This window comes from Rhinopithecus roxellana, chromosome 17 (genome assembly GCF_007565055.1).
Source record: "Rhinopithecus roxellana isolate Shanxi Qingling chromosome 17, ASM756505v1, whole genome shotgun sequence".
NCBI lineage: Eukaryota > Metazoa > Chordata > Mammalia > Primates > Cercopithecidae > Rhinopithecus > Rhinopithecus roxellana.
Window position 1 is genome coordinate 23206644 of NC_044565.1, and position 272405 is coordinate 23479048.

General features: G+C 45.7%; 3 protein-coding genes, 4 long non-coding RNA genes, 2 other non-coding genes and 1 pseudogene across 22 annotated transcripts; 4 read left to right on the top strand and 6 right to left on the bottom strand.

Annotated features, from left to right (window-relative positions):
• The first annotated feature begins 1659 nt into the window (after positions 1-1659).
• LOC115894467 lies at positions 1660-1764 on the top strand. The gene has a single exon (XR_004054584.1). It is a non-coding gene; the product is annotated as a small nucleolar RNA U13 (small nucleolar RNA).
• A 2248-nt stretch (positions 1765-4012) lies between these two features.
• On the top strand, positions 4013-32243 carry MXD1 (MAX dimerization protein 1). 3 transcript variants are annotated; one of them, XR_748448.2, is made up of 7 exons: positions 4013-4352; positions 5061-5160; positions 10682-10711; positions 24711-24825; positions 26541-26700; positions 27404-27646; positions 29415-32243. XR_748448.2 is itself a non-coding variant. In XM_010367615.2 (6 exons), exons 1-6 carry the CDS (start codon positions 4280-4282, stop codon positions 27589-27591), a joined length of 666 nt encoding a protein of 221 aa, XP_010365917.1. In that variant the 5' UTR covers positions 4013-4279; the 3' UTR covers positions 27592-32243. The 3 variants fall into 3 exon arrangements, 1 of the variants encoding a protein (XP_010365917.1); XR_004054461.1 differs by having other exon boundaries at positions 29543-29677; XM_010367615.2 differs by having other exon boundaries at positions 27404-32243.
• Positions 32244-44859: 12616 nt separating this feature from the next.
• LOC115894463 lies at positions 44860-44960 on the top strand. Its single transcript, XR_004054581.1, has one exon. It is a non-coding gene; the product is annotated as a small nucleolar RNA U13 (small nucleolar RNA).
• An 11092-nt stretch (positions 44961-56052) lies between these two features.
• ASPRV1 (aspartic peptidase retroviral like 1) lies at positions 56053-58213 on the bottom strand. Its single transcript, XM_010361889.2, has one exon. The coding sequence runs from the start codon at positions 57404-57406 to the stop codon at positions 56627-56629; it is 780 nt and encodes a 259-aa protein (XP_010360191.1). The 5' UTR covers positions 57407-58213; the 3' UTR covers positions 56053-56626.
• A 4095-nt stretch (positions 58214-62308) lies between these two features.
• Positions 62309-93757, bottom strand: LOC115894356. 3 transcript variants are annotated; one of them, XR_004054469.1, is made up of 3 exons: positions 93713-93757; positions 73728-73878; positions 62309-62942 (listed from the first exon to the last, which is right to left on the bottom strand). It is a non-coding gene; the product is annotated as an uncharacterized LOC115894356 (long non-coding RNA). The 3 variants fall into 3 exon arrangements; XR_004054468.1 differs by lacking the exon at positions 93713-93757 and adding an exon at positions 82480-84622; XR_004054470.1 differs by lacking the exon at positions 93713-93757 and adding an exon at positions 74248-74412.
• A 22-nt stretch (positions 93758-93779) lies between these two features.
• On the bottom strand, positions 93780-161986 carry LOC115894357. 3 transcript variants are annotated; one of them, XR_004054471.1, is made up of 3 exons: positions 161882-161986; positions 94130-94323; positions 93780-93829 (listed from the first exon to the last, which is right to left on the bottom strand). It is a non-coding gene; the product is annotated as an uncharacterized LOC115894357 (long non-coding RNA). The 3 variants fall into 3 exon arrangements; XR_004054472.1 differs by lacking the exon at positions 161882-161986 and adding an exon at positions 95355-95544; XR_004054473.1 differs by lacking the exon at positions 161882-161986 and adding an exon at positions 94821-94866.
• Positions 161987-165874: 3888 nt separating this feature from the next.
• On the bottom strand, positions 165875-204612 carry LOC115894359. Of its 8 annotated transcripts, none has more exons than XR_004054477.1 (5): positions 203712-204612; positions 203211-203292; positions 201195-201375; positions 166918-167020; positions 165875-165933 (listed from the first exon to the last, which is right to left on the bottom strand). It is a non-coding gene; the product is annotated as an uncharacterized LOC115894359 (long non-coding RNA). The 8 variants fall into 8 exon arrangements; XR_004054476.1 differs by having other exon boundaries at positions 203476-204612; XR_004054479.1 differs by adding an exon at positions 176225-176301 and having other exon boundaries at positions 201226-201375; positions 203211-204612.
• A 504-nt stretch (positions 204613-205116) lies between these two features.
• Positions 205117-206860, top strand: PCBP1 (poly(rC) binding protein 1). Its single transcript, XM_030921774.1, has one exon. The coding sequence runs from the start codon at positions 205403-205405 to the stop codon at positions 206471-206473; it is 1071 nt and encodes a 356-aa protein (XP_030777634.1). The 5' UTR covers positions 205117-205402; the 3' UTR covers positions 206474-206860.
• A 39590-nt stretch (positions 206861-246450) lies between these two features.
• LOC104661314 lies at positions 246451-247638 on the bottom strand. Its single transcript, XR_747833.2, has 2 exons — positions 247185-247638; positions 246451-246841 (listed from the first exon to the last, which is right to left on the bottom strand). It is a non-coding gene; the product is annotated as an uncharacterized LOC104661314 (long non-coding RNA).
• Positions 247639-259527: 11889 nt separating this feature from the next.
• Positions 259528-260740, bottom strand: LOC104661370 (annotated as a pseudogene).
• Positions 260741-272405: the final 11665 nt, after the last annotated feature.

Below are 272405 nucleotides of genomic sequence, written 5' to 3' on the forward strand. Positions count from 1 at the left end.
CAAACAGTCCTCCTGCCTCAGCCTCCCAAGTAGCTGGGACTACAGGCTGCACCACCACACCCAGCTAATTTATTTTCTGAGTAGAGATGAGGTCTCACTATGTTGTCCAGTCTGGTCTCAAACTCCTGAGCTCAAGTGATCCTCCCATTTCAGCCTCCCAAAGTGCTGGGATTACAGACATGAGTCACGGTCCCTGGCCATTGCCTCATTTTCTAAATCACAGATTTGTACAGTGACTAATTTTTGCAAAGCAGCGTTTTTAAAATTTAATATTATGATGTTAGGTATCATATTAGTGTGTGCAAAGTAGCCACAAAGAAAGAGATGATACTATTGAAGCAGAAACTTGAAATCCTGATTTACACTTCAAGGGACAAAATCAATTCCTCAAAACCTTATGAGGCAAAATTTATTTTAATGTCATAGTAGTTAGGTATCAAACTCAGTTATAAATAAGGGGCTTTAATTCTCATAGTGATAGAACTTTTTAGGCACTTCAGGATTATAATACAGTAACAGTTGTCTTCCCTGCCACTCTGGGGTGCTCTCTGAAGCGGCATCTCCGGCAAAGAACTCCATAGTGTGTGATGAGCCTGCTGCTTGTTCAGTATTGGCATTTACCTCTTAATATACTGTCCTGTGCCCATCTGGAGTATAAGCCCCCCAGAGGAGACTGGGCAGAGATTTACTTGGCAGTAAAGATTATCTGACAAGTCTAATATTTTAGGTCTTTGTAATTCCCCATTTTCAAGGTATATCTCAATTAGTTTATCTTGATATATGCTCAGAGATATAAACTATTGTCATCCCATGTTTATGCTATTACACATAGCTTTTTATTTAAAGTTCTGGTCATAATACTCAGGTTCAAATATCCTAGAATTCACAACTTCTATGTGTGGAGTTGTGACTCTCAGTCAGTCAATGCTTGTATCATGCCTTTGAGGCACTAGGTATTGAAAGTCATCACTTCTTCATTATCTTAGGATTCTCAGTTCTTTCTTCAAGACTTACACTTTCAGGTTTTCTTAATTAACTGGTCATCCCAAACATTTGTGTAAAATAATTTCTAGGAAACTCCGAATCTCAAAACCTTTGCTTTATACTTACTACTTCATTTCCAGTAGATGGCACCAAATACCCTTTCAAGGTCTTCGTTATACAGATTCCTAGTTGGTGTTGCTGGCTAATTGATAATTGCGTCCACCACCAAGGAACGAACATGGTCTATTCTTTAGTCTGATTCTCTAATTTTTATATAATGTAGTATTTTTGTTTGGAGTCTAAGCTAGACTTGTTGGCATTTAAATTATTTGCTGTTTCTGGGTCAGATTTCAACCTTTTTCCCCCCTTTTTAAGACAAAAATAAGTGTGACTTTCCAGTCAGGGTGATTGTAGAGGAAGGGTCATGATATTGAAATAGGACTTGGTTAAAATAAAGAGTTGAGAGTAAAAGAATAAAGACATATGCCAAATGTTTGTAATAAAATCAAAGAGAAAATATAAATATACACAAAATCCAAAATGTTAGGATAAAGAAATCAAAGCATTTTTAGTATTATTGCTTTGGGTACTTTAGTAGAATTGCATTCGTTTATGATTTTCAAGTTTGTTTTACAAATAACATGCAATTTAAAAATACTCTTTAAAAACTGTTAGATCCTTTTGTAGTTCATAAATACAGTAATTAGGTGTTCCCATTCATGTGTGAGACGTGCCCCCCCAAAGAGCTTGTTACAGCGTTGGCACATTACCTGTCTGATGGGGAGAGAAAAAAAGTTATATTTCTACCTTCATTTCCAACTTTGTATTGTGCTTTGAAAACCTTTACCTACGGTATGTGTATTTCATTAGTATTTTCCTAAAGAATCAGTTTTTAGATCCAGTTAACCACTGAAACCAGAATATGCCTATATGTCAGGCATGATTTACTACATGTTTATTCTATTTATTGAGTTGATTTAATTTTAGTGGGTTTGTGGACCATTAAAAAATACATGTTTAATATTTCCTACCATAATTACATTTACACCTTTGTCTTTCTTTTCTTCAGTACTTGAGTTGTCAGTGTTTTGTGACTCAGTCTGGAAATCTGTTTAAACCACCTTGTCTTTATACAACTACCAACAGGAGGATTAGTAATTTGGGCTCTGGGTGAGATAGACCTAGATTCAGTTTCCATGTCTGCAGCTGAATGCATGACAAGGAAAATCATTTAGCTTCCCTGGGCCTCAGTTTCTTCACTTGCAAAATGTAATTAACACAACCTACCTCATGGGGCTATGTTGAAGATTAGAGATAATGTAGGTATGATGCCTACACATAGTAAGCTATTATATATTGGCAACAATAATAAACTTAAAAAAAAAAGAAATATGTTCATGCTTTACTCATTTGTATTTTGGGGACTCAACCTACCAAGAACTTTATTTCTACTTTTAAAATTGGAGATGTCTGTCAGTACATTGGCAGTGTAGCTTGGTTTGCCATATAGCTTTCATCTCAAAAATTTTGATAGGTTTAGGGAACGATCTTTAACTTTTTAGTTTTCTATACATAACATTCTATTAAGCATTTATATTGGTACCACCCCATGCGGAAACACACCATTTGCAGACATCTTAAAGAGTATTCTTGGCCAGGCGCGGTGGCTCAGGCCTGAAATCCCAGCACTTTGGGAGGCCGAGGCTGGTGGGTCACCTGAGGTCAGGAGTTCGAGACCAGCCTGGGCAACATAGTGAAACCCCCGTCTCTACTAAAAATACAAAAATAAGCTGGGCGTGGTGGTGGGCACCTGTAATCCCAGCTACTCAGGAGATTGAGGCAGGAGAATCGCTTGAACCGGGAGAAGCAGGTTGCCGTGAGCCGAGATTGCGCCATTGCACTCCAGCCTGGGCGACAAGAGCAAAACTCCCTTTCAAAACAAAAAACAAACAAAAAAACCCCAATAATCTTGTGAGTGTCTTCATCTAGAATTAAAGGGAGGGGAAAACCCTAAAAGAGATTTAAGTCAAAGAATCTTAGCGTTTAATGCCATCCTGTAGGTTCAGGAAGTCTCTGAGCTTTAAAAACCCACTCGCGTGAAAGTAATTAATTATTCCATCACTTCCCGGGGGTGGAGAGGGGTGCGGAAAAGGCGCATGAGCTCAATGCTGTATACTGGAGCCCGATTCCAGCTCTTTCTTGAGGGCAGAAAAAACGCCAGGCGGCAAGCATTTAACAACGGCCAGGCTTTTCTTCTCAAGCCCCGCAGCAGCCACGTGGCGCCTGCCCGAGCTCCCGGCTCACCGGCCACTATCCTGCACCGCTCTACGGGATGATTCGCGGCTGGGCCCTCGCCAGCCGGAGTTCCGCGAAGCCCGGAACCTCCAGGGCCGCGACCACCAGACCCAGGGCTCCGGCCCCGAACCCAAGCGGGGCAGAGCGCCCAGGCGACGCGAGGTGCCAGCCTTCCATTCGAGAGACGCCTGGCAGGTCCCCGGAAGTTTTCCCCGGGGACAGGTCTTGGCAACAGGTCCGAGGCGAGGCCGGGTGGAGCCGAGCTCCGCGGCTGCCGGTGAATCAGCGCCGCCCAGCGCCGGACGGCCCTCCCAGCCAATGCCACACCTGGTGAGGAGCAGGCAAGCCGCTGACCATCAGCCACTTAGGGCTCGCCTGGACTGAAGAAAGGTGACATCATCGTAGCTGGGAGGTTTCCGAAGGCTTCACCAATGGGAGACCGGCGAGGTTCTTGCCTGCTACAGCTCTTGGCCAATACTAACAAAGCAAAAGGGGGCCCGGGTTGTTGGTATAGAACCAATGGGAAACAAGGAAGGAGCACGAGGCGGAGTTGCGAATCCTGTCACCAATTGGGAAGAGGGGGTGGAGCCCGGGCCTTGTCAAGCGTGACCAACCAGCGAGAGGAGCGGACTTTGAGGGATGGAGCCGTGAAGCCCTCTCCCAATCGCACAAGTTTGGGGGCGGGGCATTCTTTGGGGGGCCCAATGAGGAACGCGGCCGAAGCTGGCCTGTCAAGAGAAGGGGCTGGGGGCGGGGAGATGGTGAGTCGGGGATAAACACTCCGCGGCGGTGGCGGCTGCTTCTCTGCTCCGGGTTCTGTCACGGTGTCGGCGGTGCCCAGCTCACTGGCCCCCCTCCCTCTCTTGTCGAGCGTGGTTGACAGAGAGGCTCCCTCAGCCCTGCTTCGCGGTGTCCACAGCGGGCTCCATAGCGGTCCGGCGGCGGCAGCGAGCCCGTGGGCAGTGGGGGTTGGTCCCGTGGCTCCGGCCCCCGGTGCAGAATGGCGGCGGCGGTTCGGATGAACATCCAGATGCTGCTGGAGGCGGCCGACTATCTGGAGCGGCGGGAGAGAGGTGCACGGGGACGGGAAGGGGTCCACTCGAACCGAGGCCGGGGGTCCTGTGGGGCCAGCCTCAGGTCCGGCCGCCCAGCCGCTCCGGGGGTGGTTGGAGGCAGGGAGACCGCGAGCGCTCCCAACCCCTCCGGCTCTCCCCACGCGCGGTCCGAAGGGAGGCCGCCGCTGCCCCCAGAGCAATGAATGGGATGGAGAAGGGGCTATCGCCCGCCAGAGTCCCGAACGCCGCCCCTTCCCCAGTCCCTCCCGAGTGGGCGGCCGGGGCCCCCTCCGATAGCCTCCCTGGTTTACCTCACCCGGGCTGGTCCCGGCCGGCCCCCAGGTGGGTCCAGCGCCCCAGTCTCCTGGGCAGAGGAGCAGCGCCTCACGGTGCTTGCCCCGCACCATCGCCTGAGGCTGGTTCCACTTAACCCGCACCAACCTGCTGGACGTTGCCAGTGGGAAACCCAGGCTGCGTGAGCTTAGCCACTACTGTGTCGTTCTCAACAATGAGCAGCTGGAATCCTCTTTACACCTGCTCCGAACTGAGGGTATTCACACTATTTTTTTTTTTTTTATCATTGTTCTCAGAATTCCACCTTACTCCATTTAATTATTTCCACAATATTCTTTTAAAGATAAATAAAGGAAAAAGGAAATACTGTAGAGAGGAGAGAGTATTGAATATTCTGGGCCCATTCATTAACTGGATCCTCCTGTTTTCTAGAAGCTGAACATGGTTATGCCTCCATGTTACCATACAATAACAAGGACAGAGATGCCTTAAAACGGAGGAACAAATCCAAAAAGAATAACAGCAGTAGCAGGTAATTTGGTAAATACTTCTTTCTGTCTTTTAGATTATATTGTAGGTGACACAAACTGCTGAATGTAAGTTGCCTGTTGTGATTATAACCCTATAAAATTACATTGTGGCCGTCATGATTCAGTAATGTACACATGGACTTAAGACATTGTAGGAAGCTGTTTCTGTTTGGGTTGAGGGAACTGAAAAGAAAAATAGAAATGTTTTACATTTTTTATGAACTTTATTCAAAATTTAATTTCGCTTTTCTTCCCTTTTGGAACAAAAAAAATCTGTGAAAGCTTCAAGTGAGATTAGCAATGGTGACAATATTTTCCCTTAAGAAGTTGCAGATCAGGGCAAGTTTTCTATAAGTCAAAATGCTGGACATTATCCATTTCTTTTACTTTTCGTTGTAATGATTTTATAAACACATTAAAGTACCTGATTCGGCATAAGTGTTAGGAGCTCATACTTGAATTGACATGTAAATTAAATACAGTGGTTTGTTTGATACTCTAATTTGTCACCTCTACTTGTAATGGCAAAGAGGAATGATTGAGGTTGAAATGTACCTCTTTAGTGATAGAGGAATATATAATACTGAAATATTAATATGCTACAACCTTTCCATGTTAGTCTTGTAAATTGTCTCATACCATAATTCTTAAAAGCTGTGAATCTCACTGGAGATTTGGTTAATGGTCAGTTAAATCACATATTAAAGTACTGTGCATAGTTTCTGGTACATATAAATAGTCCATCAATGTTACTGCCCTTTTTCTCCCTTCTTTGCCCTTAAAATGTAGTTGGCTAGGATATTCGTTTTATTAGATCCCTTCAACTATACCTTTCCTGCCAGTAAATTAAAAGCATTGAATTTTTCGTCACTGGTTTAGAATCCTCAACCCTCCCTCACCCTCATGAATAACTCCTTGCAAGTGTCTGTTTGATATCCTCTGTGGCTTAATACAGACCAGGAATTTCCCACTTAAACCTAAAAACCACTTGTTCACTTGTTCTTGCTGCGTCTTCTGTATTTGGTTCACCTCATTAGTATCGGTGGTGGAACCACAGGATGTGAGCAGCATTACTTGTGCCATGCCCTTGAATAAAAATGGCACATGAAGAATCAACCTGATAATTACTTGGTGGGTTTTGCTTGTCCTCTAATCTTAGCATTACCTGAAGGTGGTAGCCTGTAGTTTTGTGCATGGATATGAAGGCACTTTAAGAAGGATGTTAATACTGACTTGTAATATGCAATGGTATAAAAACAATTAAGCAGTGTTGCATTTTATTACAGTAATTTTTTTAAATTTGTTTAGAAGAATTTTGAGGCCTTTCAGTTAATTTTTCTGGAAAAGCATAGTCCATTTTGGCTTTTATTATTGTCCACTAATGATTTGAGAGGAATTGTCCGTGTTACTTACTGAGGCTTAATACCTTAACACTTTATTTTTTTCCTTAGTTTCACAGGAAGGTTGTAGGGGATGTTCACTAGTGGGGATAAAAAAAATGAGATGTTGAAGTGGTTTGATCCCAAAAGGTGATTAGGAAAGAAAAATAATAGTAGTTAAGAATCTTAAGCCAAGAAATGGATTCTTTCTAGTATCTTCTCTTTAATAATCAGTACTATGCCAAAAAAAAAAAAAAAAAAAAGGCTACAAATTCTTCTGTTAATGGGTTGGTTTGCTTTCCATGGTTAGACACAGGGGATTATCACAGTTGTCCATATACTTGACTGATAGTGAGTTAGTGTAATATATTCAGTGGTGTAAGGATTTCTGAGAGACCATGATTAAACCTAGAGGTAGCACTAGGCAAACGTGTGAGGCAGGAGCAGGTAGTTTTTTTTCAGTGTGATCATTTCCTTCATGAACCATTTGGAATAGCTCCTTTTTTGAGGAACAAGCAATCATAACGGAGAAAGCAGCTTGACCCCATGGTTTGAATCGGCTTTATATCCTCAGCCATGTATGGTCAGAATTTTGAACTGAGGTAAAGGATAGGGAGAGATTACTGCTGGTTTACATAACCCTTGGATAACAGTTTACTCTTGTTCATACAGGTTGAAATGCTGTGCTTTTTGCTTGTAGAGTCTGGGGAGGTACTTTTCCTTGGACAATAAAAGATAAGATTTAGCCACATAGGAAACTTCTTGGGAACTGAAAATGCAGATCTTATTCACGTTTCTCTGGTTGCTTATTAAAACAACAAAAACGAAAATGAAATTGTGAATATCAGTTGTTTTTGAAACTATCCGTAGGAAGATGGAAGTTTCTTTCCTACTGATTTTTGAAGTCAATTACTAATTATTTAGAATTGAAATCTAGAACTTTTTTAAAGTGTGTTTTGTTCAATGAGTAAAGCAAGCTTTGGCACTCATATGAAAGAGGAAGTTCAGGACTTGCCACCCAGTTGTTTTATAAGATAGTGGCTAGAGTGACCTGACATGAGGAGTCTTTTTGAACCCAAGGATTTTTCCTGGTTATCTCAGATACGCCATAATTTGACTTAGTTATTTTTTTATTAGAGTGTATTTTTAAATGGTGAAATTTGACCTTTATCAGTGATTCCAGAGTTATCCATTGTTTTCCATAATCACATGGAAAATAGTTTTGACACAAGGTATCAATGTGTTCTTATAATGCTTTAATTAAAAATGTAAATGTTTACCCATCAATGGAGGTGGCTGGCATCTCGGAACTGATCATTTTTGAAAGGGCTGCTTTTTATTAATAACTCAGTTTCAGTAAACTGGATACCCTTCAGTAATGCTCTAGCCATTAGCTATAAGTCCCCCTTGAAAAAGCACCACGTGTTTAACACTCTCAAGTAATCAAAGAAAATCTGTAGTTTTAAAAATTTTGTTCAAATTTTGGAAGAAGTTGTGCTTCCTATGGAGTTTGTTTAAAAGTTTATTTTGGGGATTCAAAATTTTACATAAGTATATAACTCTATTTATTAGTTTATCTATATATTTTCAAAGAATCCAGAAATATTTTGGTAAGAATTTCCTGTATGCTGTTATTTTCTACTGTCTTCTCAACCTATTCACTTTCTTCTCCTCCACCTACAAGGGATGGTCCTTGTCTACAGTGAAAGAGGGTAATCTGAGCCAACTGTTGGCATACACTTTCATCCATTTTATTTTGTTTATTTATTTATTTATTAATTTTTTTAGACAGAGTCTTGCTCTGTTGCCTAGGCTAGAATGCAGTGGCACCATCTCAGCTTACTACAGCTTCTGCCTCCCGGATTCAAGTGATTCTCCTGCCTCAGCTCCCGAGTAGCTGGGATTACAGGCGTATGTGACCATGCCCTGCTAATTTTTGTATTTTTAGTAAGGAAGGGGTTTCGCCATGTTGGCCAGGCTGGTCTCGATCTCCTGACCTCAAGTGATCCACCCACCTCAGCCTCCCAAAGTGCTGGGATTATAGGTGTGAGCCACCGTGCCCATCTACTTTCATCCATTTAAAAAAATCTGTCAGACTTTGAATTTACTAGTCCTGGTTAAAGTTAAAATGCCACGTGCTTTAGAGCCAAAGGTTTGCAGTATATGCCAGATACTTGTTAACTATAGTATCCTGTTGGCCACTGAAGGCAATAAACCTTCAGAACAATGTGACTGGATAATGCTGAGGGATAACCAAGTGAATCAATGTAAAGCTTTTATTTCTTTTTAATTGAGATGGGCTCTTGCTGTGTTGCCCACACTGGTCTCCAACTCCTGAGCTCAAGCAGTTCTCCTGCCTCAGCCTCCCAAAGTGCTGAGATTACAGGTCTGAGCCACCAGTGTCTGACAATTTTAAAGTTTTGTTTTGTTTTGTTTTTGAGACGGAGTCTCCCTCTGTTGCTAGGCTGGATTGCAGTGGCACCATCTCAGCTCACTGCAACCTCTGACTCTCTCGTTCAAGCGAGTAGCTGGGATTATAGGGGCCCACCACCACGCACAGCTAATTTTTGTATTTTTAGTAGAGATAGGGTTTCATCAGTTGGCCAGAATGGTCTCAATTTCCTGACCTTGTGATCCGCCCACCTCAGCCTCCCAAAGTGTTGGGATTACAGGCATGAGCCACCACGCCCAGCCTAAAACTTTTAAGTTAACCAATTTTGGATTGGTTTGAATACATGAGGTCCATGTGTTGTTTACCTAGAAAACAAATATTCTAAACTTAAAATACTGTCATTTTCTCATTTATTTTTTCTTTGTGAATAAAAATTGATTCCCAAGGTCCTTGTGGAAGAGAAGTTTAATGCTAGGTTGGAAATTTCTCATTTCAAGACAACCTCCTCATTTCCGCTGCCATCCCCCCACATTCGCTGTCCTTACCCCCCTTCTCTGATGAGTGAACTTGGTGGTGGTGCCCCTGATGTAAATAAGTGGCTGAGCACTCTTGAGGTGGTATTCCTCCACGATTGCTGTGAGAATTTATTTCCTAAGCCCAGTAAGGTGTTGATTATGGATGGCCCAACAGAATTCATGAGCCGAAGCAGGGAGTAAACTCCTGAGCTGGTTAAACTCCGGAGAATTTTCATAAGAAAGGTCAAGATTCAGCTCCTTTATAATGCTGGTAGCTTCTTCCAAATTTATAACTGGTTAGGAAGGAGTTGTGTGAGGAGGACACTAAAAGGGCCACATTGACTTCTTATAACTTGGTGGTAACTTGTCCATAAAGTCTTAGGCCAGACCTTGTCTTTAAGGTCAGCCATAAATACACTAATCATATGGTTTCATATCTATCACACCGTTCATCCAAGGCTCTCTGATCAGTTTTACAGTTGCTACCTCATTGGCCTATACTTTGTTCATTAAATAATTGGTAATTATTTTTATTCTCATCTTACAGACAGGTTAACCAGTGACAGGACAGTAAAGAATTTTATTTATTCCACAGCATATCAGTAGCAAAGCTGGACTTCACATTTCACTAACTTCTGCTTTAACCAACCTATCATCTTTATGTTGAGCTGAGCTTTGGAAACCCCTTCCTAAAAGCATTTGGTTGCTATTTAACAGTAGCATCTTGTACATGATAGTTACTTCAGGGAGTCAGAAGATTGGGGAAGAGGGTTATTTTACTATTTATAGCATAGTCAAGCAACTTTACACAAAGTTTTGGTGTATGCTACCCCTAGGGAAAACTGCAGGGGTGGGGTAGGGATGCTACCTCCATTGTTCTACCCTTAGCCTAAAGAAGGCTTTGTCGTATTATGTAACGCAAATTCACATTGCTTTGTGCAGCTGTTTTTGTGTAAATAGACCCCTTTTCTTCCTTGTCTTAAAATGGATTATTTTTCCACTAGAGAAGGCATGCTTCTTGGTTTGTCTCTTTACCTTGAACTCTATTTTAGGTATTTATATTTATCTAACTCTTCAAATGGACTAATTTTTTTAGTAAAGCCCAGTGAATTTTTCTCACTTTCTACATCTCTCCTATCAACTTCGGAGAGAAAGAAGTTAAAAGAATTGTGTTGGTGTTGAAGTAGTTCTTTAAGACAAAAATATCTTATTCTTCTCTTATTGTTCCCTCTTTCAGATCAACTCACAATGAAATGGAGAAGAATAGGTGAGTTGGGGATTTGGGAGGTGGAATGCGGGGAGCTTTGTTGCGTTCTCTGTTCATGAAGTTCAAACTTGGTTGCTCTTTTTGACTCTTCCCACTAATAGCACCTGATTTCAGAATTCACCCAGGGCCCTCTAAGCAGCATTGCTCATAAATTACTTAGGTAGATATAGAGCTTGCCAGTTAAAAGACTACACCCCTAACCCTCACCCCCACCAGCCCACTCCTGAAGAAAGCCTTTTGACTTTCCACAGACCAAAGCATTTTAGTAAGAGGCAATATTTCCACAAATAGTGTTTTTTAAAAATTACATGCTACTGAATATAATTGGCAATGTTATCTAAAATATGTATACATAAATATATATACACAAACATAATATATGTGTGTATATATTAACACTTGTGTATTAACATGTGTATGTATGTGTATTTGCAGTTTACTTGTGAATGAAGAGTCTCAAAATTCAGGCAAATGTATGCATGGCAGAAATTGGAGATGGTGCCTAACTAGAGGAGGCCTACCACCCTCACTGGGCTCCAGCTTGCTACAGCCTGAGTGGAATCTCTCTCACCTGGATTGCCTCTTGCTGCTTACTTAAATCTTTATTTTCCAAATCAAGTTGCCCCTCCTTCAGTGAGGCCGCCGAGTGCTTCTCAACTCTGGTTGCACATTAGATTCACTTGCAAAGCTTTCTGTGTATTTTTAAACATATTTTTATATTAAACACATTATACACATACACTTGTAGATTTTTCTGGTGAGGGTAGAGAACAAAGTTTTATTTCTGCTGATTCTATAAAATAACTTTTTATTATAGAAAATTTCAAATCTGGCCAGGTACAGTGGCTCACACCTGTTATCCCAGCACTTTGGGAGGCCAAAGTGGGTGGATCACCTGAGGTCAGGAGTTTGAGACCAGCCTGCCCAACATGGCAAAACCCTGTGTCAACTGATAATACAAAAATTAGCCAGGTGTGGTGGCACGTGCCTGTAATCCCAGCTACTAGGGAAGCTGAGACAGGAGAATCACTTGAACCCTATAGGCGGAGGTTGCAGTGAGCCAAGATCCCACCACTGCACTCCGGCCTGGGCAACAGAGTGAGACTCTGTCTTAAAAAAAAAAAAAAAAGAAAAAAAAGAAAAAAATTTCAAATCTACAAAAGTAGAGTGACTAATGTAATCAACTCCTATGTATCCATTACCCAGCTTCAGTAATTATCAGCATTTTGCCAGTTTTCTATAAGCAAAACCACCTCTCCCCGTGGAGTATTTTAAAGCAAATTTTCTTGTATCTCTAGTAAACACCAAAAAAAAGCCACAAAATACCCAAAACAACAACAACAAAGAAAAAACACTTGGTTTTACCATACTGAAAAAAAATTAATGATAACTTTCTGTGGAGCTTTTAAAAGCCAACAAACAGACAAACAAAATAATGCCCAGACCTTACCCTTAGCAATTCTGATTTAACTGGTTTGGGTTGAGGCTCTGCACTCATATGTTTCAAAAGCTCCTCGGGTGATTCTCATGTGCAGCCATGGCGGAGAACCACTGAACTAGCCTCATTCTCTGAGCTCCCATCAATTTGAAATGCGGGCTACCCATCCAAATTGAGTGCTTTCTCAGTGCCCTGCATGAACAAGAAAAGGATGTGTAATGATGGCTCTGTAAAGACGTGGTTATTTCCTGCCAACCTTCTTTGAAAAAGGAGCCTGACTCTGAAAGTCAGGATCTGAATTATATTTATGTTTCATCAGTGAAAGGGCAGACCAAACCCTTCCCAGGCAGGCAGAATTCTAGAAGAGGGCGATTAGCTTTACTCCACTATGGAATTTCGTGTGTGTGTGTGTGTGTGTGTGTGTGTGTATGTATGTGTGTGATGGTGAGTGTGCCTCACTGCACATACGCTTCTGCTCATCCCTTTGTCTTCCCTTTTAATTGTTCTATGATCGTGACTGACCATGTTTTAAGTTGGAGCTTCCTTTATGCTTTAGCTATTTACATATCATGAACTAGAAACTCAAAAGTATCTCTTAAAGTGGAAAGGTAGTCAGTGTGGCTTCTCTTTCTCATCTTTAGATTTTCTCTTCAGATTCTCTCCCTTCTTCCTGCCTTTGCAGTGATGTGGGTAAACCGGCACTATTTCTACTAAAAAGTCTTCTAGTTCTTCGCCCCTCTAATACTTTACTTTGCTATTTATTATTATTATTATTATTAAAATTTGATCCCTTCACATAAAGACTTACTAAAACTTCGTGACTTTTGCCTCTGCAGGAATGCCACAGAATGTCAATTGTATTGTTTATTTTAGCACCTCAGGGATGTTTATTTTTTGTCTGTGATGGCCCCAGAACTTGTGCGTGTTACTGGGTATTAAATGCGTTCATAGTAGGGTATTAAATCAGCAAGGTCCTCATCCAAGATAAATGTGCAGTTTGTCCAATGGTAAAGATGCAGAGACAGTTTCAGTTAATATACTAAGTGCTAAGATTGAGGTGTGCACAAGAATCTGGAGGTAAAAATTCTAGAAGAGTGGACGTGAAGTCACCACTAGGCAAGCTGCCTATAATTGAGCTTGCTTCCATATGACCAGTCAGTTTTGCTTGTTGAAGGGTTAGTTATCTAGTTTCCTTCTTTTCTTTTTTGGAATTTGGTCTTTAAAGGTCTTGATAATCTTTGTAGTCTAGAGCATGTGAACAGAAGAGAAGGAAAATCAGGACTCAGTTTACTTAATTTAAGCAAGCATTGGTTGCTGCAGTTCAGGGGAGGTTAAAGTTGCTGGGCTCCCCTCTCTTATTAGTGTGGATGTTTACGAACTTCAGGGTTTGGAGGTCAGTTGAACAGCTGTTTTTGTACTCTTCCTAGTTTTAGTAGCTGAGTTCTATAAAAGAATACCACTCTGGTAAATGCTAATACACTTTAGCCATTTTTTACCTGATAACATTGCATAAAAAGATCATCATGGCTTTCATTGCTTCTCGGCCTTTTGGCTAAAATCAAGTGTAAAAAGATTGCTATGGGTCTCAAAAAAAAAAAAAGAAGAAGAAGAAAAGGCAACTTAGGAAAAGAACTTCTAACAATGGGATTTTCCCTTTTGATATTGCAGAGCTGATTATACTTGGGTTAGTTTTCTTGAATGGAAACCTTTTCTATGGCACTTTAGAGATCCTAAATAATTAGTGTTACTCTATGTTACCAGGACTCAACTGTAAGGATATTATACCCAACACCAACACTTTGAAGTATCTTCGCATTGGTGGGACAATAAATGAAAAGACTTCTAGAATGGTGGTGGTAGTATTCTCTACTCAACAGAATAGGTATTGAGCACCTAAGATGCCATGTAGTGGGTGCTGGGACTGCAGAATCCAGTAAAGGCTACTCACTGCTGTGGAGGAGCTCAGATTAATATCACTCTACAGAGGGTTTGTCAGTCAGCACATGGCCTGTGTTTCTCTGCATTTTAACTAATTTTCTGGGTCTGAGCTCCTAAGAAAACACCCTTGGGGGTGTGGGGTGTGTGTGTGTGTGTGTGTGTGTGTGTGTGTGTGTGTGGTTTTTCTTTTTTTAAACTAATCTTGCAGAAAATTTTGAGAAATATAGAAAACAATACTAAAAATTTAAATCATCCATGGTTCTGGCACTCAGAGAAAACCAATGGAACTTGGAAATATATCTTTCCAATTGTTTTGGAAAAGAACTGAAAATATAGTTTTGTGTGGAAAGTTAGAAAATTCAGAAAAGCACAAAGAATATAAAATCACCTGTAATAGGCCTCTCAGAGGTAACACCTGCTAACATTTGTTCTATATCCATCTAGACTTTTGTGTACAGTTTTTTTTAACCAACATGGGATCATATAGTAATAATTTGTAGCATCTTTTCCAGTTATAAACATTTTCCAGAGTCATTAAATCTCCTTTTCCAACATTACTTAATGCCCAGTATTATATTATATGAATACATTAAACCTCAGGTAATCAGTCCCCTACTTTGGATTCTTCCAGAACCTAAACAATGCTTTCTTAAACCACCTGTAGAAAAATCTCTGTCCAACATCATAATTATTTCCTTAGGATAAATTTATAGCTGTGGAATTGGTGGTGAACACGTTTTTAGGATTGCTGGATTGTCCACCAGGCAGGTTATAGGCAGTATTTTCCCTACACTTCACAAGTTGATGTTATAACTTAAAACCTTTATGAGTTTGATAAACAAAAAATAAAAAAAAAACACCCACACAGGCAACTTGTTTTAATTTGCATTTCTTGTACTACTAGCATAGTTGAGCGGTGTTGATGTCTTTGACTCTGTGCGTCTCTTTGTGCAGATTGTCTATTCAATAGCCTTTGCCCAATTTTCTACTGAAGAATTTATCTTTTTTATTTTAAAAAGTTTCCGTAATATAAAGGACGTATATGAAAGATATTGACACTTTTTCTATCACGTAACTGTCCAGTTTGTCATTTAGCTTTACAGAATCAGTCTTCCCTCACTGATTCAAGTTGCTGCCTTTGGTGTATACTTAATTTTTGTTTATGGCTAGGTCTCTTTCTAGACTTACTCTTCCAGTCCTTTGATCCATCTCTTCTTCCTATGCCAATACATACCCTTGCATTCTCCTTTTTTTATTTTTCCATACTCTTATCTATTTTCACCAGTTTATTTTTCCTGGAAAAAACTTTAATCTATGAATTCCCCAACCCCTAAATTCTTTTGGGAGTTTAAAAATTAACATTGCATAATTCCAATATAAATTAACCTTGAAAAGTTCATACTTATATATTAGATCTTTTCATCCAGGATTTGGTGTGTGTCTTTACTGGGATCTCTCTTTATTCAGATCTGTCTCTAAGCAAAGTTTTGTAGCGAAGTTTTCCACACAGGTCTTATACATGTCCTGTAAAAGGTATTCCTGGATTTGTGTGTTTTTAGATTGCTATTGGTTTCCCATTTTAGTTAACTAATTGATTATTGTTGGAATATAAAAATATTTAAATATTTTGTTGTTGATAATTCTGCTATATCTTTCTCTTAACTGAGAATTCCTCCACTTTAAAATAAAGCCTTTCAATGAGCCCCTCAGCAAATGGAGACTGAGCGAACACGTGTAAGCTACAGCCAATAGGTCAGGAGCCAGGTGGTAGAATGGACTCTTTTTTCTTTTTTTTTTTTTTGAGACAGAGTCTTGCTCTGTCACCCAGGCTGGAGTGCAGTGGCCGGATCTCAGCTCACTGCAAGCTCCTCCTCTCGGGTTCATGCCATTCTCCTGCCTCAGCCTCCCGAGTAGCTGGGACTACAGGCACCCGCCACCTCGCCCGGCTAGTTTTTTTGTATTTTTTAGTAGAGACGGGGTTTCACCATGTTAGCCAGGATGGTCTCGATCTCCTGACCTCATGATCCACCCGTCTCGGCCTCCCAAAGTGCTGGGATTACAGGCTTGAGCCACCGCGCCCGGCCCAGAATAGACTCTTTTTTCAAAAGATGGCTCTGGCATCTCCTTTAATATTAGACATCCATTTTTTCTGGAATGGTGCATATGCAGCTCTTGCTGGAATTAGGTGCCTGGTCTAGAGCTACTACCTCTGCCGGAGTCTTCTGATCCTGGGACAGAAGATTTCTGTGTGGCTCCATGGGGAAGACTCCGCAGCCCAGTCTAAGCTGTTATTTCCATTTGGTCAAACAGTATTTCAGTGGCATCTGGTCTGGCATGAGAAACTAATTCAGTCAGGTCTCTTCTGGAAGAATATTCTAATTGATTACAGGTCCCTGTAGTTGTTCCTTTTGGATTTTGATTTTTCAAATGACCAAGTCCCTTATATCGGAAGGGCTGGGGCCTGACTTTTGCGCTGGGCCTGAGTTGTGGTATGTGTTGCATCACTCTTATTATTTCTGAACTTTCTTGACCACATTCAGATTTCACTCTGGGATGTTGTAACAAGTCCATGTTTGTTGCAACATGGGGTAAGGTTATTACGAAGGAGAGACACAGGGATCAGTGTATAAATCCAGTCTATACTGATGGTCTGGAGAAGAACTCACATTTGTACCACAAGAATCATCTTTCTTGTACTATAACCTTTGAGTAGATGACACCTGCCTTTGGCAAGACTTGGAGGAGAGACACACGCTGGTCATTTGACCAATTTCCAGTCTCCTACCTGGAACTCTGGGGCTACTCCCTGACTTTTTGTCATAGGCATTAATAGTCAAACAGTGGGATAGAGCCAACAAGTATGATTATAATATATATGTTGCATTTGAAAATTAGGCTCTAAAAAGGAAATATTAATGAGGTGTACTTATGTATTTTATACTTTAATAAAGAAGTGATCTTATCTCTCCAAAATGTAGCCACTGTGAACTGCTATTTATGTATTATTCACTGAGTATGTTAATATCTTTGTATTTTCTACAAAGATTTATCAACACAACTGTGAGAAATCTTCAAAACCTTTTAGGGTTCCAATTAAGTTGGTAATAATGATGCACTTGGCAATTGTTTATAAAGGGATCATTTTAGAAAAAGAAGGAAAGTATTTTTTCCCTTTTTAAAGCATGACTTGTCATCTTCACCTGGTAGGGCTTTGTTCTCAATGCAGAATCTCTTGTGACCCTTGACACTTTAAGGGATTAATTTTACGAGTCCCATTAATAAGACTTGTTCCTTCTTATTTTTTACTAAATACCTTCTTTTCCTTATTATACAGCTCATACATACCCATATCTAAAATTTTTGTTCAACCTCCAATTATCTTATAGGATTTAAGATGGTATTTAATTGGATAAGTCTGTGTCCACACTGAGATAGGTGATAAAATGGTGAAACCTCAAAATAGGCTACCCTGTTTAGGGTGATCTATTTGGAAAGGAAAAGAAAGTTATGATAGGCTATGAAAACTTGGAAATAAGTTAAGTCAAATGGGATGTTTGAGGGTGAGGAAAAAGAAAGAACATGTTTGGTAAGAACAAAGGGGAGCCCATTCTATAACTTTAGGTGGGAGCTGATATCTGTCAGGGTTTGAATGTAGCTCCTACAAATCATTCTGCAATAATTCATCTACATGTTTGAGCACTCCAACTAAATTTTAATTACCTCAAAGGCAGGGACTTGATCTTACTTAATATTGTATCCCAAGACTAGCTGGGGGCACTGGCTCACACCTGTAATCCCAGCACTTTGGGAGGCCAAGGTGGGAGGATCAGTTGAGCCCAGGAATTCAGGACCAGCCTGGGCAACATAGCGAGACCCATCTGTACCAAAAAAAAATAATTAATTAGTTGGGCGTGGTGGCGTGCACCTGTAGTCCCAGCTCCTCAGGAGGCTGAGGTGGGAGGATTGCTTGAGTCTATGAAGTTGAGGCTACAGTGAACTGTGATGGCACCAGTACACTCCAGCCTGGTTGACAATGCAGAAAAAAAAAAAAAAAGAAAATATAGCCTGGGACCTAAGAAAGCAGCAGAACATAACATAATAGTTTTTTTTTTCTTTTTTTGAGACAGAGTCTTGCTCCGTCGCCAGGCTGGAGTGCAGTGGCACAATCTCAGCTCACTGCAACCTCTGACTCCCAGGTTCAAACGATTATCGTACCTCAACCTCCTAAGTAGCTGGGATTACAGATGTGCGCCACCACACCTGGCTAATTTTTGTGTTGTTAGTAGAAATGGGGTTTTGCCATATTGCCCAGGCTGGTCTCGAACTCCTGGCCTCAAGTGATCCACCCACCTCGGCCTCCCAAAGTGATGGGATTACAGGCGTAAGCCACCGCGCCCGGCCCAGCCTGTTACACTTTCAATAAAGAGAAGTAATCACAGATAACAGTGCTTCCCTCAAACACACACACACATACCCACACACCCCTCATTTGGTACCACTTCTGGTCTTGATTACATCCAAGTCAGGAAGAACTTTAAGGATAATATATTAAGTAAGTACAGGAGGCACTATCTACAGATAGCACCATCTACCTAATAATCCTACTCTGTTGAATCTATTCCCCAATTTGCAGATCTACTAGCCTGAGAGAGATTCATAGATAGAATCAAGGAAGCATGGTCTGTGAAGAGCTACCGTCAGAATTGTCTGAGACACGCAGGTTAGCCCAGGTGCCTTCTATCAGTGCCAAAGCTCTGGTAGGAGCTGGTGCCTCAGACAGCTCGGCACCTTCTTCATTAATAACTTCCTTCACTTGGATATTTACTTTCCGTAATTCATGGCTGGCAAGAGTTAAGGAAGACTAACAACAGAAATATGTGGTATCTGAATATATTTTATATTTAAATCTTTAATCTGTTTGGAATTTATTTTGATGTTAACCTCCTCACTCTTGCCATTTTCTGAGTAATCCATTCTTTCCCCAAGGATTTATGGCGTTATCTCCTTTATGTGCTAAATTCCTATCTATTCTTAGGTCTGTTTCTGGGGATTTCTATCCTGTTCACTTGATTTGTCTGCCTATTCCTGTATTAGTACTACACTGTTTTTAATTATTGAAGCTTTATAATACAATTTAATATCTGGTACAGCACATTCTTCCTCATTATTCTTCTTTTTCAAAAATTTTGGCAGTGTCTCACACATCTATTCTTCTAGATGAAGTGTAGTCCCAGCATTAAAAAGAACACTGTTGGGAGTTTTTTTCTTGGAATTGTGTTAAATTTGTAAACAAACTTGAGGAACATTGACATTTTTTGTTTGGAGGGTTCATATCCAGGAATCTGCTATTTTTTTCGTTTACTCAAATATTCTTGTGTCTTTCAACAGAAAGTTTTATAGTTTTCTTCTCATAGATCCTTCCCAACCTGTTTTAAATTAGCTCCTCAGTATGTTATACTTTCTTCTTGCTATTGCACGTGAGATGTTTTAAGATCTGTGTGCTTGGACTTCGCAAGTCAATACGTATTTGCCTCTATTTTTATTTTCCTTTGGCCCTTGCAGTAGAGATCAAGGAGGCAGGCCCAGGCTCTTCAGAATGCTTTCTCCTGCAGCAAGCAGAAGTGAGGCAGCTGCCTCTCTCCCAACCTTGGAATCCTTTCTACCCCTGCCTCTCCATGATGTGAATAGGAAATAAAGGAATCTTTTATTTTGCATTCATTGACTTTATAAAACCCTTGCTAATTTTGTAAATGTAAAGAAATAGTACTTTTAGCATAAGCATTTTAGAAAATGGATTAGATTTTCCATTAATTATTTTAATGACAAAAGATGTCCATTTTCTTCAAGGAAGTGTTCAGAAAAGTGGATTTTGCCAGATAGCCTCTGTCTGCCTAGTGAGACATTTTTGAGTTCCTATTGATTATAAAAGGAATATTATAGGGCCATTATTATCTGTGTTTGCTCACAGTAAATCTCCTTCTACAGAGGAAGCTAGGATTGAAAGGATAACTGCTACCACATACAGAGTACTCCCTGTCAGACCCTGACCCAGGGGCTTCCATACCTTGTCTCAGTCAGTACCCACGGCGGCCCTCCGAGGGAGGCGCTTGTCACTTTCTTTCTACTGATAAGGAAACTGAGGCTACACAGAGTTAAGTAATTTGCTCAAGGTCACACAGGGAGTAAGTGGCAGAGCCAGGATCTCAAACATTTACTGGTTTTTTAATACTAATTTTTAATTTTTGTGGCTATGTGGTAGGTGTGTATATTTATGGGGTGCATGAGCTGTTTGATACAGGCATGCAGTGCATAATAACCACATCACATAAAATGTAGTGTTCATCCCCTCAAGCATTTATCCTTTGTGTTACAAACCATCCAGTTCTACTCTTCCAATTATTTAAAAATATACAATTAAATTATTTTGACTATAGTTACCCTGTTGTGCTATCAAATACTAGGTGTTATTCATTCTTTCAAGCTTTTTTTTTTTTTTTTAACCCATTAACCATCCCCATCTCCTCTCCACCTCCACTACCTTTCCCAGCTTCTGGTAACCCTCCTACTCTCTATGTCTTGAGTTCAATTGCTTTGATTTTTACATCCAACAAATAAGTGAAAATATGCAATGTTTGTCTTTCTGTGCCTGGCTTATTTCACTTAACCTAATGATCTCCAATTCTATCCATGTTGTTACAAATGACAGGATCCCATTCTTTTTATGGCTGAATATTGCTCCATTATGTATATGTACCACATTTCTCCAGGCATTTACTCTTAATCACTGCATTAATGTTTGGTTGCATAGTGACTAAAAGAGTCAGAATATTTTTAAAATTTTTAAAATAAAAATCAATAAAATTTGGGATACTTAAAACTTACTGAGGAGAATCTATAGTTGTATCTAAATTCGTTATTACTAGTTATAGGCCATACTTGCTTGGGAGCATGACTTATTATAGTTCAAAGATTGGTTTATTTATACCGCTGTAGACCAAAGGTATATCAGCCTATTCAGAATAATTAAAGTTATATTTCTGAAGAGTCAGAAGGTGAAGTTTGTTAAAGTTCATGACCTAAGTACAAAGCAGTATGGATCAGTGCTAAAGGAAGAGGCAGCCAGGAAGCTGGGAGGTAGCTCTTGGCAACAGAGTGAAGACTGTCTGAAGAAGATGTGATCGGAGGAGAGCCAACTGCAGGGGTCAGATTGAGGTGTTGGGTGGCTTCCTATTAAGGATATATAGCAAAACCCCTGCTAGTTCCCCAAACGGGAGTTTGACCTTGTTTAAAATGGGACAGCAGGGCAGGGAAGTAGTCAGAACTGAGAAGAGAATGCTGAGATGGGTGTTTGTTCTGCTTGTTTTGGATCTGGGAGCTCCGTGGGTACTTAGGGCTGGCAGAGGGATTCTAGATCCCAGGAGTTTGTGTGTCTATATGTGTGTCTGTTTGTGTGTCTGTGTGTGTGTCAGGGTTGGAGAGCCTTGATAGGAGCTGTATGTAACAGAGGGGTCTGTTTGCTTTTTTTGGTTTGGGGATTGGATTTCACTACTATATGATGGAACTGAGTCTACTTAATATATTTCATTGCTCTCCTGTGGTTGGCCTGGGCACCAGTGTGGGGATGTCTGCAGGCAGTGGCTTGTGGGCAGGGGGCAGCCATCAGGCTGCAGCTGTGAGGCGCCAGAGAAGGCCAATGGCAGACCCTGCCAAAGACAGAGTTGGCTTTGGGTCTCTGCAAAAATCCAGAAAGAATTCTAGGTCCTATTTTTGTAGAACTAGGCCAGAAAACACTGAATGAACAAGTATTAGCCTCAGCTGGAATTAGTCAAATGGCTTATTTCTAGTTTCACAACTAGGAGTGTTCTTTGGAAACCCACATTTAGGTAGTGAAAATTGCACTTTCTGGGCAAGACTCCTATAAGGCTAGAAATGACAATGCTTCAAAAGATGACTTTATTATATTTTTATCAGTGAACAAACTTCCTAAAAAAATTCACACACTCATATCTGCATATAAACCAACATCATAAAAATACTAATAATGACAATCATGCAGACTGAATCATGCAGTCTTTGCAAATAACAAGCTGACTGAAAAATATCCAAATATAATTTTAATTTTTGAACTTTTTCTTCTAATTTGAAAATTAGCTCACACCAGTAATGCCAGCACTTTGGGAGGCTGAGGCAGGTCATCGCTTGAGGTCAGGAGTTCGACACCAGCCTGGCCAACATGGTGAAACCCCATCTCTACTAAAAATACAAAAATTAGCCGGATGTGGTGGCCGGCGCCTGTAATCCCAGCTACTCAGGAGGCTGAGGCAGGAGAATCTGTTGAGCCTGGGAGGCAGAGGTTGCCGTGAGCTGAGATCACGCCACTGTACTCCAGCCTGGGCAACAATAGCGAGAACTCCGTCTCAAAAATAGAAAAAGAAAAAGAAAATTAGTCTATAAGTTTTATGACAAGAAACAAATTAGACAAATTTATAAATGTATAAATTATACTTTCTCATAGTGTTTCTAATAACATCTATTTTCATGGCTCTTGTTTTATAAATGTATAAATTATACTTTCCCATAGTGTTTCTAATAACATCTATTTTCATGGCTCTTGTTGAAGAATATTATCCAAGATTAACAAGTATGTTTTACATACAAGTTTTCTTCCCTTCCCCTCCCCGTCCCCACCTCTTGCAGTAGTGGGAGGAGCAAACCTGTAACGTGAGTCTTTGCTATGACTCTGCCACATGGACAGGTTTTCAGAACAAGTGAAAGACTTACAAAATAGTAAAGCCCTTGTCCCATTACCTCTTCCTAGCTCAGAAATGAATGCTGTACTCCCCAAGCTTGCCAAACCTTAGAGTGCCCTTGGAGAGTTCAGGACTACTTCCTCATGACCTAGAGGAGGCGGGAGGCTCAGAAGGAAGGAAGTCTAATGCCTCGCTTACTAGACCTGTCTTGGGGGAACATCCTGAAGTCTCCCTGGAGAGTGTGAATTGACTTCGTACATTAATATCATGCATATTCACCTGTCCTATAGCTTTCTGAAGCCATTTCCTTTTTTTGATCTACATTTCAACTTTTGCTATTCCAGTACAATTCTTAAGAGGAAAAACGGCAAACCTATAAGGCATTGCATTGTTTCCCAATTCAGCTGGAGGGTAGCCTCCTAGACTCCAGGGAGCTCTGCTCCAAGTAGGTTGTGTGTGGGCAATGAATGTTATCTAAAACCTGAAGACTCTGAGCACTGCTGAAGGTGCAAAGATGCAGTAGAGATGGACTCTGTCCTCTAGAAGCTTAAAGTCTAGTTGAATAGATGACATAATCCATTCAGCAAACACTTACTAAGCACATGTGTGTTTGAGGCACTGTGGCAGCACAGCAATGATTAAGCTGCAGTCCTGACTTTCTAAGGAGACTGCAGTGAATCGTTAAGTAACAATTACAAAACAATTCAGGCAGTACAGTGAACTTCCCAGTGAGTAGTATAAACAAGTGGTGCTCAGAAAATGGAGGAATCACTGTGAGCTAGGATGGCTTGGGAAGGCTTTAAGGAGGTGGTAAGCTTAAGCAAAAACCCCAAATCTCGGCTGTTTCTTACATTCACAGAATCTTCCAGGTTCTAGAATAAAGCACAAACCATTTCAAGGAAATGTAAATTTCTAAATTGGAGCAACTCTCATGCTCTCTCTTCAGTCAGTTCTCATGTCTGCTTCTTCATCTAGCTCTTTTCCCTCTCCCACTCCGTGCTGTTGCATCAGTCTGACATACTCCAAGAACAAAAAGTATAAAAAATGACTCAGTAAAATCCCCCCTCGCTTCCTTCCTTGTCTCTGTCTGACTGTTCCTTGCCTTCTCCCTGCCTAGCCAGTTTCTTATGTGTCGTTCCAGAGTTTGTCTACATACAAGAAAACATGAATATAGATTCTTGTTTTCCTCCGCCTTTAAGATAGCATGGTATACTCACAGTTTGGAATCTTGCTTTTCTCCACTTCACAATATATCTGGAAAATCTTTCCTAATAGGACAGAAAGCACATTCTCATTCTTTTTGATAGCTACATAGTACTTCACGGTGTGGATGTAGCATAATTTATTTAACCAGTTCCCTCCTGGCTGGTCATTTGGGTTGTTTCAATCTTTGCTATTACAAATAAAGCTTCAACAAATAACTCCACAGATATATATGCTCCTTGACTTATGATGGGGTTATGTCTCAAGAAGCCCATCATAAATAAAAAACATCCCAAGTCTAATATGCATTTAATACTTCAATAAACTCATTATAAATTTAAAAAAATTGTAAGTTGAACCATCGTGAATCAGGGATCATTGCTGTATATAGTATTTACACATGTGAATGACCATATAATAGCAGATATTATTCCCTACCCCAACGCTTGTATTATCAACAGACTTAGCTTTGAAAACCTTGGATTTTGCTTCTCATTGGTTTTCACCAGAATTGTCTGGTTCAAAATATGTTTATTCAGCAAGAGGTCATTGGTAGCATTTGCCATAGCAAGGCCTGGGCAACTTCACACTCTTTTAGAACTCATTCTGCCTGGGGTGCTTCTGGCCCACTGTGAAACTCTCAGATGCTACCGTGGTCTTGTTTTCATAGACGGGCTCATCTTCGCTTGTGCCTGGAGAAGCTGAAGGGGCTGGTGCCACTTGGACCCGAATCAAGTCGACACACTACGTTGAGTTTATTAACAAAAGCCAAATTGCACATAAAGGTAAGTGTATTGTTTGGATGCTGCTTTATCCTTACCTGTTCAGTGAGGGTTTGTCTGTTGTTATATCTCCAGGACAGTCCTCTCCCCTGAACTCCTCCAGTCTGGCTATTGGATGAATCACAGGTACCTCAAATGCAACATGTTAAAAACCTAGCTGAGTGTTTCTCACTCCCATGCACCAGAGGTTAAATGGTCCATCCAACTCTCTCCATCCCGTTGTACAAGCCAGTAACTCAGGAGTCCTTGATAGCTCCTGCTCCTTAAACATATATCTAGGCCATCTCCAAGGCCTAAATATTTTACAGCCTGGTCTACTTCCATCTTCATCCCCACTGTCTACTGCAATAAAATCCTCAGAGGTCTCCCTGTATCCCTCTGGGTCCCTCCCGTCTGCTTTCCATGCTTCCTGAGAACAGTCCTTTCAAGGTGCAAATCAACATGTGACCTTGTTTAAAATTCTTCTGTGGCTCAGGACAAGCTCTGTCACCTGGCCTGCCCCAGGCTCTGCCTTGCCTGGTCCTCACCTGCCTCTGCAGCACCATCTTGTTCCCCAATTCCCCTTTCTCCAGCTCTTCTTCCAGTCCCTGGCATTGTCATATTGTCTTACTTTAGGGCCTTTGTCCATGCTGTTCCCTTCTACTTATTCTTCAGATCGCAGTGCAAGTCTCTCTAGCTCAGAGAATCCTTCGCTGACTTTCCCGACTCAGTGACCTCCTTCCTGTGACAGGTGGTCCAGGCACTGGGTATCTCTTAGCCCTGTCATAAGTGACATTTGACAGTGGTTTGTGTGACCACTGGGTTGTCTCAGTCCTTAGACTGTATTCTCCACGAGGCAGGGGACTGGATCTTTGTGCTCACCTCGCAGCCCCAGCACCTCCCAGGGTGTTGGGCACAGAGTTGACACTCTCTATGCTGCCTGAATAGCAAAGGGTAAGGGGAGTTGGATTCAAAGTCTGCAGAGCCAAAATGCCTGTTTAGCATGTTCGTATAATCATATTATAGTTGGACAAATGTTACTTTAATTATGGTTAGTAGCCTACATTCATGACAATTCTGGGAGAAAACCTCTATTTAAAGCAAAACAGCTACAATTAAACAATCTTCTTAATTATCTGAAGAATATGAGAAGCTAGGGGGCAGATTTGTAAAAATGAGTGTTATATGGAAATGTGTTTTCTAAAGTCTTCTGTTGGACAAATTAGAATCAGGACATCAAAAGGGACTATTATTTCCTGCTAACAAACAGAAGTTAATTGAGATTTGGCATGACACAAAAAAGTGCTTATGTAATTGGGACATGTACTTGAATAAACATAGTTTTAAATGGAAGCATGTTTCTTAAGCTCCCATCACGTGCAGTTTTCTAGTTGAGAGATCAGGTGTTCAGAGGATCGCTACAAACAAGGGAGATCAGGTTGGGGGCTGCTGCCTGCAGTCTTTTTGATACTAAAACTGAGGGCTACCAGGGTGCCACCATGTGTCCCAGAATCCCTGTGACAGGACAAGTACCCCCAGCACTGGCGATGCTGAAGAGTCAGACGAAGCCAGGAGTCACTGGCCAGTCGACTTCTGTCTCAGGGAGAAGCTTGACGAGTGGCACCAGAAGGCGTCTGAAGAAGTTTGGCACATTCTACTACTAGAAAGGAAGACGCGGGGGGCATTGACCATTTAGAAATCTCCTTGTGGGGCCCAACAACTACCCCTTTGACTTGCAGAAACTTGAAGATTGTGACAGAAAAGCCATTCACCAAATAGACCAGCTTCAGCGCGAGCAGCGGCACCTGAAGAGGCAGCTGGAGAAACTGGGCATTGAGAGGATCCGGATGGACAGCATCGGCTCCACCGTCTCCTCGGAGCGCTCCGACTCCGACAGGGGTGAGCCCCTCTCTCCTCCTGTCTTCCTTGTCCTCTCCCACTTCCAGAGCAGGGGTTCAGTGCTGCGGACAGGAGGCAGAGTGTAAGAAGAACTAAGACATTGGGTATGATGTAGAGAAGTTGAACAGTGTGACCTCCAGTGACAGGTTCCTCCTCCCTGCTAACAGTTAGGTGACAACCCACAGAAGGGTTTGATTGGGGTTGGTTTTCAGCCTGAGTTTGTATTGTTTTGTTTTGTTTTGTTTTGAGACAGAATCTTGCTCTGTCACCCAGGCTGGAATGCAGTGGTGTGATCTTGGCTCACTGCAACCTCTGCCTCCCGGGTTCAAGTGATTCCACTGCCTCAGCCTCCCAAGCAGCTGGGATTACAGGCACACACCACAATGCCTGGCTAATTTTTGTAGAGATGAGGGTTTCACCATGTTGGCCAGGCTGGTCTCAAACTCGTGACCTCAAGTAATCCACCCACCTTGGCCTCCCAAAGTGCTGGGATTACAGGCGTGAGCCATCACGCCCGGCCAAATTTTTGTATTAGTAGAAACGGGGTTTCACCATGGTGGCCCAGCTGGTCTCAAACTCCTAACCTCAAGTGATCCACCCGCCTCAACCTCCCAAAGTGCTGGGATTACAAGCATGAGCCACTGCGCCTGAGTTTTCTGCAGAGCACTTTCATCAGTGTTCTTCTCTCTTGTCCTCCCTGCAGAAGAAATCGACGTTGACGTGGAGAGCACGGACTATCTCACGGGTGATCTGGACTGGAGCAGCAGCAGCGTGAGCGACTCTGACGAGCAGGGCAGCATGCAGAGCCTCGGCAGTGATGAGGGCTATTCCAGCGCCAGCATCAAGAGAATAAAGCTGCAGGACAGTCACAAGGCATGTCTTGGTCTCTAAGAGAGTGGACACTGTGGCTGCCTCCTTGAAGGTTCTCCCTGTTGGTTCTGATTAGGTAACGTATTGGACCTGCCCACAACTCCCTTGCACGTAAACTGCAGTGTCCCACGTTGAGCAAAATCAGCTTTGTAACTGTTTTCAAGGAAGTGCTTAGGATTGTGGGCTTCTGATTGCATCCACTAGCTTCTCTTTTACTCGCCATAAAAATTTGTCTCTGAGAGACTATACATTCCAATCAATTTGAAGCATCCAAGAATTCTTAGACCGAGTAAGCAATGTCCACATCTCAGCAGTCCCCCTCTTTGCTCTCCTCGTGTCCTCTCCCAGACCTTTCTTCCAGTTTTCTGGCTTACTATGTTACTTGCCTAGGAGGAACGTCCAAGTGTGTCTTGTACTTAGGAAACTGAAGGAAACAAACTTTTGAAATGGAGATCCTGATCTCAGAACTCCAAAGTAAGCTTTGAAAGCGGCATTTAAGAGCACTTAACCATGGACCTCACCACCAGTGAGGAAGTCAGGAATACCTCTAGAAAACACGCCCTTCACACTGCGCACGCTCATTCCCCCGACGCACTGCGTGTGGATGGGAGCAGTATTTCTCACTTTAAAATGGACACCGTGATAGTGTGTCTTTGGGGTTGCACAGCTCATCAAAGTTCCAAATTGTTTGTTCTCACAAACAAAACGGTACAATCTATTTTTGTGCGATGTTCTTGGGACCTCGTTGTGTTCTGCTATCTCGAGGCACATTCTCCCCTCCAACTTTGTTAATGCTACTTGTCTCTGGAACGTTTTTTTTTCCTACCTCAGAGATAAATGAGATCTCCATTTCCCACTTAACACAAAGTGATTATCCTTTTTTTTCCCCCCAAATAAGTGACATTTGGTCCAATTATAATCTATTTTCCTATTGAACTTTCAGCAATAACTGAGCTATGGCACTAGCAGAGCTAGTAGCCATTGTCAGTGAAAGAAAAAGTCCACGTTTCTGCTCTGTTGCAGGTGAACAGGAGAGGATGGTACACCGTTACTAGAACTCCTCTCCTTATTGATTATTTTTGGACACACCCAGAAACTTCTTTATGGAGGCTTTTGGGTTGATAGTTTAAAAGGCTGATTTTTCTTTTTGGTTATGATTTCTCCCTTAAGTGATCTCCGACTTTGTAGCATTTTTATTTAAGCTAAAACAGAGCACATGTATATGTACATAAGACACATTAAATCTATAAATACTATTTATTCATTTTATATAAACTAATGTAATGGAAAATAAATTCTTATGACTTTGTGCTTTTATAGATGTTCTAGAAACTTTGTATGTAGGTATCTACAAAATTAGTTCATTCCCCTGAATATTTTTGCATTCATATTTTTGAGGTCTTGATGTTTTCAGCCTCTGGCAAATCTTTTTCATTGAATTTGAACCATTTGTAAAATCTGTGATGCTGAAGCAGAGTGTGTCACAAAGTGATGAGAACATTCCTAAAATCCATGGACGCACTGCGACCTAAGGGCTCAATGGCTGACTCGGCAGTGGGCAGCCACTCCCCCGCGCGCCTGCTGGCCTGCGGTCACTCGCACACCACAGCCTGAAGCTCCCCCAGCGTCTGCACCTCGCACACGGCTAAGGTCAAAGTTCAAACGCACTCCCCACGGAAGCTCATTCTATGCCCGAAGAGCAATCTCAAAAAGCAAGATTACTTTTATGTGTTTTAAAAAATGATTCTTTAATGTATTTTTCTAAATGTTCTAATTGGAAGTAGTGGATTCTTAAATGATTCCAAAGTCATCTGTAATTCTTCTTTGTTTTTTCTTCATTTCAGCTTTGGCTGGGGGGAGGGGCAGGTGACACAAAGGATTTTTTTTTTTTTTTAATTTTTGGAATCTTTTCCAACAACCAGCTAAAGATTTGCACTGAAATACAACTTGTATGCCTTTTGCATTTTTAAAGCCTGCTTCCTGGATTTTAAGCAGAGTGATGGTGTTCACAGAGCCAGCTCAGCCTGTAACATGTTTGAAAAAGATATGTCTGCACTTTGAGATCCCTTTTGAATGCCATTCACTAGACCTCTCAAGCATTTTGTTTCATTGCTACATCCAAGCGCCTCACAAGTCCACGATGCGGGACAGCATCGAAAGCTCAAGACTTTGGAAAAAGCTTGTGGGCTTGCACTGGGGGAGGGAAGGGAACAAAATTTGTGTACTTCTTTGTTTAATTTAGAAATAAGGCATCCAAGAGATGCCATTATTTTCTGTGTTTCAATTGTTGTGCCTTTGAGTTAAACTGCATTTTTGTCTTTTGGTTGAAATCTGAAATGTACTGTCCCAATATAAAACAGTAATTATTTGACCTTTGCACTGTTTGTCTGGTCCTTTTCAATTTGATTGCATATAAATGTGGAACTTGATAGATCTCTATATTTTTAATGCACTTGTGATAAACTGACAGCAGGGTTAGACATTACTTTCAAAGCTCGAGGTAGACCGAGTCAGCATGCTAGACAGGCTTCTCTCTCTAACCAAAACTGTAATCTTCAGGACCAGCAAACTCAGCCCAAGGCAGCTAATCCCCGACCCCATCCTCCCCGCCGCTGCTGACCGGCAGCCCTGGTTTGCCAGTCTATCCTCTCTCATTCACTGATCCACCAGCCTGACTGCTAAGAGCTATAGTCTTTTTAGTTGTTTTGTCTTTTTAAGCAAGATGAAAACCTTTCTAGTAGGGATTTGGGGTTGGGAGGGGATGGGCAAAGATATAAACCCCAGCCTTTAAGACTTTGACAATTGTACGTAAATATAGACGTGTATAAATATAGGCACATGCATATTTTTATGTGAAAGTTGATTTTAAAAAACTAAAAAAATCTAAACTGCACTCTTATTGATACCATCATAGTGCAAGTGGGAAAAATAAGAGTACGCAGTCTAATTTAATTTCATTCAGTGAGAAAATATATATGTGTGCTTCTGTAACATCCTGAAAACAGTTTTCCATCCCCTGTTGGCTTTGAATGGTGGGCCGAGCACCCAGGGTGTCTTTATTTTGGTTCTCTTTTGCTAAGCAGAGATCTTGAATTCTTCAAGGTGCTGATAGCAACTGCTGGCTCCTTTCTGTAGTCACACACCTAATGCTAGTTTAGTGATTCAAAATGCATCACATTTTTAGGCAGGACCTAGATTTTCCCGGTCAACCCAAGATGAAAATAATTTCAGTGTTGATTGAGAACTGAACATGAAGTAGGCCCTCATCCTGCAGTTGGCCACTTGAGTGTTTTTTTGTTTTGTTTATTTTGTAAGGTGGGCATTTTCCTTTAACCTCTACTTTTTCAAAAGCAACAAAGGGGCCTTGACCTAGGTTTCCTATGGGCCTCTCTTCTGCATCCCCAAAGTGGCCAAGAGCAAATCCTGGGGGGTAAGAAAAAAGAAAGTATAAACTAGGTAGGACTGTGATGCTCAAAATAACCGTCTCGCAATATCTTAGAGCTTGAGAATGGATTTTGTGGGCTTATTTCTTCTTGCCTCTTCCCCATCCTTTCAAGAGAGAACTTATTTTTGAAAAGTGTCTATACACACACACACACACACACACACACACACACACATTATTGTTTAGGTTTTTATACCATACTGTATTGGCAAGAATACCACTATCATTGTCCTTTACAGTCTACTTCTTCCCCCAAGTCTTGGTCTTTTTTTATTTTTTATTTTTTCATGAACCACACAGGAGACTTTAAAATCCTGGTCTTTTCTGTTTCTTCTTTGTTTCCCCAAGTTTGTCTGCCCCCCTTTGCCTTCCCTGAGTGTTGAACATCAGGTAGTAAAAGGCTAAACGCAATTTCCTGCACGTCAATCTATTCTTTTTCTATGTTTGACTCCAGTGCAGCGTGTTTAGCGTGTCTAGTAGCTGGCTACTCCTATTTAAAAACTCTTCCTGGTAGAAGACAACCCAAAGGCCCTTTTCGATGAGATGGTTTTCTCATTCTACATCCTCTGATATCTATAGACTGTAGGATGCTTTGCTTTCAAAGATAACTGGGTTAGAGGGTGGGGTGTGCAATAGGTGATTTATCATGATTTTTTTCATTATCAATATTACATGGATGATTTTTCTCAGATTCTTCTGAAAGAAGAAATTGACAGGCACTGCTAGATTCAGCTATTGAATGGCTGAAGAGATTATCTGACCTTCTCTCAAAATCATAAAGTGAGAAATCATAAGGCACCCAATTTTAAGATTTATCCAGATTTTTACATTTTGATTTCTTCTCTCTGGGGGGTGGCAAGTTGAGGGAGTATTCTTCATTTTAGCTTTTACCTGACAACCAAACTTGCCTTTACCCCCATCCCTAGAACTGGTGCTCTTGGAATATTGCTGTTACCATCATTTTGGGGGGGCCATCTTCCTAATGCTACATACAGCCTGACAGGGGAGCAGCAGATGAAAGGGCATGCTATTGTGTTTCCAGATGTTTCTTTATGTAAATATGACGCCAATGTAAATCCTGTGTCAAGACCATAGAGAATGGTGCTTTTTACTACAGTTAGCACATGCATTTTTAGAAACTACATGTTTTAGAGAATCTTTGCTGTGTATATGTAAACTGTATTGTTCAACCGTTAACAAATAATAAATTATTTCATTATTAAAGAAATTGTGGTCTTTCTGATGTTTTATATCCCAGTTTACCCTTTCATGGTTGTCCTTGCAGAACTGCGTTCATCAGATTTCTTTTTTTCTTTTAATTTAAGGGAAACATCACTAGCTAAAAGTTTTCAGCCCTTGGAGCCTGTGATGAGGATTGAGATTGTGTGGCTCCAGTGAGCCCATTTGTTGATCAGAATTAGCCACAGTCCCACCCTCTCCACTGCCCCATCATCCCACCTACTGGTTTCACCTGCTGGTTCACTCACTGTTGGCTGACTTGCCCTTTGTTTTGGGTGTCTCTGATGATGCAGGCAGTGCACTGGGGCTGTAAGCACTGCCAAGACTTCTGCATCTTTCGAGCAGCCTGTAGCCTGGGAAAGATACGCACACAATTTAATGCGGTGTAATTAGTTGTGGAATAAATTTGTACGGTAAAGCTCCATGAGAAGTCAGAGTTGGTGCATTCGAGCTAGGCCCTGGAGGAAGAGGGAGTGTTTGCTGGGAAAGGAGCATTACTGGGAAGGAGAGGGCATCCAGGGCATTTGAGGCAGGTGCTTAGGCAGGGCCCAGCTTCGTGGGGCTGCGGTGTGGCCTGGAGGCTGGGGCACGTGGAAGGAAAAACCTCGTGGATTGCACAACTCACTGAGAGGAGAGAGGCATTGGCTAAGGATGTTCTTTTACATACTAACCCATTTGGTTAGTATACATTTATTCATTCACTGAACAAATACGGCTTGAGCACCCGCTCCATATCAGGCTGTGTCCTAAAAGTGAGGACACATCTAAGAACAGCACACAAACCCCCTGCCTCATGCTGCCACCTTTCCAGCGTGAGTCTCACTGGCGCTCAAGTCCTCATCTTGGCAAGTTCGCCAAGTGCAGTGTGTCTTCCTGTTTTTGTTACACCAGGAGAGCACTTTTTCAGAGTCAAGAGGAAGGAAAAAGTTGTCTTTCTCCTTGTTGACCAATGTCTTCTTATTCTAAAAACCACCTAAAATTTTTGAAAGTTTTTTATGGTGCCCTATGAGTTAACTACATTGGCATTGTGCCTGCAGGGCTGATGAAAAAGGAACTTTCTGGTACTGCTACTTTGGAAAGTGGCCTGCCTTGTCTGCTTTCTCCAAAGAGTAGGGGTGGCAGCTGGGCCCTTTTAGTATGTGTGATTCTAGGATCCATCACCGTAGACAAGCTCCAGATGGAACCCACCTAATAGTGCGTTGGTCACAACCTCAACAAAAGCTACGTTCTCTACAGCATCAGGATCCCTTGTTTACTGTGGTTGTGGAGAGGAAGCTTTGAAGTGTGGATAATTAGAAAGACAGCTTTCACATAAAATAGCCTCCCCCACAAGATGACAAATCTTATTTCCGAAGTTTCCTGACTTGTTCACAGTAGCTGGATGAAAAAATATCACTTGTTATAATGCTGTAAGGGCCCATGTAATAATGAGGGTCAACCCACATTTACTGAGTGCTAAGGGCTGAGTGCGCCACTGCCTCTGTGAACCTTCACATTGGCCCTGGGAGGGGAGCGCTAGCATTATCCAAACTTGACAGGTGAGGAAGCTGAGGGAGAGAGAAGTGAGGCATTTTCCCCCAAGCCCACAGAGCTAGTGAGGGGTGGGATTGGAAGCCTGGCTGCTGAGTCCCATACTCCTTTGCCCCAATTTTTACAAGAGCTGTGCCAAATTGTCATCAGTCTTCCATATATAGCATCTTTTCCTTTTTAAGCCTTTGAACGAGGCTACCTATTTTCTATGGAGGGGACCTTAGATTCCAGACAGTGGAGCAGAAAACTGGGAATTCACAATGCAATTACTAAGCCATGGCTCTCCCCTCAAACTTAACTTCCCTCTGTGCCTATTGTGAAGAAGGACCTCCTACTACTGATCCTCCTGGGGATCTGGTGGGAATAAACCAGCATGCTCTCAGAGGAAGACACTCTCTCTATCCCATGTCTTCTTGGTGGCGAACCCTGTGACATCGCTTATTTATTCAACCAGTATTTACCATACACGACTTCTACTTAAGCCTTGGAGTCTCCATTACCCAGTGCAGTTTTGGTCCACCTCTTCTATGTCACTATGACCTAGATGAGAAGGGCCACACCAAGGCTCTCTGCCAAGAGACTATGGAAGGCCCATTGCCCACTTAGGCCTTCCCATCAATAAAGGATACTTAGGCCTGTAGTCCCAGCTACTCTGGAGGCTGAGATGGGAGGATGGGAGCCCAGGAGGTCAAGGCTCCTGTGAGCTATGATTGTACCACTGCACTTCAGCCTGGGTGACAGAGCAAGACCCTGTCTCAAAAAACTAAAAAAACAAACCCTTGTAACCTGCACATGCACCCCCTGAATCTAAAACAAAAGTTGGAATTATTTAAAAATATATATGAAAGGAAAGGACATTCGGCTTCCAGTGGCCAAGGGCCCTACAGGCAGGGTCTCTGCAGGCAGTATTGCTCAGGGCTCAGGCCAAACCAGGTGGCAAGGCAGCTCCCTGCCCACTCTGTTCCATGCAGAATTCTGGAGTCATTGCCTCTGTGAGTTTCTTTGTGGGACTGGATGAAGTAGATGTGGCTGCTGGCTGCTAGCTGGGTTGAACATGTTGCCCAGAGGAAAGGGAAGCTTTATGTTGGGACAGAGTGACTAACCCCCTTTCAGGAAGACGGCAGGGCAGGCTCTAACTGGTTGAAGCTTCCGGGAGCCTCCCGGGCTGTGGGTGAAGGCAGCATGTCTGGTGAAGACAGGCTAAGGATTTAATGGGACAGGCAAACCATCTCATCCAAAGGGATGACCACAGGAAGAGCCAGCACAGAGGCCAAGGGCATGCACCTGAGGCCAGGTCAGAGCGGGTGGACTGGGGTATTGGAGCTGGAGAGGCCCACTCAGGCCCTGGAGAAAAGGGAGGGGGTTTTTCTAGGACGCTCTTGGCCTCGCCTGGGGGCAGAGGTGAGGAAGACAGTCAATGCAGGGAGCTCTGTGTCAGAAACATGTCTGCCTTCAAAGAAAGCAGCCATCCTGGAGGAGAAGGCACCTGGGAGGGCCTGAGGGATAAGGGAAAGAAAGAAAGGCACAGGCCAACCAACCCCATTGGCCAGCCAGATGGCCGGACTGGGTGATACCTGGAGGCAGCCCCCAGCCATGTACAGGGGCCAGTAGGCATGGGAGACCCAGCATCTGCTGGGGAGTCCGTTTAGTTACAAGCAGAACATCCAACACACTCGCCTTGCCACTTACTGTCATCCCCCGGACGGTGGAAAACACCATTGCTGCGAAGCTTTCGAGCCAATAATGACCAACAGAGACGAATAGGCTGGCCAAGTGGAAACAGAAACTCGGGGGGAGTGCCCATGTCCCCTAGGTACCCCGGAAGGTGGTCCTGGGTAATGGTCACATGCACAGACTCTGGTCAAATGGAGCTGAGGGTCGATGCCAACTCCACCCTTACACCCTAGGTGACCCCAAGCAAGTATCTGGGGCTCTACCGACCCAGTCTGTAGAGTGAGGATAATAACAGCACGTACTTCCCAGGGCTGCTGGGGGGATTAAGTAAGGTAAAGTATGCAAACAGCTTTTCCCCGTGCCTGACATGCAGAAAGCATTCAGTACATATGAGCAATTACGATCATTTTCCCAGCCAAGGAGAGAACATTCGAACACTGTCTGGCATGTGACTTGGATTTTCAGAATACGAAATTCCAGCACTCAGAGAAGAAATAAGCTTGGAAGGGAAAATTACATTAGAGGGTGGGGAAGTGTTCAAATATGTCATTCTGACTGTGCTGTTTAGACAACAAACAGTGGGCAGGAAGTGGTTAAACCGAAAGGGGGAGCAGAGGGTGACTCAGGGACAGAATGTGGGCATTGACAGTGGGGGGGGGGCGGGTATTTTCCAGGTGGTACCTCACCTAGGTGCTGTTCGGAAGGTCAAAACGACCCTAAGACCCCTTCAATCCTACAGGGCAGCTCCTCTCATAGAAAGAGAGTCCAGGTCATACAGAGGTGACTCAGAGAAAGAGAGACAGAATGCTAAAATGCCCGTATGTTGCAAGTATCTCGTCAGAAGAGTGCAAGATGACTTCAGTTCCAGCATTCACATGTACCTTTGCACTATGAATTCAGAATAACAGTAGCTAGAGCTCTACCAAGACAGGAACAACTCTACACTTCCAGTGTGACCTCTGAGCAACTGCAGAGGTTGTGACAATTCTTGGCTACTTTGCAGTTAATAACCTTGGTCAAAGAAGCCACCAGTTAATGCAGACTAGCACAGGGCATGGAACAACATGGGGCCCAGAAGAGGTATCAGTGGAAGTGTAAAGAGATAATCAGGATAGAACCTTGCCCTGCTTTCTCGTCACCACATTTTCTAATGTTAGGGAAAAGTATTCTTTTGGGACTAATTGCAGCAATCCCATTGCTTTCCCCTGAAAAACAGGTGTGTTTACCCCAGGGAAACAGTGAATCATGCAATAGATCATCTTTCTCTTCTTCCTTTGGCCGTCAGGAAACTCAGAGCCAAATTCACACTTCACCTTTGGTAATTTTGTGAGAACCTGTAATTTGCATGTTTGTGACCCAGTTTCCCCTTAGTCTCTTCTCTGGCCTTGACTTTTACTCAACATTTTTCCTATTTTAGTATTTGTAATTTTGGAAGTCACTTCTGATCCACCTTTGTAGAGAACAGGAGGATACTGCCATGAGGAATCACTGTGTAAAATAAAAAATGCTTTGCAAGCCGAGGGAAGTGAGGTTGACTAAGCAGGAGTGAGGTTATTGGGGTCAAGGGTGTGGAGAGGGAAGGTGAGTGTGAGGGGTTTTTTGTTTTTTTTGTTTGTTGTTTTGGTTATGGAAACAAACTTGCCAAGGAGTAGGAGGGAGCTGCCCCAGGGCTGGAAATAATCCCTTCTGTCTAGAAGAACTGGGGCTCCTCGGGGGATTTCCAGAGGCCAGAGGCAGTGGCAGTGCTGACCTGGGTCTGAGTCCCCTGTCAGAAACAGGAAGGAATGCCACCCTTTCTCCTCAACTGGAGAAAGTTCATTGGATTGCAAGTAAAGGAGAATAATTGTTCTGTGGAACTAGCTTTGAATCCGCTCTGTTACAGATTTGTTGTTGTTGTTGTTTTGTTTTGTTTTGTTTTTTGAGATGGAGTCTTGCTCTGTCGCCCAGGCTGGAGTGCAGTGGCGCAATCTCGGCTCACTGCCAGCTCCGCCTCCTGGGTTCACGCCATTCTCCTGCCTCAGCCTCCCGAGTAGCTGGGACTACAGGCGCCTGCCACCTCGCCCAGCTAGTTTTTTGTATTTTTAGTGGAGACGGGGTTTCACCGTGTTAGCCAGGATGGCCTGACCTCCTGACCTTGTGATCCTCGGCCTCCCAAAGTGCTGGGATTAGAGGTGTGAGCCACCGAGGCTGGCCACAGATTTTTTAAGAGTAAGCTTGGGAGACAGAGGGAGACCCCATATGTCAAAAAAAAAAAAAAAAAAAAATTAGCTGAGGTGGTGGCCTGTGCCTGTGGTCCTAGCTACTTGGGAGGCTGAGGCGGGAGAACTGCTTGAGCCTAGGGAGGTGGAGTCTGCAGTGAGCCACCATTGCACCACTGCACTCCAGCCCGGGCCACAGAGTGAGACCCTGTCTCAAACAAACTATCAAAATTAATAGCTTGCAAATTTCAATATTTTATTACCCCATCCCTCGGCCCCACCAAGGTTAGATTAGCGGAGACAGGTCACTGCAGGAAGCTGTCCAGCAGCATGGAGGGGACACTGTCCTCAGCCTGTTCCAGTCAACGTCAATACAGCCATTTGCAGTCGGGTATGGATGACACATAATCTCTACGTCTAGGAATGACCCCGTGGTTGCCAGACGGCACTTAGGGCCTGACAGAACCAGGATCCAAAAGTGCTTGACAGGCCGCAGCCGGAGCAGCTTGGACCAGATGCCTTTAGGAGGGATCAGTGGAGGCTCAGGGCAGGCTGGGGAGGCTTGCAGCCACGGAGAGCGGTGCTGAATACCGCGGCGCGCCCTGGAGGAAAGGGGGCGGGCTGCTCGGCAGAGTGGAGGCCTTTGGTCTCAGGAAGAGGCCCCGAAGGAGGGGGCTGCCCTGCCCCCGGGGCCACCGGACCCCACAGAAGCCTCCGAGCTCCTCTCCCTGTTTCCCCGCTCTGCCCACGCCCCCCGCCTCCCCTGTAAACCCTGCCCTCCCGCAAATGCCCTCCGGCTGACAGCACTCAGGCCTCCCCAGCGGCGGGTCCCCACCTGATCAGGCCCTGGCCACCCCCCAGCCCTCTCCTCACTCACTCTTCCCTGGATACCTGGGGGCCCCCACTTGGGGCACCTGCCTGGCCGCTCCCCCGGGCACCCTTGCAGCAGACTGCGCTTCAGTCAGGTCTCAGTGCAAACGTCCCCGTGTCCTTGAGGACCCCCGACTCCACCTGTATAAAATCGCAGCTCCCTGGTCACTTTCTATCTGCTGTCCCCGCAGTGATGCATTTCACTTTCTCTTATCGCCACCTGACACCTTATATTTTACCTGTTTGATGTTCACATGGAGCTCTGCCGAAGCAGAGACTGCAGGCCCCCTGCGGCTCTGACCCAGTGCCCAGCCTGTGGGTGCTCAGCAATGACCACTTGTGGATGGATGCGCGAATGAATGAATGAATGAACGAATGAATGCTTTTCAAGAGAGACAGAAGTGAACTTCAGGCTCAAAGCTAAGGCAGGACAAGAGTCTCCAGTATCATATGGCCCCAAGCAGAGGTGGTGAAACACAGCCAGTGAGGTTTTTACTAAAAACTAAGGACTTGATCACCATCAGAGTTGTACAGTACAGTGAGGGCCACAGAAAATGCCTGGGTTTTGGAAGAATCCAGGTGACTGGTTCAAAAACAAAAGCAATCGGACAGAAAACAATTTGGTTGAGAACAAGTTGCAGTGGAAACAATTCAACCCAAAGGACAATTTGGTCTAAAAGTATACCCCACATTACTTTTCAAAAATTAGAATTTTAATGCAGCATGAAGGTGAATTGCATCATTTTGTGCCTTTTCAAGTATTTTGCTTACATTTCGGGATATTTAGTTTTACCCCGTGCTTTAATTTTCTAGTTAATTTTTTAGTTAACTATTTTCATTCTGTTCATTTTTAACGTTTTTTTATCATGATTTGGCACATGTATATGTATTTGTTTGTGTTTTGAGACAGAGTCTCACTCTTTCGTCCAGGTTGGAGTGCAATGGCACGATCTCGGCTCACTGCAACCTCTGTCTCCCGGGTTCAAGCGATTCTCCTGTCTCAGTCTCCTGAGTAGCTGGGATTACAGACGTCTGCCACCATGCCCGGCTAATTTTTGTATTTTTAGTAGGGATGGGGTTTTGCCATGTTGGGCAGGCTGGTCTCGAACTCCTGACCTCAGGTGATCCACCGGCCTCAGCCTCCCCAAGTGCTGGGATTACAGGCATGAGCCACCACGCCCAGCCAGCACATATAGATGTAGAAGTGCATAAAACATAAAGGTACTGTTTAATAGTTATAAAGTAAGAACCCACAAAAACACAACTGGTGAAGAGCCAGGACATCACTGGCCCTCAGGTACACCTGAGTGTCCTTCCCAACACAGCACCCTTGTTAGCCCTGAAGGACATAGCCACCCTGCTGCTGGGGTAACTGCGTCCTTTTTGCCTTTGTCCTTTTGCCTCCTAAGAATGCATCTCTGTGGCTGGGCTTTAGGTTTGCCTATCTGTTTGAGAATACTACACAAACAAAATCATATTGTACATGTTTTCTGTCTGGCTTCTTTCATTCAACACTGTGACATTCGTTTTTCTTGTGTGGTTGCAGTACACTCCTTTTTGTTACCGTACTGTGAGGTTTATAACAGCAAAACGTTGGAAACAATCTAAATGTTAAAAAATAGGGGAGGCTGGGCACAGTGGCGCATCCCTGTAATCTCAGCACTTTGAGAGGCCAAGGCGGGTGGATCACTTGAGGTCAACGGTTCCAGACCAGCTTGGCCAACATGGTGAGACCCTCGTCTCTACCAAACACACAAAAATTAGCCGGGCATGGTGGCTGGCTCCTGTAGTCCCAGCTATTCCAGAGGCTGAGGCTGGAGAATCGCTTGAACCCAGGAGGAGGAGTTTGCAAGTGAGCCAAGATTGTGCCACTGCACTCTAGCATGGGCAACAGAGTAAGACTCTGTCTCAAAAAAAAAAAAATAAGATAAAATAGAGGATTGGTTTAATAAAGATGAAAGTTTACAAAACAGAAATTACGATGTAATCCTACTTTTGTTAAAAGGAAAGAAAGAAAAGGCAACAATGAGAGAGTGAGAGCGAAAGAGTGAAAGAAAATACATTCATATGAGTGTATATAGAGAAAAGTCTAGAAAAATACACCGTGTTGTACCTAAGCATGGTGAGTGAGTTCAAGGTTCTTACATACGTATATAAAATATGTGAGTGTGTGGCCCGGGCGCAGTGGCTCACGCCTGTAATCCCAACACTTTGGGAGGCCGAGGCAGGCAGATCACAAGGTCAAGAGATCGAGACCATCCTGGCCAACTTGGTGAAACCCCGTCTTTACTGAAAATACAAAAATTAACCGGGCATGATGGCGGGTGCCTGTAGTCCCAGCTACTCGGGAGGCTGAGACAGGAGAATCACTTGAACCCAGGAGGCAGAGCTTGCAGTGAGCCGAGATCGCGCCACTGCACTCCAGCCTGCCGACAGAGCGAGACTCCGTCTCAAAAAAAAAAAAAAGTGTGTGTGTGTGTGTGTGTGTGTGTGTGTGTGTGATATGTAGATCTAGATATAGATTGACGGAAGTTTCTGCTTTTCCTGCAAGGAAAAAAAATCATCAAACAAGTAGAGGAGACATAATTGGCTAAAAATAAACTGGGAGAGAAAAAACCAAGACCTAGTTGTTGGTTACTTTATCTTTTCAAATTCATTTTTGCCCACCTTGTCTTGCCTTGCTCTGTTTATAATAGATGAAAACAACCTAAATTCATTTTTATAAAATCTTTGTTTGTCCAAACTGTTCCAGCTAACTAAATTGAGTGCTCCAAAGTCAAGCCGGCTTAAATTCCAATCTCAGTTCAGCCCCTTACCATTTGCACAACATTGGGCAAATTAACCTCTCCCAATCTCAATTCCCCCATCTACTAAATGGGGATAAAACCTACTTTGTAGATGTTTTGCAAGAATTAGACATTGCCTGGCTGGGTGCAGTGGCTCACACCTGTACTCCCAGCACTTTGGGCGGAAGGATTGCTTAAGCTCACGAGTTTCAGACCAGTCTGAGCAACATGGCATAACCCCGTCTCTACAAGTAATACAAAGATCAGGCATAGTGGTGCACGTCTATGGTCACAGCTACCCAGGAGGCTGAGGTGAGAGGATTGCTTGGGCCTGGGAGGTCGAGGCCACAATGAACTGTGATCGTGCCACTGTGCTCCAGTCTGGGATGACACAGCAAGATCCTGTAAGAAAATAAAAAGAAAGGAAAAGAAAAGAAGGAAAAGAAAAGGGAAGGGAAGGGAAGAAAAGAAAAGAAAAGAAAAGAAAAGAAAAAAGAAAAGAGAAAAGAAATTGCCACATAAGCAAGCTTTGAGTTACTTCATCTGGGGCTGGACAATTCTTTGTTGTGTGGGTTGCTTGATGCATTGTAGGATGTTTTGCAGCCTCTGACCTTTACTTACTAGATGCCAGTAGTCCCCCCCATCCCCCGTCCCCTGGAAAATGTGACAACCAAAAATGTCCCCAGACATTGCCCATACTGCCTTAGACCTGTCCCTCTCTCACCTCCATAACAAATGCCCCTAAGTCCTGTTGGTTCCTCCTTCATGTTACCTTTGGAATCTGTTCCCCTTTCTTACTAGCTGGCTTAGTCCTTCAGTCCTCACCAGGGCAGCACAGAATCCCCAAGGTAGCCTCCCTCCATCAGGCCTTCTGCCCTGCCTCCCTCCAGCGGCTGCACAGAGGGGTGAGACACGAAAACATGAAGGTCTGCTTTTGCTCTTTGATCTTCTCCTGTTTCTCCCAGCTCAGGCAAGTATCCAGGCCTTTCATTTTACTGGGCCAAAAGCCAGTGTCGCGTGTAAGACCCAAGACACTTTTCTTCCCCATCTTCTGTGCCTGCCTAAACCCTGAATGAGTGTATGTCCCAGTGCTCTGGACAGGGAGTTGTGGGTGGTCTCTGAATGAGTAAGGGAATATGCAGAGGGCAGATCAGGCTTGACAGGGGATCAACAGTGGTCAGTCCTGGGGACAACTGGCATCCACACACCTCTCAGGAGCCTCGCTTCAAGCAAGTGGCAGGACATCACAAGGGGTGGGTGCCTGGCATCCCTAGAGAGGGAGGACCTAAGACGGGGCCTCCTTGTGCCCCGTGCATGGCAGAGAAAGCAGCACAACCTTGTGGCCGGAAGGGCTCACATGTGCAGGGACGCTGGGTATTTCCATGGACACAGTGTGACTGCCACTGGGCAGCTTTGACCTGCAGGGTCCCCTTTCTCCAATGCTTCATTGCTGCATAAATTTCTGGGACCTTTCCCCCAATCCACGGTAAAAAGAGCTCACCAAAGTGACTGAGAATGGATTTCTCAAATGCCTGGCTGAATGGGGACTCAGAGTTGGATTTAATTTTCTTTTTTTTTTTTTTTTCTTTTTTTTTTTGAGAGCAAGTCTCACTCTGTTGCCCAGCCTGGAATGCAGTGGCACCATCTTGGCTCACTGCAACCTCCACCTCCCAGGTTCAAGCGATTCTCCTGCCTCAGCCTCCCAAGTAGCTGGGATTACAGGCACACACCCGCCCATGCCCAGCTAATTTTTTTTGTATTTTCAGTAGAGACAGGTTTCACCATGTTTTCCAGGCTGGTTTTGAACTCCTGACCTCAGGTTATCTGCCTGCCTCTGCCTCCCAAAGTGTTGGGATTACAGGCATGAGCCATTATGCCCGACCAATTCACTTTAATTAAGGAAAACTTTCTTAAATGACATCTCTCACATCAGCATCTATGAGTTTGTAAACTGAGGTTCAGATGCATCTCATGATGCAGAAGCCATCACGTCACTTCCCTGCCTCCAACCCTGCCCTGGCTCCCCATTACTTAAGAATGAAGGTGCCTCATGGTCCACCACAGAGGAAGCAGGGGCTCAGCCTCCACTCCTGCTCCCAGGCCAGACATCACTGATCAATCACAGCATCTCGCTGGCTGTGTCTGAATACTGTCCCAGAATCCTTTGCAGCACTGCCCACTAGGCAGCCTCCTGGGTCTGAGCTGGTCCTTGAGAAGTCAGGTAGTTTCTCTATTTTACCCCCATTTCCCTATTTTACTGCTTCTTAGATCCAGATATACCACTGGCAGATACATTTACATTGCAGAGTGGTTGTTGTTTCCTCCAAAAATATTAATAAACTTAAAACACACTTTTGAATTGAGTGCATTTTAGAGCTGAAATAAAAGCAGCATCTCCCTCCCTGGTCTCCTGGAGTTTCCTCAAAGGCTACATGAGAGGATCCATGCTGGCCCCTGTCTTCTCCTGTCTCCCTTAGCTGACACCAGCAGGCTGGTCCTTGCCTCTCTGTTTTCTTCCCTTTCCTCCCTCTACCCTAAATATTTCTGGGAAGCATCAACTCATTTGTCTTTCAAGACTCACTTAAAGATCTCTAGGGAGCTGTCCCTGACCGCATAATGTCCCACCCAGCACAGGAGTGGGGAGGAGGTCACAGCACAGGGTCACCCTAAGTCCTGCCTACCTCCCTCTCCCAGACTGTCCTAGAGGACAGGGCTCCCTTCACACCCTTCCTAGTGCAGGGAGAGGCTCTGCTAGGAGCTCCTAGAGACAGGAAGAGTACCACAGTGTGCCTTGGAGAAGTCACCACAGTCCAGCTCAGAGTTAAACAGTTCTCCAGGCTTGGGGCTTACTGACCCACAGTATCAAGCAGTGAAAACTTGAAAGCCAATTGATTAGCCTGCAGTGAAAACATAACAGTCAGGTGGAGTGGATGGTCACAGTGGCCTGACCAGGGTCTGCCCTCCTTGCTACCCAGCCAAGAGGCTTCCTTACCCAAGGTTACTTGGCAACGGTGGAGTCAGTACAGGAGCAGTGACTGATGGGCCTGGAACGTGGGGTGGCGTCAGTTCTGACAGCTGCCCCAGTATCTCCTCAGTGGTAGAGGACCAGGTGGGCGGACCAGGTCACCTCCCTGGAGCATGGAGGCTGGCCCTTCCCTCGCATGGCCACAAGGGCAGGACTCATGGCCTTCAGTCTGTAACTCCAGCTGCCCTCCTGATGGACACATCGTGTTCTCAGATAAGGACACACCTTCGCACTGGTCCTCGAGGCAATCCCTGTACACTTGGGAGGCCTCCAGTCTCCCGCCACTGGCGGCACTCGGCTTCCTCACTTGTCTTTCTCATTTGCTGCCAAGGGCCACCCACGCCTGGCACTGGGTGGGTGACCTGAATGACTGGTGGCTCCCAGGCTTCTTTTTCATAGGTGCATGGGTTAGCAATTCGGAAACTACTTTCTGGGTATTTTAGAACCGGGCAAATAAGTAACCTGGAGCCAGGTGTCTCATTATTAGAGAAAGAAGTTGCAAATCTCAAGGGGAAGGTTACGATCCTTTTGCAGCTTGTAAGCGTGATGATTGGGTGTTTGCAAGAGCGTGTGTGATGTGCCACCCTCACATCTTGTTACATCGGCACATTAGCCGTGTGACATGAGAAATAATAAATAAAGGGGAAGCTTAGACTAAGCCCTAGAGTATGGGGTTGGCATTGGAAGTATCAGCATGAACTCCTATTTTAATATATATATAGAGAGGAAGAGATAGAAATATAGAGAAGTGGGCCGGGTGCGGTGGCTCACGCCTGTAATCCCAGTACTTTGGGAGGCCAAGGGGCGGATCACGAGGTCAGGAGATCGAGACCATCCTGGCTAACACGGTGAAACCCCGTCTCTACTAAAAATACAAAAACTAGCCGGGCGAGGTGACGGGCGCCTGTAGTCCCAGCTACTCGGGAGGTTGAGGCAGGAGAATGGCGTGAACCCAGGAGGCAGAGCTTGCAGCGAGCTGAGATCGCGCCACTGCATTCCAGCCTGGGTGACAGAGAGAGACTCCATCTCAGAAAAAAAAAAAAGAAATATAGAGAAGTGTACTCTATGGTTTTCTTCTTAGCTCTGATCACTGAGAGGTCCTAGGAGTGATGACATGCCGGTAGCAAGAAGCACACACACCTGACACCCAGATCCTTGTTTCTGAATATCTGACCCTACTCAAAGGAGCCAGGGCTCCTGGAGAAATGGCTGATCCCAGGGCTGGTACAGGGAAGGGACAAGATGAGCCTGGAACATCTTTTTTTTTTTTTTTTTCTTGAGACAGAGTCTCACTCTGTCAGCAGGCTGGAATGCAGTGGCACGATCTTGGCTCACTGCAACCTCGACCTCCCAGGTTCAAGTGATTCTCCTGCCTCAGCCTCACAAGTAGCTGGGATTACAGGTGTGCACCACCACACTTGGCTAATTTTTGTAGTTTTAGTAGAGATGGGGTTTCACCATGTTGGCCAGGCTGGTCTCAAACTCCTGACCTCAAGTGATCCACCTGCCTCAGCCTCCCAAAGTGCTGGGATTATAGGCATGAGCCACCACGCCCGGCCTGCCTGGAACATCTTGTGCCAGAAAATAAGGAAGGGCCCTGATGATGATGGGGACACGTCCCAAGGAGACAGAAGCCAATGTGAAGCTGCTCCCATGGCCAAATCTAAAAGAATTTCAGCATCCAAATAAATAATGATTGTAAATGAGTATAACTCATAGAAAAATAAAAATCTCTAAGTCCACATGGTATAAATCAACCAATAAATGAGTAGGGAAAGCTCTCCTGTAGAGTTGAGGGCCAGCTAATAGGTATAGAAGGATAGAATTAGTCCTGTAAGCCCAGCTACTTTGGAGGCTGAGTCAGGAGGATCACTTGAGCCCAGGAGTTTGAGACCAGCTAGGGCAAAAAAGCAAGACTCTGTGAAGAAGAAAGAAGAAAGAAGGAGAAGAGGGAGAGGAAGAGGAATAAGAAGGAGGAGGAGGAGGAGGAGGAGGAGGAGGAGATTAGAAAATCACCATCATTTGGTAATTTGGTAACATCACAGTGACAATTCAGGCAAGGACCATCAATGGGTGCTGAGTCTAGTGGTGATAGTCTTATGAGAAACAGGATATTTATATGGCTTCAGAGTGTCTCCCCACAAGACACTTACTCATGACGGGGGTAAAATAGCTATTTATGGAGTAGAAACCTGGCAAACAGCACTTTGACCAAGTGATGAAACAAACCGGCACCCTGTGCCTCCTGACACGATGTGCTGAGGACACACCATCACTTCTGGGTATGCCTGCCCGAAACACACAGCCCGAATCTCACCACAACTGAACATCAGGTTCTGCCCAACTGAGGAACATTCTACAGAATAACTGGCCAGGTGTCCTCAAAACTGTCAGGGTCATGAAAACAAAGACAGAGGAATTATTCAGATGAAAGGAAATGAAAGAGACACGGCGACTAAAGGCAATATGTAGCTGAATTCGGTCCTGGACCAGAAAATAATTCGGGGGCCAACAATGTTCTTGTTGGGATAATTGGAAACATTGGAGTCAGGTCTGAAGATCAGGTGATAGTGGTAGTTTATCAGTGAACTTCCTGATTTTGATAACTGCATCATGGTTATATAAGAGAATGCCCCCTGTTTGCTGAATCCACGCCTTCCTAACTATGGTGCAGCACTCTTCAGCGGCCTCCTGACAAAAGTGTTTCTGTCAAGAAATCTGATGTGGGGGCACGCCCAAGATGACCAAATAAGAACAGCTCCAGCCTCCTGCTCCCAGCGTGAGTGACACAGAAGATGGGTGATTTCTGCATTTTCAACTGAGGTACCAGGTTCATTTCACTGGTGAGTGCCGGACAATCGGTGCTGGTCAGCTGGTGCAGCCCGACCAGCAAGAGCTGAAGCAGGGCGAGGCATCGCCTCACCTGGGAAGCACAAGGGGGAAGGGAATCCCTTTTCCTAGCCAAGGGAAACTGAGACACACAACACCTGGAAAATTGGGTAACTCCCACCCTAATACTGCACTTTACCAAGGGTCTTAGCAAACGGCACACCAGGAGATTATATCCCACACCTGGCCCAGAGGGTCCCACACCCACGGAGCCTCCCTTATTGCTAGCACAGTGGTCTGAGATCTAACTGCAAGGTGGCAGCGAGGCTGGGAGAGGGGCGCCCACCATTGCTGAGGCTTAAGAGGGTAAACAAAGCCACCAGGAAGCTCAAATTGGGTGGAGCCCACCGCAGCTCAAGGAGGCTGGCCTGCCTCTGTAGACTCCTCCTCTGGGGACAGGGCATAGCTAAACAAAAAGCAGCAGAAATCTCAGCAGAGGTAAATGCCCCTGTCTGATAGTTTTGAAGAAAGCAGTGGATCTCCCAGCACGGAGGTTGAGATCCTGAGAATGGACAGACTGCCTGCTCAAGTGGGTCCCTGACTCCTGAGTAGCCTAACTGGAGACATCCCCCACTAGGTGCAGACCAACACCTCACACCTCACACGGCAGGGTACACACCTGAGACGAGGCTTCCAGAGTGAGAATCAGACAGCAACACTCGCTGTTCAGCAATATTCTATCTTCTGCAGCCTCCACTGCTGATACCCAGGCAAACAGGGTCTGGAGTGGACCTCAAGCAAACTCCAACAGACCTACAGCTGAGGGTCCTGACTGTTAGAAGGAAAACTAACAAACAGAAAGGACATGCACACCAAAACCCCATCTGTACATCACCATCATCAAAGACCAAAGGTAGATACAACCACAAAGATGGGGAAAAAGCAGTGCAGAAAAGCTGGAAATTCAAAAATCAGAGCTCATCTCCCTCGCCAAAGGAATGCAGCTCATTGCCAGCAATGGAACAAAGCTAGATGGAGAATGACTTTGACAAGTTGAGAGAAGAAGGCTTCAGTGGATCAAACTTCTCAGAGCTAAAGGAGGAACTATGTAACCAGCGCAAAGAAACTAAAAACCTTGAAAAAAGAATGGATGAATGGATAACTAGAATAATCAATGCAGAGAAGACCTTAAAAGAACTGATAGAGATGAAAACCATAACACGAGAAATATGTGACAAATGCACAAGCTTCAGTAACTGACTCGATCAGCTGGAAGAAAGAGTATCAGCAATTGAAGATCAAATGAATGAAATGAAGCAAGAATAGAAGTGTGGAGAAAAAAGAGTAAAAAGAAATGAACAAAGCCTCCAAGAAATATGGGATTATGTGAAAAGACCAAATCTACGTCTAATTGGTGTGCCTGAAAGTGACGGGGAAAATGGAACCAAGTTGGAAAACACTCTGCAGGATATCATCCAGGAGAATTTCCCCAACCTAGTAAGGCAGGCCAACATTCAAATTCAGAAAATACAGAGAACGCCACAAAGATACTCCTCAAGAAGAACAACTCCAAGACACATAATTGTCAGATTCACCAAAGTTGAAATGAAGGAAAAGATGTTAAGGGCAGCCAGAGAGAAAGGTCGGGTTACACACAAAGGGAAGCCCATAACAGCAGATCTCTCAGCAGAAACTCTCCAAGCCAGAAGAGAGTGGGGGCCAATATTCAACATTCTTAAAGAAAAGAATTTTCAACCCAGAATTTCATATCCAGCCAAACTAAATTTCACAGATTTTGTCACCACCAGGCCTGCCCTACAAGAGATCCTGAAGGAAGCACTAAACATGGAAAGGAACAACAGGTACCAGCCATTGCAAAAACATGTCAAAATGTAAAGTCCATGGATGCTAGGAAGAAACTGCATCAACTAGCGAGCAAAATAACCAGCTAATATCATAATGACAGGATTAAGTTCACACATAACAATATTAACCTTAAATGTAAATGGACTAAATGGTCCAATTAAAAGACACAGACTAGCAAATTGGACAAAGAGTCAAGACCCATCAGTGTGCTGTATTCAGGAGACCCATCTCACATGCAGAGACACACATAGGCTCAAAATAAAGGGATGGAGGAAGATCTACCGTGCAAACAGAAAACAAAAAAAAGTAGGGGTTGCAACCCTAGCCTCTGATAAAACAGACTTTAAACCATCAAAGATCAAAAGAGACAAAGAAGGCCATTACATGATGATAAAGGGATCAATTCATCAGGAAGAGCTAACTATCCTAAATATATATGCACCCGATACAGGAGCACCCAGATTCATAAAGCAAGTCCTTAGAGACTTACAAAGACACTTTGACTCCCACACAATAATAATTGGAGACTTTAACACCCCACTGTCAACATTAGACAGATCAACGAGACAGAAAGTTAACAAGGATATCCAGGAATTGAATTCAACTCTGCACCAAGCGGGCCTAATAGACATCTACAGAACTCTCCACCCCAAATCAACAGAATATACATTCTTCTCAGGACCGCATCACACTTATTCCAAAATTGACCACATAGTTGAAAGTAAAGCACTCCTCAGCAAATATAAAAGAACAGAAATTATAACAAACTGTCTCTCAGACCACAGTGCAATTAAACTAGAACTCAGGACTAAGAAACTCAATCAAAACTGCTCAACCACATGGAAACTGAACAACCTGCTCCTGAATGACTACTGGGTACATAATGAAATGAAGGCAGAAATAAAGATGTTCTTTGAAACCAGTGAGAACAAAGATATAATATACCAGAATCTCTGGGACACATTTAAAGCAGTGTGTAGAGGGAAATTTATAGCACTAAATGCCCACAAGAGAAAGTAGGAAAGATCTAAAATTCACAGCCTAACATCACAATTAAAAGAATTAGAGAAGCAAGAGCAAACACATTCAAAAGCTAGCAGAAGGCAAGAAATAACTAAGATCAGAGCAGAATAGAGACACAAAAAACCCTCCAAAAATCAATGAATCCAGGAGCTGGTTTTTTGAAAAGATCAACAAAATTGACAGACCGCTAGCAGGACTAATAAAGAAGAAAAGAGAGAAGAATCAAATAGACACAATAAAAAATGATAAAGGGGATATCACCACTGACCCCACAGAAATACAAACTACCATCAGAGAATACTATAAACACCTCTCTGCAAATAAACTAGAAAACCTAGAAGAAATGGATAATTTCCTGGACACTTACACTCTCCCAAGACTAAACCAGGAAGAAGTTGAATCCCTGAATAGACCAATAGCAGGCTCTGAAATTGAAGCAATAATTAATAGCCTACCAAACAAAAAAAGTCCAGGACCAGACGGATTCACAGCCAAATTCTACCAGAGGTACAAGGAGGAGTTGGTACCATTCCTTCTGAAACTATTCCAATCAATATAAAAAGAGGGAATCCTCCCTAACTCAGTTTACAAGGACAACATCATCCTGATACCAAAGCCTGACAGAGATACAACCAAAAAAGAGAATTTTAGACCAATATCCCTGATGAACATCGATGCAAAAATCCTCAACAAAATACTGGCAAACCGAATCCAGCAGCACATCAAAAAGCTTATCCACCATGATCAAGTGGGCTTCATCCCTGGGATGCAAGGCTGGTTCAACATATGCAAATCAATAAACGTAATCCAGCATATAAACAGAACCAAAGACAAAAACCACATGATTATCTCAATAGATGCAGAAAAGGCCTTTGACAAAATTCAACAGCCCTTTATACTAAAAACTCTCAATAAATTTGATATTGATGGAACGTATCTCAAAATAATAAGAGCTATTTATGACAAACCCACAGCCAATATCATACTGAATTGGCAAAAACTGGAAGCATTCCCTTTGAAAACTGGCACAAGACAGGGATGCCCTCTCTCACCACTCCTATTCAACATAGTGTTGGAAGTTCTGGCTAGGGCAATCAGGCAAGAGAAAGAAATCAAGGGTATTCAGTTAGGAAAAGAAGAAGTCAAATTGTCCCTGTTTGCAGATGACATGATTGTATATTTAGAAAACCCCATTGTCTCAGCCCAAAATCTCCTTAAGCTGATAAGCAACTTCAGCAAAGTCTCAGGATACAAAATCAATGTGCAAAAATCACAAGCATTCTTATACACCAGTAACAAACAGAGAACCAAATCATGAATGAACTCCCATTCACAATAGCTTCAAAGAGAATAAACTACAAAAGAATCCAACTTACAAGGGATGTAAAGGACCTCTTCAAGGAGAACTACAAACCACTGCTCAGTGAAATAAAAGAAGACACAAACAAATGGAAGAACATACCATGCTCATGGATAGGAAGAATCAATATTGTGAAAATGGCCATACTGCTCAAGGTAATTTATAGATTCAATGCCATCCCCATTAAGCTACTAATAACTTTCTTCACAGAATTGGAAAAAACTACTTTAAAGTTCATATGGAACCAAAAAAGACCCCGCATTGCCAAGAAAATCCTAAGCCAAAAGAACAAAGCTGGAGGCATCATGCTACCTGACTTCAAACTATACGACAAGGCTACAGTAACCAAAACAGCATGGTACTGGCACCAAAACAGAGATATAGACCAATGGAACAGAACAGAGGCCTCAGAAATAATACAACACATCTACAGCCATCTGATCTTTGACAAAGCTGACAAAAACAAGAAATAGGGAAAGGATTCCCTATTTAATAAATGGTGCTGGGAAAATTGGCTAGCCATAAGTGGAAAGCTGAAACTGGATCCTTTCCTTACTCCTTATTCGAAAATTAATTCAAGATGGATTAGAGACTTAAATGTTAGACCTAAAACCATAAAAACCCTAGAAGAAAACCTAGGCAATACCATTCAGGACATAGGCATGAGCAAGGACTTCATGTCTAAAACACCAAAAGCAATGGCAACAAAAGCCAAAATTGACAAAGGGGATCTAATTAAACTAAAGAGCTTCTGCACAGCAAAAGAAACTACCGTCAGAGTGAACAGGTAACCTACAGAATGGGAGAAAATTTTTGCAATCTACTAATCTGACAAAGGGCTAATATGCAGAACCTATAAAGAACTCAATCAAATTTACAAGAAAAAAACAAACAACCCCATCAAAAAGTGGGCAAAGGATATGAACAGGCATTTCTCAAAAGAAGACATTCATACAGCCAACAGACACATGAAAAAATGCTCATCATCACTTGCCATCAGAGAAATGCAAATCAAAACCACAATGAGATACGATCTCACACCAGTTAGAATGGCAATCATTAAAAAATCAGGAAACAGCAGGTGCTGGAGAGGATGTGGAGAAATAGGAACAGTTTTACACTGTTGGTGGGACTGTAAACTAGTTCAACCATTGTGGAAGATAGTGTGGCGATTCCTCAAGGATCTAGAAATAGAAATACCATTTGACCCAGTCATCCCATTACTGGGTATATACCCAAAAGATTATAAGTCATGCTGCTATAAAGACACATGCACACATGTGTTTATTGCAGCACTATTCACAATAGCAAAGACTTGGAATCAACCCAAATGTCCATCCGGTACAGACTGGATTAAGAAAATGTGGCACATATACACCATGGAATACTATGCAGCCATAAAAAAGGATGAATTCATGTCCTTTGTAGGGACATGGATGCAGCTGGAAACCATCATTCTCAGCAAATTATCGCAAGAACAGAAAACCAAATACTGCATGTTCTCTCTCATAGGTGGGAATTGAACAATGAGATCACTTGGACACAGAAAGGGGAGCATCACACACCGGGTCCTATTGTGGTGGGGAGAGCGGGGAGGGATAGCATTAGGAGATATACCTAATGTAAATGATGAGTTAATGGGTGCAGCACACCAACATGGCACATGTATACATATGTAACAAACCTGCACGTTGTGTACATGTACCCTAGAACTTAAAGTATAAAAAAAAAAAAAAGAGAATGCCCTTGTTGTTGTTTTCTCCTAAGAAATATACATTGAAGTATTTAGAGATAAAAGAGCATCATATTTGCAATTTTCAAAGGTTCCTATACATGTAGATAGAGAGAAAAAGAATGAGAATGAGAGAGATGATGAAGTTAATTGGTACAATGTCAATATTTGGGGAAACTGGGTGAAACATATGGAAATTCTTTGTACTGCTCTTGCAACTTTCCTGTTAGTCTGAAATTAAGACTTAAAGGTTTGCTGGATAAAGCATAAAGAATTATCTAGCGTGGTCTGGGGAACTGGCATGCATTCAGTTTGTGGTGGCCATTATTAGAGAAGAAGGCAGCTTGTAGGGGCCCCTTAACTAGAGGTTTTAGAATGTTCTAGGCCAGGGCTTTTCAAACTCTTATGTCCCCTAGAATCACTCGGGGATCTTGTTCACTGCAGATTGTGGCGCAGGTCTGGGTGGGATGGAGAGTCTGTATTCTCAACAGGCTCCCAGGTGATGCTGAGGTCGCCTTCCTGCTGGTTCATGGATCACCCTTTGGGTGGCACAGGGGTAGAAGCCACTGGAATTTAGACCACGGGTTCCCAAGCCTGCTGTACTTTGGGACTATTGGAGGAATTGATGTTCATTGGTCTTCTCTGGTGATTATCATGTGCTCCCAAAGCTAAACCTTCACATTGATCCTGCATCCTCCTTTCCATCATCACAAATGCAGACCCTAAGTCTAAGGACTGCCATGGTGTCCAAGCGGAGCCTTTGCTGCTGCTTTACTCCTTCCTATACCCAGAAGCCAGATGAATCTTCCTGCTCCCGCATGGTTCACTGTGGGAGGCAGGTGTGAACGCCTCACCCAGGCAGCAAGCCCTCTGTGGTGTGGCCACTACCCACTTTGTCTGGCTTCTCTCCCGGACTTCTCTGTTGTTTGATACCTGGCTTCCCAGAGAGCAGCTGCTCACAGTCCTGCAGCCGGGTTCCACGTTGACGCATCGGCAGCTGTGATCACTCTCACACCCATGCAGCAGCGGTCTCAGGCTCACTTGGGTCTCCCAGTAAGAAGCACCACATGGTCCCTTCCTCCATGGGGGCCGTGCTTCAGATGTCACAAACCCCACCCCTCACTGTGCCCTCTCAGGGGGCCCACATTTCTCTAGGAGAGAAAACTGGCTGAGAGCTGGGACCTGGGGGCTCAGACAGGCTCTCCTCACTCAGAGCAGGGGAAGAAGGTGTCTGCTGCTGGGACACGGCATCCCATTCGCAACCACCCAGGACAGGGCTCCGCTCCCTGTGGTGTGTGGGGAAGGGCAGGGAGGCTGGGGTATTGCTCTGGAATTCTGGCCTGGCCACCAATTCCTTAGTCCCCTCCCCAGCTCCCCACCCACCCGCTTACAGACCCTTTACCCTCCCTCCTTCCATCCTTCCACCCAGCACGTGGCTGGGATCCAAAGGACCTGGAGGAAAATAGGTCACAGGGAGGTGCCACCTGGATTGTTCCCTCGGGAGAGGGCTCAGCCCATGAGAGAGCAGGATGCATTAGGCCACAGAGACCAGGGCTGAAAATTACATTTGAGAAGGGGGATGCAGGACCTGGGAGGCATCCAGAGGCCACCCCTTCTCCAGTTCCCCCATCACCTTCTCCAGTTCTCCCACCCTCTTCTCCAGTTCTCCCACATAGTTCTCTAAGCATCACTTTTCTGGAAAGAGATTTCATCCTGATCCCACATCTGTCCTTCCCTCCACATGCCCTGGGGCTGATGGAGCTAATTTCAGTTAAGATGCTTGGCTGCCCAAGGAAGGGGCCTGGGTAAACCCCGGGGATTAGGGGCTGAGCCATGCCTCAGTTCCCGGTAGGATCACAGCTGGAATCGGAGGGAAGAAGGGGCCAGGGAGGGGCGGCTGATCCTGGCTCAGATCAGCTTCAAAAAGTCCAGGGGCTTCACTCCTGCCTTCTGTCCTCCCTCAGGAGCTGTCCAGGTAGGAACTTCGAGAGGCTCATTCCACCCTGGAGGATGGAAAATGGTCCTTCACGCCTCCATCAAGAGGTCCAGGATCCCTGCATGCTCGTGTCTCTGACCTTGTGCCAATCTTCCTGGGCCCAAAGTTGGAGGGTACAGGCCAACCCCCCCTGAGAAGAGGCCCACCCCGTGTGCTTGGTGGGGAGGCCTGCGCTTTGGAACAAATTGGCTCCTCTGTGGAGACTTCTGTACACTCAGCTTCTCCCTTTGGGTTTCAGATTCCCAGCCCTGCTGCATTCCAGAAAAAGAAACAGAAATTTGGAAGCAAATACGAGGTAGATCCCTAAAAGAGATGCACACCCCATTTCCAGATCTGGGAACATCCTCCTCTCCATCAGGTCGCTCTAGTTTCAGGCTCTGTTGCAAGTCCCTCCAGGAAGAAGCTGACCTCCCACTGCCAGGACCCTGCATTGCCGCTGCCTCCCCCGTCCTCCAGCACACCCTTGGGCTGTCCCACGCAGGTTAACACTTGTCTCCTGGCCCTGCTTTCTGCCTCCAAGTTCTCTCTCCTGGACAGCTGTAAGAACCTATTTGCCCAGCAGACACTTTCCTGTTTGTTTATCATAACTATAATTTCCCAATCCCCAATCAAGACATCTCACATAAGACTTTAGGGTCGCTTTTGGGCATGGGGCAATGTGTATGGTAAAATACTACAGATTGAAATAAGTAGAGGAATTATGATGATTCAAAATAATGAGAGTAATTCTGGAGGGAATAAGTCAAAATATTTTATGCTGAGACTGCCTTAGAAAATCCAAGACGTGTTGTCACTGTGTATATGTTCTTACACCTCCAGCTGGGCACTCAGTAGACACGTGAATCTCCCTTGTCTTTGATGTTGACTCCCTCTCACATTCCTCTCATCCTCAATCAACACATTACATGGTTTTTCCATGAATCAATCTTTATTGGTGTTTGCAGCAATTGAATTATTGGCACAAGGCACAATGGGCTTCAAAGCAAATGAGAGACAGAAAATACCATTGTACAGGTGGAAAGGCTCTTCAGGAGGTGTCTCAGAGCAACTGTGACCCTCACAAAGACCCTGCAGCTAGGACCCAGCCCAGCTGAGACAGGCTTTGAGGACCTGAGAGTGACCAAGCCATACCTCAGGGGATCTAAAGGGGTTCCACAGTTATTTCAAAGACAAGCATTTCTAGCTTCCTTGGGAGCTCTTCTAGCCTTTGAGTCTTTGTCATCAATAGCAGCTTGATGACCATGGGGACCCTGTCCCTCTAAGACAGCCTGATCTCCCTCACCTATGCCTGTTCAGTGGAAGCCTCCCCAGCCAGGGGCAAATTAAGGCCCCTGCAGAGGGAGGAAGAGAGGAGGGAAGAGCAAGAGTTGATAAGCGGATTGGCCAAGCCCAGTGATCCCCCTGAGGATATGCGCCCCCCCCACACACACACAGTGGTGGGCCTTCCCACCAATATTTAGGAGGTTAGAGAAAAGGGGGTTTCTCAGTGGGAGAGCTCCTGCCGCCCTTCTTCTGAGGAGGGGTCCTCCTCTATGAGCTCCAGGTCAAACTCATCTTCCAGGGACCCTCCCACAGGCAGAAGGCGGAACTTCTTCCCTTTCAGGGTGCATGTGCGGTGCTCAAAGTCCAGGACAGCGTTGTGGTCCTGGAGCACATCAGTGCCGATGATGGCTTCCTCAGCACTTGCATTGGCCACTAGGAACTGTGCCTTCAGCTTCAGCTTGCCTAGGGACACTGCTGTATCCCAGACACCCAGGATCTTCATTTCAGCACCATTGGCCACCTTTACCACGCTCTCAAAGGGCTGCAGAGTGTCCAGATCCCCATCGGTGACCTCCTCCCACAAGTTTGGGTGGACCACAGAGACCTGGGCCCCAGAGTCCACCAGGAACCTCACGGGCACTTTACCAATCTTCCCCTTGAGATAGTAGCCCTTACCCATGCTGTTGGCAAAGACGATCTCTTTGGGCAGGTGGCTGGGGGCAGCCCCAGGGACCCCAAAGGCCTTCAGGAGGGTCTCTTTCACAGTCCCGTAGTCTCCCTGGTCCTGGGGACTGAGCCCATTGTAGATGTCCAGGGCCTCTCCTCTGAGGGACTCTTTCAGGAACCTGAGCTTGGTGATATGGTCCCAATGGTTGAGGTCGCTGATGATTTCAAAGCGGTGCAGCCAGAGGTTTGGGACCACATTGGCCCCATCAAAATGTTCCGGGACGAAGGCATGCTGCCGGCGGCCTTCCTCACTCCTGGCTCCGCTCCCGGCCATCCTGCTGCTCTCCCCTGGAACTTCAGCAGCAACCCACGCCAAGAAGAGAAACCCACAGAGCAGTGTCGGCGCAATCACGCTGGAAAACGGGGCCTCTCGAAGCAGAGCGGGGATGACTTGCCCAGCCTTGGGCAAGCAGGAGGGAGCAGGTGCCGCTGGCTGACTGACTGCTGGGGCAGAGGCAGGCAGTGCTGTGACCCGCTCACTCTGCAGAGCCTTTTTGATTCCTAGGCTGGCCCCGGGCTCCCCATTCTTCTTTGTTCTGGAAGCTCCGCCCCTCCTCGCTCCGCCCTCCTGCTAGCATCCGGCCCGACTAGCAGGATGGGTGCCTCACCCTCTGCATCCATCCTTGGACCAACACCAGTCAGCCCACATCCCAAGAAAGGCTGGTCTCTGTTGAAGGGGGACTACCCTGTACCCTCCCCAGCCTGTGTTCCAGAATAACAGATGAGGACACGGAGGATGTGATGACATTCAGGTATTTGTCATCAGCCAGAGAAGGAAGAGGGAGGCAGGGACTGGATGCCCATCAGCTCTGAGACCGGAAAAGCCCCTGTTGGCCTCCCCCACAAGTGACTACTTTGAGTGGTCACAGGAAAAGAGTTTACATGTACAGAGCTCCTACCACGTGCCAGGCACTGGGAAGTGTCTCACACACATTCTAAAGCAGGTATGGGATCCTACGGGATTTCCTGGAGAGGGAGGCAGAGGAGGGTCCCAGAATCAAGAACGCACAGAAATGGTCTTTTTTAAGTGAGTGAGGGGACACACACACACACGTGCACAATCATCTTACATGGACTCCATTGCTGCAGTAATTTTCCTTCATTGATCACCCCTGATTCAGAGGCAGAGGGGTGGCCAAGCAATTTTGGGTAGGCCTCATACTGGACTCCATGAGCGTTGTCTCCACTCTATTTACCCCTCTCCATTTCCAAAAACTGTTCCAAGGGTCCCTGCCCCAGGCACTGCAGCCCTTCCTTTCCCACTTCCCCGCATGGTCATTTGTGGAAAGATCATGGGGAAATTTCAGTCGCTTTTCATTCTGAGAGGGAAAACGTCCACCATGTTGGCAATGCCAGTGGTGAGGACCTGGAGGGCTCTGGCTGTGTGCCCCTCTGCTGCAGGGGTAAAGGGTAGCACCGGAGGACCTCCAGGCGTCTACAGGGGCTATCTGTGAGTCCAAGGGCTGGAGGCCTGACTTGGGGCTGTGCAGGGGCTGTTGAAGGAATCCACTTTTATGTCCGCATTCAAATGTTGCTCCATGGAGCCTTCTGCCTGTCCCTAGCAAGAGCACCCACTCCTGGTTGAGTGTGTTTTACAGTGTGCTCTGGTGGTTTGTTCACAAGTCTGCCTCTCGCTATGAACCAGAGTCTGGGGCTCGCAAACTTGACATTTGTGATTGTCTCCAGCCCCCACAACAACTTCCTCTGGGACTCAGGGGCTCTTTGCTGGGCTCCAGGCCTAGCTGTGTGCTGTCACCAAACAGGAATGATTAAGGATGGGAGAGGAGGAAGACTCAATGGCACACCTGTGGCTCTGGGGCTGTTTTTCCTGGCCAAGAGCCTGTCCTTCTCCAGCTCCCTATGCCATGCATCACTCAATGCCTTTGGACAGTCCTGCCTCTGGATAGCCCAGGTCCCCAACCGCACTGCAAGACTGTGCTGTCCCCAGCCCCTTCCACATGATTCAGTGAGCCAGTGGAGAGGCAGCTGGGTCAACACCTCTCATCACAGCTGCCTGGCTAAGGTGGGGCCATTGTGGCATTCCAGGAGCCCAGAGGAGGGGGAAATGGAGTCACTGAGAAGGTGTTGAGAGCAGATGGTTCTTTGAGAAGACTGCATAATGAAAACCCTGCATCCAGAGAAATGGCCCAGCCACATGCAAGACCAGGAGGCCCCTCTGCAGATGGGCTTTTGCAGATAGCTTCCCAGCTGCTGGGATGAGTGCTGTTCTGTGACTCAAAGAACTGACCCAGTGGTTTCCTGATTCCCTGGTATTCATTACCTCCGCACATCTGGTCCCCTGGAAGTGGAAATGAGTGAGGAGGTTAGCATGCGACCAAGGGAGGAGCGAGGCGGGGTGGCTTGTCAGCTGACAAGCTGGGACTGCTAAATGCTCTGAACTGGCTTTTCAAACCATAGTGGTAGACATTGAATTCCAGTCTCCCCGCTGCGCTTAGACTAGAAATTGGTGGTCCCTTGGGACCTCATTTGAGTGGGTTTGGTGCTCACTTTGGCAAAGTCGTTTCACACACATCCCCTCGGGGAGCAGTGTGACAACCTGGGAAGCAGACCAGCTCCGCCCAGGGCCCTGGAGCGCAGGAGCTTCCATGGCCTCAGGTCTCAGGCTTTCCAGCGGCCAGAGAAGGGCATTTTGCAAGGACAGGGAGGTGGAATGCTGGGCTGGGAGAGGTACAGCATAAGCGCTGGGGGCAGGGGTCTTGGTGGGCAGTGGAGAAAGAGCTGCTTGTTAAATATTCAGGAATTTGGTGAGTCAATTGTTAAACCAATTGGTACTTGAAATCAGACTTGGTGGAAGTATTTACACCACCAAAATTGGCAAATACTAAATGAAGACGTTTTCCCCCTCTGGAATGCCAGTTCCATCACACCCCTGCACGGAAGCCTTGGTCATACTGACTCTCTAGGGCAGGCAAAGCACTGTGGCTGGTGATGGACAAGTTTATGGTAACCTCCACCCCTGCTTAGCTGCTTGGGCCCTCTCACCAAGGAGCCCAAGCCCACCTTGGCCCCATCCTTCCCCACAATCTTTAGACTTCTGTGCCTCTGTGGCTTGAGGAAGATGACCCTTCAGGTTGTCTGTCCGCACAGCTCCCTCTGGGACCTCCACAACGGAAGCACACAGGGGCCTTGTGGTTACCGTGAGAGCTGGAAGGGGTCGGCATCAGCCTCTGGCTGAGTCTGGGAGTCTGTCTCTGGCTAGGATCAGGGACATGGGTAAAGGTTAGTTCTCAAGTTCCCTTATGCCTTGCGAGGTACCCATCCTTAGAATAGCCTGGAAGCACACAGAGACCTTGGAATGGCTATGCCAGAGGTGCCCCATGAGCTAAGCCAGTCAGGGCAGCCAGGTGTGACTACCTCTTCCCAGAACCTAGGAAATCATGGTTAATTATTGACAAGTATAGGTATTGGGGCGGGACACCCTCATTATCACCCATTAGCGATTCCTGGGTGTACCCTGAAGCAGGCACACCGTACTTAACCCTGGAGGAGCAAAGCAGGACAATAAACAGGAAGGAGTGGGGCTCGCCACCCTCCACGCCCCCTCACTGAGATTTCTGGGCTGTGAGCTCCACCAACCCAATTCTTTCTCAGTTCCCTGGTTCCCTTTTGCCGTTTCTTTTCTGTTATTTTTTTAAAATTGTTTCACTTCTGATATTCACTTGGATCCTTTGCCTGCTTTAGTCTCCCTCAGGACAGTTGGGCAAATCAGGACAAGCCCAAGACTGGGCCTGTCGGACCTCCTGAGACCTGAAGCCCTTGGTGGGCAGTGAGTTCACCCCAAACGCTTTATTTTATTTTTATTTATTTATTTATTTTTTGAGATGGAGTCTCACTCTGTCGCCCAGGCTGGAGTACAATGGCGTGATCTTGGCTCACTTCAACCTCTGCCTCCTGGGCTCAAGCGATTCTCCTGCTTCAGCTTCCTGAGTAGCTGGGATTACACCAGGCTAATTTTTCGTGTTTTTAGTAGAGACAGGTTTCACCGTGTTAGCCAGGATCGATCTCCTGACCTCATGATCCGCCTGCCTCGGCCTCCCAAAGTGCTGGGATTACAGGCCTGATCCACTATGCCCGGCCCACCCCAAACACTTTAGACCAAGGGTCCAATCTTTTGGCTTCCCTGGGTGACACCAGAAGGATTGTCTTGGGCCACACATAAAATACACTAACACTAACAATAGCTGGTGAGCTAAAAACAAATAAACAAACAAACAAAACTCATAATTTTTTTTTTTTTTTTTTTTTTTTTTTTTTTGAGTAGAGACGGGATTTCTTAGCCAGGATGGTCTCGATCTCCTGACCTCGTGATCCGCCTGCCTCGGCCTCCCAAAGTGCTGGGATTACAGGCGTGAGCCACCGTGCCCAGACAAAACTCATGTTTTAAGAAAGTTTACAAATTCGTGCTGGGCTGCATTCAAAGCAGGCTAGACATGCTTGCTTTAGATTGTTCCTGCGGCCTGATGACTTCCCAGAACACAGTGGCAGCTTGCAGAGGAGCCTAAAGCCTTCCAAGTCCTGAGGGTGGAGGGCAGGGCCCACCACGCAGGGTGAAGTGGGGAACAGACCCTGCCTTCTAGGGAGATCGGTTTTTGAGCCAAGAGCCCAGGGCAAGAGACACCTTATGGACTGGGGTGCCCCTAGTGAGGCCCCGGCTGGAAGAGGAGGGTCGGGAAAGGGTAAGACCAGCACAGCCCTAAGCCACTCTGCCAGCCCACCTTGGCCACTTCCCCACACTGCCAAGGTCAAGGCCACCCTGGGAAGCCGGTGGGAAGAGAGCAAAGGGGGACCCAGGGGCCTTCCAGGGTGGCATGGGGAGGTTGGAGGGAGACAAGGAGGTGCACTCCTCCGTGGGCATGAGACCCGCCCTACGCTCAGAAAGGCCCCAGTTTGGTGTGATGCTCTGCTGTTGCTGTCCTGAAATTCCTGGTAATTTTGAATGACGGCCCATGTTTTTCCTTCACACTGGGACCCTGCAAATTAAGTAGCTGGCTCTGTCCCCACCCAGTCCGGTGGTGGAGTCTTCTCTTCATTCACATGCACGTACACGCAGACACACATGCTCCCTACTACACACCACGTACACGTCCGTCCACAAAAACACATTCCTCCACACTACACACACACACCCTGCACCTGGGAAACACGCACGGCACCCACAATCACGCTACAGTTCTCAGTGCAAAACAGCTGAGCAATTGTGTAACTTGCACATATAATTCAGATCCCATCTTTCATTTCATGTATTTATTTGCACCCACATTTACATCGAGTATTAAAATCCTATTTATTTGAGGCACCTGCTGTTTGTTAGCCTCTGGGCACACTTGCTGCTTCAGAAGACCAGGCAGGTCCCCATGGCCACGGCTTACAAGCTAATGAAAGCAGGATCTAGATGTTTAACAGCCAAGTGTTGAAGAGTTTAAGACCCATGGATATATGCAGGCTGACCCACTTACTGCACCCCGTCACAACCATGCTGCTTTGAAAGGAGCCAGTCTCTAAGTGGGTCAGCCTGCCTCCTGCTCCCTGCCACCTGGTGAGGGCAGGGACTGAGGCCTCCATCTCCCGACCCCCCAACCCCTCACCTCTGGCCATGGCCGCCAAGATGAAGGCCCTCCCATTTGCCTGCCCCTCTCCTGCACGACTGGGGCCCCCCACCCATCTGAGGCCCCCGGCCCAGGGTTGGCGTATGTGTGGGGTTGGTGGCACAGCTCCTCCGAGCACCGTCCCTAACCGCATTCTGCTTCCAGCGTTCTGCATCAGTAGGCTTATGGCACCAGATCTTCAAACTGAAAAGAGACATGAAGAGGTGAATTTTGGACAAAAATCTGGTCAGAAACTCAGATCAAAGTTGGGTAGGCTTTGACCAAAGCAAGGTACATTCAGAAATCCAAGGCACCTGCAGTTTCCTTATCCCCAAACCTAAAGCCCCAGATCACCCATGCCTGCTCCGACCATGCGGGCACCACCCAGCATCCACAGTCAGTCATGGCCAAGGGCACCCGGGCAGGACAGCCTGACCTTGACTGGACCTCCATCTTCGTCCCTGCCAAACCTCCTCAACATGAGTGTTCCTGCCACATGCCTCACCCAGTAGGCCAGTGTCGCTGCTGAAGGACGGAGCTCTCCTGCCTGCAGAGCCCTTCCCCAGCTTGCCACTGTTCCAGAACCTCTCCTTCCCGTTTGGGTCTCCCTCCTACCCTGCTTTGCCCCTAGTTCAGAACCCCTCTAACCGAAGTGGCCCAGCACAGCTCACCAGCCAAATCCAGTTTGCTGTCAGGAGGCAGCAAAATGCTTAATGCGAGTCCCAACCGTGGGGGGTCCTAGAGGTGTTTGGGGAGCAGTGGTCCTGGCCCCAATGCCATTGCAAGCCTCCAGGCCTGGGGTCAAGGCCAGGACCAACCAAGAGTTGGCGAGAGCACGTTGCTGACTAACTCCTAGAAGTCCACTTTGCCAAAACTGGTTCTCTCCTGTTTTTATCTTTCAATCAAATATGAAGATTACTAAGATGTCCTGAAGGCCTTCTCAGTCGCCTCCTCAGGGCCCAGCCCTCTGAATTGGGTTTCTGCCTTTTTCCCCAATTGCTGGTGCCCCCACCCTAGACCAAGCCTTCATCCCTTCCTGCCCCATCCCTGCCACGGAGGCCCAGGGCCCTGCCTGGCAAGAGAGGCTGGCTTTAAGGCAAGACCCTATGCAGATTCCCTTCCTCCCATCCCCTCTTCAGGGTCCCCTCCACTTAACTGAGGTTGGGAGTGGGACTTGTAACACAGGTCCAGACAGCTTTGGGGACATTAAGCCACTTTGGACAAACACCCCTGCAATTAGTGAAATATTCAGGCAATTAAAACATACAGATTGGGTAATCTCCAACTACAAGTGGGCTTCTAATGACACCAGGAAACTTGGCTTAGAGCTGAACACATGGAGGGCCTCTGTCCAACTTAAATACCTCAAAGGCAGCTTCGAAATAATCTGGAAATAGTTTGAATTGTCTCTAATGATTACTAGTATTGTGAGCAATTAAAACCTATCAAATATCCTCAGCGCAGGAAGTTGAGTCTTTTCAATCAACTGCCAACCTAGCTTTGCTCCTAACATACAGAAGATGGGGGGCGGCGGCAGACAGGGGGTACCTTCCCTCTGGCATGTCAAAGTGATCCAGAAGATGTGGGAGAGACAGGAGAGGGAGAAAGGGAAAAACAGGAGAGCCCTTACATGTATAGAAATCTCCAGGCGGCTGGGTGCACCATCCACACACATTTATTGAGCACTATTGTGTGCCAGACACCATGCTCATGGCTGTAAATTAGTGTCAGGTACTCAGAGAGTCCGTGGCATAGACAGGAATGGACAATGCCAAATAGGTGGGCTGATTCAATTCCATACATACTTACTGAGGCCAACGCTGCCTCACTTTGAGAGATGAATCAGACCTGTGCCCTACCCTCACAGAGTTCACAGACGAGTGAGAGAGACGGACTCAAACCCAGCTACTCAGGGATGAGCACAGGAGGTGCAGGGCATACTGGAGGCTTCCAGGCAAGATGGTAGCCCAAGGGGCCTCAGGCAACTCCCCCAAGCAGACATCAGCCAGTGTCACCAGAGAAAAACAAACATGAAAGGAGTATTACAGGGGAAACCCGCAGTAGCCCTGAAACCAGGGAACGAGGGCATCCACAGACCAGAATCTTGGATTAATTTTTGTTGCTAAAGGCAAACCATCTGAGGGGGATGTGGGTAGTGAAGGTCCTGAGAATAAGTCAGGGCTCGTGGACACACAGGATAGGACGTCTTGGGGGGATTGGGATAGTCTCTGGGTAAAATGGAAACTGTGTCTGTGAACACAGAAAAAAGACTGGGAAGAAAGGCACCAAAACAATGACAGTGGTTATTTTGGGGTAGTAGAATCATGAATGATCTTAACTCTCTTCTACAGATATTCTGTAAATATATCCTCTAATAAGAAAAAGTTATTTCAAATTAAGAAAACTTGTTCTTGCCATTTTCTGTAAGCTTAAAATTATTTCCAAATAGGCCAGGCACGGTGGCTCACACCTGTAATCCCAGCACTTTGGGAGGCTGAGGTGGGTGGATCACCTGAGGTCGGGAGTTTGAGACCAGCCTGGCCAACATGGTGAAAACCTGCCTCTACTAAAAATTACAAAAATTAGTCGAGTGTAGTGGCAGGTGCCTGTAGTCCTAGCTACTTGGGAGGTTGAGGCAGGAGCATCACTTGAACCCGGAAGGCAAAGGTTGCAGTGAGCCAAGATAGAGCCACTGCACTCCAGCCTGGGCGACAGAGTGAGACTCCATCTCAAAAAAATAAAAAATAAAAATAATTTCCAAATAAAGTTTTTTAATAGGGAATAAATAGGAAACTTCTGTACCTTTCACTCAGTTTTGCTGTGAAATCTAAAACTGCTCTAAAAATAAAGTCTATTAAAATTTTAATAAGTTTTTTAAGTTTTTTAAAAGGTGCTTTCAAAACTGGTACATTGAACAGGCATGGTGGCTCACACTTGTAATCCCAGCACTTTGGGAGGCCAAAGTGGGCAGATCGCTTGAGGCCAGGAGTTCAAGGCCAACATGACAAAACCCTGTCTCCACTAAAAATACAAAAATTAGCAGAGGATGGTGGCATGCACCTATAGTCCCAGCTACTTGGGAGGTTGAGGTAGGAGAATCACTTGAACCCAGGAGGTGGAGGTTGTGGTGAGCCGAGATCACACCACTGCACTCCAGCTTGGGTGACACAGTGAGACCCTGTCCTGGAAAACAAACAAACAAACAAACACAGAATACTGCTCCATAAAATAAGATTGGCGATATTAATCATTATTAAAGCTGGGAAATAGATCTAAGAGGGATTATTTGAGTTTCTCACTACTTTTGGGTGTGTTTGAAATTTTTCCATAGTAAAAAGTAAATAATAAGTAAGCAAAGGCTCTGTGCCAAGACCCTCCCCAGCCTAGTGTGCTCAGCTCTTGGAGCACTCCTGGGCAGTCTGCATGGGCCTGAGTCTTGGGCACTGGAACCCCTAGTCGCTGGGGACAGGCAGTCCCGACTGTGGCTCAGTGTCCCTAGTCCCCTATAGCACGGGCCTCTCCCAGGGCAGCCACTCCAGCCTTGCACCCTCCCACCTCGTGTCCCACTCTCCCACTTTGTGTCCTGTACTCTCTTTTCCTGAATCTCCAAATTCTCACTCTCCATGGGTTCCCTGCCCTTATCCAAATCAGCACGCATAAGACTTTCACATCATAAAAAAGAAAACCCTCACATGATCCTGAATCTCCTTGGTCAATGACCACTTGTCGCCTTCCTTCCCAGACAGTTTCTAGAAGGGTCGGTCCACACTCACAGGGCCAAGGTGCCCAGATGCCCCGCTGTGGGGCAGGTGGAGGCTGAGGCCTAGCCTGCACTCCTCTTGCCAAGCCTATGGGCCACAACAAGGGGCTGGATCTGCCTGGAGGAAGGGGTGCCCCTTTCTAATTTGCACATGGTGCGGCGTGGTCCAGGGCAGCCTGCTTACACTCTGCCTCACGGTGTTACCTCCATTCACACACAAAGCCCCACCGCCCTCTGCCGTCAGCCTTGCCAGGGACATCGGCGGTTCCCCGAAGCTGCAGTCTGGCCCTCTCAGCCTCAAGGACTCCGACCTTCTGAAGCCCTCGCACTGCTGCTTTCCTCCTAGGTCTTCTCTGCTCCTTTGGTTTCTGTGGCCCAAGTTTCTGGGTCTTCACCACTACGACCACTCCCCTCTGTCCTTTGTGGGTTCCTCTCTCCCTGGATACTCACAGATGTGGCTCCCTGAGGCTCTGCCTACAGTCCATTCCCCCTCATTCTGTACACTCTCCAGGACAGGGATGCCCCGCTCTGCACCGCTTACCCATTCTCTCCCTGCTGCCCCAGCTGCCCACCTGACATGTCTGCCTGCAAGTCCACTTTCAACAGTGAACGTTCTCTCTTCTCACCAGACACCCTCTGCCTCCTGTGTTTTTTGTTTGTTTTGTCACCTAGGCTGAAGTGCCGTGGCTCCCTGAAGCCTTGACCTCCCGGGCTGAAGCAATCCTCCCACCTCAGCTCCAGTTCCACCTTAGAAGGGATCACAGGTACGCACCACCACATCTGCCTAATTTTCTTAACTTTTTTTTTTTCTTTTTTGGTAGAGACAGGGTCTCCCTATGTTACCCAGGCTGGTCTTGAACCCCTGGGCTCAAGCAATCCTCCCACCTTGGCCTCCCAAAGTGCCAGGATTATAGCCATAAGCCACCACACCTGGCCTGCTGTGTTCTTTATCTGGCAATGACACTGCTATCTAGCCAGCCCTCAGAGTCATAGACACAGGGGCCTTCCTCACCTCCGCCCCTTTCTCATGGCCCCACCTGGACTGGTGGGTCACCAGTGCCCTCAGCTCCTCCTCCTGAGTCTCTCCCACCTCCATGCCTCTTCACACCCTGGCCTCAGGACACCCTGCTAAGGTCCACAGTCATCCTACACGTCTCCTTGCCTCCTGCCTCCTCTCCATTAATCCACCCTCCTCAGGTCACCAGAGTCATCTTCCAAAGATGTAAGTCTGCTCATGCCATTCTTCTGCTCAAAATTCTCCCATGGCTCTTCATCCCAAAATAAAATCTTGACATCCAACAAGACTCATGAAGTCCGCCTCCCTACTTCATGCTCTACGTACACAAAATGGCGTGTAGTTCCCCAAACAGGACAGGTTTTCTTGTACCTTTTCACAAGCCACTCAGCCAGGTGAGCCCTCTCCACAGCCCTGTTCTCCTGGCAAATGCTGAGAACTCAACTAAGACACTACCACCTCCAGGAAGTCTCCCTTGATTTCCCTAGCAAACTCAGGGTCTCCCTCCTCTAAGGTACTATCACGAGGGACTGCCAGGCCCAGCTTCTCTCCGAGTTGCAGCACTGGTACAGTCTAAGCATGAAAGTCCTGGTGTTTCTGGGCCTTTGGTCTCATCCATAACCTGCATATCCTCTAGCCCAGCCTGTCCTCACCCCTTTCCCGTGAAGCACTGCCGGATCTTCCTCAGCAATTGCTTCTGCCTCGATGGCTCTGAATGTCAGGCCTGGCAGTGCTGTCTTTAGCTGCAGATGAGCCACATTCAAAGTTGCCCTTTTCTGGCCGGGCGCAGTGGCTCACGCCTGCAATCCCAACACTTTGGAAGGCCGAGGTGGCAGATCACCTGAGGTCAGGAGTTCGAGACCAGCCTGGCCAACATGGGGAAATCCCGTCTCTACTAAAAATACAAAAATCAGCTGGTGTGGTGATGGCTACTCGGGAGTAATCCCAGCTACTTGGGAGGCTGAGGCAGGAGAATTACTTGAACTTGGGAAGTGGAGGCTGCAGTGAGCTCAGATCATGCCACTGGACTCCAGTTTGGGTGACAGAGTAAGACTCTCTCTCCAAAAAAAAACAAAAAGTTTTTTACTGTGCTCATAGTAAGAAAGACATTTTTCATCATAATCCAGTACACATATGCATGAAAATACATGTAGCTAAAACAAAATGTATTTACTATGCAGTAATATATTCTGGTATTTTCTATTTGGAGCCACTTCTTTTTTAACTCTGGTAATGATACTGAAAACTAATCTCCCAACCCACTAATTGATCCCCACCTACTATTTGGAAAACTGCTGTAGCCAGTAGGGATCACTAAAGGCTCCCAGCAGCGGATCAACGTGATTAGAATAGCACGTTAGGACCCTGCCTCTCAAATGTTCTACGGCTCAGGATCTGTTTTGCAAATTTCCAATCTGTCACGTACTTTACTATTTAAAAACACAGTAAGAATGAATTCTCTGAAGGTAAAATAACAAAGATATTTAAAAATGCAAGCCTAGATTCATTATAATTAGATTCAACAGACAGTATGGGGTGCTAAGAGCATCAGGTGCAAGAACATTTGGGGAGGCCGGAGATGTGAGGCTGCTTTGTAAGGCTTTGTGAGGAAGACCACAAGCCCTTGACAAGCAGCCACGTCTGCCCTGCCAATCTCTGTCCTGGAGCATTTGAACTTGCATCATCTGGGGGAGCTTTGCTGAGGAGAAAGGTGCCTCTGTGCAGTCTTTTGCCTTGTCAAGAGGGCCAGGCTGCCTAAATTCAACTCCTGACTCAGCCACTAACTGGCTACAAGCTGTGGATAAATGACTTAATTCTTCCAAGCCTTGGTTTCCTCCTAGGATTGTCCTGGAAGATTAATCAAGCAATCCGTACCATGGGGCTTAGCCTAGTGCTGCACCTGGTTACACTCGACCCTCTTGCTCACGTGGCTGTAATTTGGTTGCTGTCCTCTGGGTTTTGGGGTTTTCTTTCTTTACTTTTTTTTTTTTTTTTTTTTTTTGAGATGGAATCTTGCACTGTCAGCCAGGCCAGAGTGCAGTGATGCGATCTCAACTCACTGCAACCTCTGCCTCCCGGGTTCAAGAGATTCTCCTGCCTCAGCCTCCCCAGTTGCTGAGATTACAGGCGCCCACCACCACACCCAGCTAATTTTTTGTATTTTCAGTAGAGATGGGGTTTCACTATGTTGGTCAGGCTGGTCGCCAACTCCTGACCTTATGATCCTCCTGCCTCAGCCTCCCAAAGTCCTGGGATTACAGGTGTGAGCCACCGTGCCCGGTCCCCCCCACCTTTTTTTTCAAGATGGAGTCTTGCTCTGTCGCCCAGGCTGGAGTGCAGTGGTGTGATCTCGTCTCACTGCAACCTCTGTCTCCCGGGTTCAAGAGATTCTCCTGCCTCAGCCTCCCAAGTAGCTGGGATTACAGGCTCCCGCCACCATGCCTCGCTACTTTTTAAAAATTTTAGTAGAGATGGGGTTTCACCATGTTGGCCAGGCTGACCTCAAACTCCTGACCTCAGGTGATCTGCCTGCCTGAGCCTCCTAAAGTGCTGGGATTACAGGCGTGAGCCACCTGCCAGGCCTGCCGTCCTCTTGGTTTTCACATGTGTTCTGCAGTCTCTCCTTAGTCTTCCTCGTCCTCCCTGGTCCTTTTTCTTGGCCCCACACTGACTACTCAGGCCAAACCTTCACCCTTCCTCACTTCTCCACCTCCTGCTTGCAGAAGATGGCTTGCGTCCTACTTGGCAGAGAAATGGCGATCTCCCACTCCACCCTACCCCAGGTTTTCTTCACTCCTACATCCCTTTTCAGGGACTCTGTGCCTAGCCAGGCTAATCCTTCCACCTGAGGCCCCTCCAACTTCCTCAGTAGCCTCTTTCCATCAGTGATTCCCACCCTCTTCTGGGAATCTTTCCAAAGAGTCAAATCTCTGGTCACTCCTCATCAGCCTAAGGCAACCTGTCCAGTGGTATGCTGGTAGATGTTTAATTAAAAATGAGCTCTCTGGGGAAAATGCATGCATATATACACATACATACATTTATGATAAATTTTATTGACATAAAGGATGGCTAATAATTTACAAATAATAAAAAATATATACTACCCTGTATTGTAAATTGCACATAGCCATTTGGGTCTTACAGAATGCTTTCACTGATTTTTGCCAACCTGCTGAATCCATAGCCAGCCTACAGTTGTAACTGACAAATGAACGTAGTTCCAACATGAATGTTAACTGATATTTTTGTTTGTACCAACTAGCAAGAAAAAAGTGAAACCAGAAAGACAGATGTTGGAACTTCACTTTTTTTTTTTTTTTTTTTTTTTTGAAGAATGGGTTGCCCAGACCTTGGAGTGCAGTGGAATGATCATAGCTCACTGTAACCTCAAACTCCTAGGCTCAAGAGATCCTCCTGCCTCAGCTAGTGCACACCACACCCAGCTAACTTTTTTATTTTTTGTAGAGAACTGGTTTAGTTATGTTGCCCAGGCTGGTCTTGGACTCCTGGCCTCGAGCAATTCTCCCGCCTGGACCTCCCAAAATGTTGGGATTACAGGCAAGAGCCACTGCACCTGACCAGAACTTCACTTGTTTGTCAATGGTGTTAGCAATTTCTTTACTGAAGCAGAGAATAGTTTTTGAATACTGGAAGAATATTTGCTTCATTTTTCTGTGCCATTCACAATGCAATGGCCATTGGCAAAACATACATTTAAGTTTAATGTGCATTATTAGCATTTTCTCCATAACTTTCTTAAGTCTAGATAGTCAACCAAATAATGAATAAACCCCTGATTTGTGGTGGTTGCTGCCCATTTCTGTGGTGTAAGTATTCCCACTATGGCTGATTTCAATCCACCAATATGATGTCACTGAATGCAGACTTGGGGAAAAAGCACAGTAACACAACATTACATAGTATTTCTACAGGCATAATAGATGTACATAATCTTAAAAGAATAATAAAATATATAATTATTGCCAGGCATGGTGGCTCATGCCTGTAATCCCAGCACTTTGGGAGACCTAAGTGGGTGGATCACCTGAGGTCGGGAGTTCGAGACCAGCCTGACCCACATGGAGAAACCCTGTCTCTAATAACAATACAAAATTAGCCAGGCATGGTGGTGCATGCCTGTAATCCCAGCTACTCGGGAGGCTGAGGCAGGAGACTCCCTTGGACCCGGGAGGCAGAGGCTGCCGTGAGCCGAGATTGCGCCATTGCACTCCAGCCTGGGCAACAAGAGTGAAACTCTGTCTCCAAAAAAAAAAAAAGAAAAAGAAAAAAAATTATTAGGAAGTGATGGTTTTTGAAAATTTATTATTTTTGCCTTAATATAATTCATTTAATGGTAAGTTTATATAATTTAATTTTTCATAACGGGTGGGTTTAACCATTGGTTCATGAAATTCCTAAAGATTTAACAATCAGCTCATAGGAACTGTTACGATATGAGCACATCTGGATCTGAACCCCGACCCCAGCTCTGCCGTGAGCAGGGCCCTCAAAAGGCTCCCCAAACACCTGATGGCCCTGCCCAATGTATACTTTTCAGATCTGATCAGTGAAACGGAACTCATTTTCTTTCTCTCCAGTCTGGTCCTTTGTGGGCTGCCATGTTGGTGGAGGGCTTTGCCATTCACCCTGGGGTGGCAGGAGTTGTGGATGAGAACTCTGGACAGGAAGAAGGCTGGGATCAGAGGATGGTGATTTTGGAATTATTTAGAGCAGAGGTGAAATAGTTTTGGGTAATGACAATGTTGGGTGGGTGAAGAGTCCCTGGGCTGAGGAGGGCACAGAACCGTAAGGCTACGCTATTCCTGGAGGTCGGGGCATGGGCTGATGGCACGTTCACACTCCTGTTAAACATCTTCTGTCAACTAGCTTCCCTGCAACAAGTTATGTCTGACAGCCCTCCAGAGCTCCTGGGGCAGGGGTCCCAGAGCAGACTGTGGGTCACACGCCTGACAACCTCCCACACCCATACTCTTCTGGGATCGCTCCAGGCTAAGGTTGGATCCTCAGGCAGGAGGAAGGAGGATCAGCCTTGACCAGAGGCACAGAAAGTTACAAAGCCCCAGCCCCTCCCTTGAAGGGCAGAGCTCCTTCTGAGGACAGAGAAGGGTCTGGAGGGGATGTGGAGGCAGGTGTTTAATGAAGGATTTGACTGTATCTCATGGCGGTGATGCCTGGATGGAGGCCAGAGTGTCCTAGGTGAAGTGGGGGATTCTGAATGGAGCCCACAGAGAGCAAGAGCCCGGCCTGCAACCCACCTTTTCTTGCACGTCACCTAACTTGCCATCTGTACTGCTGCCCCTCGGCCTCCCTGCTGGTGCTGCTCCTCCCCCGAGAAGCTTCCCTGCCTCCTCCCATGTACTTCAGGAAATTGGTAAGTTTGGAAAGCACCCAGAATTACTTGAGGAAAAGACTGTAGCAAGTACTATTTGAATTTGCCAACAGACTTTACCACCAACTTCACTCGCCTAGGGAGAGAGGCCAAGTCCATGGGTTTCTCCCTGTGGTTCTGTGGCTTCACTGGGAAAATGTGGGCCTTGCTGAGCCATGGAGGAAAAAGGAGTGGAGTGTGACGGAGACAGGAGACAGAAGCCCCTCACAGTGCCCAGCGTGCTGAATGACGGGCCTCATGGCCACGTGAGTGGAAGGCCAGGCAGAGATGCTTGTTTAATGTTCCCTCCTCTTTCCCCCGTGGTCAGTGAATTTGCTTTGGCTGAACCAGGGATGATTTCTACATGGCCTTGAGGCCACAGGCATATGTAGACAACTGCACACCTCAGGGTGCAAGGGGTTACACCTGTCCCTTGCTCAAAAGTCATGGGAAGTTGCTAAACAGACCAAAAGAAGAACCAGCACGCTTACTGCTCTCCGTCCTCCCCTTTCCCACCCCACCCTCAGCTGTTAGCTCACAGAGGGTCAAAACAAGCAAGATAAAATCTGTCCAACTCACAGCTTCAAAGGAACACAAGTTAGACATGTGATCCAACCGCACCCAGCCTTGTCCCTCCCAGGTGTGTGGCCCTGGAAGGCCCAACCCTCCGGCCGCGTGGCCCATGTAGATGCCGGGTGGGCAAAGGCTTCCATTCCAGACCCAGTGCTGCCCTCCCATGAGATCCCAGTGTGATTTTTGGTCTTCCTGTGGTTCTCCTTGGAAGCCAGGCCCAGCTCCACAGTGCCTCCTCCTCATGCTCACCTGGCTCCCTCCAATCCGATCTGGGGCAGGAGGTGATGCGGACCACAGTCTTCATGGCAACCTCGACCCTGAGGGCCCAGAGTCAGTGCTGGAGCCACCTACCAGGAGTCACTTCCACAGCCCTTGAGGCTGAATGAGAGCCCTTGGGTTCCTGGATAGCGGAGAACACAACCCAGACATGGCCCTGGGTATGAAATAAATCCTTTTTGAACCTGACACCAGACTTTTCCCCAGAGGTGATTTTTAAAAATTATTTTTTGAATGCTTTCCAGATTTGAGTGAATGAATGAATGGGTGACAATGACCCTAAGTCATGGCCTTCAAGGCCTATACACTTGTGGGTTAAGAAAGCCCCTTCCCAGCCTGGCATCGCTAGCCCCCTCCCCCTCCCCCTCCAGGCACAGAGTGTCCTGGTAAGGGATGATGGCACAATACGGCCTCTCCATGCCTTATTCCCACCATCTCCCGTTGCTGTACCCCCATCAAAGCACACACAGAGAGAGTCCCAAATCAGACCAACCTATAGGAACGGAGTGCACCCCACAAAACACACACACTCATACACTGAGGAGATACAAATTGGGCAAAAATGGGACAGGCAAGGTGACTCATGCCTGTAATTCCAGCACTTTGGGAGGCCACGGCAGGTGGATCGCCTGAGGTCAGGAGTTTGAGACTAGCCTGGCCAACATGGTGAAACCCTGTCTCTACCAAAAATATAAAACTTGGCCGGGCATGGTGGCGCACACCTGTAGTCCCAGCAACTCAGGAGGCTGAGGCAGGAGAATCACTTGAATACGGGAGGAGGAGGTTGCAGTGAGCAGAGATCAAGCCACTTCACTCCAACCTGGGCTACAGAGTGAGACTCTGTCTCAAAAAAAAAAAAAAAAAAGGAAAAAAAATTGGGCAAAAATGTAGAAATTTAGTTTTACTAAACTTTTTTGTAAAATTATGGGAATTCCCAGTGTCTCAAAAGAAAATGACAACTTCCAGACAAGCACATTTAAGTAAACAACGTAAAGGCACTGGCAGTCACTGTGGGTGGGAAGTCATCAGCAATGGGAGCCCTGCCCCCTCAGGGTTCCGTCATTGTTTTGCAGGTGTGATTCCTGCTTCCTCCACCATTCTGTAAGTTGTGTAAGATGCTGTTGAAAGAGCACGGGACTGAAAGGCAGGAACCTCACGTTCCAAACCCAAGACTGGCCAGGTAGCTGCGTGACCTTGGGCGAGGTCTTCTACATCTCTGGGTTATCATGTCTCCATCTGTAAAATGAAGGTTGACCTTCCTGTATAATTTCACATCTTGGGTTTCTACTGTACTCTCACTCTACCTGGCCCATTACCACCTAGGAGGGGCCTAATAAATACAAATGAAAAGAAGTGGCGCCAAATGATTTTTTAGTCAATATAACCCCAAATCTGGTTTCTGCTAAGATTTGGATACAGAAAGTACCATTTCCCCACTAGTTCAGTCGGAAAGTTGGGTGGAATGCATCTTTGGAGGGTCACAAGGTGGAAATTAGAAGAGTAACTCGAGAGGGGGGAGTGAAGAAAAGGAGGTGACAAGGTGGCCAGTGGGGCTTGTTGGTGTCACCCTGAGTTGTATCATTCCAGGCTGTCTGGCCTGTCCTCTAGGTCATGAGCCCCAGAAGTGGGTCCCTGCCCTTGGGTGGTGAATGACAAGTGTGGGTATGGATCCTCTAGACACTAAATTCCAACTCAGATATCCCTTACCCTGCCCCAGCCCATAAAGGAAGCAGGCTGGGGCTCCATGGGCTTCCTTTGCACAAATGCAACTGGCCAGGTGGCTGTTTCTGGCTACAACTCTCTGCAGGGCGGGCATGCTGGCAGTCTTGGGCCTTAAGGTCAGCCAGTGATCCCAGCACTCAGAGAAATGCTTGCTCCAACTCCCAGAGAAGCCTCTTCCCCAGGGGCTCTGTGCTCTCCCAACACTCTCTCCACCCCTCCAGGCCTCTGGGGGAGTCTCCCTGGGGAAAGTCTTCCCAGGCTGGTTCTAAGCATGGTCACACACTCATCCCTGGATAGTTGCCCCACAGAGGGGACACAACCCGGAAGGCCAGGGAGCTCAGTCTGAGAATGGGACCAGCGCTGCCTCACCCACCAGGCCACCGTGGGAAAACAACTTTGGGCCCCATTTTCCCCTTCATAAAATGAAAACAACAAGCCCAGCCCATCAAGCAGTTATGTGGATTAAAGGAGATAACACATCAGGGCCTTAGGTCAAACCCAGAGCTAGCTCCCACTCACCCTGATGATTACGCAGAGCTACAAAAGGCCTCACAGATTACACCAACCACAGGCCACAGCAAGGCATGACAAGGTAAAGAAAGCCCTTTCCCAGCCTGACATGGGTGAGGGTGTCCTGGTAAGGCAGTGACTGGGAAAGGCCCTGAACACCAGAAGCAAACCTCGCGCCCTCCGAGGTGGTAGCAGCCCGTGGACAGGAGAGCCGGGCTGCTTCAGAGGTCATGGAACCTTCCCCTTCATTGCACAACTGAGTAAACTCCCAGACGATGAGTGACCTGTCAGAGGCCACACGGCAGGTCTGTGCCATTTGGACAAGAGGCTGTATCTTCTTCGTATTTCTTCTCCGTGTGGCCAGATTATTTCCTTGGATACTCATGTGTGTTTCAATGGTTGCATTTTTCCTCCTCCTCCCATTCCAAGAAGGTCTTGGACCTGTCCTCTTTTGGGTGTCCCTGCTGCAGGAGACATGTTGTTTGTTTGTTTTTGTTTTTTTGAGACAGAGTCTCATTCTGTCGCCAGGCTGGAGTGCAGTGGTGCGATCTCAGCTCACTGTAACCTCCGCCTCCCAGGTTCAAGTGATTCTCCTGCCTCAGCCTCCTGAGTAGCTGGGACTACATGTACGCACCACCACACCCAGCTAATTTTTGTATTTTTAGTAGAGATGGGGTTTCACCATGTTGGCCAGGATGGTCTCAATCTCCTGACGTCGTGATCCACCTGTCTCAGCCTCCCAAAGTGCTGGGGTTATAGGCGTGAGCCACCGCACCCAGCCAGGGACGTTTGAGTTTCAGGACCAGGTAGAAGCCACCCTAGTCCCTTCTCTCCTTTGCCCCTTTGTTCCAGTATCTGGGCTCCTTGTAGACTCTGAGGGAAGAGTCTTGGGAGAAAATGAGAATGCAGAGGGGAGGAGGAACTGGGAACTGGGAAGAGGGCAGAGGCCTGTACTATGTCTCTCTGGGAGGGGCAGGACACAGAGGTGAGGAGGCCAGCCCTGGACATGGGACCCCCCTCAAACTGGGCACAAAGGCCCCCAAAATGGCCTGGGGGCAGAGTCTCAGCCTCATGAGGCCCTTGAGAGTGACAGGCCCCTTGCCTGCCCACATTTCTGGGCAGCCTCCTGGATTCCGGGGTGGCCCTCACTGGATGGGGCCTAATAATGACCAAGATGAAGTTTCCACCTTCTCAGGCACCATGGGAGCTCAGAGTTGGAGCTGAGTTTATTTCAGGAGTGTTTCCTGCCACCTGGGTTGGTGGACTGAGCTCCACGCTCTCCATATGAGGCACTGCTCGGTCCCCTTCACCACACTGCTGTCTACAACACCATCACTCACTTGTACAATGCTTTACACGGTGACTTCACGATCATCCGTCCAGTACCTGAACAGGCCTAAATGGTGCCCATTTAATGGATGAAAAAACTAGGGCTCAGAAAATAGAATGAGTTTTCTCCCTGCCACTGGCCTGCCCCAGCGAGCAGGGAGCCTCATTGTGAGTTCCACTGCCCTGGGCAGGCCTCCAAGGGAGAAACCAAGTCTGTACAGGGAGCACAGGGGCAGCCTGCCCTCCCCCATGGCCCCTTCAGTGACTTAGTAGGATGTAGCACCAGTCACAGCTTCTAGATGCTCACCTGACTCTGGCTGTGTGTCACCTTGAGTGGAAGCTAAAGATCTAAACACTGACAAAAATTCCTGTAGGTGATTGAGAAATCAAAAACAAAGAAAACTGACTGGCCACCAAACAGATGAAAACATCCGTAAACTCATTAGCAATGAATTAATGCCCACTAAAGCTACATTGTTATTATTGCCGTTTCTCTTTTAAGTTGGCAAAGTCTTTTTCTCATCCCCTGCAATCAATGCTATTTGTGGGAATATACATTTATATAATTTTCATGTATACATCCACACACATACATACATACATATGTGTGCACACACATACATACATACATATGTGTGTATGTGTATATTTATCTAAGAAGCCTCACAAATATTCACACCCTAAATACAACATGCCTAAATACACCATGTTGGCCATGCTATCTTGGAATGTATCCCAGAACAGTAAAGGACATTCATGGGAAAAAAATGAGTGAAATCCCAAAATATCTGGAGTTTACTTAATAGTATCATACCAATATTAGTTTATTAGTTTTGGCAAATGTACCCTGGTTAGGTAAGATAGGAATGTTAGAGGAAGCTGGATAAAAGATATATGGGAACTCTCTCTACTATCTTTGCAACTTTCTATAAATCTAAAATTATTTAATTAATTTATTTATTTACTTATTTAAGACGGAGTTTCGCTCTTGTCACCCAGGCCGGAGTGCAATGGAGATATCTCAGCTCACTGCAATCTCCCCTTCCTGGATTCAAGTGATTCTCCAGCCTCAGCCTCCCGATTAGCTGGGATTACAGGCACCCACCACCACGCCCGGCTAATTTTTGTATTTTTGGTAGAGATGGGGTTTCTCCATTTTGGCCAGGCTGGTCTCAAACTCCTGACTTCAGATGATCAGCCCACCTTGGCCTCCCGGAGTGCTGGGATTACAAGCGTGAGCCATTGTACCTGGCCTAAAATTATTTTAAAATAAAAAGTTGTTTTTAAAGTTCACATTCTTTTACCCAGAATTTCACTTCTAAGATTTTATCTAAAACTTATCAGAGAAATAGATCAGAGAAAGGCCATCCTTTACTTACAAGGATATTGCACCACTTGTGATAATCACAAAAAAGTATAAAAATTATCCACATGTCCAAGAACAGTAAGTAGATTAAATAAATTATGCTGCATCCAATGATGATAGAATGTGACCAGAAAGTATTACATTATAATATTTATTGATGTGGAAAATGCTTACAATAGAAGGTTAAGTAAAATAATTAGGACACAAAACTAGATACACTTTAAGCTCAATAAAAATTTTTTTAACTATGTACTATATATTAATAGTTACAAATGGATCATATAATTAGAGTGAATCATATTTTCTTCTAAATGCATTTATAAATTTTTACACAAAGAAATATGTTTTTAATCAGGAAAAAAAGGTGTTTGTTTATTTTGAGATGGAGTCTTGCTCTGTTACCCAGGCTGGAGTGCAGTGGCGTGATCTCGGCTCACAGCAACCTCTGCCTCCCGGGTTCAAGCCTCAGCCTCCTGAGTAGCTGGGTTTACAGGCACGTGCCACAATGCCCGGCTCATTATTTTGTATTTTTAGTAGAGATGAGGTTTCACCATGTTGGCCAGGCTGGTCTTGAACTCCTGACCTTAAGTGATCTGCCCGCCTTGGTCTCTCAAAGTTCTAGGATTACAGGCGTGAGCCACCACGCCTGGCTGTTTGCTCACTTTTAAATGATGCACAGGTTGGTAGAGCCCAGTTGCCTGTACCCCCAGAGCCAGGTCTATGTAGGCAGAGCAGGTGGCCATCTGCAAGATGGAAGGGGCCCTGAGGAAGTGATCATAACTGCAAATCTCTCCCTATCAGTACCTTCCTCTCTCCCTCCCTCTCATCTATCCATCCATCCATCCATCCATCCATCCATCCATCCATCCATCCATCCCTTAGGGACAAGAGCTGCAATGATCAGGAGGCCTTACAACAGGGATCTACTCTTCAGAGCTACCCTCTGAAGTGGACACTCTGTGATTAAATCTCTTTTATTGAGGCTAGGCATGGTGGCTCACGCCTGTAAAGGAGGATCATTTGAGCCCAGGAGTTTGAGACCAGCCCGGGCAAGAGAGAGAGACCTCATCCCTACTAAAAATTAAAAAAAAAAAAAAAAAAAAAAAAAATAGCCGGGCCCCTTGGCACATGCCTGTAGACCCAGCTACTTGGGAGGCTGAGGTGAGAGGATCACTCAAGCCCAGAAGTTCAAGGCTGGAATGAACTGTGATCCTGCCATTGCATTCCAGCCTGGGTGACAGAGAAAGACCATGTCTCAAAAAATAAGTTTTCTAATTTTTTAAATTGACCACCTATGTGGGAATTAATTGATCAGAGCTTTCTAGCCATATGGGTAGCTGAAAGGGGAGGAGGCACAGGAGGTACCAGCTTTACCAAAGAAAGGGAGAGGTTGGCAGCAAGCAGTGCCTCATGGAACAGATGCATCTGGGTGAGGACAGGAGGACACTGGGCACTAGGAGTCATCAAGCAGAGCAGGGAAGACAGAGTCATGCAGGCTGGACAGTCCTGGGGGCTGCTTCCCCCACTTCTCAGGCCTGCAGCTGGTCACCATGAAACCTTAGGCCTCTGAAGTGTGGCCCCTCAGACCTGAAAGCCCTTTAAGATGCCCTGAGCAGATGCCATCGCTGCATCAGAACCATGGAGCAGAAAGGGCTGGCAAGGCTGGCAGGTAGGCCCCTCTCCTCACACTGTGAGGGCCTCTGGAACCCTCAGTATTTCTTTATTTTATTTATTTTTTTGAGATGGAGTCTTGCCCTGTCACCCAGGCTGGAGTGCAAGTGGTGTGATCTTGGCTCACTGCAACCTCCATCTCCCAGGTTCAAGTGATTCTCCTGCTCCAGCCTCTCAAGTAGCTGGGATTACAGGTGTGCACCACCTCGCCTGGCTGGAACCCTGGGTATTTCTGTCTTCCTCTCATTGGAGCCTCTTGTACTCGATGCTCAAGGTCTCCTAGTGGCCTCCCCATGAACACATTTTTGCAGGATTTGGCCAAGAGCGAAGTAAAAAGAAGAGCTGGTTTTGAAAAGGCAGAAGTAGGAAGAAGCAAATGGGGATTTCAGCACTGGCCTGAGTTCTGTTTCCTACGGCATAGGGAATTCTGTGAAGAGCAGGTGAGGATTTGGCCTGGGATTCTCAGGGAGGGACCAGAAGGCAGGAGGCCTCAGAGCAGGGCAGCCCTTTGGGCAAAGCTGCCACCTCCTGCTCAGGCCCGGCTAGGCTGGGCTGGGCTGGGTGTGGCAGGCAGGGAGATGGTGTGTTGAAATGAAAATTGGTGGAGGAATTTGAGGAATGGGGGAGGGTGAGGGAACAGTAATTACACAGTTCTGTGCATGAGGGCTGACTTGGAGGGCCTAAGCAGGCACTGGCGTGGAGGTGGGAAGGTGGGGGATTCTCACATGCGGTGGTCAACGGTTCTGCTTGTCCAGCAACTTCTGCTTCCCTTCTTCTGGACAGCACCTCACTTTTCTGAGGGTGAACTACTACTCCCCCAGTTCCATCATGGTCCTGGTGGGGCTGTCAGCACAGGATCCCAGCCAGCCAGTAAGACTGTCTGAGAGATTTGAACCTGGAGGTCACACAAGGAGGCTGGCACTGCGTCTGCCCAGTGGCAGTCTTCCTATTCCTGAAACCCCAGTCCCTCCTTTCCCAGCATTCCTGAGGTCTTGGGATTCAACCCCAACTCTATGAACTAGGAAGTTTTATTTTCATTTTTATTTTTATTTGAGACAGAGTCTCACTCTGTTGCCCACCACTGGAGTGCAGTGGTGCAGTCTGAGCTCACTGAAACTTCTACCTTCCAGGTTTAAGCGATTCTCCTGCCTTAGCCTCCTGAGTAGCTGGGATTACAGGCATGCACCACCACACCCGGCTAATTTTTGTATTTTTAGTAGAGACGAGGTTTCACCATGTTGGCCAGGCTGGTCTCAAATTCCTGACCTCAGATGATCTACCTGCCTCAGCCTCCCAAAGTGCTGGGATTACAGGTGTGAGCCACCGTGCCTGGCCAGAAGTTTTTAAATAAATGTTCTTTTTGGCTTAAGTTCATTAAATCCAAACTGACACCTCATCCAAGACCTGAGCTATGGTAACAATAATCCCCATTATTTGCAGCATGAATACATTAAGTGAGCTCTACACTGTGCCGAGAATAGTGTGGGACACATCACATACATTAATCTGATTCTTCTTGTACAGATGCAGAAACTAGGACATAGAGATAGAGATCGTGTCTAGAGAGCCACATTTAAAAGAGATAGAAAGGGGATTCAGGTCCAGCTTTTTTTTTTTTTTTTTTTTTTTGAGATGGAGTCTTGCCCTGTCATCCAGGCTGGAGTGCAATGGTGCGATTCTGGCTCACTGCAACCTCCACCTCCCAGGTTCAAGTGATTCTCCTGCCTCAGCCTCCCAAGCAGCTGGGATTGCTGGCGCCCACCACCACACCCAGTTAATCTTTTGTATCTTTGGTAGAGACGGGTCTTCATCATGTTGGCCAGGCTGGTCTCGAACTCCTGTCAGATCCAGCTTTATCTAGCTTCCAAACCTACGCTCTCTCTCCTCCTTTTCTTTCCTCTTCCCTCTCTTCCTTCCTTCCTTCTCTCCTTCCCTTCTTTCTTTCCTTCTCTTTTTCCTCTTTCTTTTGGAATCCGACCTCGGGAACAGATTTCTGAGTTAGCCACACTCCTCATTTCCTGGCACCTGATCGCCATTGGTTCACGCCAAGTCCTTTCCTTGTTTCATGATGCACATTCTTCCCATCTCACCAAACCCCCTTCCCATGGTCCCATGATCATGACTCACATGTGATGGGGCCTGGCCTTTCACCAACAGGCACTCCAGATACTTGGTTGAGTCAAGCCTTTGGGTTTCTTTGTGTCCTTGGGGATCAAAATCCACTTTTGACTTAGGAAACTTTTCAGCAGTCCCATCCATTGGCCAACCCATCAGACCTGTTAAGGGCTCAGCTCCTGGCTGGGCTGAGATATAGAATTGGTAAGAAAGGGAAACTTCAAGAAGTTTAAAATTCCTTCCATTCAACAAATGCATATGGGCCACTGACTTCCTGTGCAGGTCCGGGATAGAAAGATGAATACAACTTTCTGGCCCCTGAGAGCCACGAACCTAATAGACAATTAAGCAATTACTACCTTGGGTCACAGACTGCTGTAGACAAGGTGGTCGAGATCTCAGACAGACATGGAACCCAGCCCGGGACATGAAGCAGATGGCAGTGTTAGCTGCAGAAATCACAAAGAACCATGCACCCACGTAAGCACAACTGTTTCTGCTCACCCATCTCGGCATTGTGCAATCACAGTGGGCAGACTGCTCATCAAATTTGGAGGGGGAATTTGGAATGGCCAGACTTAAAACACAGACTATGTGGCAAGCAGTAATAAAAACTCACTGTCGGGACTGGGGGAATACCTCAGAGAAGGAAGCAGTCATCCTTGACCTATGAAGACTCAGAGTAGGGAGCCTGGCAGACTGTCAAGTGGGACACAGATGTCCCCATCCATAGATGCCTGCCCAGGAGCAAGCAAGGCGTTTAACATGAATCCCAATCAAAAGACAAGTGCAGAAAGCTCTGCCCTCAGGTAGATTCATAGCTGAGCCTGCTTCCTGCACGGGCAACTCGATCTACATGAGGCCCAGGACATGTGGCGGTGGGTAGTTTAGCTAATGGGGGGAACGGTCCTCCCCAGCAGCCCCTCTGCTCAGCAGCTGAGAAGGCAGCAGTGAGCACTCCCCTCGCCCAGAGACACACAAGTGTGCCCAGAACGGAATCTGCTCATGAGGGGCTGCCCTCTGGGGTAGGTCAAGGCCTCCCAAACCAGCACATCCACGTGGTGACACCTACAAAGGCTCTATAACTCAGGTCTGTGTCCCCAGCCCAGCAGGGCTAAGCAGGAGGGAGCCCACACTGGAAGTGGGATGACAACTTCCCAGACCCTCAGCCATGCAGCAGACCACAGGCGCTGCCCTGAGTTCTGATAGGCAGTCCCAGTTCCTCTTCAGGACCTGGGGACCCTTTAATCCAGATGGTGGGGGACAAGAGAACCATGAGACCCCTTTCTGGGGGGCCCTCACTGCTACCTTGCTGGACCAGGTGTCACCTTGCTGTGTCTGCTTTGATCATACCCACTGGGACACCATTTGGGGTTCCAGCTCTGCACACCTCTCACTGTGGGCCAGGAGAATGGGAGAGGACTGGGAGGCCACTTAGTGGGCAGACTTTCAGCCTGCTCTGGCTGGAGCTGAAGAGGCATCCTGTCGCACAGTACACAGCACATACTGTGCAATGCTGTCCACCCCACCCTTGCCTTGTGGGGTCTGAGGCTTGGCAGAGAGGGTGCTTAGAACTGTGGAGAAAGCCCTGCAGAGGATGTGCACCTTCCTCTGGGCTTTGAGAGATGAGGCACCTTGGGTTAGGAAGAAAGGAGGAGGAGTAGGAATGCTGCTCCTGGGGAAGGGATCAGGGAACAGCCTGAACGAAGATGCAGGGGTGGAAATGGGTGAGAAGTCTGGCCTGAGTGAGGGGAAGGCCCTGGGAGGAGGAGTTCTGAAACACAGCAAACCCCTAGGCCAATCGCCAGCCCCTCCTGGTTCCTTCACTGCAGCACCAGGCACAGAAGCCGTAATGTTCCCTAAGGCTATGTCCTTCTCAGCATCTCCTGTCTCCCTTCCCCTATCCCTCACCCCTGGTCCAAATAGCCAAGCCCCAGGATCACAGGAAACCCACGGTGGGCTGTCCTTGGCCCCTGACACTTCAGTCCCATTCCTCTGGGCCTCTTGACTCTTATCTTTGCCTTGGATGGACTTTTACATTTGGCTCGGGGTGGTGGCTCACATCTGTAATCCCAGGGCTTTGGGAGGCCAAGGCAGGAGGATCACTTGAGGCCAGGAGCTCTAGACCAGCGAGGACAACAAAGTGAGATCTCATCTCTACAAAAAAAAAAAAAAAAAAAAAAAAAAATTTAGCCAGGCGGCATATGCCTGTAGTCCCAGCTACTTGGGAGGCTGAGGTGGGAAGATCACTTGAGCCCAGGAGTTCGAGGCTGTAGTGAGCTATGATCTTGCCACTGCACTCCAGCCTGCACCACAGTGAAACCCTGTTTCAATAAATAAATAAATAACAAATAAATGGTTGTCTCAGAGCTGAACAGGGACTGGAATGGGAAGGTCTTGGGACCCCGTGTGGGTAGGACACTTACTGACTGGGTGCCACCTTCAGGTAGCAGAGTTCCCAGGTACAGCTGCTCTGAGGCCAAGGCCTCCCATTCATTCATCCAACAAATACTTTTCAAGCACCTACAATGTGCCAGGCACTGCCCTAGTCTCTGGGGGTACACTATGACGAAGAGATTTAAAACTTCTGCCACACTGGGGAGAATGTGGAGAAAATGGAACCTGTGTGCATTGCCAGTGGGTAAGTAAAGTGGTATACAGCCACTGTGCAAAATGATATGGTGGTTCCCCAAGAAGTTAAACATAGAATTACCATATGATGCAGCAATTCCACTTATTTAGGTATAGACCCAAAAGAACTGCAAGCAGGGATTCAAACAGATATTTGCACACCCGTGTTCGCAGCAGCATTATTGGTTTGCGACAGCTGAAAGGAAGAAACAACCCAAGCGCCCACGCATGGCTGAACAGATGAGCATGTGGTGCATTACACAATGGAATATTATTCAGCCGTAAAAAGGAATGAAGCTCTGCCACATGCTACAACATGGATGAATCTTGAAAACATTATGCTAAGTGAAAGAACCAGACATAAAAGGACAAATACTCTATGATTCTACTTACATGAGGTGTCTAGAGTAGTTAAGTTCATAGACACAGAAAGTAGAGTGGTGGTTGCCGGAGGTGCAGGGAGGGAAATGTTTAGTGGGTAGTGGGAGTTAGTGTTTAGTGGGTAGAGAGTTTCAGTTTGGGAAGATGAAGAAGTTCTGAAGAGGAACGGTGTTGATGGTTACATGATGTTGTAAATACACTTAATAACTTAAAGTAATTAAGTAATAACTTTAATTAATTATTAAGTAATAATTTAATTAAAAAGTAATAACTTTTTAATAACTTAAAACCATTAAAATAGTCAATTTTATGTTATATATTTTTACCACAATTAGAAACAAACAAAAACCTTCCCCATGGAACTTATGTTCTTCTGAGTTGCCCCAGATAAGAGCTTATAATGAAGAGTAGTGTTAACTCTGCCACCTCAAAGCAGGGGTCAACATGGGGTTTTGCAGAATAGTCTGGAGTAGGGTGGGAGGGGTCAGGAAGCAAGAGGTCACAAACAGGTTCCTCTCACTCTCTGTACCCAGAACAGCTCTCCTGTTACCAATTTTGAACGTATTCTGATAAAATTTTATTTTTCAAGCACCTACACTTGAAAAAAATGCTGCCACCACTAAAGAACTTTTTTTTTTTCCCTAAACCATTGCCTTCCTTCTCTAAAACAACCACTGACTGGGAGATGCTTCCATGAAGAGTGAGCAGGCAGGGGCCACTTTGCAAGAATCTGCATGGGCAGGGGATAGGGCCCAGAGGGCAGGGCTCTCACAGCCCTGCCACCCTTCCTCTGGGCTGGAGGGTCAGTTATCAGATTTCTGGCTCCATCTCCTCCTGGAGGGCAGGGTTCTCGGCTGACTCACCTCTGGTCTTGCCCAGGGTGGTGTATGGAAACGGCACCTGATTTTGGCATTGGAAACCTTGGCTCCAAGTCCTGGCTGGGCCTTTTATAAGACATTTAATGTCCCAGCCTGTTTTCTTAGCTGTAAAATGAGAATGACCCTGACACCACCCATCTCCCAGGATCAGACACAACACCACAGCACACCACAGCACAGTGCTTGGCACAGAGGGATTGCATGTACACGGGGGGCCTCAGTGTTGAGGCCCTAAGGCCCAGGAATGGGGGGCTGTGGGCCCCAGCTGTGCCCAGGAGGCCCTGGGGTGGGTCCCTGAGCCCTTGGACCTGCCCAGCCAGCCCTGCCAGTCCTGGCCAGTCCCGGTGCTCATTTGGGGCGTGGAGGGGGCACTGAGTGCACAGCTGCCCCCAGAGTAAACAGCCTGATGAGCATGGGACAAGAAGATGCTGAAATGCTTCTGAGCCACGTCATGGTTTCAGAGGCCATGGCCTGCCACCCCTGGGAGCCTTCCTGGGTCCCACCCAGGTGATGTGACCACACCCTGCGCTGCCCCTAACCCATCTCTGCATGTGACAATTCTATGCCTTCTACGCTGGGCCGTGACTTCTTGAAGGTGGGGACCCACCCTACTGGTCTTTACTCCCCTGGCACATAGACGGGGTTCAGTAACTGCATTTTGAATCGGTGGTGATGATGATAATGGTGACAATGACAGTTGCAGCAACTATTCAGCACATGGCCCTTGCCATGGGTGTGGCCACAGTGCTAAGAAACTTCATTTAACTCTTTTAACCTTCACGGAAATCCTCACAGGTGTGTCCTGTTGCCATGATCCTCATGGCACTGAGGCGCAGAGAGCTTAAGTACCTTGCCAAAGGTCACACAAAGTGACAGAGGCAGGGCTTGAACCCCAGTGTCTTGGTTTGCCCTTTTTATTTTTGTTTGTTTTTATTTTTTATTTTTTTGAAACGGAGTCTCACTCTATTGTCCAGGCTGGAGTGCAATGGCAAGATCTTGGCTCACTGCAACCTCTACCTCCTGGGTTCAAGTGATTCTCATTCCTCAGCCTCCCAAGTAGCTGGGATTACAGGCCCCTGCCACCATGCCTAGCTAATTTTTGTATTTATATTAGAGATAGGGTTTCACCATGTTGGCCTGGCTGATCTTGAACTCCTGACCTCAAATGATCCACCCACCTCAGCCTCCCAAAGTGCTTGGATTACAGGCGTGAGCCACTGTGCCCAGCCTGTTTATTTACGTAGAGACAGGGTCTCACTCTGTGGCCCAGGCTGGAGTGCAGTGGTGCGATCAGGGCTTACTGTAGCCTTGACATCCAGGGCTCATGTGATCCTCCCACCTGAGCCTCCTGCCACACTTGGCTAATTTTTTTTTAAATGTTTTGTAGAGGTGAGGTCTTACTATGTTGCCCAGGCTGGTCTCTAACTCCTGGACTCAAGCCATCTTCCCTGCCTTGGCCTCCCAAAGTTCAGGGATTACAGGTGTGAGCCACCATACCTGGCCTCCCTTTTAACCACTCCTCCCAGCTGCCTGGACAAGGGAACTTTCTCTCCTACTGACTCCTCATCCATGGCAATCATCAACATCTTGGGAAGGGACATTAGAAGGCCTCGGGCCACCTTCCTACGTAGCCTCTAAGATCCCTTCTGAGGTGTACCCTGGCAGAGAGGTTGTCTTGAGACTATGTAGACCCTCCTTTGGCAGGGAACTCCCCACCACACCAGCACTCATCTCAGATGGGACCCCAGTCAGCCTCCTCAAACGTGGCCTGCTGGACATAAAGAATGGTCCCCCTCTCACCCTTGGTGGCTCTTCAGCTATATACATTCACCTCTCCTCTGGCTAACAGCCACAGCCTCGTCACCACTGCTCTGTCCCCAGACCCCCTCCCTCCTGGTGACCTGCCTGGGGAATTCCTACTTGGTTGGGATCCCAGAGCTGCACCCCACACATGGGCATTTGGCCCAAGGAACGGGGATGGAGAAGGGCTATGGCTCTCCCTGTGCCAGGTCCTTGTCTCCCGTGTGTGGGGGGCTCTCCCGATTTTCACACTCTTGGTCCACAAGGAGCCCATGGAAAACCAGTCCCCTTGGGCCCCCAGGCTCCTCCACTATGTATTTGAATGAATCATTTTAGTGAACCCAAATATAAAATGTTACATTTTCCCTTGTAAAAATGTCTTATTTTTTTCACTCTGACAGAACTATTTTGAGTCATGACTTTGTTACCCCAAAGTCATTTATTGTCCCTCCAGGGGCTGGGTCACCTGAAGTCTAGAGAAGCCTCCCTTCAGGGGCTTTATTTTTTATTTTTTAGAGATGGAGTCTCGCTCTTGTTGCCCAGGCTGGAGTGCAATGGCGCAATCTCGGCTCACCGCAATCTCTGCCTCCCAGGTTCAAGCAATTCTCCTGCCTTAGTCTTCTGAGTAGCTGGGATTACAGGCATGTGCCACCAGGCCTGGCTAATTTTGCATCTTTAGTAGAGAGGGGGTTTCAATATGTTGGCCAGGCTGGTCTTGAACTCCCGACTTCAGGCAATCCGCCCACCCTGGCCTCTCAAAGTGCTGGGATTACAGGCGTGAGCCACTGCAGGGATTTAAAAAAAAAAAAAAAAAATTGCTGAGCAAGTTTCTCTTCTCTGTCTTGAAATCTAGGACTAATAAATGGATTTGTCTCTGGTCATGCCACCTCTCCCCAGAAGTGCTGCTTTGGGGGCTCTGGCCAACCTGGATGACCACCCGTGGGGAACGTGACCACCTGCGGGGAATGTGACCATCTATGGGGAATGTGACAAGGGGGTTGTTTTCTAGGATAGAGTTGAGGGAGCTCTATTTTACATTTTCTCTACTGTTAGGGGCTTCATTTCACTCTTAATGATCTTTGTTCCACCTTTTTTTTCCCTCCCAGTGTGAGGACTATTCTCAAGGGAGGTACAGTTGGAAACAAAATGGGAACTGGGCACTTTTTTGTTCTCTCTACTCTGCGTCTTCCCCTAGCCGAGGGGAGTCGCTGCCTTGTCCATCCTCTTGCTCCAAACAGACCAACAAGGAAGCAAACAAACAACTTTGGTGCTGACCAGGATTCCTTTAAAATCGCTGCTAATTCTAGACTTTGGTCCTTCTGGACATTCTGACATACCCGAGGTATATCACAGCCAAGGCATCAAGCAGTGTGAAACCCCAGCAGGTTCACTGAAAACCTACACTCATCTGTCCTCCTTGGCTGCTGCCTGCCCCCTTCCTCCCCGTTAAAACCATTTGCGATTTCATCATCAGAATCTAATTTCCACTCAGTGGAATGCTTATGCCTGGCAGGTTTTCCTCCACTCCTCACATTATGCTAATCCCACTGAAAAAAGAATTCCTTTAGGAAGCCTATTGAGACCACCACTTTGATCAAGCCCTACTTCATTCTGGCCTTGGGAACATGTCACAGAGTGGCTTGTCTAGAATCTTTTCCTAGAACTTTGATATTGTTATTTTAGGTTATTATTGTGATTTCATGTTATTCTCCCCCCTTTGGGAGAAATGGTTTCATCATTTTGTAATTAAATTAGATTTGCAAAATGTCAACAATAGGATGTGTAATGCATTACACGTGCATAATGCAGTAATCTATTGTCAAGACAGAGACCTCCTGGTGAGGTGACAGAGTCCCGGGCCCCCCTGCCTTCTACTAGACCGTTACTTTCTCAGATGGTGAGAAATAAGTCATTCTTTTTTTTTTTTTTTTTTTTTTTTTTTTGAGACGGAGTCTCGCTCTGTCGCCCAGGCTGGAGTGCAGTGGCCGGATCTCAGCTCACTGCAAGCTCCGCCTCCCGGGTTCCCGCCATTCTCCTGCCTCAGCCTCCGGAGTATCTGGGACTACAGGCGCCCGCCACTGCGCCCGGCTAGTTTTTTGTATTTTTTTAGTAGAGACGGGGTTTCACCATATTAGCCAGGATGGTCTCGATCTCCTGACCTCATGATCCGCCCGTCTCGGCCTCCCAAAGTGCTGGGATTACAGGCTTGAGCCACTGCGCCCGGCTGAGAAATAAGTCATTCTTATCTAAGAATCCTTATCTAAGAAATACCTGGCTTTTATTTGAGATCCCCTCACTGATTGAAGCATCCCTGCAATCACCCAGGGTGGTTCACAGAAGCTGATCTGGGGACCACATGGCCAGGGAGCGGGGAAGAATCAGGCTACCAAAGACACAGAGACCGGGCCCTGCCTCAGCGAGTGGGCTGCCCTGGCTCAGGCCATGTAGTGAAGAGGGCAGAATTTGTCCTCAAGCCCATGCCAGCCTACGCCTCCACCACTGCTCCCCAAACTGCACCCCTAGCCCAAATCTGAGTTGCTGTGTCCTGTCCCATGGCTATTTAGGCCATCCCACCAGGCCTGCCATCCCCAGGGAGTGTCCAGCTCAGAGTCCTCTCTCCATACCTGTCTCCAAGTATCAGCAAGCTTTCAGACTGGAAAGGATTTATTCACAAACTCATGCGGGTGAACAAAGGGGTCCAACAGTAAGGGAGACATTTTCAGCTGTGAAGCCAACTAGGGCTGTGTGGAGAAGACTTGCACCCTGAACCTGAAATCACAGTGGCCTCAGTCTCCAAGGTCCCGTGAGAAGCACGGCCGGCCCGAGTCACAGCCACTCAACAGCATCTTATTCATCCAGAGTCACTGAGGTTCCCATCAATTACATTTTCTGAAAATGAAACTTGAACTGCCAAAACACTATTTTAACCACTATGAAAAGAAAAATCTTCCTAAAAGGGGGCCCATAGTCCCTAAACCTTAAACCTTAAACCTCTCCTTTTCCCACTGAAGTGGTCATCATTATCCCTATAGAATGGGACAATAATGTGATTGTGTTTCTATGTGCTGTTTAATTACAGCCTTCCTTACAGCCTTCACTTTCCTGTTTTCTACAAGTCTCTCTCTAAAAACCACCTTCCACCAGTCACCCTTCCAGGCTGTTTCTTTTGCAGAGAGCTGGAAAATCAGACAGCACTCCTGTTAGGACAGTGTGCTCCACAGATGTCAGCGAAGCTTAAGGCCCACAGAGAAATAAGGCACTTGGTTCAAACGCAGGGATTTTGATTTAGCTATTTCTTAGGGTCTTGTTTCCAATACCTTCCAGTTCATGGCTAAAATCCAAAGGCAGATGGGGCCAAGACTCACTTGCACATGGAATGCTCCTTGAATCTATTTCTCATGGTCCTCTAATGGGTAAGATGTTTCTGTCGTCGTGACACTGTCAGGCAGGAGCTCCAGGGCTTGCTCTGCTTCTATTTGTTATGTGTGGCCCTGCTAGATGAGCAGTGTCGTGAGACCCCTAGACCTGAGAGGTCCCATTAAGAGGAATGAGATCAAGAGAGGTGAGATGTGCAGCCTGTGTCCCTGACCCTGACCTGGCATCCTTCTCTTTGGTGTCTAGTGTGTTCTATAGATTTCAATCTCCTGACACAGCATCTGTGGCCATGGCCATTTTACAGCACGACCAACAGAGCAGTGAGAGTCTGTGAAAAGAGCAGGGCCCCTCAGGGAGACCACCTGGATGAGCTAGCTCATGTGGTAGCTCTTCAAGGGACCCAGGGTACAGCGTGTGGGCAGTACAGTAATGGGCAGCCTGGGCTGTGTTTGGAGCTGCTCTGAGTCAGGCAGGGCTGGCTGTCATAGCTGGGGCGAAGATGCAGCCATGATCTCACTCTGTGTTGCTCACTCGGTGGGTTGCGACTTGCTACTGGGTCATGAAATCAATTTAGTGGGTCACAACCAGCCTTTCTCTTTAAAAAATAAACAGAATAGGACAGGGGTGGTGGCTCATGCCTATAATCCCAGCACTTTGGGAGGTGGGCGGATCACGAGGTCAGGAGATCAAGACCATCCTGACTAACATGGTGAAACCCCATCTCTATTAAAGATACAAAAAAAAAATTAGCCGGGCATGGTGGCGGGCACCTGTATTCCCAGCTACTCGGGAGGCTGAGGCAGGAGAATGGTGTGAACCTGGGAGGCGGAGCTTGCTTGAGCCAAGATGGTGCCACTGCACTCCAGCCTGGGCAACAGAGTGAGATTCCGTCTCAAAAAATAAATAAATAAATAAATAAATAAATAAATAAATAAATAAATAAATAAAATAAACAGAATATCCAAGTGCATCACATGTAGTCAGGGTGAATATTATTTTGACAAAACTTTTGCAGCGGGGCACAGTGGCTCACACCTGTAATCCCAGCACTTTTGGAGGCCGAGGCGGGTGCATCACGAGGTCAGGAGATCGAGACCATCCTGGCTAACACGGTGAAACCCCGTCTCTACTAAAAATACAAAAAAAAAAAAATTAGCCAGGTGTGGTGGTGGGCGCCTGTAGTCCCAGCTACTCGGGAGGCTGAGGCAGGAGCATGGTGTGAACCAGGAGGCAGAGCTTGCAGTAAGCCGAGATTGTGCCACTGCACTCCAGCCTGGGTGACAGAGTGAGACTCCATCTCAAAAAAAAAAAAACAAAAAACTTTTGCTTCAGTGTTACGTATCCATACATCGAGGTGTGTCCTGATTGGGACAGGAGATATCTTTCTCACCATGAGCAGTGGTCAAAGAAGTCAGAAACACAGTGGTTACATGCACATCCGTCCTGCAGCTGATCTTCCTGAGACCCATCCCTGCCACCTCACCCCCAGCTGGGAAGCCAAATGGAATTTGTTCAGGGCCCTAGAACTAGCCTCACCTGGAAGGAACAGAGGAGTCTGGGAAGCCTTCTTGGAGGAGGTGGGGCTTGCTGTGGTGGGAGCAGGGAGAGGGACGCAGGGCAGAAGGGAGGGCAGGAACGATGGTCCCAAGGTGGGAAGAGCCGGAAGAAGGAAGCCTGGAGAGGCCTGGGAGGAGCAGTACTAGACACCACCTCCTCATGCAGGCAGAATGAGGGCTGAGGCCAGGGTTGGAGGGGAGAAAGAAAGCTCATTTGGTTTCAATATGGAAACAGCCAAGCAATCTTCTACTTGATGCCTGCTTTTGTAGATGGTTAGAATCATCCTTAGTTAAGAACCAAGGCCTCCTCCTCCTTTATTCCAAATCCGTTTGGGGAGCACTTGGTAGTGGAGCAGTCAGGTGGGGTATCAGGCCTAACATCCCTAGCTCTCACCGACCCAGAGAATATAACTTCATAGTGACTGCTTTCCATTTTTCAGTTTAAATTACAATTTTAAGGTGGGATGTGGAGGTTCACCCCTGTAATCCCAGCACTTTGGGATGCCAAGGAAGGATCGCTTGAGCCCAGGAGTTTGAGATCAGCCTGGGCAATACAGGGAGACCCTCGTCTCTCAAACAAAACAAAACAAAACAAAACAATTAGCTAGGTGTTGTGGCACATACCTGTGGTCCCAGCTACTTGGGAGGCTGAGGTGGGAGAATTACGTGAGCCCAGGAGGTCAAAGTTGCAATAAGCCATGATCACAGCGCTGCACTCCAGTGTGGATGACAGAGTAAGACCTTGTCTCAAAAAAAAAATCAATTTTAATTCATTAAAATAAAAAAATCCAGTTCTTCAGTCACACTGGACACATCTCAAATGTTCAATAGCCACACGTGGCCAGCAGTTACACATGGAACAGCACAGAGAACATTACTATCATCATGGAAAATTCTAGTGGGCAATGATGTTCTAGAACAAGGAAATAAATAATTTATTCATTCCCTCAGGAATGCAACATCTTTCATTATTTCTATGACACCTGAAATTCTAAATGCAAATGCTTCTGAGAGAGGCACTGGAATGACTTAAGTTCTTACCAAATAGTAACTGGTTGATATCAAGGGTCCAAAGAAAGCCACCATCTAAGGAAACCATCCACCTGAGGCTGACAGTATGGGGGGTGCAGGGATGTCAGATGGTCAGATACTGTCCCTAACCGGAGATGCTGTCCAAGAATGCTGATGGATAGGGTTTAAGCACCTCCATCAAGGAGTGTGGAAAACTGTGCGACCTGTGAAGAAAGAAAATGATCCAAAGTTATTATTCATCTTCAGATGAGGGGACAGTTTATTTTCCAACAGTCCTCAGCAGGGGTTATTACATGAGAAACAAGCTCTTCTCTATTTCTAGGTAAGGCACAATAAGAAGTGGACACACAAAGAAGCTGGGTGTGGGGCTCATACCTATAGTTTCAACACTTTGGAAAGTTAAGGCAGAAGGATGGCTTGAGCCCAGAAGTTGAAAGCTACAGTGAGCTATGATTGTACCACTGCACTCTAGCCTGGGTGACAGAGCAAGACCCAGTCTATTTAAAAACAACAACAACAACAACAAAAATTGGATGCAGGCCTTTGCAGAGGAGGATGCTTGTGAACTTGGCTATCCTCTGCCCTCTACATTTTACTCAAAGACCAAGCCCATGGCTTTATCCATCTCCTCCACACCAACATCTCCCAGAACCATAGTACTGACCTAGACCTAGAGATCTAAATACTAACTTATCCTCACCAGGAGCCGAAAAGCAACTGTGACAATCTCTGTGCCCTGCCCCCACCACTTCTCTTCCTGTAGTCCCTACCCTGGCTCATGCTCCACCACCCTCATCCAAGTCAGCACCTGTGAGTCACCCTGGGCTTCTCCTCCTTCCTCCCTCCCCTGTGCAAAGTCACGTCTTGGCCACCTCTCCCGTCTGCCTCAAGTCAGCCCTGCTCTCCTTCTCACCAGCCCTGCCCCACCTGCAGCCTGCTCCTGCCACACCTGCTCTCTGGCAGGGGCTGCCTGCTGACTTCCCTGCTTCCAGTCATGGCCACCTCCAGCCCGGTGGCGCTGAACCACAGATGAGCAACAGAATGACCTGGGGAGGCGCTTAAAATCTAGATCCTGACTCAGTTATCTGGCCGGGTCAAGCGAGTGTATTTTTGCAAAAGTGCCCCAGGTGATTCTGACACATACTCCTAGTTAAGAACCACGGCTACAGTCGCCTCTTCCTCGTCGTTATTAATAACAAGAGAAACAACAATTGACATTTTTTTGTGCACTTACGTGCACTGCCTCATGTAATCTTCATGACAACCCTATGAGGCAGGAGCTGTCTTCTACTCCCATTTTACAGTTGTTGAAACTGAGGCATAGAAAGTTCCATGGCTAGTGAAGGACAGGACCAGCTCATGACCAGCCTGACTTCTAACCGCTGTGCTCTCCATATCCCTTTATAAAGCCGAAATTCATATGTGGCTCCCCTCCTCACACCATTTCCTGATAGTTCTAGGAAAAAAAAAAAAAGCAGTTTGGGGACACATTTATGATTTCCCTCTCCACCCAACCTCCCACCAATAGCTTCTTAATACTAAAAGAAGTCTCTTGATCAGGGTCATGAGGACATAGTGAATATCTATGTAAAAATTCACTGAGATGTATGCTTAGGATTTGTGACTTCATGTTTGTTATTCCCCAATAAGAAAAGGCCTTTAAAAAGTCACTTAAAAAAAAAAAAAAGAACCTAGCAAATCTGAAACAGAGAAAAATATGCATCCGCTAAAGAAACTAGGGAAAGGCCATAAAAATGCCAGCAACTGTGAAGAATTCTTTCTGGCAATAACACAGGTAAGAATAGGCTAGGAAAAGACCCCCAGAGCTAACCCATAGGAAATGCTTGAAAGAACCCAGGCTGGGAGAGGGCACTGACTGGAGGCAGGGCCCCGGGCACAACTGACAGGAAACCCCAACACAGTGGGCAGTCAGGCACAGGTCAGAAGCCATAGCAGTAACAGCAGCAGTGACACAGGAACTCTGAGGGCCCACAGGACTGTCTTTGGGCCAGGGGCTGGGGGCTGCCCCAGGTGGAGGTCAATGACAGTGAGTTAACTCCTTAACTTTCACAATTCACAAAAATACTACAGATTCCATCTAGATTAATATTTATTTTATTTTTTGGAAACAGGGTTTCACCTAGCCCAGGCTAGAGTGCAGTGGCTAGTCACAGGTGCAATCGCGATGCACTACAGCCTTCAGCTCCTAGGCTCAAGCATTCCTCCTGCCTTAGCCTCCCAGGTAGCTGAGACTCTAGGTGCACTGTGCCCAGCTACATTAAGATTTAAATAAAAAATAATAATAATAATAAAGTATTGAGATAGTTTGTGTGAATATATTAATATAAATTCTGTAGCAGAAGAAGTATCCCTGAAACTGACATAAAGACAGAAACAATGACTGTAATCCCAGCACTTTGGGAGGCCAAGGAGGGCAGATCACTTGAGCTCAGGAGTTCAACACAAGCCTGGCCAACATGGTGAAACCTCGTCTCTACTACAAAAATACGAAAACTAGCCGGTGTGGTGGAGCATGCCTGTAATCCCGGCTACTCAGCAGGCTAAGGCAGGAGAATCGCTTGAACTCAGGAGGCAGAGGTTTCAGTGAGCTGAAATCGTGCCACTGCACTCCAGCCTGGGAGAGAGAGTGAGACTCTGTCTCCAAAAAAAAAAAAAAAAGACAGAAACCAGCCCAGTCCTAGTGATCCAAATACCAGTGACCTATCTGGCCAGGAGCCTCCACGCAACAATGCCAAAGGGAATTGTCACGATTTCTGCACCCCACCCCCACCACTCCCCTTCCTGTAGTCCCAATCCTGGCTCATCCTCCACCTGTTCACGCCCTGCCCTCCTCCAGATCAGCACCTGTGAGTCACTCAAGGCTCCTCCTCTTCCTTCCTCCCTCCCCCACCCAAGGTCACCACATCTTGGTCACCTCTCTCATCTGCCTCCAATTGGCCCTGCTTGCCTCTTCTCTAGCCCTGCCCCACCTTCGGCCTCATCCTGCCACACCTGCACTCTGGCAGGGGCCGCCTCCCTGCTGGCCTCCCTGCTTCCAGTCATGGCCACCTCCAGCCTCATGGTTTGTAAAGCCTATATAGACTACCTTGATACATGGACATTTTAGATTCATGAATGCTTTAAACATGAACAAGACTAAATGACAAGTGACAATCTAGGATAAAATATTTGTAATACATGATAATTGGGCAAGGTGACTCACACCTGTAATCCCAGCGACTGGGTAGGCTAAGGAAGGAGCATAACATGAGGCCAGATGTTTGAGGCCAGCCTCGGCAACACAGTGAAACTCTCATCTCCAAATGAAAAAAAAACAAAAACCACACACACACACACACACACACACATACACACACACACACACACACACATAATATATGACAGACAAGGAGTTAATAGCCTGAATACATCTTTGTATAAGAAAAAATAATATACCACACTAAATACTAACAACAAACTGCACAAATGAAGTGGGAAAAATGGAGAAATATATCAATAGAAAACAGATAACTGACTGGGCTTGGTGGCTCACGCCTGTAATCCCAGCACTTTGGGAGGCCGAGGTGGGCAGACTGCTTGGGCTCAGGAACTTGAGACCAGCCTGACCAATATGGCGAAACCCTGTCTCTACTTAAAATACAAAAACTATCTGGGTGTGGTGGCAGACACCTGTAGTCCCAGTTACTCGGGAAGCTGAGGTGGGGGATCACCTGAGCCCAGGAGGTTGAGACTGCAGTGAACTGTGATCATGCCACTGCACTCCAGCCTGGGCAACACAGCAAGACCCTGCCTCAAAAAAAAAAGAAAAAAGAAAAGAAAAGAAAACTAGATAAAGCACACAAGCAGATAATTCATCAGAAAGAATTACCAACGGTTGGCCTGTAAAAGAGTCCAAGTAATAAAAAGAAAAAAGGAAAAGGAAAGCAAACTAAAGCAACAATGATATACTATTTGTTTTTGTTTATCAAATTTGCACAATTTCCAAAAATGCTAATCCCCAGTGTTGGGAAGGATGTAGTGAAGGAGGCACTCTCATAGGATTGGTGACAACAGTCTAAGTTGATACATCCTTCCTGGAAGGTGATTTGATAGTACGTACCAAATCCTTCAAAGTGTGCACACTCCTTGATCTACTCTACTTCACTTTAAAAACAAAACAAAACAAAACAAACACTAAAGTATTGAGATAGTTTGTGTGAATATATTAATATAAATTCTGTAGGAGAAGAAAGTTTCTTTCTGAAACTGACATAAAGACAGAAACCATGCCTATAATCCCAGCACTTTGGGAGGCTGAGGAGGATGAATCACTTGAGCTCAGGAGTTTAAGACAAGACTGACCACATGGTGAAACCCCGTCTCTACTAAAAAAATACAAAAGTTAGCCGAAGTGGTGGTGCATGCCTGTAATCCCAGCTACTTGGGAGGCTAAGGCAGTAGATCCCCTTCTACTTAAGGGGATCAAAATAAGGATGTGGCTGGGTTTGGTGGCTCACACCTATAGTTCCAGCACTTTGGGAGGCCAAGGCAGGTGGATCACCTGAGGTCAGGAGTTCAAGACCAGCCTGACCAACATGGTGACACCCTGTCTCTACTAAAAATACAAAAACATTAGCCAGGCATGGTGGTACATTCCTGTAACTCTGGCTACTCTGGAGGCTGAGGCAGGAGGATCACTTGAGCCCGGGAGGTGGAGGCTGCAGTGAACCGAGATCTCACCATTGCACCCCAGCCTGAGCAGCAAGAGCGAAACTCCGTCTCATAAAAATAATAATGATAATAATAATAAGGATGTGCACAGAGTCAGAATTACATATAATGGCCACAACTGTTAATAAGCTAAAATGGCAATAAGAAGGGATTAGTTAAATCATGGCAAATTCATAGTGAAATATAAGCGATCCATAAAAATTTCATTGACAAGAAAAAATGTTCACAACGTACTGCTGAGTATAAAAGCAAGTCATAGAACAGACATACAGTATAAACCCATTTATGTAATAAAATATATAGGCATAGAAAAAATATCTTAAAGGATATAACCAAAACCATAGCAATGTGTATCTCTGACAAATATTAGCATGATTTTTAATTTTCTTTTTCTGTTTCCTACTTCTCTTGTAAGAAACATGGCAATGTGCACTGGCAGAAACCCCGCAGGTAATGCAGACCCCACCATACCCCCACCATTCCATCTACCTGGTGGGGGTCCCTGTCCAGAGCTGCCCTGTGGCTCTGAGCATTCATACCCTTTGTATGAGACATAAATGCTATTTCTTTGTGCTGCTGTTTAACTTTTCAAGCTTAATTTTGCCTCCTCGATTTGCTGTGGTAAGACTGTGGGTAAGGTTTGTGTCTCACATTTCTTGTGTGTTCCTCTCACTGCCTACTACATAGCAAGTTCACAGCAAATAGCCTAAGCAAAAATGTGTCACTTCTGTGCCCAAGATCCCGTGGCATCTGAAAGAACCCAGTTCTAGGCCAGCTTGAGGCTGCATGTTGTGAGCTACCTGTCAATCTAGTTCTATGACGATGCCTATTATGCTGCTAATTACTGTAAAGTGATGGGGCTGTTTGTTTAAAGCATAGGTTATTGCCCTCACACCCAGAGGCAAAGCCAATCCTGTGGCATCCTGTAATTAATGAGCCCATAGCATTTCTTCCTGCCTCTAGTGCAAAGTTGGCTTTGATCCAAGGGAGTGCTTCCCCTCCATCTACAACTTCACATCTTTGCTGTTGGAGGCCTCTTCTAAGAAAGTACCTCCTTTCCTAAACTGGGGGCCTGGTCAGAATAACCCTATGTCCCTGGTGTTCCAAGTCAACTTCACCAGCTCCCCCTCATCCTTCTGAGTGATAGAGTATGCTCTTAAGTCCAGGAAAATCTACTACCCAAGCAGCTCAGTTCATAGGCCCAGAGGCCAAAAGAACCCTAGAGACCACTGCAGGGGTGACAGAGGGTTCATTCATTCAAATTCAACAAGTAAATGTTTACAGTTGTCGGTAATCTCTGCAATCAGCACTCACTCCAGTTAAATCCTCTGTAGAAAAATGAGTTAAATCCTCTGGAGAAGGAGTCAGAATCAGGAAGAGGCCAGACAACTGCCTCTTTTTCTCCTTGTGTATGTGTGAATGCGTCTGATGTTCACAAGGTTCTTGAAGGAGTGGACGGAGAAGTCCTGAAGCCTTTGCCATGAGCACATTTATAGAAGCCAAGCCCAGACTTCCATCATGGGGACCTTTGCCAAGGTACTTCACAGCTCTGTGCCTCAGCTTCCTCATCTGTAAAATGGGATGATCATAGAGCACCTGCCTCACAGAGTGGTTGTTAATGAATGTTAAGCAGTTAGAACAGTGCCCAGCCCAAGGTGAACAGGACACAAGTGTTTGCCACTATTAACAAAAGCAGAGGGAGCCTTTTGAAAATGTCATCTTTTGAGTCCCCTGAACACTCTCTTGCTCCTCTCTGTGAAGAAAGATTCCACACAGCCTGGCATGAGAGCAAACTCCCTTCCCAGGAGCTTTAGAAGCCAAAGAAGTGGCCGCAGATGAGTTGGAAGACAGCTACTGGCCACAGAACATTCCTTTGGAAACTCTTCTCTAAGCAGCCTACCAAGGGCCTTGGGTGTTGAGAGAGTCCAGCCAGCCATGATGGCTGCCACAGGCCTAAAACAAGGGTTGTGCTGTGGTTTGAATGTTTCTCCCAGAAAGCATGTATTGGAAACTTAACTTCCAACGCAAGTGCTGGGATGTGGAGCCCGAGAGGTGATCAGGCCATGGGGCAGAGTAAATGAATGCCATTATCATGGGAGTGGGTTCCTCACAAAAGGACAAATTTGGCTCCCTTTTCTCTCTTCCACTCTTTTTGCCTTTCCACCTTCCACCATGGGATGATGCAGCAAAGCCCCTTGATCTTGGACTTCCTAGCCTCCAGTACTGTAGGAAGTAAATCTCTGCTCATTATAAATTGCCCAGTCTGTGATATTCTGTGATAGCAGCACAAAATGGACTAACACAGGGTGTTTGAGAGGAATCCCACACTGGCTTACGGGAGGGCCATCTGCCACAAATGGAGTCTTCTAAGGGCGAGGGCTGGCCAAGGCTCCAATTCTTGGAGGAAAGGTTTCTTTTCTGTAGCCTGAAAGTCTGAGATAGAAAAGCAGAAGAGGAATAGTGACCAACCCCAGATGGAGTCCTTCTTTTTAAGAGGTGGTGTAGGCCGAGCACGGTGGTTCATGCCTGTAATCCCAGCACTTTGGGAGGCTGAGGCAGGCAGATCACGAGGTCAGGAGATCCAGACCATCCTGGCCAACATGGTAAAACTCTGTCTCTACTAAAATACAAAAATTAGCCAGGCATGGTGGTACGCACCTGTAGTCCCAGCTACTTGGGAGGCTGAGGCAGGGGAATCGCTTGAACCTGGGAGGTGGAGGTTGCAGTGAGCCGAGATTGCGCCACTGCACTCCAGCCTGGCAACACAGCAAGACTCCGTCTCAAAAAAAAAAAAAAAAAAGGGGGGGTGGGGTAATCCAGTGCTAGTCAGTTAGTTGGTCTCACGGCAGGACACTACTTCAGACACATCAGTATTTGCAAAGAAGATAGACTACATGAGTCATTAAGAAATATTCATTTTCTTATATGGTAGAATCTGTTCTTCCCTCTGAATCTAGACTTTCTGAAAGGAAGTTAAACCTCTTCTCATCTCCTGCTCCATCTCCTCACCTAAGCCTCAGCATTTTCTTGTTCAATCAACAAACATCTTGAGCCAGTCTTGGGCCTTAGGTGAATTGATGTCACTGGTCCCCGTCTGTTGTTACCTGCTCACAAGGGCTCAGAATGCCACTGCCTTTTGTCTATTTTGTTAAATGCTGTAACCCCAGTGTTTAGAATAATGCCTGGCTCACAGTATGTGCTCAGCAAATAGCTGTTAAATGAATGCATGAATATGCTGCAGTGTCCGTCGCCCTCCCTCAAGCCCATGCCACCCTCACACAGAGAGGTTCCACTATGGTTTCTTTTTATTATTATTATTATTATTATTATTATTTTGACTCAGGGTCTCACTCTGTTTCCCAAGCTGAAGTGCAGTGGCAATTGTAGCTCACTGCAGCCTGGACCTCTAGGGCTCAAGCAATCCTCCCACCTCAGCCTCCTGAGTAACTGGGACTACAGACACAAGCTACTATACTCTGCTAATTTTTAAACTTTTTGTAGAGATGGGGTTTCCCTAAGTTTCCTGGGCTGGTCTTGAACTCCTGGGCTCAGGCAATCTTCCCACCTTGGCCTCCCAAAGTGCTGGGATTACAGGAGTGAGCCACCATGTGCACCCAGACTGTGGTTTGTTTTATCAATGTTTTTGTTCCATTTCTACATCCACTTTTATCTAATGCTGTTGTCTTCCTGACAAGCATACCAAATTGTCAATTTTATTTGTCTTAAGTGTATTTATTAAAGTTACAGATTTTCTTGTTTTCTAATTCATTAACTTCTTATTTTATCTTAATTTGTTCCAGTTCCTTCCTGTCAGTTTATTTTTTGTTGTCTTACTTCTTGAGTGTCCAACTTGCTCAGTTAAATTCTCTCTATCTGGTTTAATAATAAAGCATTTAATTCCAAGCATTTTTCTTTGAGAATAGGTGAGCCATATTTAGTAAACTTTGTAGTGTCTTCAACATCCTTAATTTCTCCATAGCTTGTGATTGCATGTAGAGAATGACAATCTATCCCACTACCCACCCCCAAACTTCACCAGCCATTCTCCTGTTCTTTGAGAGGGAAATTGGTATCTACTCATTGTTTATAAAAAGCTTTTTGTAAATATACCTTCAAGCCACTTACCTTCATCCCAGATACCACCCACCCCTCAGCTCCTGTTACATAGAGACTCAGGAGTCATGGGGGAGAGCCATGTGCTGGGCACTGTCTGCCCTTCAATAGCCCAGGGTTTCTCAATGTCAGCACTATTAACACTTTGAGCTGGATAACTCTTTGTGGCCAGGCTGTCCTGTGCATTGTAGGATGTTTAGCAGCATCCTGGCCTCTTTCTACCCACTAGATGCCAGTAGAATACGCACACGTGCACGTGCACATACCCTATGTGCGTACACATATATACACCCCAAGTTGTGACAACTAAAAATATCTCCAGACATTGCCAGATGTCCTGTCCTGGGGCTGGCGGGTAAAACTGTCCCTGTTTGAGAACCACTGATATAGTCCTACAAAAGCCACAGCCATGGAGAAGCCAGGACACACAATCTTACCTCCCACCTCCGCAAAGATCTGGCAGGACCAAGGCCTGGAGGTCCCACAGTGGGGCCCCCTGTGGTTAGGTGTAGGAGCTGCAAATGAGGAGGTGAAGGGGGCCAATTCTGTTTCCTTAGGTGGGTATATAATTTTTCCCTCTTGCAGATGGAAAGAAAATAGGATCTAGGTGGCTTCTAGCTGGGAGGTACCTTCAAACTTAGGAGACCAAGAGGGTACAGGGGCAGGCTTCTCCAGCACCCAGTGGCCTTGGCCTCAGAGGGCATAAGAGGACACCAAGACTCATGGGAGCCCAGTCCAGCCCAGAAAGGAGAGGGCCAGATAGGATTCAGAGCTGAAGCCCTGGCCAAAGCAGACAGAACAGCCTTACTTCGTAGAGCCTCAGGGTACAAGAGCATCGGCAGCCCCTCTGTTCTCTGAAAGCAAGTGGGATCTGTACTTGGTCATAAAAAGAAGCCCATTACTCTTTACATAAAATAACATCCTAATCATTCAGCGCTATTAATGTGTGAAACGCACATACCTTGACCTAGCAGGTACATTGCTATGAGTGTATTTTGTGAATATACCAGCACAAGTGGTCAGGGTCTACAGAGAGGGCTGTGGCATACTAATCCAGAGTGCAGCCTTAGGGCCTGGCTGCCTGGGTTCAAGTCCCAGATCTACCACCTACCAGATATGTGATCTTGGGAAAGTTATTGACCTCTTTGCAACAGAGTTCCTTCATCATGATGTACAGGCAGTAAAAGGACCTATTTCTTGGGCTGTTACTAAGATTATGTAACTTACCATATTCCAACAACATAGTCTGTGGTCAATAAATGCCAGCTAAAAATCTGGGAATTTAAATGCCAATCATTGGTTAAATACATGTGGCATATTCATTCTGTGAAATACTGGGTAGCCATTAAAAGAAATGAAGTAGAACTATATCTACTTAAGCCGGGCACAGTGGCTCACACCTGTAATCCCAGCACTTTGGGAGGCTGAGGTGGGTGGATCACCTGAGGTCAGAAGTTCTAGACCACCCTAACCAACATGGAGAAACCCCGTTTCTACTAAAAAAAAAATACAAAATGAGCCGGGCATGGTGGCACATGCCTGTAATCCCAGCTACTTGGGAGGCTGAGGCAGAATTGCTTGAACCCTGGAGGTGGAGGTTGCGGTGAGCCGAGATCGCACCATTGCACTCTGGCCTGGGCAACAAGAACGAAACTGTCTCCAAAGAAAAAAAACAACTGTATCTACTTAAATAAGAACTTATTTAATAATAAGTAATAAATAGGAATATGTATATAAAATAGAAAAATTGTGCTAAATTTTATAATAAAGATGATATACATACAGAAAAGTATATCTCATTTGAGGTTATTTGCATATAAAAAGAGCTATGTAGAAATAGCTATGTGACTTTAACTGCATAGAAAGTTTCTAGAACCCTCAAGAAGCTCATTATATCTAGGGAGAGGGACTGGAGGACCAAGGAACTTTTGCTTTCTCCTTTGGTACTGTTTGAGTCTCCTACTATTAGCATGTATTTTTATTTATTTATTTATTTATTTATTTATTTATTTATTTATTTAGAGACAAAGAGTCTCACTTTGTCGCCCAGGATGGAGTGCAGTGGTGCGATCTCAGCTCACTGCAACCTCTGCCTCCTGGGTTCATGCAATTCTCATGCCTCAGTCTCTCGAGTAGCTGGGACTACAGGTATGCTCCATCACGCCCAGCTAATTTTTGTATTTTTAGTAGAGATGGGGTTTCACTATGTTGGCCAGGCTGGTCTTGAACTCCAGACCTCAAGTGATTTGCCCGCCTCAGCCTCCCAAAGTATTGGGATTACAGGCATGAGCCACCGTGCCTGGCCTATTTTTAAAAAATTAATAATATTCATCTTTTTGAAAAGAATGAGATAGATTTGGCCGGGCGCGGTGGCTCAAGCCTGTAATCCCAGCACTTTGGGAGGCCGAGACGGGCGGATCACGAGGTCAGGAGATCGAGACCATCCTGGCTAACACTGTGAAACCCCGTCTCTACTAAAAAATACAAAAAAACTAGCCGGGCGAGGTGGCAGGCGCCTGTAGTCCCAGCTACTCGGGAGGCTGAGGCAGGAGAATGGCGTGAACCCGGGAGGTGGAGCTTGCAGTGAGCTGAGATCCGGCCACTGCACTCCAGCCCGGGGGGCGACAGACCGAGACTCCGTCTCAAAAAAAAAAAAAAAAAAAAAAAGAATGAGATAGATTTATCTCATTCTTATTCATTCATTTCCATTGCTGTGGAAAATTTTTCAAGATTTATTAATTTTTTTAAGTGACAGAATATGAGTAATATAATGCAAGTCATAGGAACGAATCTCCATTCACAAATCCAGGTGTGCAAGAAATCAAGTTTTAGTCTATAACTGAACTCATTGATTATAGTAAGCTTCAAACTTGACAATAGAAAACTTAATTTCAGGTATGTCTGAAATCTCCAGAATACTGAGAAGTGCCAGGCATGGGGCTGCCGATGAAGTCAGCAGAGGCCAGGTCTGGCAGCCTCTGCTGCTCTGTGCCTCTTGGGGCAGCCAGGAACCTTGGATCAGGTTGCCTGTGTCTTCACAGCCTAGTCCAACCTTGTCCAACCCACAGCCTGTGGGCCGCATGCAGCCCAGAACAGCTTTGAATGCGGCCCAATGCAAATTTGTAAACTTTCTTAAAACATTATGAGATTTTGTGATTTTTTTTTTCTAGCTCATCAGCTATTGTGTTAGTGTATTTTAGGTGTGGCCCAAGACAATGCTTCTTCTTCCAATGTGGCCCAGGGAAGCCAAAAGATTGGACACCTCTGGCTAGCCTTACCATGTGACTGCCTTATCTGCGATTGCAGTCCTGCCCCCAGCCAGACTGGGGAGGACAGGGCTAAAAGGGTTGGGGTCCTTTCCACTCCCAAGGAAATCCTTCTTCCATCGTTTCTAGTCAAGGCATTCAGTCTATGCAAGAGAATCCTCGTCCTTTGGTGAGCTACTCAGCAAATCCTGGAGTTGCCCTAAATGCTTAAGCTTTCAGCACACAAAAGCCAGAGATGCCTGAAGATTAATTCAGTTTTCTAACCTGAAAAGCTGCTCTGGAGGTAATAAGTTCCATAAATGTGAGGGCAGAAAAAGGGAAAATTCAGGAGAGAAAAAAATTAATTTCTCAGATACTATCCCAGCCACTCACATGCAAAGCAAAAAGTTTGAACATTTCCACCAAATAATTAACAGTGCCTACCTGTATGGTAGGCTTTAGAGAGGTGCAAGGAGAGCATTTATATATTAGTCTATATATTTCCAAACTGTTTGGATTTTTAAATGATGAAGCTGTATTCAGCACTGCTTATATAACTTACTGTCATTTATTTATTTATTTATTTATTTATTTATTTATTTATTTATTTATTTTGGGAGATGGAGTCTTGCTCTGTCACCCAGGCTGGAGTGCAGTGGCATGATCTTGGCTCACTGCAACCTCCGCCTCCTAGGTTCAAGCGATTCTCCTGCCTCAGCCTCCCAAGTGGCTGGGATTACAGGCATGCACCACCACGCCCGGCTAATTTTTGTATTTTTTAGTGGAGGCGGTGTTTACCATGTTGGGCAGGCTGCTCTCAAACTCCTGGCCTCAGGTGATCCGCCCGCCTCGGCCTCCCAAAGTGCTGGGATTATAGGCATGAGCCACCGTGCCCAGCCATAACTTACTATTTTAAGTAAATAAATATCCACACATCTTTTGTCTCCAGGGGGACAATGCAGGCCACATCTGTCTAGTAAGCTGGTGGGCAGACCTTTGGGAAGCCTATTTTCATGAGGGGTAGAAAGGTTCTGACGGAAATAACTCTAAGGGAAGAAGGAAAACAGGCACAACAAGCTGATCCAGAGACAGTTTTGTTCAACAGAAAGAACTGATTCTGGGCTGGACTGGTATTTATAATTTAGATGCATCTGTGGGGCAAAGCCCCACAGCTCTATAAGGCAATGCAGGGACAGCAGCCCCACAGCACTGCTCCTATAGGAGTGTCCGTGACTCCCAGCAGGTATGGGGTACCCTGATGGGTGTGGCTGTGTCCAGCAAAACTGATAGCTACATGGGGTGTGGTAGGGGCAAAGGGAAGTCACACAGCTAGAGGAGGGGAAAAGATGGGAAGGTAATGGTAATTGTCTAACCTTGTCCACTAGCACAGGGGAGTCACATACCCTGGGGATGCCTAAAATACTCATGGGATGAGGGTGTGTGAACTAGACAGGGGTCCAGTTCCTACACTCGCAGGTAGGGGCAAGGGAGACGCATGAGTGGACAAGCTCTAAGTATGTGATAAGGGCACAAGAGTCCAGGTGTGTGTACAGGTGGGGAGAACAAGAGAGGGAGCCACAAAGTCTACAGGGGAGGGACCAGGAAGGTCTCCTGAACAGCTGACGTGGGGTGATTCACAAGTTGGATAGATAGGTAGTAGGGATTTGCGTGGCAAGGGTGGAGGGCACAGGGAACTCCATGTGCAAAGGCCTGGAGCTGACAGAGCAAGCAAGCAGCGTTTAGGGGAACTGAAATCAGTTTGGGCTGGTGACAATGAATACAGGGGAGTGGTAGACAATGAGGCCACAAAGGTTGTGTTTCATGATAAGGAATTTGGACTTGATCCTGCAGGCAGTGGCGAAGCTCACAAGATAAGTATTTAACAGGGAAATTAGATGATCAAATTTTCCAGTAAAGTTTTTCACCACAACACTCTCATCTCTCTTAGTTAATTCCCACCCAGGCTGCAGTCTGAACGTGAGAGCTGCTTCCTCCAGGAAGTGTTGCCTGAAAACCCTCAGACTCAGCCCTCAGCCAAAACTTCTAGGGGTTCTCAAGCACCTCTGCCATCTTTCCCACTGTACTGGGTCCTAATGGCCTGTGCCCTGTCCTTTTCTCTCTTCCTTCATATGCTGTGAGTGCTGGAGGTCAGCACAGTATCTGTTGTGTCCTGCCTATGTTGTATTCCCACAGCCTGCAGAGAGCCTAGTATAAGTACTCGATATGTATTTATTTAATGAAAAACACATTATCCTTAATAAACTAATGCAGGAACAGAAAACCAACTACCACATGTTCTCACTTACAAGTGGGAGCTAAATGATGAGAACTCATGAACACAAAGCGGGGAGCAATACACACTGGGACCTCCTTGAGGGTGGAGGGTGGGGGGTTGGGAAAACGGAAAAGAGCAGAAAAAACAACTCCTGGGTACTAGGCTTAGTACCTGGGTAATGAAATAATCTGTACAACAAACCCCTGTGACACGAGTTTAACTATATAACAAATTTGCACATGTACTCCTGAACCTAAATTAAAAGTTAAAAAAAAAAAAAAGTGTGAGAAGATCACTCTCGTGGTTTCCAACCAGAACTGTAGAGTACAGGTTGAAAACAGGTGGCAGGGGGCCAGGGAGAAGACCCTTGCAATCGTTCAGGTGAGAAAGGATGAGCGCCTGAGCTGAGGCAGTGGTGGAGGGGCTGGAGAGCAAGAAGAGACTGGGAAAATGTTTAGGCGGCAAACTGATAGGCCAGGTGAGCAGAGGAGGGAAGGAAGGGAGCCAGATAAGGAGAGGAGGACTCCTGGGATTCTGGCTTAAGCAGCTGAACAGATGATGGATTAACCAAGACTGTCTATTCTGGAAGAGGAAGTAATGTGTGGGGGAAGATGAAGAAACCAGTTTAGACATGCTTTGACTTGCCTGTAGAGCACACAGGTGGAAAGGTCTCTGGTGGAACCACAAAATGGGAGCCCAGGACAGACATGTGGATTGAAGATAGAGATTTGGGAGCTATCAGCCTGCAGGTGATGGTTGAAGACCAGGGAGGAAATAAGATCACCCAGGGAGAGGAGGAGGAGACGAAACAACAAGAATGCCGACCCATAAAGAGTGAGATGAGGAGGAGCCATGGAGAGAAAGGGAAGCATGAGAGAGGGAGGAAAAGCAGGAGCTGAGAGCAGCATCACTGCTAAGGGAGAAGCAGCTTCGGGGGCTGGCAAACAGGGTCCAACAGTGTAGAGAAACAGAGCCTGCCCAGGCTTCTCTTTACAACTGAGGAAAATGAGGCCAAGGGAGGCTGATCAAGGGAGCTGGTGGCATGTGCTATTAGTACCCATGGTCACATAGGCCATGGCTCTCAAATTATGATCCCTGGACTCCTGGGTCCCCAAGACCCTTCCCGGGGGATCCAAGAGGTCAACATCATTTTCATAATAATACCAAGAGTTTTTCTGCAGCATTCCCTTTGCGGACATTTGCAATGTACTGATGACGCGAAAGCAACAGTATTTGGTGCCTTCCAGAGCCTTAATCAATGAAGAGGCACCAAACTGCACCAGGAGTCATAGTCTTCACCTCCATGTACTTGCAGTTCAACAGAAAGGCAAACTTCATGTAAGAATGTCCATGATAGAGTAATAATTATTAATTTTATTAAAACATATCCCTTGAATACATGTCTTATTAATACTCTGTATACAAAGCACTTCTGCTGAATACCAAAGTACTTGAAGCACTTACCTAATTGTTTGAATTGCAAGCTGACCTACCTGCTTTTTCATAGAACATCATTTTTATTAGGAAAAAAAATACTAACAAACTATGATTATTCAGACTTGGGTATTTGGCAAACATTTTCTCAAAAATGAATGAAGTGAAACTGTCACCTCATAGAAAACAACTGACAGTATTTGTTGCCAACTGTAAAATTGGAGCTGCAAGTGAAGATTTAAAATTTTAGAAAATGTGTATCCATGCTGGTAGATACCTTAAGACTTCTTAACACCTCAAGACTTTTCTGATGAAATCAGTGGTAACACTGACAAATATTAGTTTTTGGTATTACAGACTGAAATGTGCCTACATTTAGAAGATGTGTATAATTCACTGAACCATCATTTTCAAAATGACCAATGTATGATGTTACATTATCAGGCATGAATAAAAGACCCATTCAAAGTGCAAGATAGAGCAATGAAGTTTACTATAGAAAGGTATGAGTTCACTGATATGGATTCAACTAATTTTTTACACATATTACAACTAATTTTTCAGAAACTGCCATTTGTCTAATTTTGATGACATACCAAAGAAGAGTATCCACCATGATCTAAAAAGGTTATTAAAATACTACTTTTTCCAACTCCAAATCTGTATGTAGCTGGATTTCCTTCACCTACTTCATTCAAAACAACATACATAACAGACTGAATACAAAAACAGACACGAGAATCCAGCTGTCTTCTACTACTATTATCTACATTTTTTTTGTTTTAGAGAAAACAGTTGTTTTTATAAAAAGTATGTTGGCTGGGCGCAGTGGCTCATGCCTGTAATCCCAGGACTTTGGGAGGCCAAGGTGGGTGGATCACTTGAGGTCTGGAGTTCAAGACCAGCCTGGCCAATATGGTGAAACCCCGTCTTTACTACAAAATACAAAAACTAGCCGGGTGTGGTGGTGGGCGCCTGTAATCCCAGCTACTCAGGAGGCTAAGGCATGAGAATCACTTGAGCCAGGGAGGCGAAGGCTACAGTGAGCAGTGAGCTGTAATCACGCCACTGCACTCCAGCTTGGGCAACAGAGTGAAACTCCGTCTCAAAAAAAAAAAGTATGTTCGCATGTAATGGATTCATTGTTGTTACTTTTAAATGATCAGTTTCTAATATGGCATTTTTCCAAAATACTAATTGTAATGTTTATCATATTTTGGATATGGTAAATATTGTTAAAACCACTAAATAAAAGTTATTTGGGGTTGTCTATAATTTTTAAGAGTGTAAAAGGGTATATCATTGGATTTGTCAATGATTTCTTGAATATAACACCCAAGGCACAGGCAACAGAAGAAAAAATAGATATATTGGACCTCATGAAAATTAAACACTTTTTGCATCAAACGGCACTTTTAGCAGAATAAAAAAGGTGATGCACAGAATGGGGGAAAATATTGGAAAAGCACATCTCTAGTATGGTTTAACATGCAGGATGCACAGAGAAATCTAAATATTCCACAACAGAAAAACCAAACAACCCCATTCAAAAAGGGCAAAGGACTTGAACAGACATTTCTCCAAAGAAGATATACAAGCACAATAAGCCCACAAAAAGATGCTCGAAATCGTAAAAAGCATGGGGAAAAAAAAAAAGGAGACATATGGTACTACATCAAACAAAAAAATTTCTGTGCAACAGAGGATACAATCAGGAGTGAAAAGGCAGCCGGGTGCAGTGGCTCACGCCTGTAATCCTAACACTTTGAGAGGCCGAGGCAGACAGATCATGTGAGCCTACGAGTTCAAGACCAACCTGGGTAACATGGTGAAATCTCATCTCTACAAAAAATACAAAAATTAGCCAGATACGGTGGCATGTGTCTATGGTCTCAGCTATTCGGGAGGCTGAGGTGGGAGGATCCCTTGAGCCAGGGAGGTTGAGACTGCAGTGAGCCACATTCATGCCATTGTACTCCAGGGATAATAGAGCAAGATCCTGTCTCAAAAAAAATTAAAAAAAGAGTGAAAAGGCAACCCACAGAATGGGAAAAAATATTTGCAAATCATATATCTGAAAAGGACTTACTATCCAGAATATATTTTTAAAATTCCTACAACTCAACAACAAAGAGCAAATGCCTTCATTTTTAAAATGGGTAGAGGACTTGGCCAGGCGCGGTGGCTCAAGCCTGTAATCCCAGCACTTTGGGAGGCCGAGACGGGCGGATCACGAGGTCAGGAGATCGAGACCATCCTGGTGAACATGGTGAAATCCCATCTCTACTAAAAAATACAAAAGAAAAACTAGCCGGGCGAGGTGGCGGGTGCCTGTAGTCCCAGCTACTCGGGAGACTGAGGCGGGAGAATGGCGTGAACCTGGGAGGTGGAGCTTGCAGTGAGCTGAGATCCAGCCACTGCACTCCAGCCTGGGCGACAGAGTAAGACTCTGTCTCCAAAAAAAAAAAAAAAAAAAAAAAAAAAAAAAAAAAAAAAAATGGGTAAAGGACTTGAATAGACATTTCTCCAAAGACGAGAACACAAATGGCCAACAATCATATGTAAAGATGTTCAGCATCACTAATCATTAGAGAAATGCAAATCAAAACCACAAAGCATTATCACCTCACACCCATTAGCTTGGATACTACCAAAAATTTAAAAACAGACCCAACTATATGTGGCCTATAAAGATTAACTTCACGTTTAAGAACACACATAGAATGAAAGTAAAAGGCTAGAAAAATATCTCAGGCAAATGGAAACCAAAGAGAGCAGGTGTAGCTATACTTAGATAAAATAGACTCAGTAAAAAACTGTAAAACAAGACAAAGAACATCATTACACAATTATAGAGGATCAATTTATCAAGACAATATAACAACTGTAAATATACAGTTGGCCCTTGAACAACACGGGTTTGAACTGCACGGGTCCACTTCTATGCAGATTTTTTCCAACCAAATGAGGATCGAAAATACAGTATTCACAGGATGGGAAACCCATGTGTATGGAGGGCCAACTTTTCATATACATAGGTTCTGCAGGGCAACTGCAGGACTTGAATGGTGCAGTTTTTGTTATACACAGAGGTACTGGAAGCAATCACACACCAACGGACAACTGTAAATACACCCAACATCAAAGCATCTAGATACATAAGGCAAATATCAATACATCTTGAGAGATTATAATACAATAATAGTAGGGGACTTCAGGCCAGGCATAGTGGCTCACACCTGTAATCTCAGCATTTTGGGAGGCTGATGCAGGCGGATCACTGGAGGTCAGGGGTTCAAGACCAGCCTGGCCAACATGGCGAAACCACGTCTGTACTAAAACTACAAAAATTAGCTGGACATGGTGACTCCCACCTGTAATCCCAGCTACTCGGAAGGCTGAGGGAAGAGAATCACTTGAACCTGGGAGGCAGAGGCTGCAGCGAGCCGAGATTTCACCACTGCCCTCCAGCCTAGGTGACAGAGCAGGACTCCATTTCAATAATAATAATAATAATAGTAGGAGACTTCAATAGTCCACTTTCAACAAAGCCAGAAAATCGAAAAGGAAACATCAAACTTGAACTACACTTTAGACCAAAGGAACCTAACAGACATATAAAGAACACTCCATCCAACAGCAGTAGAAAATACATTCTTCCCAGGTGCACATGGAACATTCTTGAGGACAACTCACATGTTAGGCCACAAAACAAGTCTTAATAAGCTTTAGAAGACTGAAATCATACCAAGTATCTTTTCTGACCACAATGGTATGAAACTAGAAATAACAAAAGGAATTTCGGAAAATTTCAGAAATACAAAGAAATTGAACAACATGCTTGTGAACAATAGCCAGACAAGGACACTACAAGAAAAGAAAATTATAGACCAATGGGACTACATCAGCATAGATGCAAAAATCCTCAATAAGGCCAGGTGCAATGTGACTCACACCTGTAATACTAGCACTTTAAAAGACTGAGACAGGAGGATTACTTCAGCCCAGGAGTTTGAGGCTGCAGTAAGCCAAGATTATGCCACTGCACTCCAGCCTGGGTGACAAAGCAAGACCAGCAAACCGAATTCAACAACACATTAAAAAGATCATCCAGGCCAGGCTCATGTCTGTAATCCCAGCACTTTGGAAGGCCAAGGCAGGCAGACCACTTGAGGTCAGGAGTTTGAGACCAGCTTGGCCAACACGGTGAAGCCCCATCTCTAATGAAAATACAAAAACTAGCAGGGCATGGTGGCAGGCGCCTGTAATCCCAGCTACTCAGGAGGCTGAGGCATAAGAATTGCTTGAACCTACGAGGCAGAGGTTGCAGTGAGCTGAGATCACACCACTGTCCTCCAGCCTGGACAACAGGGCAGCAGAGTGAAACTCTGTCCCCACCAAGAAGAAAAAAAAAACGATCATCCATTATGATCAATTGGGATTTATTCCTGGAATGCAAGGATGGTTCAACATACACAAATCAATAAATATGATACACCACATTAACAGGAGGAAGGACAAAAGTCCAATGATCATCTCAAATTTTTTTTTTTTTTTTTTTACACGGAGTCTGGCTCTGTCACCCAGGCTGGAGGGCAGTGGCGCAATCTCGGATCACTGCAAGCTCCACCTCCCGGGTTTACGCCATTCTCCTACCTCAGCGTCCTGAGTAGCTGAGATTACAGGCGCCCACCACCACTCCTAGCTAATTTTTCTGTATTTTTAGTAGAGACAGGGTTTCACCACGTTAACTAGGATGGCCTTGATCTCCTGACCTTGTGATCCACCCGCCTCGGCCTCCCAAAGTGCTGGGATTATAGGTGTGAGCCACCATGCCCAGCCTGATCATCTCAATTGATGGAGAAAGGTATTCAACAAAATTCAACATCCTTTCATGATTAAAAACTCCCAATAAATTAGGCATAGAAGGAATGGACCTCAACACAATAAGGATCATATACAATAGGCCCACAGCTAACATCATATTGAATAGTGAAAATTGAAAGCTTTCTTCGTAAGATTAGTAATAAGACAGCTCAGGTGCAGTGGCTCACGCCTGTAATCCCAGCACTTTGGGAGGCCGAGGCAGGTGGATCACGAGGTCAGGAGATCGAGACCATCCTGGCTAACACGGTGAAACCCCGTCTCTGCTAAAAAATACAAAAAATTAGCCAGGGCTGGTGGCAGGAGCCTGTAGTCCCAGCTACTCAGGAGGCTGAGACAGGAGAATGGTGTGAACCTGGGAGGCGGAGCTTGCAGTGAGCCGAGATCGTGCCACTGCACTCCAGCCTGGGTGATGAGCAAGACTCCATTTCAAAAAAAAAAAAAAAAGATTAGTAATAAGACAAGAATGCTTATTCTGGACACTTCTATTCAACATAGTATTGGAAATCCTAGCCAGAACAATTAGGCAAGAGAAAGAAATAAAATTTGTATAAATCGCAAAGGAAAAAGTTAAATTGTGTTTGTTGATGACATGATCTTTAGATAGATAGACAATAGTAAAAACTCACCAAAAAATGTTAGAACTGATAAACATATTCAGTAAAGTTGCAGGATACAAAATCAACATGCATTTGCTTATCTGTTAGTATTTTTTTTTAAAAGAAACAAAAATCAACATGCAAAATTCAGTAGTGTTTGTACACAATAACAACAAACTATCAAAAAAATGAAGAAAACAATCTCATTTACCATAGCCATTTTAAAATACTTAAGAATAGGCTGGGTGCAGTGGCTAATGCCTGTAATCCCAGCACTTTGGGAGGCCAAGGCGGGAGGATCGCCTGAGCTCAGGAATTTGAGACCACACTGGGCAACATGGTGAAACCCCATCTCTACTAAAATACAAAAAATGAGCCAGGTGTGGTGGTACATACCTGTTTAGGAGGCTAAGGCACGAGAATCACTTGAGCCCAGGAGGCGGAGGATTTGCAGTGAGCTGAGATCACACCACTCTAGCTTGGACAACAGAGTGAAACTCCATCTCAAAAAATAACAATAATAATAATAAAATAAATAAATAATACTTAGGAATAAATTTAATCAAGGAAATGAAAGATCTGTACACAGAAAACACCATTGAAACACTGATGAAAGAAACTGAAGAGGACACACACAAAACATGGAAAGATATGCTGTGTCCATGGATTGGAAGAATTAACATTAAAATACCCATACTACCCAAAATGATCTACAGATTCAATGCAATCTCTATCAAAATACTAATAAAATTCTTCACAAAAATAGAAAAAACAACTGAAATTTCTATAGAACCACAAAAGACCCCAAATAGCCAAAGCAATCTGGAGAAAAAAGAACAAGGCTAGAGGTATCATACTATCTGTCTCCAAAATATACTACAAAGCTGTAGTAACCAAAACAGCATGGCACCACCAAAAAACAGACACATAGACTAATGGAACAAAATTAAGAACCCAGAAATAAATCCATATATTTACAGTCAACTGATTTTCAACAAAGGTCCCAAGAACATACACTGGGGAAAGGACAGCCTACTCAATAAATGGTGCTGGAAAAACTGGATATTCAAATACAGAAGAATGAAATTAGATGTTCATTTCACACCATATACAAAAATCAAATAAAAGTAGATTAAAGACAAACATAAGACCTGAAACTGTAAAACTACTAGAAGAAAGCATAGGGGAAAAGCTTCATGACATTAGTCTGGGCAAAAGTTTTGGATATGACTCCAAAAGCTCAGGCAACAAAAGCAAAAATTGACAAATAGGATTACATCAAACTGAAACTCTTCTACACACCAAAGGAAACAATACAGTGAAGAGACAACTTACAGAGTGAGAGAATACATTTGCAAACCATGTATCTGAGAAAGGGTTATGATCTAAAGTGTATATAAGAAACTCAAACAACTCAGTAGGAAGAAAACAAATAACCAGAGTTTTAAAATGATCAAAGGACTTGAACAGACATTTCCCAAAAGAAGACATACAAATGGCCAACAGGAATCTGAAAAGGTGCTCAACTGCACTAATTACCAGAGACATGCAATTCAAAACAATGACATATCACCTCACTCTTGTTAGAATGGCTACTACAAAAAAGAAGAAAGATGACAAGTATTGGCAAGGATGTTGAGAAAAGGAAACCCTTGCAAATTACTGATGGAAATGTGAATTAGTACAGCCATTATGAAAAACACTATGGTGATTCCTCAAAAATTTTAAAGTAGAACTACCGTATGATCCAGCAATACCACTACTGGGTATACATCTAAGGGAAATGAAATCAGTATGTTGAAGAGATATTCACACTCCCATGTTCATTACAGCATTATTCACAATAGCCAAGATATAAAATCAATGTAAGTGTCCATCAGCAGATGAATGAAGAAAATGTGGTACATACACACAATGGAGTACCATTCATCCTTTAAAAAGAAGAAAATCCTGTCATTTGTGACAACACGGATGAACCTGGAAGATATTATGTCAAGTGAAATAAGCCAGGTACAGAAAGACCTCACTTATATATGGAGTATAAAATAGTTTAACTCATAGAAATAGAGAGTAAAATGGTGGTTACCAGAGGGTGGGGGGTGAGGAGATTGGAAAGATGTCAAGGGACACAAAATTTGTTAGACAGGAGGAACAAGTTCAAGAGAGTGACTGTACGTCATGCTGACTACAGTAAGTAACCATACATTGTATATTTGAAAATTGCTAAGAGAATTAAGTGGTCTTATCACAAAAAATGGGAAGTATATGAGGCAATGCATATGTTCAATAGGTTAATTTAGCCATTCCACAATGTGTGTGTGTGTATATATATACACATATATCAAATCATGTTGTATACCATAAATCCATATAATTTTTACTTGTCAAAACATACATTTTTTAAAAATCAAAAATAACAAGTGCTGGCAATGATATGGAGAAATTGAACCCCTAATGTAGTGTTACTGGGAATGCAAAAGGGTGCAGCTGCTGAAGAAAACAACATGGCAGTTACTCAAATAATTAAAAATAGAATTACCATATGATCTAGCAATTCCACTTCTGGTTATATATCCAACTGAATTGAAAGCAGAGTCCTGAAGAAGTATTTATTCACTCATGTTTGTTGCAGTATTATCACAATAGCAAGCAAGGTACAAGCAACCCAAATGTCTATCTGTGATGAATGGATGGACAAAATGTGGTGTATACATACAATGGAATGTTGTTCAGCCATAAGAAGGAAGTTCTGAAACATGCTACAATATAAACATTTAAGACGTTGTGGGCCGGGCACGGCTCACGCCTGTGATCCCACCACTTTGGGAGGCAGAGGCAGGCGGATCATCTGAGGTCAGGAGTTTGAGACTAGCCTGGCTAACATGGTGAAACCCCGTTTCTACTAAAAATACAAAAAATTACCCGGGGTGGTAGAACACACCTGTAATCCCAGTTACTTGGGAGGCTGAGGCAGGAGAATCACTTGAACCTGGGAGGCAGAGGTTGCAGTGAGCTGAGATCATGCCATTGCACTCAAGCTTGGGCAAAAAAAAAAGACATTGTGCAGGGTGATGTAAGCCACACAGGGAGATGTGCTATATGATTCCACTTACTTGGGGTGCCTAATTAGATTCATGGAGAACAGAGGATACTGGTGGTGATCAGGGGTTGAGGGAGGGAAGAATAGGGAGTTTTCATTTAATATGGATAGAGTTTCAATTTTCAAGATGAAAAGAGTTCTAAAGAGTGGTGATGGTTGCACAATATAAATGTACTCAATACAACTGAACTGTATACTTAAAAATGTTATGTATATTTTACCACAGCTTTTTAAATTTTTTATTTATATAATAGAAGCTGTATGTCCATTGAAAAATGTTCCCCATTGCTCCCTCCCCCAGTCCCTGGTGGTCACCATTCCATTCTTTTTTTTTTTTTTTTTTTTTTTTGAGACGGAGTCTGGCTCTGCCACCCAGGCTGGAGTGCAGTGGCCGGATCTCAGCTCACTGCAAGCTCCACCTCCCGGGTTTTACACCATTCTCCTGCCTCAGCCTCCCGAGTAGCTGGGACTACAGGCGCCCGCCACATCGCCCGGCTAGTTTTTTGTAATTTTTAGTAGAGACGGGGTTTCACCGTGTTAGCCAGGATGGTCTCGATCTCCTGACCTCGTGATCCGCCCGTCTCGGCCTCCCAAAGTGCTGGGATTACAGGCTTGAGCCACCGTGCCCGGCCTCACCATTCCATTCTTATGTATGTGGAATATACATCATATAGGTAGAATCACATGGTGTTTTTCCTCCTGTAACTGGCTTGTTTCATTTGGCACAGTATTCTCTAGGTTTATCCATGTTGTTACAGATAGCAAGATTTCCTTCTTTTTTAAAGTTGTATAGTATTCCATCATGTGTACATACCATTTTTTTCATCCATTCTTCTATATGCAAGATGAATAAATTCTTTTTTGTTGTTGTTTTTGAGACAGAGTCTTGCTTTGTCGCCCAGGCTGGAGTGCAGTGGCGTGATCTCAGCTCACTGCAAGCTCCGCCTTCCAGGTTCATGCCATTCTCCTGCCTCAGCCTCCCCAACAGCTGGGACTACAGGCGCACACCGCCATGCCTGGCTAATTTTTTGTATTTTTAGCAGAGACGGGGTTTTACCGTGTTAGCCAGGATGGTCTCAATCTCCTGACCTCATGATTGGCCTGCCTCAGCCTCCCAAAGTGCTGGGATTACAGGTGTGAGCCACCGCGCCTGGCCAAGATGAATAAATTCTAGGTATCTGCTGTACAATATAGTACCTATAGTTAATGATAAGGTATTGGGCACTTTAAAATACATTAAGAGAATACATGCTATCTTTTTTTTTTTTTTTTTTTTGAGACAGAGTCTCACTGTGTTGCCAGGCTGGAGTGCAGTGGCACTATCTCGGCTCACTGCAACCTCTGCCTCCCGGGTTCAAGCGATTCTCCTGCCTCAGCCTCCTGAGTAGCTGCGACTATCGAAGTGTGCCACCATGCCCAGCTAATTTTTTTGTATTTTTAGTAGAGTTGGGGTTTCACCATGTTAGCCAGCATGGTCTCGATCTCTTGACCTCGTGATCTGCCCACCTTGGCCTCTCAAAGTGCTGGGATTACAGGCATGAGCCACCGCACCTGGCCGATATATGGTTTTTTTTTTTTTCTTTTTTGGTTTGTTTGTTTGTTTTTGAGACAAAGTCTGGCTCTGTCACCCAGGTTGGAGTGCGGTGGTACGATCTTGGATCACTGCAAGCTCCACCTCCCAGGTTCATGCCATTCTCCTGCCTCAGCCTCCCAAGTAGCTGGGACTACAGGTGCCCACCACCATGCCCGACTAAATTTTTTGTATTTTTAGTAGAGATGGGGTTTCACTGTGTTAGCCAGGATGGTCTCAATCTCCTGACCTCATGATCGCCTGCCTTGGCCTCCCAAAGTGCTGGGATTACAGGTGTGAGCCACCACGCCCGGCCCAATACATGTCATCTTAAGTGTTCTTACCCAAACACACACACACACATGCACACGTGAACACAAGCAGGCCCAGCACAGTGGCTCATGCCTGTAATCCCAGCACTTTGGGAGGCCATGGCAGGAGGATCACTTGAGTCTGGGATATTGAGACCAGCCTGGGCAACATAGTGAGACCTCAACTTTACAAAAGACAAAAAAAAAAAAAAAAAATTAGTGGGGCATGATGGCACATGCAGTGAGCTGAGATCGCACCACTGCACTCCAGCCTGGGGAGTGAGACTCTGTTTCAAAAAAAAAAAGAAGAAGAAGAAGAGATTCCAAGATGGCTGAATAGGAACAGCTCCAGTCTCCAGCTCCCAGCATGAGCGGCACAGAAGACGGGTGATTTCTGCATTTCCAACCGAGGTACTGGGTTCATCTCACTGCGGCGTGTCAGACAGTGGGTGCAGGACAGTGGGTGCAGCCCACCGAACAAGAGCCGAAGCAGGGCGAGGCATCGCCTCACCTGGGAAGTGCAAAGGGTAAGGGAATTTCCTTTCATAGCCAAGGGAAACCGTGACACACAGCACCAGGAAAATGGGGTCACTCCCACCCTAATACTGCGCTTTTCCAACAGTCTTAGCAAAGGGCACACCAGGTGATTATATCCTGCACCTGGCTTGGAGGGTCCCACGCACACTGGGCCTCCCTCATTGCTAGCACAACGTTCTGAGATCTAACTGCAAGGTGACAGCAAGGCTGGGGGAGGGGCACCCGCCATTGCTGAGGCTTGAGTAGGTAAACAAAGAGGCTGGTCCAGGGAAGCTGGAACTGGGTGGAGCCCACCAAAGCTCAAGGAGGCCTGCCTGCCTCTGCAGACTCCACCTCTAGGGACACAGCATATGCAAACAAAAGGCAGCAGAAACCTCTGCAGATTTAAATGTCCCTGTCTGACAGCTTTGAAGAGAGTAATGGTTCTCCCAGCACGGAATTTGAGATCTGAGAACCGACAGACTGCCTCCTCAAGTGGGTCTCTGACCCCCAAGTAGCCTAACTGGGAGGCACCCCCTAGTAGGGGCAGACTGACACCTCACACAGCCGGGTACCCCTCTGAGACAAAGATTCCAGAGAAATGATCACACAGAAACATTTGCTGTTTAGCAATATTCATTATTCTGCAGCCTCCGCTGCTGATACCCAGACAAACAGGGCCTGGAGTGGACCTCCAGCAAACTCCAACAGATCTGCAGCTGAGGGTCCTGACTGTTAAAAGAAAAACTAACAAACAGAAAGGACATCCACACCAAAACCCCATCTGTACATCACCATCATCAAAGACTAAAAGTGGATAAAACCACAAAGATGGGGAAAAAACAGAGCAGAAAAGTTGAAAATTCTAAAAATCAGAGCGCCTCTCCCCCTCCAAAGGAACACAGCTCCTCGCCAGCAACGGAACAAAGCTGGACGGAGAATGACTTTGACGAGTTGAGAGAAGGCTTCAGACAATCAAACTTCTCCGAGCTAAAGGAGGAAGTTTGAATCCATCGCAAAGAAGCTAAAAACCTTGAAAAAAGATGAGACGAATGGCTAACTAGAATAACCAATGTAGAGAAGTCCTTAAATGACCTGACAGAGCTGAAAACCATGGCACAAGAACTACATGACAAATGCACAAGCTTCAGTAACCGATTCAATCAACTGGAAGAAAGGCTATCAGTGATTGAAGATCAAATGAATGAAATAAAGCGAGAAGTTTAGAGAAAAAAAAAGTAAAAAGAAACAAACAAAGCCTCCAAGAAATATGGGACTATGTGAAAAGACCAAATCTATATCTGATTGGTGTACCTGAAAGTGACGGGGAGAATGGAACTAAGCTGGAAAACACTCTGCAGGATATTATCCAGGAGAACTTCCCCAACCTAGCAAGGCAGGCCAACATTCAAATTCAGAAAATACAGAGAACGCCACAAAGATACTCCTCGAGAAGAGCAACTCCAAGACACATAATTGTCAGATTCACCAAAGTTGAAATCAAGGAAAAGATGTTAAGGGCAGCCAGAGAGAAAGGTCGGGTTACACACCAAGGGAAGCCCATCAGACTAACAGCAGATCTCTCAGCAGAAACTCTCCAAGCCAGAAGAGAGTGGGGGCCAATATTCAACATTCTTAAAGAAAAGAATTTTCGGCCGGGCGCGGTGGCTCAAGCCTGTAATCCCAGCACTTTGGGAGGCCGAGACGGGCGGATCACGAGGTCAGGAGATCGAGACCATCCTGGCTAACATGGTGAAACCCTGTCTCTACTAAAAACACAAAAAACTAGCCGGGCGACGTGGCGGGCACCTGTAGTCCCAGCTACTCCGGAGGCTGAGGCAGGAGAATGGCGTGAACCCGGGAGGCGGAGCTTGCAGTGAGCTGAGATCCGGCCACTGCACTCCAGCCTGGGTGGCAGAGCGAAACTCCGTCTCAAAAAAAAAAAAAAAAAAAAAAAAAGAAAAGAATTTTCAACCCAGAATTTCATATCCAGCCAAACTAAGTTTCATAAGTGAAGGAGAAATAAAATCCTTTACAGACAAGCAAATGTTGAGAGATTCTGTCACCACCAGGCCTGCCCTACAAGAGATCCTGAAGGAAGCACTAAACATGGAAAGGAACAACTTGTACCAGCCATTGCAAAAACATGCCAAAATGTAATGACCATAGATGCTAGGAAGAAACTGCATCAACTAACGAGCAAAATAACCAGCTAACATCATAATGACAGGATCAAATTCACACATAACAATATTAACCTTAAATGTAAATGGGCTAAATGCTCCAATTAAAAGACACAGACTGGCAAATTGGATAAAGAGTCAAGACTCATCAGTGTGCTGTATTCAGGAGACCCATCTCACACGCAGAGACACATATAGGCTCAAAATAAAGGGATGGAGGAAGATCTACCAAGCAAATGGAAAACAAAAAAAAAGGCAGGGGTTGCAATTCTAGTCTCTGATAAAACAGACTTTAAACCAACAAAGATCAAAAGAGACAAAGAAGGCCATTACATAATGGTAAAGGGATCAATTCAACAAGAAGAGCTAACTATCCTAAATACATATGCACCCAATACAGGAGCACCCAGATTCATAAAGCAAGTCCTTAGAGACTTAAAAAGAGACTTAGACTCTCACACAATAATAATGGGAGACTTTAACACCCCACTGTCAACATTAGACAGATCAATGAGACAGAAAGTTAACAAGGATATCCAGGAACTGAACTCAGCTCTGCACCAAGCAGACCTAATAGACATCTACAGAACTCTCCATCCCAAATCAATAGAATATACATTCTTCTCAGCACCACATCGCACTTATTCCAAAATTGGCCACATAGTTGGAAGTAAAGCACTCCTCAGCAAATGTAAAAGAACAGAAATTATAACAAACTGTCTCTCAGACCACAGTGCAATCAAACTAGAACTCAGGATTAAGAAACCCACTCAAAACTGCTCAACTACATGGAAACTGAACAATCTACTAATTAATGACTACTGAGTACATAACGACATGAAGGCAGAAATAAAGATTTTCTTTGAAACCAACGAGAACGAAGATAAACAAAGATACAAACAACACATCTAAAGCAGTGCGTAGAGGGAAATTTATAGCACTAAATGCCCACAAGAGAAAGCAGGAAAGATCTAAAATTGACACCCTAACATCACAATTAAAAGAACTAGAGAAGGAAGAGCAAACACATTCAAAAGCTAGCAGAAGGCAAGAAATAACTAAGATCAGAGAAGAACTGAAGGAGACAGAGACACAAAAAACCCTTCGAAAAATCAATGAATCCAGGAGGTGTTTTTTTGAAAAGATCAACAAAATTGATAGACCACTAGCAAGACTAATAAAGAAGAAAAGAGAAACGAATCAAATAGATGCAATAAAAAATGATAAAGGGGGCCGGGCGCAGTGGCTCAAGCCTGTAATCCCAGCACTTTGGGAGGCCGAGACAGGCGGATCACGAGGTCAAGAGATCGAGACCATCCTGGCTAACCCGGTGAAACCCCGTCTCTACTAAAAAATACAAAAAATTAGCCGGGCGAGGTGGCGGGCGCCTGTAATCCCAGCTACTCGGGAGGCTGAGGCAGGAGAATGGCGTAAACCCAGGAGGCGGAGCTTGCAGTGAGCTGAGATCCGGCCACTGCACTCCAGCCTGGGCGACAGAGCGAGATTCTGTCTCAAAAAAAAAAAAAAAAAAAAAAAAAATGATAAAGGGGATATCATCACCGACCCCACAGAAATACAAATTACCATGAGACAATACTATAAACACCTCTACACAAATAAACTAGAAAACCTAGAAGAAATGGATAAATTCCTGGACACATACACTCTCTCAAGACTAAACCAGGAAGAAGTTGAATCCCTGAATAGACCAATAACAGGCTCTGAAATCGAGGCAATAATTAATAGCTTACCAACCAAAAAAAGTCCAGGCCCAGACAGATTCACAGCCGAATTCTACCAGAGGTACAAGGAGGAGCTGGCACCATTCCTTCTGAAACTATTCCAATCAATGGAAAAAGAGGGAATCCTCCCTAACTCATTTTATGAGGCCAACATCATCCTGATACCAAAGCCTGGCAGAGACACAACAAAAACAGAGAATTTTAGACCAATATGCCTGATGAACATCGATGCAAAAATCCTCAATAAAATACTGGCAAACCGAATCCAGCACATCAAAAAGATTATCCACCATGATCAAGGGGGCTTCATCCCTGGGATGCAAGGCTGGTTCAACATAGGCAAATCAATAAATGTAATCCAGCATATAAACAGAACCAAAGACAAAAACCACATGATTATCTCAATAGATGCGGAAAAGGCCTTTGACAAAATTCAACAGCCCTTCATACTAAAAACTCTCAATAAATTCGGTATTGATGGAATGTATCTCAAAATAATAAGAGCTATTTATGACAAACCCACAGCCAATATCATACTGAATGGGCAAAAACTGGAAGCATTCCCTTTGAAAACTGGCACAAGACAGGGATGTCCTCTCTCATCACTCCTATTCAACCTAGTGTTGGAAGCTCTGGCCAGGGCAATCAGCCAGGAGAAAGAAATAAACGGTATTCATTTAGGAAAAAGAGGAAGGCAGCAGAGCGGTTTGGTCATTCATTGGGCTAGTGTCGGTTCTTTGCTCCGCGATTGCGGCTCTTCCTCCGACAGCGGAAGCGGTGCGGCGGTCGGAGAAGTGACCTAAAACTTCGGCATTGGGTGAAAGAAAATGGCCTGAACCAAGCTCGTAAATCCACCTGTGGGAAAGTGCCCCGCAAACAGCTGGACACGAAAGCCGCCAGGAAAAGCGCCCCCTCTACCGGCAGGGTGAAGAAGCCTCATTGCTACAGGCCCAGGACCGTGGCGCTTGGAGAGATTCGTCGTTATCAGAAGTCGAGCCAGCTGCTCTCTGGAAGCTGCCCTTCCAGAGGTTGGTGAGGGAGATCGCGCAGGATCTCAAAACCGACCTGAGGTTTCAGAGCGTGGCCATCGGTACGCTGCAGGAGGCTAGTGAAGCTCACCTGGTGGATCTGTTGGAAGATACTAATCTATGTGCCAACCATGCTAAGGGAGTCACCATCATGCCCAAAGACATCCAGTTGGCTCGCGGGATACGGGGAGAGAGAGCTTAAGTGAAGGCAGTTTTTATGGCATTTTGTAGTAAATTCTGTAAAATACTTTGGTTTAATTTGTGACTTTTTTGTAAGAAATTGCTTATAATATGTTGCATTTGTACTTAAGTCATTCCATCTTTCACTCAGGATGAATGCGAAAAGTGACTGTTCACAGACCTCAGTGATGTGAGCACTGTTGCTTAGGAGTGACAAGCTGCTAATATGCAGAAGGGATGGGTGATATTTCTTGCTTCTCATGATGCATGTTTCTGTATATTAATGACTTGTTGGGTAGCTATTAAGGTACTAGAATTGATAAATGTGTACAGGGTCCTTTTGCAATAAAACTGGTTATGACTTGGGGAACAGAAAGGAAAAAGAGGAAGTTAAAGTGTCCCTGTTTGCAGATGACATGATTGTATATTTAGAAAACCCCATCGTCTCAGCCCAAAATCTTAAGCTGATAAGCAACTTCAGCAAAGTCTCAGGATACAAAATCAACGTGCAAAAATCACAAGCATTCTTATACACCAGTAACAGACAAACAGCCAAATCATGAGTGAACTCCCATTCACAATTGCTTCAAAGATAATAAAATACCTAGGAATCCAACTTACAAGGGATGTGAAGGATCTCTTCAAGGAGAACTACAAAACACTGCTTAATGAAATGAAAGAGGACACAAACAAATGGAAGAACAATCCACGTTCATGGATAGGAAGAATCAATATCGTGAAAATGGCCATACTCCCCAAGGTAATTTATAGATTCAATGCCATCCCCATTAAGCTACCAATGACTTTCTTCACAGAATTGGAAAAATCTACTTTAAAGTTCATATGGAACCAAAGAAGAGCCTGCATTGCCAAGACAATCCTATGCCAAAAGAACAAAGCTGGAGGCATCATGCTATCTGACTTCAAACTATACTACAAGGCTACAGTAACCAAAACAGCATGGTACTGGTACCAAAACAGACATACAGACCAATGGAACAGAGCCCTCAGAAATAACACCACACATCTACAACCATCTGATCTTTGACAAACCTGACAAAAACAAGAAATGGGGAAAGGATTCCCTATTTAATAAATGGTGCTGGGAAAATTGGCTAGCCATATGTAGAAAGCTGAAACTGGATCCCTTCCTTACACCTTATACAAAAATTAATTCAAGATAGATTAGAGACTTAAATGTTAGACCTAAAACCATAAAAACCCTAGAAGAAAACCTAGGCAATATCATTCAGGACATAGGCATGGGCAAGGACTTCATGTCTAAAACACCAAAAGCAATGGCAACGAAAGCCAAAATTGACAAATGGGATCTAATTAAACTAAAGAGCTTCTGCACAGCAAAAGAAATTACCATCAGAGTGAACAGGCAACCTACAGAATGGCAGAAAATGTTTGCAATCTACTCATCTGACAAAGGGCTAATATCCAGAACCTACAAAGAACTCAAACAAATTTACAAGAAAAAAACAAACAACCCCATCAAAAAGTGGGCAAAGGATATGAACAGACACTTCTCAAAAGAAGACATTTATGCAGCCAACAGACACATGAAAAAATGCTCTCATCACTCGCCATCAGAGAAATGCAAATCAAAACCACAATGAGATACCATCTCACATCAGTTAGAATGGTGATCATTAAAAAGTCAGGAAACAACAGGTGCTGGAGAAGATGTGGAGAAACAGGAACAGTTTTACACTGTTGGTGGGACTGTAAACTCAACCATTGTGGAAGACAATGTGGGGATTCCTCAAGGATCTAGAAATAGAAATACCATTTGACCCAGTCATCCCATTACTGGGTATATACCCAAAGGATTGTAAATCATGCTGCTATAAAGACACATGCACACATATGTTTATTGCAGTAATATTCACAATACAAAGACTTGGAACCAACCCAAATGTCCATCAATGACAGACTGGATTAAGAAAATGTGACACATATACACCACGGAATACTATGCAGTCATAAAAAAGGATGAATTCATGTCCTTTGTAGGGACATGGATGCAGCTGGAAACCATCATTCTCAGCAAACTATCACAAGAACAGAAAACCAAACACTGCATGTTCTCACTCATAGGTGGGAATCGAACAATGACATCACTTGGACACAGGAAGGGAAACATCACACACCGGGGCCTGTCGTGGGGTGAGGGGACGGGGGAGGGATAACATTAGGAGATATACCTAATGTAAATGACGAGTTAATGGGTGCAGCACACCAACATGGCACATGTATACATATGTAACAAACCTGCTCATTGTGCACATGTACCCTAGAAATTAAAGTATAATAAAAAATAAAAATTAAAAAAAAGGCCGGGAGCGGTGGCTCAAGCCTGTAATCCCAGCACTTTGGGAGGCCGAGACGGGCGGATCACGAGGTCAGGAGATCAAGACCATCCTGGCTAACATGGTGAAACCCCGTCTCTACTAAAAATACAAAAAACTAGCCGGGCGACCTGGTGGGCGCCTGTAGTCCCAGCTACTCGGGAGGCTGAGGCAGGAGAATGGCGTGAACCCGGGAGGCGGAGCTTGCAGTGAGCTGAGATCCGGCCACTGCACTCCAGCCTGGGCGACAGAGCGAGACTCCGTCTCAAAAAAAAAAAAAAAAAAAAAAAAAAAAATTAAAAAAAAAAACACAATTTTTTGGAGGTAATGGGTAAGTTTAGCATTGTGGTTGTGGAGATGGTCTCATGGGTGTATGCACATGTTCAAACTCGCCAAGATGTATACTCATCAAGACATATAAATCAAATGTGTGCTATTTTTTGTGTATCAATTATAACTCAATAAAGCTTAAAAAAAATGAAGAAGGAAGAAGGGTATAAAAGGGTCCTGAGACCAAAGCACTTGAGAACTGCTGATACAGGACATCCATTTCTGCCTCCCGGTTTTTAGGCCCAGTTTCCAACACACCTTCCCCTCCCATGCTTCTCCACTGAATACAGAATCATAAAATCCTAAAAAGAAAATCAAAATCAAAACTGAAGAAGAGATAAGACAGAAAGCACAGTGAGCTAGAGAGAGAATAAGATCCCCTCTTTCTTTTCAAAATAATTTTCCTTTAAGGGAAGGGCCTGCTAAGTAGTCCCGCCAGAACAGGCTGGTTTCATCTACAACCCCTCCCTGCTGCTACATGTGGGAAAAGAAAGATGGGGGCGAGGGCCTGAGCAGGAGTTCAGGTGTCTTGTCTTCTTCACATTCTGAATCTGATGTGCTACAACAGCCAATTAGGCAAGGCAGGTGGGGACATTTTTATTAGTCACGATTTGCAGGGAGGGAAGAGAGGTCTATGCCTTGCTTATTACTAGTAAATAAAAGACAGGGCTGACAGCAGGGCAACCCCCTGGCTGTAGTCCAGGGTTCCCCCCATTAGGCACTCTCTCTCTGCAGTAGACACCTCTCTGAAGCTGCCTCTCTTCTCCACTCAGGCCTAGAGGTCCACCATTAAAAGATGCATTGTTGGCTGGGCATGGTGGTGCACTCCTGTGATCTCAGCTACTTGGGAGGCTGAGGCACAAGAATCACTTGAACCCCAAGAGGCAGAGGTTGCAGTGAGCCAAGACTACAGCACTGTACTCCAGCCTGGGCAACAGAGAAGACTCTGTCTCAAAAAAAAAAAAAAAAAAAATGCATGGTTGTACTTGCTAATAAAGTATTTTCTTGCATCTATAAACCATGTAGATTTCTTTTGTAAAAGTCCTTTTATCTATTACTTTGGGTTGTTGATCTTTTCATAATAGTTTGGAAGAGAAAGTGACCCATTGTATTACTTTTCCATTGCAAAATTAGTTTTTAAATAATTAGAAAGAAAAAGTTAATGAAATAGAAGACAAACAATAGAGATGACAAAACGGGTCCTTAAAGAAAAGACAGACCACTAATAAAACAGATCATAAAAAAGGCCGAGGCCAGGCACAGTAGCTCCCGCCTGTAATCCTAGCACTTTGGGAGGTGAAGACAGGAGGACTGCTTGAGGCCAATAGTTCAAGACCAACCTGGCCAACATAGCAAAACCCTGTCACTATTAAAAAAAAAAAAAAAAAAAAGACTGAAATATTAAATAATATTGGGATGAAAAATGGAAGATAAAATTGAGCTTTAAAATACAGTAAGACTATGAAAAATTTATTCCAATAATTTTTAAACTTTTTTAAGAAAAAAATAAAAATTACCAAAATTGACTGGAAGAGAAGGAGAAGTAATATAGTTTGGGTAATACTTAATAACGGCAGCAGAAGTGATATGCTAAGATCTCCTCATAAAGTGCAAACCCGTCAAGGCAGTCAGTACTAGTAAGTCATTCATTAGTTGCAGTCTTCTGTGACAAAAGAGATGGGTCTTTCAAGCCTGGGACTATCAGTCTGGTTTGGAAGGAAAGGAGATGCTGAGAGAACAGAGAGGGGCTGGTACTGCCCCGTGGAGTCAGATTACTCCAGGGCTGGGCCAGGATGCCAAGAAATCTCCTACTTGCCTCCCCAAGGGGCAGCACCCCTGTCAATCTGGCTCAGCCCCAAGGTTGCCCTGCCCACAATCCCCTCCTCACTAACCCTCTTCCTCCTTCCCTCCTCTCCTCACTTCTTCTCCCTCTTTCTCAACCCTCTTCTTTCCTTTCCCTGCCTCCTCTTACCTCCCCTGTTTTCTGTTGGAAGACAGCTGTAGCTCCAGGTGTGACTGGTGTCATCGGGTGCCACACCACTTCTCCCCACATCTCACCCCCTCCCTACCCCAGACAAAGGAGTTGCAGCAAATAGGTGGAGTTCTAAGGCCCAACCCTCAGCCTGTCTTGGCCCATTCCCCAAACTCATTCCTAAGGCTGATCTCATGGACACAGAAGAGGTCTAGGAAGGGAAGGGTATGCAGTAAAGGGTGACAGATGTCATAGCTCTGAGCCCTGGGACTAGAGTTAATGCAAAAGATCCACCTTTTGAACCCTGCACTGTCTGTAGCTCAAATATATGTCCCACATATATAAACACTACTGTGTCTCAAATTTGTCAATGTGAGTGGATGTATAAAAATTAAATATACTTAAATTTGTCATTCTTTTCATACCAGCTTATAACCACTTGTATTATCTCAACAGACACTAGACAGACACTAGAAGCACCACCATTATAACACACATACATGCATGCATGTGAATATGTGTGTGTTGGGGATTAGAAATGCATTAAATATTTTAATGATAGAAAGAGTGATCTCCTTCAGGAAAAGCATGGAGCAGGACATGGTGGCTCATGCTTGTAGTTCCAGCTACTCGGGAGGCTTAGGCAGGAGAGCCACTTGATCTCAGGAGTTCAAGGCCAGCCTGAGCAACACAGCAAGACTCCATCTCCAAAGGAAAAAGAGAGAGAAAAGAAGGAGGAGGAGGAGGAAGAAGAGGGAGGAGGAGGAGAGAAAAGAAAAGGATGGAGATGACCAGTGTACCCAACATTGCTGTGGTCGAGTTCTGATGTCTCCTTATGGTCCTATCCATGGGGTGGGAGGAAAGGAGGCCACAACAGAGTTGGGTTTATGTAGAAAGGATTCCTTTGTGGACTGTGCCAATGATTTACTCTTGGACTGATGCTAGCCCTTAGCAGCCCCTCAGGCAGATGCTTTGGTAAACCATCTACCTTGCTCAAAGCCTGGAAGGTGGGATGAGATTTGGAGAGCAGATACTCTCTATGAACTCCAGCTTCTGCTGACACAAATGGTCTGGAGTAGCCTGACTATCCAGATACACAGAAACTGATGCTGCAATGGTTGTGACCATACCAAAGGCCAGGACACTTGACCAGGCATGTCCAAGTGCGTTGACACAATGGGTTGAAAGAAGTAAAATATGGACCATACCAGAAGTTTGTGCTCCTTACCAAAGTCAGCCTCTGGTGAGAATATGGATTGGAATCCAGCATCAGAGAACTAAAAACCTATAACGATGAGAAAGAGATGCCACATCATGGGCACTTCCCAGTCTTCCTCTAAGATACAGAACAAGAGCCAGGCACAGTGGCTCATGCCTATAATCTCAGCATGTGGGGAGGCCAAGGCGGGTGGATTACCTGAGGTCAAGAATTCAAGACCAGCCTGACTAACATAGTGAAACCCTGTCTCCACTAAAAATACAAAAATTAGGTATGATGGCGCATGCCTGTAATCCCAGCTACTTGGGAGGCTGAGGCAGGAGAATCGCTTGAACCCAGGAAGCGGAGGTTGCAGTGAGCCGAGACAGCACCACTGCACTTCAGCCTGTGCAACAAGAGTGAAACTCTGTCTCAAAAAATATATATTACATATATATATATATGGAACAAGAAAAGGATGCTCACTTCCACTACCTTTATTTAACATAGACCTGGAAGTCCTAGCCAAAGCGATCAGAAAAGAGAAAGAAAGAAAGGGCATCCAGATTGGAAAGGAAGAAGTCAAATTATCCTTGTTTGCAGACAACCTAAAACCTAAAGACTCCACCAAAAAACTGTTAGAAGTCAATAAACAAATTCAGTAAAGTTGCAGGATACAAAATCAACATACAAAAAGCAGTAGCATTTCTATACAACAGCAAAGAATCACAAAAAGAAATCGAGAAAGGAATTCCACTGACAATAGTGAAAAAAAATACTTAGGTACAAATTTAACCAAAGTAAAAAATCTCTACAATAAAAACTATAAAACAAGATGAAAGAAATTTAAGAGGATACAAAAAATGAAAAGATATCTCATGCTCATAGATTGGAAACATTTATACTGTTAAAATGCCCATATTACCCAAAGCAATCTACAGATTCAATGCAATCTCTATCAAAATACCAATGACATTCTACACAGAAATTGAAAAAACAACCCTAACATTCCTAGGGAACCACAAAAGACCCCAAATAGTCAAAGCAATCCCGAGCAAAAAGAACAAAACTAGAGGCATCGCACTACCTGACTTTAAAACATACTACAAAGCTATAGCAGGCTGGGAGTAGAGGCTCACTCCTGTAATCCCAGCACTTTGGGAGGCTGAGGCAGGAGGACTGCTTGCATCCAGGATTTTGAGACTAGCTGGACAACACAGTGAGATCCTGTCTCTACAAAAAATTTAAAAATTAAAAAATTAGCTGGGCCTGATGATGTACACCTGTAGTCCCAGCTACTCAGGAGGCTGAGGTGGGAGGACCACTTGAGCCTGGGAGGTCCAGGCTGCCGTAAGCCAAGATCGTGCCACTGGACTCAGCCTGGGCGACAGAGCAAGACCCTGTCTCTCAAAACAAGCGGGGGTGGAGCAGGATGTAAATTAGTATAGCCACTGTGGAAAGTAGTATGAAAGTTCCTCAAAAAACTAAAAATATATCTACCATATGATCCAGTAATTCTACTGCTAGGTATAATACATACAAAAGAAAGGAAATCAGTATATTGAAGAGATATCCGCACTCCCATGTTTACTGCAGCAGCAGTCACAATAGCCAAGATGTGGAATCAACCTAAGAGTTTATCAACAGAAGAATGTATTAAAATGTAGTATATATACAAATACAGTTATAAAAAAGGATGATATTCTGTCATTTGCAGTAACATGGATAAAACCAAAGCCATTATGTTAATTGAAATAAGCCAAGCACAAAAAAGGTGATCTCACGGAAGTAGAGAGTAGAATGGTGGTTACTACAGGCCGGGAAGGGTGGGAGAGAGACTGATGAGAGGTTGGTTAATGGTTACAAAAATACAGTTAGATAAAAGGAATAAGTTCTAGTATTCAATAGCACACAAGGGTGACTATAGTTAATATTTGTTATATGTTTCTAAATAACTAGAAGATTTAGAATGTTACCAACACAAAGGAATGATATGTGTTTGAGGTGATGGATATGCTAATTAACCTGATTTGGTCATTGTACATTGTATGTACCAGAATATCACATGTACCTCCATAAGTATGTTCAATTATTATGTAGCCAACAAAACCCTACAGGGTAAGAAAGAGGTGCCACATCATGGGCACTTCCCAGTCCAGGGTACTGTGATTAAAGCTCCCCAAGGAAGGTCCTCAGATCCTCCAACATATCTAGTGAAAAGATGCCTAAAACCCATAATTAGAACTCTCGCTTCCTTTCACTGCAATTCTACTAGGTTGGGTCGCACTGGGTGAGGCTGGGTGGAGCTAGAACCAGTATTATTCTGAGCTGTTGGCACTCTTTTCCACTCCAGTACAGATGAAGATACTGAGAACGGAGTGTGATGGGGTAGATGTGGAAACAGATGGAAGTAATGACGAGAAGACAACAATATTAGCCACAACTGATTCATTTCAGGTCTCTCTCCCATGAACCCCACTGAACTTATTTGCGTTGACTCTTTGGAAATTAGTGAGCACCTTCTTCAAAGTACTCACCTCTCCATGCCACCTGAGACCTAGGAAATAGGGTGCTTTCTGCATGGGCTCTCTGCCGGCTCAAGGGCTATAAATTATGAAGCGATTAATCAAAACCTTCCTCTTTGGGTGCCTCTGGAGGTGACATAGTAGGAAGCCTGGTGCTGTGGTTTGAATGCATCCACCAAAGTTCACGTGTTGGAAACTTAATCCCCAATGCATCAGTGTTGAGAGGCAGGATCTTTAAGAGGTGATTAGGTCATGAGGGCTGTGCTCTCATAAATAGATTCATGTCATAGTCACAAGACTGGGTTCCTGATAAAAGGATAAATCCGGCCCCCTTCCTCCCTTGCGCATGTATACTTTCTTGCCCTTCTACATTCCACCATGGGATGATGCAACAAAAAATAGCCGGGTGTGGTGGCATGAGCCTGTAGTCTCAGCTACTCGGGAGGCTGAGGCAGGAGAATCGCTTGAACTCAGGAGGCGGAGGTTGCAGTGAGCCGAGATCGCGCCACCACGCTCCAGTCTGGGAGACAGACGGACTCTGTCTCCAAAAAAATAAATAAAATAAATTCTCCTTCCCAAAATATCAACCCTGACACCTAAACTTCCACCACCACCAGAGAGGCCCTAAAGTTACTCAATGGGTCTCTGTTAAAATACAAATATCCCTCAACTCAGAGTAGGGGGTAGGGGACTGGTGTGATGTCATTCAACAGCAAACCCATTGTAACCCTGGAATTTCTATATCTGGGGCTGAGTGGCAGCAATCCAACAGGAAGAGGATTGGGGCAGGGAAGTGGGAGGTAATTATATTGAATATTTATTTGGAATAACTTTGGCCAAGGGACTGACAGAAATTTAGGATGCTAAAGACATATAAATGATGCCCTGACTACCATTCCAGCAAGAGAAACAAGCTGAGTGCAAAAACACTGGCAATAAAAAAAATAGGAGTTCGGCCGGGCGCGGTGGCTCACACCTGTAATCCTAGCACTTTTGGAGGCCAAGGTGGGCGGATCACAAGGTCACGAGATTGAGACCATTCTGGCCAACATGGTGAAACCCCATCTCTACTAAAACACAAAAAATGAGCCGGGCGCAGTGGAGCACACCTGCAGTCCCAGCTACTCAGGAGGCTGAGGCAGGGGAATCACTTGAACCCAGGAGGCAGAAGCTGCAGTGAGCCAAGATGGTGCCACTGCACTCCAGCCTGGCGACAGAGCAAGACTCCATCTCAAAAACAAAACAAAATAGGAGTCCTGGTCTTAGTGGAAGACATCAAATTCAACTCCCTCCCCTACTTAGCCACTTTGCTTGTCAGAAGCAAGTAAGCACACCAAGGCTGAGCTAAGAAATATCCACAAGGGGTCTTGTGTCCTCAGAATTCTTATCAAGGACCCCTCCCCAGAGGAGGCTGAGGAGGGAGTGCAGGTCCTTGGGCCACAAATCATGGGAGAAGGGCACAGTGAATTGTCAGCTGTCTTATCCAGTCACAAGAAGCAATCTCACTGCCTCTTGTCACATGATCTATTTTTCTCCCTCCTCCTCTGGTCTCTCCCTCTCCCCCCTTCCCCTCCATTTGCTCTGTTTTAAAGATTTGGTTAAAATAGATGCAAACTCTAGTCTTTTCTATTTTTAATACCTAGCCATTACATAACCCACACGGTAATTGCTGACTTGAAAAACTATTGGCAACAGTAGAAAATCCCCAGAGTTTTAAACAGGAAAAGGATTATTACAGCACAAAAGCCTTTGGTAGTTTTACTGACTAGTAAACCATTGGTAATCGTCACTTGCCAGTGGAAGTCACATGGGCCCTGGGAAATACTCCCCCATCTCAGGGAAAGCAGGCTAGGGGAAGGGATGAAATGCAGCCTCAGCTGGGAGGAGGAGGGTGCTGGTGGGGTGGTGTGCTGAGTTCTGAGTGGGGCTCGAACAACAAGGGAGCTCCAGCCAAAAGTGCTGAGGGAGTGAGCTTCAGGTTGTCCTCAGGCCACCTTTTACTGCTTTTGTTTCTTGCTAGGAGTGAGTGAGGTCTCCAGCGGCCCAGTCCTTTCCCTCTCAGTTTCCCGCCTTCCTACAGCCTCCAGCACATTCCTATAAGAGCCTGAGGGAGGGTGGGCTACTCCAGTTAAATAGGCGATTTTATAAAGACACAGAAGCAGGGAAGGCTGCCTGTTTATCACAAAGACCTGACCCACTCCTCTGCAGGCTTTCCAGACATTAGGCCAGAACCACACTATTTAATTCAATAAAATGATCCAATGAAAGTTTAAGAACCAGTGGTTTGGTTTACAACCAAGAAGTTAATTATCTAATTGAGACAAATTTTCTGTATGTGTATGTGTGTTGGGAGTGTGGACAGTGTATTAGATGCAGAGGGGACAGGGACTACTCTAATTGTGCCACTTCTGCCACAATCCTAACCCCAATCAAGGAGGATCCGAGTAATCACATGGCCATTCATTCAATAAACGTATGCTGAATGCCACATACCAGACTAGGTGCTGGGGATGCAACACTGAGCAAAATCACTACCCTGCTAGAACTGCTAGGTCAGTGAAGGAGAGAGATATTAATCAAAATATTACATAAACATATCATTACGATCATAATGAAGGGTTATGAGGGGAAGGTACAGGGCACTAGGAGCATTTAGAATGGGGGTACCAGATTGGGTCTGAGGGTTCCTAGATTATCCTAAGGACTTCAGGGTTCTTTTAAATCAGTACCCCTTCTTCTTCCCCTCACCCACCTCCTTCCTTGCTTCCTGTAGTTAATATTTACTGGTTTTTTTCTACGAGGAGGATAATGGCAGGTTCTTCACATGCATGATCTCATGTGATTCTCATGACAAACTTACAATTCAGCACTTCAAGACAAAAGATCTGTTGAGAAAGGCTGATCCACGTTTTGTAAGGAGAACTATATAAAATTTATGGCACTGATTAGTTAAAACTCTTTTGGCTGCAAGTGGCAAAATTCCAAATCAAATTTTCAAAAGGAGGGGTAAAAAAAAGGGAAAACCTGGGCCCATGTAAATGAAATGTCCAGGGTTAGACTAGCTTAAGACACAGTTAGATCCAGGTGCTCCAAAGATGTCATGTGGCCTTCATCTCGCTCCATCTCACAGCTCAGCTTTCACCTATGTTGGTTTCATTCTCAGGCAGCGTTCCCCTCGGGGTGGCAAGATGGCCCCCAGCAGCATGAGGCTTACATTTTACAGGCTTGGGAACCCCGCTGGAAAAGAAATGAGTTCACTTTCTTAATAGTTCCAACAGAAATCCACAGTCATGATTGGCTTGGATTTGGAACCATGCCCATGTCAACTGCTATTCTCTGACTGCAGTCATGTGTCCTCCAAGGGACTTATCCCACCAGAATCTGGTCTGAGAGTGGGGAAGGACGTGGTCCCCCAGAGGAAAATCAAAGTGTTCTTACCTAAGAATGGAGACTGCAGTCAAAGCCCACTGATCCCTATTGTCCTCAAAGTTTGGAATTATAGTGAATGTTAAGACTGTAAGATAGATTCTTCTATCAACCAGGTCCTCCTCCCTAAGGAATGAGCAAGAATATTTTGTTCGGTGTGGCACTAGCTGCATTCACTCTGGTCCTCCCTCAGCTGCTCAGACACCTTGGCTTAGGATAGTGATTGGAGTTAATATTTGCTTAAGACCAAGTGTGGTGGCTCACAATTACAATCTCAGCATTTTGGGAGGCTAACATGGGAGGACTGCTTGAGCACCAGAAGTTCGAGATCAGCCTAAGAAACCTGGCGAGACTTGGTCTCTACAAAAAAAAAAAAATCTGGGCATGGTGGTGTGCACCTGTAGTCCCAGCCACTCAAGAGGCTGAGGCAGGAGGATTGCCTGAGCCCAGGAGGTCAAGACTACAGTGAGCCATGATTGCACTACTGCACTTCAGCCTGGGTGACAGAGTGAGATCCTATCTCAAAAAAATTTATTTTGCTTAGGTCCTTGCTCAGAGCAGTCTTCAAGTTCCAAGACTTTGTGTAAGACTTTGCCCAACCTCTTTACCCCTAATAATGGTGTGGCTGAGGAGACTGAAGCTCTCCGACTCTTTTAACTAGAATCCTCAGGTTCTGTGTAACTCATAAGGTGGGAAGAGTATAACAAAGTCCTTTGTTGGGAAGTTTGCTGTTCCTCTTTGGAGTCTGAATAGAGAGACGAATAACATGATGGTTCCTGAAGCATCAATAGGATCTTGGGGACCACTGTTAAACACTGTATGAGTTACACAGCACTACAGCAATCAGATGTCAGCTACAACCACTCTATCCTTGGGCATGTTTTAAAAAATCCCTGAACCTCCCTATCCCAAGGTCTATGAGAAGTCCAATGGCCTTCCCAGAATTTCTGCAAATCAGGAGCTAATGCTTTTCATAAGTCTCTTTGGCTCTGACTCCATTTCTTGCTGGACTTCTTATCTCACTTACTTCTCACTTCCTGAGGTGGATCTCTTCCTCTGCTCTAAGCTGTCCCAGATATAGGACTCAGTCCCCCTTTTCCATGCTTTATCAAACAGAAAAAAAAAAAAAAAAAAAAAAACACACACATACATGCACTCACTCAAAACACTGTGTGCCCATCAGACTTTCCTGAAGGTATGAAAAGACTAAGGGGTTATTACCACACTGCTTGGCCCCTTTATCCTCTTCAAATGCTTCTCACATTATGTTTGTGTATTGGGGCGGGAGAGAAATCCCCCTTATATTATTCAGAACAGCTTAGCTCTCCACTCCCTTTTCTCTGACTTCCAATGACCCATAGCTGGAGTCACCCACAGTATGAACTATCCATTCCAGCTTCTACCCTTGATCAGCATCGAGGAACAAAAATAAGTTTTGAACCTTCACTCACCACTACCATTCTGTAGTGGTAAAGGGAGTGGAATAATGTTTTCCCTTATGTATATGAATTAAGCCACCCCTCTTTAGAAAAAGAGCTGGCCACAGCCATTTTTTTGTTTTAAATAAGTTTCTATTATATCTCTCTATATAAACTCTCCAGCTCTAAGTAAAGCCTATGTAAGAAGTCTGAAACAATTCCCATACACTCATTGACAGTCTTCTGACACTGAGGATGTGATTAAGGAAAGCAATGCTCTGTCCCTAAGACACTGCCTATATTTTATTTTTTTGAGACGGAGTTTCGCTCTTGTTCCCAGGCTGGAGTGCAATGGCGTGATCTCAGCTCACTGCAACCCCTGCCTCCCGGATTCAAGTGATTCTCCAGCCTCCTGAGTAGCTAGGACTACAGGCGCGTGTCACCACACCCAGCTAATTTTTGTATTTTAGGCTGGTCTCAAACTCCTGACTTCAAGGAATCCGCCCGCCTCGGCCTCCCAAAGTGCTGGGATTATAAATGTGAGCCACGCGCCCGGCCAACGCTGTCTATCTTTAAAAGAGAAAAGACTTGCTGTCCCTGGGCCACCTTATGATAGAATCCCTGTTGTTTCTAGGCTGTAGCTTTGAAGCCTCAAATCCCAGTGAAATAGGCAGAACTAGAGTGAACTTAAAGTACTCCACTCACCTAGGTTGATGAGGGTCTGAGACCAAGATTAAAACCAGCCGAGGGGCCTCTCCAAAAGAGAGGCAAGGACAAATGCAAGGGACAGGTGTCCTCCAATGATTGAGGCCAGCTCTAAGCCTTGCCTTCCTGGGTCACTCAGGTTTATCTTCCCTTTCGAAGGGGATGAAGCAAGCAAGGCCTCCTATGCAGAGGCCCCAGCCCCTCCAACTGCATCAGAGGCAGGGGCGGAGAGGTTCTTGCATGGCTGTATATACCAAAAGTAAGCAAATTCCAGGAAAGAAGAATCCTGAACTTTGAATTCCATTATTCATCATATCAAAAAGTACAACTGCAGACATCATGTCCCAGCAGCCTACTCAGGAATCCTTTTAGGCTAGGCACAGTGGCTTATGCCTGTAAACCCAGTTTTTTGGGAGGCTGAGGCAGGAGGACTGCTCGAGCTCAGGAGCTGGGAGACCAATCTGAGCAACATGGTGAGACCTCGTCTCTAAAGAAGATTTTTAAATTAGCTTAGTTGGGCATGATGTTGTGCACTTGGAATTCCAGCTACTCTGGAGGCTGAGGCAAGAGGATCACAAGAGCCTGGGAGGTTGAGGCTGCAGTGAGCCATGAGCATACCACTGCAATCCAGCCTGGGCAAGAGAACAAGAAAGACCTTGTCTCAAAAAAATGAAAATAAAAATTAAGATTTTTAAAAAAGGAATCCTTTTAGTCCCTGGGAACAGAAGGGTAGTAAGAGTTCTCTAAATCTTTTCCAAGGGCTAGAATTTATAATACCAGATTAAACTAAAAAAGAGAGAAGGAAGGTGAGGATGCAAGGATGGGGAATAAGTCTTTTATCTTACATTAAAAAAAAAAGCAAAGGTTAACATTTCATTCATTAAGATCATAATTAGGCCGGGCGCGGTAGCTCAAGCCTGTAATCCCAGCACTTTGGGAGGCCGAGACGGGCGGATCACGAGGTCAGGAGTTCGAGATCATCCTGGCTAACACGGTGAAACCCGTCTCTACTAAAAAATACAAAAAGCTAGCCGGGCGAGGTGGCTGGCGCCTGTAGTCCCAGCTACTTGGGAGGCTGAGGCAGGAGAATGGCGTAAACCCAGGAGGCGGAGCTTGCAGTGAGCTGAGATCCGGCCACTGCACTCCAGCCTGGGTGACAGAGCGAGACTCCGTCTCAAAAAAAAAAAAAAAAAAGATCATAATTAGAAAAACACAGCCTTGTCCAGGTGCAGTGGCTCACACCTGTAACCCCAGCACTTTGGGAGGCAGAGGTGGATGGATCACCTGAGGAGTTCCAAGACCAGTGTGGCCAACATGGCAAAACTCCGTCTCTACCAAAAATACAAAAAATCAGCTGGGGGTGGTTGTGGGTGCCTGTAATCTCAGCTACTTGGGAGGCTGAGGCGGGAGAATTGCTTCAACCTGGGATGCAGAGGTTGTAGTGAGCCGAGATTGCGCCATTGCACTCCAGCCTGGGTGACAGAGCAAGACTGTGTCTCAAAAAAAGAAAGAAAAACACAGCCTTAAATTTTAACCTAAAAGCATCCACAAATAAAATTTAAAACAGAGGCCAGGCACGGTAGCTAACACCTGTAATCCCAGCACTTTGGGAGGCTGAGGCGGGAGGATTACTTGAGGTCAAGAGTTTGAGACCAGCCTGGCCAACACGGTGAAACCCCAACTCTACTAAAAATATAAAATTAGCCAGGCGTAGTGGCAGGCACCTGTAATCCCAGCTACTTGGGAAGCTGAGGCAGGAGAATCACTTGAACCTGGGAGGCGGAGCTTGCAGTGAGCTGAGATTGCGCCATTGCACTCCACCTGGGTGACAAGAGCAAAACTCCATCTCAAAAAAAGAAAAAGCAAAAAAAAGCTAAAATTTAAAACAGGTTATATGCTTTTGCTTTTTTTTTTTTTTTTTTTGAGACAGGGTCTGGCTGTGTTGCCCAGGCTGGAGTGCAGTAGTATGATCTCAGCTCACTGCAACCTCTGCCTCCTAAGATCAAGCTTTCCTCCCACGTCAGTTGGCTCAGTAGTAGAGACATGGTCTCTACTGCCCAGGCTGGTCTTGAACTCCTGAGCTCAAAAGATCCACCCACCTCAGCCTCCCAAAGTGCTGGGATTACAGGGATAAGCCACTGTGCCCAGCCAATATACACATTCTAAATCAAATAATTATAAAAATCTTTTTAAATAAATGGGTGCCAGACAAGATGGCTAAAGTCTGTAACCCCAGCACTTCGGGATGCTGAGGCAGGAGAACTGATTGAGTTCAAGACCACCCTGAGCAACATAGTGTGACCTCATCTCCACTAAAAATAAAAATAAATTAGCCAGGCATGATGATGTGAGCCTGCAGTCCCAGCTACTCAGGAAGCTGAGGCGGGAAGATCACTTGAGCCTGGGAGATCAAGGCTGCAGTGAGCTATGATTGAGCCACTGCACTCCAGCCTGGGATACAGAGGACGACCCTGTCTCAATCAATCAACCAATCTATCCATCAATGGGGACCATGCATGGTGGCTCATGCCTGTAATTCCAAACTGTGGGATTACACTTTGAGAGGCAGAGATGGGAGGATTGCTTGAAGCCAGTAGCTGGAGGCTGCAGTGTGCTATGATGGCACCACCGTACTCTAGCCTGAATGAAAAAGCAAGATGTTGTCTCTAAAAAGAAATTTAAGCCACGCACAGTGGCTCATGCCTGTAATCCCAGCACGTTGGGAGGCCAAGGCGGGTGGATCACTTGCAGTCAGGAGTTCAAGATCAGTTTGGCCAACATGGAGAAACCCCATCTCTACTAAAAATACAAAAATTAGCTGGGCTTGGTGGCACATGCATGTAGTTCTAGCTACTCAAAAGGCTGAGACTGGAGAATCGCTTGAACCCAGGAGGCAGAAGTTCAGCCAAGATCACACCATTGTACTCCAGGCTGGGCAACAGCAAGACTCCGTCTCAAAAAACAAAATAAAATTTAAAAATAAAAAATAAGGCCGGGCACGGTGGCTCACGCCTGTAATCCCAGCACTTTGGGAGGCTGAGGCAGTTGGATCATGAGGTCAGGAGATCAAGACCATCCCTGGTTAACATGGTGAAACCCCGTCTCTATTAAAAAAATACAAAACAAATTAGCTGGGCATGGCAGCAGGCGCCTGTAGTCCCAGCTACTCGGGAGGCTGAGGCAGGAGATGGCGTGAACCCAGGAAGCGGAGCTTGCAGTGAGCGGAGATCGTGCCACTGCACTTCAGCCTGGGTAACAGAGCGAGACTCCGTCTCCAAAAAACAAAAAATAAATAAATGAGAACATTCTATCCATACTGTTCCTCACTCGCTTTTTTCATTGATACAGAAACCTACTTCCATCTTTTAACAGCCACACAGTACTTCATACTACCCCTACTTGTGGATATTTACCACTGCAATAAACATCCTTGTCTAGAGAACTCTGTGCTCGAGGGTAAGCACTTCTTTGTATTCTCTGCCTGTTTTCTACCAGGGTTTGTCTTTTTCTTATTGATTTGTAGAAACTCTTTATAGATATTAGCCCATTGTCTATTACATATATTGCAAAAAATTTCTGCCAACCTATTGGCTGCCTTCTAACTTTGTTCATAATGACTTTCGCCAGACAGAAGTTTTTCATTTTTACGTAGCAAAACCCATTACAAACTAAAAGTACAGAGACAGCCAGGGGCGGTGGCTCATACCTGTAATCCCAGCACTTTGGGAGCCTGAGGTCAAGAGTTCAAGACCAGCCTGGTCAACATAGTGAAACCCCATCTCTACTAAAAATACAAAAATTAGCTGGGTGTGGTGGTGAACACCTGTAGTCCCAGCTACTTGGGAGGCTAAGACAGGAGAATTGCTCGAACCTGGGAGATGGAGGTTGCAGTGAGCTGAGATTTGTGCCAGTGCACTCCAGCCTGGGTGACAGAGTGAGACTCCCTCTCAAAGAAAAAAAAAAAAAGAAGTACAGAGACAGGAGCAGTGCACCCCAAGCTCTGATCCAAACAGCCTCTTCTGCTTGGGCTCCTGTGGTGAAATGGCTGGTTAGGCAATCATTTTCTGAGCTGTTCACATCTGGTTTTATAGCCAGAATGGTGGTGAAAATGGGTCAAGGTAAAAAGGGGCAAAAAGAATTGTGAAGATTTTAATGTATTTGTTTGAGTTATTTGGAAGTTGCTTTTTAAATGCTTGCGGTCATGAACTAACAATGTTGAAAGAATCCTAAACCACTGAAAATTCAAAAACATCTATATGAACAATTATCTGAGTATTTCCAGACTCTTCCAAATTATGTGGACTTTTTAGGGCATTTTCTGCTGTCACTGTGAAGCAGATGACTCAACATAGCTCAAGAAAAATAAATTTCAGACTCCAAAGGAACAGAAAGGCTCAAGTCCATTGACTCCTAGAGTTTTAAGCAAGAAACCTTTTTAAAAGCTTCCATTCAGCCTCTCACAGATGATTAGCACTGGCTCAGCTCAATCTGATCCTAAACAGTTAAAAAATCCTAGCGGCCAAATGGGATTTTGCCTGCAAGAGGGCCACAGGCTTTTCCCCTAAGAATTAATGGCGCCTGTTACCTGCAAAGGAAGATCCAGGACTTTGTGGAACTTGTCCTACTTGGCCAGAACACCCTAGGTCCCATTAAGACTCTGCATTACTTAGGCAGTACAGAAAGCAAGACTGAAAGGTGGTCCTAGCCACCTTCCCTCTAGCTGAAACTTGATACTCATTTAGGAACTTGCTTTCTGGGAAATGAAAGTCATGCCATGAAATCATTCTTCAGTACCTAGCAATACTAGGAGAAGCCCTGGAGTTCGGGGCTCCAGTGAACTAAGATTGTGCCAACCCTGGGAGACACAGCAAGACCCTGTCCAAAAAAAAAACAAAACAAACAAAAAAAAGACACCCCACAAGGAGAAACAGACATTCGCCTCAAAGATACTTTTTTTCTTTTCTTTTTTTTTTTTTTTGAGACGGAGTCTTGTTCTGTCATTCAGGTTGGAGTGCTGTGGCGCAATCTCAGCTCACTGCAACCTTTACCTCCTGGGTTCAAGCGATTCGCCTGCCTCAGCTGGGATTATAGGCACCAGCCACCACGCCCAGCTAATTTATGTATTTTTAGTAGAGATGGGGTTTCACCATGTTGGCCAGGCTGGTCTCGAACTCCTGACCTCAAGTGATCTGCCCACCTCAGCCTCCCAAAGTGCTGGGATGACAGGCATGGGCCACCACGCCCAGCCTCAGTGCTACTCTGAAGCCACTATTCCTACAAAAAAATCCTTCCTTTGATGAGGCTCATGCCAAACAACTACACTCTTCCTCACTGCTATCATCTGCAGACCTTCTGGTTATCAAGGACTTTGGCCTCTGAGGCACAGTATGCCTTTCCACCTCAAGTTACACCCTTTGCCTGGTCATGGCTTTCTGTATTTCTGCATCTCCTTGTTTTTACTTCTACAGCTTCTGTTCTTCAACTTCATTGGGATTTCCAGCCCCTTGACAACCCCACTCTCTATCATATGCCACCTATCACTCCTATCTTGGGTTCATTTCTTTCTCTAGCCAGCTAGAGGCCAAACACTTTCCTACCAATACCCTAGACCCCCTTTTCCATGTCTTCCATTTGCCCCACAAAACACAGCTAGTATCTGAACACAAATTTCCTCCTTTGTTTTAACCCCAAGTTGCTTCGTGCTGCTAAAGCAACCATGAAGTCATGAGGGCTACTTCCTCCAAAATTCATCATCTCCAATGTTAGCTGGGTCTTCAGCACAGCTCAGGTGTCCTCCTACAGCAGCTTTCAAAAACCATACCACTCTGCCCACTCCCAGCAGATGACCTCAACTTCTGCCCAAAGAAAACAAAACCCAAAAGAAGAAAACTCCAACTTTGTCTCCCAGAATCTTACCAAATCCCTCTGCCCAATTACATCCTTTGCCCCATCAAACGAAATTTAAAAGTGCCTAGAAGAGCCTGGCATGATGGCACATTTCTGTAGTCTCAGTTACTTGGGAGGCCGAGGCAGGAGGATTGTTTGAGCCCAGGACTCTGAAGACAGTCTGGGCAACACAATAAGACCGTCTCTAAAAAATATGAATAAATTTAAATATTGTTTTAAAATGCTCAGCCAGGTGCAGTGGCTCTCACCTATAATCCCAGCACTTTGGGAGGCCAAGATGGGAGGATTATTTAAGCTCAGAAGTTCAAGACCAGGCTGGGCACAGTGGCTCACACCTGTAATCCCAGCACTTTAGGCGGCCAAGGCAGGTGGATCACCTGAGGTCAGGAGTTCGAGACCAGCCTGGTAAACATGGTGAAATCCTGTCTCTACTAAAAAACAAAAATTGGCCAGGTGTGGTGGCACGCACCTATAGTCCTAGCTACTCGGGAGGCTGAGGTGGGAGAACTGCTTAAACCCAGGAAGTGGAGGTTGCAGTGAGCCAAGATTTTGCCACTGCACTCCAGCCTGGGCAACAGTGAGACTCTCTCTCAAATAAAAAGAAAATTCAAGACCAGCCTGGGCTACATAGTGAGACTTCATCTCTACTGAAAATTTTTTAAATGGCCAGGTGTCGGAGCTCATGCCTGTAATCCTAGCACTTTGGGAAGCTGAGGCAGGCAGATTGCTTGAGCTCAGGAGTTCGTGACTAGCCTGGTCAACATGGAAAAACCCTGTCTCTACAAAAAATACAAAAACTTGGTTGGGCATGGTGGTGCATGCGTGTAGCCCCAGCTACTCAGGAGACTGAAGCAGGAGGATCACTTGAGCTCGGGAGATGGAGGCTGCAGTGAGCTACAATCACACTGCTGTACTCCAGCTTGAGCAACAGAGACCTTGTTTTCAAAACAAAAAAAAAAAAATGTTAAGCAGAGTGTTGGTAAAAGGTAGGAAAGCAATAAAGGGTGCTTTATTGCACCTGGCCAATAATTTTTAATACCATGAATGATAATAGATTTTCCTTTGTATTAATGCTACCTCTGACCATAGTATAAGCAAAACTGTTTATTTTTTTATTTTTATTTTTTTTTTGAGACGGAGTCTCGCTCTGTCGCCCAGGCTGGAGTGCAGTGGCCGGATCTCAGCTCACCGCAAGCTCCACCTCCTGGGTTTACGCCATTCTCCTGCCTCAGCCTCCCGAGTAGCTGGGACTACAGGCACCTGCCACCTCGCCCAGCTAGTTTTTTTTTTTTTTTTTTTTTTTGTATTTTATAGTAGGGACGGGGTTTCACCGTGTTAGCCAGGATGCTCTCGATCTCCTGACCTCGTGATCCGCCCGTCTCGGCCTCCCAAAGTGCTGGGATTACAGGCTTGAGCCACCGCGCCCGGCCAAAACTGTTTATTCTTTAAAACAATCCTGTTTTCACAAAACTCACCTAGTTCTCTAGATCCAAAAGCTGGAAACAATCTCTCCTCCCTCTTGAATTCCTACAGATTAGGTGGTGGTAATGTTCATCTCAGTGGTAGCCCTGTCCTTTGTTCAACTCAAGTTTAATCTCTCTGCCAGTACTCAGAATGCAGTAACCCCTTCTCCCCAAGGGCCTTGCTCAACAATTTTTATTTCTATTTTCAACTGTTATTTATTTTAGAGACGAGGTCTCACTCTGTGGCCCAGGCTGGAGTACAGTTGCATGATCACAGCTCACTGCAGTCTTGACCTCCCAGGCTCAAGAGATCCTCCCACCTCAGTCTCCCAAGTAGCTGTAACTACAGGTGCATGCCACCATGCCTGGCTAATTTTTTAATTATTTGTGGATACAGGGTCTTATCATGTTGCCCAGGCTGTTCTCAAATTTCTGGGCTCAAGTGATCCTCCACTTCAGCCTCCCAAAGGGTTTATTTATTTTTCCTATCTTCAATTTCTCTCTCTTACCCAGCTCTTTCCCCAAGCAAAAGGACATGCTTGGGTCTCAAAATGTAAATCAATAGCCCTCTCCACATCCCATGTCTTCCTTTCACTAACTCTTCTCACTTTACAGACAAGCTTCTTAAAAGTGCAGCTTCCCTGACTGGGTCCACATCCTTGCTTCTCATTCACTAGCTACAGAGCTACCATCCAGTAAGAGTGAATTCCTCTTACTTGCCAAAGGTTCTGCTCTTTGGAAAATGGCTTCAGTGATTATCAAAGAAGCACAATGAAAAGAAGTATACTGTATTGCTATTAATTCAGAGTTTTAATATTATTAATAATTTTTTGTATTTGAGACAGTCTCGCTCTGTCACCCAGGTTGGAGTGCACTGGCGTGATCTCAGTTCACTGCAACCTCCGCCTCCTGGATTCAAGTTATTCTCCTGCCTCAGCCTCCCAAGTAGCTGGGATTACAGGCACACACCACCATGCCTGGCTAATTTTTGTATTTTTAGTAGAGATGGGGTTTCACCATGTTGGCCAGGCTGGTCTCGAACTCCTGACCTCAGATGATCCACCCGTCTCGGCTTCCCAAAGTGCTAGATTATAGGCGTGAGCCACCACACCCAGCCAATAATTTTTAATTGAATGATAATAGATTCTCCTTTGTATTAATGCTACCTCTGACCATAGTATAAGCAAAACTGTTTAAAGTGTTCTTTAAAACAATCCCGTTTTCACAAAACTCACCTAGCTCTCTCAATTTAAAAGCTGGAAACAATCTCTCCTCCCTCTGAATTCCCACAGATTAATCTGTATCTGTCACATCCTAACATTCTATCTACAATTAAAATTATTTTTATACTGAACAAAAGTTCCTCAAAAGCAGGCTCAATTCAAGTTATCACAGAACTCTCTGCAGTTAAAAAACATTTGAAAATGAATAAATGGACTTTATAAACACCTGTTGCAGAAGGGCTAATTTTAATTATAAATCAGTCTAATCAACTCATTAAATCAGGCCACCTGAAAAACCTCCACTGTCATTTTGCTAACTTAATGTTAGTTTTCCTTATGTATTGAAGCTAATAAAGTTGCATTCACTCATTCATATCCTATAATTTAGGCTTTCACTCACTGAAACATGCCTTGAAAAGTCTCAAACACTGACACTCATGATACTGTGTCATTTTGGTTTCAGTCTGGAATAACTAGGATAAGTCAGTGAGGTCAGCATTACCCAGCCTGAAAGGGATGAGCAGGGCATTCCTAGGGGAAGAATGCATTTGCCTCCTCCCTCACCCAAAAAATACCCTAGGAAATGCTCCTCCAGGAAAGACTGAGACTTACTCTCAGGCAGTGCCTGCTCCCGCCTGCTTCAATTCCTTTCATATAAGCTGAGTGGCAGCTCCTCATCATGGACGTGGCTTTGCCACTAGCTGGACCTTCCTAGGGTTGCTCATTTCTGAAACAAGAAAATTTGCCTTGGGGACCTCAAGTGTTTTTTTGTTTTGTTTTGTTTTTAATAGAGATGGGGTCTCACTATGTTGCTGGAGCTGGTCTCCAAGTTCTGGGCTCAAGTGATCCTCCTGCCTCCACCTCTCAAAGTACTGGGATAATATAGGTGTGAGCCACTGCACCAAACCCCTCAAACTTTTTCATGCTGATATTCTGTGAATAATCATAAATTATTTACCCATTTGAAAATCAGATTTCAGGCTGGGCGCGGCAGCTCATGCCTATAATCCCAGCACTTTGGGAGGCCGAGGCAGGCAGAACACCTGAGGTCAGGAGTTCAAGACCAGCCTGGCCAACATGGTGAAACCCATCTCTACTAAAAATACAAAAAGTTAGCCAGGCATGGTGGCGCGTGCCTGTAGTCCCAGCTATTCGGGAGGCTGAGGCAGGAGAATTGCTTGAACCTGGGAGGCGGAGGTTGCAGTGAGTGGAGATGGCGCCACTGCACTTGAGCCTGGGCAACAGAGCGAGACTTTGTCTCAAAAAAAAAAGAAAGAAAATCAGATTTTATTTTGAAAAGCAGGTCCAATACTTAAAGAACCTGGTGGGAAATCCTTTCGTGATATGAATACCACTGCCCACAGACACCTCCAATATAACTGTTAGATCATCTATATGAGACCAACAATTCTCCCAAAGGCAGAATGTGGCAGTTGCTATCAGGAGCTTCTTCCAAACCACTGACATTCCTGCCCCCACAGACCCTCTGAAGAAGGTAGTTTCTTCTAATCCTTACCCAGGCAGAATTACCCAGGGCTTGGAGTTGGTGTGCTAAGGGTAAAAAGGTGGCCAGGAATACTGAACAGGAAACACAGGCAGGCCAGGTGACAGGCCCCAGTCCCCAGTCCCTCTGGAGCCAGAACCAGCACCTCCCAGTTTGCTTTACCCTTGTAGAGAGTGTAATTTCCAGCAGGGCTAAAAATCACGAATGGCATACAGCCAGAGGGCAGGGCCAGGCTGTGTAAGCAAAAACCAGAGATGGGTCAGAGAGGTTCCGGATTTAGAATTCAAGCAATGAGAAGGAAGGGAGGTGAAGAGCCTCCTACAGCAGACCTATAAAGTAGGGGCCCTCTTTGGGCGAGATCCAGGTTGCCAGTAGGAAATCTCCTACCTCCATGACCCTCCTCAATTGTTCCAGGGACTCTCAGCAGCCTGATCTTCTAGGAGGAGAGATCCAATGACTGGGACTCAAGTGATACCAGCTTACCAGTTTTGAAAACACTCCTTCTTTGTGGAATTACCAGCTCATAGAGCAGAAAAGTCCTATGGTGCGCCTCCATGTCCTCCCTCTCACTATAAAATCTAAGCAACATGATTTGTCCCTAAACAACCCAGCAAAACTACAGTGTGAGGTTGTGGGAAGACTGTTTCACACAGCTCAACATGCCTCAAGGAGAAAGATTCCACTAGTTCTTCACTCACTCACTCATTTACTGGACCATCATTTTCTGACTGCCCACAATGCACCAAGCACTGAGGTGCAAGATGCCTTGCAGGATTCTTAGCAGACACCAGTCTAGCAATTGCAGGAGAATTTCTGCTAACACTGACCCTGTTGATTCTGAACTCCTCATAGGAGATAATTACATTCTGTATTTATGCTATCTGAATGAGTCAGTTAAATAATTTAATCCCATAAGTATGACTGCCAGTTGGAAAACTGAAGTGACTTAAGGAACTCCTGATTTTCTACTCATTAAAGCTGCTCCTCTCATGATCTCTGTCAGCTAGCGAATACACAAGTGGAGGTACCATGGAATTCCAAAAATAAACCTAATGATTTCACAAATTTTTTTTTCTCATTTAACTAACTCAAAAAAGCCCTTCTGTCACTGGTCTAAGTCAATATGCTTTTACTGTATTACTTTCAAAGAAATGAAGCCAGAATTCAATAAAGAAATGAGAAATGAACTTTGAGGCTGAATATCTGAGTTTGAATCCTAATTCTGCATTCTCAGATATATTCAGCCTCAAAGTTCATTTCTCATTTCTCCACTCCCTGTCTCTTAGAGATGAATTTTCCAAGGAGGGACAGACAGAGCAAAAGCTGCCGCGTGGAGCTAGGAGCAGTGAAGAGGTGGGCAGAAGAAGAGACAACTGTTACTTGAACGTGGTGGGTGAGCTGAAACCAGACAAAATTATTTTACCTTGGTGGGCTTGGTAATGAAGAGCCATTGTAGGCTCTTGAACAGACAGTGGTGATAAAAGCAGTGATCAGCGCAGGTTTTATGGTGTAGCATGCAAAACGAATGAAGCAGAAAATGAGATTAGAGAAACCAGTTAGTAAGCTATAATGGCAATACAAGTCTGAAATAATAAGGTAGCAACTAGGGTGGGCAGTGGGATTATAAAGAAATGGATCAATCTTAAGACACTTTATAGAGTAAGCACTGATTTGACAGTCTCTCAGGTAGGAAGAGAAGAACAGAGTAACAAATCACTGATAACACCAAGGTGTTTGTCTACACCAAAATTGGAAGGTTACCTATCAGTGTACATACAAACAAAAAACAAAAAAAAGCAATAATCCAAAACACACAGGATTCTGTTACCTAAGTCACTATAATGTCACATCGTAATTTTTATTTTTTTCTGAGACAGGGACTCACTCTGTCACCCAGGCTGGAGTGCAGTGGCACGATCATGGCTCACTGCAGCCTCGAACTCCTAGGCTCAAGGGATCCTCCCACCTCAGCCTCCCAAAGTGCTGGGATTACAGGCATGAGCCACTGCGCCCAGCCTAAAGTAATTTTTAAATGCTGTTGTGGCTGTTGTTTATGATTACTGCCCACTCCTACCTCTCCCCAGTCTCTACTCTTCAGGTTCTAATTGAGACCACACACTCCTCTCCAGTGTCTCTCAAGGAGACTTCCGGCAGGAAGGGAAGAACCAAAATACCACCTCCCCTCCAAGCCTGTCAAGGGTGCCAAATCTAGGGAGTCTCCACTCCCACCTACTGTTTCTACTTTAGAAGTAATTTTTTTCTCTAAATGGAAATCTCCAGCCTATAGAACATTTCCTCTTGGATGTACCTCTAGCTCTTCAAATTCAACCCCAGGAAACAAATCCATCTTCCCCTTCTAGAGGAGTGGCTCCCCTTTCCAGTTAGCCCCATTTCTATCACAACAGGTAACCTTCCAATTTTGGTGTAGACAAACACCTTGGCATTATCAGTGACTTGTTACTCTGCTCTCCTCAAACTCCTGAGCTCAAGCAATCTGCCTGCCTCAACCTCCCAAAGTGCTGGGATTACAGGAATGATGAGCCACTGCACCTAGCCTATTTCCTTTGCTTTTTTTTTTTTTTTGAGACAGAGTCTTGCTCTGTCACCCAGGCTGGAGGGCAGTGGCGTGATCTCAGCTCACTACAACCTCCACCTCCTGCGTTCAGGCCATTCTTGTGCCTCAGCCTCCTGAGCTACTGCTAGGACTACAGGTGTGCACTACCACTCCTGGCTAATTTATTTTTGTAGAAACCTCCCAAAGTGTTGGGATTACAGGCAGAAGCCACTGCGCCTGGCTGAAATAGCATTTTCTACATGCTTTGTTAGTCACATTTGATTTCATTCTTCTATGACTGTGGTCTATTTTTTTGTGGTATTTGCTTTTTTCCTATTAATGTGTAAAAGCTCTGTGTACATTAGAGGTATGTTGAAAATTGTTTTTAACCAGTTTGTCATCGACTTTTAATTTTGCTTATGCTGTTACTTTTTTTTAGCTATTTCATCACACATTTTCCTTTATAGTTTCTGCCTTTAGTGCCATACTTTTAAAAAAATATCTTCTAGTACATTTATTACTTTAGTTTTTATGTAAAAACTTGTAATCCATCTAGAATTAATTTTGCTATATGGTGACAGAAATTTTTTTTCTTGTCAGCCAGTTGTCCTATTATCATTTGTCCTAACACTATCCTTCCCTGCTGAAACCTAGGTCTGTTTCTGGACTTTCTAATCTATTCTGAGCTGTCCTCCTTAACAAGAATCCTTCTTCCCAGTTGGACTAGTTTTTCATTTATCCACAATAGGTTTTATGAAGGTTGCTGCTTTTATTGTTGCCTTTACCTAGAATATCCTCCTATTTTTCCTCCATAGATCCTTCAATGTAAAACCATTATGAGGATAAGCAGTAAGTGCTATTCAAAACAAGAAATACCTTCAAAAGAGGGAAGATAATGGAAAAGTAAACATCAGAGGGTCTACAGATTATTCTTTGTGTAGCTAAAGAAATATTCATGAAGGCTGGACAGAGTGGCTCATGCTTGTATTCCCAACACTTTGGGAGGCCAAGGAAGTTGAACTGCTTGAGGCCAGTGGCCAGTTCGAGACCAGCGGCCAGTTCGAGACCAGCCTGGGCAACATACCAAGACCCTGTCACTAAAAGACAAAAAAAAATAGCCAGGTCTGGTGGTGAGCACCTGTAAGTGCTAGTTACTCAGGGGGCTAAGGTGGGGAGGATTGCCTGAGGCCAGGAGTTTGAGGTTACAATGAGCTATGATCACATCATAGCCTTGGCAACAGAACAAAACCATGTCTCAAAAAAAAAAAAAAAAAGCGTATGCAGCTCTTTATTCCCCTTGGTGGGCTCTGGACATACAGAAGTGAACCCAGAAGTGATTTTAGGATGAAGAGTTTGAGAGAGTTAAATTGCTTGCAAAATAGAAGGAGAGAAGTATTTGGAGTTCTAGTGGTAATATGCTAAGGAGAGTTTGCAGAGGAAAGAAAGATAAGATTATAAAAGGCCAAAGGCCGGCAGGGTGAGGTGGCTCACGCCTGTAATCCCAGCACTTTGGGAAGCTGAGGTGGGCAGATCACCCGAGGCTGGGAGTTCGAGACGAGCCTGACCAACAGGGAGAAACCCTGTCTCTACCAAAAATACAAAAATTAGCCACGCGTGGTAGCGCATGTCTGTAATCCCAGCTACTTGGGAGGCTGAGGTAGGAGAATCACTTGAACCTGGGAGGCAAAAGTTGCGGTGAGCCGAGAACGTGCCATTGCACTCCAGCCTGGGCAATAAGAGCAAAACTCCATCTCAGGAAAAAAAAACAAAAAAACAAAAAACACAAGGCCAACATATGTGGGTGATATGAGTAATGACAAATCCCTACTGGAGGGGTGGGCAAAGGTACTCTGAGGAACAGGAATAACCAGTATTAGAATTCAAGTTGCTTACTTTGTTGCTATGTTCAATGTTCAATTCTCTCCATTATCCCAAACCTTTGATAAAAGTCTGCAACACATACAAAGGCTTTAGCTGTGAGTTCTACATCTGTATCAATGTGGATGGAAACAAGGACAGTGTACTTGATCTAGTGAACTATCCATAATCTGAACAAATTCAGAGGAAGCAAGAGCTCAAAATCAGAGCACCTGGGAATTTGAAGAAATCTGAAGAAGGAATCAGGACAATTCCTGCTGTAAATTGAAGAATGACATTTTAAGCCAAAACTTTAAGGAGGATGACTCCAGCTAGCTGATGGGTTACACTAGGATGCTGAATCCTTAGACTCTTAAACCAAATTACATGAGGTTCCACAGTGATTTACAGAAACAGCCAGCAGGGGAGGTGCCAATTACTTTGCTTGCACAAGAAACAAACTGAGGATCATACGCCCCACCTCTTCTCCATTCTGCATGCTCCTAAAGAGGTCTTCTGGCCCCTACTGCACCTAAGGGTGGCCTTAGTCAACTCTCAAGTTTTCTCTCAAGGTTCTAGCCCTCAGATGCTTCCTCTCCAGGACTTCCATTTTACTTAGAGTCTGAATCTCAGCTTAACCTTTAATTGTTCTTGAATAAGAAAAGAAAGAACCACATCCTAGACATCTTACATTACAACCGGAGCCTATTAAATTCCCAGTGGGGGAATGGAAGACAGTGATGCTAAAGCACGTTAAATGACCCTAGTCGGTGATGCTCCTAAATCAAGGAAATGAGGAGGAGGAGGAGGTTTGGAATGGGGAAAAAGAATGGTTTGATGAAGAATATAATTTGGCTTCAGACATGTTGAGTTTAAGATGCTTAAGAACTATCCAGGTTACAATGCCAATAGTGTTTGGCTATTATGAGTAAGAAGCTCAGAAGAGAAAGAAATCTAGGTGGGGGATGATAGTATTAAAGTACTTGATGTATTAGTGGTAGCTGAACCAATAAATATAGATGGCATCATCTAGAGACAGTACATAGAGGGAGCAGAGACAGTTGGGCATAGTGGCACCCACCTATGTAATCTCAGCTACTCAGGGAGGCTGAGACAGGAGGATTGCTTGAGCACAGGAGTTTGAGGCTGCAGGGAACTGTGATCACACCACCGCATTCTAGCCTGGGTGACAGAGCAAGACTTTGTCTCTTTATTCATTTTTAAAATTTTTATTTATTTATTTTGAGATGGAGTCTTGCTCTGTCACCCAGGCCGGAGTGCAGTGGCGTGATCTCAGCTCACTGCAACCTAAGACTTTCCCTAACAGCCTTCCTAAAGCTGCTAACAAGTTTTCCACAGTTATAGGCCAATTAATACCTAGCAAATACCAGCTGGGCACGGTGGCTCATGCCCGTAATCCCAGCACTTTGGGAGGCCGAGGCAGGTGGATCATGAGGTCAAAAGTTCAAGACCAGCCTGGCCAAGATGGTGAAACCTCGTCTCTGCTAAAAGTACAAAAATTAGCTGCGTGCATTGGCAGGCACCTGTAATCCCAGCTACTTGGGAGGCTGAAGCAGAAGAATCACTTGAACCCGGGAGGTGGAGGTTTCAGTGAGCCGAAATTGCGCCACTGCATTCCAGCCTGAGTGACAGAGTGAGACTCCGACTCAAAAACAAAATAAATAAAATAACATGGCAAATACCTATAGACCAAAGAAACTACAAGCTCTATTTAAGATCTTTGAGGCCAGGCGCGGTGGCTCAAGCCTGTAATCCCAGCACTTTGGGAGGCCGAGACGGGCGGATCACAAGGTCAGGAGATCGAGACCATCCTGGCTAACACCGTGAAACCCCGTCTCTACTAAAAATACAAAAACTAGCCGGGCGAGGTGGCGGGTGCCTGTAGTCCCAGCTACTCGGGAGGCTGAGGCAGGAGAATGGCGTAAACCCGGGAGGCGGAGCTTGCAGTGAGCTGAGATCTGGCCACTGCACTCCAGTCCGGGCGACAGAGCGAGACTCCACCTCAAAAAAAAAAAAAAAAAAAAAGATCTTTGAATGCCCATTTCAAGCCTTCTTCCCACTTTCCTATAAGCGAGCTGACTCCCTGGTCTTCAATTAAAACCATAGTCTTTCAGAAGAAGTGGCAAAAATAGACAAATGCCACAGGCTAAGGCCCCAAGGGTGGGGCTTGTATATGCAGAATGCTGCTTACTGGATATTCAAAGAATATACCTAAGGACATGGTCCATCCATACCTAATGTCATGGTCAAAGCTGAGCCTTTCCATCTAGTTTGTCTTATGATTAGCTAAGCCATAGTTGAGTTGAGATCAGCCAACTAATGATCTCACTCATGACAATAAAGACACATATATGAGGGTCTCAAGAGGACCCAGTAATTTCTTTTTTTTTTTTTTTTTTTTTTAAGAGACGGAGTCTCGCTCTGTTGCCCAGGCTGGAGTACGGTGGCCGGATCTCAGCTCACTGCAAGCTCCGCCTTTCGGGTTTACGCCATTCTCCTGCCTCAGCCTCCCGAGTAGCTGGGACTACAGGCGCCTGCCACCTCGCCCGGCTAGTTTTTTTTGTATTTTTTAGTAGACACAGGGTTTCACCGGTTAGCCAGGATGGTCTCAATCTCCTGACCTTGTGATCGGCCCATCTCGGCCTCCCAAAGTGCTGGGATTACAGGCTTGAGCCACCGTGCCCGGCAGGACCCAGTAATTTCTTCACCAGAAGTCTTAGAGATTTCTTTCAGGTGATCTTTCCCTAGCTGTGCTGGTTGGGAATGGCATGCAGGGGAAGTAACTGGCTTGCTCTTTGGTTACTAGCTATGCCAGCTTCAATTCCTGGTACTTGGTCACCCACCCAGTCAGATTTAAATGGCAACCCACCTGTAACACCACCCTGCCCACAGAGCATGAGCTTATCTCCATTCAAGGATTGAAAAAAATATTATAGTCTAGACTGCCCACAAGATATAGAAGAGAAATTTAATAGGGAAGGTAGAAAATTTATGTCATATCCATTCCATAAAAATGAGCTACTTCCCATTTGGCACTGATCCCCATGTGTAACGTCAAAATCCTGAACTAGCATTAAGACTTGAGACTGATGCTGAGATCTATATAGTCCCAGAGCAGAAGGAAGTGTGCTCAGAAGTGCTCTAGAGAAATTCTGACGGAGGTCCAACCTAGGGAAGAGAGCCTCAGAGAAGCCTTCCTATCTTATATCCAGAAGCCAGTGATGGCCATGGCCATGATGGCACCATAGCATTTACCACTTCCTGTTTCCACTGGGATGGAGAAGAGCTTTCAAAGTTGAAGAAAGAATGCAGAATTCTTCCTTCCTCCCCATTTCAGAGTTCCACTGTGGATTAGAGCTATCTATCCTTTTGCAGACACACAGGAAATAGTGATTATTACCTTCATCTGGAATTACTCTATTTGATATCCATTCCTTTGGAATAAAGATTTACTCTTTCCAAAACTGTATTCCACCAAACACATATTCTGTAAGATTTTAATAAATATTCCTTCAGGAAAAAAAAAATGGATCTCTAGTTAAATACGTTTGAAAAATGTTACATATTCTACTTCTCTTTTGGAGTTTTACAATGCATATTAAAAGCTCTTTTTGAGGTGGAGGCAGCTGGACAACTAACATGAAATCCAGGGCAAGAGCTCAACGAAGCTAAGAGCCTTGTTCCAGAAGGCAGCGGGACAGACTGGCATGACATCTAATTAGCCCAAAGAGTAGGTGGCAAAGTTCAAGGTGGTCAACACAGGGAGATCTGTGCATGGACAGAACTCTACCTACTAAAGCCTAGATGCAAGAAAAGGCTCTAGTATCAGATAAGTGACCTGGCCAGGGGAAGGGTGGAAAGTCCCTGGTGAGGGACTGACAGCAGGGCTTTAGTCCTGGACAGGGTTAGGAAGTCCAGGCAGAGAAACAAGACAACGCTTGTATTTCTAGGTAAAAGTCAAAATAAAGGTGAGATGGCAGGAAAGCAGAAACTGATAGGCAGAGAGCTGTCATTCAGGGCACAGAACACATGCCCAGGAGTTCCTCCCTACTGGAGACACTGGTTCTAATATCCTAGTGATCAGCAGATCCTGCTTTCCACTAGACCTCATGTATGAGGCTGCAGGGGTTGAGAGGAGAGGAAATGGTGTGGGAGGTTCAGAAATCTCGAGTAGTGCTGATTCCATTAAGGTAGGAGGTACAGACCTTGCCAAACTTGGGGGATAGGGAGGAGAGGCCATTCCTAGGCTGCCCACTAGGGAAATGTGTCCAAAAAAATTAGCTACAACCCAAGAGTCCTCAGTAAAGCCAAAAGTCTGGATCAAAAATAAAGTGCTCTAGACTTAGGATAGGAATATGGACAGTGAAATTGAACCTCGGGGTGGAGGCATCTATAAACCCAATTGTAAGGAGCTCAGAAAGGCACTGAGATTTGAGTTGCCTCTGCAAAATATGCCCTTAGGGGAGAAAATGCTGTGAGAATTCTAATCATAAAGGCAGAGAGCACTGGTGAATGAAAGACGATGCCAAGTCAACTAGGAAGGGTCTCTCTTTGGCAGAACTCAGGCCAATAAAGTCGTATGCCTTCTTTGGGAGGCCAAGGTGGGTGTATCACCTGAGGCCAGGAGTTCAAGACCAGCCTGGCCAACAAGGTGAAACCCCATCTCTACTAAAAATACAAAAATTACCTGGGTGTGGTGGTGCGCACCTGTAATCCCAGCTACTTGGGACGCTAAGGCAGGAGAATCACTTGAACCCAGGAGGCAGAAGTTGCAGTGAGCCAAGATCGCTCTACTGCACTCCAGCCTGGGCGGCAGAGTGAGACTCTGTCTCAAAAAAAAAAAAAAAAGTTGTATGTCTTAATCACAGGGACTATCTTCACAGCTTCTGGATCAGCTACTTTGGCTCCACAAAATTAGTGCATGAGGAACTGTACCTTTGCATGGACACCTCAAGTGCTTTGTCATTGCTTTTGGCACGGCTTATTTTGCTTTCTGGTAAAGCTCTTAGCATAGCTCATTGGGAAATTGAGACCAGAAGTTGTCCGTGACCACCAGCCACGAAGGAAATGCCCTGCCCTTGTTGCCACTGGTGGCCTCTTTTGCGCCACCATTTTGCATCATTTCTCGGAAGCTGTGCCTCCCCCCTTCTAAGATCTGTGACAGTCTTGTCTGAGGACATCACAGTAAACCACAGACCCAAAGGTCCAGCACTCCTGGTTACATTCTAGCTGTCAGCTGCTCTCCACACAACACTGTGCCTCCATCTGAACATGCTGGTGGGAAATCTACCCACCCAGCACACCCTGTTTGGGGGTCACGGGCCTCCATAATAACCATCCTCAGCTGCTTGTTTTTTCTCAGACAAAACTGCGAAGGAAACCAAGTATTTCTTTACGGACCCAGCATCTCTCTTCAAGGCCTTTATCTCAAACTCATTGACGTCTCCTTCCTGTCCCTACAACTAGGAGCACAGTGCCTTCTCCTCTCTATCCCTTCCTCAGTCTAGTTCTCAGAAATCAGTCTTATAAACTCATTCACACTTCCACTTAACATGACCAAGATGTTTCACAATCAAAACCCTTCCTAGAGTCTCTTCATTTTTAACAGGGTCTCAAAGATTTAAATCAAGAAAAAGAAATTTCAACTGTGGGATTCCAAACAATAGCAAACAGCTAGGGCAAGTTTTTGAGGGGCAGGACACATTCTTGGTGCCCTGAAATTATACTACTTCACAGACCAGCTCTTTGTATTCCATCACCTGACACCTTCAAGCCATCTCTTCTGCTAGCCCAGGGGCCAGGATCCCTGAATGTGTGCCAGCACCCACTGCTATCTGGTCTCCCTTGGAAAAGAAAAAAAGAGACACACATAATTTTTTGTTTGTTTTTTGAGATGGAGTTTCACTCTTGTTGCCCAGGCTAGAGTGCAATGACACGATCTCGGCTCATGGCAACCACTGCCTCCCAGGTTCAGGCGATTCTCCTGCCACAGCCTCCCAAGTGGCTGGGATTACAGACATGAGCCACCACGTCCAGCTAATTTTGTATTTTTAGTAGAGACAGAGTTTCTCCATGTCCGTCAGGCTCATCTCAAAGTACCGACATCAGGTAATCCGCCTGCCTCGGCCTCCCAAAGTGCTGGGATTACAGGTGTGAGCCACGGCGCCTGGCCGAGACACCTCTTATTTACTCACTAATCATTCAATGTTAATAGTCACACAACAGGTGCCACCAGCTCCAGTACATGCAATAACACACCACACCCTCACCTCTAGCCCCATCACAGCTGACTTTGTGAGCCACATCAACAGATTTTATGTAGATGATAGGACAGAGCCACTTTAGTAGTAAACCAATTACCAGTGGTGTTTTGACACGTGTGGCCTACACTGTGATGAAGAACAAAGACTTCTTGAAATCCTCACCTACAGCCAATTGGTATCTTTCCCACATACGTTGTTGCAGCATCTCTATATATAGAATCTAGGACTCTGTAAACAATGTTCTAGCTAAACACGTACCAACAAGTAAAATCGCGAGGTAGGTAAAGATGGCATCTCATCAACCTTCTTTCTCCCACCCTTTCAGAAAAGCTCTGTGAAAACAGCATGGGTTTTGGCGTTGTACAGACTTGAGGAGAAATAAATCCTAGCTCAGCCCTTTTATTTAGCTGTGTGACCTTGGACAAGCTATGTAACTTCTTTGACTTTTAGCTTGCTCATGTGCAAAAAATGGGAATACTTTATTGGTTTGTACTACAACTAAATTATATATGAAAGCATCTAATACATGCCTGGCTCTCAACGGACACAAGTTTCTGTTATCCATCTAAATTATCATGTACCTGGTATCCTCAAGCTATCAAAGTCAATGTGTGTGCCCCAAACAAACCTTCCTTTTCTTTGCTAAACCCTATTGAACCTGCCATCCCCTGTAAGAGCTGATCTAATCACACTGTTAAAAGGAATGCAATTCTGATGAAATGAATTCAAGTAAAACATAAACAACATTGCTGGGTTTCTATATTAACTCTGGGTTGGGGGATATTTCTGCATTTAAAAAAGAAGCCTGGTTGGGAGGCCGAGGCAGGTGGATCAATTGAGGTCAGGAGTTCGAGACAAGCCTGGCCAACATGGTGAAACCCCATCTCTACTAAAAAAAACAATTAGCCAGGCATGATGGCACGCACCTATAATTTCAGCTACTTGGGAGGCTGAGGTGAGAGAATCACTTAAACCCAGAGGCAGAGGTTGCAGTGAGCCAAGATTACAACACTGCACTCCAAGCTGGGCGACAGAGCGAGACTCTAAAAGAGAAGCCTGGAAATTCAAATGAGAGGCAGGATGTGTAATGGTGAGGCTCTCCTAAAGGACAAGAGACCAGTATTCACCTTTTCCACTGCAAGCACAGCCTCTTTTCACTCTCTCTGTGGAAGATGAGAAACCAATCCGAGCTACAGAACATCAGCTCAGATTGCTGAATGTCACACCTCAAATCAACAGCAGGTCCAGAATAGAACTTGGAGCCTTGGCTACCCCTCCTGCTCTAGTCAGCACGTCACTTCCTTACCCAGGAAGTTATGGTGTTGTTGTTTTTTTGTTTTCCCTAGGAGGTTTCCAACACTATTTTAAACTCTTTGGACTCAAGCAACAAGATTTGACTATGGTCACAGCCTTGAAACAGTGTGTGGGAGGCCTGGACCTTCTAGCATCGCACCTTTTTTAAATGGTCTCAACAAGGCCCAGATTAATACAGGTGGTACAATAAACCTATGTCTTGACTTGTCTCTTAGAGATCCAGGAAGGAGGATCACAGAGAAATTTCTAGGTTTTCCACATACAGGATCACAGAAGCAGATTATTCGGGGTAAAATCAGCCTAAGTATAATCACCTGACACATGTGCTATGCTGACTATAAATCACAATTCAGCATGGGAATTCTCATTATTAGGTACTCTTTGGCAGTATGTATGTTCTCCTTTGACTTTCCTGGCAAGACCCTAGTGAGCCAAGGGCACTAGCTCAGGCTAGGGTCTGAGAAGCCAAACACCCCTGGGGGAGGGAGGGTGGTGGAAAAGGCTGGCTGGCAGCTTCAGCAGGTGGTACAAAGGGGAACTGAAGGTGAAGTCTAGGGTGAGAGAAGGACTGGTCCAGGCAGGATTACTCAACAGCATGTGCTCAGGGAACTGGCAAAACAAGTACAACAACAACAAATATTTTAAGTTATTTTGTATTTATCAAAGTGGTAACCATGGTAAAAATCAGAATTTTGCTGCATTTTCTTTACACTTTGCTAGGTTTCTTTATACTTATTTTGCACTTACAGAGTTTTTAAAATACATACTGAGAGATGAAAGTATGAGGGACATCATAATTTTTCTATTGCTTAAGACTGTTAAACAAATTCTTAATCTGGCCTCTAACTTTAGGAACAAGAAAGGAAAACCAAGAGTTTGAACTTTCCAGGTCAATATTCATTTCTTCATTCAATAAATATTTCTTGAGGGATTATAAGTATCAGGCCTTTGCTCAGTCCTGGGATGCAGCAGCAAACAAAAGAGATGTGGGGTTCCTGGAGTTCAGTTTAGTGAGAGTGGGTAAGAACAAGAACAGAATCTAAAGCCAAAAGTCTTATTGGAAAAGAGGCAAGATTCCACAGCCAGCAATGAAATGCCAACAGAAAAGCGCAGAGGCAGGCAAGAAGCTATTCAGGGAGATGAGCTGGTTCAGAAAATGCTCTCATCCCCTCACTCACTTTGACAGGGGAGACAGCCACTGTGGTGGGTTGAATTCATCAATGTAAGTGCCCTCACAGCCAATGCCACCATGAAACTGCCCCTTCTCTGTTCACAGCCATGTAACTATAAGCTATGTGCAAGATCTTGAAAGCTCCAAAGAAAAACACAAGATTTGAACTGTCTACTGACAGAAATTCTAGAAGGTATACCACGCCAGAAGTGGGAAGTATAAAACCAACTGCCAGAGGCAACTGGGGGATCCTCCCTGGACATTGTCACTACACTTCTCTGACACTGCACGAAAAGTAAAAATAAAGACAGAATAGGAAAGGGAAAATAAAAGGGAGCGGGGAAGAGGGATCGAAGAAGAGATCGGGTGAGATGGTCAGGCTACAGTCAGAAGCCTCCTGAGAGGAGTTTCTGATTTACAGTATGAAGCAGGCAAGACATGAAGAAAGGCTATGGCCTGATGTGTTAGAAAAATGAGTCACGGGCCAGGTGTGGTGGCTCATGCCTGTAATCCCAGCACTTTGGGAGGCCGAGGCAGGTGGATCACAAGGTCAGGAGATCGAGACCATCCTGGCCAATACAGTGAAATGCCATCTCTACTAAAAATACAAAACTTACGTGGGCGTGGCAGCGTGTGCCTGTAATCCCAGCTACTCAAGAGGCTGAGGCAGGAGAATTGCTTAAACCCGGGAGGCGGAGGTTGCAGTGAGCCGAGATTGCACCATAGCACTCCAGCCTGGTGACAGAACGAGACTCTATCTCCAAAAAAAAAAAGGGGGCCGAGCAGGGTTGCTCACCCCTGTAATCCCAGCACTTTGGGAGGCCGAGGTGGGCAGATCACAAAGTCAGGAGATTGAGACCACCCTGGCTAACACGTTGAAACCCCATCTCCACTAAAAAAGCCGGGCGTGGTGGCAGGCGCCTGTAGTCCCATCGGGAGGCCGAGGCAGGAGAATGGCGTGAACCCAGGAGGCAGAGGTTGCAGTGAGCTGAGATAGTGCCACTGCACTCCAGCCTGGGTGACAGTGCGAAACTCTGTCTCAAAAAAAAAAAGAAAAGGAAAAAGAAAAACGAGTCATTCCGGCAGCTCAGCTACAGCACGGTCAGAAGGTGATGGCCATGGTAAAGGTGGAGAGCCAACAACAGCAACAGCAGGAGGTACAGAATCTATGCACAGCCAGCACAGTAGGGGCCTACAGAGATCTCAAAGTATTTGACTTCTCTGGGCCTCAGTTTCCTCTATCTGAAAATGAAGATGGTAACAGTGTACATTAATTACCTAGGACTGCCATAACAAAATTACCACAAACTACATGGCTTAAAACAACAGAAATTTATTCTCTCACAGTTCAGGAAGCTACAAGTCTGAAATCCAGGTGTCAGTAGGGCCATGCTCCTTCTGAAGGCCCTAGGGAAGAATCCTTCCTTGTCTCTTCTAGTTTCTGGTGGTCGCTGGCAATCCTTGGAGGGCTGCAGCCATTCCTTAGTTGGCAGCAACATAACTGCAATCTCTGCCTCCATCTTCATGTGGCCATCTTCCCTCTGTGTCTCTCTCTTCTTATGACAACACCAGTCACTAGACTAGGACTTTCCAGTTAAACTTCATCTCAACTTGATTATATGTGCAAGGACCATATTTCTAAGTAAGATCACATTCATAGGTTCTGGAGCAACATGAATTTTGGGGAATACTATTCAATTTGGTACAGAGCACCAACCTTATAAGAAGTTTATACATGTAAGGTATTATACTTAGGACCATGACTGGCACACAATATGTGCTGTGTAAAGGTTGGCTACTCTTCTTCAACATCTCTGGCAGGTAGCTGTTGCCAAAAGGGTATGTGGGTGTGTTCTGTTATGTTAAGAATCACCCTCCCTCCATTTTGAGTCAGAGGCAAGAAACTAAATGAAACTAGAGTTCTGAAATAAGCCGATTAGGGCAGAGCTAGAGCACATGTTTATTACCATTCAGTACCCCTTATCAATATCCTAGCAATATTCTCAGGTTGGAGTGAAAAAAATACCCGCTACAAGCACTTGTTTTTTGAACAACATAGACTTTATCATTCCAAATGAACAATGGCCCTTCAAAGCAGTCCCCTTGTTAAGATCTGCCTTGGAAGAGCCTTCAGAGCCAGCCAAGAAGCTGCAGCAGAGAGATAGCAGTCTCGTCACTTACAATTCAGACTGTGAGTTCTGATCCCAAACTGTTTTACATGGTATATTCACCCCATGGTTTGGTAATGAAATGACCTTTGGCTGTATCCAAACATTAAATCCATTCTCTGAGATGGAGATTTGCTATTTCTGAGGATGTGATATTCAAAATAACAAGCCACTTTCAAATTAGGGAAGAGAAGAACAGATTAAAGGCTACTGCTCTTGCTTCTCCTTCTTTAATGAATGAATTTGGGACAGCTACCCAACTGAAAAAAAATACAAGGCGGGGCGCGGTGGCTCACGCCTGTAATCCCAGCACTTTCGGAGGCCAAGGCGGGCAGATCAGAAGGTCAGAAGTTCGAGACCAGCCTGGCCAACATAGTGAAACCCAGTCTCTACTAAAAATACAAAAGTTAGCCTGGAATGGTGGCATGTGCCTGTAGTCCCAGGTACTTGGAAGGCTGAGGCAGGAGAATCGCTTGAACCCGGGAAGCAGAGGTGGTGAGCTGAGAACACGTCATTGCACTCCAGCCTAGGCAACAGTGAGTGAGATTTCGTCAAAAAAAAAGAAAAGAAAAAAGAAATACAGCCAGATCCCAACCACTCTCTTCATATTTAAATAAATACCAGATGGATCAAAGATTTAAATTTAAAGATAAAAGACTTAAACACACACAGTACTCAAAAAGAACAAGTAACTATTTTTATAATTTTGAGGTGGGGAAGCATGCTTTTTCTAAACATTAGTCTAGTAGCAGAAAAAATTATAAGGGAAGAGATTTTCTGACTACCTAAAAACGTAAAATTTGCATACAGAAAAAAAGCTGCATAAACAAAGTTGAAAGGAAATGACAAAATGGGAACAATTCTGTATTATATATGATAGTTGACAAGTTAAGTCTTACAAATAAAAAAAAAATATTGGAAAAAATGTGCAGGCAAGGTGCAATGCTTCACACCTGTAACCCCCAATGCTTTGGGAGGCCAAGGCGGGAGGAGCACTTCAGTCTAAAGTTCAAGATCAGTCTGGGCTGCAAGAACCCATCTCTAAAAAAAATAAAAAATTAGCTGGGTGTGGCAGCAGGCACCTGTAGTCCCAGCTACTCACGAGGCTGAGGCAGGAGGATCTCTTGAGCCCAGGAGTTCAAGGCTACAGTGAGCTATGATTGCACCACTGCACTCCAGCCTAGACAACAAACCAAGACCCTGTCTCTAAGAGAGAAAAAAAAAAAATTCAAAAGTCATGAATAACTGATTTAAAGAAAAAACAGAAAGGTCCAAAATACATCTGAAAATTCAACCTTTAATATTCAAATAAATGAAAATTAAATCATACTTAATGAGTGCTATGTTTCAGTTACTATTTATTCTAAGCATTTTACTTGGATTTATTCCTCACAATAACCCTATAAAATAAGTGCTATCATTACCTCACAATAACCCTATAAAATAGGTGTTATCATTATGCCTACTTTACCACAATGAAATTGAAGGACAGAGAAGGTAAATGACTTACCTAAGGTCACCCAGTTAGTAAATGGCTGAGTCAGAATTCATCCCTTAGCAGGCTGGCTCCAAAGTCACATTCTTAACCACTGTGTTACAAGACCATGTCTCACCTGTTAGATGAAGAAGACAAAAAATACAACACCCAACGTTATCAAAAGCATGGGAAAACAGGCAATCTCATGTGCTGCTAATGTAAGTTTACATTCTTAAGGGTAGTTTGGCTCCATGACTTGACATTTTAAATATGCATACCTTTTAACTCGGCAGGTGAATTTCTTGGAATTTATCCTGAAGAGATAGTGCACAAGCATGCAAAGATGTATGTATCAAGTGTTTACCACAGAATGCTCACAATAATCAAAATATTGCAAATAAAAAGCCAGTAAGTATACCAAATGTCCAACAAATTCATTCACTCAACAAATATTTATTGAGCATCAATGATGTACCAGGAACTGTTCTCAATACCAGGTACAGAGCATGGATAAAAGAAAAAAGGGCCAGGCATGATGGTTGACGCCTGTAATCCCAGCACTTTGAGAGGCTGAGGAGGGAGGATTGCCTGAACCTAGGAGTTTGAGACCAGCCTGGGCAACACAGTGAGACCCCTATTGTTAGAAAACATTTTTTAAAATAGCTGGGTGAAGCAGCACATGCCTGTAGTCCCAATTACTTGAGAGGCTGAGGTAAGAGGATCACTTAAGCTCAGGAGATGGAAGTTGCACTGAGTCGAGATCATGCCACTGCACTCTAGCGTGGGTGACGGAGCGAGACCCTGTCTCCAAAAAAAGGGGGAGAAACACTCATTCTATGATACAGAATGGGATGCTGCCTGATTCTAGCATAATAAAACAATCTTTAAAAGAAAAATCCCCATCTTCATGGAGCTTATATTCTAATGGAGGGAAGTTAGGCAATAAGCAAATAAATGAGAAGAGTATATATCAGGTGATGCTAAATGCTATAGAGAAAAATACAGAAGGGAAGAGATAGGAAAGAAAGGGGGATTGTTATCTTGTTAAGGGAGTCAAAGACGACCCCATTGATAACAGATAAAATAAATGGATTAAATATTAGAGAATAGCAGTATGATATATCCACTCACTGAACTATAATTCAGCCCTTTATTCTGTATTTATTGACATGAAAATGTCCTCAATCAAGTGAAATCAAGTGAAAAAAGATGATAAAACAGTAACAAGGCATGACTCCACTGATATAAAATTACACGTATATATATGCTCATATTCCAACTGGGAGAGTGGACCAACATCTAACAAGATTAATACTGAGTAAGGGTCCAGGCTGAGTGCCAGGCAACAGGATAAGCAGTATGTTTGTTCACACACCCATTCACTGATCCTCCTCCCAATACCTATACCTTGCTCCAGAAAGAATTTAAGGACAGCATAATCCCAGCACTTTAGGAAGCCAAGCAGCAGGATCATTTGAGCCCAGGAGTCCAAGGCTGCAGTGAGCTGTGAGCATACCCCTGCACTCCAGCCTGTGTGAAAGAGCCAGACCCTGTCCCAAAAAAACAATAAAAACCAAAACTTGGCCCTTGTGAACCCTCCCTTCCCCCCGCCCCCCCAAAAAAAGAAAACAACAAAACACAAAAAATAAACGTTTGTTCCAGGGCAATCTGGAAAAAAAAAAAAAAAAAAAAAAAAGAATTTAAGGACAGCAAATCTACACACCTCCTCAAGTTCTTTATTTCTCTCATCCTTTCTCTCTTCTTCCCAGAAGCCAAGCCAGTGACAGTGTGAAAAAGGTACATAAAAAGGATGGAAGGAAACCTCTACAGAATCTGGATGGGATTCCTCTTATTTCAACACATAGGAAACAGGTCCTGGGAAGCACAACTCCTCCCTGCACACCTGCAGGATTTGAAGCAAGGCTACCTGACTCAGACTCCCTATTTTATCCCCTCCCTACTAAACCTAAGATGCCCTGCAGGGACAGATGGGAGCAATCCTGGCTCATCATATGGAGGTGACAGGCCACAGGAGGCCAGAGCTCTACCTTTGGTACACAAGGCCTGTATCTTTCTATGAGCAGAAATGACAGAGTCAAACCGTTTTTGGCCCCTACCCTGTCCTCTCATCCATGCCTGTACTCATAAGCTATCCTGGCTAAGTTAACTCATGCTCAACGCCCCCATATCCACCGCCTTGCCCAGTTACCCCAGAGATTCACAGATTTCCCCAGTAAGAGACTAAGTCCCTACCAAGAAAGCTGCCTAGAGTGACCAGACATGTTAGTTTGATTCAAACATTTCCAGTCTCGGGTGAGGGTAGCCAGGGTTCAGATCTATCTGCTCTTAGATATGTAGGAGCAGACTACACTTCTTGTTTGACCATAAAGCCACAAACAAGGAACTGGAAACTTCCCAAAGGTGAAATCCACATTGTTGTTGCCTGTATCTTTAGCCTGGGGTGGGGGGTATAGGCACATGAGTGGAGGCAGGGCACTCAGGGAGAGACTCAACTACTTCAAAACATTTCTCACATACTCTCTGTCACCTTTTGGACACCAACTATAAGTCAGGCACTGTGTTAAGTGCTTTCATATACTACTGACAAAAAAAGCAAAATCACTTTTATCAAATATTCCTACTATGTGCTACTGAATTTAAGACGCCAAAAGCACATTCAGGTCCAGCTGCCCTGCTGATAGTTAAATATTCAGGCTTGATGTTAAGCAGAGGATAGAAACCTGAGATTCTCTCCTCAGGGTTATCACAGAAGTGTACATACTATCAAGTCAGATTCTTCAGGCTCCAATCTGGCTTCAGCTCTCTTACCTGCGCTTTCAGCAGAAACATCACAAACACTCATGTACACATCTCAAGTCCCCAACACACTTGGTCTGCAAGTGGAATAAATTCCCTGCTAGAAATGGGTACCACATGAGGTAGAAAAAACCAAAAGTAATCACACTTCTTCAGCAGAGGAACCTCTTTCTCTCTCCACTTCCATCTTTGCCAAATACGTATTTATTGAACAACTCATATTATGCTCATCACTACAGGATATAAGAGATGCCTCCTGCCTTCAAAAATTTACTCCATTAGGAAAAACAAAATCAACACATAGGAAGCATGTTATAAAAATAAGAGGACTCACCGGGCACAGTGGCTCATGCCTGTAATCCCAGCACTTTGGGAAGCTGAGGCGGCTGGATCACAAGGTCAGGAGTTCAAGATCAGCCTGGCCAAAATGGTGAAACCTCATCTCTACTAAATATACAAAAATTAGCCAGGCGTGGTGGCAGGCACCTGTAATCCCAGCTACTCAGGAGGCTGAGGCAGGAGAATCGCTTGAACCTGGGAGGTGGAGGTTGCAGTGAGCTGATATCGTGCCACTGCACTACAGCCTGGGTGACAGAGTGAGACGTCGTCTCAAAAAAATAAATGAAAAAAATAAGAGGGCTCCAGGATTTCTAGTGCATGGAACAGGAAAAAAGAGATGCTGGTAAAACAAATGGAAAAGTATGTAAAGTAAGACAAATGGTGGGATGTCCTGGTATATATATCTATCTTCAATTTCAAATAACCACATCTCCCCTTTTTGGTTCCATTCCTAGTACAGTGATATTTTACTTCAAGAAAAATCTCCAATACAAACATCTGAGACATAAAGTTGGGGATCATTCACAAGGCAAAAAGGAGTCTCCTCTTTGCTGTAAAATTAACTAAGATATGATTTAACCACCCCTCAAACTATCCCTGTATCATACATACATACATATACATACAATGTTTATACCCAGCTTTTCAGGATCACATTTATAAGGTGAAGCAAAGTAGTTTTAAAAAGTATTCAGGACAGGCCAGGTGGCTCACGCCTATAATCCCAGCACTTTGGGAGGCCGAGACAGGTGGATCACCTGAGGTCAGGAGTTTGAGACCAGCCTGGCCAACATGGTGAAACTCTGTCTCTATTAAAAATATGAAAATTAGCCAGGCATGGTGGCGTACGCCTGTAATTCCAGCTACTCAGGAGGCTGAGGCAGAATCACTGGAACCTGGGAGGCAGAGATTGCAGTGAGCAGAGATTGCACCACTGAACTCTGAATGCCACTGGGCAACAGAGCAAGACACCGTCTCAAAAAAAAGAAAAAGACACATGCACACGTATGTTTATTGCAGCACTATTTACAATAGCAAAGACATGGAACCAACACAAATACCCATCAATGATAGACTGGATAAAGAAAATATGGTACATATACACCATGGAATACTATGCAGTCATAAAAAGGAATGAGATCATGTCCTTTGCAGGGGCATGGATGAAGTTGGAAGTCATCATCCTCAGCAAACTAACACAACAACATAATACCAAACACCACATGTTCTCACTCATAAGTGGGAGCTGAACATTGAGAACACATGGACACAGAGAGGGGAATAACACACACCAGGGCTCTTGGGGGGTGGGAGGTGGGGGGTGAGGGGAGGGAACTTAGAGGACAGGTCAATAGGTGCAGCAAACCACCATGGCACACATACACCTATGTAACAAACCTGCATGTTCTGCACATGTATCCAGTTTTGTTTTTTTTGTTTTTTAGAATAAAGAAAAACATTTTGGCTGGGTGCGGTGGCTCATGCCTGTAATCCCAGCACTTTGGGAGGCCGAGACGGGCGGATCCCGAGGTCAGGAGATTGAGACCATCCTGGCTAACACAGTGAAACCCCATCTTTACTAAAACTACATTTAAAAACAATGAGCCGGGCGCGGTGGCGCGCGCCTATAGTCCCAGCTACATGGGAGGCTGAGGCAGGAGAATGGTGTGAACCTGGGAAGCAGAGCTTGCAGTGAGTGGAGATCGCGCCACTGCACTCCAGCCTGGGTGACAGAGCAAGACTCCATCTCAAAAAAAAAAAGAAAAAAAATTTTATAAAGGCAATGTATCAAGTTGGGTGTGATAGCACATGCCTATAATCCTGACACTTGGGAGGCCAAGATGGAAGGACTGCTTGAGGCGAGGGGTTCAAGACCAGCCTGGGCAACCTAGCAAGAAGACTCTGTCTCTACAAAAAAATTAAAAATTAAAAATTAAAATATTTAAAAAGGCAATGTATTGGCCGGGCGCGGTGGCTCAAGCCTGTAATCCCAGCACTTTGGGAGGCCGAGACGGGTGGATCACGAGGTCAGGAGATCGAGACCATCCTGGCTAACACGGTGAAACCCCGTCTCTACTAAAAATACAAAAAACTAGCCGGGCGAGGTGGCGGGCGCCTGTAGTCCCAGCTACTCCGGAGGCTGAGGCAGGAGAATGGCGTGAACCCGGGAGGCGGAGCTTGCAGTGAGCTGAGATCCGGCCACTGCACTCCAGTCCGGGCGACAGAGCCAGACTCCGCCTCAAAAAAAAAAAAAAAAAAAAAAAGGCAATGTATTGATGAAGAATGGCTAAACTATGATGCATACATAAAACGGAATATTATTCGGCCTTAAACTGGAAAAAAATCCTATCACATGCTACAACATGGATGAACCCTAACACACTATGCTAAGTAAAATAAGCCCATCACACACACAAAAATACTGTATGACTCTATTTATATGAGGTAGTGAAGTATTCAAATTCATAGAAACAGAAAGTAGAATGGTGGTACCAGAGAGAAAGGAGGGGTAGGGCAAGTAGAGTTGTTGTTTAATGGGTACAGAGTTTCAGTTTTGCAAGATGAAGAAGTTCTGGAGATCTGTTGCACAAAATGTGAATATACCTAAGACTACTAAAACGTAAAGACTTAAAAATGGTTAAAATGGCAAATTTTATGTTTGTTTTTTACAATTTCTCATACACTTAAAAATGGTTAAGATGGTAAACTTTATGTGTGTTTTTTATCACAACTGCTTTTTTTTTTTTTTTTTTTGAGATGGAGTCTTGCTCTGTCACACAGGCTGGAGTGCAGTGGCGCGATCTCAGCTCCCTGCCACTGCAACCTTCACCTCCTGGGTTCAAGTGATTCTCCTGTCTCAGCCTCCCAAGTAGCTGGGATTATAGGTGTGTGCCACCTCACCCAACTAATTTTTTTTGTATTTTTAGTGCAACTGGGTTTTGTCATGTTGGGCAGGCTGGTCTCGAACTCCTGACAAGGTGATCCACCCGCCTCAGCCTCCCAAAGTGCTAGGATTACAGGCATAAGCCATCGCGCCCAGCTCACAATTACTCTTTTTAAAAAGGTAATGTTCATATGGTGAAAAAAAAAAAATTCAGCAACAGAGAAGGATATTAAAAAACGAAAAGGCCAGGCATGGTGGCTCATGCCTATAATCCGAGCACTTTGGGAGGACAAGGCAGGTGGATTGCTTGAGTTCACGTGTTCTAGACCAGCCTGGGCAACATGGCGAAACCCCATATCTATTGAAAAAAAAAAAAAAGAAAGAAGGAAAAAGAAAACTTTCAGAAACAGTATGGGTATATAACACGTATACAGAGTTTCTCCTCTTTTTACATACAAATGCTAACACTAGTACACTAGCCATAAAAACTATTCTGCACATTAGTTTTCTCTTAATGACAGATCTTGGAGATCGTTCCATATCAGTGTTTGTGTATATCTGTGCAATTTTTCTTTTTCCTGCAACCAACCATCCATCCTTTTTTTTTTTTTTTTGAGACAGGATCTTGCTCTGTTGCCCGGGCTGGAGTGCAATGGGATGATCTCAGCTCACTGCAACCTCCGCCTCCCAGGTTCCAGCAACTCTCTTGCTTCAGCCTCCCAAGTAGCTGGGATTACAGGCATGCACCACCACGTCCAGCTAATTACTGTATTTTTAGTAGAGATGGGGTTTCACCATGTTGGCCAGGCTGGTTTTGAACTCCTGACCTCAAGTGATTCACCAGCCTCGGCCTCCCAAAATGTTGGGATTATAGGCATGAGCCACCACACCCAGCCAGTAAAAAGGTTTTTGTTTTTGTTTTTGTTTTTTAGAGGGAGTCCCACTCTGTGACCAGGCTGAAGTGCAGTGGCACAATCTCGGCTCACTGCAACCTCTGCCTCAAGTTCAAGCAATTCTCCTGCCTCAGCCTCCCGAGTAGCTGGGACTACAGGTGAGTGCCACCACACCCAGCTAATTTTTTGTATTTTTAGTAGAGACAGGGTTTCACCATGTTGGCCAGGATGGTCTTGACCTCTTGACCTCGTGATCTGCCCGCCTCAGCCTCCAAAAGTGCTGGGATTACAGGCGTGAGCCACCATGGCCGGCCAGTAAAATGTATTTTTAAAGCAAAACATATTAAGGACTTTGCAGATCAATTTTGCACACCTTTTCCCTCAACAAATATGTTCAGGCCAGGCATGGTGGCTCATGCCTGTAATCCCAGCACTTTGAGAGACCGAGGCAAGAGGACTGCTTGAGCCCAGTTCAAGACCAACGTGGGCAACATAGATCCCACCTCTGCAAAAAAAGAAATTAGCCAGGCATGGTGGCTCAAGCCTGTAGTCCTAGCAACATGGGAGGGTGAGGTGGGAGGATCGCTGCCGCTTGGGAGGTTGAGGCTGCAGTGAGTGGAGACTGCACCACTGCACTCCAGCCTGGGTGACAGTGCTAGCTAGACCCTGACTCCAAAAAAAAAAAAGTTCAGATTTCACTCTTTATATATCCTCCAGGAAAACTGAGTTAATGATTGATATTTTCTTTGGTTTGACTTGAGTAACATTTTCACCTCAGCTCATTTCTTTTTTTTTTTTTTTTTTCCTTCTTTTGAGACGGGGTCTCGCTCTGTCGTCCAGCCTGGAGTACAGTGGTACCACCTCTGCTGTCCTGGCATCCCAAAGTGCTGGGATTACAGGCGTCAGCCAACGCACCTGGCCAAGCTTATTTCTACTAGGCTGTATGTGTTGGCTTTATCAGTACCACAAGGAATCATGGATACGATCAAGGAAATACATGAAAGACACATCATCCTCTCAATGCTATGGTCACCCTTTACACTCTGCTGTCTTTATCAATGGCTTGTCAAAAGTATTCATTTCATTGTGTTTAGCTCTGAGGAAACTGAGTCTCACTCTGTCACCCACGCTGCAGTTAACCTTCACCTCTTGGGTTCAAGCAACCTTTACCTCCCAGGTTCAAGCAATTCTCCTGCCTCAGCCTCCCAAGTAGCTGGGACTACAGGCACGTGGCACTGCACCCAGCTAATTTTTGTATTTTTTGTAGAGAGAGTGTTTTGCCATGTGGGCCAGGCTGGTCTGGAACTCTTGGCCTCAAGTGATCGCCTGTGTCAGCCTACCAAAGTGCTACAATTACAGGTGTAAGCCACTGTGCCTGGACTCTGCAGAAATTTTTTTTTGAGACAAAGTCTTGCTCTTGTCTCCCAGGCTGGAGTACAGTGGCATGATCTTGGCTCATTGCAACCTCCACCTCCCAGGTTCAAATGATTCTCCTGCCTCAGCCTCCTGAGTAGCTGGGATTACAGGCGCCTGCCACCATGCCCGGCTAATTTTTGTATTTGTAGTAGAGACGGGGTTTCACCATGTTGGCCAGGCTGGTCTTGAACTCCTGACCCCAGGTGATCTGCCCGCCTCGGCCTCCCAAAATGCTGGGATTACAGGCATGAGCCACCACACCTGACCAGAAATTTTTTTTTAAGTTTTATTACCCAACTAATTTTTTTTTAAAGCACCTCTTCACTTCAGTATCTCTCAGTCTGCTGACTGGTTTTCTCTTTTTTTTTATGGTAAATTGAATTTTTTTTTTTTAATTATACTTTAAGTTCTGGGATACATGTGCAGAACATGCAGGTTTGTTGCCTAGGTATGCACACTGGTTTTCTTAGAGGGAGCATAGTGAGGTAGAAATGAGGGCTCTTTAGATACACTGGGGTTCAAATATCAGTTCTGCCATTTCCAAGTGAATTAATCTCTTAAGAGTAGCCATCCCCAACCTTTTTGGCATCAGGAACCCGTTTCATGAAAGACAATTTTTCCATGGACAAAGGGGAGGGAATGGTCTTAGGATGATTCAAGTACATTACATTTATTGTGCTCTCTATTATTATTATGTTGTAATATATAACAAAATAATTATACAACTCACCATAATGTACAACCAGTGGGGGCCCTGAGCTTGTTTTCTTGCAATTAGATGAGATGGGAGACAGTGACAGATCATCAGGCATTAGATTCTCATAAGGAGCAAGCAACCTAGATCCCTCACTTCCTCAGGTCACAATAGAGTTCCCACTCCTAAGAGAATCTAACACTGCCACTGATCTGACAGGAGGCAGAGCTCCGGCAGCAATGCGAGTGATGATTGTAAAAATATAGACGAAGCTTTGCTCACTTGCCCACCACTTACCTCCTGCTGTGCAACCTGTTCCTAATGAGCCACAGACTAGGGTTGGGGACCCCTTTCTTAGAGCCTCTGGTTGTCACCTGTAAAAGAGAGGCGCTACCATCTATCTCTTACACAGGTGAAATCACAACATACGGTTGAAAAGCCTATTAGAATGCTAGGTGTGCTGGCTCATGACTGTAATCCTAGCACTTTGGGAGGCCAAAGCAGGTGGATCACCTGAGCTCAGGAAATCGAGACCAGCCTGGCCAACATGGTAAAACCCATGTTCACTAAAAATACAAAAATTAGCCGGGTGTGGTGGCACACATCTGTAATTCCAGCTACTTGGGAGGCTGAGGCATGAGAACTGCTTGAACTCAGGAGGCGAAGGTTGCAGTAAGCCAAGATCACACCACCGTGCTCCAGCCTGGGCAACAGAGTGAGACTATAAAAAAAAAAAAAAAAAAAAAAAAAAAGCCTATTAAAGAGGAAACAGTGCTGTCTCTGTTGAACCAGCACTGTCTCAGAAGTCAAAGAAATGCTTAAAGAAGTAGTAAAGGACAAGAAGGAATCTGCCAAGTTGACATGAGAAAGGGTGTTTCTGGAAGAGGCAACAATACATACAAAGGGCAGGAGTTGGGCAGAGCCGCCAGGCACATTGGCTCACACCTGTAATCCCAGCACTTTGGGAGGCCAAGGCAGGTGGATCACCTGAGGTCAAGAGTTTGAGACCAGTCTGACCATCATTGTGAAACCCCGTCTCTAGTAAAAAAAATACAAAATTAACCAGGTGTGGTGGCACACACCTGTAATCCCAGCTACTTGGGAGGCTGAGGCAAGAAAATTGCTTGAACCTGTGAGGCGGAGGTTGCAGTGAGCCGAGATCGCTTCACTGCACTCCAGCCTGGGCAACAACAGCTAAACTCTGTCTCAATTTAAAAAAGAGTTGTGCAGAGCCACAATCCAACAACACAGATACTAACAAGAAGATAAAAATGTGGATTAGTCAACAAGTAGTTATTGAGTGCCTCTACATACTAGGCACTGAAGATACACGACCAGGAACAAGCTCCCTGCCCTCACAGAGCTTCAAACCCACCAGGAGAGAAAGACAAACAGTTAAGTGGTCTTATGTAAACAAATGAAGTGCTAACAGTTTATATATAGCGCCAAAAAAACCCTTCAAGAGGAGATAATGCTTACTTGACAATTAAAGGCAAGGGACAGGCTGGGTGCGGTGGCGCACGCCTGTAATCCCAACACTTTGGGAGGCCAAGGCGGGTGAATCACTTGAGGTCAGGAGTTCAAGACCAGCCTGGCCAACATGGAGAAACCCCGTCTCTATTAAAAATACAAAAATTAGCCAGGCATGGTGGTGCATGCCTATAGTCCCAGCTACTCGAGAAGCTGAGACAGGAGAATCGCTTGAACTCGGGAGGCGGAGGTTGTAGTGAGCTGAGATAATGCCACTACACTCCAGCCTGGGTGACAGAGTGAGATTCCGTCTCAAAAAAAAGCAAGGGATAGTTAATTGAGGCAAAATGCACAGTAAAGACTGTTCCAGGCAGAGGCTATACAGCATTGCAAAGGCTCTCAGGCCAGAAACCGCTGGAGAAGGGGTCAACGAACTGTGAGCAGATGAGGGTGCCAAGAGTAGGGAAGGAGGGGCCTGGGATGAGACTTGAGAAACATGCAGGGACCAGATACTACAGGATCCAAGTAAAGAACTCAAATCTCTTCCATGCCCCTTCAAGGGTAGAGAAGTGGCAGAGTCCTGTAAGTCAAAATATCTCTAAATATGGTCTGGAGGACTGGGTGCAGTGGCTCACACCCGTAATCCCAGCACTTTGGGAGGCGGGTGGATCACCTGAGGTCAGGAGTTCAAGACCAGCCTGGTCAACATGACAAAACCCCGTCTCTACTAAAAATACAAAAAAAAAAAAAAAAAAAAAATTTAGCTGGGTGTGGTGGTGGATGCCTGCATTCCCAGCTACTCTGGAGGCTGAGGCAGAAGAATCTCTTGAACCCAGGAGGTAGAGGCTGCAGTGAGCCAAGATCACTCTATTGCACTGCAGCCTGGGTGACAAGAGCGAAACTCCGTCTCCAAAAAAAAAAAAAAAAAAAAAAAAAAAAGGAGAAAATAGGTATCTTTGGCTAGGTGCAGTGGCTCATACCTATAATCCCAGCACTTTGGGAGGCTGAGGCAGGTGGACTGCCTGAGCTCAGGAGTTTGAGACCAGCCTGGCCAACATAGTGAAACCCCGTCTGTACTGAAAATACAAAAAATTAGCTGGGCATGGTGGCAGGTGCCTGTAATCCCAGCTACTCAGGAGGTTGAGGCAGGAGAATTGCTTGAACCCGGGAGGCAGAAGTTGCAGTGAGCCAAGATCGCGCCATTGCACTCCAGCCTGGGCAACAAGAGCGAAACTCCATCTCAAAAAAAAATATATATATACGATCTGGAGATGATGACTAGTATCAGAATCACCTGGGAGGCTGATCAAGCTGCAGATTCCTGGTCACCACCCCAAACTTACTGAATTAGAGTATCTAGCAGTTAACACCAGGAACCTGCATTTTAAACAAATATCCAGCGCCCCCTCCCTCACCCTCATGGGTAATTCTGATACACTAAAGCTTCAAAACCATAACTCTAGGAACAAGGATAATGAAGAAAGGCCCTTACTTGAAGCTGGCTGTCAATGTCATAATTAGAGTACTTGTAAAGCCAGAGTCAAGCTGGGCATTAAGTAAGACAGAGCAGTCTGAGCTAGGTGTGAAGGCGCACACCTATATCCCAGCTACTTGGGTGGCTGAGGCAGAAGGATCATTCGAGCTCAAGTTCAATGCTGTAGTGTGCTATGATCATGCCGGTGAACGGCCCTACACTCTAGCTTGGGCAACATAGTGAGACCTTGTCTCTAGAAAGAGAATCTGAATGAATTATGGAATTTGGAGGTCCTAAAGCAGAAAATAGAAGGCAGGACACTACAGCCATGGGACTTAAGAGAACAGAAGGAGCAAGTAAAGACAGTGAGTAGTCTCACGGAAATCACTAACAACAGTCATGATCTCCAGCTCTCTTAGGTTGGTTTTCCCAGCACGGCCCTAGGAAGGGAATGCAGGTGCCTCACCTCACAGAGACTAGATGACCAGGCCATAGACTGCCCAGTCTGTGCACATAACCACTCCATCCAACCTTCAAAAGAGAACACACCCTTCCTCAGTAAGTACTCTATCTTCATGAATCCCCATCAGCCTGCAAAAGAGCTCTGAGCTACATACAAAAACATTCAAAACACCTCTAAGGGCCAGGGACTAGCGCTACCCCTCAAGACTCTCTACTTGGCACATCAGTACCCCCAGCCCTGTCAAAATTTAAGAGCCAGGTCAAAAACCTTGATGCCCACTCCTACATACCTTCAGATCCCACCATTCATGCACATCCAGCCAGTCTTCTACTACTTTTTGCTATGCCTCACGGACAGAGTCCCATACTATATTCTACAGAATACTTGCTCCCCAAAATTCAGAGAGAAATTCCACAGATTCATGTTAAACAGAGTCCTGAACTCCTAAGGCTGCTGAGGCCAGCTCCTATGCCTGGTTCAGTGGGAGGAGGTAGCCTGAAGACAGCTCACTCCCTTCAACCTATCTGAAGGAAGCTCCAGCACTACTGCAGGCTTCTGTACACGTAACTTGTTTCAAAGATAAGGGAGTTGAACCTGATATATTTAAAAGTATGGATGATAGGCTCTTGGCAGCAGAAATTGAGGTGGGGGAAAAGTTAAGGTAGGATTTCTGGGGATTTCATTTTAAAGTAAAGAGCCCGGCCGGGCGCGGTGGCTCAAGCCTGTAATCCCAGCACTTGGGGAGGCCGAGACGGGCGGATCACGAGGTCAGGAGATCGAGACCATCCTGGCTAACACAGTGAAACCCCATCTCTACTAAAAAAATACAAAAAACTAGCCAGGCAAGGTGGCGGGCGCCTGTAGTCCCAGCTACTCGGGAGGCTGAGGCAGGAGAACGGCGTAAAACCCGGGAGGCGGAGCTTGCAGTGAGCTGAGATCCGGCCACTGCACTCCAGCCCGGGCAACAGAGCGAGACTCCGTCTCAAAAAAAAAAAAAAAAAAAAAAAAGTAAAGAGCCCATAAAATACAAAAAAAGTAATATACACTCTCACTCAAATCCTTGTATGTCAACTAACTGATCCTTTCTATAATCCAAAAGCTGGTTCCAAACTAAAGAGGTAAGAATGCTAAAAGATGATTTAAGTAATCCCCAAGATTATTTATGACCCTAATCCTGAACTGCTTGCCCTATTCCTTCTTACACTCTACTCACTATCCAAGTGCTCCAGGTTTATGACTTAATGATTCAGCTTCCTGCTTCAGCCTTGTCTCATCCTTCAGGCCTTTTGCTTCCTTCCTTGCTTAGAATTCTACTCCACTGTCAGTTAATCTGCCCTCAGCTACCTGAAGTTAATAATATGCCTACCCAGATTCTCACCCTTTATCCTCAGGACACATGCTGCCTTCATGAGCAAGTCTTTTGTGTCAGGCTTACCCTGGTTTCATGGATATGACCCAATCATTTTAGATGGTTCATACAGCCAAGTAAGGGGATCAAAAAAGATGGACGAAATAGGAAGAATGACAATGAACCAAGGGCCAGTGTTTAAAACTCACCCTGACATCCTAAAGTACACCTTCCTAGACTTCAGGTGCTGCCCCTGATACTCTATCCCCCTCCCACAAAGGTCGTAGTAGCCACTGCTGATAAGCTTTGACTAGGAATTCATGGTGAGCACAACATAAGCTTATAGTCTAGGGAAGGACACAGACAACAAAAGAATTACAATACATATGATAATTAATGGCAAAGTATGCAGAGTTGCATGATCGAGGCTAATCAGGTGAAGTTATACCTAAGCTGTAACTTGGATGATGAACAGGAGCTATCCAGGCAGTGGCAGAGCACTCTAGGCAGTGCCTAGAATGGTGTGTTCTAGGTACAGTGAAGAGCACATGCAAAGGCCCTGCAGCAAGAAAGCACATCTAAAGACATGTCATGAGCTGGAGGATGGGAAGGTCAAGATAGGGGACTGATACAGATGATGCTGGAGAGGCCAAAAGGGCCTAATAGGACAAAGGAAGTTGTTTTACTATTCACTTCACAAGTATTTATTGTCAATAATGTGTCAGACATTGTCCTAGATGCTAGGAATACAACAATGAATTAAACAAACAATACCAACCAGGCACAGCGGCTCACACCTGTAATCGCAGCACTCTGAGAGGCCAAGGTGGGCGGATCATTTGAGGTCAGGAGCTCAAGACCAGCCTGGTCAACAGGGTGAAATCTTGTTCCTACTAAAAATACAAAAATTAGCCAGGCATGGTGGCACACGCCTGTAATCCCAGCTACTGAGGAAGCTGAGGCACGAGAATTGCTCGAACCCGGGAGACAGAGGTTGCAGTAAGCCAAAATAGAACCACTGCACTCCAGCCTGAGCAAGAGAGCGAGACTCCAACTAAAAAAAAAAAAAAAAGGCCGGGTGCGGTGGCTCACGCCTGTAATCCCAGCACTTTGGGAGGCTGAGGCAGGCAGATCACGAGGTCAGGAGATCGAGACCATCCTGGCTAACATGGTGAAACCCCATCTCTACTAAAAGTACAAAAAATTAGCCAGGCATGGTGGCGGGCACCTGTAGTCCCAGCTGCTCGGGAGGCTGAGGTAGGAAAATGGCATGAACCTGGGAGACGGAGCTTGCAGTGAGCCGAGATCGCACCACTGCACTCCAGCCTGGGCAACGGGGCAAGACTCCGTCTCAAGAAAAAAAAAAAAAAAACAGACAATATCCCTGTTCTCTTCTAATTAGAGAACACTATAAACAAATATGTAAATAAACCAGAAAATTATCAGATATTGATAAGTGCGATCACAGTATTAAAATAAGGTGATACAATAAAAGCATATGGGTAGACACTTTAGAATCATTAGATAGTCAGGGGAAGACCTGTCTGAAGAGATGGCATTTAAAAGCAGGGGCAGGGTGCAGTGGCACAGAGACGAGCTGTGAGACCTCGTTTCTACAAAAAAATTTTTTAAAAACTAGCCAGGCATGGTGGCGCATGCCTTTAGTCCCAGCTACTGGTCAGGCTGAGGCAGGAAGATCCCTTCTGCACTAGGAAGATCCCACTGCACTACAGCCTGGGTTACAGAATGAGGATTTTGACTAAAAAAAAAAAAACAAAACAAAAACACAAAAAGAACAGAAAAGAAAGGAAGGAAAGAAAAGAAAAATCAGGTATCTCAATAAAAGGATGTCATTAAAAGCTCAATAGAGGCTGGGTGCAGTGGCTCACGCCTGTAATCTTAGAATTTTAGGAGGCTAAGGTGGGTGGATCACTTGAGGCCAGGAGTTCAAGACCAGCCTAACCAACATGGTGAAACCCCATCTCTACTAAAAATACAAAAATTAGCTGGGCATGGTGGCGCACACCCAGCACTTTGGGAGGCCGAGGCAGGACAACCGCTTGAAACCAGGAGGCAGAGGTTACAGTGGGCCAAAATCACACTACTGCACTCAAGCCCAGGAGACAGAGACTCTGTCTCCAAAACACAAAGTAGTTAAATGGAAATATCACTAATATCTTACTTTTTTTTTCTTTTTTTTTTGAGACAGAGTTTTGCTCTTGTTGCCCAGGCTGGAGTGCAATGGTGCAAACTCAGCTCACTGCAACCTCCACCTCCCAGGCTCAAGTGATTCTCCTACCTCAGCCTCCTGAGTGGCTGGGATTACAGGCCCCCACCACCACACCCAGCTAATTTTTGTATTTTTAGTAGAGATGGGGTTTCACCATGTTGGCCAGACGGTCTCGAACTCCTGACCTCAGGTGATCCACCTGCCTTGGCCTCCCAAAGCACCAGGATTACAGGCGTGAGCCACCGCGTCCGGCCTCACTGACATCTTTTTAAGCAGGGGAATTATCATTTAAGCAATCATTCTTACATTTTTATTTTTTTTGAGACAAGGTCTCGCTCTGTCACCAAGGTTGGAGTGCAGTGGCATCACTACAACTCATTGCAGCTTCAACCTCCCAAGCTCAGCCTCCCAAGTATCTGGGACCACAGGTGTGCACCAGTACCACACGTGGCTAATTTGTTATTTTTTGTAGAGACAGGGTCTCACTATGTTGCCTTGAACTCCTGGGCTCAAGTGATCCTCCCATCTTGGCCTCTCAAATTGCTAGGATTACAGGCATAAGCCACCATGCCTGGCCCATTCTTCCATTTTATAAAGACCACTCTGGCTGTAGTGTGGAGAATGGAATGGAGGTAGGGGCGAATAAAATTAAGACTGGAGGCAGTGATAGATAACAGATTATATAAACTAAGATAATGATGATAATAACAACTAACATTCATATAGCAATTAGTAGGTGCCAATCTATTATTCTAAGTATTTTACATATATTAATTCACTTAATCCTCACAAGTACTCTTTTATAAATTTAAAAACTAAGGTACAGGGTAGTAGCAATGGAGAGAAAAAGTGATTACATTCAAGAAATATTGAGGAGGTAGGGAGGACAAGTCCTAGTGACTGGTTGTCAGATGTGGGAAGGGAAGGAAGGAATAATTAATCATTGCTATGTCTGGGGCTTTAGCTACTGCATGCTGTCTATAATGTATATGATTGGGCACTGGAGAAGGAGCAAGTGAGAAAAAGCAGGGGGCTACAAGACATCCCAGTGGAGTTGTAAGCAGTTGGATAATCTGGTCTAGAGATCTGGGCTGGAGATTTGGGAACCATCCACATGTAGATGGTAACTGAAGCCGCCAAAGAGGTTGAGATCACCCAAAAACTGGAAATACCTTAATGTCTTAATAGAAAAACAGCCAACTAAAATACAGCATATCCATTCTATGAAATACTATCCAGCACCAAAAAGAATGAGATATGCCTTTTTTTATTAACATGGAATACTGTCAAAGTATGTTATTAAATCAAAGAATACCAGAACAATACATAAAATGTTATATCACTTGTATAGAGAATTAAATAAAATACAAAATAATACTTTAAATTTTTTCTGGGTTCATACATATGTAAGTAAACACACAAGAAAAAGTATGGCAGGTACATTCCAAACCACCAACACGTTACCTCTAGTGAATACACAAATAACTGAAATAGGGAGATAGGAATAGTCAAAATATGCTCTATGTTTTGATATTTTAAAAATATAATTTATTATATTCTCTGTAAATTAAATAATTTTTCAAAAAGAATGCACAGAAGAAGGAGCTTACAAAGGAAATCTTTTGCTTCAGATACTAAATTCTCTCTGTCCTTCCCATCCTCCACTGGCCTTGAAGTTCACGTATTCTGGCTTCTCATCCGCCTACCTCTGAAATGTTAACACCAAGCCCCCTAATTCCATATTCTATCCCAAATCCTTGGCTCCAGGCAAGGCCTGGCCACCAATCCCTGAGCCTGGGCTATAGCCCTAGGAGGGGAGATCAGACATCAAAGTCTCAACAAACACAGGGGAAATGGGTATAGATGCCAGCTTCAAGGACAGTGATCAAGTGGCCTTGCTGGCCAGCAAAAATTTCAAACAGAAAAAGGTATTTGAAAGTATCTGGCCATTTGGAAGCAGCTCTGGAATGCTGAGGAATGGGGCTGAGCAACAGTCAGGCAAAGTCAGGGGTGAAGTAGTAAGGGGTGGGTTGAAGAAAGAGCTAGTTTCACTTGTGAAGATTCCAAGTGAAGTGCTGCAATCTTATGGAAATCAGGTTTACAGAAAAAGGAGGAGGCAAGCTGCATTCTGTGAGTCTGGTTGGAGAACGGGGGTTTCTAGGGGTATCTAGAGGAGTCAATTCCAAAGCAGCAATTCCAAAAGGCACATTATGTAAAGGTTTAGTAGCTAGAGCAGCAGAACGAAGCTACAGATGTAAATAGAAAGGAGGTAAGGAAGATCTACAAATGAGGCAAGATGAAGGCAAATTAAAGCCTTTCCTTCGGCCAGGCACAGTGGCTCATGCCTGTAATCCCAACACTCTGGGAGGCCGAGGCGGGTGGATCACCTGACTGAGGTCGGGAGTTCGAGACCAACCTGACCAAAATGGAGAAAACCCGTCTCTACTAAAAAAAAACACAAAATTACCCAAGTCATGGTGGCGCATGCCTGTAATCCCAGCTACTCGGGAGGCTGAGGCAGGAGAATCGCTTGAACCCAGGAGGTGGAGGTTGCAGTGAGTAGAGATTGTGCCATTGTACTCCAGCCTGAGCAACAAGAGCAAAACTCTGTCTCCAAAAAAAAAAAAAAAAAAGCCTTTCCTTCATCAGTAGACCAAAGGCAGAGATGATCATGGGCAGCTTTCTGGTGACTGCACCCTTAAGTTTCAACTTTCTGTAGATGAAAGACAATGTATTTGGTCATGTTTTCCTGGTTACCCAAAAAATGACACAGCCCAGACCTTACCCAACAGCTGATTCACCATCAATTAATCTATATCACAGCCTGCTGGTCCTGACACCTCACACAGTCACATACTAGACAGCTCTGGGGAAAAAAAACAACCCAAGGTGAGCTGTCAAAGTCCTCTTCATACCTGACCTCGCCCTCTGGAGTAGGTTTCATTTCAAAACTGAAAGGGACTAAAGGGCTGGGGAAATCCAAAGATCAACAGAGCCAGGAACAGGTGGTTCCCAGCAGAAGCGTCCCAGGTTGGAACTCAAAACAGAAACCAGACCACTGATAAGACATGGTTTATGATGTCTGTCTCCAAGCCTTCAGATGCCATTTATGTTTTCTGATATTTACAATAGGGCATGACCACATTTATCCAACTCCTGACTACTAAAAATCTAATTCTCCAAGTGCTCAAGCAACTTCCTGGTTTTATTACATTTTAGAGCTTTGGGGTAGCTCCAGTAACTGGGACACAGGGAACGTGCGAATTATTTAGCCCTTCAAATGGGCCACACATAATGAATTTTATCCCTTCCTCCTCCTTCAATCTCCCCACAAAGCCTTGAAAATTCCTGTCTCACTAAAAAGTTTCCAAGTTGTTCATAATGGCCCTCTCAGTGGAGCAATATTCAATACACAAAAGTCTAGTTCATCAAAGGAGTCAGGTTATTTGCTTGAGGTTCATCTGTAACTAGCTATATGACCTTGGACAAGTCACTTCACCTTTCTGAGCTCAATTTCAATTTTCTCATCTATAAAGTAAAGAGGCTGGAAATAAAAGAAAGGGAAGCAATAAAACAACCTTGAACTGAAAAAAGACTTTAAGTTCTTAAGTCTAAAAGGCTCATCGAGTGCCAACAAGGGTTATTTTTAAAAGGCATACACCTCAGCCTGGCCAACATGGCAAAACCTCATCTCTATTAAAAATACAAAAATTAGCCAGGCGTGGTGGCACGCATCTGTAATCCCAGCTACTCAGGAGGCTGAGGCAGAAGAACCGCTTGAACCCAGGAGGCAGAGGTTGCAAAGAGCTGGGATCGTGCCATTGCACTCCAGACTGGGCGACATGAACAAGACTCCATCTCAAAAAAAAAAAAAAAAAAAGACATACAGGAAGCATACCACAGGAAACTCTAAGCATAAATAAAAATTCACAAACTTCCAGAACAAGAGAACAGATTATTACTTACAAGGAAAAAAAATCCCACTAGACTTCTCATCTGTATCACCAGAAACTCAAAACACTGGAAAGCTACTTAGACTCTGTCAAGACTAGGACCAGTATTCCAAGAATTCTAAACCTAACCGCAATATCATTCATACACAAAGGTTAAAAAGAAATTGGACATTAAAAGACTTTGAAAGTACACCCATGCCCCACTTCTAAGAAAATCACTCAAAGAAATGTCCTACTTGACTGGGAGCGGTGGCTCACGCCTATAATCCCACCACTTTGGGAGGCCAAGGTGGACGATCACGAAGTCAGTAGCTCGAGACCAGCCTAACATGGCGAAATCCTGTCTCTACTAAAAAAATAAAACACAAAAATTAGCTGGGCACGGTGGCGTGCGCCTGTAGGAGGCTGAGGCAGGAGAATCACTTGAACTCGAGAGGCGGAGGTTGCAGTGAGCCGAGATTGTGCCACTGCACACCAGCCTGGGTGACAGAGTGAGACTCCATATCAAAAAAAAAAAAAAAGTCCCAGCCAATTAATATTTAACTGTAACAAAGCTAGGAAAGACAAACTATAGAAAAAACATGTTTCCTCTCTCCAGCAAAAACCTTTTAATGAGTTTGGACCAGATAACTTCGAATGGCCTTTCCAAGTGTAAGCAGAAACTGCCCTGTATACCACAGTCCTTGGCAGTCTGGGTTTGTGAGTTGTTCATCACCTAGTGGCCTGATGAAGTAAATGCAGTTTGTCAAGTGCCCGGATAAACTTCCAGCCATTTTGTGAGCTCTGATGGTGTATGCAGCAGGGCAGCAGCCTGACCTCCTAATGATTACAAGAGTAGGAGACTGTAAACCCTCCAAACTCACAGACAATTGTAAACTGAGGTCAACACTTATTCATTCTTCAAGGAGGAAGGAACAGCATACCCACCTTCTAACTAAATAATCGTAAGTGAAGCACAAATTTGTCAGGCTGCATTTACAAAGTAGGGAGAGGTAGAAATTCCTTTTGTGCAGACTGATCTGAATTGAAAGAAAGTTTAGATATTAGGATAAACTGCAAATATGTCTTACACATAGGAAGACTGTCTTCAAAGGTTCACAAGTTGGCATGCGGAAGATGTATTACATTTATTCTGTACAGTTCTGGGGTACTGGTCTAAAATTAGGCCAGGCACAGTGGTTCACGCCTGTAATCCCAGCACTTTGGGAGGCTGAGGTGGGAGGATCACCTGAGGTGAGGAGTTCAGGACCAGCCTGGCCAACATGGTGAAATCCCGTCTCTACTAAAAATACAAAAATTAGCCAGGCGTGGTGGCACACACCTGTAATCCCAACTACTCAGGAGGCCAAGGCAGGAGAATAACTTGAACCCAGGAGGTGGAGGCTGCAGTGAGCCAATATCATGCCACTGCACTCCAGCCTGGGCGACCGAGTGGGACTCCGTCGCAAACATAAATAAAAATAAAAATTAATGAGAAGTCTCGATTAGATTTCAATTCAAAATAAGAAATAATTTTCAGCAGGGCGCAGTGGCTCATGTCTGTAATCCCGGAACTTTGGGAGGCCAAGGCAGGAGGACTGATTGAGGTCAGGAGTCCAAGACCAACCCAGGCAACATAGCAAGACCTAGTCTCTAAAGAAATTTTTCTTTTTTTTTTTATAAGAAAGAGTCTCGCTCTGTTGCCCAGACTGGAGTGCAGTGGCACAATCTCAGCTCACTGCTACCTCTGCCTCCTGGGTTCAAGCAATTCTCGTGTCTCGGCCTCCCAAGTAGGTAGGATTACAGATGTGAACCACCATGCCCAGCGAACTTTCTTATTTTTAGTAGAGACGGGGTTTCGCCACATTGGCCAGTCTGATCTCAGACTCCTGGACTCAAGTGATCCACCCACCTCGGCCTCCCAAAGTGCTAGGATTACAGGCGTGAGCCACTGCACCTAGCCTCTACAGAAAATTTTTAGAATTAGCCTGGTGTGGTGGCACACGGTAGTCCCAGCTACTCAGAAGACTGAGGCAGGAGGATCACTTGAGCCCAGGAGTTCAAGGCTACAGTAAGCTATGATCACACCACTGCACTTTGGCCTGGGTGAAATAGCAAGACCCTCTCTCTTAAAAATAGAAAAAGGCCAGGTGGCCGGGCACAGTGGCTTACGCCAGTAATCCCAGCACTTTGGGAGGCAGAGGCAGGAGGATCACTTGAGGTCAGGAGTTTGAGACCAACCTAGTCAACATGGTGAAACCCTGTCCCTACTGAAAATTAAAAAATTAGCCAGGCATGATGTCAGGTGCCTGTACTCCCAGCTACTGGGGAGGCTGAGGCAGGAGAATCACTTGAACTCGGGAGGCAGAGGTTGCAGTGAGCCAAGATTGTGCCACTGCACTCCATCCTGGGTAACAGAGCGAGATTCTGTCTCAAAAATAAAATAAAAATAAAATAAAAAATAATTTTTGCTGGGCATGGTGGCTCATGCCTATAATCCCAGCACTTTAGGAGGTCAAGGCAGAAGGATCACTTGACCCCAGGAATTTGAGACCAGTCTGAACAATATAGTGAAACCCTATCTCTACAAACAACTAAAAAAAAAAAAGAAAAAAAAAAAAACAACAACAGCTGGGCATGGTGGCATGTGCCTGTATTCCCAGCTACTCGGGAGAAGCTGAGGGGGAGGATCACTTGTGCCAGGGAAGTTGAGGCTTCAGTGAGCTGTAATCCAACACTGCACTCTGGCCTGTGAGACAGAGCAAGACCCTGTCTCAAAAAAGTATTATTATATTTCTACCAATGAGAGCTTTTCAACAATAATGTCCTCAAGAAGTGATGAGCTCCCCTATTAATGGAGGTATTCAAAGAGAATTTGAAAGATCATTTGTCAGTAGAATGATAGAAAGCATTCCTATAACTGGATGGCAGGCTGGAGACAAGAAGACTGCATTAAATTACTTCAAAGGCTCTTTTCAGCTCCAAGAGTTTTTATTCTAAATAAAAAAAACAAAAAAAAAAAACAAAAAAAAAACACTAATAAATAAAAAGTCCTCCTTCTATTTAAAGATACAACCAGGTAGTACAACTTAGTAGCTAAAAGTACAGGTTTGATACTACTTTCTCTTGAGTAAATCTGGACAGATTACTTAACTCTACTTGCCTCTAGTTTAGAATAGAAGTACCTATTTCGTAAGATTACTGTGAAGATTAAACAATACGATACTTAATGTTAAGTACTTAAAACAGTGTGTGACACATGAATGTGTTTAAAACTAGCAGCTTAAAAAGGAAAGAAAAAGGAAAGGTGGAAATGGGAGAAAGGCAAGGAATGAAACCTAAATGTGCGGCTTGTTTTCATTATGTGTACCCAAGCCTCAACCAAAGCATTCCTGGCTGTTGCTGGCCAGAGGCTGGGTTCCCTTGGCAACCAGCCTCAAAAAAAGAACCTAGATCTACCTTCTTCAGGGAGACGGTTCATCCCTTGCCCTAGAATCTGGCATCTTCCCTGCACAAGGCAGACTCTCTAAGAACTCACAGCTGGGCGTGGTGACTCACACCTGTAATCCCAGCACTCTGGGAGGCTGAGACAGGCGGATCACGAGGTCAGGAGATCAAGACCATCCTGGCTAACACGGTGAAACCCCGTCTCTACTAAAAATACAAAAAAATTAGCCGGGCGTGGTGGTGGGCACCTGTAGTCCCAGCTACTCAGGAGGCTAAGGCAGAATGGCATGAACCCAGGAGGTGGAGCTTGCAGTGAGCCGAGATCGTGCCACTGCACTCCAGCCTGGGCGACAGAAACTCTGTCTCAAAAAAAAAAAAAGAACTCACAAATACCACTGCCCCAAACTCAAGGAGCTAAGTAAGGCACGTGTTACTCTTACTTCCTATGATCAATTACAGGACATCAGAGTTCAAAGAGACCTCAGAGGCCATCTAGAGCAACCGTTTTGTTTTTGCTTTTTGTTTTTGTTTTTTTTGGGGACAGAGTCTTGCTCTGTCGCCCAGGCTGGAGTGCAGTGGCACAATCTTGACTCACTGCAACCCCCACCTCCTGGTTTCACGTGATTCTCCTGCCTCAGCGTCCTGAGTAGCTGGGACTACAGGCGCACGCCACCACACCCGGCCTTTTTTTTGTATTTTTAGTAGAGACAGGGTTTCACCATATTGGCCAGGCTGGTCTGAAACTCCTGACTTTGTGATCCACCCACCTCAGCCTCCCAAAGTACTGGGATTACAGGCATGAGCTACCGCGCCTGGTCGCAACCCCTTTGTTTAATAAATTAGCACCATAAAACTAAAAAAAGTGAAATCCTAAATATGGCAAGTTGGTGGCAGGGGCAAGACAAAATCATAGTCCTCGTTATTCCTAGTCCAGTGGTCAAAATCTTCCCATTTTTCATATGAGAAAAACAGAACTGGGCCTACTACTCTTAAACCACACAGTCCGTACTACCTACTTAACAGAGGTAAGAAAAGACTACAAGCAGTAGAGTGCAGAGGTTAGAGCATGAACTCGGGGCTGGACGCAGTGCCTCTCGCCTGTAATCCTAGCACTTTGGAAGGCGGAGGGGGGCGGATCACGAGGTCGAGAGATCGAGCATCCTGGCCAACATGGTGAAGCCCCATCTCTACTAAAAAATACAAAAATTAGCTGGGCATGCTGGCACGTGCCTGTAGTCCCAGCTACATAGGAGACTGAGGCAGAAAAATCGCTTGAACCCAGGAGACGGAGGTAGTTGCAGTGAGTCAAGATTGCACCACTGCACTCCAGCCTGGCCACAGAGCAAGACTCCATCTTAACAAAAAAACGCCAGCATGAACTCAGGGAGGACTGCCTTATTTAAATCCCTGCTCTACTACTTATTAACTGCACAACTTGAAGCAAGTTTTCTAACCTCTCTTCAACTCTATAAAACAGGGATAAGGCCGGGCGCGGTGGCTCACGCCTGTAATCCCAGCTCTCAGGGAGGCAGAGGCGGGAGGATAGCTTGAGCCCAGGAGTTCGAGACCTGCCTGGGTAACACAGCGAGACCCCGTTCTCCACAAAAAGGAAAAAACAAAAAAAAACAGGGATAAGAGTCACCATGAGGTTATTTTTAAGGATTAAATGAGATAATTCGTGTAGAGTACATAGCATGTAGAAAATTCTCAATGTGTGGCCGGGCACAGTGGCTCAATGCCTGTAATCCCAGCACTTTGGGAGGCTGAGGCAGGTGGATCACCTGAGGCCAGGAGTTCAAGACTGGCCTGAGGCACATCGAGAAACCCCGTCTCTAGTAAAAACACAAAATTAGCCGGGCATGGTGTCACATGCCTGTAATCTCAGCTACTTGGGATGCTGAGGCAGGAGAATTGCCTGAACCTGGGAGGCGGAGGTTGCGGTGAGCCGATATCACGCCATTGCACTCCAGCCTGGGCAACAAGAGCGAAACTCCGTCTCAAAGAAAAAAAACAAAAAGAATTCTCAATGTGTACGCTGTTCTACTTCTCATCATTACCAGTCATGTGAGAAAATAAACAAGCATAATAGCAAGAGAGGCTGGACAAGCTCTTACTTCTGGTCCAAAAAGCACTGAGACATAGGTGTTTGTTAAGCTCCATTTCCTGGCCCAGAAAACACCCAAACCCTCAGCAGGAGAATATAACTAACCTATCATTCATGTCTTTGGATCTAGGGAAGAATCAATTCAGAGAATAATCAAGGCACATGCTACACTGATAAGATCCTTAAGATCACAACGCAGGTTAGGTAAGTCAGAACTCAAGCCTGACCTTTACCCCTACACTCAAGTTTGACAAGATGCAGTTTTTGCCTAGTCTTCCTCTCAACCTACTAAGGTGATGCAGTGTAATGGTTAATAGCAAAAGCTCTGGAGTTTGACTGCCTGGATGCAAACTAGTTCCATCATTTATATGCTGTGTGACTTAGGTAAATTACTTTATTTACCTTATTTCTCTAAGCCTTTGTTCATCCATCTTTTAAATGAGAATAACAACTATTTTAATTTTTATGGTAACAGCTGACATTTGGTAAGCACTTTCTATGTGCCAAGCACTATGCTAAGCACTTTACACAGTTTATGTCATTTAACTGTCACCACTATCTTAGGAGGTAGGTATTACCATTATCCTCACTGCACAGATACAGATGCTCCTTGACTTATGATGAGTTACATCCTGAATACCGTAAGTCAAAAACACAATTAACATACTTAGCCTACCAAACATCATAGCTTAGCCGAGTCTATCTTAAATATGCTCAGAACACTTACATTCATTAGCCTCCAGCTCGGCAAAATTATCTAATACAATGCCTATTATAAACCTGAATGTCTCATGTAATTTATTAAACACAGTACAGTGTGCAGTATTGGTTGCCTTCATGATTGCATGGCTGACTGGGAGCTGCAGCTTGTTGCTGCAGCCCAGCATCATGACAACATATCATACCATGTGTCACTAGGCCAGGAAAAGATCAAAATTCAGAATTTCAAGTGCAGTTTCTAATTAACGTATATGGCTTTTGCACCATCGTAAAGTTGAAAATTGTAAGTTGAACCACTATAAGTCAGGGACTATCTGTATAAATGAGGCATAGTTTTCTTGTTCAAGGCCACACAATCAGTTACCGGCAAAACTTAGGTGTCAAAGCAGGAGGTCCGACTCCAAAGTCTATGCTCCTTACTCCTACTACACTGGCACTACTTCTCATAGTACAACAATCATATGGTTGTTAGAAGATGGCAACCAATATAAAGTGCTTAGCACAGTGCCTGGTTCATCAAAAATGGCCATTACCATTATTTTTTATCATCATTATCAATCCCTTTAAGCCTCTCCCAAAGATAACTACCTCCTAAGTTCCAATTTCATCTAAAAGGAAAGGGTTGTTTTCTTACCCAGCTACCACCTCACTGAGTAGCTGGGAGTGGGGCTATAGTCTTTTTGTTTCATTTCCCTCACGTAATACAGGGTAAGTAACTGGATGGAGAAAAAGGGAACCATTTATTAGAAACATATTACTCTATAAAAAGCAATACTCTAAAGTCTTTGTTTTTAAAAATAAAACCTTTATTACTCTCGTTGGAAAAAAAAACCATACACTCATTATAAAACTTTTTTTTGTTTTTCAAAATAAAGCAGAGATAAATAGTATTTACTTTAAAAAGAAACTGTCAGCCGGGCACAGTGGCTCACGCCTGTAATCCCAGCACTTGGGGAGACCGAGGAGGGCAGATTACCCAAGGTCAGCAGTTCAAGACCAGCCTGGCCAACGCGATGAAACCCCGTCTCTACTACTAAAAATACAAAATATTAGCTAGGCATGGTGGTGTCTGCCTGTTGTCCCAGCTACATGGGAGGCTGAGGCAGGAGACTCACTTGAAGCCAGGAGGCAGAGGTTGCAGTGAGCTGAGATGACGCCATTGCACTCCAGCCTGGGCAACAAGAGTGAAACTCTGTCTCAAAAAATAAAAAATTGGCCGGGCGCGGTGGCTCAAGCCTGTAATCCCAGCACTTTGGGAGACCGAGGCGGGCGGATCACGAGGTCAGGAGGTCGAGACCATCCTGGCTAACACGGTGAAACCCCGTCTCTACTAAAAAGTACAAAAAACTAGCCGGGCGAGGTGGCGGGCGCCTGTAGTCCCAGCTACTCGGGAGGCTGAGGCAGGAGAATGGCGTGAACCCAGGAGGCGGAGCTTGCAGTGAGCTGAGATCTGGCCACTGCACTCCAGCTTGGGCGACAGAGTGAGACTCCGTCTCAAAAAAAAAAATAAAAATAAAAATAAAAAATAAAATAAAATAAAATAAAAAATAAAAATTAAATAAATTAGCCGAGCGCGGTGGCTCACACCTGTAATCCCAGCAGTTTGGGAGGCCGAGGTGGGCGGATCACGAGGTCAGGAGTTTGAGACCAGCCTGATCAACATAGTGAAACCCCGTCTCTATTAAAAATACAAAAATTAGCCGGGCGTGGTGGCACACGCCTGTAATCCCAGCTACTCAGGAGGCTGAGGCAGGAGAATCACTTGAACCTGGGAGGTGGAAGTGGCAGTGAACTGAGATCACGCCACTGCACTCCAGCCTGGGGGACAGAACGAGACTCCGTCTCAAAAAAAAAAATTAAATAAATTTATTCATTCAGCTCCTATGTCAAAGACACTGTTCTAGGAGTAGGGCTATAGCAATGAGCAAAACAAAGTCCTAACCATCATGAAATTTACATTCTAGTGGGTGGTGACATGTAATAAACTATGGTAGAGAGTCCCTAGAACACAATGCCTGGCACACAGCAGACAGCACTCAATAAGTATTTGCTAAATAATGAACAATGAATGAATGAACAGTATGTCAAATAGCAAGCACTATGCAGAAAAGTAAAACAGGGAAGGGGAGCAGAGAAAGCAGAATGCAGACAGATAGCTTTTATTTTAAATAAGGCAGTTAAAGTATATTTCACTGATTAAAATGACAGTTGAGTAGAAACCTGAAGGAGATAAGGGAGAAGGCCATACTGACATCTGGAAAAATGATGTTCCTGGCAGAAAAAACAACTACAAAGGCCCCAAGGCACGGCATGCTGGAGCAACTGCAAAGGAGACCAGTGTGGCTATAGCACAAGGGGAAGTGGTATGAAGTCAGAGCACTGGGAAACAGTAGTGTGGATCCTATATGGTCTTATAGACCATGATAGGGACACTACCTTTTAATCCAGGTGGGATTTTAATCTGGGCACCCAGATGACAGTTTTCAGCAAAGCAGTGACTTGATCTGATATATACTTAAAAGAATTATTCTGGTCACTGTTAAAATTAGATTTAGGGGGCAAAGAGCAAAAGGAGGAAGATCATTTAGAAAGCTATTCCAGTAGCAGTAGGGCAGGTGGTGGGAAGTGTTTAAATACTGGATATAATTTAAGGTGAAGTTGACAGGACCTGCTGGTGAAATGGATGAGGAGAACGAAAAAACAAGAGTTAAGGGAGACTCTCTATATATTCAATACACAGATGAATAGCAACTCTGAGATGGGGAGGACCTTCCAGAGATGCAGATTTGAGAGGAAATGTTCTGAAGTTTTTTAATAAGTTCAATAGACTATTAGACACCCAAGTGGAGATATCCAGTGAACAGCTGGATATAAGTCTTGAGTTCAGGGAAAGACATTCAAGCTAATAATGTAAACTCACGAATTGTCAGGGAATAACGGCATTTAAAGTCTTAATCAAGTCCAGCCTGAGCAACATAGTGAGACCCTGTCTCTACAAAAAAATAATAAATTAGCCAGGCATGGTGATGGGTACCTGTAGTACTAGCGACTGAGGAGGGGTGGGAGGATTTCTTGAGACCAGGAATCAAAGGCTACAGTCAACTATGATCATATCACTGCACTCCAGCCTGGGCAACAGAGTTAGAATCTGTCTCTAAAAAATAAAGTCTTGAAAGAGAGCACCTAGGAAAAGAGTGTAGACAGAGAAGGGATCCAAGGATTGCTCTGAGTACTTCATAAATGGAGGCTAAGGAGATGAAGAACAAGAAAAAAAAAGCTGAGAAGGAGGAACCAGTGAGGCAGGAACAGGAACAAGGGAGTGACATCCTGGAAAACAAGTGAAGCTAGGGCGCAACAGACTGTCAAATGCTACTGAGACATCAAGAATAAAAATGGGTGAGAAATGACCACTAACTCTACATACATTTTCTAAGCTTGTTCTTTCCTATTCCACACATAACACTTTTCTTCTCTTTTAATCCACATAAAAATCCCAGTACTATCCAACGAACACACAGAAGGTTTCTATTTAATTCAGCTATATCCGTGTCTCAGAAATACAAAAAGCAAAAATCAATGCTCTTAATCGGGACACAACAAATATTACACAGTGAATAATGTTGAACAAATGCTTTGTCTGGTTGAAGTAACTCTCTGAAACAAAATCCCTAAGTCTTGCTTGTGCTTAGTAAGTGGGATCAGAGAAACAAGTTATTTAAATGTATTTTTTTGTTGTTGTTCTGCATAAAGTAGCAATCATTCTTGAACTCCTTTCTCTCCTCCCTAACTCAAACCTCCTAACCAGCTTAACAAAGACCCTAAATTTCCACACATACCCCTCCTCAAAAACAAAGCAAAACACAGTGAGATTCAAAAGTTAGATGAGAAAGGAGTAGACTGTGCACTGTGCCCTGCCTTTTTTTTTTTTTTTTTTTTTTTTTTTTGAGACAGTTTCACTCTTTTGCCTAGGCTGGAGTGCAATGGCATGATCAACCTCTGCCTTCCGGGTTCAAGGATTGTTCTGCCTCAGCCCCCTAAGTAGCTGGGATTACAGGCATGTGCCACCACACCCAGATAATTTTTGTATTTTTAGTAGAGACGGAGTTTCACCATGTTGGCCAGGCTGATCTTGAACTCCTGACCTCAGGTGATCTGCCCACTTTGGCCTCCCAAAGTGCTGGGATTACAGGCGTGAGCCACGGTGCTCGGCCTACCCCTTCTTTCTTTTATGGGACAGGGAGTTATCCATCATTTGCTAACTCAAAGGTTAGGTTTAATTTACATTTTCTCCTTAGAAGCTCAGATAGATGGCCAGGCATGGTGGCTCACACCTGTAATCTCAGCACTTTGGGAAGCCCAGGCAGGTGGATCACGAGGTCAGATCGAGACCATCCTAGCTAACACAGAGAAACCTTGTCTCTACTAAAAATACAAAACATTAGCTGGGCGTGGTGGTAGATGCCTGTAGTCCCAGCTACTCAGGAGGCTGACGCAGGAAAATGGCATGAGCCCAGGAGGTGGAGCTGGCAGTGAGTCGAGATCTTGCCACTGCACTCCAACCTGGGTGACAGAGCGAGAAACTGTCTCAGGAAAAAAAAAAAAAAGAGAATCTCTAGACCGTAAGTATAATTTCTGATGTCTTCGCCTTAAAAGAGAATTATTGCTATAAAATAAGGCCTTTAACTTTCTGTGCTCTAGCAAGTATAGTCAAATCTCAATAATCTACACTACCGAAGTAGCAAAACAATAATCACTAAAAACTGGATAATGCAAACATCCTTCATTCATATCTTCCTAAAATGACTACAACTTCTGAATGGACTGTGCTCTCTTTGACTTCAGGCCTTTGTTTCCTCTGCCTGGAATACCCTTCCCTGTCCTCTACCTCGCAGTCTGCTAGTTGGAAACTCCTTGCCTCAACCTGCCCAGTAGCTGGGATAATTATTTTGGTAGAGACAGGGTCTCCTTATGTTGCCCAGGCTGGTCTTGAATTCATAGGCTCAAACAATCCTCCTGCCTCAGATGCCCAAAGTGCAGGGATTACAGGTGTGAACCACCACACCCAGCTATACCAACCCGAACACATTTCTTACATTTCTCAGAGAACCAAGAAGTGATCTCCTAACAGCAGTGCAGCGTCACCAGCACATGAGGTCAAACTGTTACTATCTACAAAATGGGTAAGACATATTGCTTGGAAGTGCCTGTTTCTGGCTTCTGGCTGGAGGCTACACTTCCCAGCCTGACATTTATTTATGAGAAATAAAGCACTCCTTTCCATATAAAAAAATTTTCCATGCTGGCTAACATGGTGAAACCCCATCTCTACTAAAAATACGAAAATTAGCCAGGCGTGGTGGCACACACCCGTAGTCCCGCTACTTGGGAGGATGAGGCAGGAGAATCACTTGAACCTGGGAAGCAGAGGCTGCAGTGAGCCGAGACTGTGCCACTGCACTCCATCCTGGCAACAGAGCAAGACTCTGCCTTAAAAAAAAAAAAAAAAAGGGCCAGGCACGGTGGGAGGCCGAGGCAGGCAGATCATGATGTCAGGAGATCGAGACCATCCTAACACAGTGAAACCCTGTCTCTACTAAAACTTCAAAAAATTAGCCAGGCACGGTGGTGGGTGCCTGTAGTCCCAGGTACTCGGGAGTCTGAGGCAGGAGAATGGCGTGAACCCGGGAGGCGGAGCTTGGAGTGAGTCGAGATCACACCACTGCATTCCAGCCTGGGCGACAGAGCAGGACTCCGTCTCAAAAAAAAAAAAAAAAAGGGCCGGGCACGGTGGCTCAAGCCTGTAATCCTAGCACTTTGGGAGGCCAAGAAGGGTGGATCACGAGGTCAGGCGATCGAGACCATCCTGGCTAACATGGTGAAACCCCGTATCTACTTAAAAAAATACAAAAAGCTAGCCGGGCGAGGTGGTGGGCGCCTGTAGTCCCAGCTACTCAGGAGGCTGAGGCAGGAGAATGGCGTAAACCCAGGAGGCGGAGCTTGCAGTGAGCTGAGATCCGGCCACTGCACTCCAGCCTGGGCGACAGAGCGAGACTCCGTTTCAAAAAAAAAAAAAATTTTTAAGAAGATGTATTTTTAGCTGTAGTAACCTAGAAAGTAACAGGGCAAAGGCTTTCTCAATTTACTCTTATTTTCTTTTTTTTAGATAGGGTCTCACTCTGTTGTTCGGACTGGAGTGCAGCTACATGATCATGGCTCACTGCAGCCTCTGACTCGTAGGCTCAAGTGATTCTCCCACCTCAGCCTTGCAAGTAGCTGGGACCATAGATGCACGCAACCACACCCAATTAATTTTTTTATTTTTTTGTAGAGACAGGGTCTCACCATGTTGCCCAGGCTGGTCTCCAACACCTGGACTCAAATGATCCTCCTGCCTCAGCCTCCCAAAATGCTGCGATTACAGGTGTGAACCACCATGTCCAGACTACTACTACTTTAAAAAAAAAGAGAAATAGAAAGATAAATCTTACGGGGGACAGAAAAGTAAACCACTTAAAACAAACAAAAAAAAGCTACATGTTAGTAGGACAAATTTTTTTTTTTTTTTTTTTGAGAGTCTCCCTCTTTCGCCCAGGCTGGAGTACAGTGGCACCATCTCAGCTCACTGCAACCTCTACCTCCCAGGTTCACATTCACATGCCTCAGCCTCCCAAGTAGTTGGGATTACAGGCACATACCACCACACCCAGCTAATTTTTTTTTTCCTGTATTTTTAGTAGGGACACGGTTTTGCCATGTTGGCCAGGCTGGTCTTGAACTCCTGACCTCAGGCAGTCTACCTGCCTCACCACCTCATCCACAGCACTTAACCAGTACAGACCAGTACGGCGACTTTAAATGGCTATAGGCCAGGCATGGTGACTCACACAGGAAATCCCAGGACTTTGGGAGACTGAGGTAGAAGTATCACTTGAGCTCAGGAATTCAAAGCCAACCTGAGCAACATGGCAAGACCTCTACTAAAAATAAAAATTAAAAAATTAAACCGGGCGTGGTGGCTCATGCCTGTAATCCCAAAACTTTGGGAGGCCGAGGTGGGTGGATCACCTGAGGTCAGGAGTTCGAGGCCAGCCTGAGCAACAAGGAGAAACCCTGTCTCTACTAAAAATACAAAATTAGCCGGGCGTGGAGGTACATGCCTGTAATCCCAGCTACTCAAGAGGCTGACGCAGGAGAATCGCTTGAACCTGGGAGGCAGAGATTGCAGTGAGCCAGGATCGTGCCACTGCACTCCAGCCTGGGCAACAAGAGCGAAACTCCATCTCAAAAATAAATACATACATAAATTAATGTAATCTAATTTAATTTAATTTAAAAATTAGCCGGCATGGTGGGTACACACCTGTAGTCCCAGTTACTGAGGAGGTCGAGGTGGGGGGATTGGTTTGCTTCAGCCCGGGGGACAGAGGTGGAAGTGAGCTATGATGGAGCCACTACACTCCAGCCTGCGTGACAGAGCAAGAGCTTGTCTCAAAAAATAAATAAAAATTAAAAATAAAAAAAATTAAATAACCATAGTATGCTTGCTGAATCAGGTAGGTTAGAGAAAATAAATGTGGTCCCTGCTCCCAGAGAACTTGAGTCTTATTGAGTAATCTTTCTCACCCCTTCCAAACTCATAAATGTAAACATCAGGGAAAAGAGGGAAGAGATTTTCTAAAACAAGAGTTAGGAACTTAAGGTATATGCATTGGCTCTTTGGGAACAGAAAAATAATGACTGGCTGGAAAGCCTTTTGAGTTTAAGGTAAAGCTATCCTACACATCAAAGTCCGTATGACAAGCATCAGAAGCCATGGAAAGGTATAATCCATAACTAGGAGTCAAGAGGCTCAGCTCAGGTTCTAACAGGCTGTGTAACCTTGGGCAAGTCACTTCACTCCTCTAATCCCAAAATGGCTCTTCTGTAAAATGGGCATAATAAGACCCTACGAGTAACACGAAATCACTTTGAAAAGTTTTACATGACATACCCACTTAACATTGAGAGGAAGCAACAATCATTCCTCTGAATGTAGCATAAATCCTGTGGTTCAACTTCCAAAGTATAAACCTGACTCACCTTCTTAGCCTTGTTAAACCCCTCAACCAACCTGTAGTCACTGAGTGAGAGGAGACGAGTCATGTGTGAGGCTCCAGGGGTGGGGCAGTGACTACTCAGTCAGTTGCTCCATGTCTCAGTGGCTTCATCTATAAAATGGGTGGTGTGTAATTCACTCAGGTATCCACAAGATAATGCAGGTCTGAGGAAGGGAGTGGAGATTTTAGCAAAAGTGCAGAAAATATTTACATAAACCTCCCGCCCCCCAAAGATAAATAACCAAGGTCATCAAATATCATCCTTCCCTGAACATAAGTAGAAAGACCCTTAGAGATCATTTAATCTCTTGCTTTATAAAAGGGAGAACTGAAACCCTGACACAAGAGTTGTAGAAGTCTCGAGCTAGTCAGGGGCAGAGCTAGGACTAGGGCCCAGAGCCACAGATTCCAAGGTCCAGTGACCTCTTTGCCAGATCACAGCATCACCCAAGGTTCCTATATGACATGTTATCAACCTCAAGACACATTACAATTTAACCAATGGCCAAACGTGGGCTACCGAAGGGAGAAACTATAAGACTCTGGGGGAAGGAGGGAGGCTAAGAGCTGGGGAAGTTGGGAAAAGGAAGGCTTCTCTGAGGAGGTGCACTAAGTCCCAGGAGTACATAACAGGAAATTATGGAAATATTTCAGTAGGTAGACTTGGGAAGAAAGACCTGATGGATAAAATTTTCTCTAGGGAAGAGAAATAAGTTAGATTTACAAGACCAGAAGGCTTTGGTTGAACATTCCTTGATTATATGCAATTTAGTCCTTTTGTTGTCACCTGAGTTTCTAACACTTGGTAATATTTTTAATTCTCTCATCTATTCTGTCTCCCCATGAGACAGGACCTTTTGCAGAGACCACATCCAGTTTAGTGGTTAAGTATGGAGTCTCTGGACTCAGATTGCCTAAATTCAAATCCTTGCTTTACCACTTAATAGCTGTGTGACCTTGGATAAATTCCTTCACCAATCTGTACCTCTGTACCACCCATTTCAGGAGGTTTTGTGAGGATTAAATGTGTATAAGTGATCACAACTTACTAATGGGTTTGTAATCACTTTATAGCATGTCCTTTTTATATATAAAGAATAGAAATTACCCAAGTATACTGCATGTAGCAACAAATATTGTTTTGCAAAAATTTTGTTACATATGTGTGCAGAAATGTCTTAAGTCAAAATGTAAAATTTGTTTCTTACAGTGTTTTCTTTAAAAATGTGAGACATTGAAGACATAAAATAAGGCTTAGAACAATGCCTAGCATACAGTAAGCACCTAGTACTATAACTGTCATCGTTGCTGTTATGTACCTATTAAATGTGTTTGTAGAGTTATATAAGCCTACATGAAACCACTCTGGAAAATATATCTGATACTAACGCAAGTTAAAGGCAAAGCCTTTCTCTTTGCCTCTCATATCCGCACAATCTGAGCCCTGCTCAGGCATCCGTTTGTTGCTTGGCCCACTAGCTACGTATTGCACTCAACAGAAGAGTCCATAGACTGACCTAACACTCTGTCATGCTCTGTCAATCTCTGCAGAGAAACGGAGGCTTCGTGCCAGAGTGAATTTATTTTTACCTGGTTGGGGTGCTGGGGTCGGGGAGGCAAGAGTCAAGCCCACGGGGAGCTGAGGGAAGCAAGTAAGTCATACAGAAAACTGTTTGCTCCCCCAGAGCCAGGTAGACTCAAATGTGCCACAGACAAGGCCGGACCGACAAATACCTGAGCCTCTGAGCGGGCTGAATCATTTCCCCATCCTTATCCTCATCAGACACTGCATAAGACAGCATTTCAGCCCGCCTGCCTGTTACAGGTGTAGCTCTTATCAGGAAAAGCTGGGAGTCGCCAAACAGACACAAAAGGGGGCTGACTACACAACAAAGGTTACCTCAAGGGCTCATTTAAATGACAAGCTCACCTAAACGTTTAAAATAGCATTTAAATTCCAAAACCCTGATTTACAGAAAAATCTGGAAAATGTGCTCACCAGTAAGGAAATCTGGAGGTCCATCCCCGACATTGTGTGACCTTGAATTAGGCACTTCATCTTTATGTTTAAGTGTCTTCCTCTGTTTAAAAAAGAGAGAGAGATAAGAACACCTACCTCAGAGGATCATGGTAAAAATTAAAGATAGAATACGGTGAAATGCCTTGCATCGGATGTGCTGGCACTGGCCAATGCACAATAAACGCCTGTCCCTTCTAGACTAAGAGTGAACACTGAATTGTGGTAAACTGTTAGTAAGATTCACCGGCCAACCGTCCTATGAAAAAGTCAGAGGCATTCTGGTCTCTTCGTATTTCTCCTTCTCTCCAGCACAACGGCCCATGCTAGGCAGTCTAGAAAAGCAGTAATTTATCTCATTCCTTGAATTAAGCAGGTTTCTAAATGCTTTGGTACTGTGGGGACCCAAATTATCCCTTGATACTGCCCCCTATTATTCATCGTTAAGCTTTCAAAAGGCGAGAGATTAAATATTGTGCCTACATTTTAGTTATTCGCGTTCCCGTTTCAAATTAAAGGGAGGAAAACGCGTTAAAATTAGGCTTCCGACCTTCAGACCAGCCTGTGGGGTTTTCTAGGTCATAAAACTCGCGGGGCGGGAAAGGCCCCGGGGAGGAACGGGGGTACATTCCAGAGCTTTCGGGCCGACCCCAATTTCTCGTTGGCGACGAATGCTAGCCACGTGTCGCCATTTTGTGTTCAGCCAACATGGCGGCCGCCCCACGGGGAAGGAACGGGGGAGGCGGAGTAGCGCCACGTTAGCCGCTTTCCCCGAGGGATTCTGAAGCACGTTGCGCACGGGGCCCTTTCTGGTCTGGCTTAGCCCAAGGAGGAAGGGGAAAGGGCAGAAATCACAACTCATATGCCAGAGTCTTAAACGACACTTCCTCAGCGGGAGGAACCTGCAAAAAAGGCCTTCCAAGATGGCGGGCCCTGACGGGGCCGCCCCCAGAGAGTCGGGTGCGGTGGCTGCGCCCATGGGCCCGAAAGGCAGCCGCGGGAGCCCAGGCCGCGCGGAAAAAGCCGCAGAAACGTCCTGAAGCCCTGGCCGGCAGCCCCTGAATAAACAAGGCCTCCACAGGCGCACACTATTGTTTCTAATGTCGGAAAAGGGTGCCGCGGTGGAAACGACACAAGGGCAAGAGGTGGAGTTTCTGTGGCTTTAACCGAAAAAAACTTGCGAAACGCAAACAAAGCATTATGTAAATGGACGCCATTCTTTCTAGGACCACGTTTCTAGCACGCCCCGCAAACAGCAGAGCCGCGATTCGAGAGGCGGCCGTGAGTGGGTTTCGGTCTTTTTCTGCCCACCGGCCGCCCCGGGGGGCAGGGGCCGGGGTGAGGGTCGATGCAGCGCGCCCGGACGCCGGGCACGAAAAGGCCCCACGTGCCCGCCCGCGCGCACCCGCTCCGCAGGCCTCGCCTCGCCGCCCCTCCCCCGCCGGAAGACGGCGTCTGCCCCTCCCATCCCCCCACACCCTCGCGCACGCGCCCTGGTCACCTCGCGCGCACGTTTTAAACCCGCGGCGTCCCGGCTTGTGCCTGCAGTTTCCGCCTGGGCTGCCCGTGTCGTTCCTCGCACGAGCCCCCCTCATGTAGGCAGGAAAATAATGTCTGTCCCCCATACACAACACTAGTATTTTCAGTCACCCACCAGTGCCGTTAGAGTTAATAAAATACATAATCATTTTAAAACTTTGCCGGACTCACAGTTTCCGCCCATAATGCGCTTGATTTTCACTACTGCAGTGTCAGAAGGGTTTTTTTTTTTAAGGACCATGTGAGGGTTGGCGCAATCTTGTGACCTAAAAAAGACGGGTCCTCATTTTTTTCAAGGGGTCCTGCGCAACAAGCACTTCCGGGGTCAGAGGGTACGCGGGGTTGAAAGCGGGCTTCCCGCCCCGCCCAGACCGCCGAGGCTGCCGCCGGAGTCGCCACCGCCGCGCCCTCGCCCACCCGCCCGCCCGCCGCTCCCGGCCCCGCTCGCCCCCTCCGCCGCCGCCGCCCGCCCCTGCGACTACGCTGCGGCCTCCCGCCCGCTCCCGCTCGCTCCCGCGGCCCTCGCTCGCCTCGCGCCGGCAGTTTTGGGCCTACACCTCCCCTCCCCCCGCCAGCCGCGAAAGACTTGACCACGTAACGAGCCCAACTCCCCCGAACGCCGCCCGCCGCTCGCCATGGATGCCGGTGTGACTGAAAGTGGACTAAATGTGACTCTCACCATTCGGCTTCTTATGCATGGAAAGGAAGTAGGAAGCATCATTGGGAAGAAAGGGGAGTCGGTTAAGAGGATCCGCGAGGAGAGTGGCGCGCGGATCAACATCTCGGAGGGGAATTGTCCAGAGAGAATCATCACTCTGACCGGCCCCACCAATGCCATCTTTAAGGCTTTCGCTATGATCATCGACAAGCTGGAGGAAGATATCAACAGCTCCATGACCAACAGCACCGCGGCCAGCAGGCCCCCGGTCACCCTGAGGCTGGTGGTGCCGGCCACCCAGTGCGGCTCCCTGATTGGGAAAGGCGGGTGTAAGATCAAAGAGATCCGCGAGAGTACGGGGGCGCAGGTCCAGGTGGCGGGGGATATGCTGCCCAACTCCACCGAGCGGGCCATCACCATCGCTGGCGTGCCGCAGTCTGTCACCGAGTGTGTCAAGCAGATCTGCCTGGTCATGCTGGAGACGCTCTCCCAGTCTCCGCAAGGGAGAGTCATGACCATTCCGTACCAGCCCATGCCGGCCAGCTCCCCAGTCATCTGCGCGGGCGGCCAAGATCGGTGCAGCGACGCTGCTGGCTACCCCCATGCCACCCATGACCTGGAGGGACCACCTCTAGATGCCTACTCGATTCAAGGACAACACACCATTTCTCCGCTCGATCTGGCCAAGCTGAACCAGGTGGCAAGACAACAGTCTCACTTTGCCATGATGCACGGCGGGACCGGATTCGCCGGAATTGACTCCAGCTCTCCAGAGGTGAAAGGCTATTGGGCAAGTTTGGATGCATCTACTCAAACCACCCATGAACTCACCATTCCAAATAACTTAATTGGCTGCATAATCGGGCGCCAAGGCGCCAACATTAATGAGATCCGCCAGATGTCCGGGGCCCAGATTAAAATTGCCAACCCAGTGGAAGGCTCCTCTGGTAGGCAGGTTACTATCACTGGCTCTGCTGCCAGTATTAGTCTGGCCCAGTATCTAATCAATGCCAGGCTTTCCTCTGAGAAGGGCATGGGGTGCAGCTAGAACAGTGTAGGTTCCCTCAATAACCCCTTTCTGCTGTTTTCCCATGATCCAACTGTGTAATTTCTGGTCAGTGATTCCAGGTTTTAAATAATTTGTAAGTGTTCAGTTTCTACACAACTTTATCCGCTAAAAGTTTAAAAATCACATTCTCTGTTCAGCTGTTAATGCTGGGATCCATATTTAGTTTTATAAGCTTTTCCCTGTTTTTAGTTTTGTTTTGGGTTTTTTGGCTCATGAATTTTATTTCTGTTTGTCGATAAGAAATGTAAGAGTGGAATGTTAATAAATTTCAGTTTAGTTCTGTAATGTCAAGAATTTAAGAATTAAAAAAACGAATTGGTTAAAAAATGCTTCATATTTGAAAAAGCTGGGAATTGCTGTCTTAAACTCTTTGTTGGTGCCTTTTTTTCCCCTCCCCTTTTAGCCTGAGGTGTTTGGAGGGAGGAGGGAGAAGGGTGGGCCCGTCCTTGGTATTCTCTGAAGCTCTTCTCACCTTATCGGTAAGATTCCATTCCCTCTGTGCCCCAACAAAGGAACATAGCAGGCTGGGCCTGTTTTGGGATGTTTCCAGGGACAGAGGGGTTCAAGTTCCAGAGAGAGGCCTCATGCCCATTTCTCTGGTAGAAACAAGGTTTTCTCGAGGGGAAAAGGTGTCCCCACTCAGTAGGACCTCTGAATGGCAGAGCGTCCTCTCCATCTAACCAGTTCCCCCCACCCCCACCTCACAGGATAAACTTAGGAACAAAAAAAATTCTGAAGTGGGAGGAGCCTGGGGAAGGGGTGTGGGGGGGAGGGAAAGGAAGGGAGGGCAGTGGGCGGGAGCGGGGGGCGATTGGGGGCTTGGAGGAGGGTAACAGCTGCCGGGTGGTGGTGGGACTAGAGGGGTCTTGGTTGGGCAGCAGGGGTGGGAAGGGGGGAGGGGATGGTACCAACGAGATGCACGTGTCAAGCATGCACCTGTGGCAAGCAGCCTGTCAAAGGATGTTGTTAAACACCTGCCAAGTGGTGTATCCAGAAACAAAAGAGGCCCCGTTTCCAATTCTTCAGCTGTGTGCAATGTTTAGAGAACCACTATACCAGGAAATAATCCTGCCTAAATGGGTCAGTCCTCACAAGGTGGGAATGTAGACCGATGCACTGACTATAACCTAAGAATGATCTGGGTGTTAAAGATGCAGATTTCCTCTGTCCCACCCCAAAACTAATCAGCTGCATTTTTAACAAACACCCCAAAGGAGTCTTAAGATTTGAATGCCACTGATTGTCTTCAGTGGAGGAGGAAGATCCCGCTGTGAAGGCCGTAGCAGCCTCACGCCCACATCAGCCAATGGGACTATCCCTGACCTGATGAGAAGGAAAACTGCTAGGCAAAGGCAACATTAGAAACAATAGTATGAGAAAATAGAGCCTGAGATGAGGGAAAGAAGAAACAATAGTATCAAACAATAGACCAGTAGGTGCCAAAGTGGGTAGTTCAAACCCCAGGCACTATGGGAAATCACTCATGGCAAAGAGAAGTTCCTGTGGGAAGGGAGTATTATCCACAGTAAATATTGGTTGAGGCTTATTATGTGGTCATGCAAGGTTAGGCAAGCAGTCACTGAAAGGAGCTCAAATTCTGGAGTTAGACTTGCTTTCAAATTTGAGTTCTGCCTCTTATTCATGGCTTTGGGCAAAGTAATCTCTATAAATGAAGATGTTAAAAGTAACACCTTCTGGGCTTGTGAAAATAAAATGAAAGCGTGTATATAAAACAGAACAGTGCTTAGAACACAGTAAATTTCAGTGAACACTGGATTATAAAAAGCCAAAAGGCCCATTTCTGGAGGCTAAGGGTTGGCCACAAAATCTGGGCAGAGAAGACATGATTAAAAGGCAACAAAGCAATGTGTATTAAATGAGTTGGACTGAGAGGCCAAGACAGGTGGGGAGGGAGGGGAACCTAGTGAAGACACAGAAGTGGGTACCATGCCTTGTGGGAACAATGAGCACAAATCCAAATCAAGGCAAGAGTGGGTGTAAGCTTGAACCCTCAGACACCAAGCCAAATAGTCTGTGAAGAATCCCTGAAATGCTGGGTGAAGCAGTTTGAAAGCCCTGTGAAAAGCAGGTCTGAATACCAAAAATTAGGCCAGGTGCGGTGGCTCATGCCTACAATCCCAACACTTTGGGAGGCCGAGGTGGGCAGATCACTTGAGCTCAGGAGTTTGAGACCAACCTGGGCAACATGGTGAAACCTCATCTCTACAAAAAAAAAAAAAAAATAGAAAAATTAGACAAGTGTGGTGGTGTGCTGCTGTAGTCCCAGCTACTTGGGAGGCTGAAGTGGGAGGATCGCCCTGCACCTAGGAGATTGAGGCTGCAGTGAGCTGTGATCATACCAGTGCACTCAGCCTGAGCGACAGAGCAAGACCCTGTCTCAGAAAAAAGAAAAGTAGGCCTCAAACTTTCCTGAAACTCCTCCCTACTGCATCTTATACTGGGCAAAGCTGGCAATAATTTGTAAAATAATGATTTAGGCAGCAAGGCATAGGACGAATTGCTACTTGGAGAGATGAAAGGCAAGAATAGCAGTTGGCAAACTACCTCAAGGAAGAAGCAGGTACTAATATAGGCTGGCAAGTGGTACCAATAGGAATGCAAGGAAAGGAACTAGTCAATGGCAGAGAAATTGAAACGGTGTGGAGGCCAGAGGAAGATGTAAAGAGGGGGAGCAATGAATTCAGGCATGGTGATAGAAGTATATGCAGACAGAAATATTCAACAAGTAGCTAGAAATAGACAAGATTGAGGTGAAATCAAAGCTGCATAGGAACAGAGGGAAATGAGGGGAAGGGACTGGAGATGGAGTTTTGGGGTATTTCATTGGGTTGAAGGACCTAGTTTTCTTGTTCACTGTCTATCCTAGTACCTGTCACCATACCTGATACATAGCAGGGACTCAGTAAATATTTGGAAAGTGTATGTGGAAGAGGCAGCCAGTGAGGACAGAAGGAATAGTTGAAGCAGCAGGAAATAAATCAGGAGAGTGCCCTTGAGAGAAGTCAAGGAGGAAGAGTCCAGGGCTGATGGAGTGATAATAATGCTGTGAGATTATTTAACAGATTTGATTGAGCATCTACTGTGGGCAAAGTACTCTGAACTACATGTGCTGTTGTGGTGCGCTTGGAAGATGTCTAGTAGCTTATTATAGTTAAGAGAATGATCTGTGGTAAAGGGAGGAAGAGGAGGTGGAGGAAGCCATAAAATTACTTGGGGCTAAATTATCACCAGCATTGAATGCCATAACAAAGGCTTTGAGCATCATACTGAAAATCGGTGGTCTCCAAACATTTTCTTAAAGTGTAGGCCTTCAATAGCAAGTCTTTAGCATATACCTTTATAACTCGTTTATTTATAAATTATATATGTATACTAATCCTCATGCTTATTTATAAGCTATATATAAGCAGAATCCTAAATATTATATACTCAAGGAAGAAGGAGATTCTAATATAGGCTGGCAAGTGGTATCAATAGGAATGCAAGGAAAGGAACTAGTCAATGGCAGAGAAATCAAAACTGGGTGTGGAGGCCAGAGGAAGATGTAAAGAGTATGTTAAATATTACCAATTTAAAAACAAATGAAATCTCTTCTGAATCAAAGACGAGAATTTTTTTAATTGAAATCTAAATTATTTATTTACTTATTTATTTTTGAGACAAAGTCTCACTCTGTTGCCGAGACTGGAGTGCAATGGCGCAGTCTTGGCTCACTGCAACCTCTGCCTCCTGGCTTCAAGCAATTCTCGTGCCTCAGCCTCCCAAGTAGCTGAGATTACAGGTGCCCGCCACTATGCCCAGCTAATTTTTGTATTTTTAGTAGAGACACAGTTTCACCATGTTGGCCAGGCTGGTCTCGAACTCCTGACCTCAGGTGATCCACCTGCCTTGGCCTCCCAAAGTGCTGGGATTACAGGTGTGAGCCACCATGCCCGGTCTAAATTATTTAATTTATTTTGAGACAAGGTCTCATTCTGTCATCCACGTTGGAATGCAGTGGCATGGTCACAGCTCAGTGCAACCTCAACCTCCCCAACTCAGCTGATCCTCCCACCTCAGCCTCCTGGGTAGCTGGGACTACAGCTGTGTGCCAACACGCCTGGCTAATTTTTGTATTTTTTTGTAGAAACAGGGCCTCACTATTTGCCCAGACTGGTCTCGAACTCCTGGGCTCAAGCAATCCGCCCTCCTTAGCCTCCCAAAGTGCTGGAATTACAAGTGTGAGCCACCACACCTGGCCAAAATCTAAATCTTAATAGTTTTTGTTGCTGTTGTTGTTGTTGTTTCTGAGACTGAGTCTCGCTGTCTCCCAGGCTGTAGTGCAGTGACGTGATCTCGGCTTGCTGCAACCTCCGCCTCCTGGGTTCAAGCGATTCTCCTGCCTCAGCCTCCTGAGTAGCTGTGATTACAGGTGCTCACCACCACACCTGGATAATTTTTGTATTTTTAGTAGAGATGGGGTTTCACCATGTTGACCAGGCTAGTCTTGAACTTCTGACCTCAGGTGATCCACCTGTCTCGGCCTCCCAAACTGCTGGGATTACAGGTGTGAACCACTGCACCCAGCCAATCTTAATAGTTTTTTACCCCTTCACCCAGTCCTTTCAGACACCAAAGTAATTCTGGGGAAGACAATTTCACTGGAATGAGTATGTTTGGGGAGCAGAATTTCAGAAGAGTGATGGGGGGAAGCCAGTTTGCAGCAGGAGAGGAGGGCATAGTGGGTGAGGAAATGGAGGCAAGGGTGTCCACTGCTCAAATACTTGATGGTGCAAAGGAGAGAAAGAAGTAAGTCAAAAACTTCAGCAGGAAAAGACTGTTTTGTTTTCTTGTTTTTGAAAGGAACCTCACTAACAGCAGATACTAAGGAACAAATAGCAAGCTGAGCGTTAAAGGTACAGGTAAGAGAAGACTGTGGCTCTAGCCGTAGTCTGTTGGACTGTTGGAATTTAACTCTGTCCCCTCTTCCATAGGGACTTGCATCTCAGAATTCCTCTCCTTTGTCCTTTCTCTTTGGGGCAGCTTGAGCATGTCCTGTCCTCTTCTGGAAATTGATGAGGCCCCATGCAGTTGCTGATTCTTGTCACAGCCCTGTTCCTGCCACCAGCTGTTAGGCCATAGCCACTGCCAGAGTTGGGAAGAGCTGGAACAAGTTGACAAACACCTGTTGTGTCATAGCCATAGGAGTTGTATCATGTGTTTAGAAGTCTAGTCTCCCCTAGTCCCCAATCCCCTCCCTTGCCCCACTCAAATATAGACACACACATACACACACATACATGACCACCACACGCTCCCCTCCAGTCAGTAGTTTGGACAGTGAATCACCACTCTTGGGTTCACCCCTAGAGCAGCTACTTATTCCCCATGACCTGAAAAGTAAGCAGTATTTACCAAGAACTTCAGGTTCGTGAGTTGAACCCACCTCACTCCTTGCTACTCTTGGCTACCCCAAGTGGTGAACCACATACTGTCCAGCATCTCTGGGCCTGCCACCTCCTGCCAGTGAGACAGCGCCCAGCCAGACATACAAATAGGCAGTCACAGCAAGAGAAGCCTCCCCTTACCAAGTCCTCTGCTCACCTCACCTAGCCTGGCCACCTGAGGGGCCTTCCTAAAATTCAAATCTAAACACGTGTCCCCCAATAAAAGGCCTTCAAGTCCCACCTCACCCCCATGGTCTATGAAAGAAAACCCAAACTCTTCAGCACAGTTTTCCAGACCCTTGAACATCTGTTCCCCACCAGCCTCACCAGTGCAAGGCCTACCAAGTCTCCTGCCGCTACCTTCAGCCTTCCATACAAAATAACTGGCAGTCCCCCCAAAGTCATTCTGTGTGGGCATCCTTGCCTGTGGGACATCATTGTTTCTTCACTCTTCTGATCCTGGCTGTGCTCTTCTTCCTTACCTGCCTGGGGTTCTGGGGTTCCTGCTCTTTGAGCATCAACATTCTGCAAGGAAAATCACACTGTTCACACTGTACTAAGAATTGGGAGACCTGAATTCTAGTTCTGGTTCTGGCATCAGCTCACTGGGAGAGCTTGGACAAATTCCTCCCTCCTTCTGGGTCTTAGTACTCCATCTAAGAAGACGAGACAAGTTCAGACCCATGATTCTCTGGCTGCCTTGGAAAATAAGGCTTCCTTTGTGGGCACCCATCCCAGCTTCTGCCTCCTGCCACAGGGCTGACTTCTGACACACAGGCCTTCTGTAAATAGTCTAACAGAGAAAAGCGGAAGTTGACAAAAAACTGGCAGCAACAAGCCCCAGCTTGGCATTTTGGGTAACTATTCATGGGTACTTGACTGAGGAGGAAGTAGAAAGGAAGAACTTCAGAGAGACTTGCTCTGAACATCCCTGATCTATCGTGCCTGTCACTTTAGACTTTTTCTTATTTATTTATTTTATTTATTTATTTATTTTTAAGACAGGGTCTGTCACTCTGTGGCCTGGGCTGGAGGACAATGGTATGATCACAGCTCACTGCAGCCTCAAACTCCTGGACTCAACTGATCCTCCTGCTTCAGCCTCCCAAGTAGCTGGGATTATAGGCTATCACTTTATACTTTGAGGGGAAGACGCAAGGACAGTAGAGGGGAAGAAGACAGATATGCCAGAGAAGGTTACACACGAGGAGAAGTTAATCCCTAAAAGCAAGCCCAAGCCCTCGCCCCACCTTTCCCCTGCCCTCCTGCCCTCACAGCAAGGGCTTTAGGAGAGGGCTTGGCTGCCCTGATTGTCCCCTGTACCTTGTGTCCACTGAAGTACGGAGATGGTAACAGTGCTGCCCTCCTTCTCCTCCCAGAGGTGGATTATGCCTCCAAACATCTACCACTGGGCTGAGTGAGCCTTGGTAGGGAGCTGAGGCCACTGTCCTTCAGTGTCAGCAAACTCATACCATGTCAGCTAGTCACTCAAGTGGTACAAGATGCCAAACTGGTTATTCCCTGAGCAGTTCAGTCACAGTAAGCTGACTCTTAATGGACGGTCTGCACATTTTTCATCTTGTCTGTAATGACTTGTATTGCCCAATTGTTCTTTTTAAATTTTTTTAATTTTTATTTATTTATTTTTATTTTATTTTATTTTATTTTATTTTTTTGAGGCAGGGTGTCACTCTGTCACCCAGGCTGGAGTACAGTGGTGCGATCTAGGCTCACTGTAACCTCCGCCTCCTGGGTTTAAGTGATCCTCCCACCTCAGCCTCCCGAGTAGTTGGGACTACAGTCGTGAGGCACCACACTGGCTATTTTTTGTATTTTTAGTAGAGACAGCGTTTTACCATGTTGCCCAGACAGGTCTCGAACTCCTGGGCCCAAGCAATCCACCTGCCTCAGCCTCTCAAAGTGCTAGGATTACAGGTGTGAGCCACCATGCCCAGCCTGCCTAATTTTTTTTTTTTTTTTTTGAGACGGAGTCTCGCTCTGTTGCCCGTGCTGGAGTGCTGTGGCCAGATCTCAGCTCACTGCAAGCTCTGCCTCCTGGGTTTATGCCATTCTCCTGCCTCAGCCTCCCAAGTAGCTGGGACTACAGGCGCCCGCCACCTCGCCTGGCTAGTTTTTTTTTTGTATTTTTTAGTAGAGACGGGGTTTCGCCATGTTAGCCAGGATGGTCTCGATCTCCTGACCTCGTGATCCGCCCGTCTCGGCCTCCCAAAGTGCTGGGATTACAGGCTTGAGCCACCGCGCCCGGCCCTAATTTTTCAATCAAGGAAGCATACATGAAACCTGGCACGGTGGCTCACACCTATACTCCCAACACTTTGGAAGGCCAAGGCAGGAGGATCAGTTGAGGCCAGGAATTCGAGACCAGTCTGGGCAACATAGTGATACCTTATCTCTATTATATTTTAAAAAAATAAAAATTTAAAGGCCAGGAATGGTGGTTTATGCCTGTAATCCCAGCACTTTGGGAAGCCAAGTGAGAAGATCAGTTGAGGCCAGGACTTGGAGACCAGTCTGGGCAACATGGTGATACCTCATCTCTATTATATTTTAAAGAATAGGGGCCGGGCGTGGTGGCTCACGCCTGTAATCCCAGCACTTTGGGAGGCCGAGGCAGGCAGATCACGAGGTCAGGAGATCGAGACGATCCTGGCTAACACGGTGAAACCCTGTCTCTACTAAAAATACAAAAAATTAGCCGGACGTGGTGGCGGGCGCCTCTAGTCCCAGCTACTCTTGGAGGCTGAGGCAGGAGAATGGTCTGAACCCAGGAGGCAGAGCTTGCAGTGAGCTGAGACTGCGCCACTGCACTCCACCCTGGGCAATGAAGCAAGACTCCGCCTCAATAAATAAATAAATAAATAAATAAATAAATAAATAAATAAATAAATAAATAAAATAAAACTAAAAATGTAAAGGCCAGGAATGGTGACTCATGCCTGTAATCCCAGCACTTTGAGAAACCAAGGCTCAGGAAGATTGCTTGAGCCCATGAGTTCAAGATGAGCCTGGGCAACATGCCAAAACCCTGTCTCTACAAAAAATAAAATAAATAAATAGCTGGGCTTGGTAGTGCACGTATGGTCCCAGCTACTTGGAAGGCTGAGGTGGAAGGATCACCTGAGTCCAGCAGGTCCAGGCTGTAGTGAGCCGTGACCATGCCACTGCACTCCAGCTTGGGTGACAGAGACCCTGTCTCAAAAAAAATAAATAAAAAATGAAAAGAAAGCAATATATGTCTTTATAGAGCATACATGAATATCTAACACATATAAAAACCCTTATTGCTATTAACATCCTCTATTCTTTGTTGTATGCATATATAAATATACTACTTTTCAATATATATAGACACAGTATATATATATATACACGCATATATAGAGAGAGTGTGTGTGTTTATAAATGTACTCTTTTTCTTTTTTTTTTTTTTTTTTTTTTGAGACAGGGTGTTGCTCCATCACCCAGGCTGGAATGCAGTGGTGCCATCTCGGCTCACATCTCCGTCTCCTGGGTTCAAGTGATTCTCTTGCCTCAGCCTCCTGAGTAGCTGGGATTACAGGTGCCCACCATGCCTCCTGGCTAATTTTTGTATTTTTAGAAGAGATGGGGTTTCACCATGTTGGCCAGGCTGGTCTCAAACTCCTGACCTCAAGTGATCTGCCCACCTCGACCTCCCAAAGTGCTGGAATTACAGGCGTGAGCCACTGCACCCAGCCAAATTCACCATTTTAAAGTGTACAATTTAATGGTTTTTAGTATATTCACAAGGTTGTGTAATCATCATCACTTTCTCATGCCAGTCATTTTCATCACCCCAAAAAGTAACCTTTGCACCTATTATCAGTCATTTCCATCCTCCCTCACCTCCAGTCCCCAGCCCCGAGCCCCTGGCAAGCAGTAATCTACTTTCTGGCTCTATGGATTTGTTTATTTTGCATATTTCCTATAAATAGAATTATACAATATGTGGCCTTTTGTGTCTGACTTCTTTCATTTAGTGTAAGTTTTCTTTTTTTTTTTTTTTTTTTGAGACGAAGTTTTTGCTCTTGTTACCCAGGTTGGAGCGCAATGGCGCGATCTCGGCTCACTGCAACCTCCGCCTCCCGGATTCACGCAATTCTCCTGCCTCAGCCTCCCGAGTAGCTGGGATTACAGGCGACTGCCACCACGCCCGGCTAATTTTTGTATATTTAGTAGAGATGGGGTTTCACCATGTGGACCAGGCTGGTCTTGAACTTCTGACCTCAGGTGATCCACCAGCCTCAGCCTCCCAAAGTGCTGGGATTACAGGCCTGAGCCACCGCGCCTGGCTTGGTGTAAGTTTTCAAGGTTCATCTATGTTGTAACATGTATCAATACTTACTTTCTTTTTTTTTTTTTTGAGACGGAGTCTTGCTCTGTTGCCCAAGCTGGAGTGCAGTGGCGCAATTTCGGCTCACTGTGAGCTCCAGCTCCCAGGTTCACACCATTCTCCTGCCTCAGCCTCCTGAGTAGCTGGGACTACAGGTGCCCACCACCCCGCCCAGCTAATTTTTTGTGTTTTTTTTTTTAAGTAGAGATGGAGTTTCACCGTGTTAACCAGGATGGTCTCGATCTCCTGACCTCGTGATCTGCCTGCCTCGACCATCCAAAGTGCTGGGATTACAGGCATGAGCCACTGCGCCCGGCCTTCTTTTCTTTTAATGGTTGAATATATTCGTATTCAAGTGTGATATGGTCATACAATATATGGTATCACATGACCATACGACATTTTATTTATCCATTCATTAGTTGCTGGACATTTGTATTGTTTCCACTTTCTGACTATGATGAATAATGCTATGGTGAACATTGAACATTTGTGTACAAGTTTTGTATGGATCTATGTTTTCATTTCTTTGGAGTATATACCTATCTGTGGAACTGCTGGGTTATATGGTAACGCTATGTTTAACTTTTTGGGGACTGCCAAATTTTTTTTACATTCCCACCAGTAGTATATGAGGGTTCCAATATTTCTACATTCTTGCCAACACTTTTTTTTCTTTTTTTGGGATAGGGTCTCACTCCTGTCGCTCTGGCTGGAGTGCAGTGGCGTGACCTCTGCTCACTGCAGCCTCAATTTCCTGAGCTCAGGTGATCCTCCCACCTCAACTTCCCAAATAGCTGAGACTACAGGCATGCGGCACCATGCCTGGCTAATTTTTTGTATTTTTAGTAAAGATGAGGTTCACCATGTTGCCCAGGCTGGTCTCAAACGATCTGCCTGCCTTAGTCTCTCAAAGTGCTGGGATTACAAGATTGAGCCACTTCGCCTGGCCACTTTTTCTTTTTTGTACTGTAGCCATCCTAGTGGGTGTAAAGTGACACCTCATTATGGTTTTAACCTACATTTCCCTAATTGAGTATCTTTTCATTTGCTTATTGGCCATTTATATATCTTCCTTGGAGAAATATTTATTAAAATCCTCCCCAACCTGGGCAACATAGTGAAAACTCATCTCTACTAAAAATTAAAGGCCGGGCGCGGTGGCTCAAGCCTGTAATCCCAGCACTTTGGGAGGCCGAGACGGGCGGATCACGAGGTCAGGAGATCGAGACCATCCTGGCTAACAGGGTGAAACCCCGTCTCTACTAAAAAATACAAAAAACTAGCCGGGCGAGGTGGCGGGCGCCTGTAGTCCCAGCTACTCGGGAGGCTGAGGCAGGAGAATGGCGTAAACCCAGGAGGCAGAGCTTGCAGTGAGCTGAGATCGGGCCACTGCACTCCAGCCTGGGCGACAGAGCGAGACTCCGTCTCAAAAAAAAAAAAAAAAAATTAAAAGCTTAAAAAGTAAAAAAAAATTAGCTAGGTGCCATAGTGTGCGCCTGTGGTCCCAGCTACTCGGGAGGCTGAGGCAGAATTGCCTGAACCCGGGAAGTAGAGGTTTCAGTGAGCCAAGATCCTGCCACCACTGTTCCAGCCTGGGTGACAGAGTGAGAATCCATTTCAAAGCAACAAAATAAAATAAAGTAAAATAAAATAATAAAATAAAATCCTTTGCCCATTAAAAAAATTAAGTTGTCTTTTTATTATTCCGTTGTAAGAATTCTTTATATATTCTATACACTAGAACCTTATTAGACATATAATTTATAAATATTTTCTCCCGTTCTGTGAGTTGTCATAACTTTCTTTTTTTTTTTTTTTTTTTTTTTTTTTTTTTTTTTTTTTTTTTTTTTGAGACGGAGTCTTGCTCTGTCACCCAGGCTGGAGTGCAGTGGCCGGATCTCAGCTCACTGCAAGCTCCGCCTCCCGGGTTCCCGCCATTCTCCTGCCTCAGCCTCCCGAGTAGCTGGGACTACAGGCGCCACCACCTCGCCCGGCTAGTTTTTTGTATTTTTTAGTAGAGACGGGGTTTCACCGTGTTAGCCAGGATGGTCTCGATCTCCTGACCTCATGATCCGCCCGTCTCGGCCTCCCAAAGTGCTGGGATTACAGGCTTGAGCCACCGCGCCCGGCCATAACTTTCTTAATAATGTCCTTTGGGCCGGGCGTGGTGGCTCAAGCCTGTAATCCCAGCACTTTGGGAGGCCGAGGCGGGTGGATCACGAGATCAGGAGATCAAGACCATCCTGGCTAACATGGTGAAACCCCGTCTCTACTAAAAAAAAAAATACAAAAAAAACTAGCCGGGCGTGGTGGCGGGCGCCTGTAGTCCCAGCTACTCAGAGGCTGAGGCGGGAGAGTGGCGTAAACCTGGGAGGCGGAGCTTGCAGTGAGCCGAGATTGCGCCACTGCACTCCAGCCTGGGCGACACAGCGAGACTCTGTCTCAAAAATAATAATAATAGTAATAATAATAATAATAATAATAATAATGTCCTTTGAAGCACAAAAGTTTTTAATTTTGATGAAGACAAATTTTTTCTCTTTTTTTCTTTCTGTTTTTTTGGTTGTCGTTGCTTGTGCTTTTATTGTCATATGTAAGAAACCATTGCCTAATCTAAGGTCATGAAGATTTATATTCATGTGTTCTTCTGTGAGTTTTATAGTGTAAGAACTAGAACTATAAAACTCTTAGAAGAAAACAAAAATATAAATCTTCATGACCTCGGACTTAGGTCTTTGATTCATTTTATGTTAATTTTTGTATATGGTATAAGATTCCAAATATGTTCTGTTGCATTTGGATATCCAGTCGTTCCAACATCATTTGTTGAAAAGACTATTCTTTCATTATTTTATATTTTTTTCCTATTTCTTACCTTAATAAACTGTGAACATTTTCACTACAATAAATACTACAGTTTTGTGATCTTTTTTTTTTTTGCCATATGTTATTTTTTTAACCTCTCTCCTACTTATTCATATTTGTTTGTACATTTTGCTGTCTTCCTTCCTTCCTTCCTCCCTTTCTGTCTCTCTCTGTCTCTCTTTCTTTTCTTGTTTTTGAGACAGAGTCTCGCTCTGTCGCCCAGGCGGGAGTGCAGTGGCACGATATCAGCTCACCTGAGTTCAAGTGATTCTTCTGCCTCAGCTTACCTGCCACAGCGCCCGGGTAATCTTTCTATTTTTAGGAGAAATGAGGTTTCTCCATGTTGGCCAGGCTGGCCTGGAACTCCACCTGTAAGTAATCCCAGCACTTTGGGTGGCCGAGGCTAGCGGATCACTGGAGGTCGGGAGTTCCAGACCAGCCCAGCCAACATAGTGAAACCCCGTCTCTCCTAAAAATACAAAAAAATTAGCCGGGTGCAGTGGCCAGTACCTGTAGTCCCAGCTATTGGGGAGGCTGAGGTGGGAGCATCGCTTGAATCCAGGAGGCAGAGGTTGCAGTGAGCCGAGATCCCACCATTCCACTCCAGCCTGGGGGACAGAGCGAGACTCCGTCTCAAAAACAAAAGAACAAAAACAAATTATTCAAAAGAGGAAAGGCTGGATTTAAGGGCAGCTCCATTTCCAAGGCTTTTCATGCACATTATCACTTTGCTATACAACAGCAGTTCTCAAACTTTTTGGTCTTATCCCTTTACACTCTCAAAAATTACTCAGTTTGGCCCATGTGGTGGCTCACGCCTAAAATCCCAGCCCTTTGGAAGGTCATGGCGGAAGAATCGCTTGAGCCCAGAAGTTCATCAACAATCCTGGCCTGGGCAACATGGCAAAGCCCTGTCTCTACAAAAAATACGAAAGTTAGCCAGGCATAGTGCCAAGTGACTGTGGTCACAGCCACTCGGGAGGCGGAGGTGGGAGGATAACTTGAGCCCATGAGGCCGCAGTGAGCCATGATCGCACCACCGCACTCCAGCCTGGGCAACAGAGTGTTGAAAAAAAAAAAAAATTATTGAGATTCCTAAAAAGCATTTTTGTTATGTGGGTCATTTGTATCATGTTAACTGTCTCACAAATTAAAGCATATAAACATTGTAAATGTTTACATGTTAATTCTTCTACAAGTAACTATAATAAACCCATTAAATGCTAACATAAATTGATTTTTTTTATTAAAAATAACTTTTCCGGCCGGGCGCAGTGGCTCACGCCTATATTCCCAGCACTTTGGGCGGCCAAGGCAGGCGGATCACCTGAGGTCGGGAGTTCGAGACCAGCCTGACCAATATGGAGAAACCCTGTCTCCACTAAAAACACAAAATTAAACGGGCGTGGTGACGCATGCCTGTAATCCCAGCTACTCGGGAGGGTGAGGCAGGAGAACTGCTTGAACTCAGGAGGCGGAGGTTGCGGTGAACCGAGATGGCACCATTGCACTCTAACCTGGGCAACAAGAGTAAACTCCATCCAAACACAAACACAAAAACAAAAACAAAAATTTCCGCCGGGCGCGGTGGCTCAAGCCTGTAATCCCAGCACTTTGGGAGGCCGAGACGGGTGGATCACGAGGTCAGGAGATCGAGACCATCCTAGCTAACACGGTGAAACCCCGTCTCTACTAAAAAAATTCAAAAAACTAGCCGGGCGAGGTGGCGGGCGCCTGTAGTCCCAGCTACTTGGGAGGCTGAGGCAGGAGAATGGCGTAAACCCGGGAGGCGGAGCTTGCAGTGAGCTGAGATCCAGCCACTGCACTCCAGCCTGGGCGACAGAGCGAGACTCCGTCTCAAAAAAAAAAAAAAAAAAAATTTCCAAAACAAAAAATAATTAGTGTGAGAAAATATTGTGGCATTGTTTTACATTTTTTGCAAATCTCCTTAATGTCTGACAATAGAATACACTGTCTCCTGTTTGTTTCTGCATTAATCACATGTGATATCACAAATCATCTAACCTCTGGAAAATTACATTCTGTGCCAGTGAGTGAGAATGAAAAAGGCAAACAAGGTTTTTTTGTGTGTGGTTTTTTTTTTTTTGGTTTTTTTTTTTGAGATGGAGTCTTGCCCTGTCTCCCAGACTGGAGTGCTGTGGTTCATTCTCGGCTCACTGCAACCTGTGCCTCCCAGGTTAAAGCAATTCTCCTACCTCAGCCTCTTGAGTAGCCGGGACTACTGGCATGCACCACCACACCCAGCTAATTTTTTATTTTATTTTATTTTTTATTTTTAGTAAAGACAGGGTTTCACCATGTTGGCCAGGCTGACCTCAAACTCCTGACCTCAGGTGATCCACCCACCTCAACCTCCCAAAGTGCTAGGATTACAGGCGTGAGCCACCACACCCAACCACATCTTAGTGTTATTATGAAAATAGTTTTAACCTCTCAGACCCCTGAAAGGATCTCAGGAAGCCCTAGGGGCCCCCACCACTCTTTGAGAAATGCTACTGTGCAGAAAGATTTTATCAAAGTGTGCTCTCATCACTGTGCCCCTTTTTCTGTACCTTCACCAACACTGGGCATCATCTTGCTTTTTTTTTAGCCTTTGCTAATTTGTTAAGCAAAAAGCAGGATCTGTTGGTGATTTTAATTTGCATTCTGAAAGGTTCATGATTTTTGAATTTATATTTTTTCTTTTATAAACCACCTCTTTATATCCTTTGCATGTTTTTTTCCTGGGATGGGCATTTTGTCTTATTTATTATAAGAGCACTCTTTTTTTTTTTTTTTTTTCTGGCTCTATATCCCAGCCTGGAGTGCAAGTGGCGCTATCTCGGCTCACTTCAACCTCTGCCTCCCGGGTTCAAACGATTCTCCTGCTTCAGCCTCCCCAGTAGCTAGGACAGGCACTGGCCACCACTTCCGGCTAATTTTTGTAGCTCACCACCAAGAACAAGGTGACAAACATGGAGTTTATTGTACCTGTGTCAGATCAGGATTAGAAGACTGGAGACCTGTGAGTTCCCTGTTCCTCACAGGGGAAGAAGCGGCCCATTTGGGTGGGCTTCTTGGCCTCAAGCCAATGCTGTGATGCCCAGCAGGGAGCTGTCTCACTGTACCCTAAGGTGGGGCCAGTTTATACCCAAAATTTTAACAAGGGATTTGGGTATCCAAGATGTTAAAGCTTTGTTGGGGGAAAATAGGCTAAGCCCTCATGACCCATTTCTTCAGAAAATATGTTTTAGAATAAGAAAAGGAAACTAGAATTTAACAGCCTGACAGGATATTCTTGCTAACCACAAATTTACAGAATTATAGTTTAGCTATAGAGGTCTTCGGCTTTCTCAACTTTTTGCAGATCTCTCCAGTAAATGCCTCCACTGCTTGACTGCTTTCTGAAATAGGAAACCATTATAAAGCAGAATTTGTGTCCAACGTGACTAGCCCAGTTAGCTGGGATTTTCTCCACTTCAGTGTTGTTTCCCGCATCCTTAAGCACACTAGAGATTTTTCTTTACCAGTCTGGCAGGTGAAAAAAATGGTATAGCATTTTTAAAATTTTCATTTCTTGGATTACTGGTGAGTAAAAAGAAGTGTTACATATCTCTCAGCTGTTTGCCTTTCTCCTTTAGTGAATTGCCTATTCATATCTTTTTCTACTGGAGTGTTCGTATTTTTCTTAATAATTAAAGATCTCATTATATAGTAAAATATTAACCCTTCGACATATATAGTGCATTTTTTTAATGTGTCAGTTTTCTTTTAACTTCTGCTCTGCAGAAGTGTCTAATGATTAAGTAGCTAAATCTATCAATCTTTAACTTCATAGTTTCTGTCTTTAAAGTCAGGTTTGGAAAGTTCTTCCCTAACTTCAATAATTGTTTTTCAAAATTTCCTCTTTTTTCCTTCTAGTATTTTATGTTTCCATTTTTTATACTATTTAAATCTAAACCGTCTGACATTTACTTGGGTATATATTATATGATGGGAAGAGCTAATAATTTTTTTCCCCCAAATTGCGGACTCATTGTCCCAGTGATACTTATTGAATAATCCAGGAAGGGAAAATATGTGGTCCCAGTGAATCTGTCTCCCCTTCCCGGGCCCCTGGAAGACATTTCTAATCAAATGCAGAACTCCTAGTTAAACCCAGACTAGGCCTCACAGCCCGATTAGAACTGCAAGCAGCTACCTCCAACCCGTGAGATGTGTCATCAAGATGAAACATTTTGTCATTCCCTAAATAATCTATCCTTTTCCCTATTGATGTGTGATGCCTTTATAACACTATTTTTATTCTAGACATTTATTTCTGTGTTACTGACATACCTGTCTTTTCCTGTGCCAGCCCCACACTGTTTGGTTATCGCTTCCAAGTACTAAATGGTAATGACTGGTAGCACCAGCCTTATACCATTTTTCAACATTTTAAAATTATTTCCTCAAACAGAAGTCAGATTCAGAATATGTCAGAAAATATTTTAAATTAAAAATAAAATTATTTTTTCTCATTTAAACTTTTGATTTTTATTACATCAAAGTACTTCCAAAATAAATTATTTAAAATTAAAAATTCATATTAGATTTTCCAATCTAGGTACATAGTGTTTCTTCCCATTTTTAAAGATTCCCTTTATTTCTCTGTTTTTTTTTTTTTTTTTTTTTGAGATGGAGTCTCGCTCTGTCGCCCAGGCTGGAGTGCAGTAGCCAGATCTCAGCTCACTGCAAGCTCCGCCTCCCAGGTTCACGCCATTCTCCTGGCTCAGCCTCCCAAGTAGCTGGAACTATAGGCGCCCGCCACCTCGCCCGGCTAGTTTTTTGTATTTTTTAGTAGAGACGGGGTTTCACTGTGTTCGCCAGGATGGTCTCGATCTCCTGACCTTGTGATCCACCCGTCTCGGCCTCCCAAAGTGCTGGGATTACAGGCTTGAGCCACCGCGCCCAGCCTGTTTTTTTTTTTTTTTGTTTGTTTGTTTTTTAAATAATGTCTTTCACATGACTGATCGAGTTTATTCCTGCATATTTTATATTTGTGGTTGCTATCAGGTGTGGAAGTTTGGGCAGGGCATGGTGACCCACGCCTGTAATCTCAGCACTTTGGGAGGCCGAGGTAGGGGGTTCACTTGAGGTCAGGAGTTTGAGACCAGCCTGGCTAACATGGTGAAACCCTGTCTCTGCTAAAAATACAAAAATTAGCTGGGCGTGGTGGTGGGCGTCTCTAATCCCAGCTGCTAGGGAAGCTGAGGAAGGAGAACCTCTTAAACCCAGGAGGGGGAGGTTGCAGTGAACCAAGATCACACCACTCCACTCCAGCCTAGATGACGGAGTCAGACTGTCTCAAAACAATAATAAATAAATTTTTTAAAATAAAAGAGTAAAAGAAGTGGAAGTTTTTTGAATATAGTATCTCATTTCTCACTCTGTCACCAAGACTGGAGTGCAGTGGCACGATCTCAGCTCACTGCAACCTCCGCCTCCCAGGTTCAAACGGTTCTCCTGCCTCAGCCTCCCGAGTAGCTGGGATTACAGGTTCATGCCACCATGCCGGGCTAATTTTTGTTGTTGTTGTTATTTTTGGTTTTTGAGATGGAGTTTCACTCTTGTTGCCCAGGCCGGAGTGCAATGGCACGATCTCGGCTCACTGCAACCTCCGCCTCCCAGGTTCAAGCAATTCTCCTGCCTCAGCCTCCTAAAGTAGCTGAGATTACAGGCATGCGTCACCACGCCCATCTAATTTTGCATTTTTAGTAGAGACAGGGTTTCTCCATATTGGTCAGGCTGGTCTCGAACTCCCGACCTCAGGTGATCCGCCTGCCTTGGCCTCCCAAAGTGCTGGGATTACAGGGGTAAGCCACCGTGACTGGGCTTAATTTTTGTATATTTAGTAGAGATGGGGTTTCACCATGTTGGCCTGACTGGTCTTGAACTCCTGACCTCAAGTGATCCTCCCACCTTGGCCTCCCAAAGTGTTGGGATTACAGGCGTGAGCCACCATGCCGGGCTTTGTTTCTTATTACTAGAATGTAAGCTTCATGAGAGCAGAGACCACATATCTTTTGTTCATAATAGCCATAGACCTGGCCGGGCACGTTGGCTCATACCTGTAATCCCAGCACTTTGGGAGGCCAAGGTGGGCAGATGACGAGGTCAGGAGATCAAGACCATCCCAGCCAACATGGTGAAACTCCATCTCTACTAAAAATACAAAAATTAGCCAGGCGTGGCAGCGCATGCCTGTAATCCCAGCCACTTGGGAGGTTGAGGCAGGAGAATCACTTGAACCCGGGAGGCAGAGGTTGCAATGAGTCGAGATCCAGCCACTGTACTCCAGCCGGGGATAGAGCTAGACTCCATCTCAAAAAAAAAAAAAAAAAAAAAAAAAAATAGCCATAGAGCTTAAGAAACAGGGCCTCCACACTGTAGGTTCTCAGTAAAAGTTTTGAAATGAATGAAGGAATAATGGCACTGCTATTACCTTAGTGATATTAATTTGTAACAGGCGCCAGGCGCAGTGGTTCACGCCTGTAATCCTAGCATTTTGGAGGCCAAGGCAGTGGATCACGAGGTCAGGAGATCCAGACCATCCTGGCTAACACAGTGAAACCCCGCCTCTACTAAAAATACAAAAAAATAGCTGGATGTGGTGGCATTCGCCTATAGTCCCAGCTACTCAGGAGGCTGAGGCAGGAGAATTGCTTGAACCTGGAAGACGGAGGTTGCAGTGAGCTGAGATTGTGCCACTGCTCTCCAGCCTGGGAGACAGAGTAAGACTGTATCAAAAAAAAATTAAAAATTTGTTACATGCACCCTTATTGTTTTTTGATTAGTTTTCGTTCTTTGATTAGTTCTGTTTTTCATGTGAGTCTCTGGAATTTTCCACATCTACAAATATTGGTAACTGCCTTCTTTCCAGCAAGTGTTGCCCTTCTTTCTTTCTTTCTTTCTTTCTTTTTTTGAGATGGAGTCTCGCTCTGTCGCCCGGGCTGGAGTGCAGTGGCCGGATCTCAGCTCACTGCAAGCTCCGCCTCCCGGGTTCACGCCATTCTCCTGCCTCAGCCTCCCGAGTAGCTGGGACTACAGGCGCCCGCCACCTCGCCCGGCTAGTTTTTGTATTTTTTATTAGAGACGGGGTTTCACCGTGTTAGCCAGGATGGTCTTGATCTCCTGACCTCGTGATCCACCCGTCTTGGCCTCCCAAAGTGCTGGGATTACAGGCTTGAGCCACCGCGCCCGGCCCTTTCTTTCTTTCTTTCTTTTCTTTTTTTTTTCTGAGACGGAGTCTTGCTCTGTCACCCAGGCTGGAGTGCAGTGGTGCCATCTCAGCTCACTGCAACCTCTGTCTCCCGGGTTCAAGCTCCTGCCTCAGCCTCCTGAGTAGCTGGGATTATAGGCCACCATGCCCAGCTAATTTTTTTATTTTAGTAGAGACAGGGTATCACCATGTTGGTCAAGCTGGTCTCGAACTCCTGACCTTGTGATCTGCCTGCATCGACCTCCCAAAGTGCTGGGATTACAGACACTAGCCACCGTGCCCGGCTATTTCTTTTTCTTATAAAATTTTATCAAATTGAATAGATCTTCCAGAATAATTCTAAATAACAGTGATGGCATTAGGCACCTTTTCTTGTTTCTAACTTTGGTAATGCTTCTAAGTGTTTCGTTGTTAAGTAAAATGACTACAGAAAGAACAAACTTGATGGGAGAAAATAATGGGTTCCATTTTGGACATGTTTAGAAGGATATTAGTGTGGAAATGTCCAGTAGATGGAGGGACATACAAGAAATCTGGGCCCCGCGTGGTGGCTCGTGCCTGTAATCCCAGCACTTTGGGAGGCTGAGGTAGGTGGATCACCTGAGGTCAGGAGTTCAAGACCAGCCTGGGCAACATGGTGAAACCCTGTCTCTACTAAAAATAAAAAATACAAAAATTAGCTGGGCGCGGTGTCACGTGCCTGTAATCCCAGCTATTTGGGAGGCTGAGGCAGGAGAATTGCTTGAGCTCAGGAGGTGGAGGTTGCAGAGAGCTGAGACTACACCACTGCACTCCAGCTTGTGCAACATAGCGAGACTGCGTCTCAAAAAAAAAAAAAAAAAAATCTGAACTAGAGACAAAGATCTGGAAGTTAATGTTAGATAGATAGTAAAGCCTTGGGGTAGATAAATTCCAACTGGAGAGAAGGCCAAAGATAAGAATTGAGGAACAGCAATCTCAAGGCTGAGCAGGAAGAGGAAACTAGGAAGAAACCATCACAGAGATGAGTGGAATCAGTAAAAAGAGGAGTTACCTGAACCACAGATGAATTTCAAGGGAGAGGAAATGATGATATAGCCACAGAGCAAACAGTGGGGAGACTGAAAATGGGCAAGGAGGGGCCAGGCACAGTGGCTCACACCTGTAATCCCAGCACTTTGGGAGCCGAGGTGATTGGATCATCTGCAGTCAGGAGTTCGAGACCAGCCTGACCAACATGGAGAAACCCCGTCTCTACTAACACCACACTCCAGCCTGGGCGACAGAGCCAGACTTCGTCTCAAAAAAAAAAAAAAAAAAAAAAAAAAAAATTAGCCAGGTGTGGTGGCATGTGCCTGTAATCCCAGCTACTCAGGAGGCTGAGGCAGGAGAATTGCTTGAACCTTGGAGGCCGAGGTTGCAGTGAGCCGAGATTGCACCATTGCACTCCAGCGTGGGCGACAGAGCAAGACTCTGTCCCCCTCCAGGAAAGAGAGGAAGGGAGGAAGGGAGGAAGGGAGGAAGGGAAAGAAGGAGGAAAGAGAGAGAGAAGGAAGGAAGGAAGGAATGAAGGAAGGGAGGGAGGGAGGGAGGGAAAGAGAAAGAGAGAGAGAGAGAGAGAAAGAAAAGAAAAGAAAGAAAGAAGAAAGAGAGAGAGAGAAAGAAAGAGAGAGAAGGAAAATGAGCAAGGAAGGATTTGGTGGCAAGGAGGTCATTGGTGATCTTAGTGAGTGTGGGGAGTATCTTTGTTGGGATGCGGCCACAGTCACCTGTGATGGTTGAAGAGAGGTGACAATATGCAGACTGCTTCTGTGCTGCTCCTTCAATAAGCTTAGTACGGCCAGGCAGTAGTTCATACCCACAATCCCGGCACTCTGGGTGGCCAAGGGGTGAAGATCACTTTAGCCCAGGAGTTTGAGACCAGCCTGGGCAACATGGTGAAACCCTTTCTGCTATAAAAAATACAAAAATTCGGCCAGGCGCAGTGGCTCAAGCCTGTAATCCCAGCACTTTGGGAGGCCGAGACGGGCGGATCACGAGGTCAGGAGATCGAGACCATCCTGGCTAACACGTTGAAACCCCGTCTCTACTAAAAATGCAAAAAAATTAGCCGGGCGTGGCGGCGAGCGCTTGTAGTCCCAGCTACTTGGAAGGCTGAGGCAGGAGAATGGCGTGAACCCGGGAGGCGGAGCTTGCAGTGAGCCGAGATCGCGCCACTGCACTCCAGCCTGGGCGACTGAGCGAGACTCCGTCTCAAAAAAAAAAAAAAAAAAAAAAAAAACAAAAATTAGCTGAGTGAGGCTGGGTGCAGTGGCTCATGCCTGTAATCTCAGCACTTTGGGAGGCCGAGGCAAGCGGATCACTTGAGGTCAGGAGTTCAAAACCAGCCTGACCAACGCAGTAAAAACCCATCTCTATTAGAAATACAAAAATACAAAAATTAATGCACCACTGTACTCCAGCCTGGGTGAAAGAGTGAGACTCTATCTCAAAAAAAAAAAAAAAATTAGCTCAGTGTGGAGGCTGGTGCCTGTAGTCCCAGCTATTTCAGGGGCTGAGGTGGGAGGACTGCTTTAGCCTGGGAGTTCCAGGCTGTAGTGAATCGCAATGGCGCCTCTGGCCTCCAGCCTGGGCGGTAGAGCGAGACCTTGTCTCAAAAAAAAAAAAAAAAGAAGAAGAAGAAGCCCCAGCAGCTGCCACTGAGCTAAGAGGTAAGGTACTAAGTTGAAGGGGAGACAGAGTGGAGATAAGGATTTGGGTTTTTTAGGTAGTAGTGACAAAAGGATGTTCATAAACTGAAAGGGAAAAGACCAACAAACAGACTAAACGTTTGAGAAAGAGACAGAGGAAAAAGCATATGGAGCAAAGCACAGAGGGCACAGAGTATGTGGCCAGCAGTGGTGGGGACGCTGCTAGCTTTCTCTGAAGTGGGAGAAAAGAAGACAAGGAGCGTTCCTTTCCCTGCACTTTCTCAACCACACTGGCTGAAGAAGGACAGAGGGGCCCAGAGAGCAGCGGGGGTGTCCAATCACTGTTCTTGGGCCTGGAAACTGTTGGGGCTGTGGACTCCAGAGTACTGAAGGACTGCTGGACAGAGCCTATGGCTCCGTCTGAGCCTGTAAATCATAAATCCACCTGGTCAAAGAGCAAAGGCCTCAAAATTTCTGAGTTAATTGTTTTTGACCTGGGCATCAGGAATTTTTTTTTTTTATTTTTTAGACAGGGTCTTGCTCTGTAGCCCAGGCTGGAGTGCAGTGGCGCGATCTCGGCTCACTGCAAGCTCAGCTTTCTGGGTTCACGCCATTCTCCCACCTCAGCCACCTCAGCCTCCTGAGTAGCTGGGACTACAGGCGCCCGCCACCATGCCCGGATAATTTTTTTTTTTCAGCCGTCCCCGGGATAATTTTTTGTATTTTTTTAGTAGAGACGGGGTTTCGCCGTGTTAGCCAGGATGGTCTCGATCTCCTGACCTTGTGATCCGCCCGCCTCAGCCTCCTAAAGTGCTGGGATTACAGGCTTGAGCCACCGCGCCTGGCCTCACATCAGGAATTTTTAAAGCTCCCTGAGTGAGTCTAACATGGAGCCATGGTTGAGAACCATTGGGGTTAAGAAGTGAATTGAGGTCGGGCGCAGTGGCTCACGCCTGTAATCCCAGCACTTTGGGAGGCCGAGACGGGCGGATCATCAGGTCAGGAGATCGAGACCATCCTGGCTAACATGGTGAAACCCCGTGTCTACTAAAAATACAAAAAAAAAAAAAAAAAATTAGCCGGGCGTGGTGGTGGGCGCCTGTAGTCCCAACTCCTTGGGAGGCTGAGGCAGGAGAATGGCATGAACCCGGGAGGCGGAGCTTGCAGTGAGCTGAGATAGCGCCACTGCACTCCAACCTGGGCGACAGAGATAGACCCTGTCTCAAAAAAAAAAAAAAAAAAAGAAGTGAATTGAGACGTATGGAGACTAAATCTCCAACCCTGGGTGGGAGGACAAGGAGAGGCTCTGCTGCCCTGGCTGGACTAGTGGGGCCCTGTTTGGGTTGTGGACATCCCCTCAGTCATAGGAGGATGAATTCCTGCCTTGTTCCTTTGGCTGGATCTGAATTCTTCCCCAACCTCCTGACCTAGCTGAAAGCATACAGAGCTTCCCAGACAGAGACCATCAGCCCCTAGGGTGACAGCGAAAGGCCAGATTCAGGAATGTGATATTAATTATGACAAACAATATGTTCTCCCACTTAAGAACTAAGCCTGGTTGGCTGAGCATGCATGTCTGTGAGAGAGAGAGAGAGAGAGAGAGAGTGTGTGTGTGTGTGTGTGTGTGTGTGTGTGTGTGTGTGTCCAGGGCTGCCTATTCAACTGAAAAACAAAAGCGGCTCTGAGTCTGAAGCTAAAGTTTAACAAGTGACCAAGATGACTCATGCTGCTTGGCTGCAAAGGCCACAAGGCTGCCACCCCCAGTGGGGCAGGGCCTGGGTGGGAAAAGTCACAGGTACAGAGGCTCCTGTGACATTCCCACTCTGCCCCTGTATAGACTGCCTTTGGGACCAACCAAATATTTTGTGAAAATTAAGACAAAAGGCCGGGCGCAGTGGCGCAAACCTGTAATCCCAGTACTTTGGGAGGCTGAGGCAGGCAGATCACGAGGTCAAGAGATCGAGACCATCCTGGCCCACATAGTGAAACCCTGTCTCTACTAAAAATACAAAAATAGGCAGGGCATGATGGCTTATGCCTGTAATCCCAGCACTTTTGGAGGCTGAGGTGGACTAACATGGTGAAACCCCGTCCCTACTAAAAACACAAAAACGTAGCTGGGTGTGGTGGCCTGCGCCTGTAGTCCCAGCTACTCAGGAGGCTGAGGCAGGAGAATCCGCTTGAACCCAGGAGGCGGAGATTGCGCCACTGCACTCCCCACTGGTGACAGAGCAAGACTCCATCTCAAAGAAAAAAAAAAAAAAAAAAGCTGGGCGTGGTGGCTCACACCTGTAATCCCAGCACTTTGGGAGGCTGAGTTGGGTGGATCACAGGTCAGGAGATCGAGACCATCCTGGTTAACACGGTGAAACCCCGTCTCTACTAAAAATACAAAAAAATTAGCCGGGCATGGTGGCAGGTGCCTGTAGTCCCAGCTAATCGGGAGGCTGAGGCAGGGGAATGGTGTGAACCTGGGTGGTGGAGCTTGCAATGAGCTGAGATTGTGCCACTGCACTCCAGCCTGGGTGACAGAGTGAGACTCCGTCTCAAAAAAAAAAAAAAAAAAAAAATGAAAAGAGAAAAAGAGATCGAGACCATCCTGGCCAAAATGGTGAAATCCTGTCTCTAGTAGAAATGCAAAAATTAACCGGGCATGGTGGTACATGCCTGTAGTCCCAACTACTGGGGAGGCTGAGGCAGAATTGCTTGAGCCCCAGGAGGTGGAGGTTGTGGTGAGCCAAAATCATGCCACTGAACTTCCAGCCTGGTGACAGAGTGAGACTCCGTCTCAAAAAAAAAAAACACTGCCTACATGTTGAAGTGTATTTGGATATAGAGTTAAAGGAACTGTACTGTTAAAATTAATTTCCCTTGTTTCATTTTACTTTTTATAATATGGCCACTAGAAAATTTGAAATTGGCCGGGTGCGGTGGCTCACGCTTGTAATCCCAGCACTTTGGGAGGCCTGGGCAACAAGAGCCTGGGCAACAAGAGCAAAACTCCATCCCCTTCCCCCCGCAAAAAAATTATTTCTAAAGAAGGGGTCTCACTATGTTGCTCAGGCTGGGGCGCAGTGGCTGTTCACAGACGTGATCATAAAGCAGTACAACCTCAAACTCCTGGCCTCAAGGGATCCTCTCACCTCAGCCTCCAGAGTAGCAGGGACCACAGGAATGCGCCACGGCACCCAGTGTGGCACCTTTTAAAAAATGCAGCCATTGGCCGGGCGCGGTGGCTCACGCCTGTAATCCCAGCACTTTGGGAGGCCGAGACGGGCGGATCACGAGGTCAGGAGATCGAGACCATCCTGGCTAACACGGTGAAACCCCCGTCTCTACTAAAAAATACAAAAAACTAGCCGGGCGTGGTGGCGGCGCCTGTAGTCCCAGCTACTCGGGAGGCTGAGGCAGGAGAATGGCGTGAACCCGGGAGGCGGAGCTTGCAGTGAGCTGAGATCCGGCCACTGCACTCCAGCCTGGGCGACAGAGCGAGACTCCGTCTCAAAAAAAAAAAAAAAAAAAAAAAATGCAGCCACTTAAGGGCACTTTCTGTCGTTTTATTTATCTCTCAAGTTTTACTTATTTATAAACCTATGCACACATACACATGTACTATTAGATGAAAAGAGCAGGAGGCTGTGGAAAGGATACTTGGCATAAAGCCAAGAGCACTTGTCTCTAGGTTTGATCTCCCACCTCCTGGGGCTCAATTTCCCCATTCATAAAATGGGTGGATTGGCCTAAATAGGCCTAAGGACCTTTCCAGCTTAGACATTGCAGGGTTCTAGATTGAAGTCGAACTGTTCCTTAGATTTTGTGTGTGATCCCACAGACAGCAGGGCTGGTTTCCTTGTTAGTGCAGATCCAGTGCTGGCAGCCATGAGAGACTTCACCTTTGGAACAGAAATTTCCATCTGCATCCTCTCTGCAGATCATGCCTATCCTTCCTCCCCACTCACACCCCTCCTCATGTAAATCAGCCTGGGGAATCAGATTTTGGAAAAACTTCGATCTCTTTATCTGGAAGGCACAAAGATAGCATTGCAAAGCCTGCTGCTGGTGTGGAGGTGGTGTTCAGGAATGCTTCACATTTTTCTAGCAAGTTTCATTCCTGGTAGTATAATCTTGAGGAGAGGCCTTCCCCCAGGGAGGCTTTGGGGAAACTAGCAATGGAATGAGGGAAAGAGCATGGACTGGGTGGGAGAGAGCCTTCTTTAGAAGGAAATACTGGCAAAATCCGGTATTGCAAAGTTTTGAAAAAATCCATCCTGTTGCATTTGCTTAGAAAGAACCTGGGGCTGAGCTGTCGGCCTGGCTCTGTCACTGTGTGATTTTAAAAGACATTTAATGTTTCCAAGCTACTGAGTACAACAGGTTTCTCACTGAGCTTGATTTTGCACCCCTCCAGCCCACCCTCTATCTACAATGCTGCCAGCACTGACTCTAAAATGCACATGACTCCACCTCCACTCCCACCCCACTGCCTCCATTACCTGCAGCAAAAAATAAAAGAAATCTAAACTCTTCTCCATGACATTTGAAGCCTTTAAAATCTGGTCCCAGGCTACATTTTTAATCTCATCTCATACTCTCCAGCTCACTGAGCCCCTTTTCCTATTGTCCTGAGTCCATATCTGCCTCTGGACAACCATGAGCTCCACTGGGAAGGACAGTGGGTTGGCCACCCCTGGCTGTATTCTACCCCCAGTACTCTTTCCAATTCCTGGCACAGAGGCTTAGTAAAGGTTTGATGCCTGAATAACCAACTAAATGGGCAATCATGTAAATCAAGGAAGGCCCATGGACTGGACAACTCCTAAATTCCCTTCCAGCACTAACTTCTGAGTACTGTTCCCCGGGGCAGAGCTCAGAACTGCTTAGGACTTGACCTAGTTCATACTATTACTGTTTGAAAAACAGAGACAGGCCGGGCGCGGTGGCTCAAACCTGTAATCCCAGCACTTTGGGAGGCTGAGACAGGTGGATCACGAGGTCAGGAGATCGAGACCATCCTGGCTAACACGGTGAAACCCCGTCTCTACTAAAAAAATACAAAAAAACTAGCCGGGCGATGTGGCGGGCGCCTGTAGTCCCAGTTACTCGGGAGGCTGAGGCAGGAGAATGGCGTAAACCCGGGAGGCGGAGCTTGCAGTGAGCTGAGATCCAGCCACTGCACTCCAGCCCGGGCTATAGAGCGAGACTCCGTCTCAAAAAGAAAAAAAGAAAAACAGAGACAGGTGGTCTGACAAAGGGCTTAAAAGTTTTTTATTCATATGACAATTTTGCATACGGCAGAAAAATTAAAATGCAATGCAATTTAAATATTTAAAATCGTTTTAAAATAAGATTATCCTATGGTTACACAACAATGTGAATGTACTTTTTTTTTTTTTTTGAGACGGAGTTTCTCTCTTTTTGCCCAGACTGGAGTGCAATGGCGCGATCTCAGCTTACCGCAACCTCTGCCTCCCAGGTTCAAGCGATTCTCCTGCCTCAGCCTCCCGAGTAGCTGGGGCTACAGGCATGCGCCACCACATCTGGCTAATTTTGTATTTTTTGTAGAGACAGGGTTTCTCCATGTTGGTCAGGCTAGTCTGGAACTTCCTACTTTAGGTGATCCGCCCCCTTTGGCCTCCCAAAGTGTTGGGATTACAGGCACATGCTACCGTGCCTGGCTAATTTTGTATTTTTAGTAGAGATGGGGTTTCTCCATGTTGGTCAGGCTGGTCTTGAACTCCCGACCTCAGGTGATCCACCTGCCTCGGCCTCCCAAAGTGCTGGGATTACAGGCATGAGCCACCGCACCCGGCCAACAATGTGAATGTACTTAATGCCATGTACACTTACATGGCCGAGATGGTAAACTTTATGTTATGTGTATTTCACTACAATTGAACAACAACAACAAAAAAAAAACAAGGCTGCCAGGCACAATGGCTCACACCTATAATCCCAGCATTTTGGGAAGCCAAGATAGGAAGATCACTTGACGCCAGGAATCCAAGACCAGCCTGGGCAACATAGCAAGATTCCATCTTTGCAAAATAAAATCGTACAATTAGTTAGGCATGGTGGTGCATGCCTGTGGTCCCAGCTACTCGGGAGACTGAGGCAGGAAGATTGCTTGAACCCAGGAGGTTGACGCTGCAGTGAGCAGCGTTCGTGCCACCCCAGCCAGGGTGACAGAGTGAGACCCTGTCACAAAAAAACAAACAAAAAACTCAAGACTATCCTGGATGTGTAGTTGCTACTACCATGCCCCTGGCCCTTCTGTATAGGGGGATTTTAAAGAGATAAACAAATATCTCAAGTAGGAGAAGTATTGAAACCTTTGATTCCTAGAGAAGATGGAGAAAGAAAGGATTCCTGGTTTAACAAAATGTTCAAATTTAGTGAAATTTAAAGTACCGTAATATCACCAATGCCCAGAAGCCTCAGCCATCTGTCACACTGAGGGCTAGGAAATGAGCAAAAATGCCTCTGTGGGACCACAAGAAATATCACTAGACTAATCGAAGAACCAATTTTATGAAGTAGATGATCCCCATTTTAAAAACTGTAAAGAGAGCGTTTAAGTTTTTGTTTTTATTTTATAAAGACAGGGTCTTGCTGGGCACAGTGGCTCACTCCTGTAATCCCAGCACTTTGGGAGGCCGAGGTGGGCAGACCACAAGCTCAGGAGATTGAGATCATCTTGTCCAACATGGTGAAACCCCGTCTCCACTAAAAATACAAAAATTAGCTGGGTATGGTAGCACGCACCTGTAATCCCAGCCACTCGGGAGGCTGAGGCAGGAGAATCACTTGAACCCAGGAGGCGGAGATTGCAGTGAGCCGAGATTGCACCACTGCACTCCAGCCTGGATGACAGAGTGAGACTCCATCTCAAAAAATAAAAAAGACAGGTATCCCTCTGTTGCCCAGGCTGGAGTGTAGTGGCGCAACTATAGCTCACCATAGCCTCAACCTTCTGGCATCAAGCGATCCTCCCACCTCAGCCTCCCAAGTAGCTAGGACCCTAAGTGTGTACCACCATGCCTGGCTAATTTTTTTGGTGGGGCTGTGGGGGAGGGGTCACACTATGTTGCCCAGGCTGGTCTCAAATTCCTGGCCCCAAGCAATCCTCCTGCCTTAGCCTCCCAAAGTGCTGGGATTACAAGAGTGAAACACTGTATCCAGTGGTTACCATTTTATAGTCAAGGAAATTAAAGCTTAGAAAAAAGTAACTTGTGGCCGGGCGCAGGTGGCTCAAGCCTGTAATCCCAGCACTTTGGGAGGCTGAGACGGGCAGATCACGAGGTCAGGAGATCGAGACCATCCTGGCGAACACGGTGAAACCCCGTCTCTACTAAAAAAATACAAAAAAACTAGCCGGGCGAGGTGGCGAGCGCCTGTAATCCCAGCTACTCGGGAGGCTGAGGCAGGAGAATGGCGTAAACCCGGGAGGCGGAGCTGGCAGTGAGCTGAGATCTGGCCACTGCACTCCAGCCTGGGCGACAGAGCGAGACTCAGTCTCAAAAAAAAAAAAAAAGAAAAAGAAAAAAGTAACTTGTGGCTGGCTGCCATGGCTCACGCCAGTAATCCCAATACTTTGGGAGGCCAAAGGGGGGGGATCACCTGAAGTAGGGAGTTCAAGATCAGCCTGACCAACATGGAGAAACCCTGTCTCTACAAAAAATACAAAATTAACCAGACGTGGTGGCACATGCCTGTAATCCCAGCTACTTGGGAGGCTGAGACAGGAGAATCGCTTGAACCTGGGAGGCAGAGGTTGCGGTGAGCCAAGTTCGTGCCATTGTACTCCAGCCTGGGCAACAAGAGGGAAACTCTGTATCAAAAAAAAAAGAAAAAGTAACTTGTGTAAATTTATATATACAGCTGGCCAGTTGAAAACAAAGATTCAAAACTACCTTGGGTGTGGGAAGAGTTAAAAAAAAAAAAAAAAAAAGACCCAAAGTCCATGCTGTTTCCAGTGCCCCATGCCTTATAATAGCTTTCTTGTTTGGCTTGGTTTTGTTTTGAGTCCTCCCAAAGCAACTCTGACTACCTAATCCAAACAGGACATTATTGGAAGGAGCCTAGGGTGGCTCTGGGGACTAAAGGAAGTGCTAACAGCCCTAGACAGGCAGGGACCACGGCAGCTGAGGGACCTTCATTCTAAAACACGAGCGTCCATGTGACACAGCTCCACGCTTGCCAGGCTCGGAGATTCTGTCCAGGTTTCAAATTCCCAGGACAGAGAATCTGGTTTGCCTGCCTGGGTTAGGTGCCCACAGCCTTATCAGTCAGCTCCGCCCAGGGAGACAGAGTCCCGAACCCGAGACATGGCCACTGGGGTGCATCCTAGGTGTTGGCTCTTCTCAGAGAAGGGAAATCCCTGTGGATCAGGCAGTCCCCTCAGGTAAGTCCCCAGCAGAAAATTTTCTGCGGGGAGGAAAAAGGGAACAGAAGTAGCCTGTCACCCGAGAAGCCTCCATGGCAACATTTGGAGCTATCAATTCAGCCTCAGCTTCACAGTTTGCTCCCTTCAAGGTTTCATCATTATCAGGGGCTGCATACCTGGGCAGCATATCTGCAATTTTGGCATCGCTGTATCCCTCAGTGTTAAAATTCATCTTAACTACACCAATGTTGTTGGAGCTTGTCTTCCAAAGGCACCCCTGGGGACTTAGTGGGTGCAAGGGCCGCTCAGGGAAAAGGAAAATGAAAGGCACACAACCAAGAGAGCTCAGAGGAACCTGGAAGGCAGGCTGTGCTCACTCTCCAGAAATCCCTGAAGGCTCTTTTGGAAGAAAGAAAAGAAAAAGTGTGCCATGCATTTGACTCGGTTTAGCTGTCATGGCATGGAAACCTGCCCATGCACAGTCAGCCCTAACAAGCAATAACCAGAGGTGCCTAGCCTAAACTCTAAAATGCTCTTAAGGATATTAGAACCATTAACTCTAATTAGAGTTAATCTATAGGCACAAATCACTCACCAAATTAACTGGCCAGCAGTTTAACAGCCTTTCAAAGTCAGGAAGGCCTGTATATAAATCAACAGCAGCGACTACCACTGCTTAGCACTTTACTGCTATTTCAACTGCATTTCTCTACAATCCTGAGAAAGCTGCTATTATTATAAGCATGTATGGATAAGAAAAATGAGGCACAGAGTTTTGACGTGACACAGGACACACAATGTTGGGAAATTCCAGACAGAATGGGGACTTGAATTTAGGTCTTCTGACCCCAAATCCTAGACAGATGCTTCTTATGAGGACTTTCTCATAGATTCATCACTTCTTTATTCCCTTTATGTCATCAGCCCTTTCTTCAGAGTAAGTTACCTAATGATTCTCCAGCCTTGCACAGTGGGGCTGGCTTCTCCATGCCAGTGTAAAGTACATACAAAGAATGCATTGGATTAGTTTCTATGCCCAAGAAAGTAGTGTCACCCTTGTCATGGGCTCTAATTGCAAGAACAGCTGAGCTGGAGCAGATCCTGGTGACCATTTGTTGCCAAGTCCAGGATTACACAGTGGACAAGAGGAGTTTTCTAGGACTACACTAAAGTGAGTATAGTTAGGGTGAGGATTTCAGGACCATGGAACTAGAAGGAACTTTATTCTAAACCTCAGGCTTGAAATTCAAAACCAGAGTTTTTGCCCTTGCCTGTTAGATGTCAATCAGAGCTTAGTTCAGCCTGAGTGCTCCTGCACAAGTCTTCAGTGTTCCTCTATGGATTTATGATTGTCTGGCCTCTCCATCACCCCTCTGGAGTGGGCAATAAGTGAAAGTGGCATGGAATGAGGTATGATTTGGACAGAGAGAAAAATCAGCCTCTTCATGGTCCTGACCTGTTTTTCAAACTCTGAGTCAAGAATCCATTGATGGGTTGTTAAAGCAATTTACTGGGTCAAGACCAACACTTAAAAAAAATAATAATAAGATAAAATTAGTCAAGCAGGAAATATCAGATTATATCACATGTAGTTATGGTAAATAATGTTTCATAAAACCTTTTAAAATAATTTTCAAGAATAAATATATTTATGTATAATGGTTAGTTATGTAAAAATGTATCTTTTTTTTCTTTTTTTTGAGACGGAGTCTCGCTCTGAAGCCCAGGCTGGAGTGCAGTGGCGCGATCTCGGCTCACTGTAAGCTCCGCCGCCTCCCAGGTTCACACCATTCTCCTGCCTCAGCCTCCCGAGTAGCTGGGACTACAAGCGCCCACCACCACACCTGGCTAATTTTTTTGTATTTTTAGTAGAGACTGGGTTTCACCGTGTTTGCCACAATAGTCTCGATCTCCTGACCTCGTGATCCGCCCGCCTCGGCGTGCCAAAGTGCTGGGATTACAGGCGTGAGCTATCGAGCCCCGCCGTAAAAATGTATCTTTTACCACAAGTCTTAGTTTAAAAAAAAAAAAAGTTTGAAAGGCACTGGCTAAGTGGATTGAGAGCTGAAATGTCTGAGATTTATAACCCTCTCCACTTAATATGAGATCTCAGATGTCAGGGAATATTATGGGGCCTATTTAAAGCTTGCCACCCAGAAACATGGAACCAAAACCAAAAGCTGCAAGGAAAAAGATTTTGAAACTAGATTTTGTAAAATATTTCTAAATTGTCTATGTTAAAACATATAATAGAATTGAAAGGTGTAAAACTGAAAAAACATCTGCACCCACATGTCAAAGTGTCATATTCTTACTATTAAAATAATGATTATAAATCAAGAGGTGAAAAAGTCTGATATCCCGACAGAAGAAAAGGGACAGAGGCAAATCATGAGAAAAAGGGAAATCGATAAAAAGATGTTCACCGGGCGCGATGGCTCAAGCCTGTAATCCCAGCACTTTGGCAGGCCAAGGTAGGTGGACCACCTGAGGTCAGGAGTTCTAAACCAGCCTGGCCAACATGTGAAACCCCGTCTCTACTTAAAATACAAAAAGTAGCTGACAGTGGTGGCACGTGCCTGTAGGCTCAGCTACTTGGGAGGCAGAGGCACAAGGATCACTTGAACCCGGGAGGCAGAGGTTGCAGTGAGCCAAGATTATACCACTGCACTCCAGCCTGTGCAACAGAGTAAGACTTGGTCTCAAAATAAATAAATAAATAAAAATAAAAAGATGTTCAACTTCACCAACAATGTCAATTAAGACAGGATCTAATTTTTTTTCAACTCCTGATGTTTTTTAAATACCCTGTTTTGTCAAGGATGATCAAGGATGTAACACTATAAAGGCACCACATACTGCTGGTGGGAGTATAATTAGGTAAACCCGGAGAAAAATTGGCAATACACACCAGAAGCCTTGAAAATTGTACCCTTTGTCTTAATAATCCCTCTTCAAATAATTTATCTCAAGGAAACAATCATGGGTGTGTTCAAGGTTGTTAACAATAGTAAAAAACTGGAGGAAAAAAAAAAAAAACCCTGGCTCTCCAACAACAGGAATGTTATGATCTTGTGTACAAAATATAATTAATTAATAAGTTAACTAGCAAAGCCCCAACCTGGGGCTTGAGTTTGGGCCATTTTGGGGGCTGAAAACCTGACCACTCCTTTGGGAGTTCATTTTCCTGAGCTGACCAATGAAGGCAGGAGGGAGGAGTTTGGAGAACACAGGCTTGGGGGTGGTGCGATGCAGACAATGGGACTGTTGAACCTCAGCAGAGAGGGGTTGAGATGGAAGCCGAGAAGCTATTTTCAAGAGATACTTTGCAAGACTCTAAATCTGAGGCCTGGGATTAACAAAAAAGACATCATAGGTCTGTTGGTAAAAAGTGCCCTGGAGAAGAGTACAGCAGACAAGAGAGTCTAGGGACTGTGAGGGACTTTGCAGGTTTATTTAGGGTAGGCAGGGAAGGCGCCTCTGATGAGCTGAGATTTAGCAGAGACCCGAAGAAATGGTGAGAACTACCAAGGGAGACTAGGCAGAGGGAACAGCCAGTGCAAAGGCCTTGAGGCAGCACATGCTTGCTGTGTTTGAAGAACAGCAAGGAAGCCAGTGTGGCTGGAGTGTGGTGAGCGCAGGTGCCACTGGCAGGAGACGAGAGCAGTAAAGCAGCCAGGTTGGGTCATGTAGGACCTTGTGGCCATTCTGAGGATTTGTCATTTACTCTGAGTGAGATAGGAAGTCGTAGGGAGGATTTTGAGTAGGGAAGGGACATGTCCTGACTTAGGTTTTTATTATTTATTTATCTATTTATTTATTTATTTATTTATGTATTTTTGAGGTGGAGTCTTGCTTTGTCACTGAGGCTGAGGTGCCGTGGCGCAATCTCAGCTCGCGGAAACCTCCACCTCCCGAGCACAAGCGATTTTCCTGCCTCGGTCTCCCTAGTAGCTGGGATTACAGGCGTGCGCCATCACGCCCAGCTAATTTTTATATTTTTAGTAGAGACGGGGATTCACCATGTTGGCCAGGCTGGTCTTGAACTCCTGACCTCAAGTGATCCATCTGCCTTGGCCTCCCAAAGTGCTAGGATTACAGGCATGAGCCGCTGGGCCCGGCCTTGACTTAGGTTTTTAAAGGATCATTCTAGAGAGTGCAATGTGGAGGACAGGCTTAGGGGACAGGTGTGGGGGGCTGAAGATAGAAGTTGGATACCAGTTAGGTTACTGCAATAATCCACGTAGGAGGTGGTGACTTGGACCAGGATGATGGCAGAGGAAACAGTGAGATGTGTTCAGATCTTGGATCTATTTTGAAGGTAGACTGATAGAATTTGCTAATGGATGGGGTGAGATTTTGTGTGTGTGTGTGTGTATGTGTGTGTATAAGCGAGAGAACAGGCTGGGCATGGTGGCTCACGACTGTAATCCTAGCACTTTGGGAGGCCAAGGTGGGTGGATCACTTGGGGTCAGGAGTTTGACATGGTGAAACCCCATCTCTACTAAAAATACAAAAATTAGCTGGGCATGGTGGTGCGCACCTGTAATCCCAGCTACTCTGGAGACTGAGGCAGGAGATTCACTTAAACCTGTGAGGCAGAGGTTGCAGTGAGCCAAGATTTCTCCATTGCACTCTGGCCTGGTCAACAAAGCAAGACTCCATCTCAAAAAAAAAAAAAAAAAGAGAGAGAGAGAGAACAATGGGGCCCACCTCACCCCACATGAACCAGATTCTCTGCAGATAGTTCATGATATTTCTTTTCTTTTTTTCCCTCCAAGTTATTTGTGGAGAAAGTTCATGGTATTTCCTAAACACTCCCCAGGAGACACTAATGTGCAGCCAGGGTTAAGAACCACTGCTCTAGATGGTGAGGTTATAGGAAACTTTTATTCCTTTTTTTTTTTTTTTTGAGACGGAGTCTTGCTCTGTCGCCCAGGCTGGAGTACAATGGCTCTATCTCAGCTCACCGCAACCTCTGCCTCCCAGATTCAAGCGATTCTCCTACCTCAGCCTCCTGAGTAGCTGGGATTACAGGCATATGCCACCATGCCTGGCAAATTTTGTATTTTTGTAGAGACGAGGTTTCTCCATGTTGGTCAGGCTGGTCTCGAACTCCTAACCTCAGGTGATCCACCTGCCTCGGCCTCCCAAAGTGTTAGGATTACAGGCGTGAGTCACCGTGCCTGGCCTGAAAACTTTTATTCTTATCTTTATGTTTTGTGTGTTTTTTAAAATATTCTTACCTTTATTTTCCACATTTTCTACAATAAAAGTTTTAATAAGAGGAGAAAGGGGGCTGGGCGTGGTGGCTCATGCCTGTAATCCCAGCACTTTGGGAGCCGAGGCGGGTGGATCACGAGGTCAGGAGATGGAGACCATTCTGGCTAACATGGTGAAACCCCGTCTCTACTAAAAATACAAAAACATAAGGCCTGGTGCGGTGGCTCAAGCCTGTAATCCCAGCACTTTGGGAGGCCGAGACGGGTGGATCACGAGGTCAGGAGGTCGAGACCATCCTGGCTAACACCGTGAAACCCCGTCTCTACTAAAAAATACAAAAAACTAGCCGGGTGAGGTGGCGGGCGCCTGTAGTCCCAGCTACTCGGGAGGCTGAGGCAGGAGAATGGCATAAACCCGGGAGGCGGAGCTTGCAGTGAGCTGAGATCCGGCCACTGCACTCCAGCCTGGGCGATAGAGCGAGACTCTGTCTCAAAAAAAAAAAAAAAAAACAAAACAAAACAAAAACAAAAACAATTAGCTGGGTGTGGTGGGGGGCACCTGTAATCCTAGCTACTTGGGAGGCTGAGGCAGGAGAATGGTGTGAACCCGGGAGGCGGAGCTTGCAGTGAGCCGACATTGGGCCACTGCACTCCAGCCTGGGTGACAGTGCGAGACTCCATCTCAAAAAAAAAAAAGAGGAGAAAGGATATTTTAAACAAAACATCTCCCCCCACCCATCTTGAACTATGAAATGTAAGATAATACCAATACAACTTTCTTTTAACGATCGGATCTCCACTTGCCAAATACTCACCATCCCATCACCAGCATACATGTCACCTTCTCTCTGGAGCCCCTTGCACTTCCCCAACCACCAGTGACAGCTCATTTTTGGCCTCTCCTGTGGCCCACATGGCCCCTCTTTTTGGAACTTAGTTCTCTCTCTTTTTTTTGAGATGGAGTCTCTCACTCTGTTGCTTTGCCTAGGCTGGAGTGTAGTGGCGTGATCTCAGCTCACTACAACCTCTGCCTCCTGGGTTCAAGCAATTCTCATGCCTCAGCCTCCCAAGTAGCTGGGATTACAGGCACGCACCAGCACGCTTGGCTCATTTTTGTATTTTTAAAAGTAGAGACAGGGTTTCGCCGTGTTGGCCAGGCTGCTCTTGAACTCCTGACCTCAAGTGATCTGCCTGCCTCGGCCTCCCGAAGTGCTGGGATTAGGTGTGAGCCACTGCACCTGGCTAGAGCTTAGTTCCCTAGTGTTGGTACTTGGAGCCTACTTTTTTGGAGGAGGTCTTTTCTATAAACCCACTCTGGAAACAATATCAAAGCAGGAAGTGAGAGATTGTGTTTGAAGTCCACAGTCCAGCTGGAAGCCAGAATCAGGGCCTGGATCTGGGACAGTCCTTGGTCTCCCGAGGTTCTAGGCTCTTGGTTCACCTGTTTGGAATCCCTGTCTCTTGGGTGGCAGGGAGTGAGCTATTTGTGTAAGACTAAGGCCTTAGAATATGTCCCAAGCTCTCTGGCATCAGGCACCCCACTCAGGGGCCAAACAGAAAGCTGTGAAGGGTAGTGAGAAAAGTCTCTTCTTACACCTCCTCTCTACCAACACTATTTAGTACCTTGCTTTTTTAGCTTTCATGTTATATTATGACTGGTTTCCCATGTCATTAAATATTCTTCAGAAATTTAACTTTGATAACATATTATCCCCATTAACCATAACTTTATCATCCTCCAACTGTTCAAAAGTTAGATTATTTCTAGCTTTTACTATTATAGTATATTTAACCTCACTGGTAATTGATCTAAAAGGAATAATTAGGAATCAGTCCCCAAATTTTGAGATGGCAACCAAGAAGTCTTTTTCATTTTCCACAGCTTTCCCACATTTTTGTTTTTTTTAAGAGACGCTCTGCCACCCAGGCTGCAGTGCAGTGGGATGATCATAGTTCACTGTAACCTCAAATTCCTGGGCTTAACCAATCTTCATGCCTCAGGCTCCCAAATAGCTAGGATTAATAGCGCATGCCACCATGCCAGGCTAATTTTCTTATTTTTGTAGAGACAGGAGTCTTGCTATGTTGCCCAGGCTGGTTTTGAACTCCTGGGCTCAAGCGATCCTCACACCTCAACCTCCCTAAATGTTGGGATTATAGAGGTGAGCCACCATGCCTTCTTTTTTTTTTTTTTTTTTTTTAATTCTGTTTTGGAAAGGATATACCTCTTGCCACCATCTGAATAATATCTATCTTTATTATTATTATTATTTTTTTTTTTTTTTTGAGGCGGAGTCTCACTCTGTCGCCCGGACTGGAGTGCAGTGGCCGGATCTCAGCTCACTGCAAGCTCCGCCTCCCGGGTTTACGCCATTCTCCTGCCTCAGCCTCCCGAGTAGCTGGGACTACAGGCGCCCGCCACCTCGCCCGGCTAGTTTTTTTGTATTTTTAGTAGAGAGGGGGTTTCACTGTGTTAGCCAGGATGGTCTCGATCTCCTGACCTTGTGATCCGCCCGTCTCGGCCTCCCAAAGTGCTGGGATTACAGGCTTGAGCCACCGCGCCCGGCCTATCTATCTTTATTATTATTATTTATGTCTGTAAATAGTTTTACAGTTCACAAAGCATTTTCTTATATAATGTCTCAGCTAATCAACACAGCAACACTAAGAAATAAGCTATTATTTCCATTTTACATTTGGGGAAATTAAGGCTCAGAAAGGCTATGTGACATGTTCAAGGTAATACATTTAGTGTCAGAGCTGGGATGTGGACTCAGGTCTTGGTACTTCCAAAACCATATCCTTTACCGTGGGCAAAGTGCTATGCTGGGGTCTTGCCAGACACATAGATGGCATTGGAAGAAGGGCAGGTATGGAACAGCACCCCAGGCATAGTGGGCAATGTCATTGGTAAGATACAGAGAAAGTGCTACAGACAGTGGCTTTGCAAGGACAGAGCGGTTCCTCCCACAGAGGGCATGCAGTAGGCTTTGGGAAGAAACGTGGCCAAGTCGGGTCTTCAAAGGTGAATAGGATCTAGATATTCAGAATAAGAGAGAGGGCTTTGCACAGGCTCAGTGAATGGGAAAGGAAAGTGTGGCTGATTGGGGAAAGCGACAGCACAGGGAGCAAGAGATGGGGCGTGGCTGGGGAGGAATGGAATTGTAATTCTAGCCTCACAGAGGCTAGAGCCAGCAGGGCCTTGGGACCATGTGGGGAGGAAACCAGAGATGTGTGAAACAATTTGCTGAAGGCAGAACCAGGCAGGGAAAGGGCAGGGTCGGTTCGTACCCTTGCCTCTGGCCACCCGGGCCAATACTCCTTCCCTGCAGTAAACTTGATTAATCTCAAACTCAGGTGCCATTTCCTTGGAATAGCATTTACTGCGGGGCGCGGTGGCTCACGCCTGTAATCTCAGCGCTTTGGGAGGCTAAGGCGGGAGGATCCCTTGAGCCTAGGGGTTCGAGACCAGCCTGGGCAACATAGCAAGACCCTGTGGTTAAAAAATAATAATAATAAAATTAGCCGATAATGGTGGCACGCGACCGTAGTATCAGCTTCTTGGGAAGCTGAGGCACGAGGATCACCTGAGTCCAGACAGAGAGAGGCTGCAGTGAGCCATCATCGTGCCACTGTACTCCAGCCTGGGCGACAGTGTGAGACCCTGTCTCAAAAAAAGAAAAAGTTGTTCAAGTTGTGTAGTGCACGGGAGGAAAGAAGTATGACAATAACATAGGACAGCAGCCGGCTCTTTTTCTCTTCAGGATGTGGAGAGTGGGCGCCTTGGGAAGATGAAATTGAGTATGTGCGGGGGAGGGGTCAATATGAAACAAGGTCGGGAGGGGGGCGGGGAGAGCTGGGGCGCTAGAGGAGCTTGGGGCTCGCGCTGCGGAGGAGGAAGCGCCTTCCGCGGTCGCTGGGGGGAAGTGGTTAAGAGGAAGCAAGGGCAGTGGAGGGGACTGCTGGAGGGTCCCATCTGGGAAAGCAGGCACGGATGCGGGGACATTTCCTCCTGTCACCCTGGCAAAGAGCTCGCCGGGCTGGAGGGTCAGAGTTCTCAGATCCAAGTGAAGAAAACCGGGAACGGTTCCGGCTCTGGGGACTGACATTCATCGCGGCAGTTTCTGGTGGCAAAACAGAGGAAACAAAGGAATGATGAAATGAACTGAGCTGCCTTCATGCCCCGGATGAATGTTCAGCCATTAGAGAAGAGTGAATCCCAGCTGGGATTTGGGGTTCCACGGTGTACTAGAAAAGCAAGACAAAGAGAAGCGCCTACTAGAAGCTGCCATTTTGGAAAACAAAAGCAAACGTGTGTGTGTGTGTGTATGTGTGTGTGTGTGTATGTGTGTGTGTGTGTGATGTTACATGGACATGGGGAAATTACGGAAGTAAATACTAATGCTAGTGTAAATTGGGATGGTGGAAAATGAGGAAGAGGGCGGCGGGGGAATCCTTAGTACTTACAGAGAAAACGGAGCAAGTGCACAAGCACGCCAAACCACCCGTTGCCCGAGCTCGGCGCTCATGCGGCTAGGATGACGCCTGTGGGGTGCCCCAGGGGCCCTGCTCGCCGCCACGCTGCTCAGGGTCATTTACAGTCTCTCCGCTCTTTGTTAAATAGAGTGAGACAGGGACGGGCTGGAGTCCGCAGGGGTCTTGGAGGGCGGAGGGGACGGGTCGGGGCCCCCCTTGCTCCTGCCACGCTGCCGCCACCCCAGACAAAGACAGCTGCGTCCCGCGGGAGCGCAGGGGCCCCTGCGCGCAGGACCTGACTCTCCTGTCCCGTCTCCCCCTGACGCCCACACACCCAGGCGGCAGCCCACTCCCCTTCTACCCCGCAGCCATTTGCTTCCCACCCCTTGATTTTTTTTCTTTTCCCCTCCCCTCAGCATCCCCCCAACCTCCTCTGATACACTTTCTAATTGTCTAATGAATTTACCTATTATAGGCATTTTGTATAAGTGGAATCATACAATCCTCGTCCTTCTGTGTCAGTCTTATTTTGCTTAGCATAATGTTTTTTATTTATTATTATTTTTTCTTTGAGACAGGGTCTCGCTCTGTCGCGCAGGCTGGAGCACAGTGGCGCTCAGCTCACTGCAATCTCCACCTCCGGGTTTCAAGTGATCCTTCCACCTCAGCCTCCCGAATAGCTGGGACTACAGGCGCGCCGCCACCACTGCCTAGCTAATTTTTATACCTTTGGTGGAGACGAGGTTTCGCCATGTTGCCCACGCTGGTCTCTAGCTCCTGAACTCAAACAATCCTCCCGCCACAGCCTCCCAAAGTGCTGTAATTACAGGCGTGTGAGCCACCACGCCCGGCCGCTTAGCATAATCTTTTCACGTATGGGAACTTCATTTCTTTTATTGTATTTGTGGTAATATGTACACAACATAAAACATTTTAACGAATTGTTTCAGTGTACAGTTTAGTGGCACTAAATATAATCACATGGTTGTGCACTCACCACCATCATCCAACTCTAGAACTCTTCCATCATCCTAAATTGAAACTCTGTACCCATGAAACAACTCCTCCCTCATTCCCCTCTACCCAGCTCCTGGCAACCACCAGTCTACTTTCTGTCCCTGTGCACTTGGGAGCATCACCTTTCTGGGACATCTGCAATGGTTCTCTGGAGGATTGTGTCTCCCCTTTTTAAAAAATTTATTTTCTTTTTTTCCTTTTCCTTTTTTTTTTTTTTTTTTTGGTAGAGAAGGGGTCTCACTTCATTGCCCAGGCTGATGTCCAACTTCTAGGCTCAAGCAATCTGCCTGCCTTGGCTTCCCAAAGTGTTGGGATTATAAGCGTGAGCCACTGTGCCCCGCCTGTGGTCTCATTTTGGAGGGCAAGAGGCATAGAGATAGCCATAACCTGGAGAATATTGAATGTGAACAACAAGGATGACAAAATTTGGTCCTATGAGAAATCATCTGTGAGGAAGAGTGGAGGGAACTGAGCATGTTCAAGGCAGTGAGGTCCTGGGATGATCTCAATTCACCTAAGAAAAGCAAAACCAGGAAGCAAAGAGGTTTCAGTTAATCAACAGATTTGAAAGGAGCAAGCCTTGTGACATAACTGGAGAAGAGAAGACTCAGGCGATCACACAGACTGTCTTCACCCAAGTGAAGGATGATTATGTAGGAAAGTGGATAGAAGATGCTGTCAATAGAAATATAAAAATAATCATGTTAAAAAAATTTCAGGCCGGGCGCGGTGGCTCAAGCCTGTAATCCCAGCACTTTGGGAGGCCGAGACGGGCGGATCACGAGGTCAGGAGATCAAGACCATCCTGGCTCACACGGTGAAACCCCGTCTCTACTAAAAATACAAAAAAAAAACTAGCCGGGCGACCTGGCGGGCGCCTGTAGTCCCAGCTACTCGGGAGGCTGAGGCAGGAGAATGGCGTGAACCCGGGAGGCGGAGCTTGCAGTGAGCTGAGATCCGGCCACTGCACTCCAGCCTGGGCGACAGAGCGAGACTCCGTCTCAAAAAAAAAAAAAAAAAAAAAAAAAAAAAAAAAAAAAATTTCAGTAGCCACATTTTTTTTTTTTTTTTTGAGACAGAGTCTTGCTCTGTTGCCCAGGCTGGTGTGCAGTGATGTAATCTTGGCTCACTGCAACCTCCTGGGTTGAAGCGACTCTCCTGCCTCAGCCTTCCAGGTAGCTGGGATTACAGGCACACCACCATGCCGGACTAATTTTTGTATTTTTAGTACAGACAGGGTTTCACCATGTTGGTCAGGATGGTCTCGAACTCCTGACCTCAGGTGATATGCCTGCCTCAGCCTCCCAAAGCGCTAGGATTACAGGCATTAAGCCACCACACCTGGCCAATATTTATTTATTTATTTAGAGACAGAGTCTCGCTCTGTCTCCCAGGCTGGAGTGCAGTGGCACAATCTCAGCTCACTGCAAGCTCCGCCTCCCGGGTTCACGCCATTCTCCTGCCTCAGCCTCCCAAATAGCTGGAACTACAGGCGCCTGCCACCATGCCCGGCTAATTTTCTTTTTTTTTTTTTTTTTTGTATTTTTAGTAGAGACTGGGTTTCACCATGTTGGCCAGGATGGTCTCAATCTCCTGACCTCGTGATCTGCCCGCCTCAGCCTCCCAGAGTGCTGGGATTACAGGCGTGAGCCACCGTGCCCGGCCCCCAATTTTTAAATTAATAATGAGAGGCTGGGCATGGTGGCACACACCTGTGGTTCCAGCTACTCAGAAGGCTGAGGTGGGAGGATCGTTTGAGCCCAGGAAGTTGAGGCTGCAGTGAGCTGTGTTCACACTACTGCACTCTAGCCTAGGCGACAAAGCAAGACCCTGTTGGAAAAAAAAGTTTAATAATAAGATATCTCACATTCTTATTTTTACATTTGGTCTCTGAAATCAGGCTGGCTACATTTCAAGTGCTCTATAGCTACCTGTGGCCACTGTATTGGACAGTGCAGGGTTAGAAACTGGACTTAAGAGTCAGGGCTGGGTTCAAGCCCCACGTTCCATCCCTTACTAGGCTGTGTGACTAGACACATTACTTAGCCTCTCCTGTTTCTGTTTCTTCATCTATAAAATGAAACTAAAAATAGTACCTACTTTATAGGGTAATTTTGTGAATTAATGGCACATGAAGCATATGGTGCATGTTCAGTAAATGTTGGCGACTATTAGCAGTAAATTTGGTGGTTATTGAATTAGTGATATTGCAGTATCACTGTTAGGGTGACCTCCATTCTCATCAGATGATGTGGCTTGGGGCTATTCCAAAGGGGCAAGGTTAAAAAACAATAGGCAAACCAGGAAAACCTATTTGCAACACATATGAAAACAAAATGTTGTTATTCTTGCTATGTAGGAAGTGCTTGCAAATAAATAAGAAAATGAATACCAATAGAAAATTCAAAAGAAATAAACATCTGAAGTGATTTTTTTTTAAAGCAAGACCCACTTTAAATAGGTTCAACTCTCCTTGGAATCAGACATAAAAATAAACAAAAGACATTTTTTGTTGTTGTTAACAGATCAGCAGCCAGAATTTGGTGACACCTAATATTGAAAAAAGTGTGGGGAGATCCCTTCTCTTTTTAAATCAAGATTTCCTGAAGTTTCCATTGTTAGATCTGACCACAGACTATCTGGAGAAAAGAGCTGAGTTCTTGGTTCAAGGAGGAACTAGCCAGAGCCTTTTCTACCCACTTTTTCCCTTGTCCAGATAAAGCTCAACAGCCAACAAACCTCTCCTAGCAAGTTGACTTTTTCCTTGTCATGTGTGCAGACTCTGCACATTAGCTTTGCTAATAGTCCTTTACCACAGGTGTTGACATTTCATGTAGCTTGAAATAGCCCCCAGCATTGTTCTACATTTGGACAGGGCTGACATACTTAAGCCACAATACCCCCAGAATATTCTTAGACTTCTAGCTACCTCCGTCAGGAATGTTTTACCTGCCAGCAGGATTGGCTACATAATTTTCAGGACCCAGGGGAAAATGAAAATATGGGCCCCTTTCTCATAAAAGGAGGAAAAAAGCTCTTTTTTTCTGCAGTCTCTCTCTCAACCTGTCATGGTGTTTTCATTTGCTGTTTATTGTTGCACTCTCTCAGACATAAAGATACTTCAGAGGTCAGTGCAGGCCCTCACAGATGCCCAGGACTCTGCCGCAAGGCAGCATGCATTTTCCAGTCAGGGAAAACTTTTTTTTTTTTTTTTTTTGAGACAGAGTCTTGCACTGTTGCCCAGGCTGGAGTGCAGTGGCACAATCTCAGCTCACTGCAAGTTCCACGTCCCGGGTTCACGCCATTCTCCTGCCTCAGCCTCCCGAGTAGCTGGGACTACAAGCGCCCACCACCACACCTGGCTAATTTTTTTGTATTTTTTAGTATGACAGGGTTTCACCGTGTCAGCCAGGATGGTCTCAATCTCCTGACCTCGTGATCTGCCCGCCTCAGCCTCCCAAAGTGCTGGGATTACAGGTGTGAGCCACCGCGCCCAGCCCTATTTTAACCAACTGTTTAAGTGTACAGTTTAGTGGCACTAAATATAGTCACATGGTTGTGCACTCACCACCATCATCCATCTCTAGAACTCTTCCATCATCCTAAACTGAAACTCTGTACACATGAAACAACTCCTCCCTCATCCCCTTCTACCCAGCTCCTGGCAACCACCAGTCTACTTTCTGTCCCTGTGCACTTGGGAGCATCACCTTTCTGGGAAAATGCGATGGTTCTCTGGAGGATTGTGTCTCCCCCCTTTTTTTTTTTTTTTTTTTTTTTTTTTGAGACGGAGTCTCGCTCTGTTGCCCGGGCTGGAGTGCAGTGGCTGGATCTCCGCTCACTGCAAACTCCGCCTCCCGGGTTCACGCCATTCTCCTGCCTCAGCCTCCCGAGTAGCTGGGACTACAGGTGCCCGCCACCTCGCCCGGCTAGCTTTTTGTATTTTTTAGTAGAGACGGGGTTTCACCGTGTTAGCCAGGATGGTCTCGATCTCCTGACCTCGTGATCTGCCTGTCTCGGCCTCCCAAAGTGCTGGGATTACAGGCTTGAGCCACCGTGCCCGGCCGTGTCTCCCCTTTTTTATTTTTTTAATTTTTTTGAGGCGGAGTCTCGCTCTGTCGCCCGGACTGGAGTGCAGTGGCCAGATCTCAGCTCACTGCAAGCTCCGCCTCCCGAGTTTACGCCATTCTCCTGCCTCAGCCTCCCGAGTAGCTGGGACTACAGGCGCCCGCCACTTCGCCCGGCTAGTTTTTTGTATTTTTAGTAGAGACGGGGTTTCACCGTGTTAGCCAGGATGGTCTCGATCTCCTGACCTCGTGATCCGCCCGTCTCGGCCTCCCAAAGTGCTGGGATTACAGGCTTGAGCCACCGCGCCCGGCCTATTTTTTTTTTTATTTTATTTATTATTTTTTTTTTTGAGACGGAGTCTGGCTCTGTCGCCCAGGCTGGAGTGCGGTGGCCGGATCTCAGCTCACTGCAAGCTCCGCCTCCCAGGTTCACGCCATTCTCCTGCCTCCGCCTCCCAAGTAGCTGGGACTACAGGCGCCCGCCTCGTCGCCCGGCTAGTTTTTTGTATTCTTTAGTAGAGACGGGGTTTCACCATATTAGCCAGGATGGTCTCGATCTCCTGACCTCGTGATCCGCCCATCTCGGCCTCCCAAAGTGCTGGGATTACAGGCTTGAGCCACCGCGCCCGGCCAATCTCCCCTTTTTTAAAAAGTTATTTTCAGGCTGGGCGCGGTGGCCTGAAAAAAAAAAAAAAAAAAAAAAATATATATATATATATATATATATTTTTTTTTTCTTTTCTTTTTCTTTCTTTCTTTTTTTTTCTTTTCTTTTTTTCTTTTTTTGGTAGAGAAGGGGTCTCACTTCATTGCCCAGGCTGATGTCCAACTTCTGGGCTCAAACAATCTGCCTGCCTTGGCTTCCCAAAGTGTTGGGATTATAAGCGTGAGCCACTGTGCCCCGCCTGTGGTCTCATTTTGGAGGGCAAGAGGCATAGAGATAGCCATAACCTGGAGAATATTGAGATGTGGACAACAAGGATGACAAAATTTGGTCCTATGAGAAATCATCTGTGAGGAAGAGTGGAGGAACTGAGCATGTTCAAGGCAGTGAGGTCCTGGGATGATCTCAATTCAGGAGGTTTACTTTATCAACAGATTTGAAAGGAGCAAGCAGGCTAGGTGTGGTGGCTCACGCCTGTAATCCCAGTACTTTGGGAGGCTGAGGAGGGCAGATCACAGGTCAAGAGATTGAGACCATCCTGGCCAACATGATGAAACCCTGTGTCTACCAAAAATACAAAAATTAGCTGGGCGTGATGGTGCATGCCTGTAGTACCAGCTACTCAGGAGACTGAGGCAGGAGAATTGCATGAACCTGGGAGGCAGAGGATGCAGTGAGCCGAGATTGCACCACTGCACTCCAGCCTGGTGACAGAGCGAGACTCCGTCTGAAAACAACTATAAAATAAAATAAAAAATAAAAGGCGTAGGCCAGGCACAGTGGCTTACACCTGTAATCCCAGCACTTTGGGAGGCCAAGGCAGGCAGATCACGAGGTCAGGAGATTGAGACCATCCTGGCGAGCATGGTGAAACCCCGTCTCTACTGAAAATACAAAAAAATTAGCCGGGCGTGGTGGCGGGCACCTGTAGTCCCAGCTTCTAGGGAGGCTGAAGCAGGAGAATAGCGTTAACCCGGGAGGCGGAGCTTGCAGTGAGCCGAGATTGTGCCACTGCACTCCAGCCTGGGCAACAGTGCCAGACTCCATCTCAAAAAACAATAATAATAATAAATTAATTAATTTAAAAAAAAAAGGCATTGGGCCGGGCGCGGTGGCTCAAGCCTGTAATCCCAGCACTTTGGGAGGCCGAGACGGGCGGATCACGAGGTCAGGAGATCGAGACCATCCTGGCTAACACAGTGAAACCCCATCTCTACTAAAAATACAAAAAAAAAAAAAAAAAAGGCACAAGCAGTGTGACATAACTGGAGAGGAGAAGACTCAGGTGATCACAGAGACTGTCTTCACCCAAGTGAAGGATGATTATGTAGGAAAGTGGATAGAAGATGCTGTCAATATAAATATAAAGTGAATCATGTTAACAATTTGTCAGGAGCCACATTTTTTTTTTTTTTTTTTGAGACGGAGTCTTGCTCTGTTGTCCAGGCTGGAGTGCAGTGGCATGATCACGCCTCACTGCAACCTCCACCTCCTGGCAAAACCCCCTCTCTGCTAAAAATACAAAAATTAGCCAGGTATGGTGTTGCACACCTGTAATCCCAGCTAGTTGAGAGGCTGAGGTAGGGGAATCACTTGAACCCGGAGGGTGGAGGTTGCAGGGAGCCGAGATTGCATCACTGCACTCCAGCCTGGGTGACAGAGCAAGACTGTCTCAAAAAACAATCAAACACTTTTTTTTTAGAGTCAGGGTCTTGCTCTTTCACCCAGACTGGAGTGCAGTAGTGGTCTCAAGAGATCCTCCTGCCTCAGCCTCCCAAGTAGCTGGGATTATAGGCATGTGCCACCATGCCTGGCTAATTTTTTTATTTTTACTTTTGAAGAGGTAGGGTCTTGTTCTGTTGCTCAGTCTGGTCTTGAATTCCTGTCTCAAGCAGTCCTTCTTGAGACCTTGGCCTCCGAAAGCATGGGGATTACAGGCATGAGCCAGGGCTCCTGATCAGTATTCTCTTTTTCAAGAATAAATTTGAATATGTTTCATTGCAAGGTGTATTGTTTTCACTGAGCACCTAGGATTTCTCAAGTTCTTTGTATATGAGTCTTTCACAGCAATGTTAAGGGACAGGTGAAATAAACATAAAATAATTCCTGGCCAGGCGTGGTGGCTCATGCCTGTAATCCCAACACTTTGAGGGGCCGGGGCGGGTGGATCGCCTGAGGTCAGCAGTTCCAGACCAGCCTAACCAACATGGCAAAATCCTGTCTCTACTAAAAATACAAAATTAGCCAGGCATGGTGGCACATGCCTGTACTCCCAGCTACTCGGGAGGCTGAGGCTGGAGAATCGCTTGAACCCAGGAGGCGGTAAGCTGAGATCGCGCTATTGCACTCCAGCCTGGGCAACAAGAGCAAAACTCTGTCTCAAACAAACAAAAAATTCCTCTTTACAGAGGAGGCAATTAAGACTCATTGTCAATCATCTAGTAGGCGTCGGGACTGGGGTTTGAAAGCACATGTCTCTAAAGTCCATGCTTTTATTTGTAATGCCAAAAGACTGGAAACACCTAAACACCCCTCTATGGGAACCAGTTAAATTACAGTACATCCATACAATGTAATACTCTGCAGCCACATAGATAAAAATGAGGATATTGTCATATACCGATAAGGAAATGACACCAAGATAGAGTGTTAAAGTGGGGGAAAAACCCAACAAACGTGTAGAATGTGTACAGACTGGCACTATTTATGTTAAAATGGAGTAAGGAAGGGTATAGATTTGTTTTAGCTTGTATGTGCAGAAAAACAATGTTAGAAGGATAAATAAAAACCTTATAACAGGGTTTTCTATTTAGGGTAGGGGAACTGGGCATTTGGGGGACAGGGACAGGAGACATGTACATCTTTTCATTTTTTTTTAAGTTTTGAACCATATAAACTACCTGTTCAAAAAAGCAAATGCATATAAACATTTTTTAAGCAACATGACATTAAACAAAGCTGCTGTCCCTTCCTTCCACTGTACCATGTGCCTTAGACATCTTTGGAGGGCAGTCTGTCCCCTTTTCCAATGAGTTGCACAGGGCAGCAGGCCTCGGGACACCCTGGCAGCTCTAAGGATGGCTTCAGCACAGACTGGGGAAGGGAGCCGTGCCAGCAGGCAGCGCCAGGCCAAGTGTACCCTCTTTCCTTATCCCTGACTTAGAGAAACAAAACCAATAGGCAAATCCACTCGTTGGCATTTCTGAATCCAGTTGTTAACCAACCCTCTTCCTGCCCTTTACTCTCCTTTTCTTCCTTTTTCCAGAGAATCCTGGAAAGCTCTGCAGCTACTCTGCAAAGTGCTTTACTAGCTCTGGCTGCCTCGTTGTTTTCCTTCTCTCTCATTTGGCCTGTGTCATCCTCTCAGGCAAGTACTGCAGTCAGACTTCCTGCCAGCTTGCCTGCTGGGTTCATCTGTCTTTAAAAAAAAACAAAAACAAAAAACAAACAAACAAAAAACCCTGTATTTTCATAGAACTACAAACCTCAAATTCGAAGTTATTTTGTCCGAGCCTCCACCAGGAGCAGAAGAACCCAGTTGTAAAATTTAGCAGAGTAAACCTATTTGGTTTTAAAGCCCAATTCTGTGGTTTCACTTTGTCCATCCAATCAACTTGGAGTGACAGCTCTCATAAAATATTTGCTGTTGTGAAGAATCCCATGGGGCAGGTCTGTTTGTGTGTGGAGTCTAGTGGTGCAGTGAGCACCAGTAAATTTCCATTCAGTAATTCAGTGACTTGTTAATCAACACCCAATATGTACCCATCACTGTCTGAGGCCCTGTGCTCCGGACAGAAACAAACACCGAGACTCAGCCCCTGCCCTTAAATCTCTAACAGCCGTGTTAGGATACCTTCAGGTCATCAAGCCGGGTCATTAGTGCCTGGCCTAATTTGTTTTGTTTTTAAAAAGCCATTTGCAAGGTATCAATTATATCACTGTGTTGTGGACATTTTCATGGTGAGTTATGGGTCGGAAATATGATTTATGGGAATGGGTTTTTTTCTTTTTTAAAGTTTTGGGGAAATAGCTTTTATACTGCAAAGATAATGGCCAAAGTTCAAACTCCAGGTAATGTAATTCATATAAGATTAATGAGCCTTGCCGGGCGCGGTGGCTCAAGCCTGTAATCCCAGCACTTTGGGAGGCCGAGACAGGCGGATCACGAGGTCAGGAGATCGAGACCATCCTGGCTAATACGGTGAAACCCCGTCTCTACTAAAAAATACAAAAAACTAGCCGGGCGACGAGGCGGGCGCCTGTAGTCCCAGCTACTCGGGAGGCTGAGACAGGAGAATGGCGTGAACCCGGGAGGCGGAGCTTGCAGTGAGCTGAGAGCCAGCCACTGCACTCCAGCCTGGGCGGCAGAGCAAGACTCCGTCTCAAAAAAAAAAAAAAAAAAAAAAAAAAAAAAAGATTAATGAGCCTTTCAGGGTATTAATTTTGTCATAACAGTGTCACAGCTTTCAGCTTTCATTAGCTAGAATTCCTTGGCTAATGTGCAGGAAATTTGAGATGTCTGCCAGGTGTGTTCAGTAAAAGATTTTGCTCAAATGTGAGTCTAAAAGCAAGTCATTTTGAGAGACACTGAGCTTGGCAGAGATTCAGGTGTCTAGAACCATACCATATACTCCCCAGAGAATGCTGGGCCAGAACATGTCTTCCCTTGAGCGTTGTTCAATTCACTAGGCACACGGAGCAGAAGACTCTGTGGAAGCAGCATGCTCACTCCCCATTACACACGCACAGCGTTACCAGGAACCATACCTCGACATTCATTCCTTGCTGGCTTATTCTCAAAGGAAAACCCCAACCAGAAGATAATGAACACCACAGACTGTTGGAAGCAGCAAGAAGCTACTGCACATTTGTGGCTCCCACACATCCACCCAAAACACACCAGCAGGAAGAAAGAGCAATATATTATTCAGGTTTCCTGTCAGGACATCCTGGCTTGAAACACAGGTCTGCCACTTAAAAATGTAAGATAACCCGCAGACGGGAAACTGCTACATTTTGTCCTTGGGAATCTCAGAAAACTGTCAGCTTATAAAATAGAGTTCAAAAGCAAGTAGAAAATCACCCATTCCCATTAATGATGGGGAGTTTTTCTTCCAGGCAAAGAGAATCGCAGGAACATGGAGGCATGAACTGACTCAAGGAATCTGGGGTGGGGAAGGCCCCATGCAGTTTCTGGGCAGACTGGGTCTTGTCTCAGACCAACAACCTTGGTCCAAATTTGTCATAAGGACGTGACAAACTCAGTGTACAAGCATTACCACATAAGTAGTAGGCCCTATTTTGTTGGTGACTGAAGATTGCCTTTAAATTCCCCAGTGCCCATAGACACTGCACGCCTCACCATCTGCCACTGAACAGTGTAAGGTGTAAGCAGATCAGTTCAGCAGAACAGTATAAGGCTATACTTTGAACAGTAGTTGTCTCCTTGCGGAAACCCTACAATGAAGGGGAATCCATTCAAAGGAGGGTATAGGCTAGATCTCTGTTCTCCAGGCTTGTCATGGCAAGCTCAGGATTAGAGAGACCACCCATCCATTCATTAATGCATTTATTCACTCATTCAATAGACATCTATAGAGCACTTTTTATTTATTTATTTATTTATTTATTTATTTATTTATTTTTTGAGACGGAGTCTGGCTCTGCCGCCCAGGCTGGAGTGCGGTGGCCGGATCTCAGCTCACTGCAAGCTCTGCCTCCCAGGTTCACGCCATTCTCCTGCCTCCGCCTCCCAAGTAGCTGGGACTACAGGCGCCCGCCTCGTCGCCCGGCTAGTTTTTTGTATTCTTTAGTAGAGACGGGGTTTCACCGTATCAGCCAGGATGGTCTCGATCTCTTGACCTTGTGATCTGCCCGTCTCGGCCTCCCAAAGTGCTGGGATTACAGGCTTGAGCCACCGCGCCCGGCCGAGCACTTTTTTTTTAGACGGAGTCTCTCAGTCGCCCAGGCTGGAATGCAGTAGTGTGATCTTGGCTCACTGCAACTTCCATCTCTTGGGTTAAAGCATCTGCCTCAGCCTCCTGAGCAGCTGGGACTACAGGCATGAGCTACCACGCCTGGCTAATTTTTAAAATATTTTTAGTAGACATGGGGTTTTACCATGTTGGTGAGCCTGGTCTCGAACTCCTGACCTCAAATGATCCGCCCACTTCGCCTCCCAAAGTGCTGGGATTACAGAAATGAGCCACCACATCCGGCCTTTTAATTTTTAATTAAAATAACCATATTAGAAGCATTCAGGGCCGGGCGCGGTGGCTCAAGCCTGTAATCCCAGCACTTTGGGAGGCTGAGACGGGCGGATCACAAGGTCAGGAGATCGAGACCATCCTGGCGAACACAGTGAAACCCTGTCTCTACTAAAAATACAAAAAACTAGCCAGGCGAGGTGGCGGGCGCCTGTAGTCCCAGCCACTTGGGAGGCTGAGGCAGGAGAATGGTGGGAACCCGGGAGGCGGAGCTTGCAGTGAGCTGAGATCCGGCCACTGCACTCCAGCCTGGGCGACAGAGCAAGACTCCGCCTCAAAAAAAAAAAAAAAAAAAAAAAAAAAGAAGCATTCAGAATGTCGCAATGTCAACAAAACAGCTGCAACTTTTTTTTTTGTTTTGCGATTAGAGTGGTATTCAGTTAACAAAACAATTACTTTGTATAAGCTGCATCAGAGACAACTGAAGATGAAAAAAACTACCATCCCCATATATAACTAATTTGTGCTGTGTACCAACAAGAACCTGCTTTAAATGTCCATGCCAATTTACAACCCCCATACTGTACAAGGCAAGGTTAGTGGCCACTGAAAATACCACCAGGACAGGGCTATCTAAAGATGCATTCGGTAGTGTGTTAACTATACAAAAAAAGACACTGTACAGTTTAAAAACAAATCTTACATAGCCTTACATTTCAATTTTTTTCTTTAAAAGGAGTGAGTTGTGTACGGGGGGGTTAAATGCTTTATAGACAAGAAAAAAAAACTGCGCTAGAACCAACTTATTCATCATCATCTTCTTCAACTTCATCTTCCTCCTCCTCATCCTCTTCCTCCTCTTCCTTCTTTTTCTTGCTTTTTTCGGCCTTGACAACTCCCTTTTTTGCTGTATCAGGCTTTCCTTTAGCTCGATATGCAGCAATATCCTTTTCATATTTTTCCTTCAGCTTCGCAGCCTTCTTTTCTTAAGGCTGCTTGTCATCTGCAGCAGTGCTATTCCACATCTCTCCCAGTTTCTTCGCAACATCACCAATGGACAGGCCAGGATGTTCTCCTTTGATTTTTGGGCCACACTCAGAGCAGAAAAGGAAGAGGCCAAAGAACGCCTCTTGGGCACATTGGGATCCTTGAACTTCTTTTTTGTCTCCCCTTTGGGAGTGATATAGGTTTTCATTTCTCTTTCATAATGGGCCTTGTTCGCCTTTGCCATATCTTCAAATTTTCCTTTCTCTTTAGCAGACATGGTCTTCCACCTCTCTGAGCACTTCTTAGAAAACTCCGAGAAGTTGACTGAAGCATCTAGGTGGTGCTTCTTATGCTCCTCCCGACAAGTTTGCACAAAAAATGCATATGATGACATTTTGCCTCTCGGCTTCTTAGGATCTCTTTGCCCAACTTTAGTTATTTTTCCTTAGTGAGGCACAGAGTCGCCCAGTGCCCATCCGGTTCTCACTTGCCCCAGCGCTGTCTCTATGGAGCTCAATGTACTGCAATGGCTGTTAGAGCCTATTTATTATTTTTTTTGAGACACGGTCTTGCTCTGTCACTGGAGGCTGGAGTGCAGTGGTGCAATCACACCTCACTGCAGTCTCAACCTCCTGGGCTCAAGCAATCCTCCCTCCTCAGCCTCCCAAGTAACTAGTACTACTGGTGTGTGCCACCATGCCCAACCAAGTTTTGTATGTTTTGTAGAGACAGGGTCTTATGTTACTCAGGCTAGTCTCAAATTCCTAGGCTCAACCAATCCTCCAGCTTTAGCCTTCCAATGTGCTGGAATAACAGGTACTGTTATTCCAAGTAACTGGTACTACTAGTATGCGCCACCATGCCCAGCTAATTTTTGTATTTTTCTGTAGAGACAGGGTCTTACTATGTTACCCAGGCTATTCTTGAACTCCTAGGCTCAACCAGTCCTCCAGCTTTGGCCTTCCAAAGTGTTGGAATAACAGGCGTGAGCCACCGCACCCGGCCAGTGCAAATTCTTGGGAGCCTGCTGTCTCTCTTAGCTAGGTTACAATGGATACTATCTGTTAACACTAGTATTCCTACTGTCCCATATTCGATCTTTACTCCTCAACCTCAAACTTTTATTTCCTTCTGCTATTCTATCCCATGATTCTCATAAACCATCAAAATGTCTTCAGAATGCCACATTTTTGTGTGTTCCGATTTCATCTCTGGCATGATAAACTTCATAGCTCTGAAACTCTTGGTTCAAAAAATAGTTCCATGGAGAGCTAGGTGGTCAGCCTGAGACCTCAACTTGTAGTCCCTCCAGAGTCATACCTGTATCTGTGAACAGGGAATCTCCTGAGGAAACACACGTGGTCTCCACAGATTCCACAGCCACACCATCTCATGACCTGGCTTCCTCCCCTCCCCCTTGCCCAGCCTTCACCCGCTGGGCAGGAAAAGGAGCCGAGAAAGTGAGTCTTCAGCTCCTTCCTCTTCTGTACTTAGATCTATCACATCTCACCACATCAACACTGTTATTTTCTTAGAACTATATAGTGTTTGGCCGGGCGCGGTGGCTCAAGCCTGTAATCCCAGCACTTTGGGAGGCCGAGACGGGCGGATCACGAGGTCAGGAGATCGAGACCATCCTGGCTAACACGGTGGAACCTCGTCTCTACTAAAAACTACAAAAAACTAGCTGGGCTAGGTGGCGGCGCCTGTAGTCCCAGCTACCTGGGAGGCTGAGGCAGGAGAATGGCGTGAACCCGGGAGGCGGAGCTTGCAGTGAGCTGAGATCCGGCCACAGCACTCCAGCCTGGGTGACAGAGCGAGACTCCGTCTCAAAAAAAAAAAAAAAAAAAAAAAAAAAAGAACTATATAGTGTTTATATTTGGGGTCTAGGATAAAATTCCATTTTGCTCTATCATTGCAACTGGCTTTTCCGGCTTTCAGAGAAAATACTTCCTTTGGAGATCTTGGCTTATTTTTCCCCAGGGAGTGAGTCATATTCACAAACACGCTTTATCTCCTGGGACACAACCTGGTCAGCTAGCTACCCCAACAGAAAATGATCACAAAGATTTTGTGTCCCTTTTACCTTTTTTTTTTTTTTGAGACGGAGTTTTACTCTTGTTGCCCCGGCTGGAGTGCAATGGCACGATCTCGGGTCACCGCAACCTCCACCTTCCGGGTTCAAACAATTCTCTTGCCTCAGCCTACTGAGTAGCTGGAATTACAGGCACCTGCCACCATGCCTAGCTAAGTTTTGTATTTTTAGTAGAGACGGGGTTTCACCATGTTGGCCAGGTTGGTCTCGAACTCCTGACCTAAGGTGATCTGCCTGCTTCAGCCTCCCAAAGTGCTGGAATTACAGGCGTGAGCCATCGCACCCGGCCCCCTTTTACCTTTATATCACTCACTTCCACAAAATTTATTTAAAATTTAGAGGAAAACCTCTGTACTTCCTCCCGCCTCCCACCCCTTGTTTTAATTTTCTTTTTTTCTTTTTTTTTTGAGACAGACTCTTGCTCTGTCACCAGGCTGGAGTGCAGTGGCACGATCTCAACTCACTACAACCTCCGCTGCCCAGGTTCATGCGATTCCCCTGCCTCAGCCTCCCAAGTCACTGGGATTACAGGAACGCATCACTACCCCCAGCTAATTTTTTGTATTTTAGTAGAGACGGGGTTTCACCATGTTGGCCAAGATGGTCTCGATCTCCTGACCTCGTGATCCACCCGCCTCGGCCTCCCAAAGTGCTGGGATTACAGGTGTGAGCCACCACGCCCGGTCCCCTTGTTTTAATTTTCTCCATAGCACTTGTCACTATCGACATACTAGATAGCTTATTCATTTGTTCATCATTCATTCATTGTTTGTCTCTCTCTCTTTCCTCATGGGAATGTAAACTTCTGCCCAGACATGGTGGCTCACATCTATAATCCCAGCACTTTTGGAGGCCGAGGCTGGCAGATCACTCGAGGTCAGGGGTTCGAGAACAGCCTCTGGCCAACATGGTGAAACCTCATCTCTACTAAAAATACAAAAAAAATTAGCCAGGCATGGTGGTGCATGTCTGAAGGTTGCAGTGAGCTGAGATTGCACCACTACACTCAAGCCTAGGTGACAGCGCCAGACTCTGTCTCAAAAAAAAAAAGGTAAACTTTTTGTGGGCAGGGCTTTTGTTTTGTATATTGCTGTATTCCCAGGCCCAGCTCAGTGCCTGGCACATAAAAGATAATCAATAAAGGTTGAACAAATAAATTGGTGAATAAATAGTTGATTTTTCCTTCCTTGTCTCTGAGGCCTACCACTTCCCTCTCCTGCCACAACGTCTTTCCATTGTCTCAATTCCTACGAGATCAGATGACCGTGTCTTCTGTGTAGGCTCCAGAGGCGAGCCACCAAAACAATGGGTAGTTCCTCTCCATCTCCTGCATCTCCACCTACTGATAGCACAAACATTTTCCAAGTCCTACTCACCTCCTCTGTGGCACCATCCCTTAATCTCCCAGTGATCTCACCTTCTTCTGAACTCACAGCATCCAGTGCATGTATCATTCTTCTACAGTTTAGCACTTTCCGCCTTGTGCGGATAATATAATTCTCCTGAATGTGAGCAAAGCTGGCTTCCTGCACCAACCCTTTCCCCCCTTTCCAGCAGCTCCTCACTTCTTACCTCGCGGAATTTACACAAGGACCCAGATGTGGGACTTACACTTTCAGGCTGGCCCATTACGACAGGTCTCATCTCTCAAACACCTATTGAGAGAGTTCACACAATGTTGAGGGACATATAAATCAAATGCCAATTTACTGACTTACACTGAGGAATGACAGACATTCAAAATGGACTGGAATGCCTGAATTGGCCTGACTGGCTGATGTCCCCATGGGCTAACGATTGCTTAGTAAAATACAGACTTAGAACAAAAGTAACTAACCTAAAGTCAGGCCTCACCTCTAGGGCAGGAGATCCTCTTTCGTGAAACAGCAGCAGCAGCCTGACCAAGGAACTCACTGAGCTCACCTGTTCTCCCCCTAGCCCTGGGCCCTGCCAGGGCTATACTTGGAAGTACAGGTACTTTCAAGGATGGCCAAACCCCTCCTGTTAAGTCTGCCAAACTGGTTTATAACCCAGTTGATTAGACTTCACCTAAATTACCACCACTTTCCAGCCCCTCTCCTTTTAGACTATAAGCTCCCAAGGGCCCATGCCTTGCAGGGCTGTTTGTTTGTTTGTTTTTGAGGCGGAGTCTTGCTCTGTCGCCCAGGCTGGAGGGCAGTGGCACGATCTCGGCTCACTGCAAACTCTGCCTCCCAGGTTCACGCCATTCTCTTGCCTCAGCCTCCCCAGTAGCTGGCACTACAGGCGCCCACCATCACGCCTGGCTAATTTTTTGTATTTTCAGTAGAGACAGGGTTTCACCGTGTTAGCCAGGATGGTCTCAATCTCTTGACCTCGTGATCTGCCCGCCTCGGCCTCCCAAAGTGCTGGAATTACAGGTGTGAGCCACTGCGCCCGGCGCTTTTTTTTTTTTTTTTGTGAGACGGAGTCTCGCTCTGTCGCCCAGGCTGGAGTGCAGTGGCCGGATCTCAGCTCACTGCAAGCTCCGCCTCCCAGGTTCACGCCATTCTCCTGCCTCAGCCTCCCCAGTAGTTGGGATTACAGGCGCCCGCCACCTTGCCCGGCTAGTTTTTTGTATTTTCTTAGTAGAGATGGGGTTTCACCGTGTTTGCCAGGATGGTCTCAATCTTCTGACCTCAAGTGGTCCACCTACCTTGGCCTCCCAAAGTGCTGGGATCACAGGCGTCAGCCACTGTGCCTGGCCAGCAGGTTTCAATAAGTATGTCGTGACACAAAGGGCCACTTTGTCAGCAAAGAAAGGAACAGAAAAACACTCCCCCCGCCGTTTTCTTTCTTTCTTTTTTTTTTTTTTAAGAGACAGGCTCTCTCTGTTGCCCAGGCTGGAGTGTGATCACAGCTCACTGTAGCCTTAATCTCCAGGGTTCAAGCTTTCCTCCCACCCTCAGCCTCCCAAGTAGCTAGGACTACCAAGCGTGCATTACCACGCTGGCTAGTGTTTTTGTTTTTTGTTTTCTTTTATAGAGATGGGGTTTCACCATGTTGCCCAGGCTGGTCTGGAACTCTTGGGTTCAAGGGATCCTCCCACCTCAGCCTCCCAAATTGCTGGGATTACAGGCATGAACCACCTCCCCTGGCTTCACTCCCCATTTAAAGTGTCCCTGGGCCAGGCCACCACACCCAGCTAATGTTTTTATTTTTAGTAGAGAGACAGGGTTTCACCATGTTGGCCACGCTGGTCTCAAACTTCTGACCTCAAGTGATTTGTCCAGTTCAACCTACATCCACTCTCTTGATCTGAAACACTGAAGCTACCTGCCTTGTTCAAAGCCAAAAAGCATCTACCTACAAAGCCCTGGGTTTTTTGTTTGTTTGTTTTATTGGAGAGGGAGTCTCATTCTGTTGCCCAGGCTGGAGTGCAATGGCATGGTCTTGGCTCCTGACCTCGTGATCCGCCCACCTAGGTTTTGAAGGACAAATGCCTGCACCCTTATTTGTTTGCCTTCACCTGGGAATTTCTCTATCCAATGCGGTAGGCAAGATTTTTTTTTTTTTCTTTTTTGAGACGGAGTCTCCCTCTGTTGCCAGGCTGTAGTGCAGTGGCGCAATCTTGACTCACTGCAATCTCCGCCTCCCAGGTTCAAGCAATTCTCCTGCCTCAGCCTCCTGAGTAACTGGGACTACAGGCATGCGCCACCACGCCCAGCTGATTTTTGTATTTTTAGTAGAGACAGGGTTTCACCATGTTGGCCAGGATGGTCTGGATCTTGACCTCGTGATCCGCCCGCCTCGGCCTCCCAAATTGCTGGGATTACAGGCATGAAACACTGTGCCCGGCAACAAGATAATTTTAAAAGGACAGGGTACTTCTGCTTTTGTTGCCTTTCTCTTGTCTTTTGTGGTTCCACATACAAGACAGCAGTGTCTATGGGCTGTTAATTGCAACACAATGCAGACAACACAATTGTCTCTGGGGTCCACTGAATCCAAATTACTCACGCACCACACTTCTGCCTTTTGCACTGCAGACTGGCAAGTGAGCAATGTTTTGTAGAAGCAGCAGGTGTGAGGAGAGGTGACTTCTGCCAGATGGTGCTAAAAAAAGGCCCAAGTCTGATACACAGGAGTCCTTCCATTAACCCATCCATGACCAAGGCAAAGTGTGTGCATGTGGGGTGAGGGGTGGGAGGAATTGCCCTGTCTTTGCCTTTTGGTCTTCTTCTGCCTCAAACACTATCCATCTGTCACCCAACCTGGTTTTGCCTTGTTATAAATGGAAGGGGTGGCCAAGAGAATGGGGTGACAGAGGGGGAAACCCACGGTGTTATATGCTTTCACCCATACCCTCCAAGATGGCCCTGAGCGTCTCACACCCTAGAGGTCTGACCAGGTACTGACGCTTTCTTGCCAAAGCCCTACAACTATCACCTCCCTACTGTGAAATGTGAGGTGAGTTATTTAAACCGGAGGAACCAGTTTCCTCATCTACATAGAGGGATGATGATTCCCCCTAGCTCACAGGACAGCTGTGGGAATCGAATGAGATCACTCATGTGAAAAGCCTAGCACAACCCCTGATACATGACACAAACACTTCAGGACTCATTCATGTTCCTCCTTCCAGCAGATGGCCTTGCACTTTCTACTCTGGTAGACCAGCCTCATATAAGCTCCTGGAGGCTGGCGTGTCCCCAGGGGTCAGGCCATCCCAGGAATGATGACTTGACCATAGCCATGTCATGAGGTACCAGATTCTGGGAAGGGGCAGCAAGAGAAGAAAGAAGTGAAGGGCGCCCCAAGGTAGTGTGTGCCCTAGACAGGGCTCCCAGCCATAAGCACTTATGCAGGTGCAGGGGCACAGAGAAAATTCTGGTAACACTCCTCCTTCAATTCTGATCAGGTCCCAGGCTCAACTAATCAGTTCAGGGAAGGGCCCTTTGCCACCTTTTCCTAACCAAAGCCACTCGCGGGTGCGGAGCTCACACCTAGAAAAGGGAAACTTCTATTAACAGCCAGTACGCAAAACACACAAAGCCTTTTGTTTAAAGGACTACCCAGGCGTTAGTGCCCTTCCAGACCGGCTCTCGGGACTGGCGGGGAAGAAGGGGAAAATAAATTAGTGTATTTTGAAAAAAACACCCACCATGTGCTAGGCAGAGACTAAGTGTGCGAAGCGAATCCCGCTGTACAAAGGGGAAAACCGCGGCGGGGAGAGCCTGAGCCGCGGGCTCCAGGCCACCAGTCGCAGGCATGGGCGGCCCTCCCAGCGCGCGCCCTCCTCCTCCCCGACCTAGCTGGAGCTGCTCAGGGCGGGCGTAGACCGGGGGGCGGGAGGGCGACGGGATCCCAGGTAGGGTGGGACCTGGCTCCGGGCGCGACGACTCTTTAACCGCAGCGCCGCGCGGTCTCGAGCTCGGGGTGCGGCCCGACCCCACGTGCCCCAAGTCGTCCCTGCTGCCCTGGAGGACCTGCGGGCCCCGGTCCAGGCGTGGTCCCGCTCACACTAGGGAACGGTCGCCCAGGGTGCCAGGAAGTCGGGGCCCGGCCAGCCGCCGACCGGCCGCACCCCTCCCCGCCGAGCTCGCGCGCCCGCCTAGTCAGCACCTTTCCCGCAGCGCAGCCCCACGGTGGGTCACGAGGCGGGCGCGGCCCCATCAGCCCCGGCTAGACCAAGCATCGGCGCCACTCACCTCGCCCCTCCCAGTCCCGCTGGTCTCCCCTCCCCCCTTCTTCCCCTCCCCCTCTCCGTTCTCCTCCCCCTCCCCATCCCCCGGCGGGCCCCAGCGCGCCACGTCCCTGGCCCCGCCCCTGCGAGCCACGCGGGGAACCCCGGTGACGTCATCACCCTCCAGCGCTCGCATTCCCGCGCTCTCCAGAAAAGACGCGAAGGTGGTGACGTGTCCGGTGCGCCAGGGCGGCTGCGCAGGAGGCATTGGCAACTGAGCGTCCTGCGGCGCCGCCTGGTGGCAGCAAAGCGGCCGAGCCCCCGGAAGCGGCGGCGCGGGCGAGAGAACGTGACTTACGTCATCTGGCGGAGGCGAGGGGCGGCTGCCGCGTGACCAGCCCCAGCCCGGCGCGGTCGGCGCGTTTCTCTTTCTCTTCTCTTCTCAGTGGAGAGGGTGGAAGCTTGATTTCATGCCCTTTATTTTACTTTGACTGTTTTCAAACCTATCAAGGTAATATTGTTAATTATAGAAGACTTGGGGGAAAAAGGGAAAAGATAGGTAGAAAATGATTCTTAGCACCCCCAAGCATCTTTAACCTTTCATGATGTTTACTTCCCGCCTTTTTCATGAAACAAAATTGTGGTCTGACTGTATACAGTGGTATTAACTACAAGGATTCCTAAGAAGGGACAAAAAGCACTTTTCAGCTTTAAGGCTAATTTACAGGACCAGGTAGAAGAGGAAAGGGTCAAACAATAGACAAAATGAGCGATTCCTCCACGGTATCTAATCACTATTGAAATCATCCAGAGGAGGAAACGGGGGCTCAGAGTCATGCCAAAGGCCGCGCATGAGAGAGTGGCAGACTGGGGTTTCAAACCCAGGCTCTAAGCTGTCAACCTGCAAGATGGTGGGAGTGGGGAAGACAGTGAAGAGTTGTGCAGGGGATTCACAGAGCTACAGAACCCACTCTGTACTTCTGGAACTGCTGAGTGGGGAACTAGTTATAAGAAATAAGGCTAGTGCCCCACCAGTTGGAGCAATTTCATGAGAGAATGGCACAAAGCCCTGGCCACTAGTTGTTAAGTGCCACCCATTTCCAGTGCCACCCATCTCCAGCACGGCCCTCCCCATGAGTGACAGTGAAAGGTGGGAGGGACATTACCTGACTGTGTCAGGCATTAGACCTGCTACTCCAAGTGCAGCCTGCAGGCCAGCAGCATCCCTGCTGTCCAGCACTTTAGGCATCACTTGGAAGCTTGATGGAAATGCAGAATCCTGGATCACGCTCTTAAAACTTCTGAATCGGGCCACGTGCGATGCCTCACGCCTGTAATCCCAGGACTTTGGGAGGCCAAGGCAGGTGGATCATCTGAGATCAGGAGTTCGAGACCACCCTGGCCAACATGTTGAAACCCCTTCTCTACTAAAAATACAAAAATTAGCCGGGCGTGGTGGCGGGTGCCTGTAATTCCAGCTACTTGGGAGGCTGAGACAGGAGAATGGCTTGAACCTGGGAGACAGCAGTTGCAGTGGGCCAAAACTGTTCCATTACACTCCAGCCTGGCAACAAGAGCGAAACTGTCTCAAAAAATTTTAAAAATAAAGCTTCTACATCAGAATACGCATTTTAACTATGTCACTGGGTGATTCCTGTGCACATTAAAGTTTGAGAAGTGCTGTTGTAAATAAGTGATCCTGCTCCCTTGGTACAGCAGGTGGGATGGTAGATGCGAAGGGTGCTTGCAGAGCTGGATGATGGGAAGTCAGGCAGGCAGGGAGCAAGGTCGGTAAGGAGGATTAAAAAAAAAAAAAAAAGTCTGGGCGCGGTGGCTCACGCCTGCAATCCCCGCGCTTTGGGAGGCGGAAGCAGGCAGATCACCTGAGGTCGGGAGTTCAAAACCAGCCTGACCTATATGGAGAAACCCCATCTCTACTAAAAATACACAATTAGCCGGGCATGGGTGGCGCATGCCTGTAATCCCAGTTACTGGCGAGGCTGAGGCAGGAGAATTACTTGAACCCGGCAGGCGGAGGTTGTGGTGAGCCGAGATCGTCCCATTGCACTCCAGCCTGGGCAACACGAGCGAAACTGCGTCTAAAAAAAAAAAAACCAAAAAAACTACGAGTGTCAGAAAATATGATCTCCACAGAGGAAAACCGGAAATCAGAATCCGGGAGATAAACAAAGAAGAAATAGGTGAAGCAGGTAATCAGATCTCTTGAGAAAATTCACTAATAGACAGAAGGGCTGCCCCTCTGTGGCTTTTTTGTGTTGTCTATGACTTAGAGGGTACCTAGTTGTTATAATTCACAGAGCTTGGGGAGAGTAACCCCTGCCCATCCCCTCCAGCAGAGTATAGTGAGATTTCTCTGGGTTCTTCTAGCTGAGGGCATATTCTGGGCGTTTTCGGACAGGGGAGAACCAGGGATAGGAGGAGCTGGCTGAGGTTCTGACAGAACAGTGTCTGTTGGATGAGGGCTGGAGTATGTATGATGTGTGCTTGCGTATGCACATGTGGGCTGGAGGGAAGGGCAGGGCATTGACACCAGCCCAGGACAGCAGTCACTGAAAGATGGGATGAATTTAGGTGATTGGGAATTAGTGGGTCCACAAGGCCACAGGGCTGATGACATCTGGTACCTTGAAAGTCAGGTGGCATGCCTACAGATCTCTTGGGTGCATAGTTCTTGGAGTTAAGAGTTTTGGAGGTCCCCAAGTAGCTTCTAAATATTAGTAATCTGCTTGGGCGTGGTAACTCACGCCTGTAATCCCGGCACACTTTGGGAGGTCAAGGCAGGCAGATCACCTGATGTCAGGAGTTCGAGATCAGCCTGGCCAACATGGCGAAAACCTGTCTCTACCAAAAATACAAAAAAATTAGTCGGGCATGGTGGTGTGTGCCTGTAATCCCAGCTACTCAGGAGGCTGAGGCAAGAGAATAGCTTGAACCTGGGAGGCAGAGGTTGTGGTGAGCCGAGATTGCGCCACTACACTCCAGCCTAGGTGACAGAGCAGGACTCCATCTCAAAGAAAAAAAAAAAAAATTGGCCGGGCGCGGTGGCTCAAGCCTGTAATCCCAGCACTTTGGGAGGCCGAGACGGGCGGATCACGAGGTCAGGAGATCGAGACCATCCTGGCTAACACGGTGAAACCCCGTCTCTACTAAAAAATACAAAAAACTAGCCGGGCGAGGTGGCGGGCGCCTGTAGTCCCAACTACTCAGGAGGCTGAGGCAGGAGAATGGCGTAAACCCGGGAGGCGGAGCTTGCAGTGAGCTGAGATCTGGCCACTGCACTCCAGCCTGGGCGACAGAGCGAGACTCTGTCTCAAAAAAAAAAAAAAAAAGAAAAAGAAAAAAAAATTGTGTGTATGTATGTGTGTGTGTGTGTGTATATATATATGCAGTCTGTTGAGACAGTAGTAGTACTGGTAGAGGCAGGGCCGTAGTAGAATTAGAAGCAAAGTGTTCTGCATGGAGGAGTGTCAAGTTGTTGTTCTCATCATGACCATGATGTTGGGGGGCCCAGCCACGTTGCCTGGAGGAGGAAGAGTTAAGAAGGCGTCCCTCTGACTTATTGATACACTCAGTCTGAGAATGATCAGTCTATGCAGTAGACAGGAGGCCGTGTGGGTATGGAGGGTTTTAAGCTGTTCTCTCCAGACTACAAATGGTGGCTTAGCTTGGAGAGGCAGCAGCTGGGCAGTCCTTAGAGATCCCATTGACTGATGGAGGAGGGGTGCAATGGACAGTAAATGTGGGAATGTGTATGGGTGGGGAGGTAGATGGGCGGGGAGGTAGGTGGATGTGGGGTTTGAGGAGTGTTGCTTTGGGAGTTTCTAGGACCACTCTGAGAGTGGGGCAGGCCCGAAATGAGATCAATACTGATGTTGTCCCAGAGGTGTCTGGAGGCTGGGAGTTGGTGCAGCAGTTCTACTGGTCCTCCTAGGCCTGTGCTTGACTTGGTAGAGAGGGTGTCAAGTTAGAAAAAAAGGAGGGACTCTAAACTCCATTCCTGATTGTGATGGGCTGTGATACTGTGCTGGAGTGGTACTACGGGGAAGATTTGACTGCTTGAGTAGAGTCCTCTTTGGGTGGATGATTTGCCACCCGTGGGTTTTGTGGCCCTGTGGTTCTTCTGAGTCTCTCAGGTATTACTAGACCAGGCATCTGCCTGTCACCCACAGGTGTGTTTTGTCAAAAAGCTGTGAGTGATGTCCTCCAAATTCTCAGGTTGAAGGATTTCTCAGAATGGCCAACCACGGTCTTTCCTTGAGTGTTCCTGCTCTTCAGGCAAGCCTTTGCCTTATCTAGTTTTTGTTTTGTTTTGTTTTGTTTTTTGAGACAGAGTCTCATTCTGTGGCCAGGGTGGAGTGCAGTGGCACGATCTTGGCTCACTGCAACCTCTGCCTCCCAGGTTCAAGCGATTTTCCTGCCTCAGCCTCCCAAGTAGCTGGGATTACAGGCATGCGCCAACACGCCTAGCTAATTTTTGTATTTTTAGTAGAGACGGGGTTTCACCATGTTGG

What these genes read in the sequence shown, in the direction of transcription:
- PCBP1 (XM_030921774.1), top strand. Translation starts at nt 205,403, where the DNA reads ATGGATGCCGGTGTGACTGAAAGTGGACTAAATGTGACTCTCACCATT.
- ASPRV1 (XM_010361889.2), bottom strand. Translation starts at nt 57,406, where the DNA reads ATGGCCGGGAGCGGAGCCAGGAGTGAGGAAGGCCGCCGGCAGCATGCC.
- MXD1 (XM_010367615.2), top strand. Translation starts at nt 4,280, where the DNA reads ATGGCGGCGGCGGTTCGGATGAACATCCAGATGCTGCTGGAGGCGGCC. An exon ending in TCTGGAGCGGCGGGAGAGAG is followed by an intron (nt 4,353 to 5,060) that starts GTGCACGGGGAC and finishes CCTGTTTTCTAG; the next exon opens with AAGCTGAACATGGTTATGCC. An exon ending in AAGAATAACAGCAGTAGCAG is followed by an intron (nt 5,161 to 10,681) that starts GTAATTTGGTAA and finishes TCCCTCTTTCAG; the next exon opens with ATCAACTCACAATGAAATGG.